This window comes from Anomaloglossus baeobatrachus, chromosome 5 (assembly GCF_048569485.1).
Source record: "Anomaloglossus baeobatrachus isolate aAnoBae1 chromosome 5, aAnoBae1.hap1, whole genome shotgun sequence".
NCBI classification, from domain to species: Eukaryota; Metazoa; Chordata; class Amphibia; order Anura; family Aromobatidae; genus Anomaloglossus; species Anomaloglossus baeobatrachus.
In genome coordinates, this window is record NC_134357.1 from 301,482,779 (window position 1) to 301,771,136 (window position 288,358).

A 288,358-nucleotide genomic window follows, 5' to 3' on the forward strand; every position below is an offset into this window, starting at 1 on the left:
GGAGGATCCCTTGAGCCACAGACACACACAGCGGGTCCGGACCCGAGCAGCGGCGGCTGCTGGCATGGGGGTGGCACATATTCATTGCATTATTATTCTATCTTCATAAATAAACTACATATATATTCTAGAATACCCAATGCACTAGAATCGGGCCACCATCTAGTCTATATATATAATTGCCTTATTCTGTCTGTCTGTCTGTATGTCTATCATGCTCCAAAATTGTGTCCTTACAGTGACACAAAGCTGATTGGCCGCTGGGCTCGCCATGGCCCCGCCCCCCCACACGGATTGGCCTCTCGCCCTGGCTCTCTGCAGGCCCCGCCCCCCTCACGCAATGCACGCTCGCTCTGGCCCAACTGACATGGAGCTCCGACTCCCAGGTGAGTACACACACACACATCAGATCACACTCACTCTCACACACACCTCACACATCCCATCCACACACTCACAACATCCTGGGATATCGCAGACATAACCTTCCGATGCTGGGATCTTGACGGAGGCCGTGAATGCTGGTAACCATTATACACATCGGGTAACTAAGGTCCCTTGGTTACCTGATGTGTATCATAGTTACCAGTGTACACCGGCTCACACTCACTCTCACACACACCTCACACACACATCACATCGCATACACATACTCACAGCATCCGGAGATATCGCTTGCTTCTCGGCCTCGATACTGTGCTGTTGTGACCTTCCAGGACCTGCCGGAGGATCACATGGCCAGAAGCATGTGGTATCTCCGGATGTTGTGAGTGTGAGCGTGGATGTGCGATATCGTCAGTGTGTGTGTGTGTGAGTGTATGCAATCGGGTGTGTGTGAGTGTATGCGATCGGGTGTGTGTGAGTGTATGCGATCGGATCTGTGAGTGTCGGCAGAGGAGCATGGCGTGCTGGAGGAGGCTGGGAGGAGAGAGGCTGATCTTGGGGAAGGCTGGGAGGGGGAGGCTGATGCTGGGGGAGACTGGGAGGGGGAGGCTGGGAGGAGAGAGGCTGATCCTGGGGATGGCTGGGAGGGGGAGGCTGATGCTGGGGGAGGCTGGAAGGAGAGAGGCTGATGCTGGGGGAGGCTGGGAGGAGAGAGGCTGATGCTGGGGAAGGCTGATGCTGAGGGAGGCTGGGAGGGGAAGGCTGATGCTGAGGGAGGCTGGGAGGAGGGAGGCTGGGAGGAGAGAGGCTGGGAGGAGAGAGGCTGATCCTGGGGAAGGCTGGGAGGGGGAGGCTGATGCTGGGGGAGGCTGGAAGGAGAGAGGCTGATGCTGGGGGAGGCTGGGAGGAGAGAGGCTGCTGCTGGGGGAGGCTGATGCTGGGGGAGGCTGGGAGGGGGAGGCTGATGCTGGGGGAGGCTGGGAGGAGAGAGGCTGATGCTGGGGGAGGCTGATGCTGGGGGAGGCTGGAAGGAGAGAGGCTGATGCTGGGGGAGGCTGATGCTGGGGGAGGCTGATGCTGGGGGAGGCTGGGAGGAGGGAGGCTGGGAGGAGAGAGGCTGATGCTGGGGAGGCTGATGCTGGGGGAGGCTGGGAGGAGAGAGGCTGATGCTGGGGGAGGTTGATGCTGGGGGAGGCTGGGAGGGGGAGGCTGATACTGGGGGAGGCTGGGAGCACGATGGGGGGTGCGCAGCATGGGGGATGGAGCACGTTTGGGAGTGCGCAGCATGGCAGATGGAGCACGTTTGGGACTGCGCAGCATGGCGGATGGACCACGTTTGGGAGTGCGCAGCATGGCGGATGGAGCATGTTTGGGAGTGCGCAGCATGGCGGATGGAGCACGTTTGGGAGTGCGCAGCATGGCGGATGGAGCACGTTTGGGAGTGTGCAGCATGGCGGATGGAGCACGTTTGGGAGTGCACAGCATGGCGGATGGAACACGTTTGGGACTGCGCAGCATGGCGGATGGACCACGTTTGGGAGTGCGCAGCATGGCGGATGGAGCATGTTTGGGAGTGCGCAGCATGGCGGATGGAGCACGTTTGGGAGTGCGCAGCATGGCGGATGGAGCACGTTTGGGAGTGCGCAGCATGGCGGATGGAGCACGTTTGGGAGTGCGCAGCATGGCGGATGGAGCATGTTTGGGAGTGCGCAGCATGGCGGATGGAGCACATTTGGGAGTGCGCAGCATGGCGGATGGAGAACGTTTGGGAGTGCGCAGCATGGCGGATGGACCACGTTTGGGAGTGCGCAGCATGGCGGATGGAGCACGTTTGGGAGTGCGCAGCATGGCGGATGGAGCACGATGGGGGGTGCGCAGCATGGGGGATGGAGCACGATGGGAGGTGCACACCTCCCCCCAACACACACACACACAACACACCACACACACACTGGGAACCACAAACACCGCCGTACACAGACACCCACACACACAGACAACGCTGCACACACACAACACCCAACACACAAACACCGCAGCATACATAAATATACGCACATACCACGCAACACACACATTGCACAAAACATACCTCCCCCCAAAACACACCACACCCACACAAACCGCGCAACACACAAACACAACGCTACAGACACACAGCGCTCCACAAACAACGCAACACATGCAACACACATACAACACCGCTCTCACCCCCCGTCACACCCAGACAACACCCAGAACATGTACAGCGCCCTACACAAACACTTGGTAACTACACACAACAACATCTATATATATATATAACAAAAATCATACATTAACTACACAATACGTAAATTCTAGAATACCCGATGCGTAGAATCGGGCCACCTTCTAGTTATTATATAATGGCCTTCAGCTCAATCTTGAGCCATGGAGACATGATGGATGAACAATCTGTTGGAAGATCAATATTATGCAAGCCTAGATAGATCCACCAGGGTTTTCTTCACTGTTATCTCTATAGTATCAAGCCATCGGTTTGCTGGTCTTCCTCTAGGCCTTGTTTGTGTCTATTCTTCCGACCATTATGTCCTTCTCCAGTGATTGATGTCTTCATATGATTTGTTCAAAGGTAAGTCGTAACTTGGTGAACCTTGCTTTGAGTGACATGTCTGGCTTGATTTTTTCCATATTTGTTCTTCTTGCCATTCATGGTATTGAAAACTTCTCCAACACCATATTTCAAAGACATTGATTCTTCTGTCTTGTTTCTTTATCGTCCAGGTTTCGCATCCATATGTTACTACAGAGAAGACCAGACTATTCTTTATTCATATCCTCAGTGCGAATAACAGTATACCATTCCTGCATTTTTCAGAACATTCCTTTTCTTCTGAGGCAACTGAGAAACCATCAGTGAAGGAAACACGAAACTTTTTCTCATGCTCCCAGGTATCTACCTTTGACAGCAAAACAGTTTTTCAGAATTGTCTATATCCCATTTCCCTCTGGAAAAAGGTCACTACTATTGATCATCAATTTACGTCAATGCATAAGGATTACACCTTTATCCATTTTTTGACTGCATTGTGATGTCTTCATATTATTGAACATACACCACACAGTTGTTCATATAGATAAATTTGTCCTTGATAAAGACTTTCTAACGGTCGAAACGTTGGATGGATGAATTATCATCATTTTTTGACTTATGCACAAAATAAAACCATTTAAGCATTCCAAGATTCTTTTTTCTTCATATATTCTCTAAGTGTGCCAGAATTATTTTCTATTATTCTTTATTCATGGCAGTGTTTTTAGGTAAAATTGTAAATTAGCCCACTCACTTGGATGAAACGCAACCCTATACATGGGTGGTCTCAGGAAGCTTTACTGTTTGCATGAGACAGGAGTTATATCCAGAGATTCATTCTTCCAGATGCCTGAATACTCATTCAGACTGTTTACTGTTTGGAACGTCTGAAAAAATAAATTGTCTGGAGAAGAAAAGGTGAATGCTACAAAAAGTCACTTGTCATGCCCAACAGTAAAGTAACGTAAGACCATCCACACAAAACACAGGTATGCATGTATACAAGAGCACCTGCTCTTGTATACATGCATACCTGTGTTTTGTGGCAAGTTTGCCCTTTATGCTATGTATAAAACTACTTTCATCTATACCGTGTATATGGCGAACTAGTATATGGTTCCTAAGTGATTATTTTCCATCTACCGGGAGGTTTTGATACTGGTGTCTCTTGTGATTGTGCCGCTCACCATTTACCTCAATAAAGCTTTTTCACTTTTGCAATTGGGCTTCCTGGTCGTTTTTCTTCTTTCCTTGGCTCATATTCACCACGACTTGCCCTAGTCCTTTCCATACCTATACTTATTGATTTTTCTTATCATATGATGCATTTAATATTGCTAACATGGATTGGTTGAGAGTTGTTCTTAATCCCAATAAGAACTTGTGGACACACAAAACCAATAAAATTGGGATGAACTCCAAGCACTGATTATACAGGAATGGGTTGTCATCATTCAGGATTTGGCCCAGAGGCTGATATCCATCTGCTAGCGCAAATTGTAGTTTAGCTACAGAGTAATCATTTCCCATAAAACTCACAATCCCACAAATTCAATTACATGTCTTAAATGGGAACTATCAGGCACCACAATGCTTTAAAACCATCAGCGATATGATTTATAGTCATATTCCTATATTAAAATAATGTTTTGGATGTTCATTTCTCTTCAAAATCAGGTTATATAGTGTCGCCAAAAATATATAAAGTAGTACCTGTCAGGTGGGGTATCTACTTACCTAGACAAGTCTGTCCTTCCGTGGGTTTGTTTGAAGTTCCCTGTACTGCTCCCGTCTTCTCCGCGATACTGTGAATCTTCTATTGGAAAGCATGTAGTTCTAGTGAAGTAATAAACCTTGAATTACATGTAAAAACAAAGGAGTGCTTCTATTTATTGGTATGGTTGACCTATGCTGAGGTAGCGGTCATAACACCGTTGAACTCAATAATTGGATATACTAGTCATGTCTTGTAGATGGGAAGTTACCACTGCAACCCTGTAAACAAAGACAAGTGGTAAAATGTGATCCAGTAATTAAAGGAGTTGTCTACGACTAAAAACGTTTTTCAAAAACTGGCTAATAGCAGTGCTAAAATAATAATAATTCACCTACCAGAGCCCCAACTCTATTCCATACAGATGCTGGTGTCCCCTGCCGGTCTCCTATCTTCCTCTTTTGACAGCGGTGACGTGGTTTCTACAGCTGGTCTCCTGTCTTACTTATTTGATGTTGGTTCAGGTGGTTGCTGCAGCCATATTTCATCTGAGTTGGAAGAGTTAGGAGAATGACACCTGCACCAGGAAGAAGAAACTAGGAGATGTCTAGATATGTCTTTTTTTATTTTTTTTACTGCAATGGGTATATTTTTAGTAGTTAACAATCCACTTTAAAGGGAATCTGTCAGTATGATTTCACACCCCAAACTATTTACATGCATCTGTAGCTCTTTAAAAGGCAAGGCAAACAATACCTTTACATGATCAGTCCATGAGACATCAGCATTTGAATTCATATGGAAATGAGGCTGAAGAGCTATTTGTAGATCAGAAGCCTCTGTCACTCCAGCTCTATTCCCTGGCAGCACTTCCTCATCTGACTATTTCTTTGTGGGAAGTCATTTAGCATAGAGGCTGTCAATCAAGCAGGGGGAGATAGTGCAGGGTGAGGAATAGAGCTAGAGCGACAGAGGCTTTAGGTCTACTGCCTCATTTGCATATCAATTCAAATGCTGATTTCTCAGTAACAGACGAATGCACTGGTCATGTAAAGGAATATCTGGACTTGTCTTTGAAAGAGCTACATGCCTATGTTAAGAGGTGGACTGTTGCTGTTGTATTTCTTCCCCTAAATACACTAATCGCTTTGTATAGTGTTGTGTGACTTGTGTCCTCTATCTCTATAAATAATGTGCCATGTGAATTGTAATGTAAAGTGTGATGTGATATATCCTGTATTATTATGACGATGATGTAATGTATTGTATAATATTCCTGTGTATTGTACAACAAGTTTAGATGTGTTGCCAGACCGAAGGGTAAGGAATAGTTACGTTTTGGCAGGGGCGTAACTTCCGCGGTCACAGAGGTCGCCATTGCGATCTGACCCGGCAGCTTAGGAGCCCGCTCTGCAGACCACGCGGCCGCTATATATACCAATGCTGCCGCCGCTGACACCGGTCCCCCCTGCCCGGTGTCATCGGTGGCGGCATTGGGCCCCCTGCCCGGTGTCATCGGCAGCGGCACTGGAACCCCTCTCCGTCATCGCGCACAGCAATGATGAAGGATAGAGCGGCACTCCATGCTCCATCATTCTCCCCCTGTACGCGGTGACGTCACTCCTATGCGACTGCTGTGCTGAGAGCACAGAGCGCAGGACAGACTGCTGTCCGCACTACAGTGTCAGCAGCTTCTCACACTGCTTTGCGGGCAGCCGCGAGGATGACGAGCGCTGCTGTCAGGAGGTTAGATGAGATCATTACTTGCTGTAACGATCTCCTGCAATCCTGGCGTCAGTGCTGTCACTGCCTTCCATTGCCCACCACGTTCTCACGTCACGTCTCGTGGGCGGTCCGAGACTGTCACTAGCGGTGACCTCACAGACTCCCGTGATTCTTCGCTGTGAACGCGGCGGACAATGGAAGTCAGTGATAGCGCTGATGTCAGGAGTGCAAGAGATCGTCACCGCAGGTAATGATCTCATCTAATCTCCTGATGGCAGCGCTCGTCATCCCCTGCAGTGACCTGGGCTGACCTATTGATGTAAGCTCAGGTCACTGCACTACTCTCCCAGCCAATGGGGAACATTCTGTTCTTCATTGACTGGGACAGTGACTATGGTATGGATCGTCATGGGACCCCCTTTTTGATTGTTCTTTTCAATAAATTGGTGAAAGAGGGAATGTTTTCGGGAGTGTTTTTTCAAATAAAACTTTTTTTTGTTGTCTATTTTTTTTTTTAATTACTGACTGGGTTCGTGATGTCGGGTATCTGATAGACGCTTGACGTCACTAACCCCAGGGCCCGATGCCAGGTGTCATTACACATCTGGTATCAACCCCATATATTACCCCGTTTGCCACCGCACCAGGGCAACGGGATGAGTTGGGGCGAAGCGCCAGGATTGGCACATCTAATGGATGCACCACTTCTGGGGAGGCTGTGGCCTGCTATTTTTAGGCTGGGGAGTGTCCAATAACAGTGGACCTCCCTAGTCTGAGAATACCAGACCACAGCTGTCTGCTTTACCTTGGCTGGTGATCCAATTTGGGGGGCACCCAATGTTTTTTGTTTTAAATTATTTATCTAATTTAAAATAACTGTGGGGTGCCCTCTGTTTTGGATTACCAGCCAAGGTGAAACTGCCTGCTGTGGTCTGCAAGCTGCAGCCGTCTGCTTTACGCTAGCTGGCTAAATACAATGCTAAGCACCCTTTAGTGCCACATGAAAGTCACTAAAGGGTGCCAGCTTACAATATGCAGGGGGGTAGGACATTATATATGTCTTTCTCATCTATTATCTATCTATCTATCTATCTATCTATCTATCCCTCTATTCATTCATCCATCTATCTCTCTATCTCTCTGTCTCTATATCTATCTATCCATCTCTATATCTACCCATCTATTTATCTTTCTAGCTGCTTCTGTTTTTTTGAGGTCCGCAAAAAAACCGGAAGGCACACGGATGCCACACGGATGCATCCGTGAAAAAAAAGGACCATTTTGGAATGGTCATGTGAATGTAGCCTTATACACAGGGAGGCCTGGGGGTTCCGAATTATACACAGGGAGGGCTGGTGAGGGCTGCATTATACACAAGGAGGCCTGGTGGGGTCTGCAGTATACACAAGGAGGCTGCATTATACACAGGGAAGCCTGGTGGAAGCTGCATTATACACAGGGAGGCCTGGTGGAGGCTGCATTATACACAGGGAGGCCTGGTGGAGGCTGCATTATACGCAGGGAGGCCTGGTGGGGGCTGCATTATACACAGAGAAGCCGGGTGGGGGCTGTATTATACACAAGGAGGCTGCATTATACACAGGGAGACCTGGTGGGGGCTGCATTATATACACAGAGGCCTGGTGGGCTGCATTATGCACATAGAGGCCTGGTGGGGGCTGCATTATACACAGGGAGGCTTGGTGGGGGCTGCATTACGCACAGGGAGGCAAGCCTGGTAGGGGCTACATTATACACAGGGAGGCCTGGTGAGTGCTGCATTATACAAAATGAAGGACACCTTATACATGGACTATAGGGGTGCATTTACATGGAGGAGTATGGGGCTGAATAATACAATATGAAGGTTTATGCGGCTGCATTATAACACATATAGGACTATGGGGGCTACATTATAATATATGGAGGACTATGGGGGTGCATTATAAAACATGGAGCACTATGTCGTGCAGTATAATCTATTGAGTACTATGGGGTGAATTATAATACATGGAGAACTATGGGAAATGCATTACAATACATGGAGGACTATGGAGGTGCATTCTATTGTATCAAGGGTTATGTGGGACCCTTTTTACTATATAGAAGGCTATGTGGGGGCCATTACAGTATTTGGAGAACTATATACTATGGGGGACAAAGATACAAGCATGTGATGGGAAACGTTTTGTGCTGAGGGAAAAAGGCTCTTTTCCTCAGCACCCAGCTTTCCCGTGCTCTGATATGGGAAAGCTGGGTGCCAAGGGAAAGATGTATAGCAAAGCATGGGAAAGCTGGGTGCTGATGACAAGATGGATATCAGAACATAGGAAAGCTCGATGCTTATAGAGGGTTTTTAGATCATGGGAAATCTGGGTGCTGACGGTAAGAGCCAAGTATCAGCGGGATTATCACGTACCCCGAGTGCCAGTGTCATCTCGTACCCCAAGTGTCGGTGTACGTGGAGGGGGGGACCCGGGTCCGAACCTTGCACCAGTGCCCATCAATCTCTAGTTATGCCACTGAGTGTTGGGACTAGCTCACAATGGGAGGAGTTAGTTTATAAGGAAAGAGACAGTTCCTTTTAGAATGAAGAGTGTAGTCATGGAGTCACAGAAAGGGAAGTGACGGTCACGGATTGGAGTGTTGTGTTGGGCTGTGTTGTGTTGGACTCACAGGACTAGTAAGATCAGAAGCAACCCAGCGGGATCTGAGAAAGGTGTAAAACTGAAAGACCTGTAAGTTATGTGCCCGCTAATTTGTGTGTAAAGCTGTTATTGAGGAACTGTTGAGTAAAGCGTTGTTGTTAAAAATAACCTGGTGGTGTCCTTTTGGAAGTAAGTGGTCGCCTGGTCCTGGCCAGTCAAAGACAGTGGCAACATACAGCCCATACGACACAAGTCCACACACCCAGCCAGGACCATGTCTTTCATGTAGCGTACCAGGGCATCCGGAGTCAATCCCTCAACCATAACTACCGCCTTGTGCCACTCTACACATATATAAAAAGTTGAGGTGAAATCCTACTGACAGATTCCCTTTAATGTTTATTTTGTTATTTTAAAGCATTACCTGCCTGTGGCTGAGTATTGTCCTACGATGGACACCTGCATTAATATTTGCTCATTTGCAGGTTTATGAGTACATGGCCTTAGAAGGTTGCTTTGTTTCTAAAAGACAGTATTGCACAACTTTGAGCGAATGTCCTTGGTTTTGAATGCCTTCCACTGATCGATACGACTGTACCTTGAAATGCTGAATCAGGTTAACAGCAGAATGCCAATCTCTAGTGCAATACCTTAAATAAAAGACGGTTTATTTTTATACACGGTAAGCACTTTTCTGTGGAGCACAACAAATACTGGCGGATCGTCTGAGCCTGTGCTCCTTATACACCGCTCAGCCCCCACAATGCACTTGGTCCATGATAATTCAGACGCTCTTCCATGAGCCTGATAGATTACATTGTGCTCCCGAGTCTTGTTAATTACACAGTGCTTGCTCTGAACAATGAGCTGTTGTACTTAATATTTCAGCCCATTATTCTTATTAATTGCTATTTTAGTAAAGACTCTTTTGCTTGGACATCAACTATTTTTTTTAAACAGGGTAAAATGTGTTTTCATGTATTCTATAAAGCTAACTAATGAACTTTGTCATTTATTTGACTGGACATTCAGTTTGGCGTCTAAGGATACTTACTCAAACCAAGAAGAGCTTTGGTGAAACATTTGAAAAGTATTTAATTTTAGGACAAGGACACATTAGTGGTATCGGTCTGTAGTTGTATCTGGTTCTTTACTGTTTGAAGGGAAGCTATCATCAGAAAATGGCCTACTGTTTAAATCAAGTTTTTGTGTTACATGTGTTTTGTGAATAATGTTGGCGCTTTTTTTCCTATTACTATCTCTATTATTGAATCAAAATTAGTAATTTTACAATTTTAACACTGGCCTCTGAGGGTTTTTTAAACTCAAACTTCATGCCATTTGCAGCAGGCTCTATATCATCAGAGGCAGGATTACAATGCCAGGTAACATCACTATACACAGTTGATAACACAGCATCAACCAATCACAATAGGCGATGTCGCAGCTCCCCATCTCTTAACAATGACCTTTTTGCACAGCCTCATTAGATGCTTCAATATAAAAGTTAGGATCAGAATCCGACCATTTTTTCTATGTACATGTGTTTGTAATGGCAAGCCACCCAGTAAACAGGACCCCGGGGTACCCCAAAACGTTTTAACCCCTATACATGGATCTGAAATTACTGCACAGTCCAGAGGTTCACTGCCTAAGGTAGGCTGCAGTCCAGAGACGGGGATAGTCGCCAGGCAAGGTCTAAACCAGAACGTCAGCAAGGTACAAAAATGGGAAGGCAGGGGGAATGTCAAGAAAAGCAGGCCAAGGTCAAACCGAGATGTAAGGTAATAACGAAGGAGAAGCTCTGCGTCACTGAATAGATAGGTGCTCTGAGGTAAAAATATACAATAGGAAGGATAACCCCGGCACACTACCAATCCCAAAAACATGCAATAATCCAGTAATAAGTATGCAAAAGTCTTTTTATTGATCAGGTTTGTTCAATATTTATCACGTGCATGTGCTTGGTCCAAAAATGTAGACGTTTCGGCCAGAGGCCTTCGTCAGCATGGACTTTTATCACGTAATTATATGGCAAAAGGAAAAACACTAGGCTCTTGAGCCGCATTAAGATAATGTGGAGAGTCTCTCAAATGACATACACTGTAATTAAATAGGTACTATCAGGTGATAAATGTGCACTGCATCAGGGGCGATGTAGCAGGTACTAGGTAAGGTAAGGTACAATAGAGCAGGCATGAGGAATTTCCAGAAAACAGGCCAAGGTCAAAACCGGTATATCAAACAAGCTACAAAACAGCAGGCAGGAGAGACGTCAATAAACAAAGCCAAGTTCATGCGAGACATAAAGCAAGGTGCACAGTACCAGGGAGGATGTGGCTCACAGCCAGGGCCGGACTGGGACTGAAAATCAGCCCTGGCAATTGCGAGCAGACAGGCACACCTACTATGAAGTGAATGTGAAGTACATTTGTTTGTTAGCGGATTTCTTGAGGTCTATAGCACAATTACAGCATCCAAACTGCGGTAAAGCCATAATTACACTACATGTCATTTAAGTCGCCCTACAGAAAATTCAGATTGTTCTTAAAGGGACTCTGTCAAGAGGCAGGACTATATTTGTAATAAAAAGCTCAATGGTCTTTATTACATGCTGTCAAAAAACAATTGCAGAAATGCTGCCCCCCTCCCTACACACACATACTTATTTGCTTAGATGGGGGTCTTTATTACAATTATGACCACAAACAACCAGTCAAATACATCTGGCAACATTAATCCAGCATACTCATCATAGGACAAAAAGGAGTACAATGAGCACTAACTGGTCACATAGAGAACTGGAGCTAAACCTTCAAATAGACGACATAATTAGCAGAGCCGAGTGTAGAAGAAATAGGTGTCCTTCACCCCGATCCATAAAAGTCCTTTATTTTGTTTGCTTAAAAATCATGGATGCAGGAGGACGAAGCAGCGCTGCCCGCATCCTCCTGCATCTATGGTTTTTAAGGAAACAAAATAAAGGACTTTTATGGAGCGGGGTGAGGGCCACCTATTTCTTTTACACTCGATTCTCTTATTACAATTATGGCCATATCTGATGTTAGAGCAACGTCACCTTCAGCTCTTTACAACTCTTGGGCTGGCCGAGAACGGTGTCACTGTTCCTGTCCTGGGCATGCACAGTAAATCAATGAAGCTGATGAACTTACAACCTCTCAGGAGCCACTGGCTTACAGTCATACTGGTATGGAAGGAGCAATAAGTCATTTTATTTTACCTTGACATTATCATATATTTGTTTACTTTAAAGGATCAAGATTAAAATATACTGACTGTTGCTGGCATTTACACGGGACACTTCTGCTGAACATGGATACACTGTAGTTAGTTGTTAGTAACTGTTAAATAGGTATCCCACTACTTGGACACCCCTTCTGAAGCCCTGTGTTCCCCCTCCCCCTAATGAAAATAATAACACCTATACTCATTTTTGGTGCTGGCACCGTTTCAGTGGTGTCAGCTCTGCATCTCCCAGGGCTCACATGACATTATGTCACACAATCCCTGTGGAAAATCAGCGATGGCTTCACTGTATCCCCTGTCGGAAAAATCAATACATCCAGTGGAAGTAAGAGATGCTGCTTTCTCATTTCCCTCCGATGTCAATTACATCTGTAAGAGGGAAGAATGAAGCCAGCGCTGATTGGTGGCAGGGATTGTGAAACATAAAAATGTCATGTGAGCCTTTGGAGAGGCAGAGCTGGCACCACTGAAATGGTGTTACTTTTCCTGGGTGGGTGAAAACATGGATTCAAAATAGATTCTCTGAGTAGGGAGGAACAGTTTTAAAAAGAATAGAAATGTGGTGAGAATGCTCTAAAAAATTCACTGGACTGGTCAAGTTATAGGTGTTATCCACTACCTGGACAATGCCTTTTTCAAATAAGGTTACCTCCTTTGTAAAATAATGAAGACATATACTCACATTGTACAGAGACAGAGAGGGAATGAGAGAGACAGACGGAATGAGAGAGACAGACTGGGAATGAGAGAGACAGACTGGGAATGAGAGAGACAGACTGGGAATGAGAGAGACAGACTGGAAATGAGAGAGACAGACAGGGAATGAGAGAAACAGACTGGGAATGAGAGAAACAGACTGGGAATGAGAGAGACAGACTGGGAATGAGAGAGACAGACAAGGAATGAGAGAGAAAGACTGGGAATGAGAAAGACAGACTGGGAATGAGAGAGACAGACAGGGAATGAAAGAGACAGACAGGGAATGAGAGAGACAGACAGGGAATGAGAGAGACAGACTGGGAATGAGAGAGACAGACTGACAGGGAATGAGAGAGACAGACTGACAGGGAATGAGATAGACAGACAGGGAATGAGAGCGATAGACAGACAGGGAATGAGAGCGATAGACAGACAGGGAATGAGAGAGACAGACAGAGTATGAGAGCGACATATAGAGAATGAGAGAGACAGACTGGGAATGAGAGAGACAGACTGACAGGGAATGAGAGAAACAGACTGACAGGGAATAAGAGAGGAAGACAGGGAATGAGAGAGACAGACAGACAGGGAATGAGAGAGACAGACAAGGAATGAGAGAGATAGACAGACAGGGAATGAGAGAGACTGACAGGGAATTAGAGAGACTGACAGGGAATGAGGGAGACACACAGGGAATGTGAGAGACTGACAGGGAATGGGAGAGACTGACAGGGAATGAGAGAGATAGACAGACAGGGAATGAGAGAGACAGACAGCGAAGGAGAGAGACAGACAGCAAAGGAGAGAGACAGACAGGGAATGAGATAGACAGACAGGGAATGAGAGAGACAGACAAGGAATGAGAGAGATAGACAGACAGGGAATGAGAGAGACTGACAGGGAATTAGAGAGACTGACAGGGAATGAGGCAGACACACAGGGAATGGGAGAGACTGACAGGGCATGGGAGAGACTGACAGGGAATGGGAGAGACTGACAGGGAATGAGAGAGATAGACAGACAGGGAATGAGAGAGACAGACAGCGAAGGAGAGAGACAGACAGCAAAGGAGAGAGACAGACAGGGAATGAAATAGACAGACAGGGAATGAGAGAGACAGATAGGGAATGAGAGAGAGACTGGGAATGAGAGAGACTGACAGGGAATGAGATAGACAGACTGACAGGGAATGAGAGAGAAAGACAGGGAATGAGAGAGACAGACAGGGAATGAGAGAGATAGACAGACAGGGAATGAGAGAGACTGGCATGGAATGAGAGAGGCAGACAGGGAATGAGAGAGACAGACAGACAGGGAATGAGAGAGACACACCGGGAATGGGAGAGACTGACAGGGCATGGGAGAGACTGACAGGGAATGGGAGAGACTGACAGAGAATGGGAGAGACTGACAGGGAATGGGAGAGACTGACAGGGAATGAGAGAGAAAGACAAGGAATGAGAGAGAAAGACAGGGGATGAAAGAGATAGACAGGGAATGAGAGAGACTGACAGGGAATGAGAGAGACTGACAGGGAATGGGAGAGACTGACAGGGAAAGAGAGAGACAGACAGAGACAGACAAACTACATGTACACTTACACACTCTTCATTACCAAATCTTGCAGCTCCTGATTGGTGCAGAGCAGGAGAGGAGCCACTGGGACCTGCACGGAGGCTGCAGTAGCTGAACAACAGGACCTGCCACTTCACCGGTCATGTGATCAGGCACATGATTAGTCCGATGACCTGACAGGTCCTTCACCTCAGCCTCCGTTCTGGTCCAGTACATTTCCTCCCATGCTCTGTGCCAATCACATAGATCAGTGCAGGAAGAGAGGGCAGCTCTCTGTGAACGACCCGTCAGCAGGACTTGAGGCACACATCAGATGCCATCTTCCCCTGTTCCAGCCCGCAAGCTGCGTAGTGACATCAGCAGCTGCAGCCACACAAAGGCACAGTGCTGGTGGACTGCAACTAAAGGAGACGGCGGCCCTGCAGTCTTAAATAGCTGCTGGAGGACTGGCCCTGAGGAAAATGCCATGTCGGCCTAGCCCAACTCTGATAAAAGAGCTGCATGTGCATCCTTTGAGTGAGTGAGCGAGGGCCCACTGCAGGCACCGGCCCATCTGGCACTTGCCAGAACTGCCCTATGGCCAGTCCTGCCCTGCTCACAGCAACACAAGACTATATCTGGCAAAGATTCAGGAACACTGAGGGATATAAAAGTGGTGTGGAGCTACACGGGATTCCAGGGTCTGCAGAGAGTGCAGGAAACACCCGCGGCCCGTTCTATATTTCACATACACGGGGATTGGAGGGACCCTGACCAGAAAGGATTCACAGTGGGAACACCGGTGGTGACCTCGAATTGCTTGGGATCGACTGGGGCCCAGCACGGTGGTGACTGGCACTCCGGGACTGGTAACCGGGACTGTGAGTAAAGAAACCTTGAAACCACAGAGACTGTGTCCGCCTGTCCTTGCCGGCGCCGTCACCCCGCACTTCGGCACCAACTGCCACTATTCCCCTCAATATCCTCCCCGGAGAACAGCTCCACCACCTGTGGGGAGCAGAAACATCTTAGCTGCTACAACCATACGCCCAGGAGGACAGCGACAGCAGCGGCGGCTAATCTCTGTCCGCGTACCACAGGTGGTGTCACGAGACAAATCATCTCCAACATCATTATCTTTCCCTCCCTTCCCCTTTTATTGTACGCCTCAGGGCCACGAAGCCGGGCAGGGCCACCTGTGTGACATCCCCAGACCCAACATCACCAGGCCCGGTGACAAGTATAGTTAAGACCTTACCTTGTGGGTGCTACACTTCCACATTACTGGCAGCACAAAGGCTCTGGAAAAACGCTATGACTCCCTCCCCCCTGAAAAAAGAAATCCAGCAAAATGTGCACTTCCAAATCCAAATGCCCCTCTCCCTTCTGAGCCCCACAATGTTCTTAAACCAATGTTCCAGTTAGCATCCACATGTTTGGCATTATTGCAGTGAGGAGAGCCCTTTAAATTTGCGGGGTGCAGGTTTCCAGAAGCACAAGCTGGGCAAAATGTATGTGCAATACAATGTACTGGGCACAACAAGGACTTATTTGCAATTTTTAATTCTGCAATATTTACTGTGTTTGACAACATGGGTGTTTTTCCAGAGACTAAATCATCACTACACCCATAGACAAATTCACAAAGGGGTGTAATTTTCAAAATGTGGTCATTTGAGGGGATTTCTTCTGTTCTGGCACAGGGGCTCTGCAAATGGAGTCTACTTACTATTGTAGGGAAATCTGTGCTCCAAAAATCAAATGGCACTCCTTCTCTCCTGAGCCCTGTGGTGCGGCCAAACAGTACTGTCCAGTCACATATGGGGTATTGCCACGTTCAGGAGATATTATATAGCATATCATGGGGCATTTTTACCTATTCCCCTTGTGAAAATTAGAAATCTGGGGTTAAAACAACATTTTAGTGGTAAAAATGTAAATATTTTTTGTTCACCACCCAATAATATAAAAATTTGTGACACACCTGTAGTAACAATATGCTCACTGCACCGCTGGATTAATTGGTTGAGGGGTTTATTTTGTAAAATAGTGCCACTTGTGGGGAATTTCTGCTGTTCTGGCTCTACCAATGTGACATGGCACAGCAAATCATTTCAACTAAATCTGTACTCCAATATGCACAGCTTTGATCTGAAAAATGGCAGCTCTTAGAGGAACTATGTTATAGAAGTGTCAGGGTCATCACATTACCTGACGCTACCATAGCAACCATTGGCACCTCATGATCACTTCATGGGGCTGCCGATGATGGAGGCAATTTATATTGTGCTGCTGCATTTTGGCAACGCGATTTAACTGGGAAGCAGGTGCGGGTGGATCTCAGATCCACCCGTGTCTGCGAGGCACACATGTCAGCTGATGAAATCAGTTGACATGTGCGCGGATTCCCGTCAGTTCAGTGCAGCAGCCAGCAGGGATTCCACTGACATGACCAGGGTTGTACTGGTACGTCTCTGGTTGTTAAGGGGTTATACTGGAATATAAAACTTTTTGAAATGTTGTTATTCCGTTACATTTTCATATACTGTTTACGATGAAAACTTTGATGTAGATCAGGTAATTGTTGGAGTAAAACTCGTTCTGTACAAAGTTATTCAATACTTTCCAAGTGCTTAATTAATTTGGGCAAACACGCATAACAAAATTTCCTAACATGTTGCAACAATTCTGACTTCAGATTTTGAATATGCACACTTGATTTAGTATAGGACACAAGCAGTAATCAAAGCAAAAGTTGGCTACTTTGAAGAACCTAGAATATAAGACATATTTTCAGTTGTTTCACACTTTATTGTTAAGTATTTCATTCCACATGCGTTAATTCATAGTTTTGATGCCTTCAATGTGAATCTACAATTTTCAGAGTCATGAAAATAAAGAAAACTATTTGAATGAGAAGGTGTATCCAAACTTTTGGTCTGTACTGTATACCAGGATAGGGACAAATAAACTGGGATCGTGACATGCATACCAGGAGGGTCACTGGATGGGGACATATATACCTGGAAGAGGACATTAATGCTAGGAAGGGGACAATAAACCAGGATGGGGACATGTATACCAGGAAGGGCCCAGGGTGCAGACATATATGCCAGGATTTGGACACTGGTATATACCAGGAGGATATTATGGAGAGAGACAATGTGTGTGGTGAGATAGTATACAGAGGGGTAGTGTGTGTGGTGATATACAGAGGAGCATTGTGTGTGTGTGAGGATATATATAAAGAGGGGTAGCTTGTGTGTGGGATAGTGTACAAAGGGGCAGCGTACATGAGGGATATTACATAGAGGGTCATTGTGTGTGGATAGTATACATAGTATACAGAGTTGCAGTGTGTGGGAGATATACAGAGGGGCAGTGTGTGTGGGATATTATACAGATGGGCAGTGATGGTTGGGATTTACAGATGAGTAGTGTGTTTGGTGAGGATATTATACAGAGGAGCAGTGTGTGTGGGGAGGATGTTATACAAAGGAGCAGTGTAGGGGGGCATATTATACAGAGGAGCAGTGTGTGTGAAGCATAATATACAGAGGAGCATTATGTGTGTGGGGGATTATTATACAATGGAGCAGTGTATGGAGGGGGATATATTGAGGAGCAGTGTGTGTGGGGAGATATTATACAGAGGAGCAGTGTGTGTAGGAGGATATTATACATAGGAGCAGTGTATGTGGGAGGTTATTAAGAAAGGAGCAGTGTGCGTGTGAGGCATATCCATATTATACAAAGGAGCAGTATGTGTGTAAGGTATTATTATACAGAGGAACAGTGTGTGTGGGGAGATATTATATAGAGGACCAGTGTGCGTGGGAGGATATTATACAGAAGAGCAGTGTATGGGAGGATATTATACAGAGGAGCAATGTGTGTGGGTGGATATAGAGAGGAGCAGTGTGTGGGGGATATTATACTGATAAACAGTGTGTGTGGGATAGTAAACAGAGGAGCAGTGTGTGGGGGGATATTATACAGAGGAGCAGTGTGTGTGTGTGTGTGTGTGTGTGTGTGTGTGTGTGGATATTATACAGAAGACCAGTGTGTGGGGGTATATTATGCAGAGGGGCACTGTGTGTGGGGGATATTATACATAGAAGCAGTGTGTGTGTGGGGGATAGTATACCAAGGTGCAGTGTGTGTGTGGGGTATATTATACAGAGGAGCAGTGTGAGAGGATATTATACAGAGGAGCAGTGTGGGGGGATATTACACTGAGGAGTAGTGTGTGTGGGGGGATATTATACAGAGGAGCAGTGTGTGTGAATATTATACACAGGGTATTGTGTGGGTATATTCTACTGAGGGGCAGTGTGTGTGTGGGATATTATACATGGGGCAGTGTGTGTGGGAGAGATACTTTACAGAGAAGCAGTGTATGGTGTGTGGGGGGATATTATACATGGGGCAGTGTGTGTGTGTGTGAGGGGGGGATGTGTTGGGATATTATACACATGGGTATCGTGTGGGAGTACACTGAGGGGCAGTGTGTGGTGAAATATTATACATAGGGGCAGTGTGGGAGAGAGATTATTGAAAGGGGCGGTGTAGAGGGTATATTATGGAGAGGGGAGGTGTAGGAGGTGTATTATTAATTTTCTGAGGGAAAAGCTTTATTTTCTGGAACAACTTCAAACGTGCTAACACTTTTGGCCATGACTGTGTGTGTGTGGACTGTGTGTGTGTGTGTGTGTGTATATATATATATATATATATATATATATATATATACACACACACACATACGTTTTTCCAAGAATGGTGGTGAGAGTGTGAGGGTTTGAGGGGTGGAGTCGGAGCTGTGGTGGAGCTTGGGCGGAGTCTCAAAGGGGCCCAAAAATGCTGCCAGTATGGGGCCCTGAAATTCCTAGTGGCGACCCTGTCCACATCTATCATGAAAGGTGCAATGAGATTTCACTTCACAGGGGGTGAAGAGGATCCACTTTAGCTCCCCTAATCATGGTACACAGGTAAGCCCCAACTGAAATCTTCTCCTAGAGCAGACCTGTGGAGACACACTCTTTTCCTTGACATCTGCTACAGGAGAAGATCTCAGTTGGGGCTTAAGGCCACTTTACACACAGAGATAAATCTTTGGCAGATCTGTGGTTGCAGTGAAATCATGGACATATTGTTCCATTTGTACACAGCCACAAAACTGGCACTGATTGTCCACAATTTCACTGCAACCACAGATCTGCCGCAGATTTATCTCTGTGTGTAAAGTGGCCTTTACACGTGTACCAAAATTGGGGGGGTGAGGTGAATCCTATCCCCCCTTGTGAAGTAAGTGAAATCACATTGCACCTTTAATGATACATACACTCTGAAATAGGGTTGTCTGGTGCTCCTTTTTTTGTCTTTTCTGTAGCTCGGATGACAAATAAAAAAGAAAAAGATGACATGAATAGAATAAGGAAGGAGGGGGCTTTTTAGATCTTAATCTTCCTGATTGATCCAGTGGAACAATATACTGTGCACATAAAAGACAACAGCCTCCCTTAACGCTAAGCTCTTTAAATCACCATCACTGATACTACAGGGACTCGGTGATGCCCAATGAATGCCCAAGGATCATGTTTATGAGCCAACACAAAGGTTGTGCCATAAAAGAAGAGATAAAGAATGATTCTAATGATCAAGAATGCCTAATAACCATGACCTTTCCATCTCAGTTTCTCATTACAAGATCAGGATTTCATACATTTGGGAGACTTGTTCCTGGAAATATTATCCAAGGGAATTCCAACTTCTATCCCATCTCCTTTGTTGTATTATATATCTTCTTTAGTTCTCCTGTTTTCAATTCATTTGTTTCTTAGGTATAGATTTTTGGGAAATTGATTGACCACTTATATAATCATATTGACTTAATTTTCTCAGCCCCCTGCACTGTTAATTTGTCTGGATATGATGCACCACTTTAGAGATTGATGTCTTACAGCATGTACAGGTACATTTTCTATTCCGAAACATAGGGGTCATCATGTTCAACTCCCTGCTCACTGCAGGATTCACTAAACCTTCTCAGACAGATATCTGTCCAGCTTCTGTTTGAAGACTTCTGTTGAAAGTGAACTCACCACCTCTTGTGGCAGCCTTTTCTACTCAGCCTCACTGTCAAAAAGGTTTTTCTAATATCTAGTCTGTATCTTCTCCCTTTCAGTTTCATTCCATTGCTTCTCGTGATTCTATGTGCAAATGAGAATAAGGATGATCCGTCTACACTGTGACATCTCTTCAGATATTTGTAGATAGCTTTTAAGTCTCCTCTTAAGCGGGCTTTACACGCTACGACATCGCTACAGCAATCTCGTTGGGGTCACGGATTTTGTGACGCACATCCGGCCGCTGTAGTGATGCCGTTGCGTGTGACACCTATGAGCGATTTTGCATCGTCGCAAAAACGTGCAAAATCGCTCATCGGCGACATGGGGGTCCATTGTCGAATATCGTTACTGCAGCAGTAACAAAGTTGTTCCTCGTTCCTGCGGCAGCACACATCGCTCCGTGTAACACCGCAGGAACGAGGAACCTCACCTTACCTGCCTCCCGGCCACAATGCGGAAGGAAGGAGGTGGGCGGGATGTTCATCCTGCTCATCTCCGCCCCTCCGCTTCTATTGGGCGGCGGTTCAGTGACGCTGCAGTGACGTTGCTGTGATGCTGAATAAACCGCCCCCTTAGAAAGGAGGCGGTTCGCTGGTCACAGCGACGTCGCAGGGAAGGTAAGTAGTGTGACAGGTCCGGGCGATGTTGTGCGACACGGGCAGCGATTTCCCCATGTCGCATAACAGATGGGGGCGGGTACGCACGATGGCGATATCGGACGGGATATCGCAGTGTGTAAAGCGGCCTTTAGCCTTCTTTTTTGCAAGCTAAACATTCCCAGATCCTTTAACCATTCCTCATTGGACATAGCTTGCAGTCTGCTCACCATACTGGTAGCTCTTCTCTGACCTTGCTCCAGTTTCTCAATGTTTCTTTTTAACACTAGAACTACTGGACTCGTGACACCTATATAGAAATACATGGTGCAAAGTAGTCAAAATGACTACCTCAGTAGTTCTAGTGTTAAATGTGGTGCAGAGTACTGGTTCAGTATTCCAGATGAGGTCTGACCAAAGAGGAGTAGAGGGGAATAATTACTTCATGTGATCTAGATTGAATGCTTTTGTGGATACATCCCAGAACTGTGTTTGCCTTTTTTGCTGCTGCAGCACACTGTTGACTCATGTGTCTTCTGTGAACGATTAGTATACCAAAGTCTTTTTGCTGTTGCTTAGTTTTATTCCTCCCATTCTGTATATGTTATTTTTGCTTTACTTGCCCAGATTTAAAATTTTGCATTTCTCTCTATTAAATAGTATTCTATTAGTCACTGCCCATTGTTCCAGCTTATCTAGATCCTTTTGAATCCTTTTTCTATCTTCTCTAGTGTTCGCTATCCCTCCTAGCTTTGCATCACTGAACCAGTTATTAATCCACCTTAATTAACTAACAGGGACAAGCTTTTAAAGGATAACATCAAGAGATCACATGATGAGGTGTTGTATAGGTTGTCTTATTATGAATTATGTTGAAGATCTTACACATTACACTATTATTTATTTGAAGTTATAGACCTATAAATTAAGGAGTAATCGTAGTTTATATACACTTCCTAATACCGATATTCCTCTACCTGGGATAAATCATGCCCAGTTGGGATCTGAATAATTATGTGAGCCAGTGAATTTCCAATGGGTGACTATGAGCAATGCATGTCATATTCATCAAAAGTGCACTTCGTTATATTTTGAAATGTTTCTATATGTGAGTTTTGTTATTACAATAAGAGCTTATCTGGAATATTACTTTAACATTATATATATATATATATATATATATATATATATATATATATATATATACACACACACAGTACACACCAAACGTTTGGACACACCTTCTCCTTCTCATTCAAAGAGTTTTCTTTATTTTCATGACTCTAAAAATTGTAGATTCACATTGAAGACATCAAAACTATGAATTAACACATGTGGAATGAAATACTTAAAAAAGTGTGAAACAACTGAAAATATGTCTTATATTCTAGGTTCTTCAAAGTAGCCACCTTTTGCTTTGATTACTGCTTTGCACATTCTTGGCATTCTCTTGATGAGCTTCAAGAGGTAGTCACCGGAAATGGTCTTCCAACAGTCTTGAAGGAGTTCCCAGAGATGCTTAGCACTTGTTGGCCCTTTTGCCTTCACTCTGCGGTGCAGCTCACCCCAAACCATCTCAATTAGGTTCAGGTCTGGTGACTGTGGAGGCCAGATCATCTGGCGTAGAATCCCATCACTCTCCTTCTTAGTCAAATAGCCCTTACACAGCCTGGAGGTGTGTTTGGGGTCATTGTCCTGTTGAAAAATAAATGATGGTCCAACTAAATGCAAACGGGATGGAATAGCATGCCGCTGTGAGATGCTGTGGTAGCCATGCTGGTTTAGTATGCCTTCAATTTTGAATAAATCCCCAACAGTGTCACCAGCAAAGCACCCTACACCATCACACCTCCTCCTCCATGCTTCACGGTGGGAACCAGGCATGTAGAGTCGATCCGTTCACCTTTTCTACAAAGACACAGTGGTTGGGTCCAAAGATCTCAAATTTGGACTCATCAGACCAAAGCACAGATTTCCACTGGTCTAATGTCCCATTCCTTGTGTTCTTTAGCCCAAACAAGTCTCTTCTGCTTGTTGCCTGTCCTTAGCAGTGGTTTCCTAGCAGCTATTTTACAATGAAGGCCTGCTGCACGAAGTCTCCTCTTAACAGTTGTTCTAGAGATGAGAAGGTGTGTCCAAACTTTTGGTCTCTACTGTATATATTGCATAGGATGCGCTCTCATATAGATTTATCTCTAAGTACTGACGCATGCGCCTGATCATTTGGTCATTGTATGACTTTTAAGTCTTAACACATCCGTGTAGATGATGTCTGTGAGAATTATTTCTACGTTTTGGTACATGCATGTTGCCATTTTACCATTGTACAATATTAAAGTTCTAGCGCATGCATGTTGACAATCTGTATAAGAATTATTTCTAAGTGAAAGCACATGCGCACATTCATTTTGTTACGCTGTGATTTCTAAGTTCTCGCGCAGGTGCGGGACCTTTATGATCCCGTGGTTATACTTAAGATCTGAAGCATGTGTGACGCCCTGGCCTATCAGGTCATCACAAGGGTGCAGTGCAATCTGCGCTTCTGCATGGTACCCGCTTCTCCTTGGTTACGGGTCCTGTCAATTTGGTGTTGCTACCAACAGGTGTACATAAATCCTGAGGAACACTCTGCACCACACCCACCAACCACCCATTGGGCAACCTGAGGGTAATAGGGCCACTCAGATGGAGGAATGGAAGAGGGAGGGCAGGCCGGCTGCCTTGTGCTACAACTGGGCAGGGGACAGGGGACGACGGGGTACGTGGACCCTAGGCTGGGAAGAAGCTTCACGCAGCCCAGTAATTCACCCGACGGGAACGGAGTCTTCAGGAACCATTCCCCACCCACTCCAGAATCGGGGTACTAGCGCAACGAGGGGGATAGGACTTCCCACAACCGTCCAGAAAATCCCAAGGGTGAACCCTGAGAGCAGGCTCACCTTGCTAGCCACGCAGGTGAGCGGGACCCGAGTAGTCTTAGGCGAAAGGGATCCACCAAGTTACACACAGTGCCAAGGGACAAGGCTTCAGACCAACCAGCAATACCAAAGGGGCACGGACCCAGCGTGCTCACCCAAGAGAAACAGAGCATTCAAGAGTTTGGTTTACCTGGTGTCAGCGTCAGTTACTTTGGACTGTGTGAGTACCCGATATCCCTTCACCCCCGACGGGTTCCCCACTCCATCCATCACCGGGCCCCGGGACACCAAACCCCCTACCCACGGAGGGGTTAAATATCCTGCTGCTTCAACATCGTCACCAGGCTCCCCAACAGCAGCGGTGGTCTCCCACATTACCACGCACCATGGGTGGAGTCACTAACATTATCCCATTCACCACCCCAAAACTTTCCCCCTTTTTATTTCCGAGGTAGCCGCGCGACCCCGCCTCGGATCCGGAGACCCCTCGAGCCACTATAGATCCGGGTCCGAGCAGCCCATCGGCTGTCGCGGGGGCGGCACACATGAGCAGTGTGAAAGCGGCATACTCCGAAGAAACCTGACACTGCTGTGTTACTGGCGGCTGTAATAAGTAAGTACTGTGAGTAAACCTCTCCAGGATTGGAGATTGGTGATCCCTAGAGGAGGGGGTTAAAAGGATTATAACCACCAATGAGGAGAGATCTTATGGAATACTTATAGATAATATATGCATGTAAGAGTGTGTTTATTGGTTGATGTCAAATTACATCACTACCTACCTTATTAAAAGGGGGGCAATGTTTTTTTTGGCTCATTATAGCCTCAGTCCCCTGATGAAGCCAAACATGGTGAAACATGTTGGGGAGGATAGTTAAATGCACTATAGTAGGAAAAACAGGTCCGCGGCATGGTAGTATATTTGAGAATGGAATGACTTAATAATAGTCCTCCCTTTCCGCTATGGTTTTAGATGGTCAATTTCCAATCAATAATAACAAATGTTAAGTTTTAGGTTTTGAGTTAGGGTACCTCTAGTTGTCTTTTGGCAAGTTGTGCTTATTGCCATATTATGGCACACTACTTAGTGGGCATAGCTCCCAACCAACCCAGATTCAGAGGGAATGTCCCAATTTCAAGACTCAGTCCCACTGTTCTGGTCGTCAGGGCTTTTATCCCTACTTACTACATGTTTGCAGGCACCAGCTCTACCAATGGGCCACTAGCCACAATGAGAGAAATAGGAGGATTTAGTATACTTGACCTATAGTGCAACAGGGAACCCAGAAGCAGATTATACAGGTCCACAGAGATACATCTGTACACTGCAGTGTATTTCTATGTACTTGAATTCTAGAGGTGAAGACATAATCCGATTGTTTTGTTCCTATAAAATTAATTAAAAAAATGCAAAAATCTCAATCTCTATTTAATTGTAAAAAAGTTATTTTCTTTTTTTTTTAGTGCCCTTATGTCTTGTACTGACAACCTCTACAGTTGCAGCCAGTAGCTAAAACTTTGAACCACAAGCTCTGGTGATGTCACAAGGAGAATTTTGTAATCTTGAAGCTGCATTGCAGCCTATGATTCCACAGGCAGATTATACAGGTACATAAAGATACATTGTGTATACTAGTGTATTTTTATACCCCTGTATTCTAGAGGAAGAATGAAGAGAGATCTTTTTTATTCCTAAAAAATTACTAAAAATGATAAAATAAATTAAAATAATGACATTTTAATGCGCTTTAAAATAATAATAATAATAATAATAATAATAAACATCACAAATCAGCAAATAAACATATTTGTGTCGCTGTAATCATAATTACCTGCATAACACAGCAATCAAATTATTTATGGTGATTGGAAAATGGCGTAAAAACGTGATGGGATTATTTTTCTCTATTAAACCCATAACAAAAGGTAATAAAAATGTAATGCTAAAGCCGTATTCACACGTAGCATAAACACTGCATTTTTTCTGCTGCTTTTTTCTGTAGGTTTTCTGCAGTTGTTCGCACTATATGACATAATAACTATCCTCTTATTATAATGCCTTTGCTGTGTTTTATTTTGTGTTTAACTCCTTATTTAAATAAAGCAGACCAGTAATAATGGACCTCATTGAAAAATTTAGAGGCAACAACTTCAAACAGCATATGACACACACAAGGAAAGACAGAAGTCTTTAAATATGCCTAAGTAAATACATCAGTTACACCCAAGGCTACCTCAATTAGTATATCTAAGAACAATTTTTAATGAAATAGATTAAAACAATTTAGAATTCCACCTGTGAAATGTGACACACACAAAAAATCCCAGGACCATGATACAGCCTCAATGGTATTCACCTACGGAACACAACGGTTGTTCCAATTTTATATCACTCTTATGGGATTCAAAAGTTAGAAAGATCTCTAAATGACCCTCCTTCTCTCTTTCCTCTACCTGCCAATGGAGATATAACCAAGGTTACACGCACCCTAACGGTAAAAAGGTGCCCCCATTCCTCGGCGGCTTTCCCTCCTATGATATCCCTATGCTCCCTTCTTATCGGGTAGTCTGAGGGGCTATACCATCAAATAGTAAGGGAATATAGAAAATAGTATACACTTATCTGAGATAATTCTGGTCAAAAACTCGTTAGCGTTTATTTCTCCCTTGAGGTGAAGGTGTCCCGGCTTTCATGGTCCTCAACCCAATACTATAAAATCACAAAGTCTCGACGCGTTTCTCCCCATTACATCCACTGGGGTTCATCAGGAGACGATATTTAATAAGGGGCCCAATCGCCAGAGAGTTTTCAGGGGGCTACTTGTTCTGCAGCACGCACCTCTCCATGCAGATGTATCGCATGGACGACCTGCTCTGCCATGATGTCTCCTGATGAACCCCAGTGGATGTAATGGGGAGAAACGCGTCGAGACTTTGTGATTTTATAGTATTGGGTTGAGGACCATGAAAGCCGGGACACCTTCACCTCAAGGGAGAAATAAACGCTAACGAGTTTTTGACCTGAATTATCTCAGATAAGTGTATACTATTTTCTATATTCCCTTACTATTTGATGGTATAGCCCCTCAGACTACCCGATAAGAAGGGAGCATAGGGATATCATAGGAGGGAAAGCCGCCGAGGAATGGGGGCACCTTTTTACCGTTAGGGTGCGTGTAACCTTGGTTATATCTCCATTGGCAGGTAGAGGAAAGAGAGAAGGAGGGTCATTTAGAGATCTTTCTAACTTTTGAATCCCATAAGAGTGATATAAAATTGGAACAACCGTTGTGTTCCGTAGGTGAATACCATTGAGGCTGTATCATGGTCCTGGGATTTTTTTGTGTGTGTCACATTTCACAGGTGGAATTCTAAATTGTTTTAATCTATTTCATTAAAAATTGTTTTTAGATATACTAATTGAGGTAGCCTTGGGTGTAACTAATTGATATACTACCTTCAAACTGTTTTTCTAAGTGTAAAATTTAAGTAAATACATCCCAGGGTCAAGAACTTATCTATTGTATCTATATCCCGTGCACGTTTTGTACAATAAATATTAATGTTTATTATAGTGCTTTTTAGTGTCAATTCTTGAACCTGGGATGTATGTATTTACTTAGGCAAATTTAAAGACTTCTGTCTTTCCTTGTGTGTGTCATTAACTCCTTATTTGATGCATTTTTGGTGCAGATGTGAATCTGTATTTTTAATGTTTTTTTAATACTACAGAAAAACTTTGATTCTGCACTTAAAGTGCACCAATCACCAGGATTTCCCTATATAACCTAACACCAGTGCTATACTGGCAGTATCATGCTGATTCTATACATACAGTACCTTTAGTTGTCCGCTAGGATGTATAGGTTTTGAAACACAAGCAAGTAAAGTTTGTAAAATGAGCAGCTTTTTGAATGACAGCAGCTGCCCATCAGCTGATAGTTGGGGTGGGGTTTGATAGGGATTCTCGCCCCCCTTCTTGTTCTTCCTCACCCTATCTGTTATTTATGCTAATATTATTATAGAATCGTATTACTAAGTGCTAGAAGGACCTGTGCTGATGTCATACCCATGTGACCAGAAGGGACGGGGCCTCAGCCAATATAGCTGATACCAGAAAGTAACATTATTTTTATTTTGGCTGACGTCCCACCCATTCTGGTCCCATGGGTAATACACGCCCACAGAAAAACAGACAGAGGACTGTACAACCCCCCCAGGTGAGCGCCTTTGGTATTTTTGCTAGGGTCCAATTTACTAAGGTTCTTCACAACACTTCCTTCTATCCTCTTTCACATGAGTATGACATCAGCACATGTCCTTCTAGTCACTTAGTAAAGCAATTCTACAATAGAATTAGCATAAATAACAGGGGGAGAAACAACAGGTCGGGGGAGGGAATCACTATCAAATCCCACCCCAGCTATTAGCTGATCGACAGCTGCTGCCACTCAAAAAGCTGCTTATTTTACAAACTTTCCTTGCTTGTGTTTCAAAAGCTATACATCCTAGCTGACAACTACAGGTATGTATAGAATCAGCCTGAGAGTGCCAGTATAGCACTGGCTTTAGCTTATATACGAAAATCCTGGTGATTAGTGCACCTTAATCCCTTCATGACAGGTTCCATATCCTTTTTGCTTTTTATTTGTTCTTCCCCTTGTTCCCAGAACCACATTTTTTTTTACTCTTCTGCCCACATTGCCATATGATGGCTTGTTTTTTGCAGGATGATTTGTACTTTTGAATGACACGATTCTATTTTACCACATAGTGTAATGGAAAACTGTGAAACAATTCCAATTGGGGAGTAATAGTGAAAAAAACACAATTCTGACATGTTTTTTTGGAAAAAAAAATTGTGTTGTGTATTTTTTTGTGGTAAGAATAACCTGCAATAAGATTCTACTCATTATGCCACAGTCACACATGCGAGTGACTCCGCGAGTCTCGCATCGGCATCACCCGGCTTCATTCCACTAGGAATTGCCTGTCCCCTAACCTCTTTGTCTCCCCCACACTAAGGATATAAATCGATCCCACCTTGCTGGTAATTTTAAGTGTGGTCAGAATAAGTGTAATTTATACCGGTATTTGGTATGTGTCAAATGTGTCAATTATTTCAGTAATTTTGATGGCACATGTTCTTTTGCTATTAAGCATTTCATTAATTGTAACACACCTCACCTTTATATACAGTGGTACCTCGCTTAACGAGTAACCCACTTAACGAGAATTTCGCTTAACAAGCAAAGCTTTCTGTAAATTTGTAACCCGCTTTACGAGAAAGCTTTGCTGTACGAGCAAAATCCTCACCGCACACACTCCCGGTTCCGTACATCCACCGCACTCTAACCCGCACTTGCAGTCCACACAAACACACACATGTACGCACAAACACACACAAACACACGCACGCAGACACATACAGTATTATGCTCACCTTACCTTCCGTTCCACCGCCGGGCTCATGGTTCTTGTAGTTCCCGGGTACATTGCGGCGAGTACCATGAGGCCAGCGGTGGAACGGAAGGTAAGGTGAGCATATAATATGTGTACCTTCCGTTTCATCGCCCACCTCCTGGGTCCTGTAGTGCGCTGCGCCGCTCCGCTCCACTCCACTCCAGGCATCCAGGCATCAGCATCCATAGTGACAAAGCAGGAACTTCCTGGTTCCTGTCACCGCTACTCAAAGGCAGCGCGCTGGCCAATCAGAGGCTAGCGGCTCTGCCTTTGACTCAGCGCTCTGGCAGGAAGTTCCGGCCTCATCGTTATGGTTACCCGATACACGGCCTGCACCGGAGAACAGCAAGTCCCAGGAGACCGGTGATGGAACAGAAGGTAAGGTTAGCATATAATGTGTGCTTGTATGTTTGTGTGTGTTTGTGTGCGTTTGTGCATGTGTGGAATGATAGAATAGGGGACCAGGATGAGACATTTAACACATTGTGGAACGAATTGTCAGCATTGCAATGATTTCCTATGGGAAATCTTGCTCTGCTGAACGAGTAACTTGATTAACAAGCACAGTCCCAGAACGGATTGTTCTCGTTAAGCAAGGTTCCACTGTATCTTGCTTCATGTGATACCTGTAATTTGTGTTATGTTGGTTGCACTTCGCGTAAGTTTAAAACCCGCATTGCTGAGCACTTGTGGGATGCACTTCCCCAGCCTCTTGGTAAGAAGCGGTCGATGACGGGTTTGTCGCAGCATTTTATAGAACAGCACTTGGGGTCTCTTTCATCCCTTTCTATCAGAGGTATCGAGACGGTGGATAGACCTCCAAGAGGAGGGGATTGGAGCAGGTTACTTTATTAAAGGGGAAGCCCATTGGATATTAAAGCTTGGTACTAGACACCCTAAAGGGTTAAATTATAAAGCAGATCTGTTTTATCTGTATTGATTGATTAACTTCATTGTCTGTAATTTCATGTACTTATTATACATAATGTTTATGACATGGCATTGTAATTATTTATTGGTTATATTTCTTATAAAGTCCGGAGCAGCATGTGATCCAACAAAGAATTACCCTTTATCCATTAAATATGAGTGTTTTCATCTATTGGTATCAATCTAAGTGAAATAAGAAATAATATTTCTATATACATGTATATTTATATTTTTTTCATATTTTTGTATTGTATGATGTGCAATTAATTATGCTTATGTTTTTATGTATTTTTGTAAATTTCTGTTCACTGCTCATTTAATAATTTGTTAATTAATTGACGGGATTTGTTGCTCCACCCTTAAAGATTGTGTGGGTTTTATAAGTGTGCTGCATTCACTCTGACTTTGTTATGATTAAGAACAGTCATCTGTTTGAAACGCGTTGATGGGCCATGTGTCCTCTTTTTTCACTATCATGTTTTTTCATGGATTTTAATCGTCAGTCAAGCTGCCACCAGGGGGAGCCGGAGCTCTGCAGCAGAAGACACTACACGGAGCAACAAGAACCAGGAAGTATATACACAGTGTGTGCTCGTACACTGCCTCACAGCACAGCTGGGGAGCAGAGCTGTGGGGCGTGCGAGGAATGGTCAGGCAGGCTGGGTCAAGCACAGTACGGGCAGAATGAGGACCGGAGGAAAGAGCAGAAGCGGAGTCAAGGTCAGGCCGAGGTCAGTACTAGAGGAAGCAACCGAGTGCGGAGGTAGGAGAGGGGACAGTGGAATGGGGGGATGACTAAGGGACGGAACACAGACAGGGCACGGGGGGCACAGGAACAGACAGATCAGGATATCACTCACAGGCCAGCAATCACAGGCAAAGCAGTGCTAAGCTTATAGCCAGCGCTGGTTCACTACAGATGACAGTATTTAAAGCATCCGAGCACCGTATCCACATCCAGTTGTCTGGTGAGCTGTATGAACTTTTTTTTTAATGCTCAGTGGGCCCCTAAACTTAAACGTGTCGACCTACGGCAACCAATGTAAAAGCAACACTGCACCAACAGAGGGAGCAACCAGGTGCCCCACAGCTTCCATGCTGTACGGCACAGCCCCAATAACTCCAGATCACGCCACCCCACAAGCACAGCACCACAACAAGAATGACCATTACAGCATAAACACCAAACAAGAGGAGCTAAAAAAATCTCACCTTCCACATGGTCTCAAACAGAAAACTGAAGGCAGTTAGTTTAGGACCAAATAGTTGGAATGATAATACCAAGTAAAAGAAAAAGAGAGGGAAAAGTATGGAATATGCTATAACTGTGGATAACAAAAAGAAAGGACCACACATCCAAAACTGTTACATTGATTTATTGTTTGCTGTGCAAAAATATTCCAAACTGATATTATTCTTTATTGTAGCACCACCTAGTGGATATAAATTGAATGCAACGTAATATAATATACACATATCCTCCTGAGCTGTAGTTGTTATTATTATGGGGGCCCCTTCTCATGTACAGCATCATGGAATTAATGGTGCTCTATAAATAATAATAATAATAATGATAATGATAATACACACATATCCTCCTGAGCTGTAGTTATCGTAGAGGACCATCCCTTGCCACATTAATGGATGGCATTATGAGCAGTATAATGTATTTTGCTAATGTTTCTGAGTGGGTCTTGACCTGCGGGGCTGTGAGTCTCCTCCACAGGAGAACGCAGGAGACCGCAGCTGCTCGTTGTGCACAATCACGGTTCAGTGCGCTGCGGTCTCTTACTTGTGTTCTCCCTATGGAGGAAGCATGCAAATCCGCAGGAAACAATTGACATGCTGCGCTCTGGAAAGACACACCGCAGGCCAGTGTTTGCTGTGGAAAAAACAAGCACAGTGGGCAGGAGATTTCTAGAAATCCCGTCCACTCTGCTTGTACTGTACAACGCTGCTTTTTGAAAAGTCTGTGCATCAGACACACATATTGTATTATTTAATTAGGGTGCGTGCCCACGATCAGTGTTTGCAGCGTTTTGGACGCAGCATGCTTTAGCTGCATCCAAAACGCTGCAAACACTGATCGTGGGCACACACCCTAATTAAATAATACAATATGTGTGTCTGATGGACAGACGTTTGAAAACTGAGAAATCAAAGACCCAGACATACTATAATTATGTGAAAATGGCAAATACAAAAAAGCAGAGGCCTCATAGGATTAGTACATCAGGGTAATGAGGAGTTAGAAGGAATGAGAATAGAGGTCACTCAGTTTAATGAGGTCATCTGAGGTCAGGTTACCTGCGATTACAGGTGGCAGACTGTGGAAACCTCCAGCTGTGAGTGCAAATAACCTGAGTGACATCACTGCTCATTGTGTGGCTCAGTCTCTGCCTGAAGCTTACAGTGAGTGGTCATGTTCTATGCCCGAGTGCTGTCTCTTCAGATGTAGCAAAGCTGGAATCGTCGTTGGACCTGGTGTGGATTACGTCGGACCTAATTGTTTTTGAGGTTAATTAATAACTTGGTGAAAGAAGGTGTCTTTTTTCATTTTATTTCAAATAAATGATTTTTTCTGTGTTTGTGTTAATTTCTTTTCACTTACAGATTAGTAATAGGGGGAAGTATATCATAAATGCCCCCATTGCTAATCAAGGGCTTAGTGGCAGCTGTGAACTCTTATTAATCCCTTATTATTACCCCAATTGCCACCGTACCAGGGCAATCGGGATGAGTCAGGTCAAGTTCCAGGATACGACAATCCTGGTAGGCTGCTATTTTTAGGTTGGTGGCCCAATAAGCATAGCCCTCCCCATCCTGAGAAAACCAGCACCCAGCTGTTGGCTTTATCATAGCTGAGTATGAAAACTGGGGGGGACAAGAAGTCATTCTTTTAAATTGTTTAGTTAAATAATTTAAAAAAGCCTGAAGCGGTCCCTCTTATTTTGATACACAGCTAAGATAAGCGCACAGCTGGAGGCTGCAGCCTATAGCCGTATGCTTTATCTGTGCTGGGTATCATAATATGTGGGGACCCTACACCAATTTTTTTTACTTATTTATTTATTTATTTTTACAGCCTTAGATATACACACACAGCGAATCTGATTGTCTGGTTGTAGTCAGACACGCAGTCACACAGGGTGAGGGCACGTCTGACTGCAACCAATCACAGATACGGGGACTGCTGGTGGGTGGGGGAAGTAGTGAATATGTATGAAGGATAATAAGCGACCCCGGAAGTAGCGTTAGAGCCATGTGGAGACTCATAAGTGTTCCAATCCCCCTATCCCTTCTACCACTATTTTAAAGTGCCAGATTCTGGTCCCCATAGACTTATATGGGGACCGCAGTCTGGCGAGATATCCAGGATTAATTCTGGTCCCGAACTGTTTTTTTTTTTAAAAAAAAAACCCAATCGTACCCGGCGATCCTGGGTATCTGCGAGTCCACCCATCACTAATTCTATGTAATGTTGTGAAGATCTAGCACTATAAAGCCTCAGTTACCTGGAAACTTAAAGGGAACCATTGGTGTTTTAAAGATGCTTGGCCACTGCACTGATAGTATGGCTGCTGGGAGGAATTGAACTTATTGCTCCCAGCGGTCTCCAGCTTTCAGTCATAGGGGTGAGGCCAAACATATTTGTAAGGCTGTGTTCACACATAGCAAAAATACGGCATTTTTTCTGCAGGTGTCTGTACCAAACCGCGCAGTAACAGTCTTGCTAATGTGTTTTCCACCTTATTTGATGTGTTTTGGTGCAGATTGTAAGCAGTGCTTTTTTTATTTTTTTATAGTTCAGAAAAATGTTTTTTTTCCCAGGCTCCATATAGAAGGCTACAGAGTATACAGGCGGCAGCTTATCTCTCAGAGAACCAAAATCTGAAATCAGACATGCCGGATCCTTATACTGTTGGGAACCTCTACACATTACATTGTTTTCTGAACCAAGCAATATTGTTGATGTGCATGGTGATCTTACCTTATCTCCTATCTAGTTCACACTGGAACCACAGATTTGTGCCAGTATGAATATTGAATAATAAGTTTAATGGTTGACTGGTTTAATATCCAGGTGGGCTATACAGTCAGTCCAATACACAAGTAAAGTTGATGCAAAAATCTATAAATATATTTAACAACTCATTCTCCTCTTCGGTATGGACAGAATAATAGGATATAAACAGAGCCAGGAAATGTAGATGGCCATGTATACATAGTACAGTGTCAGCTAACCAGACCTCAGTGAAATTCCACCAGCTGAACAATAGGTGGAGCCAGGACCATCAGCTCATTATAATTGCTCAGAAACAGATGGAGACGGGACATATATGTGTCCTCATGGTAGGGAAGATTGTGATCACACACATATTTGGACACCAAAGGCTTTACCTGTGAAAACATAAGAAAAATAAATTAAACAATTGTAGAATACAAGGACATAGAAATACACTGCATTATACAGATATACCTCTATGTACATGTATAACCTGCATCTGGGTTCACTGCCTGCAATGCAATTCAATTATACCAAATGTCCTATCTTCTGCAATGTGGCCTGTTGCTCATAGCTAGAGCTACTACTAGTGAACTTGGAGGTCTCTAGTTTGATTCTTGGGGAGACCAGACAAGAAGAGATTTTTTTATTTACTTTATGTGCAGAGAGATGCCAGCTACATCCTCTGAGAAAGAGGAGCTATGGACCCGGGGAAGACAGGAGACAAAGTCAGGACAAAGCCCTGACATGCCAGGACAACGGGACTTAGCCCTCAAATTGGGACAGTCCTATTGACCCCAGATAGTTGGGGATCTATGCAATACCCAGCTGCTTATAAACTATCTACTGTCATTTTAAGCTCTGATCTCTTCTCTCACCTGTCTAGACTCAGCATTGTCACATTATAATAACACAATGCAGAGTGCCTTGGATAAAGCAGCAGATACTACACACAGAAAGACTCGACACAGACGATGAGAACTCTGACACATGCTGCAAACACATTTTCTACATTTTTGCACAAGGGATCCTTATGTTCCCTGATGAAGCTGGAATAAATCACTGGTGAAACGTGCGTTAGGGTACCAGAGGTCCAGTACTGGGGGGCTCATACGACTATTCTATGCTCTGATGGAAAGCTTTCTTGCACATAGCACTTTATAGGCATTGTGCCATGTATGAAATTAACTATATTTGATTGGTGACTCTATTCTATACTTCAGCAGGACTATGTCCATTTGGTAGTTACAATATCTGCTGTTTTCACCATACTTATCAGTGTGATTTTCTTTGTACATCTCACAGTAGCAGTCCTTTGAGCAAAGATTGTGATGTATGTATCTATTAATGCCCCCTATAGGCATGTTATTAATGGTGGTTTTATTTTGTGCTCACTGCTTTTTTATTTTATTCAATAATGTTTGTACTATTTTTACACATTCAACTCTAGTTCTCCACTGTATTTATTACTCCCAAGCAGTATGGTTGCTGTCTTGAGGTTATTATTGACACGGAACTTTCCTTTATTCCGATATCCAATTGCTCCTTCACTCATGTTACCTGCACCATATTATCGTCATCAAAATCCGACCTTTTCTCGCCTTTGAAACTGTAAAATCTCTTACTGTTGCTCTTATTCATTCTCGTCTGGACTATTGCAACTATCTACTGATCGGTCACGTGCCGACTAGACAGGCACAGCCTTGCTCAATGTAAGTGTATTGAAAAAGACTGGATACAGTCTAGTCGGTATGTGATCAGAAGTATGCAGATCGCATACCTGGGGTCAAATGATTGCCCACTGTCAGCGCCGGCACAGGTGAATCCTCACAGTACACAGTGAGCGCGATGTGAGAATTCACAAGTCTGTAGTCACATAAAGTGAATGCAGACTTGAATCCTAAGGCTGGACAATCTCTTTAGGTAAAAAAACAAAATGGCCCTTAAGGTGTCCATATTCTTTAAAGTGTTCAGCAGCAGCTTACTGTGAGACATGATTGATCACCCCAGGAGCCAACAAATCTGTGAAAGTGAGAACTAAGTGGCTCGGTGAACAAAACATTGAAATTTTGGGTCCATGTCCAGGAAACTCTCCAGATCTCAATCCCATTGAGAACCTGTGAGCAATCCTCAAAAAAATGGATGGACAAACGAAAACACATAAATTGTGATAAACTCCAAGCACTGATAAGACAGGAATAGGTTATTATCAGTCAGCATTTGGCATAAAAGCCGATATTCAGCATGCTAGGGGGCAAAGACTTAAAAATGAAAAGGGGCAACACTGTAAATATTGAGTCTTTTCATAAACTTGATGTATTTGTCCAAAAAAATATAAAAACTTATGAATTGCTTATAACTTTCCTTCAAAACTTTTGGCCACGACTGTACTTCTTTAACTCTACAATGTAACGTACTATAAATTGAGTTTTTACTGCCCATATGCAATCGTTACTCACCTTAAGACACATATGATCTGACAGATGTGGGAAAAGATGATGTTCCACGTGACAACTGATGATGGAGTGTCCAAATGTCCAGTCAAGGACTGGGTTTCGGGCTAGGTTTAGCACTGCATTAGTCATGAGTTGAATACGACGTGGGCGGTTTGAGGAGGAAAAAATTGGAAGGCCAATATGCTAAGTGTAGATAAAATGATATTGTTAGTATAGAAGCAAAACAAGCAAATGTTATGTAAAGAATTCGGTTTTGGTATTTGGCCCTACATTCACAGAATTATATATACAATCAGTAGTTTCACAATGATCTGTTCCATTATTGCACAGTGACTAATATCTATCATACACAAACACAACCCAGAGGTGGAGATGCCGGGATCCAAGACTTATACTGATTTTGGCACATAAATTGTTCGTCTTTGGTTGTACAATATGGGTAAGTGATAAGTGTTGCTATTTTACACATATTTAAAGATTTTTTTTTAACTTAAACCATTGTATGTGTCTTTAAGGTAATCCATTAGCAGGCAGTTGCTATGTAATCTGAAGATAGCATTAGATAGGGACTAAGACAAATTTCAGCAATATTTTTCCTATTAGGCTGCATGCTGTTGTTTACATACATTGATTTTTTTTTACCCCTGCAAGACTACATAGCTTGTGAACCCTGGTCCGACCACACCCCCTTCTGTGATAAGCAGCACTCTGTCAATAGACAATGTACATAGAGAGCTGTGGTGTAGGGGCGGGGTTAGCTTTCTGAGCTCTGCTACATGCTACATCTAAGAACTCTGATTGTGTCACAACTGCTGCACAAAATAACCAAAGTGATACATCAGGGTCTCTGTTCTTACATTATTCTGCACTCAGATAAGGCAGCAAATTCTGATAACAGATTCCTTTTAACCCCTATGACTGTCACAGGGTATGAAATGTCAGAACAAAGGGTCATAGGCTGGCCCTCAGACTTGAGACCCTGCGCTGTCCTGAATCTCAAAGGTACGCTTAGTGGTAGTAAGGTCTGAGCCCCCAGTGTAACCCTGACTCCTGTCCATGCCCTGATCTTACGCCACTCTCCTTTTAACCCCTATCACTGTCACAGGGTATGAAATGTCAGAACAAGGGCTCCTAGGCTGGCCCTCAGACTTGAGACCCTGCGCTGTCCTGAATCTCAAAGGTACGCTTAGTGGTAGTGAGGTCTGAGCCCCCAGTGTAACCCTGACTCCTGTCCATGCCCTGATCTTATGCCACTCTCCTCCTCCTTTAACGCAGGCCAGAAATAAAACCTCTCAGAAACAACATGGACAGGGAAAAACAAAAACTTGTAATTGTGTACTCAAATACAAAGGAGAGACAATATGTTTACAGGGAAATAAAGAAAACGAGAAAGGAAGGCAGTAAACGCATGACAAGAGAACTTCCACACCATTCAAAATAGTGACTACAGATCACCAAGAATAGGAGCACCACAAAGGACTGGAATTGCTGGACCTATGCTGAAACTTTTATCGGCTTAGAAACACAGGCTCCCATACCTTAAAAAGGAAAGAGACAGCTGTGGGTGGTAATTCGCAACCTGCTCTTAGCAGCAGCACACAAATCCACGAAAATTAGGTTCTGCAGGGCTGGGGAGCATTGGAAATGAATCAGCTGATGCCCGGCCCTGGCTGAGCAACTAGGAAACCTGAGGTTGCCTGTCAGACTCCATAATGTGAACAGAGTTTGACACAGTAGCAGCACCACACGAGTCTGGAACCGAACACCGCACGACAATGACGTAACGGTACGTCATAGGTTGTGTCTGTCCTTTTAATGCGGGTTCACACGGCAAGCCTGCATGTTTCCCAGCACATTTTATCGGTAAAGGGATGAGAAAAAATCAAAACACCGAAATTAAGGCTTTTGGTGGCCGCAACATTGCAATAAAATGCAGTAAGAGGCGATCAAAACATCGCATCTACCCAAAAAAGGTATACGGTAATTAAAAATGTCAGCTCAGGATGCAAAAAATAAGCCGCAGATCCCAAAAAATAAAAACATTACTGGTTTCGGAAAATGGCTACAGAATCACCATTTTTTTTTTTGACAAATTTCTGAATTATTTTCAAGCTTAAAATTAAAATGAAACTATGCATGTTTGGTATCTACAAATTCATAAAGACCTGGGGAATCATAATATCAAGTCAGTAAAATCCCCCAAAAACAATCGTTGAATTGCACTTTTTTTGCAATTTCCCTGCACTTGGAATTTTTTTCCCGTTTTCCAGAACAGTATGTGACAGAATGAATGGTCTTGTTCAAAAGTACGCCTCGTCGTGAAAAAAAGCCCTCATATGGCTATATTGAAGGAAAAATAAAAAGCTATGGCTCTTGGGAAAAAGGGAGGAGAAACCGAAAAGTGAAAATTGCTAGGTGATGAAGAGAATAAAAACACTTCTCTCATGAACCTTATTGAAACCTCTCCATAAATATAAAGGTCCCTCGTCTTCCTTCCAGGTTATACAAATTAGGCATTTTTTTTGTCTCTACTGATATGTTTTGTACTTGTTTGTACTTGAGTCTCTTCTTTGGTTAGGTGATGAAATAATGTACTTCAAGACAATTAAAGCACGCCCTTCTTCCCTGCTTTACAACTACAGCCATGTGCAAAGAGATTATATTTCATCCCTTTCCTTATATAAATTGTGTATGATCTCCACCTATAAATAACTAATAGCAACACAAGAGGACACAAAAACAATCCAGTACTGTTCTTTCCTTACACGCCTTAAGATGTGCACGGGGATCCACCTGCAGGACTATAATAAGGGTATTGTATAAAGAGCAATTCTGCGATAATATGGAGAATGACATGGAAGGCGGTAGGAAACCTAATATCTCTCTACGCAGCAACCCCTTGATTACAGCTTCACCAACATAACTCTTTAGAATGGGTGCATATTTATACAGTGCTATACGTTGAACATTATATTGGGCTTTCTGTCGGAATGAAAAAGATAAGAAGCCCAGCTCTGACATAGGAAATTTACTCCAGTTGACAAACAGTGCATCATAAAGCAGACAGTGAACGCATATGTGGGAGGTGGACGAGTTACCCCCACCCCTACTGAGTATTGTTCTTTACCTCTGTACTTTATGACAAGTGTATATGTATATATATATGGCTGAGCGACAAGCAGAGTCCACTGTGTGTAGCGTCTAGCTCCACCTAGAGCTGAGACCTAATAAGACAAATGTATGTTTTATGGTATTACTGCATAATGTGCATTTTATAGTAACATTCCAGTCAGGACAGGAAGTGGGTAGTTCTGCAGAGAGGTTCCTAGTGTGAGGATGAGCCCTGCACTAGGGTCTGTTGGGGAACCAGAAGGTCTCCTCCATTGTGTCCTGAGCCTACGGCTCTCCTTAAAGGGTGCTTTACACTCTGCAATATCGGTAACGATATATCGTCGGGGTCACGTCGGTAGTGACGCACATCTGGCGCCGTTACTGACATCGCAGCGTGTAACACAAATGAGCGACGATCAACAAGCACAAAAACGTGAAAAAACGTTGCTCGTTGACACGTCGCTCATTTCCTTAATATCGTTGCTGCAGCAGGTACGATGTTGTTCGTCGTTCCTGCGGCAGCACACATCGCTGTTTGTGACGCCGCAGAAACAACGAGCATCTCCTTACCTGCCTCCACCGGCAGTGCGGAAGGAAGGAGGTGGGCGGGATGTTACGTCCCACTCATCTCCGCCCCTCTGTTTCTATTGGCCGGCCGCTTAGGGACGTTGCGGTGACGTCGCTGTGACGCCGAACGCATCTCCCCCTTGAGGGAGGGATTGTTTGGCCGTCACAGCGACGTCGCTGCACAGGAATGTGCATGTGACGCTGCCATAGCGATAATGTTCGCTACGGCAGCGATCACCACATATCGTGCCACCGACGGTGGCGGGTGCTATCGCGCTCGACATTGCTAGCCGATGTCGCAGCGTGTAAAGCCAGCTTTAGTTGTGCAACTTGGATACTATCCAAGGCAGTAATAGGACTCGGGAAGCCACAAAGCCAAGGACCAAGGAAAAGCAGAAGTGTAGATTCAGCTGCTGGAAGGCTAATACCCAGGGCAAGGGCTGGACAGGAAAAGCACCCAACAGAACAGCGGCAGCAGAACAGGATTGTATCACCGTGTCTGTCCAGAAGATTGGAAATCAAATAAAGCGTTTGTTGCTGTGTTAAAAGACACTCTCAGTGTGATGTGTTGTCCTGCTATGTCTCAGTGGGTGACCAGCAGTGGGTTGGCGGACGCACCCCAGAAGACTCAAGTAAGTGTTGCCCCCCCTGTCCTGGGTGGAACACATGCACAAGTTCAGACTACTAAAGTGGAGTGGAGGCCAATCGGCCATCACCAACTCTCTATCACACATGAAATGCATTTTCAACATATTTCAGGTGTACTCAGCAACCTTACATTTTCTTTTCTATCAGAATCCTTAAAAAACTGTATTACAATGGGAACCCCAACTGTGGACACTGTCTGGCCTCCATCCTTGTAGCATATGTGTTACGCTCCCCGGCTCCTCGGCCATGCTCCCCGGCTCCCCTGCCATGCTCCCCGGCTCCCCTGCCATGCTCCCCGGCTCCCCTGCCTTGCTCACCGGCTCCCCTGCCACGCGTCTGTGACGCCCTAGCACAGCCAGGTTGTCACAGAAAGAGTTAATCCTCCTTGGTAATCTGATCTCACACCGGTGCAGCAAGACAAACCACATCCCCCAGGGTAAGAGAAAAGCAGAGCAGAGGGGAGGGGCTGGAGCAGAGTGTGTGGAGAGGAGACAGAAGTGGACCCTGGAGCTGTAGCTCCCAGGCGAGAGGGCCGGGACAGGCTGTAGTGAGGAAGGGGCCAGAGGTAGCCGGAGCAGGGCGGTGGCCCCTCGGTACCTGGGTACCCGGATCACTACAGGGGAGTGGACTCCCCGTTCCCGGCTGAGGAGAAAGAGGAAGAGAGTGGAGAGAAAGGCACCTGGCTGCAGGGAAAGAACAACAAGGGCTGCTGCACCGTGTGTGGGACACTAACACCCCCGTACCGAAGGCTGCGGACACCGGCAATTCCTAGTTTACCAGTGACTCCGTGTGACTTACTTGTGAGTACACCCGTGCCCTCGGGCACCGCACTGCAGCACTGCGCCCTGCTCCCTGCTTACCCCATCACCGGGCCCCGGGACAACCAACCTCCTACCCATGGAGGGGAGAACTAACATCTAGATGCTCCATACCATCACTCCCGGGATCCCCGTCCAGAGCAGCGGTGGTGTCCCAATCACCACAACCGTGGGTGGCGTCACGGACAATATAAATCTCCCTTACCAAATCCCTTTATACTGTGGAGCCTGGGATCACAGACCGGGTCACGCCACCGTGATACCCACAGAAGTGACCTCGTGGCCCGGATCTGAGTACCCCTGGTCCCCGGGCGACACATTTGGCGTCACGAACAGGATAGAACCCATCCAGTTACCTGGAGGAAGTGCGCCTTGTTCTAGACTGTCAGCGGTGATCCGCTGCAAAATTTTTAAAGTCGCCATCTTTGCCGCCATTTTGGGCGCGAAAATATCCCGCCCAGCACCTTCTTCCCCAAGCGTTGAGCGCGAAAAAGAGGCTTCGCCCCCCTGAGAACGCGGGCGGAAGTGAAGCTCCGGAGGACCGGAAGCGAAAGGGAAACTTTAAAAGTTGCTGGAAGGACTGCTCCCGAGTACCAAGGGGGAGCAGGAAGAAGGAACCGCAGTTTATGTGACTAGGACAGTAAAGGCAGGGACGCCAGGACTCTGCCAGCATTTGGTTCCTGGAGAGGCCGCCGCAGCGATGCACCGACCCGTTACCCCTGTTACCGGTAGCGGAGCCCGCAGCGCCTGTTGGGAAGGACCCAGACCTGGGGTCCCCAGGCCTCACCTTTGTCACCGCCCTGCCACCGGCCCCGGCAGTCCGCCCGGCCGCGACGGAGATGACGACGGCTCCGGCAGTCCGCCCGGCCGCAACGGCAGCGAAGTACCGGTCCTGTTGACCAATCTGGAACCGTTTCTGGACTGGGGTCAAGGGGTGCTCCCCACTTCCTAGGGGCAGCACCAAGGCTAGGTTGTTTGGGTGGGTGACTAAAGGACCCGTTACGTTGCCATTATTAAAAGTGTTAATTGTTGTCGCAACGTTGAAGCAATGTGCATCCCGCTGTGGAAAATTGAAAATGCATGTGTGAAAATGTTTAAAATGTTTTATTCTTTTCCCAGTTTAATAAATGTTGGTGGCCAGACGGCCCGAGGACGGGCCGTGTTTTACCAAGGGGGTGTGTGACGCCCTGGCACAGCCAGGTTGTCACAGAAAGAGTTAATCTTCCTTGGTAATCTGATCTCACACCGGTGCAGCAAGACAAACCACATCCCCCAGGGTAAGAGAAAAGCAGAGCAGAGGGGAGGGGCTGGAGCAGAGTGTGTGGAGAGGAGACAGAAGTGGAGCCTGGAGCTGTAGCTCCCAGGCTGAAAGAAAAGCGTGCTCCGAGAGGGCCGGGACAGGCTGTAGTGAGGAAGGGGCCAGAGGTAGCCGGAGCAGGGCGGTGGCCCCTCGGTACCTGGGTACCCGGATCACTACAGGGGAGTGGACTCCCCGTTCCCGGCTGAGGAGAAAGAGGAAGAGAGTGGAGAGAAAGGCACCTGGCTGCAGGGAAAGAACAACAAGGGCTGCTGCACCGTGTGTGGGACACTAACACCCCCGTACCGAAGGCTGCGGACACCGGCAATTCCTAGTTTACCAGTGACTCCGTGTGACTTACTTGTGAGTACACCCGTGCCCTCGGGCACCGCACTGCAGCACTGCGCCCTGCTCCCTGCTTACCCCATCACCGGGCCCCGGGACAACCAACCCCCTACCCACGGAGGGGAGAACTAACATCTAGCTGCTCCATACCATCACTCCCGGGATCCCCGTCCAGAGCAGCGGTGGTGTCCCAATCACCACAACCGTGGGTGGCATCACGGACAATATAAATCTCCCTTACCAAATCCCTTTATACTGTGGAGCCTGGGATCACAGACCGGGTCACGCCACCGTGATACCCACAGAAGTGACCTCGTGGCCCGGATCTGAGTACCCCTGGTCCCCGGGCGACACACGTCCCCCGCTCCACAGCCTCCATGCCCCATCACCTGCGGTCCCCAGGCAGCCCGGTCCCCGCTCCCGGCGCCCGGCGGCAACTCTGATCCAGCCCGGCACTCCTGCCTCCTGTGCACCGCTCCCTGCTCTGGCTTCTGGCACCCGGGCCTCGCGCATGCGCATTAGGGCGCGCGCGCGGTCATTGACCCTCTCTTAAAGGGCCAGTGTCCTCCAACAGGATATTGAAGTATCAGGTACAGGGTATATAGGGGGATCCTTTCCAAGTGGGCGGGGCCTGTTCTTCGTGTTTGCTAAGCTAGGAGTCAGGTCTCCTTGTGTCTTGTGCCATACTCACCTATCTCTCTCGTAGAGTCGCTCCTGCCACGCCAACCGGTCCTGACGATACCCGAACCCCGAACGGTGACTGTCTGCCATCCCGTCAGTTCCTACCATCTCCGATCCCTGCGGTGACCCACCTTCTCGCTCCGTTGGTTCCGGATTCTGCCTGACGTCATCTCGGCCTCCGAACCTGAGCTCCGTCACCCGGACTACCATCAGAGACCCCGTGGTCCCAGGGACTTCTTCACTCCACTCCTCTGCACGGACTGTCCTGCTACCTGTAGTGCTCCGGCTACCGGGCACCTTGCCCTCGGTGAGGTGTTCAGCCCAGTGGATCCACCTCCTGGGTCTGCCCCGTCCTCCTGGTCCTAACAATATGTCTTTTTCAGACATACACAAAATCATGATCAGCTTTACAACTGCAGCCATCAACTGTGGCCTCTCTCAATACACTTGCATCGGTCATCCCCTTTAGGGCAGTCATCACTGGTGTCTTTTCATAAAACTTGTTATGTTGACAATCATCCATACCTGCTGAATATTACCTGAAAGATATTGACATGTATAAATGGTATGGCTAACAGAGCCCTGGAGAGGAACATGCACCCAAGTGCTGATGAATAACTCAAGCCCGACACTTGGACTAGCAATTGAAAGTGACCCCATAGACCGAAAACAATCCAAAAAAGACTGCGCAGTGCTGGGACTAATGGCATCTGAGTTGCATATTCTGCAAATAGAAAAAAAAAAGATTGACGATTTTAGATTTATGCATTTCCAACACACTGGGGGACATCAGTTTTGTGCAGATGAAAGTAAGAATCCAGAAAAGGGATCTTTATGGTATGAGTAGTCAAAATACTGTAGGGATTAGTCCTTAATATAAGAGATACTAATGGCAACATTCAAATAAACGTCAAGACATCTCCATATTTAACATCATTATGTAATACAAATTACTGAGGTGGCTGTCTGGGTCCTGCATAAAATGTGGCAGAGACTGTAACATACAGAGTCCTCACAGTCTGTAATGTACCTGTCACGATTCCTCTGTGTGGAGCATCTTTGCACTCAGGTGATGCTCTGCTGCACTACAGAGCTGGCAGTGACAAGTTTCCTTTGTGCAGAGCATCTTTTATTTGGAGGTGCTCTGCTGTGTTTCTCTGAGTACTCGCTGGCAGGGTGTTTGACAGCACAGGATTCCATGCAGGTTCTGGGAGGGGCTTTTACTCAGGTGTTCCACTTTTCTGGTAATTGCTCTGTTTCATTACTGAGCATTCTCTCCCAGAACCTCGCCAGTCGTACTTCCTGGTTCTGCAGTTGTGCTCTTGGCTTGTATTTGTCCTTATGTTCTGATTTAAGTTTCTTGACCCCAGACCGTTATATGACTAAGTCTCTGCCCGCTGCCTGTTTTTGTCTTTACCTCCTGGCTTTTGACCTTCGACCACTCCCTGACCACATCTCTGTCTGCTCCCTGAATCTAATACATACTCTCCTGGAATTCTGACCCTCGGCTTGTGACTTGACTGCACTTCTGTTTACTCCTTGTGTCCTGACATGTACTCCTTTTACCTGACCTCAGCTTGTCTGATTACTCTTCCGTCTATACTACCCGTAAGCAGTGACTAGCATCACAGTACCCACTGTTAGGATTCCACTGTTCAGGCTCTCATTATGTGACCTCGTAAATGCACTTATATGTGTATTCTCAACTTTTAAAATTATATTGTAACTTTCCGACCACCATGGCAACCAGTAATCCAAGAACCTGGGCTGAGTGGAGCGGCGGTTGATCATGTGCACTGTCACTCCATTCATTACAATGGGAGTGATGAAGACCAATTGGTCACAATACTTGACATTCTCCAGAGGTTTCAATAAGAATTTGACATTCTCCAGAGGTTTCAATAAGTACAGTGAATGGAGAGCAGGGGCGGACGTATCATTGGTTCAATCTGATGCACAGGGACCAGAGAGGTAAGGGGGCCCATTTTGACCTCGAAAGAAGTTGGAATTGTGCATTATGGGTTATTGGACAGCATAAGATCCATATACTGTTCTTGCACGGGGGCACTTTTCTGTCTGTGTTCACCAGTGAATTGAGCTGTTAAATGCACATGATCAACTAACTACTACTCCAGAATTGCTGGGGGTCACTGCAGTCGAACCCCCCAGTGATAGGAAAGTTATTCCCTATAACTGTTTAAATTCAAAGAACATTCATTGTCGCTGAGAAAAGCGGAAGAGATAGCAGCCATGAATATTCTTTGCTATTTCTACAGGGTGTGGAAGGTTTGGATTAGCCTGAAAATGAAAATGGATATTGAGTAGTGCCACCAATCCAGTGATTTACTACACATAAAATCCATCATGTGCCTATGTATATTGTGTCATCACTGCCTTGACATCAGAAGTGAGTCAGATAGAAGAAACAATGTTCAAAGTATGCAAACAGCATGCCCTACTGAGTACTAAGCATTTACATGACTGCACACATGTATACAAGTCTATAGTACTCCATGGAGTAAAATGTATTGACTACTTAATGACAACTGTATTGTGATCATAATGCTGATATAAGAATATATAAAAAGATGAGGAGTAAGCGGGCTTTACACACTACGGCATCGCTCAAGTGATCTCGTTGGGGTCACGAATTTGTGACGCACATCCGATCGCTTTAGCGATGCCATTGTGTGTGACACCTATGAGCGATTTTGCATCGTCGCAAAAACGTGCAAAATCACTCATCGGTGACATGGGGGTCCATTCTCAAATATCGTTACTGCAGCAGTATCGAAGTTGTTCCTTACCTGCCTCCCGGCCACAATGCGGAAGGAAGGAGGTGGGCGGGATGTTCGTCCCGCTTATTTCCGCCCCTCCGCTTCTATTGGGCGGCGGATCAGTGACGCTGCTGTGACGTCGCTGTGACGCTGAACGAACCGCCCCCTTACAAAGGAGGCGGTTCACCGGTCACAGCGACGTCGCAGGGAAGGTAAGTCCGTGTGACGGGTCCGGGCAGAGATTTGCCCGTGTCGCACAACCGATGGGGGCGAGTACCGATATCGCAGTGTGTAAAGCGGCCTGTAGGGTGTTATCTAGAAGACAATGAGGAGCCAACTTAGACTGTAGCACAATGCTTCATTAATTATACCATATAGGTAGAGGCCAGTGAAAATAATTAACTTTGTAACATATCATCATAAAAATTAGATTTTTTTTCTCCTCCTGAACTGATCATAAATTCTTAATCCTTGGGTAAAATCTGTAATATCTGTATTCAGTGAATATAGATTTTCTCATTACTGAGATGCGAGATGACAGTTGGTACTTGTAAAATTCTATGGAGAGGGGAGGAGCTGTAGGCGGACACAGACATTCAGAGGCAAGCTCTCCTGAATTGACAGTTACAGTTCTCCATAAAACTTTATGAGCACTAACTGTATTTTATCTGTGAATTGAGAATTAATGATCCAGGAGGAAATAGAAACAGATTTCTTTAATAAGGTATTCAAATATTAGAAAGTTTCTCCTTTTCATGAAATAAATGAAACAACACTTACTCTTAAAGGTGCCAACACACCTTACAAAATTGTCAAATATGGGGAAAAAAATCAGATATTGTGGAGTACATAATTTGGTCAATTAATATTTGCTTCTCTATAAGGCTATGTTCACATTCAGTGTTTTTTCTACAGCCAAAAACTGCTCTCTTGGCAGTAAAAACACTGCTTTCAAAATGCAGATTTTGATGCATTTTTGCTCATTTTTATTGTTTAACTGATGCAGTTTTGCTGTTCTTTTGGGTGTGGATTTGTCCATAGTACATGTTTAATACAGTTTGCTTTATTTACCAAAAATTTAGCAAAACTAGTTTTGACTGAAGTGGTTACTAAACATACAGGTGCATCTCAATAAATTAGAATATCATCAAATAGTTAATTTAGTTCAGTAATTCAATACAAAAAGTGAAACGCATATATTATATAGAGTCATTGCACACAGAGTGATCTATTTCAAGTGTTTATTTCTGTTAATGTTGATTATGATTACAACCAGCTTCTTTAGCAATGACCTTTTGTAGCTTACCCTCCTTGTGGAGAGTGTCAATAACTGCCTTCTGGACATCTGTAAAATCAGCATTCTTCCCATGATTGTGTAGCCTACTGAACCAGACTATGGGACCATTTTAAATGCTTAGGAAGCCTTTGCAGGTGTTTTGTGGTAATTATTCTAATTTTCTGAGATAATGACTTTTGGGTTTTCATTGGTTGTAAAACATAATCAACAACATTACATAATCAACAACATTAACAGAAATACACACTTGAAATAGATCCCTCTGTGTGTAATGACTCTATATAATATATGTGTTTTTTCCTTTTTGTATTGAATTACTGAAATAAATTATTTTTTTGATGATATTCTAATTTATTCAGATGCACCTGTATATTCATTGGGTTCTGCAGGCAGGAAAAGGTGATTGGCAGGTTGGTATAGGAAAATGTCACTTTCCTAAGATATGTTATAAAATGTTATAAATTCACACATTTATCTTTAGGAAAGTAAATGAATTCTGTAATGTCTGTCATATTATATACATAAGAGATATTTGCCAGGTAAACAGGTACTTACTAAATCCAACCAGCACTGTGAGGAAAGGTATGGCGAGTGGTGCCACAAACATGTAGATGCCACAGCTAAGACACGGCACTTTCCAGACGCTGGAATCTCCCAGACCAACAATGTTGGTGTATCCATGATGCATTTTGACATGTCCTTCATCTCCGCATTGAACTGGTATACATGAACACACCTTAAAATACATTAAAGTGTAAAGAACAGCATAATATGGAGGGTCATTTAACGCGTAACCATCGTTTTAATTTTTATTTCATAAATGAACATTACACATGATAATAAGTAACTTTGTAACATATGTTACCAGACAAATTACTTCTTTCTCTGCCAAAATGGTTCAGTCATTATCAAAAGTCTCAATTCTGAGGTAAAATCTGTATTCAGTGAGGACTTTCCCATTACTGAGAGGAGATGGTAGATGCTACTAATGTGATTCTATGTAGATAGAAGAGGGAGGAGGGGGAGGAGCTCTGTCTCTAGCTCCTCCCTCCTACCGTTATCACAGAACCGCCATCTCTTATCTCTGAATACAATTTTTACCGCAGAATTGAGACTTTTGATAATGACTGATCAATTCTGGCAGATAAGCAAATGTGACTGATAAGATATATTACAAAGTTGCTTATTTTCATGTGTACTATTTATTTATGAAATAAAAATTAAAACGACGATTACACTTTAAGTCTTACACGCAAACATTTCCATTAAGGCTAGGTGCAGACGACCATTTTTTTCTCATCCGAGAAAATCAGCTCAGTTATGCTAATCACACTCTGATCAGAGTTTGATAGGATTTTTTTCACATGTGGAGAAAATAGAGAATGTTTGTACTATTTTCTCCATTCTGTCAGTGAACCCATTGACTTGCATGGCCGAGAGTGATCCAATTTACGGAAGCTACTTAGGTATGCAATTCCTTGGACATACTCGGTCCAATGAAAAAAATCAACTTGTGACCGGTCCCATAGAATAAGGGCGGCTTTGCACGTTGCAACATCGCACGTGCGATGTCGGTGGGGTCAAATCGAAAGTGACGCACATCCGGCGTCACTTTCGGCATCGTAGTGTGTAAATCCTAGATGGTACGATTAACGAGAGCAAAAGCGTCGTTATCGTATCATCGGTGTATTCTCCGACAATTCCATAATGCCGGTGCAGCGACAGGTACGTTGTTGTTCCTTGTTCCTGCAGCAGCACACATCGCTGTGTGTGAAGCCGCAGGACCAAGGAACATCACCTTACCTGCCGCCGGCGGCTATACGGAAGGAAGAAGGTGGGAATGATGTTTACATCCTGCTCATCTCCGCCCCTCCGCTTTGATTGGCTGCCTGCCGTGTGACGTCGCTCTGACGTTATTTGACCCGTCCCCTTAGGAAGGAGGCGGGACCGGCCAGAGCGATATCGCAGGACAGGTGAGTGCATGTGAAGCTGGCGTAGCGATAATGTTCGCTACGCCAGGAATCACAAGATATTGCTGCTGCGACGGGGGCGGGGACTATCGCGTGCAACATCGCAGCATCGGCTTGCGATGTCGCAACGTGCAAAGCCCGCCTAACATTGATCCGTGCGCAAGTCGATGTTCTGTAGGATCACACTCGAACAGGAAATACGGTCGTCTTGCTAAGCCCTAACAGTTGCAGATAATTATTACACGTCACAATGTATATTTCTTTTTCTAATTATTCTCTATACCTCAACGAAGAATGTGGCCCAAAATCTGCCCAGAGTGCGGGATTGGCACAGTGTACGGTGACTTGCCATATGGCTCCCTTTAACCGAGAAGACACCATGAGCCAGTCCAAGAAGGACGATGCCCAGTGCAAACAATAAAAGGCTTTGGGATCTTAGGCACAGGAAACCTACAAAAAGAATATGAGCATGTAATAGCATGAAATAACAGGGGCAGCTAAAAAGTTTTGCACACCAGAAAAACAATAAGAAATATGATAATATGCACAAAAACTCAATGTAGACAACAAAATATAAAGTAAGCAGCTATATAAACTATGGTACTATATCGAAGGGAAGGATCACACATATCTAAATCCATCATCGTAAGGGACACATTTTTCCTTGATTTTCTGTTACAAATCTAATGGAAGAACAATATATCCAGTTCCTCCTGGGCCTAATTTCATAAAAAAAAAAATCAATTGGACTGCCATATGGAATCCAAAACGAACAGAGGGGTTATCTGGAGTAGAAAAAAAACATTTTCAAATACCCTATTAGGCTTTATATTAGACAGAGCAGAGTGTATATATCCCTGGAGGATTCAGCACATCTCTGGCTTCTTCTATAATGTGGGTACAGAGCAGGGAAGTGAACAATGGCAACCGAATTCCACCACAGATTGCTGTTGACCATTGGAGATTCAGTTTATTTTGTGTAGATCCTTCTACAGATTGGTATAACCGCTCAAGGGGAACTAGGTGCTTGGGGTTAATAAAGGGGTAAAAGAAGATGGGGTTTTTTGTATTTTATTTCAAATAAAGCATTTTTTCAGTGTTTGTGTTTATTTCTTTTCACTTACAGATTAGTAATGGGGGGTTTCATAGACACCTCCCATTACTAATCTAGGGCTTAGTGGCAGCTGTGAGTTGTCATTAACCCCTTATATTACCTCAATTGCCCCCATACAAGGGCAATCGAGATGAGCCGGGTAAAGTGCCGGTATTGTCACATCTAATGGATGCAAAAATTCTGGCCGGCTGCAGGCTGCTATTTTTAGGCTGGGAGGTTCAATAACCATGAGCTTCCACAGCCTGAGAATACCAGCCCCCAGCTGTCGGCTTTATCATGGCTGGGCATCAAAATTGGGGTCGACAGCACGCCGATTTTTAAAAATTATTTATTTAAATTTTGACACAGAGCACTTTCATTGTGCACTGACAGTGCACTCCCTCTAAAGAGAAATGAAAGGTTGTCAGGAGATCTCTTATCGGCTTTTCAGTTCTACTTAGAGCCGTCTGGGAAGTGCCCTGTAAGCACACATGGAAAGTATCACAGTTCCAACAGGCACAGGATACTGAGCATGTAACGGTATCAACAACCGGCAAATTCTCAGTATAACAGAGAATAACCAAACTCCTTGAAGGGTCGTTCCTCATGACTATCCATTTGATGCTGGGGACAGCAGGCGCAGCAGTGACCATAAAAACCTGCCCCTTAATGACGTCTCGTTTGAGAATCACCAGTGCATGCTGGGAGACTCAAATGAAATGTTATCAGATATAAGAAAAAAAAGCAATAGGAAGTTAGAGTAGAGAGGGAAGGGTAGGGATTTTTTAATTTAAGTATAGTAGAAAATGCTACTTTTTAGATTAGTTAGATATTAATATGAAATAGACAACTCCTTTATCACCTAAGTATCTTTATTTCCAATCTTCAAAGGGTATGATCCACATTGTGACACTGATTGGAGAATGTTAGACTTTTTAGGTACACACCCTTAGGCCTTTTTCACACGTTCATGAAACACCACGCACGTTTTTCACGGATGTGTCAGAGGTGCGTTTTGCCCTACGTGAGCCATGTTTATGGGCTACGTGTGTTCTCCGTGTGTTATACGTGAAAACACACGGAGAACGGGAACTTTCTACTCACCTGTCCCTGGCGTCGCTGTCCGTGGTGCTCATCTTCGGTCTTCAGTCCTGCCGACTCCCCACTGCTGCTGCTTCCAACCGCAGTGAAGTGAATATTCAATGAGCATAATGAGCGGCGGTCGGCAGCAAGTGACAGCAGCGGCAGAGACAGGAGGGCTGGAGAAGGTGAGTAAAGTTTTGTTTTTTTTCTCACAGACATATGTCTTCTCTCCGGTGCGTGTCACACAGAACACATCCGTGTGGTCCGTTTGCATTACGTGTGACACGTTTGCGTTCCGTGTGACACCCGTGATGCCGGAGAGAAAACTGACATGTCGGCGTGAGAAACACACGGACACACGTAAGTACGGAACGGACACACGTTCCGTGCGCAAATACTTGTGTGTGTCCAAAACCATAGGAATACCTAGGTCTACGTGTGTACGTGTCTCCGGTACATGAGAAAACTACCAAACACGTACAGGAGGCACGCACGTGTGAAAGAGGCCTTAGCAGAGAAACTTTCCAGGATCTAAACAATCTTTCCCAAAGAATAGAATTTATATGGAATAAGAACTTTTGCCTTTGTATTGTTCGTTATGTATTTTGGTGGCAACTTAAGAAAATATTAAATAGGTTTTATTGGCTTTCGATTCCAGCAATTGTGAGGTGTCACTTACCAATAGGTAATATACAGAATGCAAGTCCAATAATACTCCAGTCTATTCCATGTCTTTCCCACCAGCTGCTATTTTTCCATATCACCTGCACCATTTGAGATAGTTCCCGCATCGTGCCATTTTCATCTTTGTCTGTATTTTTGGATTTTGACAATTGATCCTTTTCAGTGTCTGTGCCACAATCTGGCAAAAGCCCTTTGTCCCCTATTGTCCTATGGATCACCGAGCATTCTTCTGACTGATGTATCTCTGATTCTTCCATATTGTAGGCTTGAAGGCACTGACCATTGACTTGCCTGGGGCTAAGCTCCTCAACTTCCTCTTCCATTTTCTGACTTTTAAGGCAAAAACAACAGAGACCCAGACTGTAACAAATAACGTCAAGCAGTATATGTCACCTTGCTGACAAGAGAGTGTTGTGAAATGTGAAGTGTTTGCCTTTCGAATTTCTCCAAGTTAAGTCTTCTGAAATGAAATAAAACATTGGAATTCAGTCAAAAATGTAATAAATAATATATTTTTATACGGTGATACGTTTTCAATAATATAGATTCTCAAGAAGCTTAATACCTTATATACACAAGGTTTTTATGTGAGACAGTGTTCTGTTAATATTGGCCAAGAGTTGCACACCAAAAGACAACATTTCACAATTAATTTTGTTTTTTATTTCAAAGAAGTCTTACCTTAGTGGAGGATATCTCATATATTCACTTGTGCAGCTGCCCAGTGCACAAGGGCCCGGTAGGTTAAGGGACCTGCTGGTAAGGTGCACCTTAAATGCTATGTTGCTATGTCTATTAGATTATACACATACATGACTAAGCTGATTAACTTAATTACCCACAAATATTTGTGGATGTGGATCCAAAGAAAGAGAGAGAGAGAGATAGAGAGAAGTAGTGCACTATACTAAGAGATCTGAAAACCAGGAGCCCATTTACTTTTCTTGTCTTTGAGCCCTCTGCTAATTGCACCATCTTTATATATACATATATGTACAGTACAGACCAAAACTTTGGACACACCTCCTCATTCAAAGAGTTTTTTTTATTTTCATGACTCTAAAAATTGTAGATTCACATTGAAGGCATCAAAACTATGAATTAAAACATCTTGTTTCAAAAAAGTGTGAAACAACTGAAAATACGTCTTATATTCTAGGTTCTTCAAAGTAGCCACCTTTTGCTTTGATCACTGCTTTGCACACTCTTGGCATTCTCTTGATGAGCTTCAAGAGGTAGTCACCAGAAATGGTCTTCCAACAGTCTTGAAGGAGTTCCCAGAGATGCTTAGCACTTGTTGGCCCTTTTGCCTTCATCTGCGGTCCAGTTCACCCCTAAGGGGTACTTTGCACACTACGACAACGCAGGTGCGATGTCGGTGGGGTCAAATTGAAAGTGATGCACATACGGCGTCGCTGTCGACATCGTAGTGTGTAAATAGTTTTTGATTCGATTAACAAGCGCAAAAGCGTTGAAATCGTATCATCGGTGTAGCGTCGGTCATTTCCATAATTTCGGAAGGACCGATGTTACGATGTTGTTCCTCGTTCCTGCGGCAGCACACATCGCCGTGTGTGAAGCCGCAGGAGCGAGGAACATCACCTTACCTGCGTCTCGGCTGCAATGAGGAAGGAAGAAGGTGGGCGGGATGTTTACGTCCCGCTCATCTCCGCCCCTCTGCTTCTATTGGCCGCCTGCCGTGTGACGTCGCTGTGATGCCGCACGAACCACCCCCTCAGGAGGAGGTGGTTCGCCGGCCAGAGCGACGTCGCAGGGCAGGTAAGTGCATGTGAAGCTGCCGTAGTGATAATGTTCGCTACGGCAGCTATCACAAGATATCGCAGCTGCGACGGGGGCGGGGACTATCACGCTCGGTATCGCAGCAATCGGCTTGCGATGTCGTAGTGTGCAAAGTACCCCTAACCATCTCGATTGGGTTCAGGTCTGGTGACTGTGGAGACCAGGTCATCTGGCGTAGCACCCCATCACTCTCCTTCTCAGTCAAATAGCCCTTATACAGCCTGGAGGTGTGTTTGGGGTCATTGTCCTGTTGAAAAATGCATTATGGTCCAACTAAATGCAAACCGGATGGAATAGCACACTGCTGCAAGATGCTGTGGTAGCCATGCTGGTTCTGTATGCCTTCAATTTTGAATTAATTCCCAACAATGTCACCAGCAAAGCACCCCCACACCATCACAACTCATCCTCCATGCTTCACGATGAGAACCAGCCATGTAGAGTCCATCTGTTCACCTTTTCTACAAAGACACAGTGGTTGGATCCAAAGATCTCAAATTTGGACTCATCAGACCAAAGCACAGATTTCCACTGGTCTAATGTCCATTCCTTGTGTTCTTTAGCCCAAACAAGTCTCTTCTGCTTGTTGCCTATCCTTAGCAGTGGTTTCCTAGCAGCTATTTTACCATGAAGGCTTGCTGCACAAAGTATATATATATATATATATATATATATACACACACACACACACACACTGGAGATCAAAATTAGATAACAATGTAGGACCATTTTTTAGAAGTGCTGTAATCTACATTGATAACATTTGACGTTTTTTGTTTTTTTTGTAAAGAGTACACTATGCCATTAGAACAGTGTTTTACTAAAGATCCAAATTTTCTCAACATATAATGTTTATTTTCCTCAAAACGTGATGAACATAATTAGAGCACAATGACTCTAATTCAGTGAAACTACATTTTCTGAAGGTAACAATAGTCACCAATCAGTAGGACGTGTACAGGCCTTTGCTTTGATTGACTTCAGCACATCTGCGGCCACAGAACATCACTAGTCTCTCACACTGCTCTGGTGGGATTTTGGTCCACTCTTCTTACAGTCTCTTTCTTTGACAGTTGTGGGTTTTTTGGCCATAACTTTGTCACCAAGGACTTTTAAGAAGTTTTCTATTAGGTTTAGATCAGGACACTGGGCTGGCCATTTCATTGTTTGAATGTTTTCTGTATCAAGGAACCGCTTTACCCGTTTTGCTATGTGATAGGGGCATTGTTTTGCATGAAAATTGCTGGCTGATTGAGTGATGAACGCAAGTAAGAGACCACGTGTTGTTGAAGAAGGTTCTGATACACACTTGTATTCACTCTGCCATGTAGCTGTATGAGAGGACCAACTCCTGCTGCAGAAAATATATGCCAAACCATGACACTTCCTCCACCACCTTTCACTGACTTCTTAACATACTTTGGGTTCAGTCTTTCCCCAGTTTGTCAACGAACATAATGTTTCCCATCAGACCCAAATAAATTATACTTGCTTTCATCAATAAAATGAACTGTGGACCACTTATTATTTGTCCACACAACATGCTGCTCACCAAGGGTGCGCCTAGCCTTTTTATTCTTTCTACTAATGAGAGAGTTTGGTCACTACAGAGTGTGCTTTTAGTCCAAATTCTCTTAAATGTCGTGACACTGTATGACGAGAAAGATCCTTATCCTGTTCAATGCTGAACTGCCAAGCAATTCCAACTGCAGTGTTGAAACAATTACCCATGGAGATTCTCCGCATTATGCTGTCCTGTCTTGCATTCGTCTTTTGAGGGTGACCAGCCTTTTTGGGGGAGTTGAAAGAGTTTCAGATATTGTAAAGATGCAAAATTGTCAAAATTACAGACTTGGAATGAGCAACTTCTCTTACTATGGCTGATAGGGTCACAATTTGGCCTTCATCTGGACAACCTGCTGCCAGAGGGTTTCAGTCACTTTGGAACTATTTTTGCAAATTCAGTGCAAACTGGAAAGTTAGGCTGCTAGTTAAGAAAATTAGCACCAAGTGCCAGAATAACACCAATAGCTTACAGGTATCTGAAAGTGCTCTCTAATTTTAATCAGTGTGCTTTTTCATTTATCTTATTTACATTTTCATTATGTGATTTGGAACAAATTCAATTTGTGAAATAAGCTTAAAATACTGCTAGTTTACTCATGTTAGGACATAATCACATAGGACATATAGGACTACACAACGACCTTAACATTTTGGAAATTGTGTGCTGCTCTCTAATTTTGATCTCATATATATATATATATATATATATATATATATATATATATATATATATATAAAACAAGTATATATATAGATAGATAGATAGGTAGATAGATAGATAGATGGATAGATGGATAGATAGATATACTTTATGCACATATACATGTTAATAAATCATGTCCATAAGTCTCCAGTTACCAAAAAAGTCGGGGCACTGTCTAGAATGTAAAGAAAACAAGAATGCATTGATATAGATGTCTCTTACAGCCATATTTTATTCCTGATAGAACACGGACCAGGATGTGAAAGTTTCATTTTGAAAAAATGAACTCATTTAGAAATGTTTTGCAGCAACATATTTTGAAAACGCTAGGACATGGCCATGTCTACCGTCTTTTTTTACAACAGTCTCTAAACGTCTGAAAATGACAAACTCATTTGCTGGGGTTTGGGGAAATAATTATTGAACCATTCTTGTCTGATGTAGGATTTTTTTTGCTAAGTCCTAGGTCTTCTTTGCCAGATTTTTCCTTTCATGACGCACTAAATATTTTTTATTGTTGAAAGGTCTGGACTGCAGGCGTCCAGTTCATCACCCAAACTCTTGTGCAAAGTAATGCTGATGTAGAGGACGCAGTATGTGGTTTAACATTGTCTTGCTAAAAAATGCAAGGCTTTCTCTGAAATAGACAATGGCACTGATTCATCAAGATCGGTAATTTTCTTGATGAGGGGGCATAGTGAAGTAAAACGCTCCTGATTCATGAAGAGGTTACATGCTTCTTCATGAATCTGGAGCGTCCGATGATTAGCATGCACTTACTCCAATCATGAACTGGAGTAAGAATTCTGATGTATAGAAACGCTACTGTAGCGCCCCTGATGCCCTCAGGGTGCTACAAGGTTCTGTATCCCCACAAGGATGCAGGGATTACCCCCTGAGGGACCCAGAACCCCAGTGCTGGTAACACCAAAATCCCAGGTAATACCAGTTTTCCCCAACAATCCCCCTTACAATGGTACCTAGCTAGGGTGGGACCATGGATGGCCAACTAGAGGTGGAGCCACTCCAGTCCACTAGTTGACCAGGTGGGAGGGGCAGACTGTGGAGAGTAGTTGGAAACATAGAAAGTGAGAAGGGAAACTGCAGTGAGCCAGAGCAGTCAGACGGAACTGTAGTGACTGTGGAAGTGTAAAGGTGGAAGTGAAGTGACTCCCTGACTCCAGTTGACGGTCACTTGGTACCCAGGAGAGGTGGTTGCCGGTGGAGTACGGTGGAGTACTCCCGGAACAATGCACCGACGGGGTACAGGACCCTAGGACAGGAAAGTTCTTCAAGCCGACCTGTTAACACACCTACACAGCAGGGGGACCATCAAGGACCTTGCTGACCCTAAATAATCCGAAGACTCATTAGCAAAGAGAGAGCTGGGGACAGGACCAGCGACTCCATCCACACAGGGTTCACGCTTCCATCAGGCGGACAGAGGTGGACAAACCACAAACCAGGGACCCCCAGTGTTCCATACCACGGGGACCCACTTACCAGAGACAGGTGCAGGGGAAGAAGGTACCAGAGAACCAGACTGGCACTGGGATGAAGGGGACCTGGAGGTGACATTATATACCAATATCAGATACTTAAAGTAGATATTACTGCAACAACCAAAGTCTTCACTACTTTATATAAAACCATATAATTTTATGAAATTCAAATCCACATACATAAACAAAAATCAATAAAAACAGGAAGGAGAGAGGAAAGATAGTTAACCCTATCCTTTCTCCTCCCTACAAAAAGGACATTCAGAAGTTAGAGTCAGTTCAAAGGCGGGCAACTAGACTATTACAAGGAATGGAAGGCCTCCCATTTGATGGCAGGTTGAAAAAGTTAGATATGTTTAGCTTAGAAAAAAGACGTCTCAGAGGAGATCTCATATATATGTATAAATACATGTGTGGTCAATATAAAGGACTGGCACATGACTTATTTCTTCCAAAAACAATACTAAGGACCAGGGGGCACTCACTGCGAGTGGAAGAAAAGCGATTCCGACACCTAAATAGGAAAGGGTTCTTTACAGTTAGAGCGGTCAGACTGTGGAATACACTACCACAAGAGGTAGTAATGGCAGATACTATAACAGCTTTTAAAAAAGGGCTGGATGATTTCCTCAGTACACAAAACATTGTTGGTTATAAATGACTTAGTGACTAAATGTAGAACTGGTGGGGGAAGGTTGAACTAGATGGACCTAGGTCTTTTTTCAACCTAAGTAACTATGTAACTATGTAACTATGGGGGTCGGCGTCCTAATTATAAAAACGCCCCCGTTCCCTGTCGACTGACCCTGGATGATGCCCTCCCTATCGACACAAGGGTGCATTCCCTCTCAAAGATGAAACAACCCCCCAAAGCGGTAACACCACAGTGAGGAAGAAGCGCTCACTCCACAGTGGCTAATTTGTCTGTATCACCACTAAAGACATGTAGGGATTTGGGGCCTAGGGGTCCTCAAGTATAGATAAGTCTGTGTGCTCAGTAGCAAATACGGATAGGTAGGTCACACAATTATAAGATTTTGCTATTCAAGAGATGCCCAAATATAAGGATGAGATTTTATTATTCAAGAATGCCCGACGCGTTTCGCCCTTTTAGATATTGGTAATCAGGGGCTCATCAGGAGCTTTTCAACATTTTTCTTGAAAGAAATTCTTTTTTTTGACAAAGCCATACTAGTTGAGTCCTTTTTGCCACTTGAGGAAATTATAGGATAATAGCATGCTGTCTTATAGTGTGTTAGGATGAAAATATCACCTCACAAAAAGATGGTTCTTGTGGCAGTCGTTTATAAATAATGTCCAAAAAGACTACTGGACTCTTGAATTATCTATGCTTGTTCCACTCAAATTAATGCTTATATCATTCACAGTTATAGCTGTCGCGTGTGGCTATACATATCGCCACAGAGACTGTTTCGCCAGCAATGACCTTATATGCACTTGAGGGAGTAAATACTTCCAGGTGATACGGCCACCGGCCAATGGTAATATGGTAATTTGTGAAGCCTCTAGTATTCAAAGAAAGGGTCCATTTGGCCCATGAACCTGATTACTGTCCCACAATGGAGCAAGGGGTGACAAATAGAGTCCATAACAACCGGTATCTTGTACGTTCTGTGTGAGGAGTTCCAGGTCTGGCGTCCAGTGGTCGCCTGCCATGATTAACCTAGGACTTATTGGCAGCTATGGGCTGCTGCCATTAATTCCTTATTACCCCGTTTGCCACCACACCAGGGCAATTCGGGATGAGCCAGTAAAATCCTGGGACTGTCGCATCTAATGGATGCGGAAATTCCGGGCGGCTGCTGGCTGATATTGTTACATAAGTAAGGATGGTTGACCTTAGGGACATCAACATCCAACACCGCGTTTCTCAACGCAGTGAATCTAGAGCAATGCCCCCTGGGAAATATTCAAAACAAGAAAACCTGCCGAGACACCATCACATGTTTCTCAACGCTGGCAGGAAACTAGCCAGGTCTTTCACCGGGAAGGAACAACCACGGGAAGGGCAGTCTCCAGTCAAGGAGACCACCTATGCCAAACATGGTATCCATCCAGAGACAGCTGTTTCGGGGTATTTGCCCCTCATCAGTGTGGAGTAGGAAACTGGCTAGTGGGAGCAATGCCTAGTAGAAGACTACAAAAACAAGGATGGTTGACCTTAGCGAGATCAACATCCAACACTGCGGAGACACCATCACGTGTTTCTCAACGCAGTGATTCTAGAGCAATGCTCCCTGGGAAATATTCAAAACAAAAAAGCCTGCGGAGACACCATCACATGTTTCTCCACGTTTCTTCACATTCCAGTAATCATCCGTAGAGCAAATCCATTAGCAAAAAAAAGTTGTGCAAGCGCAACGTTTTTTCCATTTTGAAAATATTGGGAAGTCTACTGGGCCGTAGACCGCTGTGAACATACTTGAGGAGAAGGTGTTTCTGCCCTTTGGGTTCAGCAATCAGTGGGTGTCTTTAGACCTGGATACCTTCTGATCAACTTTACTAAACAGAACTTTAGGAGATCAAAAATACTGAAACTTTTATTAACCCTCTCAATATACAGTATATAATTGGAATATAATAAAGGTTATACCTGCCAAAGAAAAATCTCGGTTTCATCAAACAGCATAATTGAAATGGAAGTCTGATATATAATTGTGGTAATCATCGATGTTACTGCCAAACACGATCTACTTATCTAGGATCAAGTTCACTGTCATTAGGTGAAGATATCAGAAGATATATCACATATACAGACGTAATGACTATAAATCAAAATTCTCACCCTCATGGACTATCTGGACTCTCGAACCTCTTCAGGACCCTGGACCGTCAGCTCTGCACAAGTTTCTGTCATCCCTGCCTGTCTCAGTCACTCGCCTGACTAGTAGGACGAGATGGTATAGCAGGGAGGGGACATTGTAATTAGTATGATAAAGACAATGACTCATCGAAGGTAATAAAAAAATAGTTTATTTCAGGATTATAATATAATGAGTTCAAATAAACAAGACTCAGAAAGCTGAATGCATATTCATATAGCAATATATAGGAAACATTACTGGCCCATAACATATCGACTAAAATAACATGAAGAATAGACCTAAAAAAGCAATCAGAGATCATATAAAGACCAGACACCAGATGCCACAACTAACAGCTTTGACCTTCTTTCTTCTGTAGATGCGATGTGTCAACGATAGATGACTTCCGATCCAGGAATGCATGACAATGGTTAAGTGTGTTACACATTATTCAATCTGTCTTACTCGATACATAGTAATTCATTACTGTACATTAAAGTGCCTAAGTGACAGATACTGTATATAATAGTGCTGGTAGATAGCCTGTCTCAGGATGGTGATTGTAATAGACAATGCATCCACTTAAAGAGGTTGTCCACTACTTTTACTTTACTTGTCACTGTAAGTATTCTGACCATAAGGAAAGGGGGCACGAGGTCACAATATTTTTTTTGTGGGAAAGTATTGGCAGTCTATACACCAACTTCATGGGGTCTTTATTGTGGGGGAGGGGACACTGAATGTGGCTCATGGCCATCTCCCAGAGATGAATGTGGCTCGCATGATAAGAAAAGTTTGGGAACCACTGCTTTAAAATATTTTTTTTAAACAACTTTATCCACCATAAATGAAACTACAGTGCCTTGCGAAAGTATTCCGCCCCCTTTTCAACCTTTTCCCACATTTTAGGCTTCAAACAGAAAGCTAAAAATGTTAATGTTATGGTGAAGAATCAACAAGTGGGACACAGTTGTAAAGTTGAACGAAATTTACTGCTTATTTTAAACTTTTTTAAAAAATAATAAACTGAAAATTAGGGCGTGCAATATTAATCATCCCCCTTACTTTTAGTGCAGCAAACTCACTCCAGAAGTTCATTGAGGATCTCTGAATGATCCAATGTTGTCTTAAATAACTGATGATGATAAATAAAATCCACCTGTGTGTAATCTAGTCTCCATATAAATGCACCTGCTCTGTGATAGTCTCAGTGATCTGTTTAAAACACAGAGGCCTTCATGAAGACCAAGGAACACAACAGGCAGGTCCATGATACTGTTGTGGAGAGGTTTAAAGTCGGGTTTAGAACACTGGGGTTAGAAAAAGATTTCCACAACTTTAAACATCCCAAGAAGCACTGTGCAAGCGATCATATTGAAATGGAAGGAGTATCATACCACTGCAAATCTACCAAGACCCGGCCGTTCATCCAAACTTTTATCTCAAACAAGGAGAAGACTGATCAGAGATGCAGCCAAGAGGCTGCAGAGATCTACAGCTGAGGTGGGAGAGTCTGTCCATAGGACAACAATCAGTCGTACACTGCACAAATCTGGCCTTTATGGAAGAGTGGCAAGAAAAAAGCCATGTCTGAAAGATATCCATAAAAATTGTTGTTTAAAGTTTGCCACAAGCCACCTGGGAGACACACCAAACATGTGGAAGAAGGTGCTCTGGTCAGATAAAACCAAAATCAAATTTTTTGGACTGGACACAATGCTAAACGATATGTTTGGCGTAAAAGCAACACAGCTCATCACCCTGAACACACCATCCCCACTGTGAAACATGGTGGTGGCAGCATCATGGTTTGGGCCTGCTTTTCTTCAGCAGGGAAAGGGAAGATGGTTAAAATTGATGGGAAGATGGATGGAGCCAAATACAGGACCATTCTTGAAGAAAACCTGTTGGAGTCTGCAAAAGACCTGAGACAGGGACAGAGATTTGTCTTCCAACAAGACAATGATCCAAAACATAAAGCAAAATCTACAATGGAATGATTCATAAATAAACGCATCCAGGTGTTAGAATGGCCAAGTCAATGTCCAGACCTGAATCCAATCGAGAATCTGTGGAAAGAGCTGAAAACTGCTGTTCACAAATGCTCTCCATCCAACTTCACTCAGCGTGAGCTGGTTACAAAGGAAGATTGGTCAAGAATTTCAGACTCTCGATGTGCAAAACTGATAGACACATTCCCCAAGCGACTTGCAGCTGTAATTGCAGCAAAAGGTGGCGCTACAAAGTATTAACTTAAATGGGACGAATAATATTGCACGCCCCAATTTTCAGTTTATTATTTTTTATAAAAGCTTAAAATAAGCAATAAATTTCATTCAACTTCACAATTGTGTCCCACTTGTTGTTGATTCTTCACCATAAAATTTAAATGTTTTTATTTTTATGTTTTTAAGCCTGAAATGTGGGAAAAGGTTGAAAAATTCAAGGGGGCTGAATACTTTCGCAAGGCACTTTCGCAAGGTATGTTCATCACTGTATTAGGGGATTTGTCTTTATTGCCTTAAATAAATCATATGCTATTAAATGCCCATTGCCCAGCATCATCAGCGGTGATGCGTGTACCTGTGTCCGTTGTCACCACTTCACAACGCAGGGGCTTAGGGTCAGTGCGCATGATCTGAGTGCCGGGCACCTCCAGTCATGCGCACTATGAAGCCGGGAGTATGCATCCTGGCTTCAGAGAGGTATAGTGGGCATGACCTGAAGTGCCTGGACTTCTGAGCATGCGCACTGACTCTAAACCTGGCATTCTGAAGTGGTGAAAACAAACACAGATACGTGTATCACCGCTGATGACACTGGGCAATGGGCATTGAATAAAATGTTAGCACGCCCATGTGCTAACATGCTAACAGGGCAGAATGAGTGCAGGACTAGTCGCTGGCCTCATTAGCATATCATAAAGGATGTTTAGAAATTCTTTTTCTAAAGATCTTTTTATCTATGCTACTACTGTAGATACAGGGACGGTTAGGCCGGGATTAGCAATATACACCCAGAACTGCTCGTGGTTCTTGGTGCATATTGCACCTGACAGGATCACTTTAAGCTTAGAGCTAAAAACCTGTGAAAGGGCAAAGTGTTTTCCTTTATGTGGTCAGAGTAATCATATCTGGTCTGTATGTATGCAGGTCCCTACATTAGTTTTGGGGCATCGAGACCTAAGCATGTTTGCTTACGCATGTGCAAACACAGTGCATGCGCCATTTTTTATCTGTACAATGTAAATGCTAGATTTTGTGCAACTTGTGAAGGACGTTGTTAGACTTCCACATCCACCCACAGGCCAGGGACGAGCTTAGCAATATTGACTGAGACACTTAGATGGTCTTCATTTTAAAACAATATAGGAGTTTTTCAAAGTACTTTTTATAAAATATGCAGTGCTATGTTCAGACAATGCGTTTTTGCTACTTTGTTTTGCTACGTTTTTTATGCAAAGTTACTTTACTAAAGTACCAGCAAAAGCTATGAGATTTCAGATATCTCATACACGCACAGCTTTTTGTTTCTTGACTGTATTGGAAAACTGCTGCATTTTTTGAAAACTGCAGCATGTAATTGTTTCAGCATGTTTGCAGCATTTTTTCACCCACAGAAAGTAATAAGTGCAAAAAATGCAACAAAAAGCTATCAGTTTTGGAAGCGTTTTTTTGCGAAAAAAATGCAGGTACAGCAAGATGTTAAACCCATTTATTTTTAAAATGTTCTTAAGTATAAACCATAAAATGTTCTCTTAACTCGAAGTAGTTTAATTACACTGATGAGCAAAAGGGTAACAATGTTTTGAACTTTTGACTTTCAGGTTTCACATCTCACCATATTCTACAGCTTTGTGTGTGAGACTACCTTTATCTTATAGGCAATCATCTTGGCTATCTCATACATAAATTTGACTTTCAATGATTTAGCATATGATTACTTATGCAGATTCTTGTTATATCACTGCATTGTTACTGTTTTACTCCTGGCGGTGGAAAAAAATCTTTTTCTTCCTGTATACTACACATTACAATGTTCTCACATTTCCTAGTAGCTCAGTGGGTTATTAGGTTGATTCCCAAGCGAAAGGCACTGGTTTCAATCAAGGAGCAGCCATAAGGACGATTTCCCATGAAAAGAGACACGGCATCATCCAGCTCATCCAGCTCATCGATAGCAGTTTCTTGGCCAATAAAATTGCCAAAAAGCAACATGTGAGTGCCATGACAGTTTGCAGAAAACAAAATGAAGTCTGTCCATCTATCAAAAGCCAAGTGGTGGACGTCCAGGCAAAATATCGAAGTCAACAAGTCTGCTCATCACAAGGTCTATCAGTTTCGGTGACAAACCTGGCAGTGGAGGTGACTTGTTAGTATAAATTAGCAATGTGTTAAAGTAAACATTTTCTGACCAACTCAATGCCCTACCAACATGTGTAAGTAAACAATGCCCTACCAGCATGTTAGGTACTTAGTGCCCTCTCAAAGTGTTAGATAATCAATGCAGTACCAATGTGTTAAGGCCACGTCACACTAAGCAACATCGCTAGCAACATCGCCGCTGAGGCACGACTTGCTAGCGATGTTGCGGTGTGTGACATCCAGCAACAACCTGGCCCCTGCTGTGAGGTCGCCGGTTGTTGCTGAATGTCCTGGACCATTTTTTGGTTGTTGCTCTCCCGCTGTGAAGCACACATCGCTGTGTGTGACAGCCAGAGAGCAACAACTGAATGTGCAGGCAGCAGGAGGCGGCTTCTGCGGACGCTGGTAACCACAGTAAACATCGGGTAGCCAAGAAGCCCTTTCCTTGGTTACCCGATATTTACCTTCGTTACCAGCGTCCGCCGTTCTCACGCTGTCAGTGCCGGCTCCTGCTCCCTGCACACATAGCCAGACTACACATCGGGTAATTAACCCGATGTGTACTCTGGCTAGGAGTGCAGGGAGCCAGCGCTAAGCGGTGTGCGCTGGTAACCAAGGTAAATATCGGGTTGGTTACACGATATTTACCTTAGTTACCAAGTGCAGCATCGCTTCCACGCGTCGCTGCTGGCTGGGGGCTGGTCACTGGTTGCTGGTGAGATCTGCCTGTGTGACAGCTCACCAGCAACCCGTGTAGCGACGCTCCAGCGATCCCTGCCAGGTCAGGTTGCTGGTGGGATCGCTGGAGCGTCGCTTAGTGTGACGGTACCTTTACATTCACAATTCCTTACCAATGTATTAAGTACATAATCTCTTTTGATTGCAAGGTGGAAGCAAAGCTAAACTTTGGGTTCCTTAAACACGCAGCAAGAAAAATACAGCAAACATGCAACAAGAGAATGAGCAAAATAGGCAGGAAAACTTGCATTTTAGCTGCAGCTTTTTTGCTGTCAATTGATCAGGTTTTGGCTGCAGAAAAAAAGCAGCAAAAAGCAATGTGTGAACATAACTTTAGGGAGTGGTCAGAGAGTTAGGAAGAGAACCAAAAGACAACAGTATCCTTAAAGGGAACCTGTCACCAGATTTTGCAACTATAAGCTGTGGTCACCACCACAGAGTTCTTATATACAGCATTCCAGAATACTGTATATAGGAGCCCAGACTGCTAAATGTAACGTAAAAACATTTTTTTAATACTCACCTAAGTGGCGGTCTGGTCAAATGGGTGTTGCTGCTTTCCGGTCCGGCGCCTCTTCTCTGCAGCAATCTTCGTCCTTCTTCTACCCAGCCCAGTATGGATGACGGGCCTACCTCATCCACACAGGCCGACATTGCGGTACTGCGCAGGCGTACTTTGATCTGCCCTGGTGATAGCAGATCAAAGTACTGTAATGCGCAGGCGCAAGGACAGTTTAAAGACCGCTTGCGCATGCGCACTACAATACCTTGATCTGCCTTGAGCAGGGCAGATCAAAGTGCACCTGTGGAGAACCGCAATGCCGGCCAGTGTGAATGACGTAGTACGCATCATGCACATGGGCCTCAGAAGAATGAAGAAGGCAATCGCTGCAGAGAGGAGGCCTCGGATGGGGGAGCAGCGACACGCATCGGACTGGACCGATGGTTTAGAAACAGGGCTGTAGAGGGAAAGTTGCTGGAAGAAAAAAAGGTTAACAATTTTAGGTGTGTAGTGAGTGACAGTTAGGGAGATGGACTGAAGAAGGTCATCGGTGCAGTTTGCAGGGCTAGAAGAAGCAAATGCTGAAAGTGAACTTGGGATGAGGGATGGAAGAGGACACATGATATTAGGAGATTTTCTATTGGATGTAAACAATTTATTATTTTATATCAGTGGCCAGATTCTTAGCACTGAGGTTTGTGATGGAGACCTGCACTTTCAGGCTACATTCACACATCAGTATTTTTGATTAGTATTTGTATGCCAATACCAGGAGTGTCTCCAAAACACAGAACAGGTGACAATCTTTCAATTATAGTTTTTCTCTGTAAGATCCACTCCTGGTTTTGAAAAAAAGCAAGAGAGCTCAGATAGGGTCTTGGCAGATTAAAACTGTGGTATACAAAATATTACACTCACCTATCAGGGTTCTGAGAGTCACAACCCCTATGAAGGCTTGTAAAATATTGGCGGCTGCAGCAGCCCCACGTGGGTTAATATTCAGTGCTGGAGAGGAGAAGCGGGGTTGCTGCCGCCAACAATCTCCTCTTCAGCACTGAATAACCACTCCTGGTTTTGGCATACAAACCATGATGCAAAAATACTGACGTGTGAATAAGGCCTAAGACTAAGAAGGAAGTGAAAAGTGTGAAATCAAAGAGTCGTTTTGGGAAGGCATGGGATAGTGAAGGAGATTCTTCTTCGCCAAGGAGACTCTGTGTGCGGATCTGACTTCGGGTGGGGTGCACGACACTTACTGCTTAACAACAGTGTCCGTCATCCCTGCTGCCGGTCCTTGACGTAGTATACACGCGACATCCAGTTTTGTTCACTTTCATTCTTCACACCGATATGACAGACATGGCATTCCTTTCTCTCTCTGTGGGGTACTACTCTTCGTGCTATCCCCTGCTATATTGAACTGTATCCTCAATACACCGGAGTCTGTGCCTCCTTCCCCCGAATACCACACACCTTTGTCTGCTTCTGGGCCCAATGGTTCTCTAGCCGGGCAATTGTCTAAGCCAGCCGGGGTGAGCCGTAGGCTTCGGACCTCCAGAGGTTACCTCAGGATTCCCTGACTGGCCCTAGCACTGAGGCCATGTCTTCTCATTTTGCACCCACTTCTTGACTGACTCCCTCTGGAGATCCCCTTCCCAACCATCCACCCTGCTATTTCTCTCTCCTCCCTTATCAATCTAACACTTCTTCTAAACCCTGACCGCTGGGAAAACCTTTGGTAACCTGTTGAACAATCCTAGCTCTGCTACATCCTAAGGATATTCCTTTCTAAAACACTTAAATATTCACACATGCATTTTTAATATAAGACAGTAAATACATAAAACATTGCATATTTACATCATGGGGAACTGCCCACCTATTACACTAGCGCAGCATGTAGGTAGATGCAGTGCAAAGAATTCCCGTCAAGATTCCTGTGATGAATCCTACTTACTGCTCTGCTGAAAGTGCTGTACAGCTCTGAATCAGGTGAGAATGTCTCTGGAGGTTGAGGACGTGTTAGCAGAGCGGTCTGGCTGCTTTAATGACCCGCAAGAGGCAAAAGAATCCTGGAACTGGGGTAAGCGAGCGTGACCAAGATGGCGCTGTGACAGAGGCTGATCAAGCTAATGCGGCCTTAGCATAGCTGTTCCAAGTGGCTGCTAAATTCGAGCAGTTTGCTCGAAAGGAGAGCAAATTATCCTTCCTGTCTCAGGCTGGTAATGTGCCTGGAGCCCCTGCAGAGTCTGATGTATCAGGGGAGGAGCAGGGTGAGCAAGAAATACCAGATAACCCTTTAATGCCCCTGGAGGGGAGCACTGTGCAGCAAGATGAGCATGGAATTTTAGGACCCAACCATTAAAAATGTGTTTGCTGTGGTGTCATTTTCGCAAGTCCACATTGACCTCCCTGACACAGTATAAAGAATGATATGACTAATATTAAGTCATAGCTTAAAAGTATTACTACAAGAACCAGTGCTGTGGAAGAAAGGGTGAGCTCTAATGAGTAGGGTTACTAATGAGTAACCAAGGGCCTTCCCAGCCTGAGAATACCAGCCCCCAGCTGTTCGCTTTATCTTGGCTGGATATCAAGATTGGAGGGGACCGCACACCGTTTTTTAAATTATTTTTTAAATAATTTAAAAAAGCCAAGATAAAGCACATGGCTGTGAGCTGCAGCCTGTAACTGTCTGCTTTATCTGCGCTGGGTACCAATATACAATATACTCATTTTGTTTCCATTTATTTTTACACTCCACAAGCAATCACAGACGTCGGCAGTCTGACTGCACCAATCACAGACGCTGGCACAGATCTTGTATGGCGAAAGGGTAAAGCTAGAATTAAACTGGAGACTCTACAGAGACCCAAGGATAAAGGCAGTCTGACTTTTCCCAATCCGTGCTTGTATTTCTTGTCTGCTCAACGTCAGAATATAAAGAGGTTGGCGAGAGAACCTAGCAGACAGTTCTACATGCAATATCATTCAGAGGGTGGTGGGAAGGGCCGCTAGTGCGTAGCCTAGACGTAGGCAGGGTTAGTGGGCTATTGGACTATCCTGGGTTTGTGAAATAAAGTTTGGTCCAAAATTAAACAAATAAGAGGGGTGGAACATCTCACAGTATATGCACCTATTTGGGGCAATGCTAGTTTGCCTGAGTTTCTGATGTTGACTGGGGTTGAAAACTCGAAGAAAGCAGGTATACAGTATGTAAACCAGCAAATCAATAATGCTGAACTTTTAATTGTCTGCAGGGGCAGATCCACTTACCAGATAGTCAGATATTCCTATATTATCAAGACAGGCATACCTACAGCGCTGAGAATAGAACCAAAACCATGATAATACAGAAAGATATTGTTAGATAATACATGTTTGGAAGAAGATACCAAAGGAGTAATTTCCAGTATCTATGGTGATTTGTTATACAAGTGCATTTCAATAAATTAGAATATCATCAAAACGTTAATTTATTCCAGTAATTCAATACAAAAAGGGAAACATTTATATTATATAGAGTCATTACACACAGAGTGATCTATTTCAAGTGTTTATTTCTGTTAATGTTCATGATTATGGCTTACAGCCAATGAAAACCCAGAAGTAATTTCCAAGAAAATTAGAATAATTAACACAAAACACCTGCAGAGACTCCCTAAGCATTTAAAATGCTCCCTTAGTCTGGTTAAGAATGCCACACAATCATGGGGAAGATTGCTGAGTTGACAGATGTCCAGAAGACAGTCATTGACACACTCCACAAGGAGGGAAAGCCACAGAAGGCCATTGATAAAGAAGCTGTCTGTTCACAGAGTGCTGTATCCAAGCATAGTAATGGAAAGTTGTGTGGAAGGAAAAAGTGGGGTAGAAAAAGGTGCACAAGCAACCGGGATAATCGCAGCTTGATAAGATTGTTAAGAAAAGGTCATTCAAAAATTTGGGGGAGATTGGAGTGGACTGCTGCAGGAGTCAGTACTTCAAGAGCCACCACACACAGATGTATACAAGATATGGGTTACAACTTTCGCATTCCTTGTGTCAAGCCACTCTATGACCAATAGACAACGCCAGAAACGTCTTACCTGGGCCAAGGAGAAAAACAACTGGACTGTTGCTCAGTGTCCAAGGTGTTGTAGTCAGATGAAAGTAAACTTTGCATTTCATTTGGAAATTATGGTCCCAGGGTCTGGAAGAGTGGAGAGGCCACAATCCAAGCTGCTTGAGGTCTAGTTTGAAGTTTCCACAATCAGTGATGGTTTGGAGAGCCATGTCATCTGCTGGTGTAGGTCCACTGTGTTTTATAAAGACCAAAGTCAGCGCTGACGTTTACCAGGAAATTTTAGAGCACTTCATGCTTCTCTCTGCTGACAAGCTTTTTGGATATGGAAATTTTCCAGCAGGACCCGGTCTCTGTCCACACTGCAAAAGTATCAATACTTGGTTTAATAACCACAGTATCACTGTGCTTGATTGGCCAACAAACTCGCCTGACCTAAATGCTATAGAGAATCTATGGGGTATTGTCAAGAGGAAGATGAGAGACACTAGACCCAACAATGCAGACAAGCTGAAGGCTGCTATCAAAGCGACCTGGGCGTCCATAACACCTCAGCAGTGCCACAGGCTGATCGCCTCCATGCCATGCCGCATTGATGCAGTAATTCATGCAAAAGGAGCCCCGACCAAGTATTGAGGCATTTACTGTACAGACTTTTCAGTAGGCCAACATTTCTGAGTTTAAAATCATTTTTGAAGTTGGTCTTACTGTATATAATATTCTAATTTTCTGAGATAATGACTTTTGGGTTTTCATTGGCTGTAAGCCATAATCATCAACTTTAACAGAAATACACACTTTAAATAGATCCCTCTGTGTAATGACTCTATAATATATGTGTTTCTCTTTTTGTATTGAATTACTGAAATAAATTAACTATTTGATGATATTCTAATTTAATGAGATGCACCTGTATATTTTTCTGACTAAAGGCCGCTTTACACACTGCGATATCGGTACCGATATCACCAGCCTGCGTACCCGCCCCCATCGGTTGTGCGACATGGGCCAATCGCTGCCCGTGTCGCACAACATCGCCCGGACCTGTCTCACGGACTTACCTTCTCTGCGACGTCGCTATGGCCGGCGAACCGCCTCCTTTCTAAGGGGGCGGTTCGTTCAGCGTCACAGCGACGTCACAGCAGCGTCACTGAACCGCCGCCCAATAGAAGTGGATGAGCGGAGATGAGCGGGACGTAACATGCCGCCCACCTCCTTCCTTCCTCATTGTGGCCGGGACGCAGGTAAGGTGAGGTTCCTCGTTCCTGCGGTGTCACACGGAGCGATGTGTGCTGCCGCAGGAACGAGGAACAATTTTGTTACTGCTGCAGTAACGATATTTGAGAATGGAGCCCCATGTCACCGATGAGCGATTTTGCACGTTTTTGCGACGATGCAAAATCGCTCATAGGTGTCACACGCAACGGCATCGCTAAAGCGGCCGGATGTGCGTCACAAATTCCGTGACCCCAACGAGATCCCTTGAGCGATGTCGTAGCATGTAAAGCCCGATTAAATCCCCGTTGTTGGTCAAACAGAGATAGGAGATAGAGTTTGGGGATATTTCTGAAAAGATATGGTCTTAAATCCTGGAGTATATACCCAGCCTTTCGCTTAGTGAGCCCAGGAGTCTCTCTCAGCTGTATGTTATTCATAGAGCTTATCAATCTCCAGATATAATGTTTAAGGCAAGTTTAATGTGGGCGTCACACGAGACGGTATATCGTGCGATATGTTGGCGGGGTCACGTCGTAAGTGACGCACATCCGGCATCGTTTGATATATCGTAGCGTGTGACAGCTACGAGCGACGGTGAACAAGCAAAAATACTCACCTTATCGTTGCTCTTGACATGTCGCTCATTTTAAAAAAGTCGTTTCTTCTTCTCTGCGCCGATTGTTCATCGTACCCGGGGTAGCACACATCGCTCCATGTGACACCCCGGGAACGATGAACACAGCTTACCTGCGTCCCGCCGGCAATGCGGAAGGAAGGAGGTGGGCAGGATGTTTACGCCCCGCTCATCTCCGCCCCTCCGCTTCTATTGGCCGGCCGCTTTGTGACGTCGCTGTGACGCCGAACGTCCCTCCCCCTTCAGGAAGTGGATGTTCGCCGCCCACAGCGACGTCGCTCAGCAGGTAAGTGCGTGCGACGGGGATTTAACGACTTTGTGCGCCACGGGCAACTAATTGCCTGTGACGCACAAATGACGAGGGCGGGTATGATCGCTCGTTCGATCGAACGATAGACCGTATCGTGTGACGCCCGCATAAGATCTGACTCAAACTATCCCCACTGCTTGGGGGAGAAAGCAGGGATACTTCATATGTTTCAGTTATGACCTTGCTTGTTTGCTTCTGGGTGCTGGTCCTTAATGTTATTGAGATCACATATGGGTGCTCAGTGCCTCAAGATCCTGTGGTGTGTATTTTGGGCTACGTTGATGAAAATTGTTCTTGAACGCCTACTAATTGTAGCTAGGAAACTGATAGCCAAGAAAATGGATTTCTGAGAGTCCTCCTTCACGTTGAAAATTTATCAAAAATATAGGTTATCTTTTTTTAATGGAAAAAGGTATATACTTTAAAAGAAATAGAACTGCTTATGTTTACAGGTTGTGGGCTCCTTGGACAAAGACAATTGTGAACCTTCTGATACGTGACTTGTCCCATGGGATATGTCTCTTCAAGCTGAGGGTTACATAGATGATAGGTAGAGGATCTTGCTGTTTATATATTACTCATCTTATTATTGATTGTTCATTTTTTGACAAGGACAAAATTACTGCAGTATGTTTTAAGCATAAACGTATAATGGAATAAGTCTGGGAAATGTGAATTTCACCAAAGATATTTGGCATACTTGTGTACCAGGGTTGCCGTTAATTGCGTCGGTGAGTTCTGCGTGTAGGGGTGTGCTATTTTATCTAGTGCACTTTTGAGTGTCTTACACTTACTTTATACACAGCTGGTAACACCAAATCAATCTTTCACAATAGGTGATGTCACATCTCCCCCTCCCTTCACAATCATGTTTGCACCGCTCATTAGACACTTCATAAAATAAAGGGTCTAATGTACATGTCAATTTTCTGAAAGAACAGGAAATATGTGTCTAGCTTAGCGCAGTGGTAATTGTGACTGTATAAAATGTTTTTTTTTTTTTAATACAGATCATGGTATAATAAAATAAAAACATTTCCAAAAATTATTTTGTATACATATACTGTAATATAAAAGCCTGATTGAATTTCTGGCTATTTTCTGATGACACATTCACTTTAAATAAGAGGTTTGTTGTTTACAGCAACACTAGAAGGAACTTAGGAGAATATTACACAGTGTATGCAAGGTTCACATGTTGCGGTTTTTTTTGCACGTTTTTTTCATTGGTTTTATGCAAATAAAAACCTTTTTTTACAATATCAGCAAAACCTATGAGATTCCAGAAATCTAATGCACACACACACACACACTTTTTTTTCTTCCTGACTAGTGCGTTTTTGATAGAAGCCGCTTGTCAATACTTTGAGCGTTTTTTCTGCTTTCTTCACCATTGAAAGCACTGAAAGTGAAAAACGCACTTGCGCGTTTTTTTGCTGCATTATTTTGATTTTTGTGGTGAAAGAAACTAACTTTATTTCGATGTGCACGATAGATAAATAACACACCAAAAAAACACAGCAAAAACGCAGCTTTATTACTGCTGAGATCAGATTTTGCTGCAGAAAAAAACGCAACATGTGAACACAGCCTAACACATTGAGCTCAATAACAACACAGTATGCAGTAAGCTCCTATCTGTCACACCTTTGTCAATGTAAGGGATATGAAACTCTGCATCACAAAAGCAAAGCTTTAAAGTGATTGAACCTGTCAGGTCCAATATGCACCCAAACCCACGAGCAGTTCTGGGTGCATATTTCTAATCACTGCCTTCCCTGTATACACTAGCATAGATAAAGAGATCTGTAGAAAAAGGATTTTATCGTATACTAATGAGCGAGGGCACTAGTCCCCTGGGCGTTAGTTCCCCGGCCAGTCGCCCCCATTAGGCTGGACTCACACGAACGTATGAAACAACGGTCCCATTCTCGTTTGCGAGTGTAGGAAGATTTTTTCTCACTTGTCATCCATGTGCTGTCAGTGTGCAATCCATTTTTCTCCTCAGCAGCTGTTACTCATTTACAGTCATGTACAGGAGCATTTACAGTGTTCTGTGATACATGATAGAACTGTATTTAGAAAAACAGATGTCACTAGGATGGTTTGTGTGACATTCATTTTTTCCTCGCACCCATTGACTTGTATTGGCGAGTCTCGGATGTATTCTGGATCAAATCTCAGCATGCGCTTTGGTCTAATGAGTCCAAATTTGAAATCTTTGGATCCAACCAAAAAGGTGAACGGATAGACTCTACACGCCTGCTTCCCACCGTGAAGCATGGAGGAAGAAGTGTGATGGTGTTGGGGATTTTTTAAAAACTGAAGGCATACTGACCCAGCATGGCTACCACAGCATCTTGCAGCGGCATGCTATTCCATCCGGTTTGCGTTTAGTTGGACCATCATTTATTTTTCAACAGGACAATGACCCCAAACACACCTCCAGGCTGTGTAAGGGCTATTTGACTAAGAAGGAAAGTGATGGGGTGCTACGCCAGATGACCTGGCCTCCACAGTCACCAGACCTGAACCCAATCGAGATGGTTTGGGGTGAGCTGGACCGCAGAGTGAAGGCAAAAGGGTTAACAAGTGCTAAGCATCTCTGAGAACTCCTTCAAGACTGTTGGAAAACCATTTCCAGTGACTACCTCTTGAAGCTCATCAAGAGAGTGCCAAGAGTGTGCAAAGCAGTAATCAAAGCAAAAGTTGGCTACTTTGAAGAACCTAGAATATAAGACATATTTTCAGTCGTTTCACAATTTTTTGTTAAGTATTTCATTCCATATGTGTTAATTCATAGTTTTGATGCCTTCAATGTGAATCTACAATTTTCAGAGTCATGAAAATAAAGAAAACTCCTTGAATGAGAAGGTGTGTCCAAACTTTTGGTCTGTACTGTATATACTAATAATACTCATAATTCTTTGTTCTATAATTACTTGTCTGTATCCTGTATCCAGACATAGCGATAAATATAAATAGGATATGCTATTAATTTCTTATGGGTGGTAGTAACTAATTAATTGCACAGCCTCGTCATCTTTTCTACTAATAGTGAAACTCCCGACCAAACACTGTGTGTAACAAGCAACAATGCTCCATTCACAAGAATAGGACTGTGTTGCGCTCATAGATAATGCACCTGGTCAGCTGAGGTGACACCGCACTTATTCCAAGGATCAGTGTCAGCCTCATTACTGAAAATCTGAAAACATGTCATGTTGATAGTCCGTTTCTTTATGCCAGAAACTATCCATGTAACTTATGAAAAACTAATAATACCCATTTTTCACTCCCAAGGGCAATGCTATATGAAGCTTCATAATTAAATTGGAAGTTATCAGAAAAGGACTTAGGCTATGTGCGCACGTTGCGTAATTGCATGCAGTTACGCTGCGATCTGCACTACAGCGTAACTGCATGCAATTACGCAACGTGCGCACATAGCCTAAGTCCTTTTCTGATATGAAGATTATGCAGAAGACGTGCGCACGTGGCGTCTTAGAGCGCAGCGCTTCGGCTGCTGCCCGAAGCGTGCGTTCTAAGAAGTGACATGTCACTTCTTTCCTGCGCTCTGCATGCAGCCCCCGCTCTGTGTATGGGAGGGGCTGCAGTCAGAGCGCATGGAATCGGCTTTTTTTTTCATTACGGACTCTTTCTGCAGCGATTTAAAGCGCACGTGTGCTCTTTAAATCGCTGCAGAAATTTCTGCACTGACAGTACGCAACGTGGGCACATAGCCTTAATGTTTAAATCAGGTTTTTAAGTAAAATGGATTTTTTACATATTTTTGTACTGTTTTACTTTGTTATATTTTTCATATTGAAAAAAAAATCTTGGGCCTTTAAGTCTTTTCAAGATACTCATTATTATCACAGACAAGGTAACAGTGACAGGTTAGCTCAATTAAAAGCTGATAACACAGGGTCCACAATAGGTGAGGTCACTAGATGCTTCAATACTTTGGAATAGGACCTGAGTCTGTTCAGTGTGGTTAATGTACATGTGAATATCCTGAAAGAACATGAAGTATGAATCTTGATTAGCCTCAGTGGCCAGTGTAAAAAGGACAACATATCATATACTTTTTATTTCCAATTGTAGTATGAAAAATCAAAAAATGACCAAAATTTTTTAAAACATACATGGAACTTAAAGAGGTGGTTATCCACTACTTTAACATTGATGGCCTATCCTTAGGGGCACTTTGCACACTACGACATCGCAAGCCGATGCTGCGATGCCGAGCGCGATAGTCCCCGCCCCCGTCGCAGCTGCGATATCATGGTGATAGCTGCCGTAGCGAACATTATCGCTACGGCAGCTTCACAAGCACTCACCTGCCCTGTGACGTCGCTCTGGCCAGCGAACCGCCTCCTTATTATGGGGGTGGGTCGTGCGGCGTCATAGCGACGTCACACGGCAGGCATCCAATAGAAGCGGAGGGGCGGAGATGAGCGGGATGTAAACATCCTGCCCACCTCCTTCCTTCCGTAGAGCCGGCGTGAGTCGCAGGACGCATGTAGGAGATGTTCCTCGCTCCTGCGGCTTCACATACAGCGATGTGTGCTGCCGCAGGAACGAGGAACAACATCGTAACATCGGTATTTCCCAATTCATGGAAGTGCCGGACCCTACACCGATGATACAATAACGACGCTTTTGCCCTCGTTAATCGTATCAAAAAGGATTTACACACTACGATATTGACTGCGTCACTTTCGGTTTGACCCCACCTACATCGCAGCTGCGATGTCGTAGTGTGCAAAGTGCTCCCTAGGAAAGGGCATCAATGTCTGATTGGCCGGGGTCCAACACCCCACTGATCAGCTGTCCCTGGTGCCGGCGTCAGCTGGAAATGCTCAGTTCCGGAGCTGCCTAGTCAACCGATAACGGCTGCAGCTGAGAACTGCACAGCCGCCAAGAAGAGCTTTGTTGCAATATTTGAAAAGTATTTAAATATGTTGCCACTACGTCTACATTGATGGCATACGCCTTGGTCATTAATGTCTGATCGACGGGTCTGCCACCCAGCACCCCCGCTGATTGACTGTTCTTGGTCCCGGCGGCAGTTCTGGAGGTGCCCTTTCAAATTAATACGAGGCGGATGTGCCGTACCCGACCGCGGCCACTGTCAGAAGATGGGGCGGCTCTGGAACTGAGCCTTTCTGGCCGCCTGCTGATGACACCGAGAATAGCTGATAGGTGGGGGTGCCAGTTGTCTGGCCGATCAGACGTTGATAACCTATCCAAAGGATAGGCCATCAATGTTAAAGTAGTGGCCAACCTCCTTAAAGACCTGCCTGAAATAAAAGTTGTTTTTGATTACACATTTCTTTTAATATACATGACGTTTTTGGTGCCTTCAGTCCAGCAATGTAAAAAGTTTCCATATCCCCTCAACCGAGATGTATGTACATGTAACAAGAGTCCAACAATTATTAATATTACATATAGATATTGTAAATGGACCTTTAATGAGGAGTATAGTATAATAGGGAACAGATAATATTGTTATCCCCTGATAGCATATTCTTCATTATCTGGTATGGCATTGGATGAGACTACACAGCCTATACCATAACACATAAGGACGCCTAAATCTACGTAGAAAACATCAAGAGGCCAAAATACAATGACAACAGTACAGATATTTCCCATAGGAAAAATATATATTTAACATTGAGAATTGTGCAGAATCTTCTGCATCTTTTAAAACACATCACACGGTGGATTCTGAAATTCCTTGGTACGGAGGTCATTTTCTTGGCACCTGAATGACCCATGAGGGTAACAAGTCTTGTGTGGCACATTTTTGGCGAGGGGCAGTCTCTAGGCTTATGAATAATATATCTGGCACTGTAGTTGGGTCTCGCCGCTCAGATGATGCCATTATCTATAAAAGAAGAAAAAACATAACATTTGCTTATACTTTGTACATTACAGGTTATTCATCTTATAATTATACAATGAATTTTAGATGTCAGGAAAAATATTGCCACAAAATTCGGTGAATGTATCGACAGTTTTCAAAGCTTGGAGTACGGTAATTCTTCATATCATCAGCAGTGGTGCTCCATGAAAACTGAACACTTTATGCCACAATGCAGCAAAAACTACAGCTGATCACTGGGGTACCTCCCGAGGGGATTGTGTGATCAGTATTTTTGTTAGGACAGAGTCACACTTGCGTGTATCTTGCGCGAGTCTCGCATCGCATCACCCAGCACGACCTGATGCTCTCCGAACAGGAGCATATCAGCTGCATAGAAATATATGCAGCCGACCCGCTCCTATCAGGAGAGTGTGCGGCTGTGCCGGATGATGCAATGCGAGACTCGCGTGAGATATGCTTAAGTGTGACTCTGGCCTTACACAGAGTTTTGCACGAATTAACTCACTATCATCGCAGTGTCAGGCTCTGTTCACATTGCCGATTCTGACACTCCGCCCGATGATTTCTCTGGTGTCTCGGGCGTTGACCTGCTGTTTGCTCACACAGGCTAGCAAGAGTAAAGCGGGCTTTACACGTTGCGATATCGGTCCCGATATCGCCAGCGTGGGTACCCGCCCCCATCTGTTGTGCGACACGGGCAAATCGCTGCCCGTGCCGCACAACATCACCCAGACCCGTCACACATACTTACCTGCCCGGCAACGTCGCTGTGACCGGCGAACCGCCTCCTTTCTAAGGGGGGTGGTCCGTGTGGCGTCACAGCGACGTCACTGAGCGGCCACCCAATAGCAGCGGAGGGGCGGAGCTGAGCGGGATGTAACATCCCGCCCACCTCCTTCCTTCCGCATAGCGGCCGGGAGGCAGGTAAGGAGAGCTTTCTTGTTCCTGCGGCGTCACATGGAGCGATGTGTGCTGCCGCAGGAACGAGGAACAACCTCGTTACTGCTGCAGTAACGATTTTTGAGAATGGACCCCCATGTCACCGATGAGCGATTTTGCACGTTTTGCAATGATGCAAAATCGCTCATCGGTGTCACACGCAACGGCATCGCTAATGCGGCCGGATGTGCGACACCAATTCCGTGACCCCAACAAGTTCGCATTAGCGATGTCGTAGCGTGTAAAGCCCCCTTTAGGCTAAGGCCAGAATCACACTTGCTAGTGCCTCGCGTGTAACTTGCGCGAGTCTCTCATGGTAGAACCCGGCTTGGCCGCACACTCCTCTGAAAGGAGCGGGTCGGTTGCATGTATCTCTATGCAGCTCAGACGCTCCTGTATGCATAGTGTGCGGCCATGCCGGGTTCTACCATGAGAGACTCGCGCGAGTTACACGCGAGGCACTAGCAAGTGTGATTCTGGCCTAAGGGTAAGAACGCACTTTGCTTTTTACCTACTTTTTACCTGCTTTTTTGCTGCTTTTTCAACTGCAGCGTTTAATGCCAAAATGGATGTGTTCTGCTTTTCAGACCCGCAACGCACATCCGTTTAATTTGTACGTGTGCGGTACGTATTTGCACGTACCGGAGACACGTACACACGGAGACCCATGTTATTCTATGGTAGATGGCACACACACGTAAAATCACACGGAACGTGTGTCTGTGTGATAAGTACGTGTGTGCGCTTTTCTACAAGAACAACATGTCCGTTTTTGGCCGGCAGCACACAGGCACGGACCCGCTTTAGTCTATGGGTCCGTGCCTGCACGTACCGCACACGGAGTATGTGCGATCTTATTTTTTGTTTTGTTTTAAATTAAATTCAGTATACTTACCTTTTTTTCTGCTGTTCTCAGTCATACTTACATTGGCGCTCGTTTTTTTTCTTCCCCCGGCTCATACCGCTCCCCGATCACCAGCGCTGCGAGGAACAGCTGTGCAGAGAATACGCGGCAACAATTACTTTGAATATGCCGGCCGCTCATTAATCAATCTCGTATTCCCTGCTTTCCCCACCCACAGGCGCCTGTGATTTGTTGCAGTCAGACACGCCCCCCACGCTGAGTGACAGCTGTCTCACTGCACCCAATCACAGCAGCTGGTGGGCGTGTCTATAATGTGCAGTAAAATAAATAAATAAATAATTAAAAAAACTGGCGTGCGGTCCCCCCCAATTTTAATATCAGTCAGATAAAGCCATACGGCTGAAGGCTGGTATTCTCAGGATGGGGAGCCCCACAGCCTAACAATATCAGTCAGCAGCCTCCCAGAATTGCCGCATACATTATATGCGACAGTTCTGGGACTGTACCCGGCTCTTCCCGATCTGCCCTTGTGCGTTGGCAAATCGGGGTAATAAGGAGTTTTTGGCAGCCCATAGCTGCCAATAAGTCCTAGATTAATCATGTCAGGCGTCTCCCCGAGATACCTTCCTTGATTAATCTATAAATTACAGTAAATAAACACACACACCCGAACAATCCTTTATTAGAAAAAAAAAACACTAACAAATTGCCTTGTTCACCAATTTAATAAGCCCGAAAAAGCCCTCCATGTCCGGCGTACTCCAGGATGGTCCAGCGTCGCATCCAGCTCTGCTGCATGAAGGTGACCGGAGCTGCAGAAGACACTCCCGCTCCTGTCATCTCCACGCAGCTAATGAAGGGAATAGCGCGATCAGCTGAGCTGTCACTGAGGTTACTCGCGGCCAACGCTGAATACAGCTGATCGCGCTATTCCCTTCATTAGCTGCGTGGAGCTGTCAGGAGTGGCGGTGTCTTCTGCAGCTCCGGTCACCTTCATGCAGCAGAGCTGGATGCGACGCTGGACCATCCTGGAGTACGCCGGACATGGAGGGCTTTTTCGGGCTTATTAAATTGGTGATGATGAGGGAATTTGTTAGTGTTTTTTATTTCTAATAAATGATTTTTTCAGGTGTGTGTGTGTTTATTTACTGTAATTTACAGATTAATCATGGAAGGTATCTCGGGGAGACGCCTGACATGATTAATCCAGGACTTATTGGCAGCTATGGGCTGCCAAAAACTCCTTATTACCCCGATTTGCCAACGCTCCAGGGCATATCGGGAAGAGCCGGGTACAGTCCCAGAACCGTCGCATATAATTATATGCGGCAATTCTGGGCGGCTGCTGACTGATATTGTTAGGCTGGGGGGCTCCCCATAACGTGGGGCTCCCCATCCTGAGAATACCAGCCTTCAGCCGTATGGCTTTATCTGGCTGGTATTAAAATTGGGGGGGACCGCATGCCGTTTTTTTTTAATTATTTATTTTACTGCACACTATAGACACGCTCACTGGCTGCTGTGATTGGGTGCAGTGAGACAGCTGTCACTCAGCGTGGGGGGCGTGTCTGACTGCAACCAAGAATAGGCGACTGTGGGTGGGGAAAGCAGGGAATACGAGATTGATTAATGAGCGGCCGGCATATTCAAAGTAATTGTTGCCGCGTATTCTCTGCACAGCTGTTCCTCGCCGCGCTGGTGATCGGGGAGCGGTGAGTATGAGAGAGGGCTGCTCACTTCAGTCACTCGGGGAATTAGCGGTCACTGGTGAATCCTTCACAGGTGACCGCTAATCAGTACGCGGCACACATACAGAGCCGCGGCATGACAATGAAGTCGGGTGAAGTTCACCCGAGTTCATTCTCATCGCACAACTCTGTCTGCTGTCAGCCGACATGTATCAACGACATTGTGCAACACACAAACGGACATTCCACATGGACATTCCACGTACACATACACAGGCATTTTACACACAAACACGGACATTTTACACGTACACACGGCTCGCATACGCCATCACACGGATGCCATACGTACAAGGAGAAACGCCCAAAAAAACGGAACACGGACCCGAAAAACGGACCGTGTCACACGGACATTTTTTTTGCGGAAGTATGTTTTAGGCCTCAAACAAAGTCTATGGAATTTGGGTTTCTAAACCCCACTATGTAGTTCAAACTGCAGCCTTCTTGTGGCAGAAATTTGGGCAAAAACTCAGCTTTGCAGTGCAAAACCCAAATGGCAAAAACAATTGACAATTGAGAAAAACAGATGTCACTAGGATGGTGTATGTGCCGTCCGTGTGACATGCTTTTTTTTCACGCACCCATAGACTTTCATTGAAGTGACTCGTGCGAGAAACTCACCAAAACGCAGCATGGTGCGATTTTTTTTCTCAGTACGATTTGGACTGAGAAAAAAATAGCAGATGGGAGCAGCCTCATTGATTAACATGGGTCCGAGTGCAATGTGAGAATTTCTCGCATTGCACTTGTCGCGGGCGGAGGAGGGGACGCCGCGCTCTCCCTTCTGCTCGGGTCCGGCTGGCACTGCGGCCTGCTGCTGCCGCTGCTCGGTGGCTCGAGCGATGGGCCAGATCCCGGGGACTCGAGCGGCGCTCCTCGCCCGTGAGTGAAAAGGGGGTTGTTTGGGTGTGGGGATGGTTTATTGTCCGTGACGTCACCCACGGTTGTGGTGATTTGTTAGCACCACCGCTGCTCTGTATGGGGTTCCCGGGAAGGATGGTATGGAGCAGCCAGTTGTTGTGTTGCCCCTCCGTGGGTAGGGGTTGGTGATCCCGGGGCCCAGTGATGAGGTGGGAGATGCAGGGCTTGGTGGGCGCAGGGACGCGGGGGCAGCGCTGTGCCTTGCGGCACTGTGGTACTCACTCAGCCTGAGACGGTGACACAGTTCTCGGTAAAACACACGGCTGGAAAGACGGTTCCTACGGACGGCTGCACTTGCTCTCCCAGTAGGTGACGGTGATGTCCCTTTGTCCTGCACCTAATGTCTCTGTGTTGGTAGCGATGGGTTCCCACCGGTAACCCGCTCCCCGGCTTGGATATGGGCTGGAGGAGCCCTACTTTGCCCGCAGGCGCTGGCCCTGAGAAACTGGTGCCCTGGCGGTGGCGGTGTCTCTCTGTAACGGTCGGACTGTTGCCTTCAATCGGGACTTGGTTGTTTGGAGACAGTCGTCCCCTTCACTGACGGATTTGGCAAATTTACGGCGACTCCTAGCCTTGCCGGGGTCCGAGAGGCCCCTGCCCTGGTGCTGACTGTTCTTCGTATACTGCTCCAGACCGCTGGGCCACTACCCGTCCGCGGTCCTTCCAGCAACCTCCGAGCAGTCCCCCTCCAGACTGTCACCGCCGCTGCTGACCTTGCTGACACTGTCCTGCACACAGCCGGACCAACTTCAGGCTTTCCTCCTCTCACTTTTACTCGTTTCTTCTTTGCTCCACTACTACTTCACTTTCACTTCACTTAGCTCCTCTACCACTCCACTGTTTACTCCTTCTCCTTCCTGACTTCACTGCCTTCTTTCCACTTCTCCCTCCAAACTCTAACTGCCTGGTTCCTCCCGCCTCCAGGGCTGTGTACTCCTCGGTGGGCGGAGCCAACCGCCTGGCCCACCTCCTGGTGTGAACATCAGCCCCTGGAGGAAGGCAACAAGGATTTTAGTAGCCTTGGTGTTCCTAACTGGGGTGTAGGGTGTGGTGGTGTGATGACCTGTGACCCCTGGCTTGCCCAGGGCGTCACATTCCCCCTTAGCAAAATGCAGACCGTCCGCGGGCTGCCCGTCCAACACCGGTTTTATTTTCTGAAAAAGGTAAAAAGGTAACATATAAATCATAACATCATCCCACAACGGGAGGTACATTGCTTAAACGTTACTAACGGTTTACGGTTACGGTTTCCGCTCTCTCCCACCCAAGCAACCTGGCCTTGATGCTGCCCCTAAAGCCCAGGCAGCACCCCTTGACCCAAGTCCAGCACAAGTTACCCGAGCGGGATCTGTCCTTTCCCTCCAGAGGGTAGCCACCGGTTCCTGTGGTGGCTGGGCCCCAGCCTGCTCTGCTGAGGGCCCTCCCTCCAACCTGCCTCTCCGGAGGCGGCAATGCGGATACGGTAACGGTAAAACAACTTATTTACAAGCCACTAACGTTTGTGGTTGCCCTGCAAGTTCACGGGCTTGTCCATGGAAAGTCCTCCATGCAGAACAACTTTTAAACGGTCCCCACCTGGACAACGGTGCCGGCAACGGCCGGTTTTCTCTCAATCACGGTTAAATCAGATTATTTTTCGGTTCCATTTCACTTATCATTTCTTTTCAAACTTTTCAAACTTAAAACTCAGTGGTGGTCCCAACGGGGACTGGACAACGGTGCTCCGCTGCCCCTACTCCGGACTTTCAACGGAGGTGGGCCCATCCTCTTCTGACATGGGCTCGGTGTCAGGCCCGGAATCGCTATCATCGGCCTCTGCACCAGGCGGGCGGTTACCGGCTGCCGTAGCCTCTAGGCTGGCTACTCTCTCGGCCACAGTCACGGAGGGGTGTACATCCGACGGGCCAGGCGCAGTACGGTGCACGGGTAAGGAGGACGGAGGTGGCGTGGGGGCCAGGGGTAGACCGGGTCCCTCAGCCACAGCGGCCGGTCCCTCGGGGACATAGGGGCGTGGGTCACTCACCAGCTCCTCCATCATGGCCTCCATTCCATATACTCGTGCAACCGCAGCTACGTTCTCCACCTCCGCTGTCCACTGTTCCATCAGCCTGCAGATCTGGCTCCGGTAGTGGCGGCAGATCCCTGCCGTTCGGGCCCTCAGCCATGCCGCTGTTCCGGGCACCAGCTCGGTAGCCTCCGCATAACTAGGTGGGGCGGACATTCCTTGCCAGGGTCGGCGGACGGTAGGGGTCTCAGCGTTTCGGCTTGTACCGCCACCTTCACATGCGTCCAGCCGCCATCGCGTCCTCCTTCGCTCTTTTCCGGCCACTCCTCTATTGTGGCGGAGTTTTGGCCTTTGCGCCTCTGCTACTCGAGAAGACGCTCGAGCGGGAACTTTTCACGCCAAAGATGGCGACTTCCGAATTTTTTCAGCCGGATACCTCCGGCGGTTACAAGGCGCACCTCTACCCAACGGCAGAGCGGTAAGATCCTGTTCGTGACGCCAAGTTGTCGCGGGCGGAGGAGGGGACGCCACGCTCTCCCTTCTGCTCGGGTCCGGCTGGCACTGCGGCCTGCTGCTGCCGCTGCTCGGTGGCTCGAGTGATGGGCCGGATCCCGGGGACTCGAGCGACGCTCCTCGCCCGTGAGTGAAAAGGGGGTTGTTTGGGTGTGGGGATGGTTTATTGTCCGTGACGCCACCCACGGTTGTGGTGATTTGTTAGCACCACCGCTGCTCTGTATGGGGTTCCCGGGAAGGATGGTATGGAGCAGCCAGTTGTTGTGTTGCCCCTCCGTGGGTAGGGGTTGGTGATCCCGGGGCCCAGTGATGAGGTGGGAGATGCAGGGCTTGGTGGGCGCAGGGACGCGGGGGCAGCGCTGTGCCTTGCGGCACTGTGGTACTCACTCAGCCTGAGACGGTGACACAGTTCTCGGTAAAACACATGGCTGGAAAGACGGTTCCCACGGACGGCTGCACTTACTCTCCCAGTAGGTGACGGTGATGTCCCTTTGTCCTGCACCTCATGTCTCTGTGTTGGTAGCGATGGGTTCCCACCGGTAACCCGCTCCCCGGCTTGGATATGGGCCGGAGGAGCCCTACTTTGCCCGCAGGCGCTGGCCCTGAGAAACTGGTGCCCTGGCGGTGGCGGTGTCTCTCTGTAACGGTCGGACTGTTGCCTTCAATCGGGACTTGGTTGTTTGGAGACAGTCGTCCCCTTCACTGACGGATTTGGCAAATTTACGGCGACTCCTAGCCTTGCCGGGGTCCGAGAGGCCCCTGCCCTGGTGCTGACTGTTCTTCGTATACTGCTCCAGACCGCCGGGCCACTACCTGTCCGCGGTCCTTCCAGCAACCTCCGAGCAGTCCCCCTCCAGACTGTCACCGCCGCTGCTGACCTTGCTGACACTGTCCTGCACACAGCCGGACCAACTTCAGGCTTTCCTCCTCTCACTTTTACTCGTTTCTTCTTTGCTCCACTACTACTTCACTTTCACTTCACTTAGCTCCTCTACCACTCCACTGTTTACTCCTTCTCCTTCCTGACTTCACTGCCTTCTTTCCACTTCTCCCTCTAAACTCTAACTGCCTGGTTCCTCCCGCCTCCAGGGCTGTGTACTCCTCGGTGGGTGGAGCCCACCACCTGGCCCACCCCCTGGTGTGAACATCAGCCCCTGGAGGAAGGCAACAAGGATTTTAGTAGCCTTGGTGTTCCTAACTGGGGTGTAGGGTGTGGTGGTGTGATGACCTGTGACCCCTGGCTTCCCCAGGGCGTCACACACTCGTGCGAGTTAATCCCAAGTGTGAAGTCGGCCTTATAGACATTGATTTAACAAAAAAACGCATGGAAAAAAAACGCATCAAAAACACAAAAAAAAAACACATGCATTTTTTTATTCTGCAACAAGGTGTGCTTTTTGGTGCAGACAATTTCTGCACCTAATCTGAAGCATGTGCACACACTTTTAACCTCTGATAGCCTGCTTGTTAGGCTCATTCGATCACATGTCAAGTCAATCACATCTGCGCCTCATATTTAAGCTGGTTAAAATTTTCTACCCATACCAGTGTAGTGGGTGGGCCTACCCCTACCAGTACCAGCGTAGTTAACCCGGAATTTGTAGCTAATAAAAATGTTGATTTTTATGATGTTATGTTGTGTTAGGGCACCCCCTAGTGGCCGGGTGGGACGGCTGTCGCCACCGGGGAGAAGGAGCCGGCTGTAGCATGGGGGGAGTGTATGGAAGTGTGTAGTTAGTTGGATCCGGGACAGTAGGCTGAGAACACCAAGGGGGCAGAGTGTGTGAGCGGAACCATCAGGGGGCGCCGGAGAACCAGGAGGGGAACGAAACCTCGGTCTGAAGCAACCGGTGTGGGTCCGGTGTGCAGGAAACCAAAGTGTGGGAGCCCGGCGAAGTGGAGTACCCCGGGCACATCCCCACCAGAGGGTGCGTTAGGGCAGGCTGCCCCCAGCTCCATTGAAGTGCCTGATTTTACTGCCGGATTTTGTTGTGTATTAAAAGATGTCGTTTTTAACCAGCACCCTTTGTCTGAAGATCGTTTGTACGACGTCCGGCGAATACACTGTCACACTCTGCCCCACCAAGTCAGTCCCCGACCTTGAAGAAGTGGTGAAGCCAGGGACCAGCCTCAAAACTACTGCCACGACTACAAGGCCAGAGGCGACCCTGGCTCATCACTTCATGTGGCGTAGTCGGCAGGATGCGATTCCCCTGCCAGGAACCCAAGAAACTGGAGATCAAGTGGTGCCTGGGGCACAGGACCCCGACTGCGAGCGAAGATTTCCAGTCCCCTGGTGGGAAGAAAACACGGTGCCCGCAGCGTTGGACCGGGCACAAGATGGCGGCAAGATGGCCGTTGTCTGTGGAGACGAAGAAAAGGCGCGAAAAGTTGGCGCCAAAAGAAGAGCCTGGGGCTGGCCGGTGCCGAAGAAGAGGTACAGAGTACTCCGCCCAAAGAGGGGAGGCGCCAGTTCCAGGGCACGAAGAAAGAAATATGACGTGGGCAGTATTCTTAGGAAAAAGGAGTACCGCCGCGGAGGAGTCAAGATGATGTGTGAGGCTGGGGGTGGAGCCTGTTCAAGAGCGGGAAACTTAGGCCCGCCTCCTCTTCCTCCAGTCTCAGCATTGACCCCGCCGCCATTTCTAACTACACAGCAGGAGAAAGAGATGGAGACTTCCGGTCAACCAGAGGATCTCGCCACCGTTATGGCCCTGACCAGCCTGGGCCGGGGGCGTCCTAAACCCGCTGCCGCAGCCGGAACATTTTTGCCAGAGATTCCGACCGTGCCCGGAGAGTCAACACGCCCGGAGAAGGTGACCTGGATGACCACCTGGGACTCGATAACCGGGGGCACGACCACCGAGGTGCGAGCCACGTATGCCACCCAGCTACCGGTAGGGAACCGCCCCCTGGGGATTACCTATGCCCCTGTGGGAACACCCGCGGCCGCCGCATCATCTAGCCCCGTGCGGGAGCCGGCCGAAGTGTATGCCGAGCGGCTGGAGCAAGATCACCGGGGCTTCTTTTGGGACCCTGTAGCCTCGCCCGTCACCCCATATCCAAGGCCCCCGTCTCCGGTACCAGACCCCGTTAAAGAGCGGCTGATGGCGGAGACCATTTTCCGGGAGATGATGGCCGGTCCCGGCGGTGAGGAACTGGCCCTGCAATTCACCACTGGTATAGTGGTGAAATTCAATCAGCAGGAGGGCTACGGGTTCATCCGTGAAGCAGACACCGGGGACGATTATTTTTTTAATCGGGTCCACCTGGACGTAGAGGGTCTACCAAAGAGGCTCCATACGCTTTACCCGGGAGAAAAGGTACAGTTCTTGCCCGAGGCGGGAAGCCGCAGCCTGTTCGCTGTTGGGGTAAGCCGGATGCCGACCGCCCGGGAAGCGGCCCAGTGGCAACAAGAGCTGGAATGGGAGGAGCACCAGGAACGGCGCCGGAGCCAGCCAAGACCGGTACCGACCGAGGCCTCTCATTCCAGGCGCACCCTGGCGGTTACACCGGAGGTGCAGTCGGGTCCGACCGTTGATCCGGAAAAGGGTACCCCGGTGGTGGCGGTCAATCAAAGCGTGACCAATCGTCCGGTGATCGTCTTGGACGTGCCGCAACCCGCGCCTCAGCCACCCAGGGTAGCGACGCCATCACCCCCGCCGGGGACTGAAGAAGCCGTGCCAGCGGAGCCACCTTTTGCTCCTGTATCATTCCGGAGGATACGCCGCCAACCTGGACAGTCCCTGGGTGCCTACATCCAGGCACAGGCAGAAGAGTGGAAGCGGTCCTGGCCTCCGGAATAGATTCCTGCAGGTATCTTGTTTGAAGACCGGTATCGTTCATAGACCGGCAGAAGTTGATGTTTCCAAATGGTTAAAAGTTTCACTTGCCGGCTGCTCGCCATCTAAGACCGGGAGCGCTGTTGAGCCTCCGGGCGCCATCTAAGACCGGGAGTGCTGTTGAGCCTCCGGGCGCCATCTAAGACCGGGAGCGCTGTTGAGCCTCCGGGCGCCACCTAGAGATCGGGAGCGCTGCTAAGTTGCCGAGCGCTGGACTGGAGGTTACCACCATGTTTATGTTTTACAGTTTGTATGCTTTTAGATAGAGCCTTGCCGGGAGGCTCGGATTTTAAGAGGGGAGGCATGTAGTGGGTGGGCCTACCCCTATCAGTACCAGCGTAGTTAACCCGGAATTTGTAGCTAATAAAAATGTTGATTTTTATGATGTTATGTTGTGTTAGGGCACCCCCTAGTGGCCGGGTGGGACGGCTGTCGCCACCGGGGAGGAGGAGCCGGCTGTAGCATGGGGGGAGTGTGTGGAAGTGTGTAGTTAGTTGGGTCCGGGACAGTAGGCTGAGAACACCAAGGGGGCAGAGTGTGTGAGCGGAACCATCAGGGGGCGCCGGAGAACCAGGAGGGGAACGAAACCTCGGTCTGAAGCAACCGGTGTGGGTCCGGTGTGCAGGAAACCAAAGTGTGGGAGCCCGGCGAAGTGGAGTACCCCGGGCACATCCCCACCAGAGGGTGCGTTAGGGCAGGCTGCCCCCAGCTTCATTGAAGTGCCTGATTTTACTGCCGGATTTTGTTGTGTATTAAAAGATGTCGTTTTTAACCAGCACCCTTTGTCTGAAGATCGTTTGTACGACGTCCAGCGAATGCACTGTCACACTCTGCCCCACCAAGTCAGTCCCCGACCTTGAAGAAGTGGTGAAGCCAGGGACCAGCCTCAAAACTACTGCCACGACTACAAGGCCAGAGGCGACCCTGGCTCATCACTTCACCAGCTATATATTATACTGTATTGGTCTGTGCTGTTTGGTGTCCCAGACTATCTGGAAAGAGTTGCTTTTTGCCTGGAGTGGTTGTGGAGTTTACCTGCTGTCTTGCTGTTTCCTCCATGCTCTTGTTTTCTTCATTATCTTTTATTGTCTTATACCTCTGTGCTGTGTGACAGAGTTTTGGTTACCTCGGTCTGTCTATTTTTGTGGATTTAATCTCACTCCTGTCCTGGTCCCCCTGGGGGAGGGGGTATTGGATCAGGGCTGCTCAGGAGCAGGGCCAGGAAGGAGACTCAGGCATACCTTTACAGGTATCCCTGAGACCCGTGACAGCATAGGGCCTCCTAGCCTGAGGGTCATCTTAGGAGGCGGAGCTTTAGTTTCCTGTTATCTCCATAGTCACTGTGACAATTTTATCTGAAAACTCAACCTTTGGATTATGTTTAAAGGTATAAAGACTTGGGATTTTACATTTTATTTGTCACTTTTGTATGGTTTTATTATATTGCTTTTAATTTTAGCACAGTTAGAAAATTAGACTAAATCACTATATTAAACAATTATATTTGGAGGGACTAATAGAAACAGTTCTGTTGAATGTATACTCTGACGGATACAACTTGTTGCTTACTTAGTTGCATATACTGTATGTTTCATAAACTTTCATAAAAAATGTTCAGGGCTTCTTTGGTATATCGTATGTTATGTATATAGGCTTTTTAGTATATTATTGTATTATTGATCTATACAGCATAGTAAATAGCAAGCACACACTAAAAGAGCATCCTTATTGAAAATGTTTGCTTCCCCAGAATCTGGGTGTATTCTCCTAACACACTCCACAACACGGAAATTAACACTAAAGCGGGCTTTACACGCTGCGACATCGCTAATGCGGAGTCCTTGGGGTCACGGAATTCGTGACGCACATCCGGCCGCATTAGCGATGCCGTTGCGTGTGACACTGATAAGCGATTTTGCATCGTTGCAAAAACGTGCAAAATCGCTAATCGGCGACATGGGGGTCCATTCTCAAATCTCGTTACTGCAGCAGTAACGAGGTTGTTCCTCGTTCCTGCGGCAGCACACATCGCTGCGTGTGACGCCGCAGGAACGAGGAAGCTCCCCTTACCTGCCTCCCGGCCGCTATGAGGAAGGAAGGAGGTGGGCGGGATGTTACGTCCCGCTCAGCTCCGCCCCTCCGCTGTTATTGGGCAGCGGTTCAGTGACGTCGCTGTGACGCCGCACGGACCGCCCCCTTAGAAAGGAGGCGGTTCGCCCGTCACAGCGACGTCGCCGGACAGGTATGTATGTGTGACGGGTGTGACGGCTGTTGTGCGACACGGGCAGCGATTTGCCCGTGTCGCGCAACAGATGGGGGCGGGTACCCACACTAGCGATATCGGGACCGATATCGCAGTGTGTAAAGTAGCCTTAAGGCTATGTTCACACTGGGCGTCTTTGATGCATTGTTTTGCTGCAGATTTGCCTTGGTTTTATGCAAATCCATGCTAATAAAACGCTGCTTTTTACAGTCCCAGCAAAGTCTATGACATTTTTGAAATCTCATACACACACACACACACACACATCAGGATTTTTTCCTGAGGGTTTGTGAACCACCTCCAGTTTTGCTGCGCTATGAAAAGAGTGAACATGTCAATTCTTTTCAGCACTTCCGTTACGGTTTTCACTCTAGTGACAGGTTTACTCACAGATACCCATCGAGTCCACCTGTAACTAGATACCCGGAATTGATCCAGGGTATCTGGCCAGCACTTAAATGGTGGTGGTGATAGGGGGATTAGAGCACGCGTGGTATATTTACTGAATCACCGGCGCGGCTGTACACTCCCGTGGCTCCTCCACTTCCCCCGCTCATTCCATATTCACTGCTTTCATCTGTGATTGGTTGCAGTCAGACGCACACCCAGCATCTGACTGCAACCAATCACAGGCCCGGTCTGTGGGTATATACAGAAAATAAGTTAGCCGCACGTTCAGCGGTGACCTCACTCAGGCTATTCCTGGTCACAGGTATCGCCAGCTGTGACCGGGAATCACCTGAGTGAAGTGACCGCTGATTGTGCAGCTTGTGTTTTATTTCAAATAAAGGATTTTTTAGTGTTTGTGCGTATTTCTTTTCACATTACAGATTGGTGATGGGGGTCTCAGACACCTGCCATAATCGATCTAGGGCTAAGTCACAGCTACGAGCTGCAATGAACCCCTTATTACCCCGATTGCCACCGCACCAGGGCAATTCAGGAACAGCCGGGTAAAGTACTGCGATAGTCACATGTAATGGATGCGACAATCCTGGCGGCTGCAGGCTGATATTTTTAGGCTGGGTCTCTCCAGCCTGAGAATACCAGCCCCCCGCTGTGGGCTTTATCTTGACTGGGTATCAAAATTTGGGGGGACCGCATGCTGTTTTTTTAATTATTTATTTAAATAATTAAAAACAGTGTGGGGTTCCTCTTATTTTATATCTCTGCTGGGTATCAAAATATGGGGACACCCTATGTCATTTTTATTTATTTATTTTTTTACTGTACGATAGACCGGCAGACTTCAGTGGAGAGGGGGGCGGGGGAAGCGGTGAATATGCATGAGGCTAATGAGCAGCACCGGAAGTAGGAGGGGCCGTGGGAGCAGGTACGAATGATCCTAGAATTTATGGGCTCCTTCCAGATTAGCGGGCGTGTCTAGCTGGGTTAAGGGCGTGAATGGCTTGGTTAGTGAGCTTTGAGATGTTTCCTCCCTGCCACTACAATCATGCTTCGCCACCCTTCCCCCCATGTGATAGGGGCCTGTTGAAGATGTCATACCTGGAAGGAGCCCATACACTCTAGCATCTACCGGAGACTGGTAAGTATAGCGCACTTGCTTTACTTTTTTTTTTTTCTTTCTACCTTTTTTTTTCTTACTACCCGAGTGCAGGATCCAGGTCAATCTTGGCCCGGCATAGCACTCGGGTACTCCTGAACCCTTGCTGGCCTTGACATTACATAAAAAAACCGCTGCAAATACGCCACAATAACTGCACCAAAACTGCAGATGACTCCCAGGAGACATTCTGCTACAAGATTAGGTTTTGGTCAAGAAAAAAACGCTGCTAAAACGTCCTGTGTAAGCATAGCCTTAGAAGGAAATGTAATGGAATTATGAAAGTTACAGGATTGCTAGACATGCTAATGATATGCTAATGATGAAACAAATGTAAACAAAATGTTCAAGAAATCTCGATTTATTCAGTATCAAGTTTGAGTGACACATGCAGAAATACCCGCACTAACACACATTGGCTGCTATCAGTGAGGTAACCCCTTCACCACCCAGCGACTTTCCATTTTATGTTTCCGTTTTTTTTTCCTCTCTTTCTTCCAAGAGCCATAACTTTTTTAATTTCCCATAGAAATAACCATATGAAGGCTTGTTTTTTGCGGGCTGAGTTGTACTTTTGACTCACACCATTCATTCTGCCACATATTGTACTGGAAAACGGGAACAAAAATTCCAAGTGTGGTGAAATTGCAAAAAAAAGTGCAATTCTATGATTATTTTGTTCGTTTTTTTTATTTACCATATTCACTACATGGTAAAACTGACCAGGCAATAATATTCTCCAGGTCAGTATGAGGTCGTAGACACCAAACATGTATAGTTTTCTCATTATTTAAGTGGTGAAAAAAATTCAGAAATTTGTCAACAGAAGGATTTGCGCTTTGTTGACATTATTCTTTGCACCTTGAGAAGACGCTTTTAATTATGTCATTTTCAGTTAGATATGATGTTTTGATCGCCTCTTATTGCATTTGTTGCAATGTTGCGGCGACCAAAAACACGTAATTCTGGCGGTTCGATTTTTTTTTTCTTGCTATGCCGTTTACCAATAAGATTAATTTATTTTATATTTTGATAGATCGGGCATTTCTTTATTGTGGCAATATCAAATATGTGTATTTTTTGTTTTATTTTAAATGCGGCAAAAGGAGGATGATTTGAACTTATTTTTTTCATGTTTTTAAAAACTTTCTTTTACACTTTTTCTTGTTTTTACTAGTCTTCTTAGGGGGCTTGAAGCTCATACACTCTTCTGCTGTTCCGAGAGATGCTTCAGCACCGTTCTGAACAGCAGAAATGCTGATTTCCTGTGAGCGCTAGCGCTCTGCCGACATTCACAGAAAGTGAGTCATGACAGCGACAGGGGTCATCAGCTGACCTCTAGCTGTCATGACAACCCATCGGCACCCCGTGATCATGTTATGGGGCCGCCGATGAAGGCGGGAAATGGGGTGCTTCCTGCCAAAGCACGTTAATTCCTGCTGTCAGATATTGACAGTGGGATTTATCTAGTTAACAGGTGGGGGTGGATCTGAGATCCACCCGCGTCTGTTAGCTGCACGTCGGCTGATCATATCAGTCGACATATGGGGAGAAACATGTGGGCTCGCACATGAGGCCGCATTGAGGTGACGCACATGACCTATGACGTACCGGTACATCATGAGTCATAAAGGGGTTAATGATTGTCGGAGGAATGTTCTGCTGCACTTCCTTTGAAATTGTCAACTAATGATGTCCCAGATGTGCTTGACAAAACGACAAGTTTGGAGATGCTGCAGGCCAGGTTAGCACGCTTAAGCAATGGCAACTGTTCACAGCAGCATGCGACAAGGCTTTGTCATGTTGAAAAATGGCTCCTGGGACACTTGGCCATAACACTGTTTCCACTACAAAATCAATGAAACTCTGACATGGTTGGATATTAGAGGCATTAATGGAGGAATGTAAGATAAATGGTGATCTATCCTCTTCAGAGAGGACTCCCAAATTTTTTTTTAAATGCAATAATAGCCGGAGATTAGTCTAGAGACCACTTGGGCAATACAATGAAGTGGCCTTCACGAGGGAACGGCACACTAGTCCTACTGTTGGCAATATGGTGTGGGGTGACAATGTATGATAGCCTGTCCCCTCTAGCCTTCATTCCAGGTACACTAACAGCTCGGCGTTACATTGATTTGGTTGTGGAACCAGTGTAACGCCCAATGTCCCAGTGTCCCAAGAGATGTGTTTCAACATGGCAATGCCAGGTCACATATCTCCAGACTTGTCTCCCATCGAGCACATCTAGAACAGCATTGAAGGTCAATTGTCAAGAGAGCCGCAGCAGCAGATAATGATAATTTATGTGCAGAACATTTCTAAGACAACCATTAAAGGGAATCTGTCACCAGGATTTTGCAATGTAAGCTGAGGACAACATGCTGCAAGGGTTAAAAAAACCAAAACATCTGTGCTTCTCTTATATATGTGCCAGCTATTTTTTACTCTTACTAAAGGGTTTATTGCTCTGTGATTAAGATTGGTGTGACTCCTCTGCATAAACAGATCAGTCTGGCATTCCTACTGCTGTGATTGACACCTCACAGTCAATACACAATCTCTATTTAGAGCCTGGTATGGGCGGGGACAGCTGCCAGCGCCGCTACACTCAATTCTAAGATAAGTTAAAATGTAATCTAAAGGGGGCTTTAGACGCTACGACATCGCTAATGCAAAGTCGTTGGGGGTTACAGAATTTGTGATGCACATCCGGCCGCATTAGCGATGCCGTTGTGTGTGACACCTATGAGCGATTTTGCATAGTCGCAAAAACATGCAAATTCGCTCATCGGTGACATGGGGGTCCATTCTCAAATATCGTTACTGCAGCAGTAACGAAGTTGTTCCTCGTTCCTGCGGCAGCACACATCGCTTCGTGTGACACCGCAGGAACGAGGAAGCTCTCCTTACCTGCCTCCCGGCCGCAATGCGAAGGAAGGAGGTGGGCGGGATGTTACGTCCCGCTCATCTCCACCCCTCCGCTTCTATTGGGCGGCGGTTCAGTGACGCTGCTGTGACGTCGCTGTGACGCTGAACGAACCGCCCCCTTAGAAAGGAGGAGGCTCGCCGCTCACAGCGACGTCGCCGGGCAGGTAAATACGTGTGACGGGTCTGGGCGATGTTGTGCGGCACGGGCAGCGATTGGCCTGTGTCGCACAACAGATGGGGGCGGGTACCCACGCTAGCGATATCGGTACCGATATCGCAGCGTGTAAAGCGGCCTTTAGGTAAACATGGTTAGTTTCAGAATCTCTTTGCCGACATTATGCTGCTCTCAGATTGTCGCAAAAACCTGGTGAAATATTCCCTTTAATAACCTGATTGATAGTATACCAAGGTGTGTAAGTACATGTATTTCTTCACGTGAAGCTCATACTCTATGCTGAGTTAATCAATTTTGTTATCATTGTTTTTAATCATTTGCATATCATTAAAATTTCTATCCATCCTGTGATTTCCACAATTTCATGAATTTTCCTCCTTAACATTGCAATATCAATGTTGAGGAGTGTACATCCTGAGATGTTACCACCGTATAGGATGTCTTTGTATTACAGACAGGATGCCAATTGTATCTTGAGGCATGCACATTGGATAAAAGTCATCTAATCCAGGCAATTTAATTGTCTGACAACTATTCTCTGTCAGATGATGTAGGGGAGAGAAAGAGCAGGAACACTGATTTTCAACAAATGATCCTTTTGTTCTCTTAGAAAATATGCCACAATTAAAGATATATACCAGTCATTTACTCAACTCTTTCCTTTGAAAACACATACACACTTGGCTGACATGATCGGGACAAATTGCTGTTGAGTGAATGTTTGGCCAACAGTTATTTAAAGAGAACCTGTCATCAGGATTATGCATGTTAAAATAATGGTATGGCCTTAATGACACTGTTATACTGACTCAATAGATACCATCAATGAAAAAAATCTGCATCCTGGTTGTTGTTTAATCATCATTAGAAGTTTGCTATTCCTAAGCTTTCAGTTCATTGGGCGGTGTTGTGGGGCAGGACTGTGGGTAGGGTCTTTGGCTCTGATATGGCCCCTTTTCGTATTATATAAATCATGGCTTCTATAGCTATAGAGCTTTAATTACTCTTGGTTTTGACTGACTGCTGAACACAACTATACATATGGCACCATACAACCATGATGAATTTTAAAATGTAGTAACAAAAACTTACAGCTCAGTATCTTCCATGGATGTTGGTCTCTCCAGTGCCTGTTTTCTTCTGTGAATACCATCTAGGATTTTCTTGCGTGGTCCAAGTGGAATTCGTATACTTTTGAGGTCATGATCTGAGCAAAGAGTGAGAGCTGCCAGGTCAATCTTCTCATCCTGAAGCAGGGTTACCAGATCTGTCATCTGTAGTGAGGCCAAGAAGGTCTCCAGTGGAGGGGTGTCTGGTTCCTCATCATCATCTAGTCCTAATTCCTCATCTTCCCATGGTAGCTCCTGCTCATTTCTTACCTGCAAGCTACCAGCGCTGCCAATACTGTCATCTAAACTTGAAGAGCGTTTTAGGCGACTGCGTAGCTTCACCTCCCCACCATCTATATTGAGTGCATTGTCCTCCTGTCTTCCCATACCAAACAGCCCAGTACTAAGATAGTTTCTCCTGAATACCATGGTACCAAGCCCTGGTCTAGTAAACAAAGAATCGTGTCCAGAGTCTGTGCTAACCTCAGAGTGAGCTGACTCCACATGAAGTCCAGGATCACTTACAGCTCTAGACATTGAATCTTCATGTGAAAACATATCACGAAGGTGTTGGCGACCTCTGTCCCGTGGGCTTGCATAGGTTCCCTGCTTCACAAACATGACATCATTCCCTAGCTGAAGTCCTGAAAGTGATCGTACACTTTTCCTACCGTCTTCATATATCTTAAAAGTCCCATCATTCTGTTTCCTTCTCTCCAGCTTCTTTTGCATCTTAGTTTTTCCCTTTGTGGTGCCTGCAGCATGTGAATATGGCATGGTAGAAAGCAAAGTGGCACTTGGGAAGCGTTGGCTCACAGAGCTGAGAAGGGAAGAAAAAGAGTAAAAAATTAGTACAAACATATGGTAATTTTTCATGTTTCGTTTACCATTTAACCTTTAGAACAAAGTTAGTTGAGGGTCAATACCCATTTTTACCATTCAAAAATAATGAATCTTCAGTTATGTGGAAACAGACAGTGATACCTTGAGACCATCAGAGATTATTCTTTAGACCCACCATCCATCTCAAAGGGAAGTTTTTTTCTACCCTATCTGAGTTCGGCATGATATAGGGACTCTGTATAACCCCGCCCACAGCACTGATTGGCAGCTTTCTGTGTACACTGCGCATAGGCAGAAAGCTGCCAATCTGTGGTGGGGCTGGCTTATAAATATGAAGGACTACATGACAGCTGGTGTACTAGTCCTCTAATGATAATATCCTGCTGATAAAAGAGATTTTATTAAATCTACAGCGAGCAGCCCAGTAAGTAGCACATCGCTGGAATCAGGGTCTCTGTCTTCACATTGTGCTGCACTCAGATAAGGTGGCAAAAACCTGGTGACAAATTGTTATAAGTACTCATGTTTCATTGCGTCTTAAACTTTGATGACCTCATTACACATGCAGGACACATATTAATAGGGATGATCGAATGCTTCGATTATTCGGCTTCACAAAAATTTTACGAATACCTCACCGCTATTTGACTATTCGATGCGCAATGTAAGCCTATGGGAAGATCGAAAAGTTCCGAATAGTTGTCATTCGGGTTTCCCATAGACTTAAATTGCGTATCGAATATTCGAGAATAGTCGAATAGCGGCAAGGTATTCGTAAAATATTCGCGAAGCCGAAAAAACAAAGTATTCGATCATCCCTAATAATTAACAATGTGTAATTGAATTGGCTATATTGAATAAATGTATTAGAAATGAACAGATGGATGTGACTGGCTATAAAGTCAAGTCCAGATGGATATATTCTATGCTGAACGTCTGGAGTCCATTACTGAATCAGAGTCTGGGCCCATAAAATGATATTCTGGTGGGCTAGTGGAATCCTGAAAATGTATCTAAAATGTTGGATCAGTTACTGTAGATACTGTACAGGGTACAACATGCTGATTTCTATTTGGTTACTTTCTTAGAAGCTGCTGGAAGCCTAACCATAACTTTTTACCACAAGCAAGTCAGGAGATAAGAAACTGATAACGATCGGGTATCAGGACAAAAGCAATGCACTTGCATAGTAATAAGTTGTAATGACATATCATTAGATGTTGTATTGGCACAATTCAGGTCAGTGCCACAACCATCGTTATTTTTGGGCAAATAATTCCAATGACTGGTATGAATACTAGCTCTATATGCCAGTGCTTTTACATATAGCTACATATGACTACTGCTCACTCTTTCTTTGACATCAGAATTGTCCTTTGGTAAATTGGATATTACTTGTAAAGGGAACACCCAAACCGCATATACAGTTAGGTCCAGAAATATTTGGACAGTGACACAATTTTCGCGAGTTGGGCTCTGCATGCCACCACATTGGATTTGAAATGAAACCTCTACAACAGAATTCAAGTGCAGATTGTAACGTTTAATTTGAAGGTTTGAACAAAAATATCTGATAGAAATTGTAGGAATTGTACACATTTCTTTACAAACACTCCACATTTTAGGAGGTCAAAAGTAATTGGACAAATAAACCAAACCCAAACAAAATATTTTTATTTTCAATATTTTGTTGCGAATCCTTTGGAGGCAATCACTGCCTTAAGTCTGGAACCCATGGACATCACTAAACGCTGGCTTTCCTCCTTCTTAATGCTTTGCCAGGCCTTTACAGCCGCAGCCTTCAGGTCTTGCTTGTTTGTGGGTCTTTCCGTCTTAAGTCTGGATTTGAGCAAGTGAAATGCATGCTCAATTGGGTTAAGATCTGGTGATTGACTTGGCCATTGCAGAATGTTCCACTTTTTTTGCACTCATGAACTCCTGGGTAGCTTTGGCTGTATGCTTGGGGTCATTGTCCATCTGTACTATGAAGCGCCGTCCGATCAACTTTGCGGCATTTGGCTGAATCTGGGCTGAAAGTATATCCCGGTACACTTCAGAATTCATCCGGCTACTCTTGTCTGCTGTTATGTCATCAATAAACACAAGTGACCCAGTGCCATTGAAAGCCATGCATGCCCATACCATCACGTTGACTCCACCATGTTTTACAGAGGATGTGGTGTGCCTTGGATCATGTGCCGTTCCCTTTCTTCTCCAAACTTTTTTCTTCCCATCATTCTGGTACAGGTTGATCTTTGTCTCATCTGTCCATAGAATACTTTTCCAGAACTGAGCTGGCTTCATGAGGTGTTTTTCAGCAAATTTAACTCTGGCCTGTCTATTTTTGGAATTGATGAATGGTTTGCATCTAGATGTGAACCCTTTGTATTTACTTTCATGGAGTCTTCTCTTTACTGTTGACTTAGAGACAGATACACCTACTTCACTGAGAGTGTTCTGGACTTCAGTTGATGTTGTGAACGGGTTCTTCTTCACCAAAGAAAGTATGCGGCGATCATCCACCACTGTTGTCATCCGTGGACGCCCAGGCCTTTTTGAGTTCCCAAGCTTACCAGTCAATTCCTTTTTTCTCAGAATGTACCCGACTGTTGATTTTGCTACTCCAAGCATGTCTGCTATCTCTCTGATGGATTTTTTCTTTTTTTCAGCCTCAGGATGTTCTGCTTCACCTCAATTGAGAGTTCCTTAGACCGCATGTTGTCTGGTCACAGCAACAGCTTCCAAATGCAAAACCACACACCTGTAATCAACCCCAGACCTTTTAACTACTTCATTGATTACAGGTTAACGAGGGAGACGCCTTCAGAGTTAATTGCAGCCCTTAGAGTCCCTTGTCCAATTACTTTTGGTCCCTTGAAAAAGAGGAGGCTATGCATTACAGAGCTATGATTCCTAAACCCTTTCTCCGATTTGGATGTGAAAACTCTCATATTACAGCTGGGAGTGTGCACTTTCAGCCCATATTATATATATAATTGTATTTCTGAACATGTTTTTGTAAACAGCTAAAATAACAAAACTTGTGTCACTGTCCAAATATTTCTGGCCCTGACTGTATGGGCATGCAAGTCCATCAACACCTTTATATCTTCTATTTGTTGCTCATCCTCAGTAATTAGCATTTAATTTTTTTATGTATATTTTATTTAATTAGGCATTAAGTGCTCTGGGTGTGGCAGAGCACTTGAGGAGCCTTAAGGTGGTGTCACACACCGCGACAACGACGTCGCTGCTACATCACCATTTTCTGTGACGTTGCAGCGACGTCCCGTCGCTGTCGCTGTGTGTGACATCCAGCAACGACCCGGCCCCTGCTGTGAGGTCACCAGTCGTTGCTGAATGTCCAGCTTCATTTTTTGGTCGTCGCTCTCCCGCTGTGACGCACACATCGCTGTGTGTGACAGCGAGAGAGCGACGAAATGAAGCGAGCAGGAGCCGGCGTCTGGCAGCTGCGGTAAGCTGTAACCAGGGTAAACATCAGGTAACCAAGGGAAGACCTTTCCCTGGTTACCCGATATTTACCTTCGTTACCAGCATCCGCTCTCGCTGCCAGTGCCGGCTCCCTGCTCTCTGCACATGTTGCTGCAGTACACATCGGGTAATTAACCCGATGTGTACTGTAGCTAGGAGAGCAGGGAGCAAGCGCTAAGCAGTGTGTGTGGCTCCCTGAAAATGTAGCTGCAGTACACATTGGGTAATTAACCCGATGTGTACTGTAGCTAGGAGAGCAGGGAGCAAGCGCTAAGCAGTGTGCGAGGCTCCCTGCTCTCTGCACATGTAGCTGCAGTACACATCGGGTAATTAACCCGATGTATACTGTAGCAAGGAGAGCAGGGAGCAAGCGTTAAGCGCAGCCCCCTGCTCTCTGCACATGTAGCACAGCGTTGTTATGATCACTGCTGCTTCTGCTGTGTTTGACAGCTAAGCAGCGATCATAACAGCGACTTACAAGGTCGCTGTTACATCACAGAAAATGGTGACGTAACAGCGACGTCGTTGTCGCTGTCGCTATGTGTGAACCCAGCTTTAGCGTCTGGAGGTTCTTTCCAGTATCAGTATCTTTAGCTTAATTGATAGCTTACTTGTCTGTGTGATATGAGGCATCAGGCAAACAAATCAGACTGTGAGTTATCAATCAAGTTAAGAGTCCGGTGCTGGGTGGAAAACAACCTCTGAAGATTATTATTATTATTATTATTATTTATTATTATAGCGCCATCAATTCCATGGCGCTTTACATGTGAAAGGGGTATACATAATAGGAACAAGTACAATAATAATAAACAGTACAAGACACAGACAGGTACAGGAGGATAGAGGTCCCTGCCCACGAGGGCTCACAGTCTACAAGGGATAAATGAGGATACAGTAGGTGAGGCTAGAGCTGATTGTGCGGCGCTTTATCAGACTGAGGGTTACGGCAGGTTGTAGGCTTGTCGGAAGAGGTGGGTCTTCAGGTTCCTTTTGAAGCTTGGCAAGGTAGGCGAGAGTCTGATGTGTTGTGGCAGAGCATTCCAGAGTATGGGGGAGGCACGGGCGAAATCTTGGATGCGATGGTGGGAAGAGAAGATGAGAGGGGAGTAGAGAAGGAGATCTTGTGAGGATCGGAGGTTACGTGTAGGTAAGTACCGGGAGACTAGGTCACAGATGTAGGAAGGAGACAGGTTGTGAATGGCTTTGTATGTCATGGTTAGTGTTTTGAACTGGAGTCGTTGGGCAATGGGAAGCCAGTGAAGGGATTGGCAGAGAGGAGAGGTCGGGGAGTAGCGTGGGGACAGGTGGATTAGCCGGGCAGCATAGTTTATCATAGATTGTAGGGGTGCGAGACAGTTAGAAGGGAGGCCACAGAGCAGGAGGTTGCAATAATCTAGACGGGAGATAATAAGGGCATGTATTAGGGTTTTTGCAGCTTCTTGGGAAAGGAATGTACGGATCCGGGCAATATTTTTTAGTTGGAGGCGGCAGGAGGTGAAAAGGGCTTAGATGTGTGGCTTGAAAGAGAGATCAGAGTCTAGGATTACTCCCAGGCAGCGAGCGCGTGGCACTGGGGAAAGTGAGCAGCCATTGACATTGATGGATATGTCAGGTGGGGGGGGGTTGAGTGAGGAGGAGGAAAGACAATGAATTCTGTTTTGTCCATGTTCAGTTTTAGGAATCGAGCAGAGAAAAAGGATGAAATAGCAGACAGACATTGTGGGATTCTGGTTAGTAGGAAGGTGATGTCAGGTCCAGAGAGGTAGATCTGCGTATCATCAGCATAGAGATGATACTGAAAGCCGTGGGACTCTATGAGCTGTCCCAGGCCGAAGGTGTAAATGGAGAACAGCAAGGGTCCAAGAACTGAACGTTGGGGGACCCCGACAGATAGGGGGCGAGATGAGGAAGTGATGTGAGAGTGGGAGACGTTGAAAGTTCAGTTGGATAAGTATGAGGAGATCCAAGATAGCGCCAAGTCTGTGATGCCCAGAGATGAGAGAATTTGTAAAAGAAAGGAGTGGTCTACTGTGTCAAAGGCAGAGGACAGGTCCAGGAGGAGGAGGACAGAGTAGTGTCGCTTGGCTTTTGCGGTTAGTAGGTCGTTAGCGACTTTGGTCACGGCAGTTTCAGTGGAATGATGGGGTCGGAAGCCAGATTGTAACCGATTAAAGAGAGAGCAGGAAGAGAGGTATGAGGACAGTTCAAGATGGACATGCTGTTCCAGTAGTTTTGAGGATAAAGGTTCCTTAAAGTGTATCAATCACCAGGATTTTCCTATATAACCTAAAGCTAGTGCTATACTGGCGCTATCAGGCTGATTCTATTCATACCTTTAGTGGTCAGCTCGGATGCTTAGGTTTTGAAATCCAAGAAAGTAAAGTTTATAAAATCAGCAGCTTCTTGAGTGACAGCAGCTGAGGATCAGATAATAGCGGGGGTATTCATACTTATCCCCTCCTTCCTGTTGGAATTAGCATAAGTATTATACAATTGATTTACTTTTTCACTTGCACGACCTCTGTGAGGTCATACCCATGTGACCTGAATGGGCGGGGCCTCAGCCAACAAAGCTGATACCACCAAGCAACATTTTTCTGTTGGCTGAGGCCCCGCCCCTTCTGGTCACATGGGTATGACCTCACAGAGGTTCTGTAAGTGAAAAAGTAAATCAATTGTATAATACTTATGCTAATTCTAACAGGGGGAGGGGATAACTATGAATACCCCCCAGATATTATTTGATCCTCAGCTGCTGTCACTCAAGAAGCTGCTAATTTTATAAACTTTACTTTCTTGGATTTCAAAACCTAAACATCCGAGCTGACCACTAAAGGTATGTTTAGTATCAGCCTGATAGTGCCAGTATAGCACTGGCTTTAGCTTATATACGAAAATCCTGGTGATTGATACACTGTAAGGAACCTTTGACTCGAAGATTATACCTACATTCTCCCAGAGCCCTGTAAAAGAGAGAACAGATCCCTCTCAACGTCTCAAGGGACAGCCAATGGGGCAGGTAGAGATCCAGATGATTCCTATGGGAGGTCAAGCACCTAGATCAAGAGTGTCCTCAATAGAGTAAAAAAAAAAAAAAAAGGGGGGGGGGGGGCCCGCCTGTCATGAAGTAAAGGTACCGTCACACATCGCTAGCAACATCGCTGCTGAGGCACGACTTGCTAGCGATGTTGCTGTGTGTAACATCCAGCAACAACCTGACCCCTGCTGTGAGGTCGTTGGTTGTTGCTGAATGTCCTGGACCATTTTTTAGTTGTTGCTCTCCCGCTGTGAACAGCAACAGAGCAACAACTAAATGTGCAGGCAGCAGGAGCCGGCTTCTGCAGACGCTGGTAACCACGGTAAACAGCGGGTAACCAAGTAGCCCTTACCTTGGTTACCCGATATTTACCTTCGTTACCAGCGTCCGCCGCTCTCACGCTGCCAGTGGCTCCCTGCTCTCTGCACACGTAGCAGAGTACACATCAGGTAATTAACCCGATGTGTACTGTGGCTAGGTGTGCAGGGAGCCAGCGCTAAGCGGTGTGCGCTGGTAACCAAGGTAAATATCGGGTTGGTTACCCGATATTTACCTTAGTTACCAAGCGCAGCATGCTTCCACGTGTAGCCACGCTCCAGCGATCCCTGCCAGGTCAGGTTGCTGGTGGGATCGCTGGAGCGTCGCTTAGTGTGACGGTACCTTAAGATTGCAAAGATAGATCAGACCTGGTTGCTTGCTGAGTTTAGCAGGAGAATTTTTGTCGCTTTCTGCTTATTCTTATGGCCTTTGGGTGTGGTTACCGGGTGCCACAGAGTAGGATTCGGCATTGGTTGGATCATAGATGCGAGTTGGATTGCCTCCAGGTTCGGGGGCGTCTCCAAATTGATGTTCAGTTCCTCACAGATCTTAAGGATTTCTATTGATGTCCTGGCCTGGTATCTTTTATCCATGGCTGTGATTGCAATCCCAAATGGATATAACCAAGTATATTAACTGCTTCAGGTGCAGAGCTTCTGTAAAGGGCTTAAGGGCATGTCTCTTGTTGAGAGTGGAGGCAGCAAGTTCTTGAAAAATTAAAATATTGGCCCCTTCATAAGTGATATTTTCCGCCTCTCTTGCTCTTTTGAGCACTGGCTCTTTTGCGCGAAAGTCCAAGAAGTGACATATAATGTCCCGAGGAGGGTCAGATTGCTTGGGTCTGGGTCTCAGGGACCTATGTGCTCTGACCAGATCTAGTGAGCTCGGATCTTCTGGAAGGAGCAACTTAGTGAATATCTCTTGGAGAGCAGATTCCAGTGCTTCTGTGGCGAACGACTCTGGCAGGCCTTTGACTTGAAGATTATTCCTATGTTCCGTGTTCTCATGATCTTCCAAGGTGTTGTAGATTTGGTTAATATGACCCTCTTGGGTCAGGTGAGAGCAGAGTTTGCCTGATGAACTACAGAAGAATTGACGGACTCCAGCGAATCCACTCTGTGGCCAATTTGTGCTACATCCTGCTTGATGTCAGTTAGTTCTTTCAGTACAGGTGCCATGGTTTTAGCAAGGAGACGTTTCATAAACGATCTTGATAGTGGTTGTTCCTTCTGCTTTCCTTTCTCCTCCATATCGCTCTCTTCCTCGGACTCAGAATCTTATCTTGTAGGTTGAGCCGGGCAGGGAGATGCCATCTGTTTTGGGTTCCGCAAATGTTTGGTCTAGAGGTGGCTCCCGCAGCCTTATTTTCAATTTTCACCATCCTGTACTCTCGACTGCACAGCTAAAGAAATTAACCCCTATACAGTCTCTATCCCTGATGGGTTTAGATCATTTTAACTCCACACAGGGTATGATGATAGGAAGGAGTGGAGCAGGCCTTCCGCCCTGAGGTATTGTGTTCGGCTATAATGACAGCGGGCGAGAACTGGGCTGTTCTTTTATATACGTATGTTGATACTCCTGTCGAGCTGCAGCGGGTACCTGACACCTCTGCTCAGTAATGCCGGGAATCCAAGGTTGCCAGATGGTTATGTATTAAGGACAGTCTAGGGTTAACTCTGGTGAGGAGACAGTGGGCAGACCAGCACAAACACACTTTCTGTCCCCATTTACGTCTCCAATGTCCAGGATCACGGCTCCTTATGTTGGATGAGACTGCAGAAGGGCAAGGGTTAAGTTCCTCGAGCGCTGTGAGTGCACTGAATGTTCCCAGGCCCCAGAGTGTTCTCTCTTCTCCGGGAGTCTCAGCCCTTCCTCCTCTCCCCTGATCAGGCCCCCCTCACCACTCCAACACGGCTCACCCCCCTCAGGATATCAAGCTGCAGGTCCCCCTGCACTAGTGCATGACACATGCACCCCTGTCAGACCAGCGCAGCTCGCGTTGTGGGGTTGGAAGTTAATGGACAGTCCCTGGGGGTTATGGCGCCTTGATGACAGGCACCGACTTCTGAGCCGGCGTATGTTCGCTCCCGAGAATAGGCGAGCGAACCAGGATAGCAGTCACCCCTGTGGACAGGGGAGTTGCACTCATCAGTCTCTTCTCTCTCAGGCTACTCGTCACGCCGCTGCCTGGCCTCCACTCAGGCCTGAGAGCCACTAAGCGGTTCCCAGTCACTGTGCCCGGCTCGTTCTCCACTACGCTCGAGTCCTTCTCTCCCTCCCGGATCGGGTGAGTGAAGCCTCCTCCTTAGCTTGCGGGCTCCCAGGGCCCCCACCGCCTCTCTTGTGTTTCCCGCGAGTCACCAGGCCTCTGCTCCCACTGTTGCAAGATGGCGCCGGCTCTCTCTCGATCTCCCGCGGCCGCCGGAATTCCCACCTCTTGCCTCTTCAGCCAGTGTCCGGACAAGATTTTCCCTCCTCCAGGCACCGCTTCTACGCCGGTGGGGGTCCAGCGATCCTCCCCCGATGGTTCTTCTTCCCCTGGGCTATTTTCACCGCGCTCCAGGCCCCGGCATCTTTAGCGTGGTCTCGGGCCTCCCCTGTGGATGGGGTCCCGCGGGGCTTTAGAGTGGGTCTCTTTCCTCAATATGCGTCGCCGAGGGTTCACTGGGTCCCAGAGATGCTGTAAGGGGGTTGCAGCTGGCACTGTCTCAACCAGGAGCCCAGATGTTCTTGGATATGCAGGAGCTCCTTCATCTGTGTCCTCTTCCAATGGCGGCCATTTTGGACTCCGATATAACACAACTTTACTTCAGAAATGAAGTGTGGATTATACAGTAACAAGACCAATCTCGCCAGACCTCAATATATCACAGAGTTTTCCTTAGCTCTCATCAGTCAAATATCACTAAGAACAATCCAGGCAGCTCTTAGCCTTTTTTCTCAGCTCTCTCCAGATGCTGCCATTTCTGAAGACTTTCCTCCCTGGGGTCTCTCTCCAATCTTTCTGTTAAGGGGTCTTTTAGTCTCTCTTTATATACTCTCATGTTTGCAACCAAGAAGTTCCTGTCTCACTCAACTATCCATCAGGTAGCTCCATCCCTATATTCCAGGTCTTTTTCCAGTTGGATGGGCTGGTGTTATGGTCACCAAGGGGCGGTGAGCATCCAGGAGTGGACCCACTGGGCCGTACACTGGACTCCCCTGGTAGGAGCTAATCTGGAGCTAAACCCTATACAGGAATTGTCAGGTGCAACCCCTCTTACACTTGTAGTAAAAAGGATTTCGGTTGTGCCTCAAACCAGGAATCCATAGCAGCCATGGCATCAGAAATGGTGTGAAATTTGGTAACCTTGAGGTGTTACTTCAGGTTTGGAAACAGATAATAGTCAGAGAGACCTAGATCTGGTGAATAAGGTGGGTGGTCAACCAGCAGAAAGCCCAGCTCTGCCAGTTTTGCCATATTCACTTGTGCAGTGTGAGCGGAGGCGTTGTCTTGCAGGAACAAGATTCCTTTGGACAGATTGCTGTGCCGTTTGGCCTTCAGAGCTGCCTTCAATTGGTCCAAAACTTTTATGTAACACCTTGCATTGATGTTGGAGCCCTTTTGAAGGTAGTCCACTAACAGCACGCCCTCCTTAACCCAGAACACGGACACTATCAACATCATCATCATTTTTGCACCCACAACTCCTTTGGACGAGGAGAACCACTGTGCCTCCACTCTTTTGAATGCCCCTTAATTTCAGAGTCCTACAAATATATCCAGGTCTCATCCATAGTGAGCAGTTGATCCAGGAAGTTCTTATCAGTCCGGAAACACTGACAAATGGACTGGGAAGTTTTCACTCGCATGCTTCTCTAATCTGTTGTTAAACATTTGTGGACCCACTTTGCAGATAGCTTCCTCATGTCCAAATGTTCATGGATAATGACACAAACATGTTCACGGGAAATCCCATTGATGTCTGCTATTGCTTTAGCTGAAATTCATCAATTCTCCAGTATGAGGTTGTGCACAGCATCGAGGATTTCCGGGCCTGAATGAAGCAGCAAATTTTGCGCCTTTCTTATAAAGTCCTTATGAGGGTCCTTCTATTTTTGGAAAATCTCCTACTACGAACTATTTGTTCGGTATTACGTGCTTTATGGTTTTGCCAGTTTTCATATTGTTTTTAATTGGTGTTATAATTATTCTTTAGTCTAAAATCTATACTCTTGATCCCAACCCTTAGGATCTGTAACATGGTTCAACTTTGGAAGAGTGATATAAGCCACGAGGAATATAAGAGACATATATAATTATCATCCATGATTATAACCTGAATCTCTGGAGGATAACAAAAGAGACTGATCTATTAAACTACTTTTTGTGATATGTATCTTTGATATAACATGCTATTTACTTGACCCTTCTTTCGTCATGATTTTTATGACGTCACTAAGTTTGATGTGATTCCTTTATTACGTGGACCTTGATTCCATCTATCATGTCAATGTATCTTATTATATTAATATGGTGGGTAAATAGTGATGCACTAATGTCCCGTGCTCCCTCCTAGGATATTTAGGGTTAATATTTCTCCATATTTGGATTAATACACTGTGCGCGTGCCTCTCGTATGTATGACATGTTCCTCTGACCCGCCCGGCGCATGTGCGATGTGGTTAGTGACGCATTTGCGTCCTTAGCTACCAGGATTTCCGGTGCCTCCTTCATCTGTGCACTGCCGGACGGAGCGGAAGTGGTCATCTCGCATGCGTTGTGCACGCGCCGTTATTGTATTCTATCCAAAAGTCTCTCTTGATCCGCCCGGCGCATGCGCGATGAGGTTGGCAACGCACTTGCGTCCTTGGCTACATAGATTTCCGGCGCCTCCTCTTTGTGCATCGCTAGTCGGAAGTGGTCATCTTATGTGCGATGCGCATGCGTCACAATTATATTTCATCCAATTATATCGCTTTGGGTCCTATATAAGATCTGTTTTTGGGATCATTAGTTAAACCCGCCCTGAGGAAGCTGAGATATATGACGCGAAACGCGCGTTGGTAGGAAGAGTTCCGTGACCTGTGGGACGCATTAGCGACGCACTTGCGACGCTCTCTCCATAATGGGTAACCAATTGAACTTTAGGCCTATTATATAACTGCACTTTGTAATCTACTGAGGCCTGACCTTTATACCCATGTTTTCTGATACCTACATGAGCGTGCTTTTCTGTCCCACGCGTTTCTGGGTGTCTTTTCCCCTTTATAGCACTATTTTAATCTTCTTGTATTTTTCTATATGTATGCATTTTGTATCAATAAAGATTGTGTAATTTTTGCCTATAAAAACTCCTGGTCTTTCTGGTTCTTACACTTTTATGGAGTGGTCTTTTTGAGACATAGTTAAAAATTATTGAGATGTGTATTTTGTTCAAATTGTTAATATCTTTGCTGCTTTTTGTGTTATCCACAGCACATCCTCGTAATACCATGAATTTCAAAGCCCGCGAGGAGGCGTGGCTTTGTGAAATTAATGATGTGCTTAAAGGGGACCCCACTTTGGTTTTAGACAATACTGGCACAGGTACTAAGGAGTATTTTAATAAGATGAAGGATCTACTAAGGAAAAGGACGAGAACTTGGTGGAATTGTACCTTCCTTGAACGTTATATTGAAATGGGGTTGATCCCTCGAGGACTTAGAGTCCAGGTTTTTCCCTCATTTCCTATTGATAATGAAACATTTAAGAATAAATGGGAAAATGCTGCGACCAATTGTTCTAAACAATTCCTTGAGCTTTTGATTGATCTTGATAGAGAATCATTAAAAAATCTGGAGGTGGAAATCACTGAACTCTATGATAATATGGAGAAAAATCTAACTACGGCTGCTCTTAAAAAATGTAATGAGGATTTGGATACCGAGATTCAAACCCTTGTTAAAGAAATACAAGGGAGAAAAATTCAAAAGTTACAAAGAGATTTCGATGATAAACAAGGAAATAAAATGTATAGGTGGAGGAATAATAAGGAGAGATCACACCCCTATCGCAGACCGGGATTTAATCGTTCAAGGTCGGGATCTATGACATCATGTACTTCCGGGGAAGATACTCAAGCTAGTGGAAGTGGTTCCATGTCCATGAGGGGCCATCAAGAATCTGGGAGAATTATTTGGAACAATAGATTATGGCCATCTAAAAATCAAAATCAAAATACGTCCAAAAATAAAACTGGAGGGGAGCTACAGGTAATTAACCTTTTTAAACATCGGCTCTCCACTGCCCAGATCGAGGTCTTAAGCAAAGGCTTGACCTTCTCGGCTAGTAATGCTTTCAATTTTTTGGCAGCGTTGAAGGATGTCCACCTTTTCTCACGCAAGCTCATCCTTAAGAAATTGCATGCCAAAACATCTGTCCCCTCGGCTGTGAATGAGACCGAACAGAGGACACTCCAGGATCTTGAAGATCTTTTAGAAGAACAATCTACTCAGCTGCCAGGTGGGTTCCCTCTTAGTATAATGCCTAGATCTACAACGTTCCCCCCCTTGTCACTATGCCCGGAGGTTTTCACCAAGCTTGTCACTGATGAGCTGCGTGGGATCTTCACATGCCGGTCACATGATAACCTTACAGTGGTTCAGCGGAAGGCTCTGAATGAGGTACAGAACATGAAAGATGTTGTATTTAAGGCAGCAGGCAAGGGGGGCAACGTCGTGATATGGCCTATTGATATGTATGAGAGGGAGGCCCATAGGCAGCTGCGTGATAAGTTAGCATATATAAAATTGGATTCCTCTCCTTTGGTCTCATTCTCAGCCGAGCTCTACCTCATCCTCAATGATGCCTATGATCAGGGGGTTATTACCAAGAGGGATTTCGATGGATTATTTACTAAGTATCCTAAGATCCCTACATTTTATCTATTGCCGAAGGTCCACAAGGATCCCGTCAATCCACCTGGAAGACCAATTGTGTCTGGGATGTAAGGGTTATGTAGTCCGATTTGCCAATTTATTGAGCATTATTTAAGACCTTTAGTCGAGACTCTTCCATCCTATGTGCGCGACACAACTGAGGTGTTGAAGAGAATTGACGGGATCCATATGGACTCTGAAACCCTCTTGGTGGTAGCTGATATTGAGTCATTATATACCTGCATTCATCATGGTGATGGCTTGAGGGCTGTCCGCTTTTTCTTGGGTGTCAGCAATTGGGATAGCCATGTCTGCGAGTTGGTCCTTGAGCTGCTTGAATATGTACTCACCCACAACCTCTTCGTCTTTAAAGATAGATTTTATCTGCAGCGGCGGGGGACTGCTATGGGCGCGGCCTGTGCGCCTTCTTATGCAAACCTCTTTCTCGGTTACTGGGAGAGGGGTTTGTTTGAGGGCGGAGGCGCATGGGCCGCTCCCAGGGCACAGTTGTGGGTGAGGTACATTGATGATTTATTCATCATATGGCATGGGTCGTCATCTCAGCTCGGGGAGTTCACAGACCAACTCAATGACAACACATTCAACATTAAACTGACTTTTAGTTACAGTGTTAATGAAATTGATTTTTTAGACATCAAGATTTTTGTGGATGGGGCGATGGCGTTGCAGACGGATGTCTTTAGGAAGCCGACGTCTGTGAATTCATTGCTCCATGCCACTTCGGCACATACTAATTCTACCATTTCAGCTATCCCAATTGGACAATACCAGAATCAGGCGGATTTGCTCTCAGGATGACTCTTTCCTTGATCAGGCAGATGATTTAAGGATGAGATTTAGAGCTCGGGGATATAGTGGCCGATGTGTAAAGAGGGCCTATCAGAGGGCTAATTCAGCTCCTCGGAGTGAGTTGTTGCGGGGAGAAGGTGGATATTCTAAAAGGGCACTACAGGATGAACCAAATAATGTACGGTTTATCTCTACTTTCAACGAGAAATGGTAAGATATGAGGCGAATTTTTAATAAATACTGGCATGTTCTTCAGTCAGATCCCTCTATCAAATCTTTCCTACCAGCAGTGCCCTTGATGACTGCGAGACGCTGCAGAAACTTGAAGGATCTCCTAGTTAAAAACCATTACGTTGCCCCACAGCAAGATTTCATGTTTGGTTCACGTGGTCCGATTAAGGGCTGTTCTCCATGCGGTCGCTGCCTCTCCTGCCCTAATGTTTCTCGATGCTCGGATTTTACGACTAGTGATGGTATGAAGACCTTTTCTACCCGGGAACACATCTCATGTGACACAAGTAATGTGATCTACTATGCCACATGTGGATGTAATAAGATCTATATCGGCCTGACATCTAGAGAGCTGAGAGTCAGAATCCGAGAGCATGTGAGGGACATTGTGGCGGCAGGGGCAGCGACCGACACGACTGAACTCAAAACTATCCCTCGCCATTTTAAGCAATTTCATTCGTGTAATCCTAAGACATTTATGGCTAGAGGGATAGATGTGATTCATCTTGGGATAAGAGGGGGTAATGTTAAGAAACTTTTGGCGCAAAAAGAAATGAAATGGATTATTATGTTGAATACGGTTGCCCCGTTGGGCATGAATGAAGCAGCAAATTTTGTGCCTTTCTTATAAAGTCCTTATGAGGGTCCTTCTATTTTTGGAAAATCTCCTACTACGAACTATTTGTTTGGTATTACATGCTTTATGGTTTTGCCAGTTTTTATATTGCTTTTAATTGGTGTTATAATTATTCTTTAGTCTAAAAGCTATACTCTTGATGCCAACCCTTAGGATCTGTAACATGGTTCAACTTTGGAAGAGTGATATAAGCCACGAGGAATATAAGAGACATATATAATTATCATCCATGAATATAACCTGAATCTCTGGAGGATAACAAAAGAGACTGATCTATTAAACTACTTTTTGTGATATGTATCTTTCATATAACGTGCTATTTACTTGACCCTTCTTTCGTCATAATTTTTATGATGTCACTAAGTTTGATGTGATTCCTTTATTATGTGGACCTTGATTCCATCTATCATGTCAATTTATCTTATTATATTAATATGGTGGGTAAATAGTGATGCACTAATGTCCCATGCTCCCTCCTAAGATATTTAGGGTTAATATTTCTCCATATTTGGATTAATACGCTGTGCGCGTGCCTCTCGCATGTATGACGTGTCCCTCTGACCCGCCCGGCGCATGTGCGATGTGGTTAGTGACGCATTTGCGTCCTTGGCTACCAGGATTTCCGGTGCCTCCTTCATCTGTGCACTGCCGGATGGAGCGGAAGTGGTCATCTCGCATGCGTTGTGCACGCGCCGTTATTGTATTCTATCCAAAAGTCTCTCTTGATCCGCCCGGCGCATTCGCGATGAGGTTGGCAACGCACTTGCGTCCTTGGCTACATAGATTTCCGGCGCCTCCTCTTTGTGCATCGCTAGTCGGAAGTGGTCATCTTATGTGTGCTGCGCATGCGTCGCAATTATATTTCATCCAATTATATCGCTTTGGGTCCAATATAAGATCTGTTTTTGGGATCATTAGTTAAACCCGCCCTGAGGAAGCTGAGATATATGACGTGAAACGCGCGTTGGTAGGAAGGGTTCCGTGACCTATGGGACGCATTAGCGACGCACTTGCGACGCTCTCTCCATAATGGGTAAGCAATTGAACTTTAGGCCTATTATATGACTGCACTTTGTAATCTACTGAGGCCGGACCTTTATACCCATGTTTTCTGATACCTACATGAGCGTGCTTTTCTGTCCCATGCGTCTCTGGGTGTCTTTTCCCCTTTACAGCACTATTTTAATCTTCTTGTATTTTTCTATATGTATGCATTTTGTATCAATAAAGATTGTGTAATTTTTGCCTATAAAAACTCCTGGTCTTTCTGGTTCTTACGCTTTTATGTAGTGGTCTTTTTGAGACATAGTTAAAAATTATTGAGATGTGTATTTTGTTCAAATTGTTAATAACTGGACTCCCCTGGTAGGAGCTCACCTGGAGCTAAACCCTATACAAGAATTGTCAGGCGCAACCCCTCTTACACTTGTAGTAAAAAGGATTTCAGTTGTGCCTCAAACCAGGAATCCATAGCAGCCATGGCATCAGAAATGGTGTGAAATTTGGTAACCTTGAGGTGTTACTTCAGGTTTGGAAACAGATAATAGTCAGAGAGACCTAGATCTGGTGAATAAGGTGGGTGGTCAACCAGCAGAAAGCCAAGCTCTGCCAGTTTTGCCATAATCACTTGTGAAGTGTGAGCGGAGGCGGTCTTGCAGGAACAAGATTCCTTTGGACAGATTGCCGTGCCGTTTGGCCTTCAGAGCTGCCTTCAATTGGTCCAAAACTTTTATGTAATACCTTGCATTGATGGTGGAACCCTTTTGAAGGTAGTCCACTAGCAGCACGCCCTCCTTAGCCCAGAACACGGACACCATCAACATCATCATTTTTGCACACACAACTCCTTTGGACGAGGAGAACCACTGTGCCTCCACTCTTTTGAATGCCCCTTAATTTCAGAGTCCTACAAATATATCCAGGTCTCATCCATAGTGAGCAGTTGATCCAGGAAGTTCTTATCAGTCCGGAAACACTGACAAATGGACTGGGAAGTTTTCACTCGCATGCTTCTCTAATCTGTTGTTAAACATTTGTGGACCCACTTTGCAGATAGCTTCCTCATGTCCAAATGTTCATGGACAATGACACAAACATGTTCACACGAAATCCCATTGATGTCTGCTATTGCTTTAGCTGAAATTCATCAATTCTCCAGTATGAGATTGTGCACAGCATCGAGGATCTCCGGAATAACAACCACTCTCGGTCGTCCAGGTCATTCCTCATTATTGGTGCTGAAGTAGCCCGTTTTAAATTTGGCAACCCAGTTCTTAACTCTGAAATATGAAGGGCATTGATTCCCCAATGTCTGTGACATATCACCATATCCTTTGCGTTTTAATGGCTAACTGAAAAGATGGTACCATCTTTTCAGTTAGCCATTAAAAGGTATCAACCACTGAGGACTTCAGTTCTTTTAAACAATTTTTTATCTCTACTGGCTAACACGGTACAAAGATATATTTTACCTGTATCATATCCTTCTCGGACTTTCCTTGCAGAAACAAAAATTGTATCACTCCTCTGATCTCAGTTGCTGTGAATATCGCATTACACTCTGCCATTTTGTTTTCCCGTGTGTGTAGAACACTGTTGCCATAAGCAACAAACACAAAATTTTGAAAACATATATTAGACACATAAGGCTTTCATGTGATGTAACATTCGTTACATAGAAACAAAAAAATATCAGAAAGCCAAAGACTTATCAGCAGCCCCTCGTATATGGAAATATAGAAATAAAAAGGTTCAGCTTTAAGTCTTTTTTTTCCATATACTCAAAGAAAAAAAAAAACCAGTTATAAACATAAATTATTTGGACTTGATTTGCAGTAAAACATAACCCTTTGCTGGTATTACAGAATTAAATTGTCTCTTTGTTAGTCTTGACTACATTTGACACTTAACAACAGTCCTGAAAACAGTGGAATCCGGTTTCCAAATCAGAGAAATGGGGTCAGACAGAAGCACAGAAAACAGCCTGGGCCGTCATAATGTATGGAGGAAAAGGGTAAGTAAAGTGGTATAAGATATAGGTACAGCCGAAACCAGAGGTTTACATACATTATTTAAAAAGACACATCTGCATGTTTTCCTCACTATATGACATGAAATCAGCATAAACCTTTCCCGTTTTAGGTCAAATAGGAACCAAGATTATTTATATTTCCAAAATGCCAGAATAGTGGGAGACAGAGAATGTTTTATGACATTTTTATTACTTTCTGCAAAGTCAAAAATTTACACACCTAAACATGTTAATAAAATAGATCAAATACCATATTTTTTGGATTATAAGATGCACTTTACCTTCCTAAAATTTGGGAGGAAAATAAGGGGTGAGTCTTATAATCTGACTGTAGCGTACCAGGGGTTGTGGAGAGGTCACAGGAGGCCGGGGAGATGCTACGGGCCGCGGGCGCTGAGCTGCGAGCTTACTGTGGGCGACAGGCTGTGCTGAGAGCGGTGCTGGGCGCTGTGCTGTGGGCAGTGAGGCAGGAGCCCCCATTCTGAAAATGTTAGTCTCAGGAAATCACTGCACATTCAAATTTTGAGCAAAAACATTTTTAGATGCAATTTTTATTTATGAAATTGTGAACAAGCACAGGAGCCAGAATAGGCACGGGAGTGCCCCATACCACCAGCATACAGGATATGTTCTTATATATGTCAATCCCTTCGACAGAATTCCTAACAGAGGATCCTCAGCATTCCTTATATTGCACACTAAATATCCTTTTCCCAGGACCAGTTGTAACTGCAACCCTGTGATCAAGGCCCCTAGGGCAGAAACGTCAGAGACTGTCGTTTTTGTTCACAATTTTACAAATAAAAATTGCATTTAAAAACTTTCTTTGCTCAAAATTTGAGTGTGCAGTGATTTCTTGAGACTTGGATTTGGTCTTTTTTGACCTATTCACTTGCACCTTGTCATCCCCATCTACAGTGCCTTGTGAAAGTATTCGGCCCCCTTGAATTTTTTAACCTTTTCCCATATTTAAGGCTTCAAACATAAAGATAAAAATTTTAATGTTATGTTGAAGAATCAACAACAAGTGGGACACAATTGTGAAGGTGAACAAAATTTATTGCTTATGTTAAACTTTTGTAAAAAATAAATAACTGAAAAGTGGGGCGTGCAATATTATTAAGCCCCTTTACTTTCAGTGCAGCAAACTCACTCCAGAAGTTCATTGAGGATCTCTGAATGATCCAATGGTGTCCTAAATGACTGATGATGATAAATATAAGCCACTGTGTGTAATCAAGTCAACATATAAATGTACCTGTCACGCTCCCCGTGTCCTAGCACCACTCCTTACCCACTGATCCAGTCCATGTGTCCACCAGTCATGGCTGCCGCTCCCGCTCTTGCTCCCCTGAGTCCTGTTCCTGGTCTCAGGAGTCTGACTCTGAGTCTTAGCCTCATGGTTCTGTATAGGACCAGGCCGCGCCCACTCTCCTGGTCTTATAGGCCCAGCACACCTGTAGCAGGAAATGACATGAGGCTGTGCTGGGTATATAAGACTTGCCTTTCCATGTGGGCGGGGCCTGATCAACGTGTCTTGTAGCTAGTCTTATGAGCTAGGTGCTCAGGTCCCCTGGTACCGTGTCCTACTGACTTCTTGTCCTTGCACTCTGGTACCTGTGTCTGTTTCCATTATTGTCCTAAAGAACTCTGTGACTCTGGTGACCTGCTTATACTTGTCCCTGCCACGTCAGTGCTCCGGCTGCCGTGTACCCTGCCCTCCGGTGGGGTGCAAGGTCCAGTGGATCCACCTCCTGGGCCCACCAGTCCTCCCGGCCCTGACAGATTGATCAGGCCATGGATCCCGCTGGAGCACAAATATCGGAGCTGGCTGAGCTGCGCCAGGAGCTGGCACAACAGCGTGAAACCCTGAACCGGATGCTGAAATTCATGACGTCCGTGGACCACCGGTTGTATACGCTGCAGACTGCCGTCTCATCCACGCAGCAACCACTCTCCAGGTCCGAACCAGTTTCTTCCACGGCCTCGCAACTTCGCCTCGCTGCTCCGCCTAGCTATGCAGGGGATCCCAAGTCCTGCCGAGGCTTCCTGAACCAGTGCTCTCTGCACTTCCAGTTGCTCCCGCACTTGTTTGCCTCAGACCAGGCCAAGGTGGCGTTCCTGATGTCACACCTGGAAGGCGAAGCCCTGGCCTGGATTAACCCCCTGTGGGAAAACAAGGATCCAATGATCACCGACATCCAGGAGTTCCTGCGAGCCTTCAAAGGCACCTTTGACGAACCCGGACGAACTACCGCAGTGACCTCTACGCTCCTCCGGCTACGCCAAGGGACCCAAACAGTCGGCCAATACGCCATCCAGTTCCGCACGCTCGCTTCGGAGCTGGGCTGGAACAATGAGGCCTTAACAGCGGCCTTTTGGGAGGGTCTCTCTGGTCGTATTAAAGACGAACTAGCCGGCCGAGATGTTCCTCGCACCCTGGACGCCTTGATTTCCCTGGCCACCCGGATTGATCTCCGCTTTCAGGAGCGTACTAAAGAGAGAGTCCGGGAGAAGCGACCACCTTGCCATGCCTTGCCCCCGCAGAGACCTACCGTTCCCTCGTCCCTGCCTTTCCGTGACTTATCGCCAGAACCCATGCAGGTGGACCGTCTGACCCAGGCCAAGCAACGCCGTGCAGAACGGCTCGCCCGGGGCCTGTGCTTCTATTGCGGAGACGGGTCACATATGCTACGTTCTTGCCCGGAGAAACCTGGTAGACCCCAGGTCCAAGGGGAGGTGGGAACCGCCACCCTTGGCACCGGAATCCCCTCCGTTCCAGTTACGCAGACTGTCCAGGTGATGATGGAGAAGATCAGGTTCACAGCAGAGGCCCACATTGATTCTGGGGCAGCGGGTAATTTCATACACCAGTCTGCAGTGAACCAATACCAGGTACCTGTGATCCCGCTTGCCAAGCCCCTCTGGTTCGCCTCCGTGGATGGTAAACCACTATACGAACCTGTCCGGTATACCACTGAACCCGTGAGACTCCAGGTTGGCACTTTGCATACTGAGACCATTGCCTTCTATGTCATCCCAAGAATGGCTCCTGAGCTCCTGCTGGGTCTGCCCTGGCTTCAACTCCATGACCCTGCCATTAGTTGGCGCTCTGGCGCTATTACTCGCTGGGGACCCTTGTGTCATGACCACTGCCTACAGCCCGTTCCTCGGCCCCTGTCACCTGAACCTGTTATGCCGCAGGAAGAGGAAGAGGTGACGACGCAGTCCAGTGCCGTGCCACAACTCTTGTCTCTTGTGCCTGTGGTGCCATCGGAACCAGAGGAGACGACGCACTCCAGCGACGTTCCGCCATCCCTGATAATTGAGACCATGGTGCCACCGGAACCAGAGGAGACGACGCACTCCAGCGACGTTCCACCGTCCCTGACAATTGAGACTTTGATGCCACCGGCTACCGAGGATGAGATACTGTCCTGTACCCAGTCCGAGACGCCCGATCCGGCCGTCCAAGACTCCAGTCCTGTTTCTGACGGTCCTCCCCTTTCCATTGCCTCCCTTGCCGCTGACATGGGTTCCCCGATACGGGACATAGTGGCCATGAAAACAGTCCGGGGTAAGCAGTCCTTCCTGGTCGATTGGGTGGATTGCGGTCCTCAGGCCCGGTCCTGGTTGTCCCGGAAGTACGTTGCTGCCCCTCTTCGGCACGCCTACATGTCCCGGCCGCGGGGAGGGGGGCTTCAGGGGGGGGTACTGTCACGCTCCCCGTGTCCTAGCACCACTCCTTACCCACTGATCCAGTCCATGTGTCCACCAGTCATGGCTGCCGCTCCCGCTCTTGCTCCCCTGAGTCCTGTTCCTGGTCTCAGGAGTCTGACTCTGAGTCTTAGCCTCATGGTTCTGTATAGGACCAGGCCGCGCCCACTCTCCTGGTCTTATAGGCCCAGCACACCTGTAGCAGGAAATGACATGAGGCTGTGCTGGGTATATAAGACTTGCCTTTCCATGTGGGCGGGGCCTGATCAACGTGTCTTGTAGCTAGTCTTATGAGCTAGGTGCTCAGGTCCCCTGGTACCGTGTCCTACTGACTTCTTGTCCTTGCACTCTGGTACCTGTGTCTGTTTCCATTATTGTCCTAAAGAACTCTGTGACTCTGGTGACCTGCTTATACTTGTCCCTGCCACGTCAGTGCTCCGGCTGCCGTGTACCCTGCCCTCCGGTGGGGTGCAAGGTCCAGTGGATCCACCTCCTGGGCCCACCAGTCCTCCCGGCCCTGACAGTACCTGCTCTGTGATAGTCTCAGTGTTCTGTTTAAAGCACAGAGAGCATCATGAAGACCAAGGAACACAACAAGCAGGTCCGTGATACTGTTGTGGAGAAGTTTAAAGCTGTATTTGGTTACAAAAATATTTCCACAACTTTAAACATCGCAAGAAGCACTGTGCAAGTGATCATATTGAAATGGAAGGAGTATCATACCACTGCAAATCTACCAAGACCCGGCCGTCCATCCAAAATTTCATCTCAAACAAGGAAAAGACTGATCAGAGATGCAGCCAAGAGGCCCATGATCACTCTGGATGAACTACAGAGATCTACAGCTGAGGTGGGAGAGTCTGTCCATAGGACAACAATCAGACGAACACTGCACAAATCTGGCCTTTATGGAAGAGTGGCAAGAAGAAAGCCATTTCTCAAAGATATCCATAAAAAGTCTCATTTAAAGTTTGCCACAAGCCACCTGGGAGACACACCAAACATGTGGAATAAGGTGCTCTGGTCAGATGAAACCAAAATCGAACTTTTTGGGCACAATGCCAAACAATATGTTTAGCGTAAAAGCAACACAGCTCATCACCCTGAACACACCATCCCCACTGTCAAACATGGTGGTGGCAGCATCATGGTTTGGGCCTGCCTTTTCTTCAGCAGGGACAGGGAAGATGGTTAAAATTGATGGGAAGATGGATGGAGCCAAATACAGGACCATTCTTGAAGAAAACCTGTTGGAGTCTGCAAAAGACCTGAGACTGAGATTTGTCTTCCAACAAGACAATGATCCCAAACACAAAGCAAAATCTACAATGGAATGGGTCACAAATAAATGTATCCAGGTGTTAGAATGGCCAAGTCAAAGTTCAGACCTGAATCCAATCGAGAATCTATGAAAAGAGCTGAAAACTGCTGTTCACAAACGCTCTCCATCCAACCTCACTCAGCTCCAGCTATTTGCAAATTAAGAATGGGCAAGAATTTCAGTCTCTCGATGTGCAAAACTGATAGAGACATACCCCAAGCGATTTGCAGTTGTAATCGCAACAAAAGGTGGCGCTACAAAGTATTATCTTAAAGGGGACGAATAATATTGCACACCCCAATTTTCAGTTTATTATTTTTTATAAAAGTTTAAAATAAGCAATAAATTTTGTTCACCTTCACAATTGTGTCCCACTTGTTGTTGATTCTTCACCATAACATTAACATTTTTATCTTTATGTTTGAAGCCTGAAATGTGGGAAAAGGTTGAAAAATTCAAAGGGGCCAAATTTTTTCGCAAGGCATTGTATGTGCACTCCATTTACGTACTTAATATTTTGAAAATGTCGGTGGTGCAGGCTTCAAATAAGGGCACCCAGAGTCATCGCATGCGCAGATGGAGCTGTCGGCTCAAGATCTCATCTCCTCACATGCCGCCTCCGGCCCATTGACTCCGTGCAGAGGACTTAAGGAAAATGACACACGGAGGTGGCACATATGCAGATGAGATCTCGGCTTGTCATTGAGCTGAGAGCTCTATCTGCACACGTGCCAACTCCGGATGCTATTTCTTTGCAACTTGCATCGCCGACACCTTCTGGATGCTCCTCCTGCCTCATGCCTGCAGCGAGTATTTGGGACACCTGCAGCATCGCCCTACTCAACCAGCGCAACTGCCTCCTGTGACCCTGCTCCACCACAGCTGCCGCCCCCCTCCGGTAAGACAGCACTGGAAGATGGACCCCATATTTTTTTCCCTTTTGCTATAAATTTGGGGTGCATCTTTTAATCCGGTGCGTCTTATAAAATGAAAAGTATGGTTTTTAAAATCATTCTCAATAATATGAATATACAAATTCCTACGTTCTACATGTATGCACATTTATATTTTTCCTTCACTCTATTGCCATATATCTTTTGGCATCGCTATGTCCATTTACACTCAATCCCCCACTTTCTTTCATCAATCCTCATTTTATTTTGTACTGTTTCTTTATTAAACAACATTGCTGTTACATCAGTTCATGTCAGTATATTTAGCAACATTTAGTATGAGAACCGCCGGTGGCAGTGATGAGCGGTGACTCCATGAGGTTACAGTTCGCTGCCACAAGCGGTTCTCACGCTACCTTCTGTGTGACCCAGCTGCTGTGAACTGAGGTGACCTCATGGCATCACTGCTGCCAGCGGTTCTCACGGCATGCAGGGTGAAACACAGAAGTGGCTGCTGTTCCAGGCTATGGGTCTCGTTCTTAATAGGCTGGGCCACTGATTCGGGGAACGTTGTGGGACCTCGATGTGGATTATGTTGGAGCTGCTTCTTTTGGGAATAAATTGGTGAACGAGGGACTGTGTCATGCCTTTATTTCTTTAATTTTCTCTGTGTATGTCTTTCAGGTTTGCTTTCATGGACTACATAGGATTTTTTGGATTATGTTGGAACTTCTTAGCTTTTTTTTAATAAATTGGTGAATGAGAGCTAAAGTCAGAGGGGAGGTTTAAATAAAATATTTTACTTGTGTGTTTCTTTCTCTTTACTTCTACTGGGATAGTATTGGGGGAGTCTGATAAATGCCTCTCCATTACTAACACCAGGGCTTGATGCCAGTTGACTTTACACAGCTGGCATCAACCCCATAAATATTAACCCGATTGTCACTGCACCAGGGTAATCAGGAAAAGCCGGACGAAGCACTAAAATTGGTGAATCTGATGGATGCACCACTTTTGGGGAAGTTACAGGCTGCTAATTTTAGGCTGGAAGTGACAAAGAACCAATGGCCTTCCCACCTTAATAATACCAGTCTCCAGCTGTCTACTTTACCTTGGCTGGTTATGAAAAATGGGGGAACCCCACAACAGTTTTTAAAATAATTTATTTAAATAATGTGGAAAAAAAACAGGGTGGGGTACCCTATAGTTTTGATAACCAGCCAATGTACAGCATAAAGCTGAGGGTTGCAGCATGCAGCTGCTGCAATACCTGTGCTGGTTATCAAAAATAGGGGGGCCGCACATAATTTTTTTCATTTATTTATTTATTTGGCTAAATAGCTGTACAAGCTAACTATCTATCTATTGATCTAGCTATCTATCTATTGATCTATCTATCTATTGATCTAGCTATCTATCTATTGATCTATCTATCTATCTATTGATCTAGCTATCTATCTATTGATCTATCTATCTATCTATCCCTCTATCTATCTATCTATCTATCTAGCATTTATCTATCTTTGCACATCTTTTACACACAAAAAAAACATTCATTTCAGTATCACATGGACAGGCATTTGGTTCACAGGGACACATGGTAAGTGTGAAAGCAAGAAAGTGTGAAGATTCCCATTGATTTTAATTGGAATGTGAACGTGTCTCCGATACATGTGAAAACGGACACCACACAGACATGGACATGTGAAGGCGGCCTATCTGTAACTTGGTGGCTTTCCTGAGGAACAAATGAAAATCATTTTGAAACGCGTAGAACAAACCGCTTACCCCCTTAAACATTTTCATCGACTATTCCTTTATTTGCAGCAGCGCAGTGAAAAACCACATAATCATTCTCGTTCCTTGGATCACTCCTAGCTTTAAGGGGTATGGGGTCTGAGGCAACAGTTTTTGGCTTTGTTCAAGGTTGTGTAAGGCACAACCATGCAAGATGAGCAATCACCACTGTTAAATATATCCCATTCTTCAGGGGTAAGACTCTATTTGCACTTGTTTCTCTACAGTTGTTCAGGGGTTGAATGTATTCATTTCTCTATCTCTGATATCTACTTATTTAAAAGGGGCATTCCTAACTATTCATGTTTTGGCATATTGCTAAACTATGCCCTAATATTTCATCCATGGTGACCAACTTCTGAGACACCTGCCAATCTACAAGTAGTAGGTTGAGTGCACTGGATGGAGACGTAGCCGTATACAGAAAATTTAAAGGAGTTTATTCATTTTAACAAGGGGGTTATTCTGATCATTGGCATTTTGTGTATTCCAACTGTCACTAATCCTGTAATTTTAATCCCTTTATCTCCCAGCACTCGCTACCAATTCTGTAATGTGGTACACACATTGATTAACAGTTTCCCTGTGCTGCATCGATATGTATAGATATATTTTATGACATTTATAATATTGTTGTGATTCTATCGTATAGAGTGTTACCTGGAGAAGCTGGAGAAGCTCATGGTATCGGAATGGTCAGATATCTCCTTTCTGTAACGTCGCTCCATACGCTCATGATGCCTGCGCTGTAGTTTTGCACAGTCACGGATGCGTTTCTCTGCCTCTCGGAAAGCTCGATCTTTTAGTTTAGACACCAGCTTGGGATTTAAACTATTTTGCTTGGCTGCAATGGAATCCAGATAGCGCACACACTCCATGTGCCCCTTGGTGGCTGCCATATCCAGAGGTGTGTGATAGTCATTATCCAGACACCAGATATTGGCCCCAAAGGACACTAAAAAGGACAGGCAATTCAGATGGCCATTGGCAGCAGACAGATGCAGAGGCGTGTTACCCCAAATGTCACATTTATCTGGATCTCCCCTAAAGAAAAGAAAATAGAAACAATAAAAATAATAGTAAATGGACAACTAATGATTTTATGTTCATATATTCAATACAGTACGTTAAGCAGTGTTATATACAGTATCTATGAGGTAATGCATTTAACAGAACTTAGCAACTAAATTAAAGGAGTGTTAGAAGTAATCCAGTGTTTGATAGATTCCAAAGTATATAAGTATACAATGAAAGCTCCCAAAAACAATGTGCGTTCAGCTACAGATACTTTTTGGAGACTCTGGTAAGTACCTTCTATCATTTCTCTCTTCCAGGTGTCACTACAGTATCTTTACCTCAAAACCCACTTAGGCCCCCTTCACATGCCAGTATAAAAACATATAGGAGTGGCACGTACCGATTTGACTATATGTGCTTATTTTTATCACCCACCCGTGTGTAGATTTTTAAAAACACATGTCATCCGTGTGTCATCCCTGTTTTTCCAGTATGGTTATAGAAAATGAAATTACACAGCTTCTCCTACACTTTAAATGTTAAACATGTACAGCAAACAGTGACATCCGTGTGTTGTACGTGTTTTTCGGGGACCCATAGACTTGTATTGTCTATTGTCACCCATTCTGCCAGAAAAACTGACAAGTTTCCAAATGTTTCTCATGGACGCGTGTGTGGTTCACACGGACACATGGATTGTTTGAAAAAATGGACATATGAAGATCATCATAGTTTAGAATGGGTACGTGTAGTATCTGTGAAAAAAATGGATGACACTCATACCGGAAACACGGACATGTGAAGGGGCGTTACAGTTAGGTGCTGACACAGGTTTCCCTTTCACCTTAGTGTCTAAGGCGGCGGGCTCTGCTGGGGACTGTGTGGCGGCAGGCAGTGCTTTGGCCTGTGCGGTGGCGGGCTGTGCAGGAGCCGATGCAGCGATGGGCTATGCTCAGGTCTGTGCGGCGGCGGGCTGTGCTGGAGCTGTGCAGCGGCGGGCTGTGCTGAGGCCTGTGCTGTGGCGGGCTGTACTGGGGCCGATGTGGCAGCGGGATTGTGCTGGGGTCGGTGTGGCGGGCTGTGCTGGGGCTGAAGCAGCAGGCTGTGAGGCAGGGGTATCCTGAAATTGTTGGCGGTATGGGGTTAAAATAATGGCACACGGAGGTGGCGCATGCGCAGATGGACCTCTCAGCTCAAGATCTCATCTGTGCGCGGGCTGCCTCCGGCCCATTGATCTCCCAGCAGCGGACTTAAGGAAAATGGCGCCCAGAGGTGGCGCATGTGCAGATGAGATTTCGTCTTGTCATTGAGCTGATAGCTCAATCTGTGCACGTGCCGACTCTGGGCGCAATTTCTTTGCAGTCCGCACCGCCAACAGTTTCTGCAAAGTTGCCTGCCTCCTACCATCTGGGACACCTGCTGCCTGCACCATTGCTCTGCTCCACCACCGCCCCTGCCTCCTTTGACCCCACTCCACCACCACTGCCAACCCCCCGGTAAGAGACCACCGAATTGTAAGACGGACCCCATTTTCTAACCTTTTTTTCTCTAAATTTGGGGTGTGTCTTATAATCTGGTGCGTCTTATAAACCGAAAAATATGGTACTTCCTTTGTATTTTATAATGCCCACATACTGCCACATACATACAGTGGAGGAAAAAACTATTTAGTCAGCCACCAATTGTGTAAGTTCTCCCACTTAAAAAGATGAGAGAGGCCTGTAATTGACATCATAGGTGACCACAACTGTGAGATACAAAATGAGAAAACAAATCCAGAAAATCACCTTGTCTAATTTGGCAAGATTTTACAAATTATGGTGGAAAATAAGTATTTGGTTAATAACAAAAGTTCATCTCATGTACTGACAGAGGTTCTGGCTTTGCATTCATATACTGACTGTGGTTTTCATACTGCATTCAAGTACTGACGGTGGTTCTGATGCTACATTCATGTACTGACAGTGGTTCTGCCGCAGCATTCATGTATGGATGGTGATTCTGCATTGCATTCATGTGCTGCTGATGGTTCTGACCTTGTACACAAGTAGCAATCCAAAACGTTCTTCATGGCTATGTTCAAACTTACAAATCCTCAAAACTTAAAGTTTTGAAATAATGAGGTGAAATTGCTGAGATTCTGCTCCAAATACTCAGTATACATTTGTTGGTATGTCATGTTTTAATAAAGATGTTTTGGTTTTAATACTTCCTGGTATTTGGCTTTGACAAAACTTTATTGATGCGTTTTTGATACGTTTGCCATAGGGAAATGTAAAAATACATTTATGTTTTTTACCTGCTTTGTTTCTTTATCTACTGCAAGTATATGGGAAAAATTTGTACATAAAACTCAGCGTAAAGCAAGAGAAAGTGACATGTCGTGGATATGAAACTCACCATGGGTCAGTTTCCACTGGGTGAGGGCTCATTCAGACGACTGTTCTGTTTGTTCTGGTCAGTTCCCTTTTTTTTGCGGACCTACTGACAAGACCATCTGTTGAATGTGTTTTGTGTAGCATTAGATGGCACATGGAAGCACTTCCGTGTGCCATCAGTTCCTACAAAAAACATATCGGTGTCCGTATGTCCGTTCTGTTATTATGGAACATGTCCTATTCTGTTCCGGACCGTGACACAATACAATCTGTTGTGGACCGTGACACAATACAAGTCAATGGGTCCGCAAAATCCCCAGAAGCCACACGGAAGCACTTTCATGTGGTTTCCGTCTATCGGTGCCTCTGCAGTCTATGTCTCACTCCCTCTCCAGCCCCGCAGCTGCCCGCAAAGCAGTGTGTGAGCAGCTGCGGGGATGAAATGAGCGCCAACATCAGGAGGTTAGCTAAGTTACCAGCGGACCTGCGGTGATGAAGTCCACTGAACTTGTGACGTCAATGCTTGTCACTGACTTCCATGCTAATAGCGATATCACCTCAAGTCTCGCGGGCGGCCTGAGACTGTGACTAGCAGTGAAGTCATGGGCTCCCGCGAGACTTGAGGTGAGAACACGGCGGTCATGGAACTCAGTGACGAGCACTGATGTCACGAGTTCAGCGGTGTTCATCAACGCAGGTAATGAACTGAGCTAACCTCATGACGTCGATGCTCGTGATGCCCTGCGGTGACCTGGCCTGACCTAATGATGTTAGCTCAGGTCACTGCACTACTCTCCCAGAAAATGGGGAACATTCTGTTATTAATTGGATTATGCCGGACTCGGATTTGTTTTTTCTTTTCAATGAATTGGTGAAAGAGAGAATGTGTTGGGAAGTGTTTTTTCAAATAAAAAATTGTTTGTTGTCTATTTTTTTTTTATTACTGACTGGGTTAGTGTTGTCGGGTATCTCATAGACGCCACGACATCACTAATGCCACAGCTTGATGCCAAGTGACACTACACAGCTGGTATCAATTTTATTATAACAGCATACCAAATAAATCAAATTGTTTAAAGAGCATCATAAAATTTCATCCTAAGAAAAATTTAGAAAAACAAACTAATTAAACCCATAGTGCTGTCTCTTGCACTATGGGTGTATGATAGCTGGCATCAAGGACCTTCCTTATATAAAGCATTATGTCCCCTGAGGAGTCACGAAAGACGAAACGCGTCGGGACGCTGTTAGGGTCATTATAGGGGTCCAGCTTGATACATTTAGCTTTGGACCGTCCTTGTCAGGACGGGAGCTTGGGGTAGCAGGTATTCTTTGTTTTTGTTCTCCAGGAGCTAATCGGGACAGTTAGGACTGGATCAGTACTCTGGACCCAGAACTCCGATGGAGACCCTGCACACCCTGGCATAGAAGAATGCGGTGAGATCATTCCTTGTCCTTATACTATGATATGTTTTCCTTCTATGTCTGACCACTCTCAGCACTTCATGGAGTAAACATATATTTATTTGGCTTTAATTAGTTTGTTTTGCTAAGTTTTCTAATAGGACCACTGTCCGGTGCTTTTTAGCAATATCACTGTGTTTTGTTCGGTCTATTGTGTTTCTTTCTTGTGTTTTTTTTTGTATGACATTTTTGTGGCCATCATAGCGACCTTCTCTAGCTTCTAATTGATTTGTTGGGAAGTTGACATATAACTGGAACCAACTAGTTAGATCAGACCTGGGCAAGGGGCGGCCCGCGGGCCACATCCGGCCCGCCTACTCTCTGTGACCGGCCCGCCTGGCTCAGGGCGTCCTTGCTGGCCGGTCACTGATGAGAGCAATCCGACCTGTTGTCCGGAGCTCCAGGCTCCGGGAGGCGCGTGGTCAGATTGCCCTCATCAGTGCCCGGGGGGGCTCACTCGGCCTCGTCAATTCTGGTGCCCCTTGGCCGGGGCCCACTCGCCTTAGTTCTGCTGCCCCCGGGCCGAGTTCCGGGGACCGCAGTCCTCGGCAGGAATCTGCGGCGCCGTCCCTTTAAGGAGCAAAGACTTCCTGGTTGAACTTAATCTGTGGGCGGAGCTACCGGCCGGCATCCTGCTCATCCCAAAGATGAGAGTTGCAGTGCCAGCCAGCGACCCCCAGCACAGTGCTTCTTTCCGGCTCTGTGTGGGCCCCCTCTCCACCGTGACCTGAGCGGTATGTGCCCTCCCCACCCCCCGATTTATGGGCCCTGGTGAGCTGTATGGGCTCTTCTCCCCCCTAGGTGTATTCCCTGCCGTATGTGCTGGGCCCCAGAGCCGCGCGTGTGTCTGTCTGTATGTATATATGTAGCAGAGCTATGTGTGTATGTATGTATATATGTAGCAGAGCTATGTGTGTATGTATGTAGCAGAGCTATGTGTGTATGTATGTAGCAGAGCTATGTCTGTATGTAGCAGAGCAATGTGTATGTATATATATATATATGTAGCAGAGCTATGTGTGTCTGTATGTAGCAGAGCTATGTGTGTCTGTATGTAGCAGAGCTATGTGTGTATGTAGCAGTGCTATGTGTGTATGTATGTAGCAGAGCTATGTGTGTATGTATGTAGCAGAGCTATGTGTGTCTGTATGTAGCAGATCTATGTGTGTCTGTATGTAGCAGAGCTATGTGTGTCTGTATGTAGCAGAGCTATGTGTGTATGTATGTAGCAGAGCTCTGTGTGTCTGTATGTAGCAGAGCTATGTGTGTCTGTATGTAGCAGAGCTATGTATGTAGCAGAGCTATGTGTGTCTGTATGTAGCAGAGCTATGTGTATGTATGTAGCAGAGCTATGTATGTAGCAGAGCTATGTGTGTATGTATGTAGCAGAGCTATGTATGTAGCAGAGCTATGTGTGTATGTATGTAGCAGAGCTATGTATGTAGCAGAGCTATGTGTGTATGTATGTAGCAGAGCTATGTGTGTATGTATGTAACAGAGCTATGTATGTAGCAGAGCTATGTGTGTATGTATGTAGCAGAGCTATGTATGTAGCAGAGCTATGTGTGTATGTATGTAGCAGAGCTATGTGTGTATGTAGCAGAGCTATGTGTGTCTGTAGCAGAGCTATGTGTGTCTGTAGCAGAGCTATCTGTGTCTGTATGTATGCAGCAGAGCTGTGTGTCTGTAGGCATGTGTTACACCTCGTGGCTCTCCTGTGGCAAGGAATGAGACAGTCTCCTTGCCTGCCACGAGTGCTCCTGCTCAGCAGTGCCGAAGGTCTGCCAGACTGCGCAGAGTGCAGGAGAAACCTCCTCAGAGAGGCAGCACAAGGGTGACACCTAGTGGTACTCCTGTTGCAAGAAATGAGGCGGTCTCCCATTCCTTGCCTGCCGCAGCTCCTCCTGCTCAGCAGCCTCAAAGGTCTGTGAGGTTGCGCAATGTGCAGAGGTTTGCTGCTCAGGGACGCAGTGAGACTCCCGTTATCTCTACACATTGTGAGACCGAGGATCCCGCCTCTATTTCCCAGAGGCAGGAGGGTGAGCATGTGCTATGCTTGATGGATCCTGATTCGCCCACTGACGTCACACGGCTTGATGACAAGGCTGGTGACGTGGTGAATCCTGACTGGCCAGGCTGGGATGTCGTGGATCCTGATTGGGTCAAGTCCGTCATCTCCGCCTCGCGCCCGCCCTTGGCTGGAGCTACACCTCCTTAAAAGCTCCTCCTGCCATCATGGCGGTGCGCGACCGTCCTTCTATGTTTGGATGTCTGGCAGCGTGCTGCCACGCCACTGCTCAGGCATTATCTTCCTCTGTGGGCTTGGCCCTTGCTGCTTAGGCAGCACCTGGTTTGCAGGCCGTGTCCCTGCCTTGCTGCTCCGGCAGTAGCTCCTACTACAGGCCGTGTTCCTGTCCCAGGTGAGCTCCTCGAGTCTCCACTGGACTCACCTGGTTATTGAAAGCACACGTGCGTGGGCACCTCTGTGCTACCCTCGTGCCATATTCTCGTGACTTCCACTGGCACACGTGCGTGGGCACCTCTGTGCTTCCCCGTGCAACAGGTACACCGAGCCGTGTGATCCCTGCCATACAACCCACACGGGTTAGGGCAGACCGGTGTACATAGATCGTCTGTGACATTCCAGACGATCGCTAGCAGCAACCCGCTCACTCTTCACCCACCATAGCAGCGGTCCCTTACACCGCACAGTGGACCTTGACCGGCGGAAGCTGTCCATTCCCCATCTTGGCACGCTTCCCCGGGTCCCCCTCGTAACAGGCATGTATAATGTGTATCTATGTATGTCAGTGTATATGGCTGTATAGATGTGTCCGTTCTATATGTATTTTTGTGAGTTTGTCTTTAAATATGTATGTGTACGTATGTGTGTCTGCGTGTTGATGGGGCCCACTGGGACTCTTCCGCCCGGGGCCCACAAAAACCTGGAGCCGGCCCTGACCCTCATCACACGCTGCGTGTCGGGCAGGAAACAGAGGACAAATCCTGAAGCTCCGCACAGTGTAGGCAGCGGAACGCAGGAATCTCTCCTCTGTTCCTTGCCCGACACTTTTCTCTGTGACACACGCGCGCCCTGATATCGTCAATACGGCGCGCGTGTGTCATTTGAAAAGTTCCCGCCCGGCAGGAGAAGCTGCAGAGGCGGGGGCCGTATGGAGAGAGGCAGCGGCGGGGGCTCCTAGGAATACAGCGTCGGCGCAGCCTGGCCATGTGAAGGAGAAGCAGCTCAGCGGGGGGCTCGTACGGAGGTGTCTGAGGACGGGAACGATAAGAAGAGAGGTGAGTGGTTACTAGTAACCTGCGGGGACAATGGGGGCGGGCAGGCGGGGGGCTGGGGGAGAGGGGTAACTTTTGACAAATATTTGGGGTGTAGTGGTTTAGTATATGGGAATGTAGTTTTACAGGTGTGGTATATGGGGGGGTGTAGTGGTGTAGTTTTATAGGTGTGTAGTGGTGTAGTATAATACAGGTGTATATAGGAGTGTAGTATAATACTACACCCCTATATACACCTGTATTATACTACACCACTACACCCCTATATACACCTGTAATATACTACACCCCTATATACACCTGTATTATACTACACCCCTATATACACCTGTATTATACTACACCACTACACCCCTATATACACCTGAATTATACTACACCCCTATATACACCTGAATTATACTACACCCCTATATACACCTGTATTATACTACACCCCTATATACACCTGTATTATACTACACCACTACACCCCTATATACACCTGTATTATACAGGTGTATATAGGGGTGTAGTATAATACAGGTGTATATAGGGGTGTAGTGGTGTAGTATATTACAGGTGTATATAAGGGTGTAGTGGTGTAGTATATTACAGGTGTATATGGGGTGTAGTGGTGTAGTATATTACAGGTGTAGTGGTGTAGTATAATACAGGTGTTTATAGGGGTGTAGTGGTGTAGTATAATACAGGTGTAGTATATAGGGGTGTAGTGATGTAGTATAATACAAGTGTAGTATAAAGGGGTGTAGTGATGTAGTATAATACAAGTGTAGTATAAAGGGGTGTAGTGATGTAGTATAATACAAGTGTAGTATATAGGGGTGTAGTGATGTAGTATAATACAAGTGTAGTATATAGGGGTGTAGTGATGTAGTATAATACAAGTGTAGTATATAGGGGTGTAGTGATGTAGTATAATACAAGTGTAGTATATAGGGGTGTAGTGATGTAGTATAATACAAGTGTAGTATATATGGGTGTAGTGATGTAGTATAATACAAGTGTAGTATATAGGGGTGTAGTGATGTAGGTTATCACAGGTGTAGTATATAGTGATGTGCTGCAGTTTATTACAGGTGTAGTATATAGTGATGTAGCATATTACAGGTGTATATAGGGGTGTAGTATATTACAGGTGTATATAGGGGTGTAGTGATGTAATATATAGTGGTATAGTATATAGAGGTGTAGTTTATTACAGGTGTAGTGTATACTGATGTATATTACAGGTGTAGTATGTGGCGGGTGTAGTGATGTAGTATATGGGGATTGTGTGTGTATGTATACATTGTGTGTATGTGTATTATACACACACAGTATATATGCGTGTTTGTGTGTGTATATATATATATATATATATATATATATATATATATATATATATATATATATATATATATATATATATATATATATATATATGTAGAACCGAGTTAATTATATTAGTCCGGCCTTCTAAAACCATCCCAATTTCTCATGCGGCCCCATGGGAAAATTAATTGCCCACCCCTGAGTTAGATTGTTAGCTCAGGTGGCTTAGTGGGAAGATTGCAACACTTGAAAAGAAAAAAACATTGTTTTTTCTTTTTTAATATTTATACTAATAAAGGATGAAATTTTATGATGCCCTTTAAACAGCTGGTATCAACCCTATATGTTACCCCACTTGCCACTGCAATAGGTCAACGGGATGAGCTGCGGCAAAGCGCTAAGATTGGCGTATCTAATGGATGCGCCTCTTCTGGGGTGGCTGCTGCCTATTTTTAGGCTGGGGAGGGTCCAATAACCATGGACCTCCATGGTCTGAGAATACCATACCACAGCCATCCACTTTACTTTGGCTGGGTTTCCAATTTAAGGGGGACTCCACATTTTCTGTTTTAAATTATTTATTTAATTTAATTTAAAATAACACAGTGGGATCCCCTCTGTTTTGGATTACCAGCCAAGGTGAAGCTGCTAGCTGCGGTTTGCAGGCTGCCGCTATCTGCTTCACCTTAGCTAGCTACAAAAAATAGGGGGGGCCATGTTGTCTTTTTTAAATTATTTATTGTCATGATCCAAGCCGGTATCTGACACTGTGGTATCTCCCAGCTCCGGCCTGGTCATGTCAGGGGTTAATTTCTCCCTGCCTCGTTCTGGTTTTTGGGACGCTATATCTGGGTGCTGCACCTCTGGTTCAGGGCCAGTAATAGTCTATTTCTCATAGTGTGTGTAACTGGCTCTGTTGAGGTACCCGATCTGTCCTGCCGTTCACCTTTTCCCGCTTAACCTGTGTCTGTCCATCTCTCCTTTCCTGACCTGCTTTTCATACCTTTGTTTGTAATTTGGACTTCCCGATACTTGACCTTCGCTCCCGTCCCTGACTTGGCTCTTTCTCTCCATTCGGCTTTCTCTATTCTTGTTAGGTTCCTGACCCCTTTTCTTGCTTCTGACTCCGAGTTCATTCACCCCTCGCACATTGTTTTGACTTCCTGTTCCTGACTCGGCTCTCTGACTACTGTGCTGCCATCTTGTGGTGACTTTGCTGTACTACTCTGGGTGACGTCTTAGTACAGCGTGACATTACTCTGCTGCCATCTTGTGGTGACTCCGCGGTGCAACTCCAGGCCACGTCATAGTGCAGAGTTACATTTATTTATTTTTTGGCTAAGTACAAGGCGATGTCGCAACGTGTAAAGCCCCCCTAAGGACCACTCTGGGCCAGAGACGCGTTCCTGTACCTGTCTTGTATCAGTTTATTATTTTTAATCCACCTACCTTCTTGTTTTTATGCCTTTTTGCATGAATAAAATTGAAAACATTTGTTTAAGGATTTGTGCTGGTACTATTTCTACTTTTGGATTGTTCATGGAGCTGCCCTGCACTGTGCACGTTATCAGATCAGGTGAAATGCTATTTTCTATGTCAAAACAAAACCTTTCTTTGCCTTTAGACCACTGTCATAGTTCTACACACACAGAACACACTACATGTGGAGCCCACCACATGTCACCTACTTTTACACCAAAGTACGCACAATACACTTTTCTAACAGAGTCCATAATGTTCCTTGTTGTTTCTTCACTACAAAACAACTGCAAATGTAGCAAAAGTTGTCGGGTGAATTACGACACCCCCTTGTAGGCCACCATAACCACTAAATACTGAAAGGCATCGTGGTAAGCGCAGTTAGGCTATGTGCCCACACTGCGGAAAATTAGAGGAATTTGCCTCGATTTTTTCGCAGAAATGCCGCGGATTTCTCAAAAATCCGCAGTACAGCGATTCCCCAGCCATTTCTATGGCATTTTGGAACTGCTGTGCCCATGATGCATTTTTTTCCGCAGCAGTAATAATGCGGATTTCCCTGCGGAAAAATCTGCAGCATGTCAATTATTCCTGCGGATTTTTCTGCGCGATCCTATACATACCTGCCTTGATAGCAGACACCAGAGTCACTTCCTCCGGTGCAGAGGAGCGCGGTGGAGCCAGGAGCAGGAAGCAGGAGGTGGGCGGGGCCTGCACAGGCTCCGGTCATGTGACAGCCAGAGCTTGTTCAGGCCCGCCCACCTTCTCCTGCACAGTGCAGACAGACATGGCTGGAGAATGAAGTGCTGCGTGATAGAGGTAAGTATAAGTGAAGACACTGACAGACACGACCGGAAAGTGAAGTGCTGCTTGATGGAGGTAAGTATGAACTTACCTCCAGCACGTGTTCTGCATTGGGGATGCAGTGCCAAAGCCATGGTACTGTATCCTCAATGCAGAATGAACGCAGCATATCCGCAGGACATTCTGCAGCATGTAAACAGACAAACTTATGTTGCGGTTTTTTGGGAGCTCCTGTGGAATGTCCTGTGGATATATCCGCAGGACACTTTCCCCATGGGCACATGGCCTAACACACTCTTATGAACCCTGTCTAAAAGTAAAAATGCCTTTGCTCCCCATAGTAACCAATCACAGTACAGCTTTCAGTTCTTATACTGCTGAGCTAAAATGAAAGCTGTGCTCTGATTGGTTGCTACTGGTATCATCACACTGTTATGAACTGTGACTAAAAAAAAATAAATCTGCCTTTACTGCCCATAACAATCAATTGCAGCACAGCTTTCATTTCTTAGACTGCTGAGGTAAAATGAAAGATATGCTATGATTGCATGCTATGGACACCACCACACTCTTTGGAAGCTGGGTTAACCCCATTTCCAACAGCCCTATGGAGATAAACGGCGCTTTTTCCTTTCCGAGTCCTACCGTGTGCCCAAACAGTTGACTTCCACAACATATGGGGTATCAGCTTACTCAGGAGAAATTGCACAATACATTTTATGGTGCATTTGTTCGTGTTACTCTTGTAAAAACAAAATGCTATCTGGTTGAAGTAACAATTTTGTGGTAAAAAAAAATGTTTTTATTTTCACAGCTCAACATTATAAACTTCTGTGAAGCACCCGGGGGTTTAAAGTTCTCACCAAACATCTAAGGTTTAGTTTCCAAAATGGTGTCACTTGTGGGGGGTTTCTGCTGTTTAGGTACCGTACGGGTCCGACAAATGCAACATAGTGCCCGCAATCTATATTAGCCAAATTTGCTTTTTAAAATTCAAATATTGCTCCTTCTGTTCCAGGCCCTCCCATTTGTCTAAACAGAGGTTTCTGACCACATGTAGGGTTTCAGCGCGCTCAAAAGAAACTGGGTCACCACATTTTGGGGTCCGTTTTGTTGTGTTATTTCTTTTAAAAGTGAATAAATTGGGTCTATAGCAACATTTTTAGGTAAAGAAGGGAATTTTGTTTACTTACCGTAAATTCCTTTTCTTCTAGCTCCTATTGGGAGACCCAGACAATTGGGGTGTATAGCTTCTGCCTCCGGAGGCCACACAAAGTTATTACACTTTAAAAAGTGTAACCCCTCCCCTCTGCTATACACCCTCCCGTGCATCACGGGCCCATCAGTTTTGGTGCCAAAGCAGGAAGGAGGAAACTTATAAATTGGTCTAAGGTAAATTCAATCTGAAGGATGTTCGGAGAACTGAAACCATGAACCAAAGAACAATTGAACATGAGCAACATGTGTACACAAAAGAACAACAGCCCGAAGGGAACAGGGGCGGGAGCTGGGTCTCCCAATAGGAGCTAGAAGAAAAGGAATTTACGGTAAGTAAACAAAATTCCCTTCTTCTTTGTCGCTCCATTGGGAGACCCAGACAATTGGGATGTCCAAAAGCAATCCCTGGGTGGGTAAAAGAATACCTCGATAAAAAAGAGCCGAAAAAACGGCCCCTTCTTACAGGTGGGCCACTGCCGCCTGAAGGACCCGCCTACCTAGGCTGGCGTCTGCCGAAGCATAGGCATGCACCTGATAGTGTTTTGTAAAAGTGTGCAGACTCGACCAGGTAGCCGCCTGACACACCTGCTGAGCCGTAGCCTGGTGCCGCAATGCCCAGGACGCACCTACAGCTCTGGTAGAATGGGCTTTCAGCCCTGAAGGAATCGGAAGCCCAGACGAACGGTAGGCTTCAAGAATCGGTTCCTTGATCCACCTAGCCAAGGTTGACTTGGAAGCCTGCGACCCCTTACGCTGGCCAGCGACAAGGACAAAGAGCGCATCAGAACGGCGCAGGGGCGCCGTGCGTGAAATGTAGAGCCTGAGTGCTCTCACGAGATCTAACAAGTGCAAATCCTTTTCACATTGGTGAACTGGATGAGGGCAAAAAGAAGGTAAGGAGATATCCTGATTGAGATGAAACGGGGATACCACCTTAGGGAGAAATTCCGGGACCGGACGCAGAACCACCTTATCCTGGTGAAACACCAGGAAGGGGGCTTTGCATGACAGCGCTGCTAGCTCAGACACTCTCCGAAGTGATGTGACTGCCACTAGGAAGGCCACCTTCTGCGAAAGGCGAGATAGAGAGACATCCCGCATCGGCTCGAAAGGTGGCTTCTGGAGAGCCGTCAGCACCCTGTTAAGATCCCAGTGTTCTAGCGGACGCTTGTAAGGTGGAACTATGTGGCAAACCCCCTGCAGGAACGTGCGGACTTGCGGAAGCCTGGCTAGACGCTTTTGAAAAAACACGGAAAGCGCCGATACTTGTCCCTTGAGAGAGCCGAGAGACAAGCCCTTGTCCATTCCGGATTGAAGGAAAGAAAGAAAAGTGGGCAAGGCAAACGGCCAGGGAGTGAAACCCTGATCAGAGCACCAGGATAAGAAGATCCTCCAAGTCCTGTGGTAGATCTTGGCGGACGTTGGTTTCCTGGCCCGTCTCATGGTGGCAATGACATCTTGAGATAACCCTGATGACGCTAGGAGCCAGGACTCAATGGCCACACAGTCAGGTTGAGGGCCGCAGAATTCAGATGGAAAAATGGCCCTTGAGACAGCAAGTCTGGTCGGTCTGGGAGTGCCCACGGTTGACCCACCGTGAGGTGCCACAGATCCGGGTACCACGATCTCCTCGGCCAGTCTGGAGCGACGAGGATGGCGCGACTGCAGTCGGACCTGATCTTGCGTAATACTCTGGGCAGCAGTGCCAGAGGAGGAAATACATAAGGCAGTCGAAACTGCGACCAGTCCTGAACTAACGCGTCTGCCGCCAGAGCTCTGTGATCCTTGGACCGAGCCATGAATGCCGGGACTTTGTTGTTGTGCCGAGACGCCATTAGATCGACGTCCGGCGTTCCCCAGCGGCAACAGATCTCCCGAAACACGTCCGGGTGAAGAGACCATTCCCCTGCGTCCATGCCCTGGCGACTGAGAAAATCTGCTTCCCAGTTTCCTACGCCCGGGATGTGAACTGCGGAGATGGTGGAGGCTGTGGCTTCCGCCCACAGCAGAATCCGCTGAACTTCTCGGAAGGCTTGACGACTGCGTGTGCCGCCCCGGTGGTTGATGTACGCAACCGCCGTGGCGTTGTCCGACTGTATTCGGATCTGCCTGCCCTCCAGCCACCGCTGGAACGCCTTTAGGGCCAGATACACTGCCCTTATCTCCAGAACGTTGATCTGAAGGGAGGACTCTGTCGGAGTCCAGGTTCCCTGAGCCCTGTGGTGGAGGAAGACCGCTCCCCACCCTGACAGACTCGCGTCCGTCGTGACCACAGCCCAGGATGGGGGCAAGAAGGATTTTCCTTTCGACAAGGAAGTGGGAAGAAGCCACCACTGAAGAGAGGTCTTGGCTGTCCGTGACAGCGAAACGTTCCTGTCTAGGGACGTCGGCCTCTTGTCCCATTTGCGGAGGATGTCCCATTGAAGTGGACGCAGATGAAACTGCGCAAAAGGAACTGCCTCCATTGCTGCCACCATCTTCCCTAGGAAGTGCATGAGGCACCTCAAGGGGTGTGACTGACCCCGAAGAAGAGATTGTACCCCTGTCTGTAGTGAACGCTGTTTGTCCAGCGGGAGCTTCACTATCGCTGAAAGGGTATGAAACTCCATCCCGAGGTAAGTCAGCGATTGGGTCGGTGTCAAATTTCACTTTGGGAAATTGATGATCCACCCGAACCTCTGGAGAGTCTCCAGAGTGACGGTCAGGCTGTGTTGGCATGCCATAAACCCAAAATTAGAAGAGTTGACCATAAATCACAGATATTCAGAATTCAACTGGGATAAACCAACAGCTAATCAAACCAAATTATCCCAATAAAACTTATAAATCGATAAAACGTTTTTTTATTGATGGTATTAAAAAACATAAACACAGACAATAATTAAAAATCAAGGCAAAGGGGAGCATGTACTACACCCACAATGGGAGCCATATGTATTAAATAACCTAAGTCCCAGCAGGTCATATAACAGCTATAAATTACACAACAAGAACATTGATCAAGCAGCTAACATTATCCCCATATAATAATAGCAATGGTCTACTTTAAATCGCTGCCCATCAAAGTACTTGGCTCATAACAATACCAGACCTGCTGTCATGTCAGTAGTACAAAAACTGCTCCCCTGCCAGCCACTCCAACACGTGTTTCACACCGCTTCCTGAGGAAGCGGTGTGAAACACGTGTTGGAGTGGCTGGCAGGGGAGCAGTTTTTGTACTACTGACATGACAGCAGGTCTGGTATTGTTATGAGCCAAGTACTTTGATGGGCAGCGATTTAAAGTAGACCATTGCTATTATTATATGGGGATAATGTTAGCTGCTTGATCAATGTTCTTGTTGTGTAATTTATAGCTGTTATATGACCTGCTGGGACTTAGGTTATTTAATACATATGGCTCCCATTGTGGGTGTAGTACATGCTCCCCTTTGCCTTGATTTTTAATTATTGTCTGTGTTTATGTTTTTTAATACCATCAATAAAAAAACGTTTTATCGATTTATAAGTTTTATTGGGATAATTTGTGTTGGCATGCCACCCTGGAGGGTGCCTTGACTAGAAGATCGTCTAAGTAAGGGATCACCGAGTGGCCCTGAGAGTGTAGGACCGCCACCACTGCTGCCATGACCTTGGTGAAGACCCGTGGGGCTGTCGCCAGGCCGAATGGCAGCGCCACGAACTGAAGGTGTTCGTCCTTGATGGCGAAACGCAGAAAGCGGTGATGCTCGGGAGCGATCGGCACATGGAGATAAGCATCTTTGATGTCGATTGATGCTAGGAAATCTCCTTGTGACATCGAGGCGATGACTGAGCGGAGAGATTCCATCCGAAACCTTCTGGTGCTCACATGCTTGTTGAGCAGCTTGAGGTCTAGAACGGGATGGAATGATCCGTCCTTTTTTGGCACCACGAACAAGTTGGAGTAGAAGCCGTGACCATGTTCCTGAGGTGGAACGGGAATCACCACTCCTTCTGCCTTCAGAGTGTTTACCGCCTGAAAAAGTGCATCGGCTCGCTCGGGGGGCGGAGATGTTCTGAAGAAACGAGTCGGAGGACGAGAACTGAGCTCTATCCTGTAACCGTGAGACAGAATGTCTCTCACCCATCGGTCTTGGACATGTGGCCACCAGGCGTCGCAAAAGCGGGAGAGCCTGCCACCGACCGAGGATGCGGTTTGTGGAGACCGAAAGTCATGAGGAGGCCGCCTTGGGGGCGGCTCCTCCGGCGGTCTTTTTAGGACGTGACTTAGACCGCCATGCAGAAGAGTTGCTCTGGCCCTTCTGTGACCTGTTGGACGTGGAGGAATGGGACCTGGCTGAGGGCCGAAAGGACTGAAACCTCGGTTGAATCTTTCGCTGCTGAGGTCTGTTCGGTTTAGACTGGGGTAAGGACGAGTCCTTTCCCTTGGATTGCTTGATAATTTCGTCCAATTGCTCGCCAAACAAGCGGTCGCCGGAAAATGGCAAACCGGTTAAGAACTTCTTGGAAGCAGAGTCTGCCTTCCATTCGCGTAGCCACATGGCCCTGCGGACTGCCACCGAATTGGCGGATGCTACCGCTGTACGGCTCACCGAGTCGAGGACAGCGTTCATGGCGTAGGACGAAAAAGCCGACGCCTGAGAAGTCAAAGACACGACCTGCGGAGCAGAGGTACGTGTGACCGCATTAATCTCAGACAGACAAGCTGAGATAGCTTGGAGTGCCCACACGGCTGCAAATGCTGGAGCAAAAGACGCACCTATGGCTTCATAGATGGATTTCATCAGGAGCTCTATTTGCCTGTCAGTGGCATCTTTGAGCGATGAGCCATCTGCCACTGATACCACGGATCTAGCCGCCAGCCTAGAGACTGGAGGATCCACCTTGGGACACTGAGCCCAACCCTTAACTACGTCAGGTGGGAAGGGGTAACGTGTGTCATTAAGGCGCTTAGTAAAGCGCTTGTCCGGATATGCTTTGTGCTTCCGGACAGCATCCCTGAAGTTAGAGTGATCGAAAAAAGCACTCCTTGTACGTTTGGGAAACCTAAACTGGTGTTTCTCCTGTTGTGAAGCTGACTCCTCAACAGGTGGAGTTGGAGGAGGAAGTTCTAGCACCTGGTTAATGGACGCTATAAGGTCATTTACAATGGCGTCTCCTTCAGGTGTATCAAGATTGAGAGCACCGTCAGGATCAGAGCCCTGAGCTGCAACCTCCGCCTCATCCTCCAGAGAGTCCTCATGCTGAGACCCTGAGCAGCGTGATGAAGTGGATGAAGGTCCCCAGCGAGCCCGCTTAGACGGTCTGTGACTGCGGTCCGAGTCGGAGTCCTCCCCGTGGGACCTATGTGTCACCTCAGGAGCAGTTTGCTGCTCCAACCGAGGGGGGCCTGGGGTCAATGATTCAACAGTGCCCGGGGCCTGTGTTACCGGTCTGGACTGCAAAGCTTCAAGTATCTTAGCAGACCATTTGTCCATAGACTGAGCCATGGATTGTGAAAGGGACTCAGAAAGTTTCTCAGCCAACACTGCAAACTCTGTCCCTGCCACCTGGACAGTGGCAGCCGGTGGTTCTACCTGAGCCGAGGGTCCCACCAGTGCCTGAGGCTCCGGCTGAGTGAGTGTCACAGGGGCCGAGCATTGCACACAATGAGGGTAGGTGGAACCTGCAGGTAACATAGCCGCACAAGGGGTACAAGTTGCAAAAAAAGCCTGTGCCTTGGCACCCTTGCTTTTTGCAGACGACATGCTGTTATCTCCTCTTAGCAAACAGTGAGGGTATATAGCCAAGCAAATACTGCGGCCGAGCAGAGCAAATGTATACCCAATATGGATATATATATATATACACTGCGGCACCCAGGGGGGCCAGCACCTGTAACAGGTGCGGCTTACCGACCGCGCTCAGCGGTTGTGTGTCCACCAGATTCCCTGCCTGGGCCTCCCAGAGTTGTGGAGCTCTATCTGAAGTTCTCCTCCGGCAGCAGCGATGATAACAATGGCTGCCAGCGTTCTGAGAGGAGGAGGGAGCCGTGGGCGTGCCTCAGAAAGTGCGGGAATCTGGTGCCCCACGGTGCTCAGTGAGGGGGGAGGAGGATACTAAGTATGCTCCAGCCCTCACCGCTGACGTTCAGTCTAGCGTCCCGCCCTTGCCCCTGACTGGCAGGCCCGGGGGCGGGAATATGCGGTACTAGGCCGCAAAAGCCGGGGACTCGATTTATAAGCGCGGCCGGCAAACAGGCGCGGTCGGCGCGGTAGTCCCGGCGACCCCAAACACAGAGCAGCTGCTGCAGCGTCCGATCCACAGGCGCTCTATGCGCTGTCCCCAAGGGGACACAGAGTACCTCAGAGAAGCAGGGCCTGTCCCTGATGACATCCAGTCTCCTGTCCGTCAGGTTCCCACAGGGGCTGCGGAGGGAGCCCGGTCCCAATGCCTGGTGACCGGTTAGGATCCCACTTCTCCCAGAGCCCCTAAGGGATGGGGAAGGATAACGGCATGTGGCTCCAGCCTTTGTACCCGCAATGGGTACCTCAACCTTAACAGCACCGCCGACCAAAGTGGGGTGAGAAGGGAGCATGCCGGGGGCCCTGGGGCCCTCTTGTCTTCCATCCGATAAAGTCAGCAGCTGCTGCTGACTAAAATGTGGAGCTTGCGTGAATGTGTGCCTCCTTCAACACAAAGCATAAAACTGATGGGCCCGTGATGCACGGGAGGGTGTATAGCAGAGGGGAGGGGTTACACTTTTTAAAGTGTAATAACTTTGTGTGGCCTCCGGAGGCAGAAGCTATACACCCAATTGTCTGGGTCTCCCAATGGAGCGACAAAGAAATTATCATTTGGATTTTTTCCATTCTATATCGCTTTAGTTCCTGTGAAGCACGTGAAGGGTTAATAAACTTCTTGGATGTGGTTTTGAGTACTTTGAAGGGTGCAGTGTTTAGAATGGGGTCACTTTTGGGTATTTTCTGTCACTTTGGCCTCTCAAAGTCACTTCAAACACGGTGTGATTCCTAAAAAAATTGTTTTGTAAATTTTGTTGAAAAAAAAGGGAAACTGCTGATGAACTTTGAACCCTTATATCTTCCTAGCCATGAAATATTGTTTCAAAAATTGCGCTGATGTAAAGTAGACATGTGGGAAATGTTATTTATTAAATATTTTGTGTGACATACTGTAACTCTCTGGGTTAAGGGCATAAAAATGAAATGTTTGAAAATTGCTAAATTTTCATCAAATTTCCGTTTTTTTCACAAATAAAAGCAAAAACTATTGTCCTAAATTTATTACTATCATAAACTACAATATGTCACGAAAAAAAAATATCAAAATCACTGGAATCTGTTGAAGCGTTCCAGAGTTATAGCCTTATAAAGGGACACTGGTCAGAATGGCCTGGGCATTGCGTACAAAATGGTCTTTGTTCTAAAGGAGTTATCCAACATAAACTCCATTTTTTTTTTTAAGATAATCTGTGCTGTATTGTCATCTTAAACACCCCTACATTATTTTTTTTTTCTGTTTTCTAACTTTTGTTCCTCTTGAATTATCAGTTTATTCTCTGCACATACTTTATTTACATGCAGCTCAACCAAACATGAAATCTTCCTATGCCAAACCTCAAGGCTGCTTTACACACAACGATATCGCTAGCGATCTCGTTAGCGATGTGACACGCCCAGATCGTTGTAACGATTTGCCGAGATCGCTCATAGGTCGTTTTGTAGCGGCCACACGTACACATAGCAATATGTCTATATGTAACACGTAGCAATATGTAACACGTAGCAATATGTCTGCTGCGTTCCAAACGACGAACAAGATTTTGAAACAGAACATGTCAACGATCAACGATTTTCACCATATGTGCGATCGTTCGGAGTCGCACGTAGATGTCACACGCAACGACGTTGCTAACAATGACGGAAGTGCGTCACGAAAACCGTGACCCCGACGACATATCGTCAGATAAATCGTAGCATGTAAAGCGGCCTTCACAGTCACAGTTGGCACCGCCTGGCCTCACTGTCCAGACCCGCCCTCTGCACACTCATTGGCTGTCAGTATTCTGCCCAGCACTGACCTCTCATCACTACAGCATTGGGCTCTGCAGGCCCCACCACATAGGGCTCTGCACTACACCACATAGGGCTATGCACCTCACCACATAGGGCGTGAGAATACAATAAATTTTTCTATATGCTTTTTTACTGTGGGAATATATATATATATATACAGTCATATGAAAAAGTTTGGGCACCCCTATTAATGTTAACCTTTTTTCTTTATAACAATTTGGGTTTTTGCAACAGCTATTTCAGTTTCATATATCTAATAACTGATGGACTGAGTAATATTTCTGGATTGAAATGAGGTTTATTGTACTAACAGTAAATTTTGGAAGAAGGTCCTGTGGATTGATAAAACAAAGATTTAGTTGTTTGGTCATACAAAAAGGCGTTATGCATGGAGGCAAAAAAACACAGCATTCCAAGAAAAGCACTTGCTACCGACAGTAAAATTTGGTGGAGGTTCCATCATGCTTTGGGGCTGTGTGGCCAATGCTGGCACCGGGAATCTTGTTAAAGTTGAGGGTCGCATGGATTCAACTCAGTATCAGCAGATTCTTGACAATAATGTGCAAGAATCAGTGACGAAGTTGAAGTTACGCAGGGGATGGATATTTCAGCAAGACAATGATACAAAACACCACTCAAAATTTACTCAGGCATTCATGCAAAGGAACAATTACAATGTTCTGGAATGGCCATCCCAGTCCCCAGACCTGAATATCATTGAAAATCTGTGGAATGATTTGAAGCGTGCTGTCCATGCTCAGCGACCATCAAACTTAACTAAACTGGAATTGTTTTGTAAACAGGAATGGTCAAATATACCTTCATCCAGGAACTCATTAAAAGCTACAGGAAGCGACTAGAGGCTGTTATTTTTGTATACTTTATTAAATTTTAAGGGGTTTACAATAACAGGGGAGGGGGTAATTGAAGTATTTAAAATGCATTCTTAAAAATATTGTTGAAATAACAAAGAAGGGGAAGAGGAAGGGAAGAAATGGTAGGCTAAAAGTGGATGGGAAGGGGTATTGGAGGGGAAGTGGGAATGGAAGGAGTTAGGGAATATAAAGGGGGAGGAGAAAGGGAAGGAGGAAGACGTTGAGGCAATTCGTTAAGTTTCAAAGTCAAGCAAGATTATAAACTCATTCATTTAGCACAGTATATAAACACATTCAGAAATAACATATTACATTTATATTATTTAGATAATGTCAAGGAACTAAGTCAAAACAAGGTTTGGCATGTATTTCTGGGACCAAAGAGACCATCTTATTTTATATCTTTGATAGTTTTTTTCTTTTAACGCAATATTATACTCATAAATTATGAGCTGAAACCCTGTCCGTAACTTCTGAAATAGATGGGATTCTTTCTTCTCTCCAGTTGGCTGCTAATAAATTCTTAATAACTAAGAAAATGTGACAGACAATGTATCTATACTTTTTCTCATATTCTTCTAACCCTATGGAAAGAATAACCAATTCTGGAGTAAGATTTATATCTTTTGTAGTTAATTGCTTTAAGAGGTCTCTGACTTTTTTCCATAAGGGTTTAAGTAAAGGACATCCCCAGAAAATGTGGATAAAGGATCCATTTTTCACGCAACCTCTCCAACATAGTGGTGAGTTTTCAGCAGAAAACTTGCACAACTTTAGAGGGGTATAGTACCATCTGGAATACACTTTATAATGTGTCTCCTGAAGAGAAGCACAGGTTGCATTTGCATAAGTTGTTTCCAGAGCTTGTTTCCATGTACTTAGAGGGAATTCCTTGTGCAAATCTTTCTCCCAATTATTTAGGTTTAGCTTTTTCTCAAATTCATAATCTTCATTTAGCAAGGAATATATATTACTGGTTTTCAAAATAATTTGGTTTAATGGATTATTCAATAAATTTATTAGGGGTTTAGGAAGCTGAAATCTAGGTTTTTTGTTTGTAAGAAAATTTTCTATACGGTACCAAATTTTTTTCTCTATTAGGGATGTGGAATTTACTTTGTATATTTTTGAAGGGCAAGATTTTGTTATTTTCTATTAGGTCGAGAAAATTGTTTATGTTGTATTGTTTCCATTTTATTATGTTCATTTTGGGAGTCAGAATTTGTATTGTTTCAATTGGGCAACATTTAATATCCTCCAAAGGTACATTATCTTTCATCAATGTTTTTAATAGGGATTTCCATGCCCATAGTTCTGCTTTACTTGTTTGAAATTTAGTTAATGTTTAAAAGTTGGGCCAAAATGATATCTGATTTGGGAATGTTTTGATTACCGTATTTTTCGGACCATAAGACGCACTTTTTTCCCCCCAAATGTTGGGAGAAAGTGGGGGGTGCGTCTTATGGTCTGACTATAAGGCTGCGGGGAATGAGGGTGCCGCGGTGCAGCGGGTCATCGGTGGCACGAGCAGGCTGTAACAGCCTGCCGTGACCACGTGGGTGGGCCCGCTCATTACATATGCACGCCCATCCTCCCGCCCATCATCTCTCAGCGAAACCGGCGCTGACAGGTGGGCGGGGTGATAGGCGGGGGGGGCTGTGTGTGTGTGCATAATTAGCAGCCGGCCGTGATCACCCCTTGCAACTACAGCCTGGAGTGATCATGTGCGGCTGTATTCACTGCCCCCCGTGCATCATTATCAGCGCGGGGTGCAGTGAATCAGTGTACTCACCCGTCACCGTGTGTGGAGCCGCCCCCCTGTAGCATCGCGTCTTCCTGTCTGTGCCGGCGGTCAGCTGATCTGGACACTAGCGGCGCGCACCGCGATGATGTCATCGCTGTGCGCGCCGCTAGTATCCACCAGAATCGATCAGCTTACCGCCGGCACAGACAGGAAGACGCGATGCTGCAGACACCGGTGACGGCTCCACACAGCGGCGCTGCAGCTGAGACAGAGATCGGTGCTTCAGGGAGTGAGGAAGGGTAAGTATAAACGTTAATTTTTTTTTCCTGTGCCACAGGATACACGCCATTTACCAGGATGGGGGCATTTCATGAGCAGGATGGATGGGGGCATTTCATGAGCAGGATGGATGGGGGCATTTCATGAGCAGGATGGATGGGGGCATTTCATGAGCAGGATGGATGGGGGCATTTCATGAGCAGGATGGATGGGGGCATTTCATGAGCAGGATGGATGGGGGCATTTCATGAGCAGGATGGATGGGGGCATTTCATGAGCAGGATGGATGGGGGCATATCTTGAGCAGGATGGATGGGGGCATTTCATGAGCAGGATGGATGGGGGCATTTCATGAGCAGGATGGATGGGGGCATTTCATGAGCAGGATGGATGGGGGCATTTCATGAGCAGGATGGATGGGGGCATTTCATGAGCAGGATGGATGGGGGCATTTCATGAGCAGGATGGATGGGGGCATATCTTGAGCATGATGGATGGGGGCATATCATGAGCAGGATGGATGGGGGCATATCATGAGCAGGATGGATGGGGGCATATCATGAGCAGGATGGATGGGGGCATATCATGAGCAGGATGGATGGGGCATATCATGAGCAGGATGGATGGGGGTATATTATGAGCAGGATGGATGGGGGTATATCATGAGCAGGATGGATGGGGGTATATCATGAGCAGGATGGATGGGGGGTATATTATTAGCAGGATGGGGGGTATATGAGTGTGTCGCCCTGGGCAAGCCAGGGGACACAGATAACAACACCACTACACCCCACACTCCAGGTAGGCACACCTGCTAACCAGAAATCCTTGTTGCCTCCCTCCAGGAGTCTGTGATGCACACCAGGGGGTGGCCCAGGCGGTTGGCTCCACCCACCAAGGAGCTCACAACTCTGGAGGCAGGAAGTTACCAGGCAGATTAGCTCAGGAGGAGCTTGAGTGAAGAGCAGTTTAGCTCAGGAGGAGCTTGAGTAAAGAAGCAGCTTAGCCCAGGCAGGGGCTAGAGTAAACAACAAGAAGTGAAAGTGAAGGAAAGGAAAGTGGAAAAGGAGGAAAGCAAGAAGTGGAGAGAGCGCAGAGAGTGCACAGAGCCTGAGAGCCCAGCTGTGTGTAGGGCTAGAACAGCAAGGTCAGCGACGGCGGTGACTGTCCGGAGGGGGACCGTTTGGAAGTTCCTGGAAGGACCTCGTTGGCTGTGTGCCCGGTGGTCTGGAGCAGTGTTCCGAAGGACAGTCAGCACCAGGGCAGGGGCCTCTCGGACCCCGGCAAGGCTAGGAGTCGCCCAATTTGCCGAATTCGTCAGTGAAGGGGACGCAGATCCCCCAGCAACAAAGTCCCGATTGACGGCAACAGCCCGACCATTACCGGGGAGACACCGCCACCGCCAAGGCACCAGTTTCCCCAGGGCCAGCGCCTGCGGGCAAAGTGTAGAGCTCCTCCGGCCCAGATTGCAGTCGGGGAGCGGGTAACCGGAGGGAATCCACCGCTACCATCAGTCAAACAGGTGCGAGGAAGAGAGACGTCACCGTCACCTACCGGGAGTGCAGGTGCAACCGTCTGTGGGACCGTCCTACCAGCCGTTGGTTTACCGTACAAACTGTGTCCGTGTCTCAGGCTGAGTGAGTACCACAGTGCCGCAAGGCATAGCGCTGCCCCCGTGTCCCTGCGCCCTCCAGGCCCTACACTTCACATCTCTTCACTGGGCCCCGGGATCACCAACCCCTACCCACGGAGGGGCAACACAACACCTGGCTGCTCCGCATCACCATCCCCGGGACCCCCACACCGAGCAGCGGTGGTGCAATCACCACAACCGTGGGTGGCGTCACGAACTATAACAATCCCCACACCCAACAAACACCCCCCTTTCACTCACGGGCGAGGAGTGTCGCTCGAGAAACCCCGGGATCCGGCCTACGGCTCGAGCCACCAGGAGCAGCTGCCGGACCCGAGCAGAAGGGGTGAGCGTGGTGTGCTGACACCCTCCTCCCCGCCCGCGACAACTTGGCGTCACGAACAGGATCTTACCGCTCTGCCGTCTGGTAGAGGTGCGCCTTGTTACCGCCGGAGGTATCCGGCAGAAAAATTTCAGAAGTCGCCATCTTTGGCGCGAAAAGTTCCCGCTCGAGCGTCTTCTTGAGCAGTAGAGGCGCGAAGGCCAAAACTCCGCCCCGAGAGAGGAGGGGCCGGAAAGAGCTAAGGGGGACGGAAACAAGATGTCTGCGCCCGACGGAGCCGCTGGAAGAGCGGTGGTCGCAGCCGCAGCGGCACCCGCGGATGGGAATGGGCCTGCCCAGGTCCCGGCCGTACTGGCGGGAGGTGCCGCGGCCCCCGCGCTTGCTCAGGTCATGCCGTTTTCCTTGCCCTATGCACCCGGAGCTGCCTGGCTACCGCAGTATGACGGGAAACCGGATGCCTTGCAGGCCTTCCGGAAAAAGCTTAACCCGTTGCTAGAGCTGTACCCCCTGACTGATAAGCAACGTGCAGCGATAGTGCTGGGCCAGTTAACCGGTGCGGCGGAGCAGGAAGCGGAGACCTGGGCCGAGGGGGACCGTCTCTCTGTAGCCACCATCTTCGAGAAGCTACAGACTGCCTTCGAGACCCGGACTGAAGCTGAGCTGAGGATGCAGTTTTACCAGTGCCGGCAGCGAGCTGGGGATAGCATTCGGGACTATGCCCTACGTCTGCAGACCGCCCTCCGCACGCTAAAGCGGGTGAACTCTATTAATGAGGCGGATAGCAACAAGATGTTAGTGGAGCAATTCGCACAGGGGATGAGGTCCCCTGAGGATCGTAAACAACTCCGGCTGTGGGCTCTGGAACACCCTGATGTGGACTTTGCTGTGTTAAAGGAGCGAGCTATCAAAGCACTACAGCCCCCAGCTGCTGAAGTTCTGGAACCTGTCCCGTGGCCCGTCGAGACAGCTCCTGTTGTGGCGGCCCCAGCCAAACCAACCTCCTTACTACCTGCAGCCTCGAGCAGCGCAGTGGAAGAACTGGCAGCCCAGGTCCGTCGCCTGGATGGAGACCTTGCTAAAATCCTTGCTGCACTACAACCTCTGACCAGATCTCAGCCCCCAGCGCAGATACAGCTTGCTGACAGTCCCGAAGATGTTCCCTGGATGCAGCAGAGAAGCGCTAACAACCCGCGGAGCAGACCTCCAATCTGCTACAAGTGCCGTAAGCTGGGCCATGTTTACCGACAGTGCCCGTTAAACGAGCAACCCCTGGGGCCCCGGGCCAATCCTCAGGAGTAGAACACCGTGGCCCCCCGGACTGGCGAGACCGATACGTCGGGGCCCGCCCTATCATCCCTGTGGCTGTGGACGGCATACCCGTGATGGCTCTCTTGGACACTGGATCACAGGTAACTACCATACCGTACACATTGTATCAGCGATATTGGGCCACAGACGAGCTAGCGCCTCCAGACAATAGTATAAATTTGATTGCCGCTAATGGACTTCCATTGACCCAGGTGGGGTATAAAGAGGTGGCTATGACAGTGGGGCAAGCTGAACTGCAACACCAGGGCATGATTGTGATCATGAATGAGCCTAGTGATCATAACCCGAAAATAGTGTTGGGGACCAATGTGATGGAACACTGCATGGCTGATGTGCTGAACCTTTTGCAGCAGCTAGCCGCCACGGCGGCAGGGAGCCGGCAGAGGGCTGTGCAACGTGAGATCCGCGCCCTGATGTACCGCCAGCATGTAAGCTCAACCGGAGGGGAGATTGGTGGAGTGCGAGTGATGGATGTTGCTCCATTGACTGTGCCCCCTAGAAGTGAGATGATGATCTGGTGTAGGGCAGCAGTAGGGCCTCAGGGGCGTGACTACCCTGCAATGATGGAGCCCATGCCTTCTGAGCACTGGCCCACTGTAGTGGCCGCCCGAGGGGTGGTAGATGTGAAGAAAGGGAGAGTGCCTGTGAGAGTGTTAAACTGTGGGGAAGAGGAGGTTAGGCTTCCCCGGTATGCCACCATTGCCAAACTGCTCACCCTAGACCCTCACACTATCCAGGAAGCCCGTCCATCCACACTCCCACCTACCACCAGCACTTCCCCACCCCAGGGGGACACCAAGGGGTGGCACCAACAGCTACATGTGGGCACTGATGATACCCCTACACATCACAGGGCAGGGGTACACAGGGTAGTGCAGGAGTACGAACAGGTTTTCAGTAAGCACCCCCTAGACTTTGGGCAGATCAAGGGGGTCCAACACCACATTCCCACGGGTGAACATCCCCCTATCAAAGAGAGGTACAGACCTATTCCCCCTGCACATTATCAGTGTGCCAAGGATATGTTGAAGAATATGAAGGAGGCAGGGGTTATTCGGGACAGTTGTAGTCCCTGGGCCGCTCCGTTGGTACTGGTCAAGAAGAAGGATGGTACCATGCGGATGTGTGTGGACTACCGGAAGATCAACCAGATAACCCATAAAGATGCCTATCCATTGCCTCGTATTGAAGAATCTTTGGCTGCACTGAAAACTGCAAACTACTTCTCGACCCTTGACCTCACCAGCGGATACTGGCAAGTGGCCGTGGCCCCCGAGGACCGGGAGAAGACCGCCTTCACCACCCCGATGGGGCTATGCGAATTCAATAGCATGCCGTTTGGGCTGTGCAATGCCCCCGGGACTTTCCAACGGTTGATGGAGTGCTGTCTGGGACATTTAAACTTCGAGACCGTCCTGCTGTATTTGGATGATGTGATTGTTTATTCCCAGACGTATGAGGCCCATCTGGAGCACCTGGCCGAGGTGTTCGCGTCCCTTGCCAAGTTCGGGATGAAGTTGAAGCCCTCGAAGTGCCATCTGCTGAAACCCAGGGTGCAGTATCTAGGACACGTGGTGAGTGCGGATGGTGTCGCCCCCGACCCTGAGAAGATCACTGCCATCCAGAGCTGGCCGAGACCAACCACAGTGAGGGAAGTAAGGCAGTTCCTGGGTCTGGTGGGGTACTATCGGCGCTTTATAAAGGGGTACACGAAGATGGCTGCCCCCATGCAAGATCTCCTCGTGGGACAGACCAAAGGTGGTAGACCTATTGGAGCCCCACTGTTGTGGGAGGACAAGCATGAGGAGTCCTTTGGCCAGTTGAAGGCGGCCTTGACCGGAGAAGAGGTCTTGGCGTACCCTGACTATGGGCGCCCGTTCATCCTCCACACGGACGCCAGTAACGTGGGGCTAGGAGCGGTCTTGTCCCAGGTCCAGGATGGGAAGGAGAAGGTGATTGCCTACGCCAGCCGAAAACTCCGGCCGACCGAGAGGAACCCTGAGAACTATAGCTCCTTCAAACTCGAGCTATTGGCGTTGGTGTGGGCTATCACAGAGCGGTTCCGCCACTACCTGGCGGCGGCAAAATTCACCGCGTTTACGGACAACAATCCGCTAACTCACCTGGACACGGCCAAGTTGGGCGCGCTGGAGCAGCGGTGGGTAGCCCGGTTAGCCAACTATGATTTCACCATAAAGTACCGAGCTGGTCGTGTCAACATCAATGCAGATGCACTCTCCCGGATGCCCCATTTGTCAGAAGAGGGGTGTGAGGATGACGACCTCGAGGAGATTGAGTTGCCTGCGTTTCACCAGCCGCCTACTGAGAGGGTACAAGTATGTCAGCAACGGGCGGACCTGGACCCGTGGCCCAGTCAAGAGTGGCAGGACGCCCAGGACCAAGCACCGGCTGTCCGCCTTGTCAAGACCCTGGTGGAACAAGGTGCTATGGGAATGGACCCTGCCGCTCCAGCCGAAGCCCAACGCTTGTGGAAAGAACGAAAACGGCTCTACCTACACCAAGGGAGGCTGTACCGTGAGCTGATCAACCCAAAGACCCATGAGAAAATATGCCAGTTGATCGTTCCTCAAGCTGAGGTTGCTACCGTCCTGCGGGCATACCATGATGGTGCTGGCCACTTCGGGTGGAAGAAGCTGGAGATGCTGTTGAGGGAGCGGTTCTATTGGAGTGGGATGCGTGAATCGGTGGAAGCCTGGTGCCGAGAGTGCGGTCCTTGTACACTAAGGAGAAAGGACGAGACTAGCCAGAGGGCACCGTTACATCCCATAGTCACCCATCAGCCGCTGGAGCTGGTCGCCCTGGACCATGTCAAACTCACCCCTAGCCGAAGTGGGTACACCTACGCGTTGACCATGGTAGACCACTACTCAAGATTCATGGTGGTAGTCCCCGTTAAGGACTTGACTGGTCGAACCGCTGCCCGAGCGTTCCAGGCCTATTTTTGCCGACCCCATGGGTACCCCGAGAAGGTGCTGACTGACCAAGGCCCGGCTTTTGAAGCAGAAGTGTTTCACGAATTCTGCCAGTTGTACGGCTGCAAGAAGATCCGGACCACTCCGTACCACGCCCAAACCAACGGCATGTGCGAGAAAATGAATCACTTGGTCCTGGGGCTCCTCAAGACGCTACCGCTGGAAGAACGGAACATGTGGCCGGAAAAGTTACCCGACTTGGTCGACATGTACAATAATATCCCATCCAGCTCGACGAAGTGCACCCCAGCGTATCTGATGAGGGCCCGGCCTGGCCGCCTGCCGGTGGATCTGGAGATGGGGTTGGAGGCTCCGGAAGCACTCCCTTCAACGGCAGAGTGGGAAAGTCGGAGGAGGGCCCAGTACCGGCAAATCCAGGAGTATGTGGAGAAAAACCTCAGTCGAAGTCGGGAACAGCAAGAGCACCGGTTCAACCAGAAGGCGCCTGCAGGTCCTTTCCAGCCAGGAGATGTGGTGCTGAAACGAAAGAGGAAAGCCCACAAACTGGATGACCAGTGGGAGCAAGTCCCTTACGTCGTACAACCCACCGAGTGGGACAATGGGAAGACCTACCAGATCAGTCGTGACCAAGGGGGCACCCTGGCCACAGTTTCTCGGGACCATCTAAAGAAATGCCCCCCAGCGTTAAAAGCAGAGGCTGAAGTACCGGTTCCTCCACCAGTGGAAAAGGCAGCAGAGGTAATCCACACTGTAATGGGTGACTTCCCAGCAAACTGGCCTACACAGAACGGCGCGGTGATACTTCCAGTGATACTGTTCCCACAACCCGTGGATGAAGAAGTAGTGGAAGCGGTTAACCGTGAGCCAGAACCAGTGCCAGTGCCCAGGGATGAACCTGTACCCAGCCCCCCTGCACCTCCGCCTGCCCCACACTATAGCAGGGAGGAGGAACCGATTGTTCCCTCTACCCCACTGTCTAGCACCACTGACACCGGGCCCCGAAGGTCCACCCGTTCCAACCTAGGTAGACCCCCACTTAGGTACAGGGAGACCGTTCTATGAGTAAGAGGGGCCCGCAAATGTAAAAGAGTGTTGTGTGTTTGTTTGAAAGTTTGTTGAAAGTTTTGAAAAATGAAAAACACTGATTGAACCGAGTTTTCACCTGATTGTCAGCTGTGATTAGCAACCGGCAGGAGCCGGCACCGTTGTCCCCGTGGGGACCGTTAAAAGTTTAAAAATGCATGGGAACTAGCCATGGACAAGCCCGTGAACTCTGCAGGGCAACCACAAACGTTAGTGGCTTGTAAATATGTTGGGTACCGTTACCGTTTCCGCAATGCCGCCTCCGGAGAGGCAGGTTGGAGGGAGGGCCCTGAGCAGAGCAGGCCAGGGCCCAGCCACCAAAGGGACCGGTGGCTACCCTCTGGAGGGAAGGACAGATCCCGCTCGGGTGACTTGTGCTGGACTGTGGGTCAAGGGGTGCTGCCTGGGTTTTCTGGGCAGCATCAGGGCCAGGTTGCTTGGGTGGGAGAGAGCGGAAACCGTGGCCGTACACCGTTGAAACGTTAAAAGAAAATGTGCCTCCCGTCTTGGGAAGAGTTGATTAAAAATGTTATGCTTATGTTATGTTTAACCCTGTTATCCCCTTTTTACAGAAAAATAAAACCGGTGTAGGACGGCAGCCCGCGGACGGTCTGCATTTTGCTAAGGGGGAATGTGTCGCCCTGGGCAAGCCAGGGGACACAGATAACAACACCACTACACCCCACACTCCAGGTAGGCACACCTGCTAACCAGAAATCCTTGTTGCCTCCCTCCAGGAGTCTGTGATGCACACCAGGGGGTGGGCCAGGCGGTTGGCTCCGCCCACCAAGGAGCTCACAACTCTGGAGGAAGGAAGTTACCAGGCAGATTAGCTCAGGAGGAGCTTGAGTGAAGAGCAGTTTAGCTCAGGAGGAGCTTGAGTAAAGAAGCAGCTTAGCCCAGGCAGGGGCTAGAGTAAACAACAAGAAGTGAAAGTGAAGGAAAGGAAAGTGGAAAAGGAGGAAAGCAAGAAGTGGAGAGAGCGCAGAGAGTGCACAGAGCCTGAGAGCCCAGCTGTGTGTAGGGCTAGAACAGCAAGGTCAGCGACGGCGGTGACTGTCCGGAGGGGGACCGTTTGGAAGTTCCTGGAAGGACCTCGTTAGCTGTGTGCCCGGTGGTCTGGAGCAGTGTTCCGAAGGACAGTCAGCACCAGGGCAGGGGCCTCTCGGACCCCGGCAAGGCTAGGAGTCGCCCAATTTGCCGAATCCGTCAGTGAAGGGGACGCAGATCCCCCAGCAACAAAGTCCCGATTGACGGCAACAGCCCGACCATTACCGGGGAGACACCGCCACCGCCAAGGCACCAGTTTCCCCAGGGCCAGCGCCTGCGGGCAAAGTGTAGAGCTCCTCCGGCCCAGATTGCAGTCGGGGAGCGGGTAACCGGAGGGAATCCACCGCTACCATCAGTCAAACAGGTGCGAGGAAGAGAGACGTCACCGTCACCTACCGGGAGTGCAGGTGCAACCGTCTGTGGGACCGTCCTACCAGCCGTTGGTTTACCGTACAAACTGTGTCCGTGTCTCAGGCTGAGTGAGTACCACAGTGCCGCAAGGCATAGCGCTGCCCCCGTGTCCCTGCGCCCTCCAGGCCCTACACTTCACATCTCTTCACTGGGCCCCGGGATCACCAACCCCTACCCACGGAGGGGCAACACAACACCTGGCTGCTCCGCATCACCATCCCCGGGACCCCCACACCGAGCAGCGGTGGTGCAATCACCACAACCGTGGGTGGCGTCACGAACTATAACAATCCCCACACCCAACAAACACCCCCCTTTCACTCACGGGCGAGGAGTGTCGCTCGAGAAACCCCGGGATCCGGCCTACGGCTCGAGCCACCAGGAGCAGCTGCCGGACCCGAGCAGAAGGGGTGAGCGCGGTGTGCTGACACCCTCCTCCCCGCCCGCGACATGAGCAGGATCATATACAAGGCAGGAGGATACTTATCAGAATGGGGTACCTTAGTAGAGAATTTGGGGACATTACCCCCATAACAGTGTCAGCAGCAGATCCTCGCCCCATAACAGTGTGTCATGACCATATTTTTTGGTTAAAATTTTATTTTCCTATTTTCCTCCTCTAAAACCAGGGTGCGTCTTATGGTCAGGTGCGTCTTATAGTCCGAAAAATACGGTATAATGTTTTTCTATATGTACCCAACTATTTTTGAATTCTGTAATTAGACTATTTTGGGTCTGTTTAATGAGACTAGTTAAATAATAGGCGTAAATATTCGGTAAACCTAGGCCTCCATTCCTCTTATGTTTACATAAACTTTTTGGGAAATTCTAGGTTTCTTATTTTGCCAGATGAATAGTGATAACTGAGATTGTAGTTTCTGGATCCAGTGCTTAGGAATTGTTGTTGTTAAACATCGGAATAGGTATAGAATTTTCGGCAAAATAATAGATTTATATGATATGACCTTTCCCATCCATGAAACTTCAGTCATCTTTAAATTTTTCAATTCATTTTGGATGTTGTTTAATAATGGGGTAATGTTCATAGATACAATTTTTTTGGTTTGGTTTGTAATGTATATCCCTAAATATTTCAATTTTTCAGTTTCCCACTTGAAGGCAAGTTCCTTCTGAATACAATCTTTTAAATCAGGGTCTATGTTATAACCCAAAATTTGGGACTTAGAATAATTGATTTTATAATATGATACGGCTGAGAAATCATCCAGAATATTAATTGTATTTCTAAGTGACTCTAGTGGGTCGGTTATACTAAGAATTACATCGTCAGCATATAGTGTGATTGATTTTATACTGTTTGTGATTTGTGGAAATACCTTTTATATTTTCTCTTACTCTAATTTTTTCAGCTAGGGGTTCCATCATTATGGCAAATAATAAAGGAGAGAGTGGGCAGCCCTGTCTGGTTGCATTGCTTATAGGAAAATTACTAGAGAGGAAGTTATTGACGTAGATTTTTGCAGTGGGTTGGGAATACATTTCTAATATTAATTTTAATATCTGACCATTAAATCCAAATTTTTTCAAGGTTGCTATCATGTAACCCCAATGGATCCTATCGAAAGCCTTCTCTACATCCAATGAAAGGAGCAGAGAAGGCTCCTGATTTTTTTCAACCAGATCCACAAGGTTCAAAATTTTACGCGTCGCATCAGATGACTGCCTGTCTTTAATAAACCCCACCTGATCCAAGTGGATCAAATTAGGGAGAATTTTCTGAAGCCGGTTTGCAATAAGCTTAGAGATTAACTTCATATCTGTGTCAATCAAGGATATCGGCCTATAATTTGACATGTCTAGAGGATCACCTTTATTTTTTGGGATAATAGTAATATTAGCTGTAAGCGTCTCTTTTGGGATATGTCCTTCTGTGGACGTAGTTAATTAATCTGGTCATATATGGGGATAAAATCTCTCCAAATGTTTTATAATATTCATTATTTAGCCCGTCGGGACCTGGGGATTTCTCTAATTTAAGCTGTTTGATGACTAATAAAATTTCTTTTGTGTATGGCTTATTTAAAGTTTTTAAATCATTATTTGAAATTTTGGGAAGGTCAATTTTATCTAGAAAATCCTTTATTGATTTTTCAGTGGGTTGTATTAGGTTATCGTTATCTTTCAAGTTATATAAATCGTGGTAGTATCTGGCGAAGGAATTTGCAATATCTGTTATTTTTGCAAAAGGAAGATCTACAAAATATTAATGTCACTTTTATGTTGAGGTGCCCATACTTTTGCACCGGTCAAATTTTGTTTAAATGCGGATTGCACATTTTCTGTTAGTACAATAAACCTTATTTCAATACAGAAATATTACTCAGTCCATCAGTTATTAGATATATGAAACTGAAATAGCTGTTGCAAAAACCCAAATTGTTATAAAGAAAAAAGGTTAACATTAATAGGGGTGCCCAAACTTTTTCATATGACTGTATACATTTTTTTATATGCTTTTCTATAACCATATTTTCTTTTTTATATGAGTAAGAAGAGGGAGCCTGTTTTCTGGTATTGCTACACATCAGGAAGTAAGTATACCAAGGTCAGCAGCTGGCGTCATGAGTGAAAGGCCCCTCGAGCTATGGTGGATTCAACATAAGGCACCCCAGAGCTACATGACAATGGCGCCACGAGCAATGGAAGGGGAATTCCAGAAATGGATAAGCGTCACAGACTTTTTTGCATATGTTTTTAATATAACCAATGGCATACTTACAAATTTTACTAAGAGAGTAACCCATTACAGCTCAATAAAAGGCTTGTAAAAATAAAATCATGTCACTCTCGTGCACCTGCTCTCACTGAGTAGGGTTTATACCAGATATTTGTGTGGTCTAAATTCCTTTACTGGCACTTAGTGATTTACAATCTGAGGTTTAGACGACATTCGCTGTTAAGAAGGAGATATCTTTTCCGAAACTGTGGAATTCCTCCTTATTAAGGACTCTGCAGGCCCCACCACATAGAGCTCTACAGGCCCAACCACATAGAGCTCTGCAGGCCCAACCCCATAGGGCTCTGCAGGTCCCACATAGCGCTCTGCACCCCCACACTTCGCTCTGCACTGTCACACGGCGATCTGCACCCCCACCACACATCGCTCTGCACCCCCCCACGTGGCGCTCCTCCCCCCCACAGGGCTCTGCACTTCCTCCCCATATGGCGCTCTACCCCCCCACATCGCTCTGCACCCCCCACACATCCCTCTGCACCCAACCCACACAGGGCTCTGCACCCCGCACACATCGCTCTGCACCCCCCACAAACATCCCTCTGCAATCTCCCACACACATTGCTCTGCACCCCTACACACACTGCTCTGCACCCCCACACACAATGCTCTGCACCCCCACACACATCGCTCTGCACCCCCAACACACATCGCTCTGCACCCTCACACACATCGCTCTGCACCCACCTACACACATCACTCTGTACCCCCCCACACACACATTGCACTGCACCCCCCTACATTGCTCTGCACCCCTTAGGCACATTGCTCTGCATTCCCCTCCACACACATCGCTCTGTACCCCCTTACACACATCGTTCATCGTTCTTCACTCCCGCCCATACACATCGCTCTGCACCCCCCCCACATGGCGCTCTTCACTCTCCTCCCCCCTCCCCCACACACACAGCGCTCTGCAGCCCATTATAGCATTATACGCCCCCACCATGTAGGGAGTAAATACATACCTCTCCTCAGTCCCCACCGCTGCTCCTCGTTCGCTCGCTGTCTGTGCTCTGCCCATATCAGCACAGTAGTGATGTCACCGCTGTACTGATCTATCAGAGAACACAACAGTGGGACAATGATGGGGAGCAGCGCAGCGCTGCCTCTCGTCAGTGCTTTCAAATGTATCGGAATCTGTGATGCCGATACATTTGAACTTGTAATCCTGAGCAGGGGGCCTGGTGCTGGCAGTGACACCGCGAACAGCTGCCGCCAGGCCCCTCTCCGCAGCTCATGGGTCCCATGGGAAAGTATGGAATGTGTGGGAGGGTGCAGGGGAAGAGGGCGAGGACTTCAGGGCACTGTACCTGCCCAGCACGGCGGCTACATGACGTCGGCTTTGATGCCTGTCTACAAGGCGAACATAAGCTCCTGCCCCTGTTGATGTGACATCACAGGAAGCAGCAAAATCCAAGCAGGATCGACCACATGACAGCTCTGAGCCTGGGGAGAGGGGCTTACAGCAGGGCAGGTAGGAAGTTATCATCTACTTACCTGACCCAATGTAGCCCAATACTAAAATAATTTAAAAAACAAAATAACCCGAATAACCGCTTTAAGAAAATCTTCTTTGCCCACAACAGCCAATCGTATCTAATGACACCAAATCATCCACCAAAAGTCACACAAAAAGGTCAAAGTATAATGCAAGCCTATGGAGTCAGTGTTTGTGAAAAATACTGTACGTGATGGAATATTTTCTATATTTTTACTGAGTTCAACCATAGAAATAATATAAAAATCACCTCTTACTTTTCAGACAATTTTCCCCGTGCAGACCAGTGCGATGAAAACTAACCTGCCAAATGTTTTTAATTAAAGTCACAAGAGTGAATGTCTGACCCTGGAGTTTCTCGTTGCCTTGGTTGATAATGTTGTGCATAATTGTTTCTGGGAAACGAAGTGATCACATGCGGTCATGTAGGTGTCAGTAACTCAGCAATGGAAAACAGTGAGACCGAGTCACTTTTTCAGATCCAGTAAGGCTGAGTATTTGGTGCGTTTTTCGTGTTGCAGATTTTCTACACCATTTCTGCACCTATTAGGTAAATTAGATTACTTACACATTGTTTTTACTGTGTTTTTTAGTCTGGTTTTTTTTACATGCTTTTTAGCGTGTTTTTGCATTTTTTTAATCTTTTTGCTATGATATGTTTCAAATAACACTTGTTTGTTTTTTATACTTCCTGGTATTTGCCAAGACTTTATTGATGATGTATGGATTAAAGGGAACCGGTCACCAGGTTTTTCCCGTGTAACCTGTGGCCACCACCAGTGAGCTTTTATATACTGCATTCCAGTATACTGTATATAAGAGCCCAGGCCACTCTGTATAACGTAAAAAACACCTTTATAATACTCACCTAGAGGGCGGTCCGGTCTGATGGGTGCCCTCCTCTCTTCTTGCAATCGCCATCCTCCTTCCCAGCACTGTGTGCATGACACATCCGTCGTCATTCACACAGAGGCCTCTATTGTGCTCCTGCGCATGCGCACTTTGATCTGCCTGGCTGAGGGCATAGCAAAGTACTGTAATGCGCAGGCCCAAGAAAAGGTCAAAGACCGCTTGCGCATGCGCACTACAATACTTTGAACTGCCCTCAGCCAGGTAGATCAAAGTGCGCATGTGCAGGAGCACAATGGAGACCTCTCTGTCAATGACGCAGGACGCATCATGCACACAGGGGTTGGAAGGAGGATGGAGACTGCACGAGATAGAGGCGGCACTGGACCGAGAGCAGCGGCACCCATCGGACCAGATTGCCCCCTAGGTAAGTATTATAAAGGTGTTTTTAACTTTATACAGAACGACCTGTGCACTTATACACAGTATTCTAAAATGCTGTATATAAAAGCTCACTGGTGGTGGCCGCAGCTTATAAGGGAAAAGCCTGGTGACAGGATCCCTTTAAATGCGTGCCCAGCGGAAATGCACTAAAACACATATGCATTTTATACCTGTGGATTTTCATAGTCCACTGCAGTTCTGGGGAAAATCTGCACATAAACCTCAGTGTTCCCACAAAAGAATGACAAGTTAAGGATTCAAAACACGCACTGCAGGTCAGTTTGCGCTGAGTGAAAACAACAAATCAGAAGGCATGAGATTTCTATAAGGCCCGTTTCACACGTCAGTGAAAAACACTGACGTTTTTCACTGGCGTGTAAAACACGCACATGTCCCTGCGTGTGCCGTGATTCACGGCACACGTGGGTTGTCTAAGTGCAATCCGGGCTCCGTTCTCCGTGGCCCGTGATTGCACTTAGAAAACTACTCACCTGTGCGCGCTCCCGCTGTCCATGGTGCTGATCGCTCCCGCGGTGCAGCATCCGGCCGGCGGTGACCCCCGCAGCAGCTGCTTCCGGGTCGGCTGTGTCGCGCATAAGGAATATGCGCGACAATAATGAGCCGGCTCAGAAGCAGCAGGGAGAACGGGCTGCAGAGGACATCGCTGGACGCCGGGTGAGTTAAAATGTTTTTTATTTTAAAAGCACGTTTTTTTCTGGCACGTGTTTCACGGACCACACCACTGCGTGGTCCGTGGAACATCAGTGATGCCAGAAAAAAATGGACATGTCTCCGTGCGGCAAACACGCACACGCGGGTACGCCGCACAGAGACACGTGCAGTGAAAAATCACTGACGTGTGAGCAGACCCATTCATTATAATGCGTCTGCGTATGTCAGTGATTCTGGTACGTTTAAAAAAAAAGCACAAACGTACCAAAATCACTGACGTGTGAAAGGGGCCTAAATACCATCCACTATGCTGGAACTGTAAAGACGCTGTATTCTTTTACACAGCGAAAATGCACAGTGTCACAAATTCACCTAAACTGCAGGAACTCTACCTAAAAAAGTATTGTGCATCATAGGAAAACCTTCAAATTAGTTCTGTATCATGTAAACCGCCAACTGCTTCTGAAACAATTATTACCTTAAGTGTATGGCCAATTTTTGTGTTTTTGCAAATCCTTTTACCTCACCCTTCTTCCAAGAGCACACTGCAAACAGTTATATGAGGACTTGGTTTTTTTTGCTGGACGAGTTGAAGTTTTGAAGGATATACCGTATTTTGCGGAATATAAGATCCACTTTTTTCCCCTCAAATTTTGGAGGAAAGTGGGGGATATGTCTAAGGGGCCCTTTGCACGTCGTCGAACGCGATAGTCCCCGCCCCCGTCGCAGCAGCGATATCTTGTGATAGGTGCCGTACCGAACATTATCGCTACGGCAGCTTCACACGCACTAACCTGCCCTGCGACGTCGCTCTGGCCGACGAACCGCCTCCTTCCTAACGACGTCACACGGCAGGCAGCCAATAGAAGCGGAGGGGCGGAGATGAGCGTGACGTAAACATCCCGCCCAGCTCCTTCCTTCCTCATTGCAGCCGGGACGCAGGTAGGAGATGTTCCTCACTCCTGCAACTTCATACACAGCGATGTGTGCTGCCTGCTGGAACGAGGAACAACATCGTACCTGTCGCTGCTGCAAAATTATAGAAATGTCGGACCCTACACCGATCATTCGATAACGATGCTTTTGCGCTCGTTAATCGTGTGTAAAAGGATTCACATGCTACGATGTCGAGAGCGACGCCGGATGTGCGTCACTTTCGATTTGACCCCACCGACATCGCACCTGCGATGTCGCAACGTGCAAAGCCCGCCTTAGGCTATGTTCACACTGGGCATTTTTACAGCGTTTTTACCTTCGAATTTGCCTCTGTTTTATGCAAATCCATGGTAATAAAATGCTACTTTTTACAGTCCCAGCAAAGTCTATGAGATTTCTGAAATCTCATTCACACGCGCACAAATCACTTCCAGGATTTTCCTGATAGTTTTGTGAACCACCTCCAGTTTTTCTGTGTTATGAAAAGAATGAACATGTCAATTCTTTTCAGTGCTTTTGTCACAGGTTTTTCACCCTAGTGACAGGTGGACTCTCAGATACCCTGGATCGGCGGGTCTAACTGAGTTAATAAAAAACCCAGTTCCGGTTCCGGCCCGGAATTGATCCAGGATATCTGACCGCCACTTAAAACTGGTAGTGGGGATAGGAGGATTGGACCAGGTATAATTACCGAATCACCAGGGCGGCTGTATGCTACTGCGGCCCCCCTTCACTTCCCAGGCCGCTCATTACCTTCATGACATATTCACTGCTTTCATCTGTAATTGGTTGCAATCACAGCCGCCGGTGGGCAGATCTATATCGTACAGTAACATAAATATGTAAATAAAAAAAACAAACAATTTTGATACTCAGCCAAGATAAAGCCTCACAGCTGGGGGCTGGTATTCTGCTCAGGCTGGGGAGATCCACGTTATTGGGAGACCCCTAGCCTAAAAATATCAGCCAGCAGCCGCCCGCGATTGCCGCATCCATTAGATGCGACAGTCCTAGCTCATCCCGATTTACCCGGCTCATCCCGATTGCCCTGGTGCGGTGGCAATCGGGGTAATAAGGAGTTAATGGCAACCCATAGCTGCCACTAAGTCCTAGCTTGGTGATGGTAGGCGTCTATGAGACACCCCTCATCACTAATCTGTAAGTGAAAGAAAAGACGAACACCGAAAAATCCTTTATTTGAAATAAAAGACAAAAAAGCCACCCTCTTTCATTAAGTGGGACCTCGTGTGAATTACTTCGGACCTGCAGGGGTGTTTAGGGGTTAATAAAATGGTGAAAGAGGGTGTTTTTTGTATTTTATTCCAAACAAAGGATTTTGTGGGTGTATGTGTTTATTTACTCTCACTTACATATTAGTGATGGTGCGGGGTCTCATAGACGACTGCCATCACTAATCTAGGACTTTGTGGCTGCTGTGGGCTGCCATTAACTCTTTATTACCCCGATTGGCACCGCACCAGGGCAATGGGAAGAGCTGTGTCCAGTGCCAGAATTGGCGCATCATATGGAAGCGCCACTTCTGGGGCAGTTGTGGGCTGCTATTGTTAGGCTGGTAGGGGCCAAATAACGATGGGACTTCCCACCCTAATAATATTAGCCCCCAGTTGTCTGCTGCACCTTGGCTGGTTTTAGAAAAATGGGGGCCCCCACATCATTTAAAATAAGTAAATAAATAAAATTAAAAAAGTGTGGAATCCCCTCTATTTTTCATACTAAGAAAAGGTATAGCAGACAGCTGAGGGTTGCAGCCTGCAGATGCTGTACCTGTGCTGGATATGAAAAATGGGGGGACTTCACGTCATTTCTTTTACCCAAACAATAAAAAAACAGCTAGCCAAGCTAGCTATCCCTCTATCAAGCTATTCTGTGATTTCTTCCTATTGATTCTATATGTTCTTTCTATCTATTCTATTTGTTCTTTCTATCTATCTATTATTTCTATTTCTTCTATCTATCTATTCTAGCTATCTATCAATTATCCTATCATATTTTATTTCTCCTTTAAAAACGCATCGAAAATGCATTGAAAATGCACCAAAAAAGCATGCGTTTTTACCGTGTTATTTTTTTTGTCAAACAGTGTTTACAGTTGTCAAGTGTGCCAAAGGGTGCATTATTTTGTCAAATCAATAACGCAGCATACAGACGTACTAAAGGGTGCTTTACACGTTGCGACATCGCTAGCGTTTGCTAGCGATGTCGCGAACGATAGCACCTGCCCCCGTCATTGGTGTGATATGTGGTGATCGCTACCGTAGCGAACATTATCACTACGGCAGCGTCACACGCACATACCTTGTCAGCAACGTTGCTGTGACCACCGAACAATCCCTCCCTCAAGGGGGAGGTGCGTTCGCCGTCATAGCGACGTCACTGCGGCGTCACTAAGCGGCCGCTCAATAGAGGGGAGGAGATGAGTGGGACGTAACATTCCGCCCACCTCCTTCCTTCCGCATTGCCGGTGGACGCAGGTAAGGAGATGTTTGTCGTTCCTGCGGTGTCACACATAGCGATGTGTACTGCCGCAGGAACGAGGAACAACATCGCTACTTACCTGACAACGATTTTTTGTAATTAAACGACCTCTCCAAAACAAACGATTTGTGTCTTTTTTGCTATCGTTTTAGGTCGCTCCAGCCTGTCACATGCTGCGACGTCGCTAACGGCACCGGATGTGCATCACAAACACCGTGACCCCGATGATATATCGTTAACGATGTTGCAGCGTGTAAAGCACCCTTAAGGCTATGTCCGCACGCTGCATTCTAGTTTGACAACAAAAATGTACCTTCTGGCAGACTCTTGACAAATGTAAACACTGCGTTTGACAAAAAAAAAGCGGTAAAAACACATGCGTTTTCGATTTGTTTTCCCTGTGTTTGGGTTGCGTTTTGGACAATGTGTTTTTAAAGGAGAAATAAAATATGATAGGATAGGTTTCGATAGATAGCTAGAATACATAGGTAGAGGGATAGATAGAAAAAAATAGATAGAAAGAGTAGATAGCATGACTGCCTGCTGACAACAGACAGGGACAGAGCCATGCAATGAGAGTGAACCTCTGAGGTCAGTGCCACGACACAGGCACTAGTGCGGGGCCCGCAGCTGTGACGTCAGAGTTTCACCAGAGTTCATTGTTATCGCGCAGCTCTGTCTTTGTGTGCTGTCATGAACTCGGGTGAACCTCTGACGTCAGTGCTGCGAGACAGGCAGTAGTGCGGGGCCCGCAGCTGTGACGTCAGAGCTTCACTCTTTCATTCTCATCGCGCGGCTGTCTCTTTGTTGAGGCCTGATTTGCGGTCACAGGTGAAGGACTCACCTGTGACCGCAAATCACCTGAGTGAGGGCACTGCTGATCGCGCGGCTCACTTCAGTCACTCGGGTGATTTGCTGTCACAGGTGGAGGACGGCAGCTGTGGCCGCGGGTAACCTGGATGACGTCACCGCTGATAGTGCGACTCACTTCAGTTGCTGCGTGGAGCTCACAGCGAGCGGTTGTGGTCTATGGCTGCTTGCTGTGAGCTTCCGATGTAGCAGAGCTGGAAGCGTCGTGGGACCTCGTGTGGATTACATCGGACTTGAAGGGGTGTTTGGGTGTTAATAAAGTGGTGAAAGAGGTTGTTTTTTTGTCTTTTATTCCAAATAATGGATGTTTTGATTGTATGTGTTTATTTACGTTCACTTACAGATTAATCATGGGGGGTGTTTCATAGACACCTGCCGTGATTAACCTTGGAAGTTAGTGGCAGCTATGGGTCCCGGGACTGTCGCATCTAATGGATGCGGCAATTCCGAGCGTCTGCTGGCTGATATTTTTGGCTGGGGGCAGCCTAAAAAGAATAGGCCTCCCCAGTCTGAGAATACCAGCCAGAAGCTGTGAGGCTTTATCTTGGCTTAGTATCAATTGGAGGGGGACCACACGTCATTTTTTAAAAATTATTTATTTAGTTTACTTCACGATATAGACCTACCCACAGGCGGCTGTGATTGGTTGCAGTGAGACAGCGGTCACTAAGCGTGGGGGCGAATCTGACTGAAACCAATCATAGGCGCTGGTGGGCGAGGGAAGCAATGAATATGAGATGAGCCTAATGAGCGGCTGGCACTTTTAGAAGCAGGAGAAGCCGTTGTAGCAGTGTGACAACTGCGCTGCGTTGGTGATCGGTGAGTATGAAGGAGGAAGAGAGGAGGGGAGAGGGAGAGACTGAGACCGACACAGAGAGAGACCGAGACCGACAGAGGATGAGAAACTCAGACCGACAAAGAGATAGACTGAGACTGACAGAGAGAGACCTGCATTTTTGTTGACAAGAACGGATGCAAAATGCAACCAAAATGCAGTGCAAATGCACAGCTAAACATTTTGGTTGCGTTTTGACATTACACCATTCATTTCAATGGGTGGAAAATGTTCACAAAACGCAATGAAGTGACATGCTGCTTTTTTTGCGCAACGATTTTGACAAATATTTGTCAAACAAAACTCTGCCTAAAAAAAGCAACGTGCGCATAGAAATTTTGACTACTCCTAGACTTTGGTGAGGAAGCAAAACGTATGCATTTTATCATTGACACGATGCAGTTTAAAACGCAACCAAAACACAAGAAGAAACGCAACGTGTGTATATGGCCTAAGGCTAGGTTCACATTTCCGTCAATTTGTATCAGTCACAATCCGCGGCTCTGGTAAATAACGGAATCCGTTTGGCGGATTCCGCTGTTCCCATATACTCCCATATACTTGTATGAGCGGCGGATTGTGACTGATGATGCTGCGTTGCATCCTCCGCCCGACTGATCAGTAGTGGAACGACTGATCGTCGGGCGGCAGGAACGCAGCATGTAGCGTTTTTTGAGCAGCGGAATCTTTTTGATTCCGCTGCGTATGCGCTCTCTCGGCGGCCGAACGATCAGCTGAACACCTGGCGGCTGGCTGCTGTGAACAATCGGCTGATCACCAGGTGGCCGGCTGCTGTGAGCAATCAGCTGATCACCCGGTGGCCGGCTGCTGTGAGCGATCAGCTGTTCACCTGGCAGCCTGCTGCTGTGAGCGATCAGCTGATGACCCGGCGGCCGGCTAATGAGAGCGATCAGCTGATCGCTCTCATTAGCCGGCCACCGGGAGATCATCTGTTCGCTCTCAAAAGCCGGCAACCGGGTGATCAGCTGATCGTTCTCTCTCTCACGTTTTACAAGGGAGTCCCACAATGAATTCTTATTCTTGTCATCTGTTGTACAACGCATCAGTCACAAGCGTCAAGCAACGCATGTGACTGATGAAAAACAATGGAAATGTGAACCTAGCCAACTAGGCTAGTTTCACACTTGCGTTGAATGGCATCCGTTGCATTTGCGTTGTGTGACGGATGCAACAGATGTGTTGCATTTAGTGGCACAACTGATGCAAAGGATCGTACAAAACAACAGAATCTGCTTTTTTTTTTTCTCTTTACAGTTTTACCGGCGGCAGACTATTGTGAACGATCAGCTGATCACCTGGCTACCGGGTGATCAGCTGATCGCTCACAGCAGCCGGTCGCCGGGTGATCAGCTGATCGTTCACAGCAGCCGGTCGCCGGGTGATCAGCTGATCGCTCACAGCAGCCGGTCGCCGGGTGATCAGCTGATCGCACACAGCAGCCGGCCGCCGGGTGATCAGCTGATCGTTCGGCCGCCGAGAATGTGTGTGGGGGGCACGGGGCGGAGTGCGGGGTGGGTGGAGCCGAGCGGGGCCATGGCACTGAGGACGTCAGTGCCGTGGGGATGCATGGCTGGGGACAGGTGTGTGTGTGTGTGTGTACATGCGGACTGCAGGAGGGGGCGGAGCCAAGCGGGGAAGTGTCAGGCTCGCTGCACACGTAGCCAGGGTAAATATCGGGTAACTAAGCAAAGCACTTTGCTTGGTTACCCGATATTTACCTTGGTTACCAGCGTACACCGCTTAGCGCTGGCTCCTTACACACGTAGCCAGGGAAAATATCGGGTAACTAGGCCAAGCGCATTGCTTAGTAACCCGATGTGTACCCTGGTTACATGTGCAGGGAGCCAGAGAGAGCATGCTCAGTGAAATCCTACGGATTCCATTGCTCAAAAAACGTTACATGCTGCGTTCCTTCCGCCCGGCGGAAGCAACGCAACGTCGGCCAGTGGCAGCAACGCAGGTCCATCACTCGCAATCCGTCGTCCATACAAGTCTATGGGAAGCAGCGGAATCCATTAACGGATTCCGCTGTTTTCCAAAACGGCGGATTGCGACTGAAGGAAAACAACGCAAGTGTGAAACTAGCCTTACTTGTCTCACACTGGTAACGCCCCTTTTATTTAAAATAATCTATGGAGGCGGAGTTACCTTTCAGGCAGCATCCGCCCCATAGCCTGGAAGAGCTCATTTACATAGTGATAAAAGATGATTATTTCCACAACCAGGCATATGATACGAGTCAGATAGGTAGGATTATTGTCAGCATTCTATAACCTGTGTGCAGGGGTGTAACGATGGCGGTCGCAGAGATTGCGTCTGCGACCAGGTCCGGCAGGGTTAGGGGCCTGGCGACCGCCTTGCAGAGAGGTAGCCGGCTTCTCTCTGTGAGAAAGGAGCTGCACTGTTTTTAGTGGCAGACCAAGCGGCCGCTATGGGCTCCCCTCGCCCGTCATCGTACAAAGTAATGATAAAGGATGGAGCGCAGTGCTCTGCTCCATCCTTCCTCATTCTCCACCTGGTCTGCGCTCGAGGTGTCAGTGCAGTAGAGCACGGTGATGTCATTAATGTGCGCTGCTGAGCTGAGACTGCAGAGAATGGGAAGCTGACATAAGCAGCGGAGGAATATGGGGAGGGTGAGGACTTGTTTATTTTTTTTTAATCAGTGAGTATTCGGTGGTCAGAGGTCTATGGGGGTGTATTAAACACTATGTGGGTGCATTATAAAATATGGAGGACTATCTGGGCTGCATTATAATATATGGAGGACTATGGAAGGTGCATTATTGGAGGGCTATCTTATACATGGAGGACTATGGGAGGTGCATTATAATAACTGGAAGGCTACCTTATACATGGTTGATTATGGGAGATGCATAATAATATATGGAGAACTATGGGGGTGCATTCTAATATATGGAGGGTTCTGTGGGACCCATTATACTATATGGAAGGCTATGTTGGAGTCATTATAGTATTTGGAGAGATGTATATGATGGGGGACAAGATAAAAGCACAGGATGGGAAAGTTTTGTGCTGAGGGAAAGATGCTCTTCCCTTAGCACCTAGCTTTCCTATGCTCTGCTATACATCTTTCCCTCAGCACCCAGCTTTCCAATGCTCTAAGATCATGGGAAAGCTGGGTGCTGAAGGAAAGATGGAGATCAGAGCATGGGAAAGATGTGTGCTGAGGGAAAGATGAATAACAAAGCATGGGAAGGTGCGTAGTGAGGACAAGATGAATATGAGAACATAGAAAAGTTGAGTGCTGGTAGAAAGATGAATCATGGGAAACACGGGTGCTGAGGGAAGATGATCATGGGAAGATAATCATGGGAAACACGGGTGCTGAGGGAAAGAGCCACGTGTCAGTGACAATATCCCGTACCCAAGTGTCAGCGTAATTATCCCATACCACGAATATCGGCATCATAATACTGTACCCTGAGTGTCGGTATACGGTTGTAGGGGGGGGGGGGGCAGGTCCAAACTTTGCACCGGGGATCATAAAACTCTAGTTACGACACTGCGTGTATGACCATATTAGCAGTTTAAAAAGGTCAAAGTGGAGACAGATTCCCTTTAAGAGTACATGTTCACGATCAGTACTCACAGCGTTTTGGACGCAGAGTGGTTTTGCTGCATTGTACCGTACAAGCACAGTGGATAGGATTTATTAGAATCTCCTGCCCGCTATGTCTGCAGCGTAAACTGACTTATGGCACGGCTTCTCAGGCCACAGCATGTCAGTTTTTTTTTTTAAAACATTGTTTTTTAACAGCATGTCAGTTTATGTTGTGGAGATATGAGTGTTTTCCGAGGGGAGAATAGAGTGTGAAAGTCCGCAGCGGTCTGAACCCTGATCGTTCTCCCATGGACAACACTCACATCTCCGCAGGAGAGCTGACACTGCGTCCAATACGGTGGGCACATACCCTAAGGAAGCTATCACATCTTAGTAATTGCTAGCTAGTATATGTGAATCCTGAGAATAATGGGGTGCTAGCTCTGCATCTTTTTCACAGTTTTTTCTCTGCACATACGCTTTCCCAACCACTCGATGGGAGTCGGCTACACAGTAATTTACATAGCAGGCAGTACCCTAGTGTTGAAAAAAAAAATTATAATGGGGACACAGTGTGGAGGTCTCTTCAGTCTCAGTATTAATGGGGGTCTGACCCACAGTTATAAAATGATGGGGTAATGTCTGTACACTGTACGCGATGCATTTTTTCGCCGCACAAAAAAACGTGCCAGGCAACGTTCCATCCGGCCGCCGCATGGGCTAAATATGCCTCATCCGGCAAAAACCAGACGCAACGCAAGGCCATGCGGCACAATACGGCGCTAATGCAAGTCTATGCGGGTAAAAACGCAACCGGCGGCAAAAGCAAACGGTTGCGTTTTTTCTGCAAAGCGCCGTATTGTGCCGCTCAGCAAAAAAGGACATTTTTGTGTACTCACCGTAAAATGTCTTTCTTGGAGCCTTTCATTGGGGGATACAGACAGTGGGTTATATGTTGTCTCTAGGGGAGGCGTGACACTAGATTTAAAAAAGAGTTAGCTCCTCCTCCCACAGCATATAACCCCGACTAGGCGGGAACTAGCCCAGTTTGGTGTAAACGCAGTAGGAAAAGGATAACCAAAACCACAAGGGCGGGAGCTGTGTCCCCCAATGAAAGGCTCCAAGAAAGACATTTTACGGTGAGTACACAAAAATATCCTTTCCTTTCTCGCCTTTTCATTGGGGGACACAGACAGTGGGACGTCCCAAAGCAGTCCCTGGGTGGGAACTGAACTAACAACAGTGTATAACGTCAGGCTAAGAGCTGACTAACAACTGCAACAGTAGTGAACTCATATGAAAACACTGTCAGAACCGAGCAGTGGCCACTTATAAATGGGCCACTGCCGCCTGAAGAACTTGTCTTCCAAGAGCAGCATCCGCGGAGGCATGCGTATGCACTCTGTAGAATTTAGTGAACGTGTGCACACTGGACCAGGTAGCGGCCTTGCAAAGTTGGGCTGCCGAAGCCTGATGGCGGATAGCCCAGGAGGCACCCACTGCCCGTGTAGAATGGGCACGCACAGATTGAGAGGGAACGGCACCTCGTGCCTTGTATGCCTCACAGATGGCAGTCCTGATCCATCGGGAAATCGTGGATTTAGATGCTGGGTTGCCCTTCTTGTGTCCTACTGGGAGGACGAAAAGGGCATCGGACTTGCGCAGCGGCGCGGTCCTGGAAATGTAGGTCAGCAAAGCCCTGACAAGATCCAGATTGTGAAGGGCTTTCTCAAAGGAGTGGACCGGGGCCGGGCAGAAAGACGGCAACACAATGTCCTCGTTCAGGTGGAAAGAGAATACGACCTTCGGAAGTAAGGCAGGGGAAGGCCGAAAAACCACCTTATCATGATGGAATATCAAGTAAGGTGAACGACAGGAAAGAGCTGCCAGTTCGGACACTCGCCTGATAGAGGTGATAGCGACTAAAAAGGTCAACTTTCCAAGATAGTCTTTGAAGAGAGATTTCTCACAGAGGTTCGAAGGGAGGAAGTTGAAGAACTCCCAGAACCAGATTCAGATCCCAGGGATCCAAGGGGTGGCGATAAGGAGGGACCAAATGCGCTACCCCTTGAAGGAAGGTACGGACCTGAGGGCGAGAAGCCAGCTGCTTCTGGAAATAAATCGACAAGGCAGAAACTTGTCCTTTAAGGGTACTGAGAGCAAGACCCGAGTCCAGACCGTCTTGCAGAAAAGCAAGAACGTTAGGGATTGAAAAGGTCAGGGGTGACCGACCATGACGGTCACACCAGGCAAGATAGGTCTTCCAGGTCTTGTGGTAAATGCTGGCGGAGGAAAGCTTCCGAGCATTAAGCATAGTATGAACTACCATGGAAGAAAACCCCGATCTGGCTAGAATCAGGGATTCAAGCGCCATGCCGTCAAATGCAGCTGTGCCAAATTCTGGTGGAATATTGGCCTTTGCGACAGAAGATCCGGGCGGTCGGGAAGACGCCAGGGAGTGTCTCTGAGAAGTTGGAGGAGCTCTGGGTACCAGGCCCTCCTGGGCCAGTCCGGGGCCACGAGGATCACCGGAATTCCCTCCGCTTTGATTTTCTTGATTACTCTCGGAATGAGAGGAAACGGAGGGAAGATGTAGGGTAGGCGGAACTGCGACCATGGAAAGACTAGAGCGTCGGAGCCTAACGCTAGCGGGTCTCTCGACCGCGATATGAAGGGACGTATTTTGGCATTCATTCGAGACGCCATGAGGTCCACATCCGGGAGCCCCCAACGAAGAGTGATCTGATGGAACACTTCGTCGTGGAGGGACCATTCTCCCGCCGCTAGACCTTGTCTGCTGAGAAAGTCTGCGGCCCAGTTGTCTACCCCTGGGATATGGATAGCTGATGTGTAGAGAGCGCTTGGAAGGAGACCAGCGTCCCTGAACAGTGTGGTGGAGAAACACCGCCCCCCAGCCTATCAGGCTGGCATCCGTCGTGACAACCTACCAGTGGACCGGGCGGAAGGACTTCCCTTGAGATAGGGATGAGACTTAAGTCCACCAGACGAGGGAACTGAGCGCAGACCGAGACAGGCGGACTGACCGGTCCAACGAAGCTGGATTCTTGTCCCAGGAGGATAGAAGATCCAGCTGTAGAGGGCGCAGATGGAATTGGGCAAAGGACACGGCTTCCATGACCGCCAACATTTTGCCTAACACTCTCATTCCGTTCCGAAGGGATGTGTGACGGCGAGAGAGGAGGGATTGCGCAGCCCGAATCAGGGAAGCCCTCTTGTCCTCTGGAAGGAAAACCCGGGACTGAGCCGTGTCTATCAGCATACCTAGGAAGGTGATGTGCTGATGGGGAATGAGGGATGACTTGTTGAAATTGACAAGCCACCCTAGCCTTGACAGGGTGTCTAGGCAAATCTGCACGCTTTATGAGCAAACGTGAGGACAGCTCCCTTTGACCAGAAGGTCGTACAAGTAGGGAACGACCAGGATGCCTCTGGGGTGTAAAATGGACATGACGGCCGCCATGACCTTTGTGAAGACCCGAGGCGCAGTAGCTAGTCCAAAGGGAAGGGCCCTGAATTGGAAGTGACCTACGGCAAAGCGAAGGAACCGTTGATGAGAGACACATATGGGAATGTGTAAATAGGCATCTTGAACGTCTATGGAAGCTAAGAATTCTCCAGGTTCCATGTGGCTAGCACTGCTCTCAGAGATTCCATTCGGCAAGTACGAATGCGTACGAATTTGTTTAGCCGTTTGAGGTCCAAGATAGGGCGGACAGAGCAATCTTTTTTGTGAACGACAAAAAGGTTTGAATAGAAACCTTTGCCGCGCTGTTCCAGGGGCACTGGAATGATAACGTTTGCCTTTTGTAAAGAAGCTATGGCCTGAATTAAGGCCTGGTTTTGCGTCATGGACTTTGGGAGACGAGAACGCAGAAACCTGGTGGCCGGCAGGGAATGGAAATCGATCTTGTAACCCGAGGTGACGATTTCTCGAACCCAGGCATCGTGAGTGTGTTCTAGCCAGGTATCCCGGAAAAGCAGAAGCCGTCCTCCCACAGGAGTCGGATCTGCGGGATACCTGGCGTCATGCTGAGGGGGCCTGTACAGATCGAGGTCCCTTGGATTGGACTGCTTGGAGTGGGAACACCAAGAAGAGCCCCTTGAGGGACCGGATCCTTGATCTGAGCGATGGGACGATCCTTGGGTCGATGGCTTTTGGAGAGCCGGCCGAAAGGACCGCCTGCGCCAGGAAGATTTTTTGAGATTTCTGGCTACAGGCCGCTTTTGTGGTAGAATGGTACTTTTACCACCCGTCGCCTCAGATATGAGCTTGTCCAGGGATTCACCAAATAAACGAAGACCCTGAAAGGGAAGTGTGGACAGGGACTTTTTGGAGGCACTGTCCGCATTCCAGATTTTTAGCCACAGAACCCTGCGGGCGAAGACAGCATTGGCTGCCATTAGGGCCGACCAGCTGGCAGCATCTAGAGAGCCGTGAAGAAGATAATTAGAGGCGAGAGAGAACAATCAAGAATCTCAAGAGCCTCCGGAGGAATATTGCAAGGGCGGAGCAACTTGCGCAAGTTCCTACTCCACACGCTCATAGCTCTAGCCACCCATGTTATGGCAAACAGGGGGCAAAGAGAGGAGCCCGAAGCCTGAAAAATAGATTTGACCGCAGCATCAACTGCGCGGTCAGACGAGTCCTTAAGAGACGCGTTGTCTGAAACAGACATAACCGTGTGTTTAGCCAGTCTGGATACTGGCGGATCCACCACGGGGGGTACCGACCAGGGCTTAATCATTTCCGGGGGAAAGGGATAAGCGAATGAAGAGGAGGATTTTTTATTAAACCTCCTATCAGGGTGATCCCACCGTTTAGATACGATTTGATGAAAAATCGGATCAGGGGCAAGGACTTAGGCGGCTTCTTGGCTCGCTTGATTGCCGACTGAGAAGTCGGGTCTGAGGGCTGAACAGAAATCGACAGAGAGTGATTGACAGCCGCTATCAGAGTGTCTTCCATATGCCTAGACTCAGAAGGGACATCTGAATCAGTCAGAGTCTCGGGAATCGTGACTACTAAAGGTCTCGGAGTCTGAGTCGTGTGAGTCAGATGAGGCGGAGCGGACGCAATGGCGCCTTTTGGAGACAGCCTTTTTACGTACTGGGAATGATATACCAGACGAAGGCGGGCTCCCCTTAGGGAGCTGAGCCGGGGGGAGGCTGTGGGAGCCTGTGGAAGGCTGAGATATCTGAGCGGCCAGGTCATCTAACCTTTTAGACATCAGAAGAGCCCATGCAGGGATAGCCTCCTCAGATGGGGGTGCTGCCTGAATGGTGGCCGGGGCTGAACCCACAGATTGCACGACCCCCTGGTCCGGCAACGCCTGTTGTGACTTTGTAGTAGGGGCATCGCAGCCTCGGCAGAGTGGATAGCTTCGCCCATTGGGAAACGAGCTGCCACAGGAGGTGCAAGCATAGTACAGGTCCATAGAGGATGCCTGGGAAGCTTTATCACCCTTGCGGTTTTTACGCATGTCAGCAACAAACAGTATAATTATACTGTGAGCCTTTAGCAGTATTACACTACTGTGGGTGAGGAGCTACTAGCAGTATTAGAAAGGGACTGCTATACAGAGCTGGTATATACCAATAGTAAAGCGGCATACACTGCCAAACAGTCAGTATATACCTGCAGGCACAGTCAGTATATACCGCTAAAAGCTGATATACACCGCCAGCCAGCAGGCACACACTGCTAGGAAGACAGCGATATAAGGTCTCGGAGTCTGAGTCGTGTGAGTCAGATGAGGCGGAGCGGACGCAATGGCGCCTTTTGGAGACAGCCTTTTTACGTACTGGGAATGATATACCAGACGAAGGCGGGCTCCCCTTAGGGAGCTGAGCCGGGGGGAGGCTGTGGGAGCCTGTGGAAGGCTGAGATATCTGAGCGGCCAGGTCATCTAACCTTTTAGACATCAGAAGAGCCCATGCAGGGATAGCCTCCTCAGATGGGGGTGCTGCCTGAATGGTGGCCGGGGCTGAACCCACAGATTGCACGACCCCCTGGTCCGGCAACGCCTGTTGTGACTTTGTAGTAGGGGCATCGCAGCCTCGGCAGAGTGGATAGCTTCGCCCATTGGGAAACGAGCTGCCACAGGAGGTGCAAGCATAGTACAGGTCCATAGAGGATGCCTGGGAAGCTTTATCACCCTTGCGGTTTTTACGCATGTCAGCAACAAACAGTATAATTATACTGTGAGCCTTTAGCAGTATTACACTACTGTGGGTGAGGAGCTACTAGCAGTATTAGAAAGGGACTGCTATACAGAGCTGGTATATACCAATAGTAAAGCGGCATACACTGCCAAACAGTCAGTATATACCTGCAGGCACAGTCAGTATATACCGCTAAAAGCTGATCTACACCGCCAGCCAGCAGGCACACACTGCTAGGAAGACAGCGATATACCACTGAACAGAGCGGTATATAGTGCTTCAGAGTTGCAGAGCCAAGGAGGCGATCTCACCCGTGTCTGCTCCCCACATGCAATGGCGTCCAGTGTTCTCTGGCAGCATGGAGGGGAGAGATGGCCCACTTGAGGGAGCAGCTTCTAGAGCAGTGGAGGGGGCGTTGCTAAACATGCAGGCCGACGCCGGAAGCTAAATTAATGATGCTTCCCCGGGATTACGGCCTGCATCGCCCCACCGGCGCCATCTCAGGCGGCGGTCTGAATGCAGGGGACTGACTCGTAGTCTCCCTACCTGCCCTTGCTCCGTCTGAAGACGCGTCGGTCCTGGGATGCGGGGATCTCGGGGACGGATCTTCGGCTCAAGGCTAGCAGGTACTCGGTTCTGCCTAGCCCTCTGGAGCTACCTCTGTGAGGTGCTTCCAGGGAGCCTGGAGGAGTACGCAGACCCGACCACTTGGGCGCGAGGGAAGACTGACGGCTTTTGCACATCAGGTTTCCTCTGCCCGTACACGGGGGGAACGGGGGTGGCAAGGCACCCTGGTATTGCCCCTATCAAAAATAGAATGAATAAGAAAAGAAAAACAAAATAAAAAGTAAAAATAAGCTGGGCTGAGGCACCTCTGGAGGAGCTCAGTCCAGACATGTCAGCCTTCCTGCTGACACTAAAAAGAACTGGGCTAGGTCCCGCCTAGCCGGGGTTATATTCTGTGGGAGGAGCTAACTCTTTTTTAAATCTAGTGTCAAGCCTCCCATGGAGACAACATATAACCCACTATCTGTGTCCCCCAATGAAAAGGCGAGAAAGGAAAACGGATGTGTGAAAGCAGCCTTACTGAGAAAAGAACATTCCTTCTCGTGACAAGTCGTAACTGGTCTTGGTCTCTAAATTAAGACATCAGGGACTACAAAAATGAACAGAACAGATATTAAACACCATCCTCTGTGGAAGTGTACATTTTAAGAGTTGTATGAAGATTTAGCAATGATCATGTAGCGTGAAATTGATACTGGGAAAGGAGCTGTCCAGCAGCTTGGATAGCTCAGCGGGTGGAGCCGCTCCTTAGGACAGAAGGATTTCTAGGAGTGAATCCTGATACCATTGACATCAACCTAAGTAAGAAAACTCTACCCTGAAGAGGCTTGCAGTCTGAATAAGTAACACATTAAAAAATACACTCTGTGTTGTCCTTTTCTTTTTCTGTAAAATGTCAAACAACCAATTATTACACAATATTGTGATGGACCCTTGCTTTATCATATATAATCCCTTACACCTTAGGGTACTTTCACACTTGCGTTGTTTTCCTTCCTTTACAATCCGCCCTTTTGGAAAACAGCGAAATCAGTTAACAGATTCCGCTGTTTCCCATAAACTTGTATGGATGACGGATTGTACCAAAAGGACCTGCGTTGCTTCCGCTGGGCGACGCTCCATTGCTTCCGCCCAGCGGGAGTAACGCAGCATGTAACGTTGTTTTGAGCAGCGGAATCCTCTGGATTTCACTGCGCATGCTCTTTTTTTTTTTTTTTAAATCACAAACTTTATTTTGGCTCGCGGTGGCCTAACGTTCAGCTGAGCGCCCGCCCGCCAGCATGCCCGGGCGCCGGCAAGTGACAGCGCTCAGCTGAGCGCCCTCCAGCATGCTCGGGCATCGGCAAGTGACAGCGCTCAGTTGATCACCCGGCGGTTTGCTGCAGGGAGCGATTAGCTGATCACCCGGCGGCCGGCTGCAGGGAGCGATCAGCTGATCACCCGGCGGCCGGCTGCAGGGAGCGATCAGCTGATCACCCGGCGGCCGGCTGCAGGGAGCGATCAGCTGATCACCCGGCGGCCGGCTACTGGGAGCGATCAGCTAATCACCCGGCGGCCGGCTGCAGGGAGCGATCAGCTGATCACCCGGCGGCCGGCTTCCGGGAGCAATCAGCTGATCGCTCGGCGGCCGGCTTCCGGGAGCGATCAGCTGATCACCTGGCGGCCGGCTGCAGGGAGCGATCAGCTGATCACCCAGCGGCCAGCTGCAGGGAGCGATCAGCTGATCACCCGGCGGCCGGCTGCAGGCAGCGATCAGCTGATCACCCGGTGGCCGGCTACTGGGAGCGATCAGCTGATCACCCGGCGGCCGGCTGCAGGGAGCGATCAGCTGATCACCCGGCGGCCGGCTGCAGGGAGCGATCAGCTGATCACCCAGCGGCCGGCTGCAGGGAGCGATCAGCTGATCACCCGGCGGCCGGCTGCAGGCAGCGATCAGCTGATCACCCGGCGGCCGGCTGCAGGGAGCGATCAGCTGATCACCCAGCGGCCGGCTGCAGGGAGCGATCAGCTGATCACCCGGCGGCCGGCTACTGGGAGCGATCAGCTGATCACCCGGCGGCCGGCTGCAGGGAGCGATCAGCTGATCACCCGGCGGCTGGCTGCAGGGAGCGATCAGCTGATCACCCGGCGGCCGGCTGCAGGCAGAGATCAGCTGATCACCCGGTGGCCGGCTACTGGGAGCGATCAGCTGATCACCCGGCGGCCGGCTGCAGGGAGCGATCAGCTGATCACCAGGCGGCCGGCTACTGGGAGCGATCAGCTGATCACCCGGCGGCCGGCTGCAGGGAGCGATCAGCTGATCACCCGGCGGCCGGCTACTGGGAGCGATCAGCTGATCGTTCACAATAGTCTACCGCCGGTAAAACTGTAAAAAAAAAAAAAAAAAATCAAAACGGATTCCGTTGTTTTGCAGCATCCGTTGTGCCACTATATGCAACACATCCGTTGCATCCGTCACACAACGCAATGCAACGGATACCGTTCAACGCAAGTGTGAAACTAGCCTTAGGTACAGTGGGGAAAAATATTAGTCAGCCACCAACTGTGCAAGTTCTCCCACTTAAAAAGATGAGAGAGGTCTATAATTCACATCACAGGTAGACCACAACTATGAGAGACAAAATGAGAAAATAAATCCAGAAAATGTCCTTGTCTGATTTGGCAACATTTAATTAGCAAATTATGGTGGAAAATAAGTATTTAGTCACCTAAAAACATGCAAGATTTCTGGCTCTGACAGACCTGTAACTTCTTTAAGAGGCTCCTCTGTCCTCCACTCATTACCTGTAGTAATGGCAACTGTTTGAACTTGTTATCAGTATAAAAGACACCTGTCCACAGACTCAAACAGTCACACTCCAAACTCCACTATGGGGAAGACCAAAGAGCTGTTGAAGGACACCAGAAACATTTTAGCCCTGCACCAGGCTGGGAAGAAACTGCAATAGGCAAGCAGCTTGGTGTGATTAAATCAACTGTGTGAGCAATAATAAAAAAATGGAATACATATACAAGACCACTGATAATCTACCTCGATCTGGGGCCCCACAAACGTTATCACCCCGTGGGGTTAAAATGATCACAAGAACGGTGAAAAAATATCTCAGAACCACATGAGGGGACATAGTGAATGACCTGCATGGAGCTGGGACCACTGTAACAAAGGCTACCATCAATAACACACTACGCCACCAGGGACTCAGATTCTCCAGTGCCAGACATGTTCCCTTGCTTAAGCCAGTACATATGTGGGCCTGTCTGAAATTTGCTAGAGAGCATTTGGATTATCCAAAAAAGTATTGGGAGAGTGTCATATGGTCTGATGAAACTAAAGTAGAACTGTTTGGTAGAAACATAACTCGTGTTTGGAGGAGACAGAATGCTGAGTTGTATCCAAAGAACACCATACCTACTGTGAAGCATGGGGGTGGCAACATCATGTTTTGGGGCTGTTTCTCTGCAAAGAGACCAGGATGATTGATCTGTGTACATGAAAGAATAAATGGTGCCATGTATCGTGAGATTTTGAGTGCAAAACTCCTTCCATCAGCAACGGCTTTGAAGATGAAACGTGGCTGGGTCTTTTAGCATTATAATGATCCCAAGCACACCGCCAGGGCAACGAAGGAGTGGCTTCGTAAGAAGCATATGAAGGTCCTGGAGTGGCCTAGCTAGTCTCCAGATCTCAACCCCATAGAAAACCTTTGGAGGGAGTTGAAAGTCTGTGTTGCCAAGCGATAGGCCCAAAACATCACTGCTCTAGCACTAGAAGTCCCAGAATTTTCGAGCTCCCCCCTGAAGTCCCAAAAGAGGGTCAAATGACATACAATAAACTGAATAGAACTAACTAGAAACTAAATGGCTAAACTCAATGGAAAACAACAACCTCCTGTGGTGCGACAGTAATGGCCTTAATTACAGAACAAAAGATGGTGATTATAGGATGTTAGCTAAAATCCTTCAGGTCATTCGACCCGTCTCTGGGTTCCAAAGGTAGAAATGTTAAATGACCCCTCTCTGGGACTTCTAGTGCTAGAGGAGATCTCCATGGAGGAATGGGCCAACATACCACCAACAGTGTGTGCTAACCTTGTGAAGACTTACAGAAAACATTTGACCTCTGTCATTGCAACAAAGTATATATAACAAATATTGAGATGAACTTTTGTTATTGACCAAATACTTATTTTCCACTATAATTTGCAAAAAAAAATCTTGCCAAATCAGACGCAGTGATTTTCTGGATTTGTTTTCTTATTTTATCTCATACTTGTGGTCAACCTATGATGTCAATTACAGGCCTCTCTCACCTTTTTATATGGGAGAACTTGCACAATTGGTGCCTGACTAAATACTTTTTTTCCCCACTGTAGCTGTAAATACACCTTACATTCCATTCTCTCCTGACTCCCCAATACAAATGAATGTGGAGCGCTCATGTATTCTCTATAGATAGAGCAGAGCAAGTCGCTGACAAATTCCTCTCTCTGGGGGGGCAAAAGGAGCAGGCATTTGTATCCTAGAGTCGGGAGGCACAATTACACCATAGGCCTCTTGGCACAATTATACCATAGGCCTCTTGGCACAATTACACCATTGGCCTCTTGGCACAAATAAACCATAGGCCTTTTGGCACAAATACACCATGAGCCTCTTTCACACATCCATATAAAACACGTATATAACACAATATTACCAGTGACAGTCAGTGTGTTGCCTCAGTGTGTCATCAGTGTGTCCGTTTTTACCATCAGTCATTAGTGTTTTTCACAAAAGGCTAAAGAAATAAAGAAATCTCCTATACTTTGCAATGTTAAACACGTATGGCACACAGATTGTACACTGATGCCATCCGTGTGCTCCACATGTTTGTCACTGACCCATAGACTTGTATTGGCCTTTGTCACCTGGCAAAAACAACAGACATGTCTCTGTGTGTTTTGCACGGACACACGGTCCATGTAAAACACGGACATGTGAGCGGCCATATACAGTGCCTTGCGAAAGTATTTGGCCCCTTGAATTTTTCAACCTTTTCCCACATTTCAGGCTTCAAACATAAAGATAAATTTTTTTTAATGTTAATGGTGAAGAATCAACAACAAGTGGGACACAATTGTAAAGTTGAATGAAATGTATTGCTTATATTAAACGTTTTAAAAAATAAATAACTGAAAATTTCGGCGTGCAATATTATTCGTCCCCTTTACTTTCAGTGCAGCAAACTCACTCCAGAAGTTCATTCAGGATCTCTGAATGATCCAATGTTGTCATAAATGACTGATGATGATAAATATAAGCCACCTGTGTGTAATCTAGTTTCCGTATAAATTCACCTGCTCTGTGATAGTCTCAGTGTTCTGTTTAAAGCACAGAGAGCATCACGAAGACCAAGGAACACAACAGGCAGGTCCGTGATACTGTTGTGGAGAAGTTTGAAGCCGGATTTGGTTATAAAAAGATTTCCCAAACTTTAAACATCCCAAGGAGCACTGTGCAAGAGATCATATTGAAATGGAAGGAGTATCATACCACTGTAAATCTACCAAGACTCGGCTGTCCATCCAAACTTTCATCTCAAACAAGGAGAAGACTGATCACAGATGCAGCCAAGAGGCCCATGATCACTCTGGATGAACTGCAGAGATCTACAGCTGAGGTGGGAGAGTCTGTCCATAGGACAACAATCAGTCATACACTGCACAAATCTGGCCTTTATGGAAGAGTGGCAAGAAGAAAGCCATTTCTCAAAGATATCCATAAAAAGTGTTGTTTACAGTTTGCAACAAGCCACCTAGGAGACACACTAAACATGTGGAAGAAGGTGCTCTGGTCAGATGAAACCAAAATCCAACTATTTGGGCACAATGCCAAACTATATGTTTGACGTAAAAGCAACACAGCTCATCACTCTGAACACACCAACCCCACTGTCAAACATGGTGGAAGCAACATCATGGTTTGGGCCTGCTTTGCCTCAGCAGGGTCAGGGAAGATGGTTAAAATTGATGGGAAGATGGAAGGAGCCAAATACAGGACCATTCTTGAAGAAAACCTGTTGGAGTCTGCAAAGAACCTGAGACTGGGACAGAGATTTGTTTTCCAACAAGACAATGATCCCGAACATAAAGTAAAATCTACAATGGAATGGTTCACAAATAAACATATCTAGGTGTTAGAATGGCCAAGTCACAGTCCAGACCTGAATCCAATCGAGAATCTGTGGAAAGAGCTGAAAACTGCTGTTCACAAACGCTCTCCATCCAACCTCACTCAGCTCCAGCTGTTTGCAAAGGAAGAATGGACAAGAATTTCAGTCTCTCGATGTGCAAAACTGATAGATACATACCCCAAGCAACTTGCAGTTGTAATCGCAGCAAAAGGTGGCGCTACAAAGTATTAACTTAAAGGGGGCGAATAATATTGTACGCCCCAATTTTCAGTTATTTATTTTTTAAAAAGTTTAAAATAAGCAATAAATATCGTTCACCTTCACAATTGTGTCCCACTTGTTGTTGATTCTTCACCATAACATTAAAATTTTTATCTTCATGTTTGAAGCCTGAAATGTGAGAAAAGATTGAAAAATGCAAGGGGGCCGAATACTTTTGCAAGGCACTGTAGGTTATAATAGTTGTGTGCGATATTCATGAAAAAACAAACAAAACGGATTTCCACACACAGTGGGAACATGGATCTGTGAAGGAGTCCTCAAACAGTCTGCTGGCCCTGCCAAAATTGGTGGGTTCAACCAACTTAAATGTAATATGTATAAGGTCCTTTAGGGTTCATTTGCCGCAGTATATATCTCAGTATATATGCAGCAATTACCTTAAAAACTTTTCCAATTGGTTTATTCACTTACAGTTTCTATTCACTGTATCCCTGCTATAATGGGAATCCTAGTGAACTCGTAGTGGGCTTTTATTTAGGGGATATGTGACTCTAAGCGTACATCGTCTAAGCCCACTGAAGGCACCCCGATGTTTGAAAATACTACTGTTAAGGCCCCTTTACACACAGACTTTCTAGCGATCCCAACCTGGCCGGGATCGCTACAAAGTCTCTGGTGAGTCGCTGGTGAGCTGTCAAACAGGCAAACCTGCCAACGACGCAACAGCGATCCGGACCTGCAGAACGACCTAGCTAGTCATTGGGGACATTGTAAAGCAGCTTTTTGAAGGGAAGTCGCTAACGAAGTCGCTGTAAAGTCCCCTTTACACACTGAGACTTTCAAGCGATCATGCTGCACAGCGGGAAACAAAGGACCAAAGAATGGTCCTGAGAGATGTGTAGTGATCAGCAACTTCACAGCGGGGCCAGGTCGCTGATGTGTTTCACACACTGCAATGTCGCTGGGGAGGTCGCTATTACGTCACAAAACCGGTGACGTTACAACGATGTAGTTTGCGATGTTGCAGTGTGTAAAGGGGCCTTTATGGCATATCCTAGTAATCCCGATACTTCAAAGCAGTTGTTATCAATGAACCAGGAATTCACCAAAAGTGGAAATATGGCACTTGACCTAGGCATTACCCTACAATGGATAAATCCAACCTATATCTTCACCACTGGTGGGTTAATACCCCATTACAGATATATCCATCATGCTGATTGGGTGCCATTGTAACCACGATGCAAGTGTAAGCACATATCTATATATATAATTGCCTTATTCTGTCTGTCTGTCTGTCTGTCTGTCTATCTGTCTGTCTGTCTTGCTCCAAAATTGTGTCCTTACGGTGACACAAAGCGGATTGGCCGCTGGCCTCGCCATGGCCCCGCCCCCCCGCACGGATTGGTCGCCCGCCCTGGCTCCCCCCCCACACAGATTGGCCGGCCGCTCGCACAGGCTCCACCCCCCACACGGATTGGCCTGTCGCCCCGGAACCCTGCACGTATTGGCAACTCGGCCACGCCCCGCCCCCCTCACGCAATGCACGCTCGCTCTGGCCCCGCCCCCGCACGCATCCCCCGAACTGACACGGAGACACGACTCCCAGGTGAGTACTGTACCCCCGGGAGCCCACACCAGCATACGCCGCCAACCCAGCCGACACAAACCCTCGCATTGCTGGGGTTTGCCGCTGTATGCTGGTGTGGGCTCCCGTGCGAGTGGGGGACGGGATGCGCTGGTAACCATGGTAGCATAGTTACCAGCGCATCAAGGTCCTGCAGCGGCGGAACATCCACACGCACACACATAACAACAGACACACACACACACACACATCAGATCACACTCACTCTCACACACACCTCACACACACATCAGATCGCATCCACACACTCACAGCATCCGGAGATATCGCTTGCTTCTCGGCCGCGATACTGTGCTGTGAGCTTCCAGGACCTGCCGGAGGATCACATGGCCAGAAGCATGTGGTATCTCCGGATGTTGTGAGTGAGCGCGAATGTGCAATATCGTCAATGTGTGTGTGTGTGAGTGTATGCGATCGGGTGTGTGTGAGTGTATGCGATCGGGTGTGTGAGTGTATGCGATCTGGTGTGTGTGAGTGTATGCGATCGGGTGTGTGTGAGTGTATGCGATCGGGTGGGTGTGATTGTATGCGATCGGGTGGGTGTGAGTGTATGCGATCGGGTGGGTGTGTGTGTGTGTGAGTGTATGCGATCGGATCTGTGAGTGTCGGCAGAGGAGCACGGCGTGCTGGAGGAGGCTGGGAGGAGAGAGCCTGATCCTGGGGAAGGCTGGGAGGGGGAGGCTGATGTTGGGGGAGGCTCGGAGGGTGTAGGCTGATGCTGGGGGAGGCTGATGCTGGGGGAGGCTGGGAGGAGAGAGGCTGATGCTGGGGGAGGCTGATGCTGGGGGTGGCTGGGATGAGAGAGGCTGATGCTGGGGGAGGCTGATGCTGGGGGAGGCTGGAAGGAGAGAGCCTGATGCTGGGGGAGGCTGATGTTGGGGGAGGCTGGGAGGGTGTAGGCTGATGCTGGGGGAGGCTGATGCTGGGGGAGGCTGGGAGGAGAGAGGCTGATGATGGGGGTGGCTGGGATGAGAGAGGCTGATGCTGGGGGAGGCTGATGCTGGGGGAAGCTGGAAGGAAAGAGGCTGATGCTGGGGGAGGCTGATGCTGAGGGAGGCTGGGAGGGGGAGGCTGATGCTGGGGGAGGCTGGGAGGAGAGAGGCTGATGCTGGGGGAGGCTGATGCTGGGGGAGGCTGGAAGGAGAGAGGCTGATGCTGGGGGAGGCTGATGCTGGGGGAGGCTGGGAGGGTGTAGGCTGATGCTGGGGGAGGCTGATGCTGGGGGAGGCTGGGAGGAGAGAGGCTGATGCTGGGGGAGGCTGATGCTGGGGGTGGCTGGGATGAGAGAGGCTGATGCTGGGGAGGCTGATGCTGGGGGAAGCTGGAAGGAAAGAGGCTGATGCTGGGGGAGGCTGATGCTGGGGGAGGCTGGGAGGGGGAGGCTGATGCTGGGGGAGGCTGGGAGGAGAGAGGCTGATGCTGGGGGGAGGCTGATGCTGGGGGAGGCTGGAAGGAGAGAGGCTGATGCTGGGGGAGGCTGATGCTGGGGGAGGCTGGGAGGGGGAGGCTGATGCTGGAGGAGGCTGGGAGGAGAGAGGCTGATGCTGGGGGAGGCTGGGAGGAGAGAGGCTGATGCTGGGGGAGGCTGGGAGGCGGAGGCTGATGCTGGGGGAGGCTGGGAGGCGGATGCTGGGGGAGGCTGATGCTGGGGGAGGCTGGAAGGAGAGAGGCTGATGCTGGGGGAGGCTGATGCTGGGAGGGGGAGGCTGATGCTGGGGGAGGCTGGGAGGAGGGAGGCTGGGAGGAGAGAGGCTGATGCTGGGGGAGGCTGATGCTGGGGGAGGCTGGAAGGAGAGAGGCTGATGCTGGGGGAGGCTGATGCTGGGGGAGGCTGGAAGGAGAGAGGCTGATGCTGGGGGAGGCTGATGCTGAGGGAGGCTGGGAGGTGGAGGCTGATGCTGGGGAAGGCTGGGAAGAGGGAGGCTGGGAGGAGAGAGGCTGATCCTGGGGAAGGCTGGGAGGAGGGAGGCTGGGAGGAGAGAGGCTGATGCTGGGGGAGGCTGATGCTGGGGGAGGCTGGAAGGAGAGAGGCTGATGCTGGGGGAGGCTGGGAGGAGAGAGGCTGATGCTGGGGGAGGCTGGGAGGAGGGAGGCTGGGAGGGGGGAGGCTGAGAGAAGAGAGGCTGATGCTGGGGGAGGCTGAGGCTGGGAGGAGAGAGGCTGATGTTGGGGACAGAGAGGCTGATGCTGGGAGGAGAGAGACTGATGCTGGGAGGAGAGAGGCTGATGCTGGGAGGAGAGAGGCTGATGCTGGGGGCAGAGAGGCTGATGCTGGTGCAGCATGGGGGATGGAGCACGATGGGGAGTGCACAGCATGGGCGATGGAGCACGTTTGGGAGTGCGCAGCATGGCGGATGGAGCACGTTTGGGAGTGAACAGCATGGCGGATGGACCACGTTTGGGAGTGCGCAGCATGGCGGATGGAGCACGTTTGGGAGTGCGCAGCATGGCGGATGGAGTACGTTTGGGAGTGCGCAGCATGGCGGATGGAGCACGATGGGGGGTGCGCAGCATGGGGGATGGAGCACGATGGGAGGTGCACACCTCCCCCCAACACACACACAACACACCACACACACACTGGGAACCACAAACACCGCCCTACACAGACACCCACACACACAGACAACGCTGCACACACACAACACCCAACACACAAACACCACGGCATACATAAATATACGCACATACCACGCAACACACACATTGCACAAAACATACCTCCCCCCAAAACACACCACACCCACACAAACCGCGCAACACACACACACACACAACGCTACAGACACACAGCGCTCCACAAACAACGCAACACATGCAACACACATACAACACCGCTCTCACCCCCCGCCACATCCAGACAACACCCAGAACATGTACAGCACCCTACACAAACACTTGGTAACTACACACAACATATATATATATATATATATATATATATATATATATATATATATATATAACAACAATCATACATTAACTACACAATACGTAAATTCTAGAATACCCGATGCGTAGAATCGGGCCACCTTCTAGTGTATAGAATATATATATAGCCACCTTTCTTTATGATGACACTCAACAGCCTACCATCCATAGATTCTGTCAGTTGCTTGATCTGTTTACGATCAACATTACGTGCAGCAGCCACCACAGCCTCACAGACACTGTTCCGAGAGGTTTACTGTTTTCCCCTCCCTGTAGATCTCACATTTTATGAGGGACCACTGGTTCTCTATGGGGTTCAGATCAGGTGAGCAAGGGGGCCATGTCATTGTTTTTTCATCTTTTAGAACTTTACTGGCCAGCCACGCTGTGGAGTAGTTGGATGCATGTGATGGAGCATTGTCCTGCATGAAAATCATGTTTTTCTTGAACGATTCCGACTTCTTCCTGTACCACTGCTTGAAGAAGTTGTCTTCCAGATACTGGCAGCAGGTCTAGGAGTTGAGCTTCACTTCCTCCTCAACCCGAAAAGGTCCCACAAGTTCCAGCCCATACTAGTACCTCACCTCCACCTTGCTGGCGTCTGAGTCGGAGTGGAGCTCCCTGCCCTTTACTGATCCAGCCTCTGGCCCATCCATCTGGACTATCAAAAGTCACTCTCATTTCATCAGTCCACAAAACCTTTGAATAATCAGTCTTAAGATATTTCTTGGCCCAGTCTTGACGTTTTATTTTACGTTTTTTGTTCAAAGGTGGTCGTTTTTCAGCCTTCCTTACCTTGGCCATGTCCCTGAGTATGGCACACCTTGTGCTTTTTGATACTCCAGTAACGTTGCAGCTCTGAAATATGGCCAAACTAGTGGCAAATGGCATCTTGGCAGCTTCACGCTTGATTTTCCTCAATTCATGGGCAGTTATTTTGCGCTTTTTTTGCCCAACACGCTTGTTGCGACCCTGTTGGCTATTTGCCATGAAACGCTTGATTGATCGGTGATCATGCTGCAAAAGTTTGGCAATTTCAAGACTGCTGCATCCCTCTGTAAGACATCTCACAATTTTGGATTTTTCAGAGCTTGTTAAATCTCTCTTCTGACCCATTTTGCCAAAGAAAAGGAAGTCACCTAATACTGTAAGTATGCACCCCTTATATAAGGTGTTGATGTCATCACATTACACCCCTCCTCATTACAAAGATGCACATCACCTGATTTACTTAATTGGTAGTTGGCTCTCAAGCCTATACAGCTTGGACTAGGACAACATGTATAAAAAGTATCATGTGATCAAAATACTCATTTGCCTAATAAGTCTGCACACAGTGTATATACTCCCCTTTGGTAGCAGTGTCATTCCTGCAAGTTCAGCGTCAGGTCTCCTGGGACTCACATGACATTTAATGTCATATGAGTCCTGCTGCCAGTAAGCAGCAACTTCACTCACTTCCTTCGATCGTAACTGACATCCAGAGGAAGTCAGCAAGCAGTTCTTACTTCTTCTGTGAGTCAAATTTATCTGAGGTGACAATGAAGTAGTCCATTAGCGGCTGCTGATTGTTATGGCACGAGAGCCATGCAGCCAATGTCATGTGTACCCCAGGAGACCTAACATCCATGTAGGGGGGAAAGCACCCACAATGGAGGTGATTATAGATATTTTTGCTCTATGTTGTAAAATATTGTAATTCAGAATATTCAAATGTTCAAGTAATGGACAACTCCTTTAATCAATAGCTATCTGGACCCTGTTACAGTGGAATTACCACCTGGTTACCAAAGAGAAGCTGATGTGAACAAGAGTGCCATGGCCAGGGGACTGATATCTGTGTGTAAGCAAATCGATGAAGTAATAGTAAAGGGAAGGCTGCCCAAGTAACCAGGTCAGATAACTGCTGCCATCAAGAGATCATCAAGAAAGTGGTTGAGACCAACACAGAGTTTCTGCTGCTTTGCTGGGATAGTGAAATAGAGACTATTGGGAAGCAGCTGGGGACAATGGCAGCAGATTATTGGGCTGAGCAAATTGTTGCAAGAGCAAATTGTATTTCCATATAATACTGTTTAAAGCATCACTCTAGCACCACTTTTTTTATACTGCAACACTGGAGTGGTGCTTTAAATGTAAGTCGCATGTCACATAATTTCTACCCACCTTTTGACGTCTTTATCTGTTCTAGTGTAGCTCTGTTCAGTCTAATGTGATTTGTGACCTCCCAGCAGCATCAGTGTTTCAAGTAGAGTGCTGTATGTCACAAATCAACACAACTCTATGAGAGCCTTATTCTGGCTCTCATAGAGTTGCATTGAGACATTGTGCCGTAACTTCTGACTTCTGAACAGTCAGAAGTTACGGGCAAAAAATGGTGCTGCAGGAGCGGAGAGATTCTGAAAAAGGATAGACCTGCAAGAAGATTAGTAACTGACATTTAAATCACCACTCCAGCGCTGAAAAAACCCTGCAGGAGTGGTGCTTTAACCATGAAGCTTTTTGCCTCCTATTGAGTCAAAGTTCTTTAAGTGACAACTGTGTACACCTACCTCCGTCAGCCATCTCTGAGTGGGGAACCAGTGTTCATCCTAATGATAGTCAAGGTGGAATGCCACCCCATATTCCTGTTTTCTAAAATGGCTCCGTTCCTCAAAAAACCCATGAAACATGCAACACTTTTACAAACTTATGCCATGGAAAATGCAGCCATTTCATATAAGAAGCAGCTGCCACTTCTACCATATTTTAAATATTAGCATACAATATATATCATGTAATATAAAGTGAATATATAGTGATAGGTTTCCTTAAAGAGGTGGTTCACCCCTTTTCATTACTGGCCGCATTGATATTATGTTGAGAAACAAGGTTTTTCTCAAATACCTCATGCCTCTGAGCGGCACTATTGCGGTCCGCTCAACCCCTTCACGTGACCCCTGGGGCTCCATGACTTCTGATGTCCGGTAATGTCCCATCAACTAAGGCGGGCCGCAGCCTTCCTGAGTGACTGGGCTGTAGGCGGTGTTTCACCGCTCATCACAGTGCATGAAGATTCCACGTGAGATGCTTGGATGTGATGCTGGGCTATGACGAGCGGTGAAACGCTGGCTACAGCCCAATCACTCAAGAAGTCTGGGGCCTGCCTCAGTTGACGTGACATCACCGGACTTCAGAGGTCACGGAGCCCGGGGGCGGTCACATGAAGGGGATGAGTGGAGCACAATAGCGCCGCTCACAGGCACTATTGGCAACATAAGGTATTTGAGAGAAACCTTGTTTCTCAACATAATATCGATGTGGCCAGCAATGATAAAGGGTTAACTACCTCTTTAACAGTGATCCAAGTACACTGTTTGCTTTCTACATGCAGCCATTATCCTAAGTATATCTCTCCTTTTGAATCCTATCTTCATCATTTTTAGGAAGGCCAATGCAAGGTTTATGAAGCCCAGAACCAGTATTTGTAGGCAAAATCAGGAGTAGAACAAACGGGATAAAGTATAATAGGAACACAGGCTCCACTTCTGGATTTATTACCTACTCCTGGTTTTGCCATAAAAGTAGAGGGAAAAAACTCACAAAATACTCAACGTGTACACATGGCCTCATCACTAGGATATGCCATCATTATCCAGTCAATGACGTCTGACTGACCCCACCAACTGGATATGACCCTTTCAGTAAGGCTAGGTTCACATTTCCGTCAATAGGTATCAGTCACAATCCGCCGCTCTTTTAAACAATGGAATCCGTTTGGCGGATTCCGTTGTTCCCATATACTTGTATGAGCGTCGGATTGTGACTGATGACGCTGCGTTGCATCCTCCGCCCGACTGATAAGTCATGGAACGACTGACCGCCGGGCGGCAGGAACGCAGCATGTAGTGTTTTTTGAGCTGTGGAATCCTTAGGATTTCGCTGTGCATGCTCTCTCTCGGTGGCCGAACGATCAGCTGATCACCCGGCGGCCGGCTGCTGTGAGCGATCAGCTGATCACCCGGCGGCCGGCTGCTGTGAGCGATCAGCTGATCACCCAGCGGCCGGCTGCTGTGAGCGATCAGCTGTTCACCCGGCAGCCGGCTGCTGTGAGCGATCAGCTGATCACCCGGCGGCCGGCTAATGAGAACGATCAGCTGATCGCCCGGCGGCCTGCTAATGAGAGCGATCAGCTGATCACCCAGCGGCTGGCTAATGAGAGCGATCAGCTGATCACCCAGCGGCCGGCTAATGAGAGCGATCAGCTGATCACCCAGCGGCCGGCTAATGAGAGCGATCAGCTGATCGCTCTCATTAGCCGGCACCGGGAGATCATCTGTTCGCTCTCAAAAGCCGGCGGCCGGTAAATGAGAGCGATCATCGTTCTCTCTTGCACGTTTTACAACGGAGTCTGACAATGAATTTTTATTTTTGTCATCCGTTGTACAACACATGAGTCACAAGTGTCAAGCAACGCATGTGACTAATGCAAAACAACAGAAATGTGAACCTAGCCTAAAACTCCACTAAAAATTAGAGGACAATTTCAGATTCTTCCATGATCCTTATTTATTTGCTTTAATGATATATTCACTTTATGACGTAGCATATACAATTCTGTATATGTTATGTCTCTACCATGCTCCACAGGCCTCGATCCCCAGCGCTTATGTAGCTCCACTTGCACATGTAACCTGCAGTATAACAGTTTCAGTCATATGCATAATTCATGGTGCTGGTTAGTGAGATGGAGAATGTAACTGAGCTCATGACTCGCGCACACACGACACGACAGCACAGTGACCTCTGCACACACGCGACTGCACTCACTATACCTACAGTACAGACGGCATGAGCTTACAATGCATAATGCTGATTAAGGGGTGCACATGTTCAGCAATGAGTTATTTCAGTCGCATTATATTCAGTATCTATACACAGTCATCACTTGAATAGTACAAAAACTGACCAGCACTTCCCAACAGAGAAAAAGCAAGTGTGAACAGGTGCAAGATGCTATGACTATAGAAAATACAAAGAAAAGAATACAACAGCACTCTGTAAGTGCTATGATGTAGGTAAACTATGAATACATTCAATTTGGACATCATTACGGTTATGTAGAATATAGTTTTAAAGGAAATCTGTCAGCAGATTTGTACTATGTAGTCTGAGGACAGCATCCTGAAGGGGTTAGAACATAGATTTTAGCAATGCTTCTCTTATCAAGCTCCATGGTGCTGTTTACTTGTTTGTTTTAGCACCAGGAGATTATCATTGCTCTGACTAAATGCACTACAGCAGCTTGTGAGCCCTAGTTGAACACGCCCCCCACTTCTGATAAGCAGCTCATCATCTGTAAACATTGTATATAGAGAGTCTGGTGTGGGCAGTGGTTTTCTTTCTAAGCTCTGTTGCATTACTTAACATTCTGATTATGCCGGAACCACTGCACCCCGTAATCTAAGTGACACATCCTTGCATTCAACGTCTTTTTGCCTACATCATAGTGCTCTCAGATGAGGTAGCAAAAACCTGCTGACAGATTCCCTTTCACATAAAGGTACTTAGTGCACACTTTGGACAATTCATGAGTGCGCACCAGTCACAACAAGACATACCTTTCTCTCATAGGACTCTAAGCCTAATATTTATCAAATTTGCCTCTTCCAGGCTAAAAGCTTACAAATTTATAGAGCAGGTAGGATCCTGTGCTAATTAAAAATAGCCTTAAGCGGGCTTTACACGCAACAACATTGCTAACGAGATGTTGTTGGGGGTCACAGAATTCGTGACGCACATCCGGCCTCGTTAGCGACATCGTTGCGTGTGAAACATAGGAACGACCGTTAACGATCAAAATTACTTACCTAATCGTTGATCATTGACACGTCGTTCCTTTCCCGAATATCGTTGCTGTTGTAGGACGCAGGTTGTTCGTCGTTCCTGCGGCAGCACACATCGCTACGTGTGACACCGCAGGAACGAGGAACATCACCTTACCTGCGGCCGCCCGCAATGAGGAAGGAAGGAGGTGGGCGGGATGTTACGGCCGCTCATCTCTGCCCCTCCGCTTCTATTGGGCGGCCGCTTAGTGACGCCGCTGTGACACCGCACGAACCGCCCCCTTAGAAAGGAGGCGGTTCGCCGGCCACAGCGACGTCACTAGGCAGGTAAGTAGTGTGACGGGTGTAAGCGATGTTGTGCGCCACGGGCAGCGATTTGCCCATGACGTACAACCGAGGGGGCGGGTGCTTTCACCAGCGACATCGCTAGCGATGTCGCTGTGTGTAAAGCCCGCTTTAGGGTGCGTGCCCACGATCAGTGTTTGCAGCCTTTTGGACACAGCATGCTTCAGCTGTGTCCAAAACGCTGCAATGTACAGTACAAGCACAGTGGATGGGATTTGTAGAAATTACGTGCCATTGTGCTTGTTTTTTCCACAGCAAAACTATTTACTTAAATATTTTCAGAGCAATAACTATAATCTGAATGAGGAAGATGTTTTTGGAAAGGTTTATAATTGTTACCAATTAGATGTGCTTAATCTACAGCTATTTGGAAAGTATGTTGTTCTTCTGGTAATCACTATAACATGTGCCTGTTCCAAACAGTGCTGGACTCAGTGTTGCAGCACCAGAGAATGGTCGTTACGTAGTGTATGGAGCCAGGATGTTCTATTCTTTATGCTATTTACATCTAGCCAATGTCTCAGGGGATCGGAGTAGGTGACGGGTGTCAGACCCCCACCAATAAGATCAATAGCTGTGGACAACCCTTTTTAGTCATAAAATTTGCAGCCCACTTCCAGTCAATTTGATCAGAATTTAAAAAAAATAACAATTACAGTGGCATGTAAAAGTTGTGGCACCCCTGATCAAAATTACTTTGTATTTTATGCAAAAAAATATTTTCATGTTTTCATTTTTAAAATTAACAAAAAAGGAAATTGGGCTGATGCAAAAGTTTAGATACCCTTGGATATTTGTGTGAACATATAACATTGACCAAGGTTTCTGGCCTTAATTAGCCTGTTAGATTGGATGTGCGGTCCTTCATACTGCACATCCAAACTCTTACCACCTCCAATTCAAAAACTCAACTCCTGCAATATTCCCCTCGGTGGCCTTCCTGCACTCTCTCCACTCTCCAGTTTGTCATTAAGGCCTAAGACACACGGCATGAAAATCGGAGCGAGTGGAATACAATGAAACATTGCATTCCACTCGGACCAATATTAGCCTGTGTGTCAGCACCCATGAGCGACTATTTTCTCAGCCCTAATCAGACCGAGAAAACAGTCGCAGCATGCTGTGGGTGCAATGCGAGTCTTGTTTCTCTCGCACCCATTCAAGTCTATGGGGCGAGAGAAAAATCGCACTGCACTCGCATTACACCGGTGTACCGCGAATGCAGGGCGAGAATGGCAATAGCCGGCTACAGAGGAGAGAGGGAGATAAATCCCTCCCTCCCCTCCTCAGTGCCGGCCCTCCCCTATTCAGAGCCGGCCTTCCCGTCCTCAGTGCCAGCCCTCCCCTCCTCAGAGCCGGCCCACCCCCCGCAGCTGTGGTCTGATCACATGATCGGACCTCAGTTGCAGTGACACTCGTATGACACTCAGCTCCCGCTGTGCTGCCAGCGCGAGCCAAGTGTGTCATGCGAGGATCACAGTAGTCCCCCGTGTGGCCCCGGCCTAACTCTGCTGCTCGACTCATCCACCTCTCTCCTCGCTACTCTGCTTCATCCCTCTGTAAATCCCTTCACTGACTCTCAATTCCCCAATGTATCCAATGCAAGCTACTAACATTGACCTACAAAGCCGTCCCACATTCGGAACCTTCAGACGGAACTTGAAAATAATAATTAATAATTAATAATAATAATAATAATAATCCATCTCTTTAGAAAAGATTGCAGTCTGCAATGACCCTGCTGCCACATCACCATTACCGATTACCGGTGCTGCTGAAAGCCCCCCAAGTCTACTGTCTCCTTCTCCTTTATCCTGAAGAATGTAAGCCCACAAAGGTAGGGCCCTCTCCCCTCTGTACCAGTTTGTCACTATTACTTTGTTCATTGTAATTAATACATGTGTGTTCTATGTGACCCCCTTCTCATGTACAGCAACCATGGAATTAATGATGCTCTGTTGCGGAGATATTAGCAAAGTATTTGGAATTTAAACAATTACCTTTTTTGAAATCCAAAAAGTTTTATCAGACAATTTTAACTGTATTTCTTCTGTGTGATACTAACCAATCAGAAGCACTTAAAGGAAAGAAGAACATGCCCCCATCATAGCTATGTCTGATCTCACTGCAGAGCAGGTATAAGTTGAGGACAACACACAATCCAGACATGCAGTGTGGGGCTGGGGCAGTACAGCAGAGGTGTTCATGCTATGAGAGGAGAGCTGACAGGTTTTGTAATGTGACACAGCTAAACTCAGCTGTGCTGCCCCTCCTCCCACAGGGACATTTTCTGAAAGGTATTAGTCAAATGTGCTCTCTAATCATGCAGGAGGTTAGACCAGGACATCAAGATGTCTGACATTATAGATCTCACACACTGAAAAACATGCTCTAAGCTATGGTGGGGTGTGCTCTTCTTTCCTTTAAGTAGTGCTGCCTGCTTATGACAATTGGACATGTTAAAAAAATATTCTTGTGCAGAGATAATCTTATAAATGTACTTCTGCTGTTTCTGTGCAAAGATGCTCCAGTTCATGGTCTGCACATACCACAGTTCCTGGCCGGGTTACAAATTAGAAGACTACACCAACAGGACAACATGGGACAGCAAATGACTCTTTTTGTGAAGTAAAACATTTCCCTGCCTGTTTTTAATTTTTTTTTACCTCAAAGAAGCAGCGGCAATCCCCTGCTGTAATGTCTGTATACTCTCTTTTGCATCCTCCCCTGCCCAGGAGTTGTGGTATGATCAGACCATGTCCCTGTATAGTCAGACACGGCCATTACACAGCACATAGCAGGGGCATGTATATAAGATCATCTCAGCACAGGAACATTTTTTTAACATATCTATTTTGCCCGATGATGCAGATGGCGCAAGAGGCGTCATCCATGTCAATCACCACAACAGGATGGCGATCAGCGTGGAGGGGATGGACAGGAGCCGCAACTAAGGACGCCCATAGGACTGGACCCAACGATTTACATGGAGTATATCAAATATGGCATGTGTGGGGTGACAGGGGGAGTCAAGGGATAACATGCACCTTTATGGAAGCAGCACAGGCGCTGCTTAAGATGCTAGTTATGGTTTCTATCTCAAACATCTGATGACAGGTTTCCTTTAAAATGAACTTTGTCCTTGGGACAACTTACTCCTTACCACAGAAGCCTGTTTTCACCTTTTTGACACAGCCAAATTTTACAATTCTGACTAGTGTCACTTTATGTAGTATTAACTCCTGAAAGCTTCAAGGCATCCCAGTGTTTCTGAGATTGTTTTTTTTCATGACACAATGAATTTCATGATAGTGTTAAATATAGGTCAAAATTATTTATGTTTATTTCTAAATATATATGAATTTGGTGAAAATGTGGAATATTTTGCAGATTTCAAAACTAAAATTTTTATGCTCTTAAACCAGATAGTTATGTCACACAAAATTCTGTATTTTTCGGTTTATAAGACGCATCGGATTATAAGACGCACCCCAAATTTAGAGGAAAAAAAGGTTTAAAAACTAAAGGGTTCATCCTACGATCCGGCGGTGCCTTCCCAGGGGCGGAGCGGACAGCAGCGGAGTGGAGTCACAGGAGGCAGGGGTGGTGGTGGAATAGGGCGCTGCTGCGGGGGCTGTACTGGAGCTGCAGGCAATGTGCTGGAGCTGTGCCATCCTGAAAATGTTGGTGGTGCAGACTTCAAATAATGGTGCCTGGAGTCGGCGCGTGTGCAGATAGAACTCTCGGCTCAAGATCTCATCTGCGCAAGTGTTGCGGACGGGGGCGGGGCCGCTGCAGGGGCTGCTCGGATCCGAGTTCGTTACTGCGGCTCGAGTGGTAGCAGGACCCGGGCTCATACAGCCGTCCGTCCTCACAACCGTAGGAAAGGGGGGTATTTACAGGGGATAGAGTTTTTGTCAGTGACGCCATTCGTGGGTTGAGGTGAGAGTTGTGGTAGCACCGCGGACGCCCGGGGCTGATGGAGCAGGGCAGCAGGATGGAATCCCCTCCACGGGTAGGGGAGGTGTAGTCCCGGGGCCCAGGGTGTACGGGGGCAATGGCTGCGGAGACTGACATGCAGGGTTGAACCGGGGGTGAATGGTGTACTCACAGTTCCAAAGAATTGCACACAAGGTCCAGTAGTAAACCAAATTGCCAGTGACTGGTTGCCTCCGGTGGGTGTATTCGGGTCCCACACCCGGGTGTAGCAAACAGGGGTCCCTTCCTCCTGCACTCAGTGTTTGTGTCTTCAATGGGACAACTCCGCTTGGAACGGAGAAGTCCACTCCCGTTTTTTTGTGGGTTGGGAGCTGTGGCCCGCGAAACCTGACGCTTGGGATCTCTGTGGGTTCTGGCGGACACCCTATCCCCCGCGTTGGGCTTCCGTTTCGCTCTCTGGGCTTACTGTGGAACAAGGCCTGAAACCTTGTCCCCGGGTGGTTAACTAACAAGAGGCTTGCAACCTTCCTCGTCCTAGGGTCCAGGCACCCCGACTGTGCACGGCCTCCGGACCGGATTCCCGCTGTCGACACCGGCGAGCTACAACCCTGCCCTGGTCCACTTAAAATCTCCCGCGACCAGATCTCCGTCGCCTATGGTCCTGCTTGCCGTCTGCTACCTAGTCCGATAGTCCAGGGGCACCTACCCCTGACTCCGCTGTCACTCCACACTCCTCTCACTTCAGCTGTCAGAACTTGACTGTTGTGCTCCCGCCCCTGACACGTCAGGAACCCTAGGTGGGCGATCCCATCCCCCTGGTCCCGCTCACTGGTGTGTCACTATTGTTATGGGGGGGTGACTAGGCTTTACTGGCTGGTGTTGTGCACCTAGGTGTAGGTTTTTGTCTTGGACTGCCAAGGAGGGTGGAGTATTGTACCAGAGTAATTTGTACAACCTCTGTGACTACCTGGTTTTGCCAGGGCGTCACACAAGCGCCCCATTGATCTTTCGGCAGTGGACTTAAGGAACATGGTGCCCGGAGGTGGTGCGTACGCAGATGAGATTTTGAGCCGAGAGCTCCATCTGTTCACACGCCGACTCCATTATTTTGAAGTCCACACCACCAACATTTTCAGGATGGTGCTAGCGACTCCAGCACAGCACAGCGCCCTCGGCCTGTAGCATCAGCACAGCGCAGCTCCAGCACATTGCCCGCAGCTCCAGCACAGCACCCGCAGCTCAAGCACAGTGAAGTGCACTCGGCCTGCAGCCCAAGCACATCACATCTCTAACACAACGCCTACGGCATTGCTTCTCTGACTCCTTTTCACCATCCCCAGTAAGCAACATTCGGATTATAAGATGCACCCCTCGTTTTCCTTCCAAATTTGGGGAGGAAAAGTGCGTCTTTTAATCCAAAAAATATGGTAGTTAGTAAATAACATTTCCCACATGTCTACTTTATATCAGCACCATTTGTGAAACATCATGTTTTTTTGTTAGAAGGGTTCAAACTTTATCAACAATTTCTCATTTTTCCAACAAAATTTACAAAGCCAATTTTTTGGGGAACAAATCACATTTTAAGTGACTTTGAGGGGTCTAGGCCTACATCACAGAAAGTAGCCAAAAGTGACACATTCTAAAAACTGCACCCCTCAAATTATTCAAACCACATCCAAGAAGTTTATTAACTTTTTAGGTGCTTCACAGACTGTTTTCATTATTTCCTTCCACTTAGCTTTAATTACTGTGAATCACAGTAATTAAAGCTAAGTGGAAGGAAATAATGAAAATTTTACTTTTTCCCACAAAATTGTCGCTTTACCCCCAAATTTTGCATTTCCACAAGGGTAACAGGAGAGAATGGGCTATAGAATTTGTTGTGCAATTTCTCCTGAGTGCACTGATACCCAATATGTGGTGAAAAACTAATGTTTGGGCGCATGGTAGAGCTCAGAAAGGTAGAGCGCCATTAGACTTTTGGAACGCAAAATCGTCTGGAATCAATAGTGGACGTCATAACAAGTGACTACATTTTGGGAACAAGACCCTTAAAGAATTTATCTAGATGCATGGTGAGCACCTTAAATCCCAAGGTGCTTCACAGAATTTTATGATGTTGAGCTGTGAACATAAAATGTTGTTTTAGCCTTAAATTTTAAATTTTCACAAAAGTAACAAGAAATCATACACTGTACAATTTCTTGAGCAATTTCTCCTGAATACACCAATACCTTAGACATACGACATGGCTTGGAAGAGAAAAAGCGCTATTTTGGCTGGAATAGATCGTGGACGTCATGTCCCATTTGAAAATCCTCTGACATGCCTTAAGAACAGAAAACCCCCACAAGTGACCCCATGTTGGCATTGGCCTCAAAACTGTTTTGGTGCGTTTTTTTGCCAAGAGATGCAGATTTGGTGTTTGAATTTATACACCACACAAAACCACGTCATAACGCATATGGTTTTTATTCGATTTTTTGCCACGAGATGTAGATGTGGTGCACGAATTTGGTGTATAAATTTCAGCACCATCTCTTGGAACAAAAACGGTTTTAATGCTGTTTCTGTGCAGTTTTCTGCCAGGAGATGCAAATTTAATGCTGAAATGTCTGCACCAGATTCCTGCACCTGCATTTAAATAATTAAAAAAGAAACAACGCATGGGGTCCCTCTTATTTTGATACACAGCCAAGATAAGTACACAGCTGGGGGCTGCAGCCTGTAGGGTTGGTTTAATCTGGGCTGAGTATCATAATATCGGGGGACCATACACTTTTTTTTTATTTATTAATTTTTATACCATGATAAAGACGCACACAGTGTCTGTGATTCCAAGCAGTCAAACACACTGTTACAAAGTGTGGGGGCTCGGTCTGGCTGCAACCAATCACTGATGATCGGACTGCCTGTGGGCAGGGGAAGCAGTGCATATGTATAAGTATAATGAGCGGCTCCGGTAGTAGTGTTATAGAGACTGGTAAGTATAGCGCACCTGCTCTAGTCATCCTAGTCCTTTCTACTACTATTTTAAAGTGCATGATTTGGATCCCATAGATTTATATGGGGATTGGCGTCCAGGCAGATATCCAGGATTAATTTGGGACCTGAACTAGATTTTTTTTTTAAATCCGCTTGTACCCGCCAATCCTGGATATCTGCCAGTTGGCCCATCAGTATGTGTGACAGCTGATATGGCTGCTTTCCTGTTATCGAATTTATAACATTACTGTCTCAATTAAAGGGAACCTGTCAGGCGATTCATGCTGCCCAAACTGTGGACAGCATTAATCAAAGCCTGGCTGCATGATTACAGCCAAGTATATTTGCAATCTGTAATGCTCTAGTGTTTGATGATCTGGCCAGGAATCATAGCTGCAGACCAGCCAGGCTGACAGGTCTCTCCCTTAGGCGTCTTTCACATGTCCGTTAAAAACCACGCACGTTTTTCACGGACGTGTCAGAGGTGCTTTTTCCCCTCCGTGGGCCGTGTTTATGGCCTACGTTTGTTCTCCGTGATAACACACGGAGGACGGAAATTTTTTGCTCACCTGTCCCTTGCGTTGCTGTCTGTTCGTAGTGCTGATCTTCGTTCTCCGGTCCTGCCGCCTCCCCGCTGCGGCTGCTTCCGGCCGCAGTGAAGTGAATATTCAATTAGCATAATGAGCAGCGGTCGGCAGCAAGTGACAGCAGCGGCCGAGACAGCAGCGCTGGAGAAGGTGAGTAACGTTTTGTTTTTTTTCTCGCAGACACATGCCTTTTCTCCGGCGCCTCTCACATGGAACACATCCGTGTGGTCTGTGTGGGTTATGTGTGACACATTTGCGTTCCGTGTGACACCCGTAATGCCGGAGATAAAACGGACATGTCGGAGTGTGGAGCACACGGGCACACGTAAGTACGGAACGGACACACGTTCCATGCAATAATACTTACATGTGCCCAAAACCATAGGAAAACATATGTCAACGTGTGTACGTGTCTCCGGTACGTGAGAAAACTGTCCTTACACGTACCGGAGGCACGAACGTGTAAAAGAGGCCTAAGGCGTATGTAGGGAGAGAACTTTCAATCACCTGGAGCAGTACTGGGAACTGCTGGACTAATCTCATTTATGCCCATGGTCCCCAGCTGGGTCTTCTGAGTATATTTTCAGACAGCTGGGTCTTTTGAGTATATCACCGTATATCACCTGGCTGCAAATGTACGGCAAGGCAAGGCAGAAATTAGGCAGCATGAATCGCCTGACAGTTTCCCTTTAATTACATTCTAATATATGTAAGTAAATGAAATTTAAAGGGGTATTCCCATCTTCAAGATCCTATCCCAATATGTATTAGGTGTATTAATAATAATAGAAAATTCCTCCTAAAAGAAATATAGTACAGTTCTCCTGATATAGCCATGTCTCTTATCTCATTTGCAGGGCATTGCAGCTTAGGTATCCATGGTTGTGTTCACTCATATAGTGACAGATAGTTGCTCGTGGTCATAACCATGGTTACCTAAGCTGCAATGCCCTGCACATAAGGTAAGAGACATAACTATATCAGGAGAACTATACTACGTTTCTAGTTGGAGGTATTTGCTAATATTATTATGCCCACTACATATTGGGATAGGATCTTGATGATGGGCATAAGCCTTTAATTATCAGTCTTCCATTTCTGCTCTGATATCCAGCTTACTTATACAAACTTTGTATACTTAAAATGCATTTAGACTTAAATCTAGGATTTTTGCCACCTTAATCATAGGGACAGAAGAGAGATGAAGTATTTCCTCTCACAATAATGCCCTTTTTCAATTGTCAGAAGGAATTAAAGGGAACCTGTCAGGTGCAATATGCACCAGAACCACGAGCAGTTCTGGGTACATATTGCTAATCCCTGCCTAACCGTCTCTGTATACACTAGCATAGATAAACAGATCTTTAGAAAAAGGATTTCTAAAGATCTTTTATCATATGCTAGTCGCAAGGGCATTACTTCTCTTGGCTAGTCTGCCCCCTTAGCATGTAATCATGCCCCTGTATGTGTGCTAACATGCTAATGCACAGAGGTATGGCCGCTCTAACCTCTGCTGCCACCTCCTTCGACGCTAGATTTCGGCTTAGTTCTCACAATCAGACGTCCCGGATTTCCAGTCATGCATACTATTAAGCCGGGTGTATGCGTCAAACTGGCTTCAAACTAGTGTAGTGCACATGACCAAAAGTCTGGGGACATTCTGATGTTGTGCACTGAGCCAAAAACTAGCGGTGGCAGCAGAGGTGAGCGCGACCGTACCTCTGACGCTGCACATTCATTAGCATGTTTGCATGCCCACAGGGGCGTAATAACTTGCTAAAGGGGCCGACTAGCCAGGGGAAGTAAAGCCCTTGGGACTAGTCCCCTCGCTCATTAGCATACGGTAAAAGATCTTTAGAATTTTTTTTTTAAAGATCTCTTTATCTATGCTAGTGTATACAGGGACGGTTAGGCAGGGATTAGAGATATACACTCATAACTGTTCGTGATTCTGCATGCATATTGCACCTGACAGGTTCCCTTTAAGTTTATAACGGACCTTCCTAAGATAACAACCTTACTTCACGGATTCTGGAGGTTTGGAAAATAAAAATCGTCTTTTTGAATCTTTGCCAGTAAGAGCTGGTAAGTATGGTAAGCAGATTGTTGTATATTGAGCCAATATGGCATTTTCCAATGAATAATCACTTTTTTGAGTTATGGTCCCAGAAAGTTGATTCCTAGACCAAAGGTGGTCATACACTTCTGACAGCTTTTGGCCAAACGGTGGTGCAGGTGACAGCTACTCCTATTGAACCCTTCACAAATATGCATGTTCGGTGACAGGTGACTGCTGCTGCCACTAAGTAGCTGCTGACTGGCACCTGATGATCCCTGCTGGCAGAGGAAGTATGGAGCAAAAGCTGAAATGGAAAGTAGCAGCGGGGGTTCCAGCAGTTGAGTGTGAAAAGACACTAAACCACCAGGTGTCGCTTAAGTACAACCAAACAAGATACACTAGCAGAAAGCCTAGGAGGAGCAGAACTCAGGGGAGAGTAATCAAAACAGGCCGAGGTCGATGCACAGAGAGGTAGCGTCAGGACAAAAGGGAGAACCGAAACAGAGTAAGAACAAGCCGAGGTCGGCAAACCAAGAGAGTCAGTCAGAGGGTAGGGAAGAGAACGGACAACAGAGATAGGAAAGAAAGGAGAAGGAGGGTAATACAGCAAGGGGTCTATGGAGGGAGTTGAGCAATACACCGGAACGGGAAGAGACAAGGAGGTGAGATGAGGGGGTCACAGGGAGGTCAGGGAAGGGAGTCAGGAGGGCTGGAGGAGGGGAACAGTAGTGGGACAGGATCAGGGAAGACACGAGCAGAGCACTAGCCGAGCACTAACCATAGCCGGAAATATCAATGACAGTGGGGCAGCAGGGTCGGCTCTGCTATAAAGTGGAGGAAGGTCCAAATCGAGGTTAGAAGAACCCCTCCCCCATGGCCAGGGAGAGGCTAAAAACCTGGAGGGGATCGCATGGGGTAAGCCAGCTCTGCAGGGGGCTGGCCAGCAGAGCAAAGCGAGAAACTGGCTCTGCAGGACGACGGGCCTGCAGAGCATAGTCATGACAGTGAGTTTGTGGTTTTGTCTTACTTTTCCATGCTCATGGCCCCTTTCTAAAATGTTTGATTGCAATGCACAATCTCTTTCTTTATAAGACGTTTCAAGCTTTGGAGACAATATTTTTTGTTGCCTACATGCAAAAGCCAAACCGGGGAAACTTTTAAACAAACCCAATTGCAAAAATGATTTTTATCCCCAAATAAATACATGTAAGAATAACATGTAGATTCATAAAATCCATTCTAGACAAATTAACTGTAAATGACCAAAATGTCGTAACACTTTAATCCAGTCACGTGGACCAACATGAGAGCCTGTTCCCAAGACTTTGGTTCCCATTTTTATAACAAAGAAAATAACATGACTAAACCACCTCGGATATCTAGGGTCTCGTCCCCCCCACTCTTTCACCATGAACTTATGCCAAATTAGATGAGAACATTCATTGTGGAAAGAGACAAAAAAGAGCTCATTAAGGATCACTAATATGGTGCCAGGAACATGAAGAATATTTAACTTTTACAGGAAGATAAAATGGGATTTGCTATTAAAATACTTTGATGTGGATCTAGATAGAAGGGACAAGTAGGAAGTACTGACAGAACTTCTGTTTCATTTAAGTGGGGCATGTTCCCCCGGGATATTTAAGGAGGCCCAAAGAGGGCACTTAGACAACCTCTAGAGTCAGGTCACATTTCACATGCCAAAATGGTAATAGCAATTGCTAAACAGGAATGAGCTGATTTATCCTAATGCATATTGGCATCAAAGGTGACACCTAGTAATTAAACAACCCTCCAGTCCAGGATGTTTTCTTTTTGCTTCTCTTTTTCGCTGATTTGCTGTCACAAGTGTGTCGCGCCCGCAGGATACATCTTGTATTGGAGTGCATTTCTTTTATTTTGATGCTGAAGGGGTTAATGACTTTTTCCCTGCACAGCTGCAGTATTTTGTCATCATGTCCTTCTGCTATATATACCCACTCCTGGCTTTACTCCATGCCGATGATAGATATTATCTCTGTACTGACCAACATGAAGGAGCTCATCTCTGCATAGCTGTGGTGTTGTTTCAGTTGCAGCTGCAAAGTTTCCTCCTGAAGAAATCAAGGTCTGCTTTTTGTTGTGTCTTTCCAAATCCATTTGTCTTACCTTCCTTGTGTTGTTTTATTGTAGTAGTGGGACTAGTGTCCCACTGGCCAACACCCTAGTCAGGGTAAGTTCAGGGTCAGCGTGGGCTTAGGCAAGAGACGGTGCACGGGGGGGGGAAGGACCCATCTAGAGACAATAGACAGTGAGGAAATCAGCCTCAGGCAAGTGTAAGAAGGTGACCTCTCTCCCAATCGACATGGCTTTCCATTACATCTTCCCTGGTTTTCCCCTCTGTGTTGCGGTGGTGTTCCCTCACCCCGGCGTAAAATTTACTATTTTAGGGTCTCATTTTTTTCTTAACATACAGTATACCGGCCAAGCACAAACTACCCCCTTCACAGTGGTCATGCTGCCATCCGCTTGTTCTCGTAATGGTATAGACAGAGGATCATCTCAGCCTTTTGATACAGATTGTTCATCGGCTAGCCTGTGAGGCTTGGGCACCATTCAAAAGGACCATTTACACTCTGTGACATCGCTAATGATATATTGTCAGGGTCACGGTGTTTGTGACGCACATCCGACGTCGTTAGCGACATCTCAGCGTGTGACACCTAGGAGCGACCTTAAACGATCACAAAAGAGTTAAAAATCGTTGGTCTGTAACACGTCGTTCATTTACCAAAAATCTGATCAGTAGCGAGGTTGTTCGTCATTCCTGCGGCATCACACATCGCTATATGTGACACCGCAGGAACGAGGAACCTCAACTTACCTGCCGTCCACCGGCAATGAGGAAGGAAGAAGGTGGGCGGCATGTTCCGGCCGCCCATCTCCTCCCCTCCTCTGCTATTGGGCGACTGCTTAGTGACGTCGCTATGACGCCGAACGCACCTCCCCCTTGAAGGAGGGATTGTTCGGCGGTCACAGCGACGTCGCTGACAAGGTATGTGCGTGTGACACTGCCATAGCTATAATGTTCGCTACGGCAGCAATCACCAAATGTCTTACGAACGACGGGGGCGGGTGCTATCGCTGGTGATGTCGCAGCGTGTAAAGCACCCTTAACAGTATCTGACAATGTTACAACAGAGGTGTGAATAGCTGTTGTTGTTTTACATGGGGAAAACATAGAAATTGAGAATGTGGTATCCAAGTTGTGAACAACCCCTTCAAAAGAAAGTAAAAGGGACCCTTACAAAGCAGATTGAAGTAAAAATTAGAGAAAATGAGAGTGCCTGATATAATTGCTCCTTGTATCCAATCAGTTATCAAATTGGTTGGTGGATTGGATCGTCATTTTAGGACTCTAATGGATGAAGCAAAGACAAATGATATAAAATAAGGAATAATATGATTACAGAATAGAAAAGTGGAGATGAGGTGTCTGGCAATGGCCTATTCCGCTCTTCACGTTGAGAAGTAATGCACACTTGGACAAGCCTCATAGCTTGTAAGCTTGCTAGCAGGGTCCTCACTTCTTTTAGTATCTGTTGACTTTTGTTACTCTGTAATGTCTGATACTGTCTGTACATGTCTCCTCTGAATTGTAATATGCTGCGGAATACGTTCGTGCTATAGAAATAAAAATTATTACTATAATGGGGGAGTCAGGAAGAACAGTTGACCTCCAAATGAGTATTGAAGGCCATATTGAAGGTGTTTGGGCACCTTACCACCTTTCCAATCTATCTTGGACTCTGTTGCATCTACCATCTATGTCTTTCCTCTAATGCCACCTCTCCAGCATCTCCAGTGGCTGTCCATCATACAAAGAATCCAACTGAAAATGTTGACTTTACCCTACAAAATCTATTCTAATCTTTCTAATCCTACCCCATCCTATTTTTATTCTCTAAATCACAGATATCAGCCGCAACCTCTTCCATAGCACTCTCATCCTCACAGTCTCGCAAACATGACTTCTTTCATGTCTGCCCTCTCTGTCGGAAATCCCTTTAAATCCATCTAACATTCATAAACCCTTCACTCAAGACAACCAGTATCTGATAAGTTGTGACCCCGGCCAAATGCTAGAAACGGGCACAATGGATACACTACATCAATTTTACTCAACCAATATACTCGGCTGGCCATATAACCTTCCAAGTAAATTGAGGAGTGCTGACAGATACAAAGTGTCAGAGCCTTTTCTAGTGCCATGGACACTAGCGAATTATAGGTTTCATAGCGATAAACTAGATTTATGGGTAGAACTAGTTGGTCTGCTGAACCCTGCTGTGCTCCATGTTGGGATCTGCAAGTAGCCTGGTGTGCTTCCATGTGATCATCTACTTAGGCCTATATATGACCCACCAGGACACACTCCTGTGCCTTAGTACTAAGCACCACCTACTCCGTACCTGTCTGCCTGCGGCCCCCAGTGCTTCAAGTACCTGCTTTCCAGTGTCCTGTCTGCCTGCGGCCTTCAGTGCTTGCTCGCTTCTTGCTTTTTCTGTGCCTTGCTGCATCAATGCCTAGGATCCTTGTGCCCAACCAAAAGGATCCAACTCACAAGGATCCGCTCCAGCGTTTTTTTTTTATTGCACCTCTGGAGGGGTGCCTTAAATGTAAGTCCCCTGTCCATGTCTGATACTCACCTTCTGGCGGCTTCACCTACTATTGCCGTCGCTCTGTCGGGCTCCAGTGGTTGGTGACCTGCACGCAGCTCCAGTGTTTCATGGAGGGCACAGGAGGTCCCATCTCAATACAAGTCTATAGGCCCCGTCACACTAAGCAACATCGCTAGCAACATCGCTGCTAACGAACAACTTTTGTGACGTTGCTAGCGATGTTGCTGTGTGTGACATCCAGCAACAACCTGGCCTCTGCTGTGAGGTCGTTGGTTGTTGCTGAATGTCCTGGGCCATTTTTTAGTTGTTGCTGTCCCGCTGTGAAGCACAGATCGCTGTGTGTGACTGCGAGACAGCAACAACTAAATGTGCAGGCAGCAGGAGCCGGCTTCTGTGGAGGCTGGTAACCAATGTAAACATCGGGTAACCAAGAAGCCCTGTCCTTGGTTACCCGATATTTACCTTTGATACCAGCCTCCGCCGCTCTCACTGTCAGTGCCGGCTCCTGCTCTGTGCACATGTATCTGCAGCACACATCGGGTTAATTAACCCGATGTGTGCTGTAACTAGGAGAGCAGGGAGCCAGCGCTAAGCATTGTGCGCTGCTCCCTGCTCTGTGCACATGTAGCTGCAGTACACATCGGGTTAATTAACCCGATGTGTGCTGTAACTAGGAGAGCAAGGAGCCAGCGCTAAGCAGTGTGCGCTGCTCCCTGCTCTGTGCACATTTAGCTGCAGCACACATCGGGTAATTAACCCGATGTGTGCTGTAACTAGGAGAGCAAGGAGCCAGCGCTAAGCATTGTGCGCTGCTCCCTGCTCTGTGCACATTTAGCTGCAGCACACATCGGGTAATTAACCCGATGTGTGCTGTAACTAGGAGAGCAAGGAGCCAGCGCTCAGTGTGCGCTGCTCCCTGCTCTCTGCACGTGTAGCTCCGTGCGGTGGTAACCAAGGTAAATATCGGGTTGGTTACCCGATATTTACCTTAGTTACCAAGCGCAGCATCTTCCACGCGGCGCTGGGGGCTGGTCACTGGTTGCTGGTGAGCTCACCAGCAACTCGTGTAGCCACGCTCCAGCGATCCCTGCCAGGTCAGGTTGCTGGTGGGATCGCTGGAGCGTCGCAGTGTGACATCTCACCAGCAACCTCCTAGCAACTTACCAGCGATCCCTATCGTTGTTGGGATCGCTGGTAAGTTGCTTAGTGTGACTGGACCTTAAGAGAGCCTCGTTCTGGAGTGGTACCTTATCAAATACAGTATAAGGCTGAGTTCACGTCTTGTAATCATCTGTTACTATAGATCTTACAGAGATCTTTCTGCAAACACAACTTTGTGCCCGTTGTTAATTAACTGATGTCTGTCGGATTTGCTTTTTTAACATTGGAATCTATGGAGAACGGATCCATTAATGGATTGCTATTTAGCCATCTGTTTTCTTGCATTTGTAAAGGATCCGTTTTTTTTCTTACAGGATCTGTTACAAATAGACGATAAATAGAAATCAGTTAATGGATCCGTTTTCCATAGACTCCAATGATAAAGAAAAAAACTTATCCGGCAGAAATCATATTGCCAACGGATCTCTACAGGACATGTGAACTCAGCCTTAGGCCTCTGCCACACTCACGTGAATTTCACGCACGTGCCGAGAGACACGTATTTTCCCTGCGTGTTGTGTGCAGGTAAGTACGTGTCTCTGGTACGTGCGTGACACGTGTGTTCTACGTGTGCTATCCGCAATAGCACACGTAGAATCAGTAATTATTATACTCACCTGGTCCTTCCTGATGTCCGCGCTGCTGTCCGTGGTGCTGATCCTCGGTCTCCAGCCCTCCCGTCTCCCCGCTGCTGCTGCTGCCAGGCAGTGAAGTGAATATTCAATGAGAATAATGAGCGGCGGTCGGCAGCAAGAGGCAGCAGCGGCAGAGACAGGAGGGCTGGAGAAGGTGAGTTAATGTTTTTTTTTTTTTACACTGACATGTGTGTTTTCTCCGGCGCGTGTCACACGGGACCGCATCCACACTACACCCGTGTGGTACGGGTGCGGGCCGTGTAACACCCGTGCTGCCGGCGAAAAACCGGACATGTCAGCGCTTTGAAAATCGCACACACGTACAAACGCACACGGACACACGTTCCGTGTGGTTTTACGTGTGTGTGCCTGCTACAATAGGGTAGCATTGGTTAAAGTGTCTCCGTGCCGCCGGTACGTGTAAAAAATGACAAACACGTGCCGGCAGCACGGATGTGTGGCGCAGGCCTTAAATGTATGGGCATAGCCTACTGGCATCTTTCAGAAGAGATGGTATGAATTTTCCCGAAGGATTACGGTGTCTGGCAGCAAGGTGTTCCCCACTCCTCGCCAAGTTATGAAGTGTAGCCTCATCACAAGACACACTTTATACAGATTCTATATTATCAGAGGTTTACAAACAGTCCATACACATAGCAGTATAGGTAATAGCGTCATCACATGCATGATCAGTGTGGGACATGCTCTCTAACACGTGGCCTGTGCTGCCCTGCTCTATTACACACCACCCAACATTATAATGTGGGTCAACAGGCCCTACCACCCCATTCTCATACAAACACACAATGATTTATCCAATATGTCTCATTCTCAGTTTAGTTCATGTAAAAGGAAGAGACTCAAATATTCTGCTACAAAAGGAAAATATTTATCTGCCATTGATTTACCATACAAATTATATGTCACAGCAGCGACACAGATATAGGGGGCGCAGAGATCGTAGTGACCCATGGGCACTTGTGTCTGAGGGAGACCAAAAACCCATGCCACACATGAGAGTGGAGTATTATAAAGGGGAATAGAAAAACTATAAAGGGCAATGCCATCCTATAGGAAAACTATAAAGGCCAATGCCACCTATAGGAAAACTATACAGGGAAATGCCATCCTATAGGAAAACTATAAAGGCCAATGCCACCTATAGGAAAACTATACAGGGCAATGCCATCCTATAGGAAAACTATAAAGGGCAATGCCATCCTATAGAAAACTATAAAGGGGCAATGCCATCCTATAGGAAAACTATAAAGGCCAATGCCACCTATAGGAAAACTATACAGGGAAATGCCATCCTATAGGAAAACTATAAAGGCCAATGCCACCTATAGGAAAACTATACAGGGCAATGCCATCCTATAGGAAAACTATAAAGGGCAATGCCATCCTATAGAAAACTATAAAGGGGCAATGCCATCCTATGGGAAAACTATAAAGGGGCAATGCCATCCTATAGGAAAACTGGAAAGGGCAATGTCATCCTATAGGAAAACTATAAAGGGCAATGTCATCCTATAGGAAAACTATAAAGGGCAATGCCATCCTATAGAAAACTATAAAGGGGCAATGCCATCCTATAGGAAAACTGTAAAGGGCAATGTCATCCTATAGGGAAACTATAAAGGGGCAATGCCATCCTATAGAAAACTATAAAGGGGCAATGCCATCCTATAGGAAAATTATAAAGGGGCAATGCCATCCTATAGGAACACTGTAAAGGGCAATGTCATCCTATAGGAAAACTATAAAGGACAATGTCATCCTATAGGAAAATTATAAAGGGGCAATGCCATCCTATAGGAACACTGTAAAGGGCAATGTCATCCTATAGGAAAACTATAAAGGACAATGCCATCCTATAGGAAAACTATAAAGGGCAATGCCATCCTATAGGAAAACTATAAAAGGGCAATGCCATCCTATATGAAAACTATAAAAGGGCAATGCCATCCTATAGGAAAACTATAAAGGGGCAATGCCATCCTATAGGAAAACTGTAAAGGGCAATGCCATCCTATAGGGAAACTATAAAGGGGCAATGCCATCCTATAGAAAAACTATAAAGGGGCAATGCCATCCTATAGGAAAACTATAAAGGGCAATGCCATCCTATAGGAAAACTATAAAGGGCAATGCCATCCTATAGAAAAACTATAAAGGGGCAATGCCATCCTATAGGAAAACTATAAAGGGCAATGCCATCCTATAGAAAAACTATAAAGGGAAATGCAATCCTATAGAAAAACTATAAAGGGATAATGCCATCCTATAAGAAAACTTTAAAGGGCAATGCCATCCTATATGAAAACTATAAAGGGGCAATGCCATCCTATAGGAAAACTATAAAGGGCAATGCCATCCTATAGAAAAACTATAAAGGGCAATGTCATCCTATAGAAAAACTATAAAGGGGCAATGTCATCCTATAAGAAAACTATAAAGGGCAATGCCATCCTATAGAAAAACTATAAAGGGGCAATGCCATCCTATAAGAAAACTATAAAGGGCAATGTCATCCTATAGGAAAACTATAAAGGGCAATGTCATCCTATAGAAAAACTATAAAGGGGCAATGCCATCCTATAGGAAAACTATAAAGGGCAATGCCATCCTATAGGAAAACTATAAAGGGCAATGCCATCCTATAGGAAAACTATAAAGGGCAATGTCATTATGTAGGAAAACTATAAAGGGCAATGCTATCTTATAGAAAACTATAAAGGGCAATGGCATCCTATAGAAAAACTATAAAGGGGCAATGCCATCCTATAGGAAAACTATAAAGGGCAATGTCATCCTATAGGAAAACTATAAAGGACAATGTCATCCTATAGAAAAACTATAAAGGGGCAATGCCATCCTATAGGAAAACTATAAAGGGGCAATGCCATCCTATAGGAAAACTATAAAGGGCAATGCCATCCTATAGGAAAACTATAAAGGGCAATGTCATTATGTAGGAAAACTATAAAGGGCAATGCTATCTTATAGAAAACTATAAAGGGCAATGGCATCCTATAGAAAAACTATAAAGGGGCAATGCCATCCTATAGGAAAACTATAAAAGGCAATGCCATCCTATAGAAAAACTATAAAGGGCAATGCCATCCTATAGAAAAACTATAAAGGGCAATGCCATCCTATAGGAAAACTATAAAGGGGCAATGCCATCCTATAGGAAAACTATAAAGGGCAATGCCATCCTATAGGAAAACTATAGAGGGCAATGTCATCCTATAGGAAAACTATAAAAGGCAATGTCATCCTGTAGGAAAACTGTAAAGGGATAATGCCATCCTATAGGAAAACTGTAAAGGGCAATGCCATCCTATAGGAAAACTATAAAGGGCAATGCCATTCTATAGGAAAACTTTAAAGGGCAATGCCATCCTATAGGAAAACTGTAAAGGGCAATGTCATTATGTAGGAAAACTATAAAGGGCAATGGCATCCTATAGAAAAACTATAAAGGGGCAATGCCATCCTATGGGAAAAACTATAAAGGGCAATGCCATCCTATAGGAAAACTATGAAGGGCAGTGCCATCCTATAGAAATCTATGAAGGGCAATGCCATCCTATAGAAAAACTATAAAGGGGCAATGCCATCCTATAGGAAAACTATAAAGGGCAATGCCATCCTATAGGAAAACTATAAAGGGGCAATGTCATCCTATAGAAAAACTATAAAGGGGCAATGACATCCTATAGGAAAACTATAAAGGGGCAATGCCATTCTATAGGAAAACTATAAAGGGCAATGTCATCCTATAGGAAAACTATAAAGGGTCAATGCCATCCTATAGGAAAACTATAAAGGGGCAATGCCATCCTATAGGAAAACTATAAAGGGGCAATGCCATCCTATAGGAAAACTATAAAGGGGCAATGTCATCCTATAGAAAAACTATAAAGGGGCAATGTCATCCTATAAGAAAACTATAATGGGCAATGCCATCCTATAGGAAAACTATAAAGGGCAATGCCATCCTATAGGAAAACTATAAAGGGGCAATGCCATCCTATAGGAAAACTATAAAGGGGCAATGCCATCCTATAGAAAAACTATAAAGGGGCAATGCCATCCTATAGGAAAACTATAAAGGGGCAATGCCATCCTATAGGAAAACTATAAAGGGGCAATGCCATCCTATAGGAAAACTATAAAGGGGCAATGCCATCCTATAGGAAAACTATAAAGGGGCAATGCTATCCTATAGAAAAACTATAAAGGGGCAATGCCATCCTATAGAAAAACTATAAAGGGGCAATGCCATCCTATAGGAAAACTATAAAGGGGCAATGCCATCCTATAGGAAAACTATAAAGGGGCAATGCCATCCTATAGGAAAACTGTAACCAGCACTGTATTTCTGAAGGGGAAATCATTACCTACAGTGACATGTAGGGGTGCAGATGTTGCGGGGGGCACAAAGCTCCTGGCACACATAGACCACACATCTATAGAATGGCAGAGACGGCAGCACCATACTACTGCACATAAGGGGCCCATTACACAGTCAGGATCCAAATCCTCATCACAGCTGCTAATATCCTACCATGCAGGTGATTGCCCCATTCACAAGCTGCAGAATCCTCAGCCTCCATATAAATCCCGATTTGTGGCCGAAATCTCAGCATCATCCTCAGATTTCCGCCATGAATTTGCCATAGGTTAATCTATGACGGTGAGTAATGGCGGAATAATCCGGCTGCACATTATACTGATAGACACATACATATAGATTTACACTGATAGGGACTGACAGGCGCCATCATACACATGCGGCGCTGTTCACATCTACGTTCTCAGCTTTGATATAGTGTCTACCGTTACAACCGGCATAAAGCAATTAGACACCAGATTTCCCTATATAAACTGCGTATGTTATTACATATATCCCTTAAGCCTTATGAGGCTGGTGTACTTACTTAGAAAAAAAATTGCAGCTCTGCTCTCCCTCATTGACCAACATTGGTCCGAGTACAATCCCTTTCTCTTAGATCGCCCTTGTCCGTTTTATACGCCAGTATGAGCGAGGCCTAAAAAGCGTAAGATGAGGCCGGTATTTTACTGCAGATAGGAACAGATATTAGTGAGGCCACTATGATACAGATATATACAAAATACACCGCAGTGGTACTTTCAATGAGATCTAGCTGAATTAATGAAAAGCTCATATTAATTTGACTATTTTCACAGTAAGTACACCAGCCTCATAAGGAACAGTACATCTGGTGACAGTACCCTAATGGCATATCCATGCTGGACCTACAATGGCGGAAAAAGTGATAAGTAAATAAAAAAAATAAAATTGTCCTATTAATTTGTATGGGAAAATGCTCAGAAGCCACTGAAAAAAACAAACAAAAAAAAAAAAATGTCTGGACCATGTCCTATGACTATGTCATTAGTGTCTGCGCCTTTCTGACCTGTGGCAGTGCCCTGCTCTCTCCATCTGCACCAGGACCACAGAAAGAAAGCCCCGGGTCATTATCAGCAGGTGTAATCTCCAGGGCACCACAACTCCCAGTAGATGGAAGGACACACAGCACATGGCGGAAGTCTCTCACCCGCGGCTGACGATGACCCGCAGCGCCCCCAGGTGTCCGTGATAAGCCGCCCACAGCGTGGGGGTCATCCCGTCCTCATCCGGCGAGTTCAGGTCTCTCCGGGTCGCCTCCTTCAGCACGTCCAGGAAGCCGTCCCGGGCGGCGCGGTGATAGAGCCCGTCCATCCTGCATGTCCCGGGCGCTGCCCTCCAGCACACAGCCCGATGTCACCGCGCAGCCCCCGGCCTGGATCCCGCCCCGCCCCACTGTCACCTGTCACCGCCCCGCCCCACTGTCACCTGTCACCGCCCCGCCCCACTGTCACCTGTCACCGCCGCGCCCCACTGTCACCGCGAGGACCGTCTCTGGTGTCACCGCCTGTACACACGGGATGTACGACCCCTCCCTGCCCCTGCTTCAGGGATGCAGACCTCACTGCCTCCGGGATGTGCACTTTCTTCCCCCAGGATAAGCCTGTCACTACCCCCGGAATGCGCCCTCCCTGCCCCAGAATCAACCTATCACTACCCCCGGAATGCGCCCTCCCTGTCCCAGAATCAACCTGTCACTACCCCCGGAATGCCCCCTCCCTGCCCCAGAATCAACCTGTCACTACCCCCGGAATGCTCCCTCCCTGCCCCAGAATCAACCTGTCACTACCCCCGGAATGCGCCCTCCCTGCCCCAGAATCAACCTGTCACTACCCCCGGAATGCTCCCTCCCTGCCCCAGAATCAACCTGTCACTACCCCCGGAATGCGCCCTCCCTGCCCCAGAATCAACCTGTCACTACCCCCGGAATGCGCCCTCCCTGCCCCAGAATCAACCTGTCACTACCCCCGGAATGCTCCCTCCCTGCCCCAGAATCAACCTGTCACTACCCCCGGAATGCGCCCTCCCTGCCCCAGAATCAACCTGTCACTACCCCCGGAATGCGCCCTCCCTGCCCCAGAATCAACCTGTCACTACCCCCGGAATGCGCCCTCCCTGCCCCAGAATCAACCTGTCACTGCCCCCGGAATGCGCCCTCCCTGCCCCAGAATCAACCTGTCACTACCCCCGGAATGCTCCCTCCCTGCCCCAGAATCAACCTGTCACTACCCCCGGAATGCTCCCTCCCTGCCCCAGAATCAACCTGTCACTACCCCCGGAATGCGCCCTCCCTGCCCCAGAATCAACCTGTCACTACCCCCGGAATGCGCCCTCCCTGCCCCAGAATCAACCTGTCACTACCCCCGGAATGCTCCCTCCCTGCCCCAGAATCAACCTGTCACTACCCCCGGAATGCGCCCTCCCTGCCCCAGAATCAACCTGTCACTACCCCCGGAATGCGCCCTCCCTGCCCCAGAATCAACCTGTCACTACCCCCGGAATGCGCCCTCCCTGCCCCAGAATCAACCTGTCACTGCCCCCGGAATGCGCCCTCCCTGCCCCAGAATCAACCTGTCACTACCCCCGGAATGCGCCCTCCCTGCCCCAGAATCAACCTGTCACTGCCCCCGGAATGCGCCCTCCCTGCCCCAGAATCAACCTGTCACTACCCCCGGAATGCGCCCTCCCTGCCCCAGAATCAACCTGTCACTACCCCCGGAATGCGCCCTCCCTGCCCCAGAATCAACCTGTCACTACCCCCGGAATGCGCCCTCCCTGCCCCAGAATCAACCTGTCACTGCCCCCGGAATGCGCCCTCCCTGCCCCAGAATCAACCTGTCACTACCCCCGGAATGCGCCCTCCCTGCCCCAGAATCAACCTGTCACTGCCCCCGGAATGCGCCCTCCCTGCCCCAGAATCAACCTGTCACTACCCCCGGAATGCGCCCTCCCTGCCCCAGAATCAACCTGTCACTACCCCCGGAATGCGCCCTCCCTGCCCCAGAATCAACCTGTCACTACCCCCGGAATGCGCCCTCCCTGCCCCAGAATCAACCTATCACTGCCCCCGGAATGCGCCCTCCCTGCCCCAGAATCAACCTGTCACTACCCCCGGAATGCCCCCTCCCTGCCCCAGAATCAACCTGTCACTGCCCCCGGAATGCGCCCTCCCTGCCCCAGAATCAACCTGTCACTACCCCCGGAATGCGCCCTCCCTGCCCCAGAATCAACCTGTCACTGCCCCCGGAATGCGCCCTCCCTGCCCCAGAATCAACCTGTCACTGCCCCCGGAATGCGCCCTCCCTGCCCCAGAATCAACCTGTCACTACCCCCGGAATGCGCCCTCCCTGCCCCAGAATCAACCTATCACTACCCCCGGAATGCGCCCTCCCTGCCCCAGAATCAACCTGCCACTACCCCCGGAATGCCCCCTCCCTGCCCCAGAATCAACCTGTCACTACCCCCGGAATGCGCCCTCCCTGCCCCAGAATCAACCTGTCACTACCCCCGGAATGCGCCCTCCCTGCCCCAGAATCAACCTGTCACTACCCCCGGAATGCGCCCTCCCTGCCCCAGAATCAACCTGTCACTACCCCCGGAATGCGCCCTCCCTGCCCCAGAATCAACCTGTCACTGCCCCCGGAATGCGCCCTCCCTGCCCCAGAATCAACCTGTCACTACCCCCGGAATGCCCCCTCCCTGCCCCAGAATCAACCTGTCACTGCCCCCGGAATGCGCCCTCCCTGCCCCAGAATCAACCTGTCACTACCCCCGGAATGCGCCCTCCCTGCCCCAGAATCAACCTGTCACTGCCCCCGGAATGCGCCCTCCCTGCCCCAGAATCAACCTGTCACTGCCCCCGGAATGCGCCCTCCCTGCCCCAGAATCAACCTGTCACTACCCCCGGAATGCGCCCTCCCTGCCCCAGAATCAACCTGTCACTACCCCCGGAATGCGCCCTCCCTGCCCCAGAATCAACCTGCCACTACCCCCGGAATGCCCCCTCCCTGCCCCAGAATCAACCTGTCACTACCCCCGGAATGCGCCCTCCCTGCCCCAGAATCAACCTGTCACTACCCCCGGAATGCGCCCTCCCTGCCCCAGAATCAACCTGTCACTACCCCCGGAATGCGCCCTCCCTGCCCCAGAATCAACCTGTCACTACCCCCGGAATGCGCCCTCCCTGCCCCAGAATCAACCTGTCACTGCCCCCGGAATGCGCCCTCCCTGCCCCAGAATCAACCTGTCACTACCCCCGGAATGCCCCCTCCCTGCCCCAGAATCAACCTGTCACTGCCCCCGGAATGCGCCCTCCCTGCCCCAGAATCAACCTGTCACTGCCCCCGGAATGCGCCCTCCCTGCCCCAGAATCAACCTGTCACTGCCCCCGGAATGCGCCCTCCCTGCCCCAGAATCAACCTGCCACTACCCCCGGAATGCGCCCTCCCTGCCCCAGAATCAACCTGTCACTACCCCCGGAATGCGCCCTCCCTGCCCCAGAATCAACCTGTCACTACCCCCGGAATGCGCCCTCCCTGCCCCAGAATCAACCTGTCACTACCCCCGGAATGCGCCCTCCCTGCCCCAGAATCAACCTGCCACTACCCCCGGAATGCCCCCTCCCTGCCCCAGAATCAACCTGTCACTACCTCCGGAATGCGCCCTCCCTGCCCCAGAATCAACCTGTCACTACCCCCGGAATGCGCCCTCCCTGCCCCAGAATCAACCTGTCACTACCTCCGGAATGCGCCCTCCCTGCCCCAGAATCAACCTGTCACTACCTCCGGAATGCGCCCTCCCTGCCCCAGAATCAACCTGTCACTACCCCCGGAATGCCCCCTCCCTGCCCCAGAATCAACCTGTCACTACCTCCGGAATGCGCCCTCCCTGCCCCAGAATCAACCTGTCACTACCTCCGGAATGCGCCCTCCCTGCCCCAGAATCAACCTGTCACTGCCCCCGGAATGCGCCCTCCCTGCCCCAGAATCAACCTGTCACTACCTCCGGAATGCGCCCTCCCTGCCCCAGAATCAACCTGTCACTACCTCCGGAATGCGCCCTCCCTGCCCCAGAATCAACCTGTCACTGCCCCCGGAATGCGCCCTCCCTGCCCCAGAATCAACCTGTCACTACCTCCGGAATGCGCCCTCCCTGCCCCAGAATCAACCTGTCACTACCCCCGGAATGCCCCCTCCCTGCCCCAGAATCAACCTGTCACTGCCCCCGGAATGCGCCCTCCCTGCCCCAGAATCAACCTGTCACTGCCCCCGGAATGCGCCCTCCCTGCCCCAGAATCAACCTGTCACTACCCCCGGAATGCGCCCTCCCTGCCCCAGAATCAACCTGTCACTGCCCCCGGAATGCGCCCTCCCTGCCCCAGAATCAACCTGTCACTGCCCCCGGAATGCGCCCTCCCTGCCCCAGAATCAACCTGTCACTACCCCCGGAATGCGCCCTCCCTGCCCCAGAATCAACCTGTCACTGCCCCCGGAATGCGCCCTCCCTGCCCCAGAATCAACCTGTCACTACCCCCGGAATGCGCCCTCCCTGCCCCAGAATCAACCTGTCACTGCCCCCGGAATGCGCCCTCCCTGCCCCAGAATCAACCTGTCACTACCCCCGGAATGCCCCCTCCCTGCCCCAGAATCAACCTGTCACTGCCCCCGGAATGCGCCCTCCCTGCCCCAGAATCAACCTGTCACTGCCCCCGGAATGCGCCCTCCCTGCCCCAGAATCAACCTGCCACTACCCCCGGAATGCGCCCTCCCTGCCCCAGAATCAACCTGTCACTGCCCCCGGAATGCGCCCTCCCTGCCCCAGAATCAACCTGTCACTACCTCCGGAATGCGCCCTCCCTGCCCCAGAATCAACCTGTCACTACCCCGGAATGCCCCCTCCCTGCCCCAGAATCAACCTGTCACTGCCCCCGGAATGCGCCCTCCCTGCCCCAGAATCAACCTGTCACTGCCCCCGGAATGCGCCCTCCCTGCCCCAGAATCAACCTGCCACTACCCCCGGAATGCGCCCTCCCTGCCCCAGAATCAACCTGTCACTGCCCCCGGAATGCGCCCTCCCTGCCCCAGAATCAACCTGCCACTACCCCCGGAATGCGCCCTCCCTGCCCCAGAATCAACCTGTCACTGCCCCCGGAATGCGCCCTCCCTGCCCCAGAATCAACCTGTCACTGCCCCCGGAATGCCCCCTCCCTGCCCCAGAATCAACCTGTCACTATCCCCGGAATGCGCCCTCCCTGCCCCAGAATCAACCTGTCACTACCCCCGGAATGCCCCCTCCCTGCCCCAGAATCAACCTGTCACTATCCCCGGAATGCGCCCTCCCTGCCCCAGAATCAACCTGTCACTGCCCCCGGAATGCGCCCTCCCTGCCCCAGAATCAACCTGTCACTACCCCCGGAATGCGCCCTCCCTGCCCCAGAATCAACCTGTCACTACCTCCGGAATGCGCCCTCCCTGCCCCAGAATCAACCTGTCACTACCCCCGGAATGCCCCCTCCCTGCCCCAGAATCAACCTGTCACTGCCCCCGGAATGCGCCCTCCCTGCCCCAGAATCAACCTGTCACTGCCCCCGGAATGCGCCCTCCCTGCCCCAGAATCAACCTGTCACTGCCCCCGGAATGCGCCCTCCCTGCCCCAGAATCAACCTGTCACTACCCCCGGAATGCGCCCTCCCTGCCCCAGAATCAACCTGTCACTACCCCCGGAATGCGCCCTCCCTGCCCCAGAATCAACCTGTCACTACCTCCAGAATGCGCCCTCCCTGCCCCAGAATCAACCTGTCACTGCCCCCGGAATGCCCCCTCCCTGCCCCAGAATCAACCTGTCACTGCCCCCGGAATGCGCCCTCCCTGCCCCAGAATCAACCTGTCACTACCCCCGGAATGCGCCCTCCCTGCCCCAGAATCAACCTGTCACTACCTCCGGAATGCGCCCTCCCTGCCCCAGAATCAACCTGTCACTACCCCCGGAATGCGCCCTCCCTGCCCCAGAATCAACCTGTCACTGCCCCCGGAATGCGCCCTCCCTGCCCCAGAATCAACCTGCCACTACCCCCGGAATGCGCCCTCCCTGCCCCAGAATCAACCTGTCACTGCCCCCGGAATGCGCCCTCCCTGCCCCAGAATCAACCTGTCACTACCCCCGGAATGCGCCCTCCCTGCCCCAGAATCAACCTGTCACTACCTCCGGAATGCGCCCTCCCTGCCCCAGAATCAACCTGTCACTGCCCCCGGAATGCCCCCTCCCTGCCCCAGAATCAACCTGTCACTGCCCCCGGAATGCGCCCTCCCTGCCCCAGAATCAACCTGTCACTACCCCCGGAATGCGCCCTCCCTGCCCCAGAATCAACCTGTCACTACCCCCGGAATGCGCCCTCCCTGCCCCAGAATCAACCTGTCACTGCCCCCGGAATGCCCCCTCCCTGCCCCAGAATCAACCTGTCACTACCCCCGGAATGCGCCCTCCCTGCCCCAGAATCAACCTGTCACTACCCCCGGAATGCGCCCTCCCTGCCCCAGAATCAACCTGTCACTATCCCCGGAATGCGCCCTCCCTGCCCCAGAATCAACCTGTCACTACCCCCGGAATGCGCCCTCCCTGCCCCAGAATCAACCTGTCACTACCCCCGGAATGCGCCCTCCCTGCCCCAGAATCAACCTGTCACTACCCCCGGAATGCGCCCTCCCTGCCCCAGAATCAACCTGTCACTGCCCCCGGAATGCCCCCTCCCTGCCCCAGAATCAACCTGTCACTGCCCCCGGAATGCGCCCTCCCTGCCCCAGAATCAACCTGTCACTACCCCCGGAATGCGCCCTCCCTGCCCCAGAATCAACCTGTCACTGCCCCCGGAATGCGCCCTCCCTGCCCCAGAATCAACCTGTCACTACCCCCGGAATGCGCCCTCCCTGCCCCAGAATCAACCTGTCACTATCCCCGGAATGCGCCCTCCCTGCCCCAGAATCAACCTGTCACTACCCCCGGAATGCGCCCTCCCTGCCCCAGAATCAACCTGTCACTACCCCCGGAATGCGCCCTCCCTGCCCCAGAATCAACCTGTCACTACCCCCGGAATGCGCCCTCCCTGCCCCAGAATCAACCTGTCACTACCCCCGGAATGCGCCCTCCCTGCCCCAGAATCAACCTGTCACTGCCCCCGGAATGCGCCCTCCCTGCCCCAGAATCAACCTGTCACTACCCCCGGAATGCGCCCTCCCTGCCCCAGAATCAACCTGTCACTGCCCCCGGAATGCGCCCTCCCTGCCCCAGAATCAACCTGTCACTACCCCCGGAATGCGCCCTCCCTGCCCCAGAATCAACCTGTCACTACCCCCGGAATGCGCCCTCCCTGCCCCAGAATCAACCTGTCACTACCCCCGGAATGCGCCCTCCCTGCCCCAGAATCAACCTGTCACTGCCCCCGGAATGCGCCCTCCCTGCCCCAGAATCAACCTGTCACTACCCCCGGAATGCGCCCTCCCTGCCCCAGAATCAACCTGTCACTACCCCCGGAATGCGCCCTCCCTGCCCCAGAATAGACCTGTCACTACCCCCGGAATGCGCCCTCCCTGCCCCAGAATCGACCTGTCACTACCCCCGGAATGCGCCCTCCCTGCCCCAGAATCGACCTGTCACTACCCCCGGAATGCGCCCTCCCTGCCCCAGAATCAACCTGTCACTACCCCCGGAATGCGCCCTCCCTGCCCCAGAATAAACCTGTCACTACCCCCGGAATGCACCCTCCCTGCCCCAGAATCAACCTGTCACTACCCCCGGAATGCGCCCTCCCTGCCCCAGAATCAACCTGTCACTACCCCCGGAATGCGCCCTCCCTGCCCCAGAATCAACCTGTCACTACCCCCGGAATGCGCCCTCCCTGCCCCAGAATAGACCTGTCACTACCCCCGGAATGCGCCCTCCCTGCCCCAGAATCGACCTGTCACTACCCCCGGAATGCACCCTCCCTGCCCCAGAATCAACCTGTCACTACCCCCGGAATGCGCCCTCCCTGCCCCCAGAATCAACCTGTCACTACCCCCGGAATGCGCCCTCCCTGCCCCAGAATCAACCTGTCACTACCCCCGGAATGCACCCTCCCTGCCCCAGAATCAACCTGTCACTACCCCCGGAATGCGCCCTCCCTGCCCCAGAATCAACCTGTCACTACCCCCGGAATGCGCCCTCCCTGCCCCCAGAATCAACCTGCCACTATCCCCGGAATGCACCCTCCCTGCCCCCAGAATCAACCTGTCACTACCCCCGGAATGCGCCCTCCCTGCCCCAGAATCAACCTGTCACTACCCCCGGAATGCACCCTCCCTGCCCCAGAATCAACCTGTCACTACCCCCGGAATGCGCCCTCCCTGCCCCAGAATCAACCTGTCACTACCCCCGGAATGCGCCCTCCCTGCCCCCAGAATCAACCTGCCACTATCCCCGGAATGCACCCTCCCTGCCCCAGAATCAACCTGTCACTACCCCCGGAATGTGCCCTCCCTGCCCCAGAATCAACCTGTCACTACCCCCGGAATGTGCCCTCCCTGCCCCAGAATCAACCTGTCACTACCCCCGGAATGCGCCCTCCCTGCCCCAGAATCAACCTGTCACTACCCCCGGAATGCGCCCTCCCTTCCCCAGAATTACCCCGTCACTGCCCCCGGAATGCGCCCTCCCTGCCCCAGAATCAACCTGTCACTACCCCCGGAATGCGCCCTCCCTGCCCCCAGAATCAACCTGTCACTACCCCCGGAATGCGCCCTCCCTGCCCCAGAATCAACCTGTCACTACCCCCGGAATGCGCCCTCCCTGCCCCAGAATCAACCTGTCACTACCCCCGGAATGCGCCCTCCCTGCCCCCAGAATCAACCTGCCACTATCCCCGGAATGCACCTTCCCTGCCCCAGAATCAACCTGTCACTACCCCCGGAATGTGCCCTCCCTGCCCCAGAATCAACCTGTCACTACCCTCGGAATGCGCCCTCCCTGCCCCAGAATCAACCTGTCACTACCCCCGGAATGCGCCCTCCCTGCCCCAGAATCAACCTGTCACTACCCCCGGAATGCGCCCTCCCTGCCCCAGAATCAACCTGTCACTACCTCCGGAATGCGCCCTCCCTGCCTCAGGCATGTGGTCCTCACTGCCCCTGAGATATGATCCCACTGCCTCCAGGATGTGCCCATCCTGCCCCACTACCCCCAGGATGTGCACTTTCTCACCCCAGGATGAGCCTGTCACTACCCCTGGAATGTGCCCTTTCTGCCCCCAGAATCAACCTGTCACTACTCCCGGAATGTGCCCTCCCTGTCCCCGGAATGTGCCTTCTCTGCCCCCCGAATAAACCTGTCACTACCCCTGGAATGTGCCTTCCCTGCCCCCAGAATCAACCTGTCACTACCCCTGGAATGTGCCTTCCCTGCCCCTGGGATGTGCCCTGCCTGCCTCAGTGATGCACCCGTCACTACCCCCGGGATACGCCCTTCGTGCTTCAGGGATGCGATCCTCACAGCCCCCGGGATGTGCTCTTCCTGCCTCCAGGATGAGTCCGTCACTGCCCCTGGAATGTGCCCTACCTGCACCCGGGATGATCCTGTCACTACCTATGAGATGTGCCCTCCCTGCCCCCAGGATGAGCCTGTCACTGCCTCTGGGTTGTGCTCCCCCTCTCCCCAGGATGAGCCTCTCACTACCTATGGGTTGTGCCCTCCCTGCCCCCAGGGAGGGCACATGAGCCTGTTACTGCCCCTGGGATGAGCCCATGCCTAGCCCCGGAATAACTCCCGCAACTCCCTGCCCACGGGATGTGCCCGTCACTGCCTCTGGGATGTGTGTCCCCCCCCGCCCCTGGGATGAGTCCATCACTGCCTCTGGGATGTGCCCTCCCTGCCGCCAGGATGAGGCCATCACTGTCCCTGGAATGTACCTCTCCCTGTCCCCATTATGTGCCCATCACTGTCCCAGGGATGTGCCCCTCCTTGCCCCTGGAATGTGCCCTCCCTGCTTTTGGGATAAGCCCATCACTGCCCCCGGCATGCACCCATTACTACCCCTAGGATGAGCCCGTCACTGCTGCGAAGATATGCCCTCCTTGCCTCAGGGATGTGCCCTCCCTGCGTCCAGAATAAGCTTGTCACTGCCCCTGGGATGCGCCCCTCCCTGCCACCAGGATGAGCCCGCCACTGGCCCTGGGATGCGCCTGTCACTGCCCTTGGGATTGAGCCCGTCAGTACCCCTGGAATGTGCCTCTCCCTGCCCCCGGGATGAACCCTCTCTTCCCCCGGAATGTGCCTCTCCCTGCTCCTGGGATGTGCCCTCCCTGCCTCTGGGATGAGCCCATCACTACTCCCGGGATGTGCCCTCACTGCCTCAGCATGAGGCCTCACAACCCCCAGGATGTGCCCTCCCTGCCCTCAGGATGTGCCTTCCCTATCACCGGCATGCGTCTCTCCCTGCCCCAAGGATGCGCCCATCACTACCTCTGGGATGTGCACTGCCTGCTTCATGGATGCATCCCTACCTTATCACGGGATGAGCCCGTCACTACCCCTGGGATGTGACCTCCCTGCCTCAGGGATACGCCCGTCACTACCACTGGGATGCGCCCTTCCTGCCTCAGGGATGCGATCCTCACTGCCTCCAGGATGTGCTACGCCTGCCCCCAGGATGAGTCCATCACTGCCCCCGTGATGTGCCCGCCATCTCTCTCGGGGATGCGGTTCTCTCTGCCCCCAGAATGCACCTCTCCCTGCCACCATGATGCGCCCGTCACTGCCCCTGGGATGCGCTCCTTCATACCCCTGGGATGTGCCCACCCTGCCCCCGGGATGAGCCTGTCTCTGCCCCCGGGATGTGCCCTCCCTGCCTCAGGGATGCGGTCCTCACTGCCTCCGGGATGTGCCCTATCTGCCCATGGGATGAGCCCGCTACTGATCCTGGAATGTGCATCTCCCTGCCTACGAAATGCACCCATCGTTGCCCCTGGAATGCGCTCCTCCCTGCCTCCAGGATGAGCTCATCTTTGCCCCTGGGATGCGCCCGTCACTGCCCTCTAGATGAGCCCGTCACTATCCATGGGATATGCCCTCCCTGCCCCTGGGATGAGTCTGTTACTGCCCCTAGGATGTGCCCTCCCTGCCTCAGGGATGGGGTCCTCACTGCCCCTGGGATGCGCTCGTCATTGTTCCTGGGATGTGCCTGTCACACCCATCGCTGCCCCTGTAATGCGCTTCTCACTTCCCCCGGGATGTGGCCTCCCTGCTACTGGGATAAGCCCGTCACTGCCCCCAGAATGTGCCTCTCCCTGCCCATGTATGCGCCTGTCAAGGCCCCTGGGATGCACCCGTCACTACCCCTGGGATGTGACCTTCAAGTAAAGTGGATATGATTTCATGAGTGTCTAAAGACGTTGCTGAACTGTGTTTTTGTTGGGTTTTTTTTTCTATCTGTGGAGCCCAAAAAAAATGCAAGCTAAAAAAATAGTTTTGCATTTTTCAACACAGAATCAAAGCTTTTCTGTATAATTAAAAAACAGCATTCACCAGCGCGTTAGAGCACGCTTTCAGAGTTTGACAGCGCAATCTAATGAGTTAACAGCCACGTGTGTAGATCCACCCGCACCTGTTAGCCACACATGTCTGCTGATCAGATCAACAGACGTGTGGGAATTACCACAAGCTTACCATGTGAGCCCACGGTAACTGGAGGGAGGCCTAGGTCGTGAAGTGGTTCATAGAGAAAAATAAATCACGCCATGTTTTACACCATTTACCGATCCCCATAAATAATCTGATCGCTATGTTGTGCGGGTCGTTACGATTACAGGGACACCAAATATGTCCAAGTTATTTGCTAATTTGTGATGTCTATTATTTAAAAAAAAAACAAAACATTAAATATTACATAACTCTATTGTTTTTAGTAATTTTAACAATTTTATTAAAAGAGAAAACATCTTTTTTATTCTCCATCTAGAATACAGGACATAGAGATGCTCTGCTCTGTACAATGGATCTCTATGTCCAGCACAAACTACCTGTGGGGTCAGAGGCTGCACTGCAGCTTCAAGTATAGTAAATTCTGTCTGTGATATCATCAGACTCTGTGGCTCAAAAGCTAGGGCTGCAGCTTAAATTTTTGAGAGTTGTGATTTTAATCCCAGTGAAGAAGGAAAATTAAAAATAGTAAATTTCACACATTATTTGTATTTTTTCTCATTACTTTATAGTATTTATTAGTAGAATTTTTTTTAAACTGACATATATAATAATAATAATATTTTTTCACTTATATAGCATTATTGATTCCTCAGCGCTTTACATACATTGGTAATACTGTCCCCATTGAGGCTCACAATCTAAATTCCCCATCTCTACATCTTTGAAGTATGGGAGGAAATCCATGCAAACACAAGGACAGGTGTTGTCCTTTGTGGGATTTGAACCCAGGACCCCAGTGTTTGTAAGGCTGCAGTGCTAACCACTGAGCCACTATATACAGAGAGAGGGAAAATATTATTTGATCCCTTGCTGATTTTGTAAGTTTGCCCACTGCCAAAGCCATGAATAGTCTATAATTTTAAGGGTAGGTTAATTTTAACAATGAGAGATAAAATGTCCAAAATACATTCCAGAAAATCACATTGTATAAATTATAAAAAATTTATAGACTGTTCATGTCTTTGTCAGTGGTCAAACTGACAAAATCAGCAAGGGATCAAATAATTATCTATTTCCCTCATTGTATATACAACCCCTGGCAAAAATTATGGACTCACCTGGCTCTGAGGATGTTCATTCAGTTGTCTACTTTTGTTTTAAAAAAAAGCATATCACAGACATGGCACAAAACTAAAGTATTTTCAAATGTCAACTTTCTGGCTTTAACAAACACTAAAAAAAATCATGAAAACATGAGGAGAAGAACCTACGTATTCCGCTGGTAAAACCAGAGGCTTAGGTGACTGCAAGCACTGAGGCCACATCCGCACACAAATTCGCTGGAAGGTGACCCCAAAGGGCCAAGGGATAGCGCTTCACGTCGCCCAAAAGGGTGTGTACACCAGGGTGTGGGCACCAGCTCAGGGCTCTGTGTACAAGGGCGCAAAAACAGGAGGGTGAAGCAAGTACAGGAAGATGACGAGGGAAGGGACACATAAGAAAGGTGCCCCAGACTCGACCTCCAAACTACCCGGGATTCGATGGAGCCCTTCACAGTGAAACCTAGTACTCCAAAGGCAGTCACTAGCTAGTCGTGTTACCTTGGAACCTGCTACAGTGAGTAAACATCTTGAGACTGCATCCCTGTGTCGCTCCGTTATTCACCTGCACCTCTGGCCCTGCCATGCCTGCCATCACTGCCTTTTACTACCCCCATGCACCCTGGGGCCCAGCTCTACCTGTGGAGAGCTGTACCAACCAAGCTGCATCACCATCTGCCCCAGAGACTTCCCCATCCAGGAGAAGCGGCATCTAACTTGCCGCATACCACAGGTGGCGTCACGAATAAACTGTCATCATTCCCTTCCTATTTCTTAAACGACACTGCCGAGGTCACGGGACAGGGCCTCGCCACCGCAGCGTCCCAGATCCAAAACTGCTGTCCAGTAACGAGTTACCCCACGGCCCCGGCGCAGGCGTGTCAACAGTGCAATAATCAAGCACTGCAGTGTATTATATGAGCAATCAGAGTAGTAAAAAGTAATGTCCCATAAAGGGACTAAGTAAAAAATTGTTAAAAACATTTAAAAAATCTAAAATTTCCGTAACAACCTGAGCTATAAAATGGTCAAACTAGTTAACTTCTTCGGTGAATGCGGTAAAAAAAAAACACAACTTGGCAAAAACTATGTCTTTTCCTCATACAGCTGACAAAAAAAGTGGAATTAAATGCGAATAAAATATCATGTGTAATTGAAAATGGTACAGCTGAAAATGTCATCTTGTCCTACAACAAACAAGCCACAAAACATCTGTCAGTGTAAAAATAAAAAAGCTGTAGCTCTCGGAATACAGTAATGCAAAAGCTATTTTTTTTCTTTTAAATTGTTTCTAAATGTGGTATTGCTGTAATTGTACTGACCCGAAGAATAAAGCTGTTTTATTACTTTTATGACAACGAGAACGGCATAAAAAAACTATTTTTGAATTGCTGTTTCTTCTTGATTCTGCCTCACAAAAAGCAGAATAAAAAGCGCTAACAAATAATATGGTCCTCAAAATAGTACCAAAAAATCCTCCAACTCATCTCACAAAAAACAAACCCTCACATGACTCTGTCGGCAGAAAAATAAAACAACTCTAGACGTCAAAATTCAATGATAAAAGAAACCTTTATTTTAAAAAAAACTTTTTTTAGCATGAATAGTCTATAATTTTAAGGGTAGGTTAATTTTAACAATGAGAGATAAAATGTCCAAAATACATTCCAGAAAATCACAATGTATACATTATAAAAATTTATAGACTGTTCATGTCTTTGTCAGTGGTCAAACTGACAAAATCAGCAAGGGATCAAATAATTATCTATTTCCCTCATTGTATATACAACCCCTGGCAAAAATTATGGACTCACCTGGCTCTGAGGATGTTCATTCAGTTGTCTACTTTTGTTTTTAAAAAAAAAAAAGCATATCACAGACATGGCACAAAACTAAAGTATTTTCAAATGTCAACTTTCTGGCTTTAACAAACACTAAAAAAAATCATGAAAACATAATGTGCTAGTCAGTAACGGTTACTTTTCAAGACCAAACAGAGGGAAAAAATGATGGAATCACTTAATTATGAGGAAAAAATAAAGGAATCACCCTGTAAATTGTCATTCCCAAAACTAACACCTGCATCAAATAATATCTGCTCGTTAGTCTACATCTAAAAAGGAGTGATCACATCTTGGAGAGCTGTTGCACCAAGTGGACTGACATGAATCATGGCTCCAACACGAGAGATGTCAATTGAAACAAAGGATAGGATTATCAAACTCTGAAAAGAGGGTAAATCATCACGCAATGTTGCAAAAGATGTTGGTTGTTCACAGTCAGCTGTGTCTAAAATCTGGACCAAATACAAACAACATGGGAAGGTTATTAAAGGCAAACATACTGGTAGATCAAGGAAGACATCAAAGCGTCAAGACAGGAAACTTAAAGCAATATGTCTCCAAAACAGGAAATGCGCAACAAAACAAATGAAGAATGAATGGGAGTTAACTGGAATCAATGTCTGTGACCGAACTGTAAGAAACTGCCTAAAGGAAATGGGATTTACATACAGAAAAGCTAAACAATGAAAAGATGACTGCCTGAAGAGAAGATGTAAATTTCCACAGTCATTGATTATATGTGGCTGCATGTCAGGTAAAGGCACTGGGGAGATGGCTGTCATTACATCTTCAATAAATGCCCAAGTTTACATTGAAATTTTGGACACTTTTCTTATCCCATCAATTGAAAGGATGTTTGAGGATGATGAAATCATTTATCGAGATGATAATGCATCCTGCCATAGAGCAAAACCTGGGAAAACATTCCTTGAAAGAAGACACATAAGGTCACTGATATGGCCTGCAAATAGTCCGGATCTCAATCCAATTGAAAATCTTTGGTGGAAGTTGAAGAAAATGGTCAATGACAAGGCTCTAACCTGCAAAGCTGATCTGGCAACAACAATCAGAGAAAGTTGGTGCCAGATTGATGAAGACTACTGTTTGTCACTCATTAAGTCAATGCCTCAGAGACTACAAGCTGTTATAAAAGCCAGAGGTGGTACAACAAAATACTAATGATGAATTGGAGTGTTCTTTTGCTTGCTTGCTTTTCATGATTCCATAATTTTTTTTCTCAAAATTGAGTGAATCCATCATTTTTCCCCGATTGGTCTTGAAAAGTAACGGTTACTGGCTAGCACATTATGTTTTCATGATTTTTTTTAGTTTTTTTTATAGCCAGAAAGTTGCCATTTGAAATGAATTTAGTGTTGTAGTTTTGTGCCATGTCTGTGATCTGATTTTTTTTAAACAAAAGTAAACAACTGAATGAACATACTCAGAGCCCGGTGATGCCATAATTTTTGCCAGGGGTTATGTGTGTGTATATATATATATATATATATATATACACACACACACACACATATACACTGTACAAATATATATATATACATATATATATATATATATATATATATATAAAGCACAGAACAAACGTTTGGACACACCTTACCTTCTCATTCAAAGAGTTTTCTTTATTTTCATGACTCTAAAAATTGTAGATTCACATTGAAGGCATTGATGAGCTTCAAGAGGTAGTCACCGGAAATCGTTTTCACTTCACAGGTGTGCCCTGTCAGGTTTAATAAGTGGGATTTCTTGCCTTATAAATGGGGTTGGGACCATCGGTTGTGTTGTGCAGAAGTCTGGTGGATACACAGCTGATAATTTTACTGAATAGACTGTTAGAATTTGTATTATGGCAAGAAAAAAGCAGCGAAGTAAAGAAAAATGAGTGGCCATCATTACTTTAAGAAATGAAGGTCAGTCAGTCCGAAAAATTGGGAAAACTTTGAAAGTGTCCCCAATTGCAGTGGCAAAAACCATCAAACGCTACAAAGAATCTGGCTCACATGAGGACCACCCCAGGAAAGGAAGACCAAAAGTCACCTTTGCTGCGGAAGATAAGTTTATCCAAGTCACCAGCCAAAGAAATCGCAGGTTAACAGCAGTTCAGATTAGAGACCAGGTCAATGCCACACAGAGTTCTACCAGCAGACGCATCTATAGAACAACTGTTAAGAGGAGACATTGTGCAGCAGGCCTTCATGGTAAAATAGCTGCTAGGAAACCACTTCTAAGGACAGGCAATAAGCAGAAGAGACTTGTTTGGGCTAAAGAACACAAGGAATGGACATTATACCAGTGGAAATCTGTGCTTTGGCCTGATGAGTCCAAATTTGAGATCTTTGGATCCAACCACCATGTCTTTGTGCGACACAAAAAAAGTGAACGGATGGACTCTACATGCCTGGTTCCCATCATGAAGCATGGAGGAGAAGCTGTGATGGTGTGGGGGTGCTTTTCTGATGACACTGTTGGGGATTTATTCAAAACTGAAGGCATACTGTACCAGCATGGCTACCACAGCATCTTGCAGCGGCATGCTATTCAATCCGGTTTGCATTTAGTTGGACCTTCATTTATTTTTCAACAGGACAATGACCCCAAACACACCTCCAGGCTGTGTAAGGGCTATTTGACTAAGAAGGAGAGTGATGGGGTGCTACGCCAGATGACCTAGCCTCCACAGTTACCAGACCTGAACCCAATCAAGATGGTTTGGGGTGAGCTGGACCGCAGAGTGAAGGCAAAAGGGCCAACAAGTGCTAAGCATCTCTGGGAACTCCTTCAAGACTCTTGGAAGACCATTTCCGGTGACTACTTCTTGAAGCTCATCAAGAGAATGCCAAGAGTGTGCAAAGCAGTAATCAAATCAAAAGGTGGCTACTTTGAAGAACCTAGAATATAAGACATATTTTCAGTTGTTTCACACTTTTTTGTTAAGTATTTGATTCCACATGTGATAATTCATAGTTTTGATGTCTTCAATGTGAATCTACAAACTTCAGAGTCATGAAAATAAAGAAAACTCTTTGAATGAGAAGGTGTGTCCAAACTTTTGGTCTGTACTGTGTGTGTTTTTACATATATTCTTCTAGGTTCCCTGTCTGCACTACAGGTTAAGATTGCCAAATTATTCTTCTCAATGCTGCTGCTTGCCAATAGGGCAGTTTAACCCCCTAAATGCTGTGATCAAAAGTGATCGTGCTCATCTACCAAGAGAGGATCGTGCTCATCTGCCAAGCAATCGGATCCATGAAATGGGATCACGGGGACCCGATCGGTGCCATGGTAACCCTGGGTCGTCACCATGATGGCCCTTAGGTTACCCATCTATGGAAAGTGTCATATACCATACCATGCATGGTGTAAGAGGTGAAGTGCTAGTGTGGTGCCCCTGAGGCTTCAGTCGCCACAGAGGTACGACACCTCAACCAGAGGAGTGGTATTCCATCCTGGGTAAGGAAGAGCTCATCACCAGTTCACACAAAGCACAACACCCGGACTCAGCAACACCTCATCAGACATGTCAAGGGAGTGCTGTACCCGAAGCCAGGCCAGGGGGTGGAGTCTTAGGATTGGGAACACAGTAGAAAAAGTGGGAACAAAGTAGTGGAGTGTGATGAGTTGGAGTAATCAGTCAAGAAGGAACAGTGGAGGAGTGAAGACCCGCGGCATGGAGATGGTGCACTCGGCCCGATCACAAGACAGAAGGGATCCCATGGACTACGGGAAGTGCACTGTGCTCTCGTGGCCCTGTTCCACACACAGCAACAGAGTGGAGGGACTTGGTCACACATCGGGGACTGGTCCCTAGGCTAGAGGAGAAGAACCTACGTATTCCGCTGGTAAAACCAGAGGCTGAGGTGACTGCAAGCACTGAGGCCACATCCGCACACAAATTCGCTGGAAGGTGACCCCAAAGGGCCAAGGGATAGCGTTTCACGTCGCCCAAAAGGGTGTGTACACCAGGGTGCGGGCACCAGCTCAGGGTTCTGTGTACGAGGGCGCAAAAACAGGAGGGAGAAGCAAGTACAGGAAGATGACCAGGGAAGGGACACATAAGAAAGGTGCCCCAGACTCGACCTCCAAACTACCCGGGATTCGATGGAGCCCTTCACAGTGAAACCTAGTACTCCAAAGGCAGTCACTAGCTAGTGGTGTTACCTTGGAACCTGCTACAGTGAGTAAACATCTTGAGACTGCATCCCTGTGTCGCTCCGTTATTCACCTGCACCTCCAGCCCTGCCATGCCTGCCATCACTGCCTTTTACTACCCCCATCCACCCTGGGGCCCAGCTCTACCTGTGGAGAGCTGTACCAACCAAGCTGCATCACCATCTTCCCCAGAGACTTCCCCATCCAGGAGAAGCGGCATCTAACTTGCCGCATACCACAGGTGGCGTCACGAATAAACTGTCATCATCCCCTTCCTATTTCTTAAACGACACTGCCGAGGTCACGGGACAAGGCCTCGCCACCGCAGCGTCCCAGATCCAAAACTGCTGTCCAGTAACGAGTCACCCCACGGCCCCGGCGCAGGCGTGTCAACAGTGCAATAATCAAGCACTGCAGTGTATTATATGTGCAATCAGAGTAGTAAAAAGTAATGTCCCATAAAGGGACTAAGTAAAAACTTGTTAAAAACATTTAAAAAATCTAAAATTTCCGTAACAACCTGAGCTATAAAATGGTCAAACTAGTTAACTTCTTCAGTGAATGCGGTAAAAAAAACCCCACAACTTGGCAAAAACTATGTCTTTTCATCATACAGCTGACAAAAAAAATGGAATTAAATGCGAATAAAATATCATGTGTAATTGAAAATGGTACAGCTGAAAATGTCATCTTGTCCCACAACAAACAAGCCACAAAACATCTGTCAGTGTAAAAATAAAAAAGCTGTAGCTCTCAGAATACAGTAATGCAAAAGCTATTTTTTCTTTTAAATTGATTCTAAATGTGGTATTGCTGTAATTGTACTGACCCGAAGAATAAAGCTGTTTTATTACTTTTATGACAACGAGAACGGCATAAAAAAACTATTTTTGAATTCCTGTTTCTTCTTGATTCTGCCTCACAAAAAGCAGAATAAAAAGCGCTAACAAATAATATGGTCCTCAAAATGGTACCAAAAAATCCTCCAACTCATCTCACAAAAAACAAACCCTCACATGACTCTGTCGGCAGAAAAATAAAACAACTCTAGACGTCAAAATTCAATGATAAAAGAAACCTTTATTTTAAAAAAAGCTTTTTTTAACATGATAGTAGCCAAATCTAAAAAAAAAAAAATATATAAACATGGTATCCCTGTAATCGTACTGACCAGAGGAATAAAGCCACCTAATCACCTATACTGCACAGTGAATGGTGTTAAAAATAAATAAAGCCAATTCTTCAACTGCTGTTGATTTGTTTATTCTGTCTCCCAAAGATCGCAGTACGGTGCTGCTCATATTTATCCTGCACTGTATGCTGAGCGCTTACACCGGGGATTATGTATAAATCTCTGAAAAACGTGATTCAGACAAAATTCTCAACAGAAAATTCACTGTAATGAGGCAGAAGGGAGTCATTTTGAACTCCCGTCTGGCTTGTGATCCTACGGTGTAAATCTTTTTATGTGTTTTGTTCACCTTTGAAAGACCCCTGATGAGGATTTCACCTGAATCATGTATTTCAGAGATTTAGATGGAAACCCCAACGTAAGTGCTCAGCATAGAGCACAGAATAAATGTGGACTGACCCAAAATGTTTTTTACCCAAATCGTCACCAAATAGCATTCAACTCAACCCACAAAAACACAAATCACCACTCAGGTCCGTCATCTGTTAACAGAAATATAGAGGGCTTTCATGCTACTGGTAACATAAAGGCTCTGAGAAAAAAACTATGGCTACCACACTCAAAAAAGAAATCCAGCAAATTTGCGCTCACAAATCCAAATGTCCCACAATGTGCCTAAACCACAGTTGGCGTCCACATATTTGGCATTGTTGTAGTGAGGAGAGCCTGCCTAATTTACAGGGAACAGGTCTCCAGAAGCACAAGTTGGGCACAATGTACGGTCACTACAATGTACTGGGCACGACAAGGGCTTATTTGCAATTTTTAATTCTGTAACATTCAATGTGTTTGACACCATGGGTGTTTTCCAAAGACTAAATCGTCACTACACCCGTAGATGAACTTCCAGAGGTGTGTAATTTCCAAAATGTGGTCACTTGAGGATGTTTTTGTTGTTCTGGTCCTTAAGGGCTCTACAAATAGAATCTGCAAACTATTCTAGCAAAATCTGTGCTCCAAAAATCTAATGGTGCTCACTCTCCCCTGAACCCTGTGGTGCAGCAAAACAATACTGTACAGTCACATGTGGGGTATTGCCATATTCAGGAGAAATTATATAACACATTATGAGGACTTTTTCTTACCTATTCTCCTTGTGAAAAACTGGAAATCTGGGGTTATAACAACATTTTAGTGGTAAAAAATTGAACGCAAACCATTCCAACTAAATCTGAACTCAAATATGGCTCTCTTTCCCTTCTTCACTTTGCACTGTGCCTCAAAAGTAGTTTTCGACCACATAGTGGCTATTGGTGTACTCAGGAGAAAATGGACCATACAATTTGCTGTGCAATTTGTTGAAAAGGACAAATTTGGAGTTAAAGATGTATTTTTTAATTTTCACAAATTATAAAATTCTACAACGCACATGGGGTTCAAGGTACTCACCACATAAATTCTTTAAGGTGTCTAGTTTCCAAAATGAAGTTAATTGTGGGGGAGCTGCACTATTTAGGCACATCAGGGGGCCTCCAAATGCGACATGGCATGTGCTAACAATTCCTGCAAATTTTGCATTAAAAAATGTAAGTGCCGCTCCATCCCTTCCAAGCCATGCTGTGCGCCCAAACAGTAGATTGGCCGACAATACAGCTTCTCTGAACCGATTATGTTGCAAATTCAGCAACAATTCCAGACCACTTAGACTGAACATTATGGCTTGGGAACCAACAAAAGATACCCAATATTAGGCTTGGGATCCTTGGCAAAGACACCCACCCTCAGGCTTCGGAACCTGCGATAAAGAGACCGCCCGCGGCTGGCCTTGCCCGGCTATCGGCCATGGCTCCTAGGTGATGGGGCTGCCAATTCTCGAAAGACAGCATTATTACAATTCTTAATAGGATAAAAATACCAATTCTTAGTGAATTGGTTGTGGTATAACCACCATGGACCAACGCAAGGGTTTGAATAGTGCAGTTACCATTCATTGCGTATTAATAAATAACACCAAGTTCAGTGGCATTTTTCTTTTCTTAAACTGAGAGACTCCAAAAAAACAAAACAATGATCCTTGTAGAGAAAAATGTGCTCTTTCTAAGGATATCAGAATTAATATATTTTAGGGGTACGTTTTTTGAGAAATTTGACCTAAAAATATGTAAAATTCGTTTTTTTTAAGTTTGTCATATGTGGGTGTGAATATTTCCACAAATACATATGCTTTGACCGTGATATTGCAGCAATGCAAAGTCATGTAGATGTTTGGTGTACAGGGCAAAGCACCAGTTACTATTGGTTTTTGGTCTTGAGTTATATATGGGCAAAGTTGAGCATAAATTTTATGCGAGGCGTTTTACAAGCTACTTTGACACAAAATTGCGGCCGAAATATTGTTTTGTCATGGCTGGTAATAATTTTATCGTGTTTAGCCGCAAAAGTTGAGCTAGTATGCCAAATTTCAGCATCATAGCCAGTATAGAACTCTAATGGCTATGTGCCAAAGTTTGCAAAATCCTCTTAGCTGAAGCCGCAGGCTTGGATGATCCTCCAGTGAAAGGTCAACAGTGCCCAATGTATTTGAGATCTGGCCCTAAAAATTTACAGAACCTCTTTTCAAACATACATGTACATCCTTATAGATTTTCAGCAAAATCGGAGAAGGTCGAGTGGGGACCACTGGTCCACTTGACATGGATTGACCCTCTTATAAAAATGAAAGATTTTAGGTTAAAGTAACATTTTTGCGGGAGAAAGTAAAATTTTCATTTTTCTTTCCTTCCACATTGCTTTATTTCCTGTGAAGCATCTAAAGGGTTAATAAACTTCTTGGATGTGGTCTTGAGCACTTTGAAGGCTGCCGTTTTCAGAACCGTGTCACTTTTAGGTATTTTCTTTCACCTAAACTTCTCAAAGTTACTTAAATGTGATGTGGTCCCTAAACAAATGAATTTGTAAATTTAGTTGGAAAAATGAGAACTTGCTGATGAACTTTGACCCCTTCTAACTTCCTAACAAAAAAGCAAAATTTCAAAAATGAGTCTGATGTAAAGTAGACATGTGGGAAATGTTATTTAGTAACTATTTTGTGTAACATAACTCTCGGATTTATGAATTCAAAGCTTGAAAATGCGAAATGTTCAAAATTTCCGTTAAATTTCTGAGATTTTCACAAATAAACGCAAAAAAAATTCGTCTTAAATTTACCACTATCATGATATAATATGTCACTTAAAAACAATCTCAGAATCACTGGGTTCCATTCATGCGTCCAGAGTTATAACCTCATAAAGTGACACTGGTCAGAATTTTAAAAAATGGCCCGGTCAGAAAGGTGAAAACCATTCTCTGGGGTAAAGGGGTTAATTTTTTTATATAGCTGTAATTTTTATTAAGATTTATAAAGTTTAACAATCAGCATAAACATAAACACAAAGCATATACATTAAGAAGTAGACCAGTGAGTGTAAAGAGCATTGAAACTTATCGTTAGGACCGAACGGCCCTCCAGTGGCCCCTATGACTTATTGCATCCTGGAATATAATCATTAAATTGAAGGTATAAACAACACTCATATGCAAGATATCCACAGAGCCACTGAAACCCAAGCCGTTTTGCTTCATCCATTCAAAAATTCCTTATTAACAATACCCAGAAAAGACAAAGGACTCACACACATTGGGGGAGGCTGGATAATACTGCTTCACATGAGTATCTAAGTTAAGTCCAGAAGTAACCCCAAGGAGACCAAACGATTTCAAAGTAATCCACCTTTGCTTTCAGTAAGCTGTCATGTACTCCGTCCATTCTGCAAATGTCAGAGATTGTGCTTAGCAAGTCCTAAAAGGCGGGTGGTTTAACCCCTTCATGACTGGGCGATTTTCTGTTTTTCGCTTTTGTATTTTTACTCCCCCTTCATCCGAGAGCCATAACTTTTTTATTTTTTCCATCAATCTTGCCATATGAGGGCTTGTTTTTTGAGGGACAAGTTGTACTTTTAATTAAGTTTTACCATTAGTGTATTGAAAACTGGCAAAAAAATTCCAAGTTCAAAAATATTGCAAACAAAAGTGCTATTGCATGATAGTTTTTGGGATATTTTATTCACCGTATTCATTATATGGTAAAACTGATGTGTCGGTGTGATACCCAAGGTCGGTATAAGTTCATAGACACCAAACATGTATAGGTTTACCTTTATCTAAGGGGTTAAAACAATTCAGAAGTTTGTCTAAAAAAAGTGGCGAACTGTATGTGCCATTTTCTGCGGCCCGTAGTGTTCTCAATTTTTGGAATATGGGGCTTAGAAATGGTTTATTTTTTGCGTCTTGAGCTGACATTTTTAATGGTATTATTTTTGCGCAGATGATACGTTTTGATCGCTTGTTATTGAATTTTGCACAAAATTTGCGACGACCCAAAAACATAATTTTGGCATTTGGAATTTTTTTGCCGCTACACCGTTTACTGATCAGGTTAATTGATTTTATATTTTGATAGATCGGGCGTTTCTGACCGTGGCGATACCAAATGTGTGTATATATTTTTTTAACCCTTTAATTTTCAACCGGGGCGATTGGGGGGTGATTTAAACTTTTATTTTTTAATTTTTTAAAACTTTTTTTTACTTTATTAGTCCTCCTAGGGGACTATAAGGATCAGCAGTCTGATCACTGATTCAATTCTTCTGATCAGAGCAGCATCGCTCTGATCAGGAGAAATGCTCCGTTCTTGTTGTAGCTGGCTCTGTGTCGGCTATAACAGGAACTCTGTCATGATAGTGGGAGGAGTCATTACATGACCTGGGCCTACCATGACAACCATCGGCTCCCCGTGATCATGTCACGGGGCCTCTGATGGCAGCGGGAAAAGGCGCCTTAAAGAGTGCTGTCCCATTTTGTCAGTGCGATTTAAGGGTGCAGGTGGATTCCAGATCCACCTATGTCTGTGAGGCACACATGTCTGCTGTATAAATCAGCAGACATGTGAGGAATCACCACCGGCTCACCGCAGCAGCCAGTCGTGATCACCCCTTCATGATTTAGGACGTACCTTTATGTCCTCAGCTGTGAAGGGGTTAAACATTTTTCACTGGTGAACAAAACCTGGCCACAGTTAATATATACAGTAATAGTTTAGACGAGTTCCTTCACAAACCTCTAGTAATGACATTGATAACGATATATTGCAGAGTCCAGCCCTACTTCCGCATACCTCCCAAAGAGGGACAAAGCATGCAAGCACGCAGTGCACCGTAGCAAATTTTGGCCACGCCCCTAGCCACACCCCAACCACACCCATTTGGCAGTGAGGGATGTTCAGTAGATGCCCCAGACTGTTCATTCATGCATAGCAGCCAGAACTTTCTCATATTTATACAAGTGTCACTATATGACATGTTACTTTTTTGTGTCTGTAAAGCCATGTTCATATGTTGCATAAATACTGTGGTTTTTCTATTTTCTTCCGCTGTCAGCACCAAATTATACAATAACAATCTTCTCTGATTATTGCATCTTTGCTCTACTTCTTATGCCTTTTCCTCATTATTTCTTGCGTTTTTGGTGCAGATGTGAGTCTGTGTTTAATAAGTGTTTATCATACAGAAAAGCTTAGATTCTGCACTTGTAAAAGTAACTGCAGTTTGTTCCATGCGTTTTTCAGCGGCGTCTTTTCACAAAGTTACATCCACTTTGCTTGGACAGTTAAACACAGCAGTATTTATATGCAAAAAAAAGCAGCATTTAGGCTATTTGTGAACACTAGGGTGACCGGATCTCATAGGCGGGGGGGGAAAATGTTGGAATCTTGTTCATCTGGACCCCACAAAACGATTCCCCTTTCCAGATATTGAGATAGCCAGAATTTGAGCTCGATCAAACGACGCTAACCCGTGCCGCTCGTTGCTCAAAGTTTGAAAAATTCCAAATTTGTGGCCAAAAAGCTGACATATGGAGCTATAACTCCAGAACGGTAAATAATAAAAACACAATTAATATCTCAAAAGAAAGCTAATGTTGTTCTTCAAAATTTATATGTTACACACAGGGTCCATGTAATTTCTATTTTCGGGATGGTTCTATTTTAGGGATGGAAGATTCCTCACTGCGTGGCCCAAGATAGACCAAGGTAAGGCAGCTAACTCCAGAAGTAATTGCAAATGTTACTGCTGAATTCGAGACCAAATTAATTGAGAGCCACCCCAGAGATGACTACAAGGAGCTGTTGCAGTTGGTTCTTGTATTTGTGGGATCGCTAGACGGCAATGTTGTGGGTTTTAGAACTCCAGGAGCCATTTATCACCCTAGGTGGATGGCAAAGGCTATTTACTGCTTAAAAATGTTCATTTTTCGTCGTCAATTTAAGATGTCTAAAGAAGAAGAAAGTTCTGTGCATGCCATTTCTCTTTTCCTAGTTAAAATTTAGCTTGGTTCAATGCTCCAAAAGCTCATCTTGCGCCAAAGCAAGATTTAGGTATTTTGCATAGTCTGTTAGACTATAAAGAATGTGACAATGACATTGCAGAAATAGCCCTGACCAAATTTTCGAACCATTTGTGGTATTTGAATGCAGAGTTGGTGGGATTATCGTTTTTTGATCCCACCATTACAGACGATGAAAAGTTGTTAATGGCTAATAAATTGCTCAGCAGCACAGATGAACCATCAGAGCACGCTAGGGTTGTAAATCCAAAAGTTAGGAAAGAAAAATTAAAAGAGGTAGTTGATGGTGGATTGGTAAATTTACTTACCAAAGAAACATTTACATTCTTTGACCGATTTAATATAAAAATAGATTTCCTAAGACAAAATCCAAACACTGGCCTCAAAATAATGACTTCCAAGAAGGACTGAAAATTGTCAAAACATTAAAAGTAGTTAATGATATGGCTGAGCGTGGTGTTAAATTAATAACCGACTTTAACGACCTTCTGACAAAAGATGAAGAACAAAAGCAATATGTCCTGCAAGTTGTAAGCAAATGCCAAGCATTAAATTCTGACGTTTCAAAAACTACTTTAACAAAAGCTGTAGAATAGATTAGATAACTATGTAAAATCATCAACTCATGTAGGTACTACGTCCGTATCTTTTCTGTGTCTGTTTTGTATGTATTATATACCTCATTTTTATATTTTAAAATAAAAAATGTCATTAGATTAATCAGTATTACTTGTTTTTTTGTTATATTTCTACTTTAAACTCAAAAATATACCAAAAAAAAAAGAAAATTTATCACTTAACAAAATATACGAAGTATGCTCCTAGTGGTACCAGGTCACGTTCTTGGGACTAAAAGCTGTTGTAACTCAGTTTGACTTAAAATAACAACAATTATGTATAAAATATAAATTTTGAAGAACAACATTAGCTTTCTTTTGAGATATTAAGCGTGTTTTTATTATTTACCGTTCTGGAGTTATGGCTCCATATGTCAGCTCTTTGGCCAAAAATTTAGATTTTTTCAAACTTTGAGTGACGAGCGGCACGGGTTATTGTCGTTTGATCGAGCTCAAATTTTGGCTATCTCAATATCTGGAAAGGGGAATCGTTTTGTGGGGTCCAGACGGACAAAATTCCGACATCGATTTTTTGCGGTCACCCTAGTGAACAAGTAGAGTGGATGTCATGTAATCAACTCTCCACCCTTGGTCCATCTAAAGATACTGCTAAACTGTGCGGTTTTAGTGGGGGGTTTTCTCTATAGATGTTTTTGTGGAGCCTGAAAAACAATGCAAGTGAAAAAAGAGTGCCGTTTCATTTTTAAACACAGAATCAAACCTTATATATAGTATTAAAATGCATTAAAAACCCGGATTCACATCTGCACCAAACGTATCAAATGTTGGGGAAAATTTATAAAAAATCGCAGCAAGCACGCAATAATTAGATAACATTGTTATTGTGTTGCGTGCTGCACAAAAATACGCAGTATTTATGTTACATGTGAACACGGCCTCACTGACACATTTTTATTGAAAACATTTTGGTTTAATAGAGAAAAGTAATCAACTGCACAATTTTCGCCATGTACCACCGATACCCATAAATAATTTGATCGCTGTGTTGTTACGATTGCAGGGACACCAAATATATCCATGTTATGTGCTGATTGTGAGGTCTATAATTTTTTTTAAAAAAAGACCAATAAAAATTACATTATTCTAATTTTCTTAATTATTTTTAGAAATTTTATTAGAAGAAACAACATTTTTTCCTCTCCTTATAGGATCTCTATGTCCAGTGTAATTTGAAGCAGATTCACCTATGTAAAATCCATCCTCTGACTTCATCAAAGCTGGTTGCTCAACAGCTAGGACAGCTAGGGCTGCTGTTGTGTTTTTGAAAGTTGCTGTTTTGATTCCAAGGCAGTGTTGAAAAAAGTATTTTTTTTCTCATTTCTTTATAGTAGTTTTATGGGACCAAAAGAATCTGATTTCTTTCTTCAGCTACATGGAGATGTAGTGTATATCTATCTTGTTAGGGCCAGGTGGATGGGCAGACCCGGGAGGTGGATCCACTGGGCCGAACTCCCCGATGAGGAAAGGAGTCCGGTAGCCGGAGCACTATAGGTAGCAGAACAGTCCGCGCACAAGAGCACAATGGAGAAGTCCCTGGAACCACGGGGTCACTGATGGTGGTCCGGGTGACGGAGCTCAGGTTCGGAAGCCGGGATGATGTCAGGCGGGGTCCGGAACCGTTGGAGCGAGATGACGGGTCACCGCAGGGAACAGAGATGGTGCGGACTGTCAGGATGGCAGATAGGCAGCGTTCGGGGTTCGGGATACGGCAGGACCGGATGGCAATGCAGGATCGGCTCTAGAAGAGAGAGAGGTAAGTATCTCACAGGAACACAAGGAGACCTGACTCCTAGCTTGGGAAACACGAAGATCAGGCCCCGCCCCCTTGGACATTGCACCCCTTTATACCCCGTACCTGTGTGCTTCATTTCCTGTCAGTGGACACTGGCCCTTTAAGAAAGGGTCAGTGACCGCGCGCGCGCCCTAATGCGCATGCGCGCGGCCCGGGTGCCAGAAGCCAGGGCAGGAAGCTGAGAGGAGGACGCAGCAGAGCCGGGCTGGGGCTGGGAAGCCGACGGGCGCCGGGAGCGGGGACCAGGAGGCCTGGGAAGCGCGGGCGATGGAGGCTGGAGAGCGGGGAGCGTGGCAGGTGAGCCGGGAAGCGGAGCAGAGGACCCGGGGAGCGTGACAGTACCCCCCCCCATGCCCCCCTCCCCGCAACCGGGACAGGAAGGCACGGATCAGAGGAGTACCCACATTCTCTCTGGGCTCCCAGGACCTATCCTCAGGACCATACCCAGCCCAGTCCACCAGGAAGAACTGTCGACCCCGTACGGTCTTCATGGCCATGATATCCCTTACCGCATAGATGTCGTCATCAGCAATAGGAGGAGGAGCCGGACTGGCAGCAGCGGAGAAGGGACCAAGGACAACCGGCTTGAGCAGAGAGACGTGGAAGGAGTTGGGTATCCTCATCGTGGCCGGGAGCTGCAGTTTGTAGGAGACCTCATTGATCTTGCCGAGGACTTTAAACGGTCCGATGTAGCGAGGACCCAGCTTGTAAGATGGTAACTTCAATCAGACGTACTTGGAAGCAAGCCAGACGAGATCTCCGGGGGAGAAACACGGAGGATCCAGACGTCTCTTGTCTGCGTGTCTCTTCATCCGCAGGGATGCACGTGCAAGGGACGCCTTAACCGAGTCCCAAATGGTTGTAAAGTCACGGACTACCGCATCGGCAGCAGGGACATCCGAGGAAGAGGATACAGGCAATGGGACCGAAGGCTGAAGTCCGTAGACGACATGGAAGGGAGAACTGGAGGAGGACTCACTGACGTGGTGATTATGGGAGAATTCAGCCCAAGGAAGAAGCGTGGACCAATCGTCATGATGGGCGTTGACGTAGTGACGTAAGAAAGAGGTCAAAATCTGATTGACCCGTTCCACTTGGCCGTTCGACTGAGGATGGTAGGCTGAAGAAAAGTCCAGGGTTACTCCCAGATGTTTACAGAGAGCCCTCCAGAAGCGGGAGGTAAACTGAGTTCCTCTGTCGGACACAATGTGTGATGGAAAGCCATGCAAGCGGAAGATGTGATGTATATAGGCGTCCGCGAGTTCCTGGGCAGAGGGCAGTCCAGCCATAGGGACGAAATGGGCCATTTTAGAGAACCGATCCACCACGACCCATATGACTGTGTGTCCGGAGGACAATGGCAAGTCCGTAATAAAGTCCATCGCAATGTGTTGCCAGGGAACTGAGGGTATAGGCAGAGGCAGAAGACGACCATATGGCAGGTGTTTGGGCGTCTTGTTCCTGGCACAAGAGGAGCAGGCAGAGACAAAAGAGGCGACGTCCGTGCGAAGGGATGGCCACCGATAATGACGTACAATCGCACTCCAAGTTCTTTTCTGGCCAGCATGACCGGCTGTTTTCGAGGCATGGCCCCAGTGTAACACTTTTTGCCTGTCAGTCTCAGAGACATAGGTCTTCCCTGGGCCAGGGTGACAGGAGCCACCGGAATAATCTTACTTGGACAGATGATGGGTTGGGATGTCTCCTCTTCCTGCTCCATGGGCATGAAAGACCTAGACAAGGCATCAGCGCGTACATTCTTGTTCGCGGGTCGGAAATGGAGCTGGAAATCGAACCGGGCAAAGAATAAGGACCACCTGGCTTGCCGTGGGTTCAGTCGCTGAGCAGACCGCAGGTATTCCAGGTTCTTGTGGTCCGTGTAAATTATAACGGGGTACACTGCTCCTTCCAGAAGATAACGCCATTCCTCCAGAGCCAGTTTGACTGCCAATAGTTCTCGGTCACCGATGGTGTAATTGCGTTCAGGCGCTGAGAAGCTCTTGGAGAAGAAACCGCAAGTCACCATCTTCCCGGAGGAGGACTTCTGCATGAGCACTGCTCCGGCTCCCGAGGAGGAGGCATCCACCTCCAAGGTGAACTGGCGGTTTAACTCCGGACGGTGGAGTACAGGGGAGGAGGCAAAGGCCCGCTTTAGGGAGCCAAACGCGGCGTCGGCCGCAGGTGACCAGTCCTTTGGATTAGCCCCCTTCTTGGTCAAGGCGGAGAGAGGAGCAGTCAGAGCAGAGAAATGAGGGATGAACTGGCGGTAATAGTTGGCGAATCCCAGAAAGCGTTGGATTGCCTTCAGTCCAGAAGGAGGAGGCCAGTTGAGAATGGAAGAGACCTTCTTTGGATCCATCTGCAGTCCGGTATCGGTGATGAGGTAACCCAGGAAGGGGAGAGAAGACTGTTCGAAGACACACTTCTCGTACTTGGCGTACAGACGATTCTCTCTCAGTCTTTGTAGAACCAGTTGCACGTTCTCTCGGTGGGTCTGAAGGTCCGGAGAGAAGACAAGGATGTCATCCAGATATACCACCACACAGACGTAGAGAAGGTCCCGGAACACGTCGTTCACTAATTCTTGGAAGACTGCTGGTGCGTTACACAGGCCGAAGGGCATCACGCAGTATTCATAGTGCCCATCGCGAGTGTTAAACGCGGTCTTCCATTCGTCCCCCGAGCGGATACGGACCAGGTTGTAGGCACCCCGAAGATCCAACTTGGTGAACACGCGAGCTCCTCTGAGCCGATCAAACAATTCGGGGATGAGCGGCAGGGGATACTTGTTTTTTACGGTGATTTGGTTCAATCCCCGGTAGTCTATGCATGGGCGTAAGTCACCCTCTTTCTTCTTTACGAAGAAGAAGCCTGCTCCAGCAGGAGAGGAGGATCTCCGAATGAATCCCCTTGCCAGGCTCTCTGTGATGTAAGAAGACATGGCCCTTGTTTCGGCTGGAGACAGTGGATATATCCGTCCTCGAGGTGGTGTAGTTCCCGGGAGCAGGTCAATGGCACAATCGTAAGGACGATGTGGCGGAAGTACCTCTGACTCCTTCTTATCAAAGACGTCCGCGAAGGACCAATAGGCTGAGGGTAGTCCCGGTAGGGACTCTGGAACCGGAGGTCGCCGGATGGGTTTTATGGTCTTCAGACAGTTCTCATGGCAAGAAGAGCCCCATCGAGTGATTTCACCAGTGCCCCAGCTGACTGAAGGGTCGTGTGTCCGTAACCAAGGAAGGCCCAGCAGGATTTGATGTGACATGTGTGGGTGTCAGGTTTCCAGGTTTTCCAGTTCTCTTTTGAATGAGCTTGCCCTCAGTTAACATGGAGTTTAAGGTTCTGTTGCCCTACTTCCTGTCCAGCTGCTTAAAAGGCCGCCTCTCAGCCCAGTCCAGTGCCTGAGTATACTGCTTGCTGTGTGCTCCTGCTTTGCTGTTTCTACTTCCTGATTGCCTTGGATTCTCCTGAAACTCTACCGACCGACTCTGGACCATACCCGGTTTTCTTCAAGCTGTGCCCGGACTCCGTCTGCCGTCTTTGATCAGCACTCTGCCCGGTTCGTAACCACTCTGGACAATCATCCCGTACGGACACTCCTGGACTATACCACTTGCCCCTTGTGTACCGGCTGCCGCACATTTAGGCCTTCCAGGGTTGATTGCCGGACAGTCCCTGTACAGGGGTTCGCTCTGGTGGTCTCCCTGGGGGAGTCCGGTGCGTGGCCCCGGGAATCCCCTTCGCTCCGTTTTGTGTGTTGTTTTACTGTGTTTATTCCCGTTGTGTATCTACCGTGGTGACATATTATATAACATCTTGTACCAAGAACTCGTCTCTGTTGTCATTGCCCTAACGCAATCGAAATCCTCAGAACATACAGTAGTATTACAGTGGGAGGACGTAGAGAGCGATGTTCTCGGTGTGCAGAGCACCGATACGCAATTCAACCGGCCTGGTGATCCAGGAGATGGTGTCAGAGAGGGGTCTCCCATCCACAGAGGCAATCACGAGGGGTTTGTCGAGTGGAGTAACAGGCACCTGGTACTTGTCCACCGTGGCCTGCTGGATGAAATTGCCTGCTGCCCCAGAATCGAGGTACGCCTCAGCCGTGAACCGCGTCTCTCCCGTTGTCACTTGCACAGTCCATGTAACCGGGTCTGAGAGAGTCCCAGCACCTAGGGTGGCCTCTCCTACCAACCCTAGGCTTTGGAGTTTCCCGACCTCTCTGGACAGGAGCGTAGCAGGTGTGTGCCCTCTCCGCAGTAGAAGCAGAGACCCTTGGCGAGCCGCTCTGCTCGACGTTGTTCAGACTGTCGCACACGGTCGACCTGCATGGGCTCATGGACGGAGACACCAGATGCCGTTGACTGGAGAACGGCGGACTTCTGCGGAGGAGAGGAATGCCGTACCGGGCGTCTCTCACGGGACACCTCTTTGCACCGCTCCTGAAAGCGAATGTCCACTCGAGTCGCTAGGGTAATCAGGGCATCCAGGGTGGACGGTACGTCATGACCAGCCAGCTCATCTTTGATTCGACCCGAGAGTCCTTCCCAGAAGGCGGCGGTTAGGGCCTCGTTATTCCACCCGAGTTCCGAAGCCAAGGTGCGGAAACGGATGGCGTATTGACCCACCGTCAGAGTTCCCTGACGTAACCGGAGAAGAGATGAAGCAGACGCGGAGGCGCGTCCGGGCTCGTCAAAGGTGCTGCGAAAAGCCTGCAGGAACTCCTGGAGGTTCTTGGTCATAGGGTCCTCCTTCTCCCACAAGGGGTTCATCCACGCCAGTGCCTCGCCCTCTAGGTGAGACATTATGAAGGCGACCTTGGCTTGGTCGGAGGCAAACAAATGCGGCAGCTGCGTGAAATGGAGGGAGCATTGGTTTATAAACCCCCTGCAGGTCTTGGGATCTCCGGCGTACCTGGGTGGTGCGGCCAAACGAAGTCTGGAAGCATCCGAGGAGGCTGCCACGGGAGCGGGAGCCGTGGATTGACTAGTGGAGGCCGGAGGTGCTGAAGATGTGACCGATGCTTGTAGCGTGTTCAAGCGGGCGTCCACGGAAGTCATAAAGTTCAGCATGCGGGTCTGGACTTCATGCTGGCGTTGGAGTTCCTCATGCAAGGCCGCTAGTGCTTCGGTGGGATCCATGGCCTGATCTTACTGTTAGGGCCAGGTGGATGGGCAGACCCGGGAGGTGGATTCACTGGGCCGAACTCCCCGATGAGGAAAGGAGTCCGGTAGCCGGAGCACTATAAGTAGCAGAACAGTCCGCGCACAAGAGCACAATGGAGAAGTCCCTGGAACCACGGGGTCACTGATGGTGGTCCGGGTGACGGAGCTCAGGTTCGGAAGGCGGGATGATGTCAGGCGGGGTCCGGAACCGTTGGAGCGAGATGACGGGTCACCGCAGGGAACAGAGATGGTGCGGACTGTCAGGATGGCAGATAGGCAGCGTTCGGGGTTCGGGATACGGCAGGACCGGATGGCAATGCAGGATCGGCTCTAGAAGAGAGAGAGGTAAGTATCTCACAGGAACACAAGGAGACCTGACTCCTAGCTTGGGAAACACGAAGATCAGGCCCCGCACCCTTGGACATTGCACCCCTTTATACCCCGTACCTGTGTGCTTCATTTCCTGTCAGTGGACACTGGCCCTTTAAGAAAGGGTCAGTGACCGCGCGCGCGCCCTAATGCGCATGCGCGCGGCCCGGGTACCAGAAGCCAGGGCAGGAAGCTGAGAGGAGGACGCAGCAGAGCTGGGCTGGGGCTGGGAAGCCGACGGGCGCCGGGAGCGGGGACCAGGAGGCCTGGGAAGCGCGGGCGATGGAGGCTGGAGAGCGGGGAGCGTGGCAGGTGAGCCGGGAAGCGGAGCAGAGGACCCGGGGAGCGTGACATATCTATATCTCCATTTAGCTGAATAATTTACTTCTGGTTTCTCTGCTTGCAATACAAGTCAATATTACCAAGTCCCCCTATACCACTCAACACAGATAATGGCTCAATGGTAAATCTGCTGCCTATGGACAAAGAGCTCACAAGCTGGTGAGTTCTATCCCCATCCTGGGAAATCAGAGCAGATGATAATTTAGTTAATGCACTGCTCTTCTTAAGTTAATTCTAAGCACTGAGGGGAAGAGTTGGGACAAGAACTGTGAACAGCAGGACTGCAGGAGAGAGCCCTCAAATTGGGACAGTCCTGCTGCATCTGGCATCGTTGGGAGGTATGTTTCTGTTTAGAGTACATTTTGAATTAAGGATTTCACTGATTCCCAAAATCCAGTCACCCCAGAGCAAGTCCAAATGCGATATTGAGACCTGTTTCGCCTATCACAACGCCAACAGACATCCGGGAACTGAGGATTAAATTTATGTAAAAACATCTTTTATTGATTCTGCTTTTACAGAGTGTACATCCTTTTCCCAAATTTGCCACCAACACTGGGGAGACAGCTCTCTTCCAAGGAGAGACTCCCATTTAACCATATAAGGCCTCTTTCACACATCTGTGCATTTAACGCATGCGTGTGATGGTCCGTGGGGCAAGTCAGTATGTTTTTTCATGTGTATGTTCTCCGTGTGCTGTTCATGCACTATCCATGTGAAATTTGGATAGCACACAGACAGCATGAACTTGTATATTTGTCTGTTTCCAGTACTGATGTTACTTCCGGGTCTTCGGTCAATTCAGTGAATATGCATGAGGGATAATGAGCGGGACCCAGAAGCAACAGCAGGTAAGTATAAAAATTCTTTTTTTTAAGGGACAAATATTTACTCCAGAACGTGTCACATGGATCACGTCAGTGTCCTCTCCGTGTGACACCTTTGCTGCTGGCAGAAAACTGATATGTCGCCATGTGGAGCACACGGATATGCTTGTGCTCCACACGGATACACGATCCATGTGAAAGCATGGATATTTGTGCAAACCCATTGAATTTAATGGGTCTACGTGTCTCTGGTACGAGTGGAAACAAACACCACACGTACCGGAAACATGGACATGTGAAGGATGCCTAAGAGTGTTTTTTCAGGGGTTCAATCTGAGTGGAGTGTATTATACTATAGATATCAGCCCTCTAGTTGACGGGCCCCTCCTACATAGCTTTTCAAACTCAGTTGGCTGAGGGACCCCCATAACGATAACGCTAAATGTTTAATCGGCATACATTGAAAAAATTCTGTTTAGTAATGGAGAAATATATATAGAAATATTCCCCATCATCTCTGCTTGCTGTCATTGAATGGAAATATTCCCCAACACGTCTACTTGCTGTCATTGAATGGAAACATTCCCCAACACGTCAGCTTGCTGTCAGTGAATAGAAACATTCGGGAAGATCAAAGAGCTGTCGCGGGAGCAGTGTGACAGTCATACCATTGATCAGTGAGTATGTAGCGCTTGCTCCTACCCTTTTGCCCCAGATTCTGTTCCTCATAGGCTTTATATGGGGACCAGCATCTGGCCATATACTCTGGACTGCATGTAACTCTCCCGTTTTTTTGTGGTCCGCAAAAAAAACGGAAGTCACACGGGTGACACATAGATCGTATACGGAACGGAATGGGACAGATGTGGTTGTCACGCAGATGCCACATGGATGCATCCATGAAAAAACAGAACCGTTTTTTGCAGGCTGCAAAAACGGAACGATCGTATGAATGAACCCTAAGCAAAGTAATAAGAGTTGTATTAGTACTGGCAAGGCTATAAAAGTGAACTTAAAGAGAACAACAGTCCCAAGAAGTTTAAATAAAATTGTTAGTGAAGTCCAACATCAGACAGTTTAACTACAGCGAGGTCTGGGGGGAGCTATGCCACCTTGGTCTCCTCTATCTCCCTGCCCCTTCCGATTCCTTCTTCCCTTTTGAGATCAAACTTGGGGGAGAGCCTCCAAAGGTTTTGGGGCTTCCCAGTAAGAGATCTTAGATACGGACAGGCCTAGAGCATCACAGACAGCTTGCAAATGTTTCCTATAACTCAGTGACGTAGATATTCTATTTCGGTGGACAATAAGGGCAAAAGGGAAACCCCACCTTATATGGAATACGCTGGTCCATCAGAATTTTTAGTAGGGGTTTAAGGAGTCTACTCTTCTGGATGGTCAGGAAACAGCTGGATTTCGGTGCCCAAATAGGTTAAGGTCCTCTGTGACCTGGCCTTTGTCATTATCATATCACATGGGTGCACAGTGGATCCTTAAGGCTGTAGGGCTCCATGTGCTCTGTGAAACTTGATTGGTGCATCAGGGGAGTCACCCAAAATTGAATATCATTTATAGCATTATTTTAGGCTTTTCCTAGGCATTTGACACTTAAATTGCATCTCCTTCCCCTGTTATCTAAGTCCTCCAGATGGGTATGCACGTATTTTACAGCCTTGTGTTGTGAGAGCATCAGCTGGTTCAGTTTTGCTACATGAGATCTAGTAGTATCATGATCCCTCTCTAAGGTGTCCATGCAAACTTCCAAGATACTGTAGAGCCTGTCTTATATACACTATTTCCATTCTGCATGCATCCTTGACCTTATTTATTAAGTTTTTAAAGTCCTCCCCAGAGGGGAAGTAAGCAAGTAGTTTCCTCCATGCTACAGGTGATGAGGGAGGCTAATGAGATGGCCATTCCTCCTCAGAAGAGTAGTCCTATTGTGTTTATGTATATACAGTGGAACCTTGGATAATGAGTATAATTGGTTTCGGGAGTGTGCTCTTAAACCAAGTTACTCTTATATCAAAGCGAATTTTCGCATAGGAAATTTTGCTCCACAACCAGAAAATATTTACTGTATTTATACAAACTTATTACAGTAATACAATATAATGTACTTTATTCATATAAAATTATTACAGTACACTAATACAAAATACTGTACAGTAATAGCATATAAAACAACTTAAAGTGCACGTTAGCTTACAATAGAATTGTTGGTGTGCGGGAGGTACAGTAGAGAGGTAAAATGATGTATAAATATGACAACCTTTATTCTAGTACAAGACACAAAAAAACACACCGCAAATCTATTCTCCCCAAAATAAGGGCAGAACTAAGCCAAACGTGAAGTAGGAATACTGCACAGACAGATTACAGTACAAGCAATGTTCTGTACTGGTTAGCAGAAAGAAAGTCCAATACTGTATCCACAAATACAAATTGTTAGACATGCTACGGTATATAGTATATACTGTACAATGCAGTGGCGTAACTAGAGTTTGATGGACCCCGGTGCAAAGTTTGAAATGGAGCCCCCCCTCCACCGACACTTGGGCAACGGGATAATGGCACCGACACTCGAGGTATAGGATAATGACGCTGACACTTGGCTTTCCCTCAGCTCCCAGGTTTCCCATGATCTGAAATCCCTCTATCTGCACCCAGCTTTCCTATGTTCTGATATCCATCTTGTCCTCGGCACCCAGCTTTCCCATGCTCTGCTATACATCTTTCCCTCAGCACCCAGTTTTTCCATATAAGAACATGGGAAAGCTGGGTGCTGAGAGAAGATGTATAGCAGAGCATGGAAAAGCTGGGTGCTGAGGGAAGGAGCCTTTTTCCCTCAGCACAAAAAATTACCATCCCATGCTTGTGCATTTCTCTACCCCCTCATATATAGTTCTCCAAATACAATAATGGCTCCCACATAGCCTTCCATATAGTATAAAGGGTGCAACATAACCCTTCTTATATTAGAAAGCACCCCCATAATCTTCAATGTATTATAATATATTTCCCATAGTTCTCGATGTATTATAATTCACCCATAGTCCTCTATATATTATACTGCACCACAGTCCTCCATGTTTTATAACGCACCCCCATAGTCCTCTATATATTATAATGCACCCCCATAGTCCTCCATGTATAAAGTAGCCCTCATAGTCCTCCAATTATTATAATGCAACTCCCATAGTCCTCCATGTATTATAATTCAACCCATAGAGCTCCATATATTATACTGCACCATATAGTCCTCCATATATTATAATTAGAGATGAGTGAGACTCTGAAGGCTCGAGTTTGGTTTGGTTCGTCGAGTTCAATTCGACAAACCATTTGACGAACCTCTCGAACCCCCTTGAAAACAATGGGAGGCAAACACAAACACATAGAAACACATTATAAATGTACACATAAAGTTAATAAACATTGCCATTACACTTACAGGTCCCTGCGACGTGTCCTGCACTCTGTCTCCCGCCACTTTTCCTTCCGATAATCGCTGCGTCCTCCCGGTAACCAACACTGATGATAGGACCTATCGTGACGTCAAAATAGCATGTGACCAGTCACGTGTCTATTATCTCATTGGCTACAGACTGGTCACATGGCTATGACGTCATGTTAGGTCCTGTCAGTGCATCTCTCCGGTACGCGGTGATCGTTCCAGCATGTCCGTGTACCGGCAAAATGCTCTGACACATGGTCGACTCCCCGTTCCTGCATGTGGGCGCTCTTTACAGAGTCAGCCCACATGCAGGGACTAGTTGTCACAGCCGGTAAATAGCGACACCGGGAGTCATGTGATCAGAGCACCGTTGCTATGATAACCCGCCTGTCAGCGGTGACGTCGCCGCTTACAGCCCGCAGCGGCACCGGGAATCACGTGATCAGAGCACCGTTGCTATGGTAACCCGCTTGTCAGCGGTGACGTCACCTCTTACAGCCTGCAGCCTCTGCTCACTCTCACTGAGTGATTAGACTGCACGGGAAGCAACAGCATCTTCCTCCCATGCTGGGCTGCCTGATGTAGCAGAGCTGCATGGATTGAAGGAGAAAGAAGACAGAAGACCATGGATCGTGGAGGGCTGACAGAGAGTAATAAGCATGGAGTCTCTAAGTGTGTCTGTGTATTTATTTCTATTAAAAGTATTTTTTCTCTGTGTGGTGTCTTTTTTTTAACCCTTTATTGGAGATTCTTAATGCCCAGGTCAAACTTGCCTGACATTAAGAATCTCTGGCTTAATACTAGCTAGTAAAACAAAGCTAGTATTAACTCATTATTACCCAGCAAGCCACCCAGCTTCAGGGCAGCTGGAAGAGTTGGATACAGCGCCAGATGATTGCGCTTCTATGAAAGTGCCATTTTCTGGGGCAGCTGTGGAGTGCAATTCGCAGCAGAGGGGCCCAGAAAGCTTGGGCCAACCTGTGCTGTAGATTCCAATCCCCAGCTGCCTAGTTGTACCTGTCTGGACACAAAAATGGGGCGAAGCTCATGTCGATTTTTTTTTTTAATTATTTCATGAAATTCATGAAATAATTAAAAAAAAGGGCTTCCCTATTTTTTTAGTTCCCAGCCAGGTACAAATAGGCAGCTGGGGGTTGGGGGCAGCCGTACCTGCCTGCTGTACCTGGCTAGCATACAAAAATATGGAGAAGCCCACGTCATTTTTTTGGTGGGCAAAAAACTCCTGTATACAGTCCTGGATGGCGTATGCTGAGCCTTGTAGTTCTGCAGCTGCTGTCTGCTCTCCTGCATACACTAGTGAATGGAGCATGCTGAGCCTTGTAGTTCTGCAGCTGCTGTCTTCTCTCCTCCATACAGACAGACAGCAGCTGCAGAACTACAAGGCTCAGCATACTCCATCCAGGACTGTATGCAGGAGTTTTTTGCCCCCCAAAAAAATTACGTGGGCTTCGCCATGTTTTTGTATGCTAGCCAGGTACAGCAGGCAGCTACGGACTGCCCCCGGCTGCCTATTTGTACCCGGCTGGGAACCAAAAATATAGGGAAGCCCTTTTTTTTTAAAATTATTTCATGAATTTCATGAAATAATTGTAAAAAAAAATGACGTGGGCTTCGCCCAATTTCTGTGTCCAGCCAGGTACAACTAGGCAGCTGGGGATTGGAATCCGCAACTCAGGGTGCTGAAGCTTTCTGGGCACCCCTGCTGCGAATTGCAGTCCGCAGCTGCCCCAGAAAAGGGTGCTTTCATAGAAGCGCCATCTTATGGCGCTATATCCAACTCTTCCAGTTGCCCTCGTGATGGGTGGCTCTCTGGATAATAATGGGGTTAGGGCTAGCTGTATATTATCAACTGGCCCTAAGCCCAAAATTCATGGTGTCACGCCAATATTAGACATGGCCACCATGAATTTCTAGTACAGATAAAAAAAAACACAACACACAGAAAAATATTTTTATTAGAAATAAAACACAACACACTCCATCTTTATTGAAATAAAGAACCCCCCTCCGCAGTAATCCTGGGTCAAGGGTCCCACGCCGTCCAATCCGGATCCAATATCATCTGATCGATTTGCTGGAAGGCAGTGATTTGCCCGTGACGCACAAACGACGGGGGCGGGTGCTTTCACCAGCGATATCGCTGCATGTAACACCCCCTTAAGCCCTCACCTCTCCTCATTCCCACGCTACTCCGTCCTCACCTCTCTCCTCGTTCTCCTGCAGCTCCGGTCACTGTCCTTCTGCCCTGCGCTCTGCGATCTGCAGTCTGAGTCGGGGCTGCAGTCGCACAGTGTTGATGTCACCGCCCTCGACTGCGGAGCGCTCCGCTCCATGCTTTACCATTGGTGTGTGCAATGACGGGTGAGGGAGGGCCCGGTGCTGCCGCCGCCGCTGACCCTGGGCCCCCCTGATTCATATAGTGGCCACGTGGTCTGCCATAGAACAGCGCAGCTCCTCTCTATAGAGAGGAGCTGGCTGCTGATCTGCAGGCCGGGCCCCTAAGCCTGCGAGCCCGGTCGCGATGGCGACCTCTGCGACCACGGTAGTTACGCCCCTGGTACAATGGTATACATCAGAAGGAAGGGGGGAGCCAGCATTGCTTGAAAAATGGCGTGCGAAAAATTAAAAAGTGTATATTCATGGACCCTGGTCTGGCACTGTGAGGGTTAGTTCTGACGTTGTCGACGTTGTCCTGGTGTGAAACGTTTGCTACACATGCTGGGACCTGGGCTACCATTATTCGCGGTTGCCTCTCCTTGCAAACATGGTCGCGGTTTCTGAAATGTTACAGGTAAATGTGTTGCTTTAATATGGTTCTACTTTTAAGACATTTGAGGCCGCATGGCACAATGGAAATATTAAATATAGAGTAGGACCCACCTATTGAGATTTGCCGTGACGTGGCAGGGGTGGCTCTAAAGGTTGATCAATTTTTTGCTAAAAATCTAATTTTTGCATTGCAGTACAGTTGGAATTATTTGTGAATTTACACTTTTAATTTTTCACATGCCATTTTTCAAGCAGTGCTGGCTCCCCCCTTTTGATACAATGGTATACAGTACATATGTACAGAAAGTTACTTTCCGAGCAGGTCAGAGCGTGGTGAAAGGACGGAACCAGAAGTGTACACAGTGAGTATTTGCTCTTATTGCAAATCATTGCTCTTAAACCAAGTTACAAATTTTTAAAAAGCTTTGCATGTCTTGCAAAACGCTCTCAAGCCAGGTTACTCTTAAGGGGGCTTTACACGCTACGATATCAGTGCCAATATCGCTAACGTGCATACCTGCCCCCATTGTTTGTGCGACACGGTCATATCGCTGCCCGTCGCGCACAAAATCGCGCACCCCTGTCACACGCACTTACCTGCCCTGCGACGTCGCTCTTGCCGGCGATCCGCCTCCTTTCTAAGGGGGGTGGGTCGTGCGGTGTCACAGCGACGTCACACGGCAGGCGTCCAATAGAAGCGGAGGGGTGGAGATGAGCGGGACGTAACATCCCGCCAACCTCCTTCCTTCCGCATAGCCGGTGGAGGCAGGTAAGGAGATGATCCTCGCTCCTGCGGTGTCACACACAACGATGTGTGCTGCCGCAGGAACGAGGAACAACATCACTAATGAGAGGTAAACGATTTTTTGTTTTAGGACGACCTCTCCGCGGCAAACGATTTTGGCCGCTTTTGCGATCGTTTTAGGTCGCACAAAAGTGTCACACGCTGCGATATCGTTAATCATGCCGGATGTGCGTCACTAACGACGTGACCCTGACGATAAAACATTAACGATATCGTAGCGTGTAAAGCCCTCTTTAATCCAAGGTTCCACTGTATTGTGTTTATGCATAATGTGTGAATGTGGACATCTAGTGGCCAATTTAGGTACTGCTCAATGGTACAGAAGTTATGTGTTGCCAAGCGACAGGGAATGTGAGAGAGTAAATAGTTAAATGCTGTGGGAAGCTCATAGTGGGAGGAGCCAGCTACAGGGTACAGCTTGTCTCGATCTAAGTTTAGGGTGAGAGTGAGAAGTAGAGGGAACCGTATCTGTGGGAGGTATATCGAGAAGTGTTCAAGCCAAGATACCTGAGGCCGAAGCAATTGGGTGTCTGTGACAAACTCAATTCGATCGGACCCTCAAGGTAACCCTAGGGAATCCATAGCACACAAGAAGGACTCCAGCTTAAGACGGGGCAATGGATCACCACTATTCTGCAATAGTAGTAGAGTAACAGGCCCAAATTCTAGTTTCCTGGGTAGTGGCTGACTCCAGCAGTACTAGTCCTAGAGCGAAAGTTTGACATAGACTTGGCCGAACAGGTCAACTGAGAATCACCAGTGGAGAAGCTTTGTCCAACAGCGGTCTAAACCGTTAATAGTATTGGGTCCCTGTGGGTGGGATGAGACCATGCCCATGCAGGACTCTATCACCCTATTTGAGTGTCAGACAGTGAAGAGGAAGATGTGAAAAAAACAGCAGTAGTGCTATGAACTATGCTAGGAACTATGGAGCAGTCGACAGTAAAATCATGCTTCAAAGTTGATTGTACCGTAGCTACCATGTTCAAATGTTGTGCCCACAGTAATGATGTGACTTCTCTGGAGGAAGAATCCTGGTGCATACAAGGGCCTAAGAACAGGTATGGCTTGCACACGCAACATCCACAAATCCTACCAGAAACACCGCCAACAATTCCTTCCCCCCTAGCTCTGTGCATAGGACTGGGGCATGGGCCAACCAAGGAGGACTGCTGAGCAGAAGCAGAAGATCCCGCCACTTGCCAACGACTACAGATTTGCGCCCTCCGACCCTACACAGAGCCTGTGGCTGCACAAATCCCTCTCTCAGTTGCTGGACCAGATGTCCCCTAGTAAACTCTCCCTTCCTGCCAGAAGTGGTTAAATCCTCTCCTATGTCCTACTTTATTATCTTCTTCATGCTGAGCGGCAGCTCTTTTGCTTGGCCAAGATGGTGCTGTATTGATGGAGCTGTCCGGCTCTTTGATCATAAATGCGTCCAGTGCTGTTGTCAGGACAACCTCCACCTGCTCCGACTACGCGGGGGTCTTAGCTCTCCACTGTGCCCCTGAATAAATAAATATGACCCACACACTTGCCCATTAATGGTACATGCCCTCAATACTGCCCTTTCCTTTCCATACTCATCACACTGTCCTTTATACTTTTCCCCCTCATCACCGCCCCCCTCCTCAGCATACTGTCCCCTCCTCCACACTAACCCCTCCCCCCCAAAGTTATTCCCTCTCTATATTGCCCCCCCACACACACACACATTACCCAGTTTCTATTCTCTGCCCCATCACACTTTTCTACTCACACTATCTCCTCACACAATTCCCCTCAAAAAGCTCCTCACACATTTCCCCCTCTCCCTCATCCTGTGCAATGTCCTTCATTGCCTATAGAAACCAATCAGAGCTTTTTGACATAACAAAATAGAAGCAGATATCAGATTGGTTGCTATAGGCCACCCGATAAATATCCAGTGTAACTGTCAAAACAGCCAATATATTACCTGAAACATCCAAACAGTTTCTGTATGTGTATCTCTTTCTGTGTGTGCGTATTTTGGTGTGCGTCTCTTTCTGTGTATGTGTCACTTTTTGTGTGTGTCTCTTTTTGTGTGTGTCTTTCTGTGTGTGTCTTTCAGTGTGTGTATTGTTCTGTGTGCATGTCTTTCGATGTGTGTTTCTTTCTGTGTATGTCTTATTCTGTCTTTTTCTCTGTGTGTCTGTGTCTCTTTCTGGGTGTGGGTCTTTCTGTGTATGTGTCTCTTTCTGCTGTCTATATGTTTGTTTCTCTTTATGTGTTTCTTTCTGTCTGTGTCACTTTATGTGTGTATGTGTCTCTTTCTTTGTGTCACTTTTTGTGTGTCTCTTTCTGTGTGTGTCTTTATGTGTGTGTCTTTATGTGTGTGTGTCTTTATGTGTGTGTCTATGTGTGTGTGTCTTTTTCTGTGTGTGTCTCTTTCTGTGTGTGTGTGTCTCTCTCTCTGTCTCTTTCTCTGTCCATAATAGGAGTTTATAATAACAGATCTGTTCCCAGCTCCGTTGACTTTAATGAAAGCAGGTTTTGTTGGCGAATAACTGTAAAGCGTGGGGTTAAATTTTCCCCTCAAAGCATAGTCTATGACATTCCCTGATTCATATGAGATGGCTGTGCAAAATTTCGTGATTGTAAATGCGATTGTACGGATTACTTTAGCGGACACACACACATACAGTACATACACTCAGCTTTATATATTAGACTAGCTGTAGTACCCAGCGTTGCCCAGGATAGTAACTAAGTGTCTTTCTGTCTCTCTCCCACCCTCTCACTCTCCCTCTCTGTCTGTCTCTCTCTGTCTCTCTATCCATCTCTCTGCCTCTTTGTCTGTCTGTCTTTCTGTCTGTCTCTGTCTGTCTGTGTATCTGTCTGTCTGTCCCTGTCTGTCTGTCTCTGTCTCTATCCATCTTTGTCTGTCTCTCTGTCTGTCTATGTCCGTCTGTCTGTCCCTGTGTCTGTCTCTGCCTGTCTGTCTGTCTCTACCTGTCTGTCTCTACCTGTCTTGTCTCTGCCTGTCTTGTCTCTGCCTGTCTTGTCTCTGCCTGTCTTGTCTCTGCCTGTCTTGTCTCTGCCTGTCTTGTCTCTGCCTGTCTTGTCTCTGCCGATCTGTCGCTATCGGTCTGTCTGTCTGTTTGTCTCTGTCCATCTATGTCTGTCCGTCTTTGTCCTTGTGGCTAAGAACTCATTGTCTGGTCCCTGTGCCTGTTCCAGATTCGGTACTTGCCTGTATGCCTGAACTAGTCCTGATCTTGAACCTGTTCAAGTGACTGAATCTGTTCCAGTGTCCCGGTACCAGCTTGAATTCCGGAATATTTTCCTGTGTCACGGTACCAGCCTGAGTTCCTGAATTAGTTCCAGTGTCCCGGTACCAGCCTGAGTTCCTGAATTTGTTCCTGTGTCTCGGTACCAGCCTGAGTACTTGAATCTATCTTGTGTCCCGGTACCAGCCTGAGTTCCTGAATCCGTTCCAGTGTCTCGGTACCAGCATGAGTTCCTGAATCCGTTCCAGTATCCTGGTACCAGCCTGAGTTCCTGAATCTGGTCCTGAATCAGTTTCTTTGTGCTGATACCAGCCTGTGCTCCTGAATCCATGTTTCTTTCTGAGCCAGATCCTGTCCTGCCTGTATCAGCCATCCTGTCTGTACCTGTATTATTATTACTATTATTATTATTATTATTATTAGTTATTATAGCGCCATTTATTCCATGGCGCTTTACAAGTGAAAAAGGGTATACATAAAAACTAGTACAACAATCATTAACAGTACAAAACAGATAAGTACAAGAGGAGAGAGGACCCTGCCTGCGAGGGCTCACAGTGTACAGGGAATGGGTGAGGGTAAAATAGGTGAGGACAGAGCTAGTTGCGCAGTGGTGTACTGGACAGAGGGTTTTTGTAGGTTGTAGGCTTGTCGGAAGATCCTGTCCCTGTCCTGCTGAGGCTCCTAGTCTGTCTCACCTATTGCCGTTTGGGTCAGCTACTGCAGATCGAGGGACTGCCTTGGAGTGATGCTTGGTGGATACCTGCAGCATAAACCTAACCTCACCATCAGAGGATCTAGAGAAGACCAGTTGGCCGCTTAGTCACGCCTCTCCACGGTAAGTCCGGACTTCATGGTCCAGTGGGTCCAGACACCCATATTGGCCGTAATGGTTACTGCCACTCCAGTCATGACAATTTATTTACCTATTTATTTAATATAAGATGTTAAAATAGACACCTACTTATCCAAAAACACCCAACGTGATTTATTATGCCGACTGTCTCTGTTAAAAAATTTAAGCCTCATGTCATGTGAATTGTGAATTCGTGCAAGAAAACGCTTCAACGATATTGTGGCGGCATGGAAGATAACTGATAACTCATTACTCAAACACCACCCAAACATTTTAAGATCTTCCATGACTATGACCCATGTCAGTATTTTGTATGATTTGGATTGATAGAATCCACTGTGATATCGGGGAGGGCAATGTGGAGCAGATCTTGTCTCAACTTGAGTGTCGGCGGATTGCAAAGCTTAATACTATGTCACCTTTTGGTCTTGATGAGAAATTTAGTTTTGCCTGTTTCTTATAAATGTGTGTGTGTATATATATATATATATATATATATATATAATAATGCTGGGTATATAAGACTGGGCTTTCCATGTGGGCGGGGCCTGATCAACGTGTCTTGTAGCATAGTCTTATAAGCAAGGTGCTCAGGTCCCCTTGTGCCGTGTCCCGTTACCTGGACTACTGTTTGTCTTTCCTACCCGGCACCTGTACCAGTATACCGTACAGTCTTAGGAACTCCGTGACACCAGTGACTTTGTTCTTCCCGTCCCCTGTGGGACGCGGCTCCCATCCCGGCCACGCCAGTGCTCCGGCTGCCGTGTACCCTGCCCCCCGGTGGGGTGCTCGGTCCAGCGGATGCACCTCCTGGGTCTACCAGTCCTCCCGGTCCTGACAACATGTAACACACTGACTTACCAGTGATGTCTCTAGTTGAGGTTATTCATCTCCACTTTTCCTCTTCATCCGGTGCTGACCGCCATCACTTCTTGCTGCCAGCACATACCTCTGCAGAAAATAACACACAGTCACCAATAGCCGATCACTCCCAGGGCACATTCCACACTGTTTCCACAATTTCTATACTACATTATACTACATCAGAATTTTGTTCCCCCATTGGAGACAGTATCCTCAAAATGAACCTATATTTCATCAGTAATAATGCCCCCTAATTTGCCCCTACAGTAATTATGCCCCATGTGCCACCATAGACCAATAATGTATGTCCCTCATCCTGGCCCCTTTTATTTTATAATATCTGTGGGAACAAGTGGAATCAGAAGGGTTGTTAATTGCTTTCTGCACAAAATATCCCCCCAGACACTGCTCCTCTCCAAAATAGGGCCACAATGTGACCCTTTCCATAATGTACCCCCAAAACGTGCCCTTTCTATAATATCTCTCTGCATAAATTTCCCCTGCTCCTCATTATACTATGCTGCCTTTCACAATCACCTTCCTAATTGCCTCATAATGACCCTCATTTCCCCATAAAGTCCCCACCGCCCCATAATGTCACTTGTAAAGTAATACCGCTCCTCCCCCACCAAGGCCCCCTCATCTCAAATTACCGTATATACTCGAGTATAAGCCGAGGGCCCTAATTTAACTACAAAGAACTGAAAACTTATTGGCTCAAGTATAAGCCAAGGGTGGGAAATGCTGCAGCTACTAATAAATTTCAAAATTAAAAATAGACCCTAATAAAATGTAATGTGCCCCCTTGTAGTAATGTGCACATTCTTGTGCCGTGTAGCAACGGGCCCCCCATCCTTGTGCCGTGTAGCTACGGGCCCCCGATCCTTGTGCCATGTAGCAACGGGCCCCCCCATCCTTGTACCGTGTAGCAACAGGCCCCCCATCCTTGTGGCGTGTAGCAACGGGCCCCTCATCCTTGTGCAGTGTATGAATGGGCCTCTCATCCTTGTGCAGTGTATGAATGGGCCCCCCAGCCTTGTGCAGTGTATGAATGGGTCCCCAGCCTTGTGCAGTGTATGAATGGGGCCCCCAGCCTTGTGCAGTGTATGAATGGACCCCCCAGCCTTGTGCTGTGTATGAATGGGCCCCCCAGCCTTGTGCAGTGTATGCATGGGCCCCCCCAGCCTTGTGCAGTGTATGAATGGGCCCCCAGCCTTGTCCAGTGTATAAATGAGGCCCCCAGCTTTGTGCAGTGTATGAATGGGCCCCCCAGCCTTGTGCTGTGTATGAATGGGCCCCCCAGCCTTGTGCTGTGTATGAATTGGCCCCCCAGCCTTGTGCTGTGTATGAATTGGCCCCCCAGCCTTGTGCTGTGAATGAATGGGCCACCCTTCCTGTCCCCTATTATGCCGTTGTTCATACACACACGTTATTCTCACCTGTCCTCCGTTTCTGCGCTGTCCTTACCTTATCAGTCCACAGGCTCATAGATCCCTTGGTAATCCCGTTCTCTGCACGGAGCCGCCGCCGCAGGATGCCATCATGGCTTTACTGCAGTTAAATGCTTTGCGGCGCCTTCACCCCTTTGTTTAGGACAAATAAAGGTTTGGTAACTAAGTCAAGGTCCAGCATGTTTCCAGGTAAACCTCATCAGTGTGGATTTAAGGGTCTTAAAAAGTAGTTGGAGGGAGAATGGGCACTGTTTGAAAGATGTAGAGGAATCTGGGGAGAATATCCATTTCAAAGGAGTTTATTCGTCCGAACCATGATAACATTTTTTTTTTTTTAAAAAACAAAAGTCGAGATCCTTTAAAGTTTTATTCAGAAGAGTCTGATAAAGGAGTATAGCATATTGAGATGATTTTGTTTAGTATGACACTGTTCAAGGCTTGCTGATGAAAATGGCCATATCACAATATCGACCAAGTGAATGGTGGCTGTTCATAGACCATTCCAAGCTGAGCCTATAGTGTGTGTGCTTTTACACAATGGAAACAAATATGGATCCCAATAGGTCATCAGCTATGATTACTGAAAAGCAAAACACAATTGCTATGATCCAACAGAAAATATCATACCGCGATCAACAGTGGCCAATCTATATGGATCTAAAGATAGTGAATATTCTCCTGTGATAACAGAGTGGATACACTAAGTGACCCTCTGAAAAAAAAATCAGCTGTACTCACCATAGAACTAAAAAACGTTTTCTTTTTTCACATCTTCGACCTGTAGCTGCGCAAGACTGTGCAAAATGGCCATCATCTGAGTTAGTGCACCTGCTATACCTCTCTCACTGTCTCTGCTACCAAAGCTGTAAAGTTGTTTTAATGAAGATGAAAATAAAGAAAACATTTTGTACTTCTATGGTGAGCGCCATTGTTCTTCCTTTTTCGGACATTATTGGCTTTTTCCTTCACTGGTAAGTGGTAGCAGCACAGTCTTCACAGAGGTTCAGTAAATAGACCTAAGCGGTGAGTAATCCATATTCCATATGATAGCGCTAAAGGGGGCTTTACACAGTAGCGATATCGGTAACGATATCGTTATCGTGCGTACCCACCCCCATCGTTTATGCGACACAGGCATATCGCTGCCCGTCGCGCACAAAATCGCACTCCCCCGTCACATGGCTTACCTGCCCTGCGACGTCGCTATGGCCGGCGATCCGCCTCCTTTCTAAGGGGGCGGGTCGTGTGGCGTCACAGCGACGTCACACGGCAGCCGTCCAATAGAAGCGGAGGGGCGGAGATTAGTGGGATGTAAACATCCCGCCCACCTTCTTCCTTCCGCATTACCGGTGGAGGCAGGTAAGGAGATGTTCCTCGCTCCTGCGGTGTCACACACAGCGACGTGTGCTGCCGTAGGAACGAGGAACAACATCGCTAATAAGAGGGGAACGATTTTTGGTTTTAGGACGACCTCTCCACGGCAAACGATTTTTGCCACTTTTGCGATCGTTTTAGGTCGCACATAAGTGTCACACGCTGCGAGAACGTTAATGACGCTGGATGTGCGTCACTAACGACGTGACCCCCGACGATAAAACATTAACGATATCGTGGCATGTAAAGCCCCCTTAAGACTGTCATTCTTTTGGGCTTGACACTAAGGGGTATTTTGCACGCTGCGACATCACAAGCCGATGCTGCGATGCCGAGCGCGATAGTCCCCGCCCACGTTGCAGCTGCAATATCCTTGTGATAGCTGCCGTAGCGAACATTATCGCTACGGCAGCTTCACATGGACTCACCCGCCCTGCGACATCGCTGTGGCCGGCGACCCGCCTCCTTATTAAGGGGGCGGGTCGTGCGGCGTCACTGCGACAACACACGGCAGGCGGCCAGTAGGAGCGGAGGGGCAGAGATGAGCGGGATGTAAACATCCCGCCCACCTCCTTCCTTCCGCATATCCTACGGAAGCCGCGGTGACGCCAGTAGGAGATGTTCCTCGCTCCTGCGACTTCACACACAGGGATGTGTGCTGCCGCAGGAGCGAGGAACAACATCGGATCGTCGCGTCAGCGTAATTATGGATTACGCCGACGCTGCACCGATTATACGATTACAACGCTTTTGCGCTCGTTAATCGTATCATCTAGCCTTTACACACTACGATGTCGCATGCGAAGCCGGATGTGCGTCACTTTCAATTTGACCCCACCTACATCACACCTGCGATGTCGTAGTGTGCAAAGCTCGCCTAAGTATCCTTGTTCTGTCTCTGGAATGGTAGATCAAAAAATGAAAACTGGGTGAGAAAACAGTGACTTCTGTGAGAAATAGTAGCATAGCTACCGGGGGGCAGAGGGTGCGGTTGCCCCGGGCCCCGTGCTCAGAGGGGGCCCACTCGGAGCTACAATACTATAAACTGTATCAGTGACACTGCACCTTTAAATATAGTGGCTTGGCCGTATCACGAGCTTTAGGATGGGCCCACATCCTAACACACAGCGCATCTGTCTGCAGAGGATTCCTGGTTGTTCATCCAGGACCTGTGTTTGGGACTCAGTGCCTCCTTCCTCTTCCTCTGCTGAATCAGTGATTCCTTCCTGCTGTACACGGAAATCATGACTGCTGGTAAGATGCAGATACCATCTAAAATTGTGTACAGTGAGGAGTGGAGTGAGTTACTGTGATGACAGATGACAGGTTCATTACTGTGCAGTGTGAGGACCTGATAACAAGTATGTAATGAGGGGACGTGGGGGGGAGGGAGGAGCTGTTTATTATAAGGGCCTGATAACATGTATAATATGAGGTCATGTGGGGGGATAGACACTAGTAGACTGTACACTCTTATGGTCTGTACTATGTGACTGTGTTGCACTGTATACTTGCTTTGTAATGCTGGTGGGTGTTATGCTGTATCGGAGGGAATTTTTAAAGTACTTTTAGAAAAAAAATATTTTAAATATTAAATTAAAGAGATACACATTAAATATGAAATATAAATTTGGTTTTGTATCAGCATCAGTCTCCTGTATAGATGTATAGGGGAGTTATTGACCCATCATGCTGTGTATATGGAGCTGTGGGCCCATCTCACTGTGTATTGAGAGGTGTGGGTCAATCATACTGTGTATAGGGGAGCTGTGGGCCCATTATACTATGTGTAGGGGAGGTGTGGGCACATCCCACTGTGAATCCAATCCTATAGTCACTTCGAAAGAAATGACCTGATGAAATATGGACTCAATCGCGCAAAACGCTGACCGCTGGGGGATGCAGCCCATAGCTGTAGTGCCGGCTTCCCTAGTACGCGGCATCCTAGCGCCATGTCCCTGCCCCTCCTCTTACCTTCATTTCCATTCACATGCAGCGCGGATGCCCACGTGTGGTGTGTTTAGCTCCTCCCTAGGCTGGAGGCCCTGCACATGTTGTCCAGGGTTTCCTGGCCTCCAGCCTAGGGGGTGCGCGCCCATGCTTCCTGTCTTTTTATTAGGAGGCAGGTGCACCTTGCCAAGATGTCCCCAGCCTATGGCTTGGAGACATCTGGTATAAAAGTTCCTCTTCCCTGGTGAGCGTCGCCAAGCAACTTCCTTAGGTTACTAAACCTACAGTAGCTCTGTGTTGGTCCTGCCATTTTGCTCTGGTCTGCACGTTTTCTGCACCATTGTATCTAGTGCTGGCATGCTGATGTCTGCCCTGGACCTGTACTGTCCATGTGTTCCCCTGTTACCAGTTTGTATCCTGTTCCTGTAGCCCTGCTGTGTCCTGTACCTGTAACCTTGCTGTGTCCTGTTCCTGTGAATAAAGTCTTGTTTGTGTTTTGAACCAGTCTGGAGTCCCCGCTATGATGGCACCATCCTGCTACGGTCCAAGCCTGCTGTACCTGCACCACCCTGTTGCGGTCCAATGCCGCTGGGCCTGCACTACCCTGTGGCGGTCCAATCCCGCTGCGCCTGCACTACCCTGTGGCGATCCAATCCCGCTGTGCCTGCACTACCCTGCGGTGGTCCAATCCTGCTGTACCTGCACTACACTGCAGTGGTCCAATCCCGCTGTGCCTACACTACCCTTCAGCAGTCCAATCCCGCTGTGCCTGAGTGACGCCCTGGACTATCAGGTCGTCACAGGGTATTGCACAATCTGCCCTCCCGTGCAATATCTGCCTCCTTCTTGGTTATGGGTCCCCAATTACATGGTGTTGCCTATATCAGCCAATCAAAGCCTACGTACACTCTGCACCACACCCACCAGACACACCAGTGGACGGCCTGAGTGGAATAGGGTCGCCTACTTGGGAGGTTGGTTAGGGAAGGTCAGGAGTGTCAGGAGTGAGAGAGTAGTGTGTTGGAAGTGGAGGAGAGAGGAGGTCAGGAGCAGGGTTCCTAGGAACTGTCTAGGTGGCAGACGGTGGTCTGGGCTTAGAGGAGCTGGACCCCCGGTCGCAGGGGATCGTGGCAAGGGGCACGGAACTGTTAAGGAGGACAGCCGGCGGCCTTGCACCATCACCGGGCTGGGATCAGGGCACGACGGGGTACATGGACTCTAGGTCAGGGAGTAACTTCAGGCAAACTGACAATTTACGTTTGCCTGAAGCTACTGGTGGTAGGGCCGGAGGCGTTGCGGCCTGCTCGTCATCCGCGGGGGTTGGAGGCTCCGCTGCCGATGTCGGGGGCAGCGGCTCGGCTACAGCTTCAGCCGTGGGTGGAGAAGGTGGCATGGCTGTCGCGGTGGCTGGGGGCAGACCGGGTTCCGCGGCCGAGTAGGCCAGATCAATCGATCGGAACTGGGCTTCTGCTTACCCGCTCCACACGCTGGGCTTCCACTTCATAGGCCCGCACAGTCGCAGCCACACTCCTCATCTCGATCCTCCAGTCATCCAGCAGGAACAGGAACTGCGTCCGCATCCTCCTGCAGAGCCTCTCTGTCTCCTCTTCAATCCATGCCGCCGTCCAGGGATTGGAATGCTCAGGCGACCAGTCTCTTGGCACCGACATCCTGCTGCTCTCTCTGTTCCAGGAACTTTTTCTGCAGGGTCCTGGTGTCCCTGCGCCAATCTCTGCCTTTACATCCTGTTACTCCCAGGGGGCGGAGCTCCGGCTTTGCGCCCTTTAACTGGGGAAGATGGCGAAGTTGTTGTTTTTAGGCGCCAAATGGCGGGCAAGATGGCGGCAAAAATGGCGGCAATTCCAACTGACAGTCACAGCACAGTTTAGGACAGTTCTGGAAAGCACACGTCACTCGGTTTAGTGGGTCCAGTCCTTATCCTATTTGTGACACCAGAAAGAATTAGAGGTGTGCCGCCCTGGCGCAGACAGGGGTGCTCGGATCCGGGATGGTCGTGGCTCGAGGGGTCCGGACCCGGGCTCGGCACTCACTCCAATCCTTGAAAGGGGATTATTTACAGGGGAGAAGTTTGTGACGCCACCTGCGGGTTGCGGTAATGGGAGTACAGCCGCTGCTGGAAGGAGTACCGGGGCAGATGATGTGGAGCAGTAAGGTGTCAGTCCCTCCGCAAATAGGGAAGGCCCCGGCCTCTGGGGTGTTTGGTGGGATATTTGGGAGCGCAGGGTGCAGGGGAACCAGGTTACTCACTGTGGGTAGTCGTGGTGCAGGATGAGGATTATAAAGAAGACACTCACACTGAAGATAAACCAAGTACTCTGTGCATCACAGTCTCTACAAGGGAGCCCGTCCAGGTGTCCGCTCCTACCGGTGTCACTGGGTAATCCGGAGCCGCCTCCGTGCACAAGTTAGTTTTCTGTTGTGGCCCCTTGGCGTGAAGCTGTTGGGGCCCCACTCGCTATATTTGTAGTGTAGCTGTGCTCTTGATGGCTGGCACTTGGGATTTTAGTGGGCTGCGTTACTGGAAAGCCCTATCCCCTGCGGTGTGCTGTCGCCTTAAATCTCTGAGCTCCTAGGGAATTTCATAAAGAGACTCTCTCTCTCAGGTTAATTATCAGGACGGATGAACCTGCTCCTGACCTAGGATCCTGTACCCCGTCGTGCTTGGTACTGGTCAGTTCTTTTGGGTCTCTGATGCCGACAGTCCTCCTAGACAATGTCCGTCGCACCTTTCCAATGTCACTGCCACCGCTCCCCGACTCCTCTGGTCCCAGACCATCGTCTGCGACCCAACCTTGGTCTAGCTCCCCGGGAGCTACTACTCCAGCGCCTCACTCTTTGAGGGCTCTCACTAATCTGCTCTCTTCTCTCCTCCCACCAGTCTGCCTGACCCCTAGATAGGTGGCTTATTCTGCTTATCCAACCCACTGGTGTCTGATAGGTCATGATGTGAGGTGTGATTGGGATTTGTGCTGATATTAGTGACATCAATTCTTAGGAACCTGGAACCAGGGGGGGTAGGCCCTGCACCCTTGGTAAGGATTGCAGTACCCTGTGGCACCCTGATATATTCAGGGGCGCCACATATTAATCATGCAACTAACGAAAATAGATATCTGTAAATAAATGCTGCAGAATTCTGGACTTCTCATATATGCTACATGTTTTCGGTTTACTTTAAGGGAGCGGAGATGGGAAGCGGGTATTTGTTGTTGTTTTTGTTTGTTTGTTGATGTTTTTTCTTTTTTTTTTACAAAAGGAAAAATCATTGACTGTTATTATATAACATGTTATGTGCAAAACTAATAAAAACTATTTGATGAAAAAAGTGAGTGCTGTGTCTGTAAAAAAACTGGATAGAAAACATATGTGCAACACTGACGTGCGAATGATGACCAATTACAAGGAAGGAAAGGGAAATATCCAATTTAGTGCAAAAAAAATGCAAATACTAAATGTTCTTAAGATTTCCCGATTTCCCATCTGACTCGTGAGACATTGAAGATTCTGGAATATACACTTTAGAAAAGTACAAGGAAGGTTGCTACAATTTTGAAAGCTCTTTCCCCAGTATCAATTGTTTACACTGGCTGTATTACAATTCTTCACAACTTCCTCCTTCCCTAAACTGAGTTCATGTAACTACAAAGTTACTTGTTTGATCTTTAAGGTTTGTACAACTTTTGACAGCTAACTAAAGTATCTGACTCCATGTGCCAATTTCACAAGGTGACTTGAAAGAAGGCTTTTGAGAATGTTACTAAATCCGTAAGAAATAAGATATCTTGGGGAAAACACCATACCGATGCGATGATGTGCTAATCTTGGACTTTATCGCACTTATTCACTATTGACGCAAGTATGGACGCAAAGAAATCATATCTGCCAAAGAGGGTACTTCTGTCATAACATACATTTAAAACCTATGATTCAGCTAAACAGCGCACAGAAAACATTCACGTGTTGAAATTAGTGGCATCGAAAATCATGTTATCTAGAAGGAACCACTCATTACAATCACCCACACAGAACACCATATAAACAATTAACAACAACCCACTACACATGGTGGACAATGTGCTCCTACCCAGTACATAGATGGTACATAGGATTAGTTAGATATAAAATGGAACCACCACTGTGCAGGTGTGGACTAATAAGGGCTAATCGCTATTTGGACAACACAACAGGAAAGAAAAAACGATCAGACGCCCAGATAATTTATAATAGAATAATTTATTATTATAAAGTGCACATGCAATGAGTGGAGCAGAAACAGTGCAGGACTAAAAAAGCCCAAGAAAAGGTCACAGGACCCTCATATATATTAATGCCAAGCATGCAATGTAAATTGACACCATCACCAAAGATATATCAAAGGGGACCACTAGATGTCACTAGAACACCCAGTGGCATAACCCTGCGTACATATGAATATAACATGAGCAGGAGGATTCAAACAATGAACATAACAGTCCATATATTTACCATTAATAATGCCCACGGAGCAAACGCTGGATGTCAACAGAGGAAGAGGGAACCGCGACCCACCCGACGGCCGTTTCAGCAACACAAGGTTCCCTTCATCACCACGCCCCCTGACGAAGGCAACCTTGTGTTGCTGAAACGGCCGTCGGGTGAGTCGCGGTTCCCTCTTCCTCTGTTGACATCCAGCGTTTGCTCCATGGGCGTTATTAATGGTAAATATATGGACTGTTATGTTCATTGTTTGAATCCTCCTCCTCATGTTATATTCATATGTACGCAGGGTTATGCCACTGGGTGTTCTAGTGACATCTAGTGGTCCCCTTTGATATATCTTTGGTGATGGTGTCAATTTACATTGCATGCTTGGCATTAATATATATGAGGGTCCTGTGACCTTTTCTTGGGCTTTTTTAGTCCTGCACTGTTTCTGCTCCACTCATTGCATGTGCACTCTATAATAATAAATTATTCTATTATAAATTATCTGGGCGTCTGATCGTTTTTTCTTTCCTGTTGTGTGACCCACACAGGCAGTAGTTGCATGCATACATTTTTCATCCCAGCGAGGATCTAACTACAACAGTATCAGCTTTGTACAGAGGATCTCAGTAAAACACTCTAAAGGGTTATCCACTACTTAAACAACCCTTCCTTAGTCCCCATGTGTGCCCCCCATAAAAATAAAAAAGCATATACTCACCTCCAGTACCGGCAAAGTTCCAGTAGTGTTGGAACTCACGGTTCCGAAGCTTACATGACATTGTTATGACACACGAGCCCAGTGCCCAATCACTGCCCTATTTTGTCTCCCCGCTTTCAAACACAGAAGCAATCAACAGGAAGTGAGTGGCAACCGCAGCGCTCACTTCCTGTTAATTACTTAACCATCTGAAAGCTTTGACAGTGATTGGTCTCTGGCCTCGAGTGTCATAACAATGTCACATGATCCTCGGCAATGCAAGTTCCAACACCGCTGGAACCGTACTGACACTGGAGGTGAATATAGGCTCTTTAATTTTTATGAGGGCGCAAATAGGAAATGAGAAGGGGTTGTCCAGGTAGTGGACAACCCCTTTAATGGTGGTATCATTATTCCCTATCCTATATATCATATTGTTATGACTGAACCCTATCACAGTGATGGGCAAACTAAAGGAGATGTAAAACCAAAATCCACAGGTCCCAAAACAGGCACCCTAAGATCACATAATGGTGCCCCTACTTGTTGACAACTGACCCTGAGTGTCCTTATCTGCACCCCAAGCTATAAACTAAGCATAGCAAAACAACTAAAATTAACATAACTGACGTGCACACAGGCAGGGGTGAGTCACAGGGCTAGGAACATGCAAATATAGATGTGCAGAAATGATGGAATACAAGAAATCGAAAAGAATAACAGAATATGTGGAATCCCTCCCAAACCTAAATGAAACAAAATAGGAGATAACTGGAAAGGAATGCACACAATCAAAATGCAGGAAATAGCATTATCTAAGTAAGAAAACCCTAAGTAAGAAAATCCCAGCTCCTCCTTAACTGAGGAGCTGGGACTACATACAAGCATCCATCCAAAAATATAGCTAGCAATGAGGCTTGTGAGTAGTATGTATAAATAGCCCCTCCCAAAATATGACTGGGCAAAACAAATGAGAAAGTGCACACATGTGAATAGAAGAGAAACAGGAAGGCACAGCATACGAAAAAAAGACAAGATTCTTCAGCATTTGGACCAACACAAAACAGACTGTGGTCTAGCCAGGAGGGAAACCAAGCAACAACAAGTGATCAACCGAGTGGAGCCAAGACATTAATCTGCGCATCCAGGTATTCTGTCAGGTCAAGTACACGAACGCCTTGCAGAGATCACTGGCCATATTGCTAAAAAAACTGAAGAAGATTATAAAGGACTGGCACCTTTGGATGAAGTATTGCGAGACCAATTGATTGCTGTTCTAAGCAATCCATATCTGAGGCAAGCTTTAAAGAAACACTTATGGTACAACCCCAACATAAGTTTCTTGGAAGCCAGTGTATGGGAGCGAGTAGCGCCAGTGTTGGCTAGTGTGATTCGGAGCCATGATTCGATATATCCGCTTCTGAAATATCCAGTGTGGAGCCAGGTTGGGCTCATGATGAGTTGCTGCAGAAGTTCAGGAAATTAGAACTGCTTGATGACCGAAAAGTGTCAGCTAAACTAGCTGAGCCAAGCACTACAATTCAATATGAAGAAAGAACAGATCGGAAATATGCATCCTGTAAACATCAGCAATACTGGTCATGCCCACAATTTTGGGTTCATGGAGTTGAATGCTGGACTGAAGGAAAAGGACATATGTCCAGAAATTGCCTGTCACAAGAAGATCAACAGAGGAGGCAGTTGTTAAACTAAGGCACTCCACGGTTGAAGAGCATACCATGGGGTTTGATACCTATCAAGATGAGGTCGAGTTCAATGGCTGGAGAATCAATTGTTTGATGGACACAATCTCCCAAGTGACCACCATGCCTGAGGAATATTTTCAATGACACTTCCCAGAACTGGTTCACTCTCAAATGGGGCATACAATACGACTGCTGGCTGCTACTAAGTTGCCCATCCCTGTAGCATTAGTGGTATTTAGGAGGATCTGAGTCTGGGTAAAACAAATTTAACAAAAAGGAATCCTATTAGTGAAAGCTTCGGCGGAGGTGAACCAACTGTGACCTTGGGTATGAATGTTCTGAGAGAAGTGGAACAGTTTATACCAGATGAACAACAACAACATGATCACCCTCAAGTGGCACACCGTTATTCCTATGGAAAAACGTTGCAGCACTTCATTCATATCAGTCAAATACAGAAGCTACCTGCTACTTCCAAGCCATTGGAGAAAGTGATAGTGCCCTTTAACTCTGGTTAACTCCACCCCTAGGACAAATGGTGCTCACAATGCCGGTCCCAGCCCAGGTACCATTAGATGTAGTGGAGGTACAATTTGAGCCCCCAGAAGGAGAAGAGATGCCCGGATTCCTGGCTTAGCCATACGCTAGCCAATGTCTATCACGGGCAAGTACTGGTAAGATGCTTAAATATGAGTGGAGCGAACTTGCAGCTTATCCCTAAAAGGAAAGTGGTCCTAGTTTGAGTAATGTCAGAAAACATTACACGTTCTGATGCTATAAAACTTTCTCCCATAGAAGGGGTTGTGGCCATATACTCCGAACAGAAACATCAGGGGGAGCAAAGTGAGAGCCGGCTGGGACATTCTGGAGAAGTGAAAGCAAACCTGACAAATTTTTCTCCATAACAAGTGAAGAAGGTGGAAGAGTTGCTGAATCAGTATCATAAGCATTTGCCTTTAATAATGATGACTTTGGCTGCATCAGAGCTATTGAACATAAAATTCTAATGGAAATGCTGTCCCCATTCAGGAAAGGTTTCAACAGATTCTACCCTATATATAAGAAGAAAAAACTGTGGAAAAAAGAGCGCAATAGGGTCTTACCCCAGTAGGAAGGGGGGGGGCGGGGTGAAGAGGGGTGGTCAAACTCCCCTATAGGGGTTGTGAAAGTCACAACTCCTATGACAGCATGTAAGTAACTCCGAGTCACGGCAGCGGTCCCCAAAACGGCAGATAACAGAGAGTGGTAGAGCAGGGTATTTCCAAGCCGCGCCAATGACTACCAGATCATGAAGATTTGAATGTTAATGTAGCTTTATTTGTGCACTGGTCAACGCGTTTCGGGAGACTCTGCTACCTTCATCAGGACAGTCAGGCAAAGAACTCTTAAGATTTAATGTTCTTTGCCCGACTGTCCTGAGGAAGGGAGCAGAGTCTCCCGAAACGCGTTGACCAGTGCACAAATAAAGCTACATTAATCTTCAAATCTTCATGATCTGGTAGTCATTGGCGCGGCTTGGAAATACCCTGCTCTACTACTCTCTGTTACCCTATATATAAGAGGAGAGGAAAGATCGACTGTCACACATGCTACAAAATGGGGTGAGATATGGAGAGTCAGAGTCCCTGGGCTGCGCCTATAGTACTGGTTCTAAAAAATATGGAACATTATGGTTCTGTGTAGACTACCGTTGTTTGAATGCTGGACAGTTCAGGACTAATATCCTTTGCCCAGAATTAAAGAGTCATTGTCCACCCTGGTAAAAATAAAGTACTTCTCACTAGATCTGGCTAGCAGCTGCTGGCAGGTACCCATGGCCGAACAAGATCGTCCGAAGACGGCTTTCATACTCCCCATGTGATAATTTGAGTTCAACCGAGATCAGATACCTGGGACATACTATTTCTGGTCAAGAGATGTACTCCACAAAGGAGAAAATGGCTGCTGTACAAAAAATGGCCTACATCTACAACACTGAGAGAGTTGAGAGCGTTTTTACGGATTTTACAGTTGTTCATTAAGGACTTCAGCAAGACTGCAGTTCCCTTAAATGAACTACTGAGGGGGAACAGCCAGAGGTGCCAGAAACCGACCGATACAGTGAACAGCACACTCCAAAGAATGCCTCCAAAAAATGCCTCAATTCTTCAAATGCCAACTTCACCGCCAATAATTCACCTACCCACATCATAATTACTCTCAGCCAGAGTGAATTTCTTGGAAAAGAACGCACAGGGTCGCAGATTAGTCAGAGTAGCAGGACCCTGAGAGAGAACAGCTCCCACCCCCACCTCTGAGGCGTCCACCTCAACAATAAATGGCGCCTCGAGGTCGGGCTGTACCAGGACCGGGGCGGACATGAACCGGTCCTTTAACTCAAGAGAGGCCTGGGCAGCCGTTTGCGACCAGTTCTGCAGATCCGCCCCTTTCCGTGTAAGGTCAGTCAATGGCTTGGCAATTTGAGAAAACCCTTTAATGAACCTTCGATAATAATTGGCGAAACCCAAAAAGCGTTGTAGCGCCTTGATATCCCTGGGTTGCACCCAATCAATAATAGCATGCACCTTTCCTGGGTCCATCTTAAACCCATCACGAGAAAGGAGTAACCCAAGAAAGGCTATTTCCTGAATGGAGAAAACACATTTTTCAAGCTTGGCAAACAGGTGGTTATCACGTAATCTCTGTAATACAGAGCGAACATGCATAATATGCGTATCCCTGTCGGCAGAATAAATCAAAATGTCATTGAGATAGAAAACCACAAAACGACCAAGAAAATCAGAGAAGATATCATTGATGAAATTTTGAAACACCGCAGGAGTATTTGTTAGACCAAAAGGCATCCCGAAATTCTCGAATAACCCCTCTGACGTCAGAACGGCCATTTTCCACTCATCCCCTTCTTTGATACGGATAAGATTATAGGCCCCCCTGAGATCCAGTTGGTAAACCTCTGGGCTTCAGAGAGTTGATTATAGAGATAAGGGATGAGTGGAAGCTGTTAAAAAATATACTCTTAAATATATTTTTCTTCAAATACGTAAAGCCGCATGAAAGAAAAGACCTCAAAAATGTAAAAAATAAATGTATTTTATCTATTTAAAAATGGTTGCCAAGGTTCAGTTACAGAAAGGAAAAAAATAATATACTTTGATAGCTTATGTAAAAAGAGTTCATTTAGTCCATATTGAACAATGGGAAGTCTTTACCCATCTCTCTTTGGCTCCTGAACGGCAATGCTGGGGATGTCATCTCTTAGCCTGGACAACGTGTCATATCTTGCAGCACTGGAGTCTTCTTACCGCAGGCAGTGTGGAGAGCGCCCAGTAGCCCCCTCCATCGTGTATTATATACCAGCTGCTCAGTCCATATAGGGTGTTTAGTTGAATATAGCTCCATATGACATAAGCTTCGAGAAGCTTCGGGAAGGATTTAAATATATCCCTCCATGCTCAGCACTCAAGTATATTCAATATGGGCATATTTACCCTTATAAACTTTATTAATAACCTATGCCCTCCAACATAAACAGAACTATGAACGTATATGTCTTACTATGAAATATTTGATAACTAGATGTATTAATTTTAATCATTTTACAGAAGCAGATACGTATTTTTCACAGTAATTTTGTTCAATTCTCGGAAATCGAGACATGGCCGTAATCCTCCGTCCTTCTTTACAAAAAAGAACCCAGCGGCCACAGGGGAAGAAGAAGGACGGATATGCCCTTTACGTATACTATCAAATATGTTCGATTTCATAGGTGCCCTTTCTGGACCCGAGAGGTAATATAAACGGGCCTTGGTCAATTTGGTATTGGGAAGCAAATTGATGGCACAGTCATTTGGGCGATGAGGCGGCAAAACCTCGGCCTCTGTTTCTGAGAATATATCTCCATAGTCCCTCAGGTATTCCGGAAGACCCTCAGGATTTACAGAGAACACAGGTACAGATTGTATACACCTTTTATGACAAGCAGGACTCCATTTCACTATGGTACGACACTCCCAATCAATAACGGGATTATGCAACATTAACCATGGATACCCCAACACTAATCCAGCAGGGAGATTGGCCATTACAAAACAAGAAATAGTTTCAGAATGCAGAGACCCGATCACCAGAGTAAACTTTTCTGTAGCAAACCGAATGAGGTTTTGAGGCAGCGGTGCTTTATCAATTGCCAGGAGTTGAATGGGTGCATCTAACCTTACTGTCCCTAACTCTAATCTTTGGACCAACTCAGAGTCAATGAAGTTCATAGCGGACCCACAGTCAACAAACGCAGTAGCAGACCAGACCGACTCCTTGACCCGGAGGTCAACATTCAGAAGAATCTTATTGGAGGAGAGGAAAGGTACCTGATAGTCTGGGCAACCTACTCGACCATTACCCAGACTTAAAAGTTTCCTGATGACTGTTCAGCGGAGGGGCAAGCCGGGCAGTCTTTCCTCCAGTGTCCATGGTGTCCACAATAGAAGCACAGCTTGAGATCCCGGCGTGTTCTCCTCTCCTTCTCATCTGGACTGATGGCTCCAACTTCCATGTGTTCCGTAGCTGGCAAAGAAGGTGCCCTAGGTAGAGGGGGCAGAATATCACGCATGGTGCCCCTTCTTTTCCGTTATCGGTCCATACGAACTGCCTCCGTCATCGCATCATCCAAGGTGCTGGGAGGAGGGTGCAGAGCCAAAGCGTCTTTCAGTGAGTCCGAAACACCTCTCCAGAATTGGCACCTAAGTGCAGAATCATTCCACCGTACCTCAGTGGACCGCTGCCGAAACTCAGAACAATATTGCTCAGCAGTGTGGTTTCCCTGAGTGAGACACATGATCCTGTCCTCAGCCACCCGTACTCGGTCTGGTTCATCATATATCACCCCGAGGGAGTCAAACAAGAGGTCAACCGAATGCCGTTCTGGGGCCGAAGGGGGTAGGGAAAACGCCCAGGTCTGGGGACCATCTCTAAGTAACGACATGATGATCCCCACCCGCTGGGTCCCATTCCCCGAGGACCGAGGTCAGAGAATGAAAAGAAGCCTGCAACTCTCCCTAAATGTCCGAAATAGGTTTTTCTCCCCCGAGAATTTATCGGGGAGCATAACCGTGGGTTCGGGGGAGGTCAGTTGGACATCAGTGGGACTATGCTGTCCTACAGTTTGTGAGGTAGCTGCCACTGAGGTGGCCCTCACAGAAGCAGAGACCTCACGCTGCAGCATATTGTGTGAAGCTACCAGGGTGCAATGCTCTGCAGCCAAATCCTGTACCAGCTGCGTAAGGTTGGCTACTTGCTCACACACAAAGTACTGAGTGGACCCATTATAGTCTTTTATCCTGCAAAGATGGATCCCACTACCAAGAAAAAACTGGCTTTCTTTCCCTATGGGAAGATAAAGCCTATTGGGGCCGGCTATACTGTCAGGATGCCAGCAGGGGTAGCTGGAGTCCTGCAGGGAAAGACACTACACAGAGCTGAATGAGCAAGGAGGGTAACTCCCAGTGTGTGCTAATGCAGTGTCTGCCAGCATCAGCCGGACAGCTGAAGCTGTGGAGCATGCGGGGGATGGTCAGACGGGTCCGGGCCATACACAGTAGGGGCAGCAGGAAGACTGGAGGACCTAGCAGAGGAGGAGTCGAGATCAGGCCGAGGTCAGTTCCAGAGGAAACAACCGAGTGGGTAGGTAAGAGGGGGGAACAACCGGGGCTATTGCGGGAAGGAAGGAGGTGGGACAGAGGAATGGCAGAACAACTAGAGGACAGAACACAGACAGAGGCTTAGGGCACAGAGAGGGAACGGATCAGGATCACACTTACAGGGACCAGCACTCACAGGCAAAGCAGTGCTAAGCTTATAGCTGGCGCTGGTTCACTGGAAATGTCAGCCTTTAAGGCATCCAGGCTCCGGAAGTGAGGCCCAGGAGAAGGCTCTGCCCCCTAGCCATGTGGACAGGGAGGCGAACCATGACAGCGCATGTAATACTACTGTATGTTCTGAGGATTTCGATAGCGTAGGGCAATGACAACAGAGACGAGTTCTTGGTACAAGATGTTATATAATATGTACACACGGTAGATACACAACGGGAATAAACACAGTAAAACAAACACACAAAACACTTTTACGCAACGGAGCGAAGGGGATTCCCGGGGCCACGCACCGGACTCCCCCAGGGAGACCACCAGAGCGAACCCCTGGACAGGGACTGTCCGGCAATCAACCCCGGAAGGCCTAAATGCGCAGCAGCCGGTACACAAGGGGCAAGTGGTATAGTCCAGGAGTGTCCGTACGGGATGATTGTCCAGAGTGGTTACGAACCGGGCAGAGTGCTGATCAAGACGGCAGACGGAGTCCGGGCACAGCTTGACGAAAACCGGGTATGGTCCAGAGTCGGTCGGTAGATTTCCAGGAGAATCCAAGGCAATCAGGAAGTAGAAACAGCAAAGCAGGAGCACACAGCAAGCAGTATACTCAGGCACTGGACTGGGCTGAGAGGCGGCCTTTTAAGCAGCTGGACAGGAAGTAGGGCAACAGAACCTTAAACTCCATGTTAACTGAGGGCAAGCTCATTCAAAAGAGAACTGGAAAACCTGGAAACCTGACATGACTCCCCCCCCCAGAGACGGCCTCAGGACGGATCAGGGCCCGGCTTGTCCGGGAACCGTCGATGAAACTGAGCGATCTTCCGGGGTGCCCGAATGTTACCCACCGGTTCCCAGGAATCGTCCTCGGGGGCGTACCCCTGCCAACGTACCAGATATTGAAGCCGACGACGATGGAGCCGGGAGTCAATAATGTCCTCAACCACGAACTGCTCCTCGCCGTCGACCATCACAGGCGGAGGAGGAGGCACAACACGACCACGAAACGTATTAGGGGAGACAGGTTTGAGGAGAGACACATGAAAGACCGGGTGTACCTTTAGATGGTGCGGCAACCGTAGCCGACAGGCCACAGAGCTCACGATCCCGGTGATCTTAAACGGACCGATGAATTTTTGTCCCAGCTTCTGCGAAGGAACACCCAATCTCAGGTTTTTGGTGGATAACCATACAGAGTCCCCTACCTTATACATGGGTGCCGGTTTCCGGTGAGTGTCTGCCGACCTTTTGTAACGCTCCTGGGCCGTAGCCACAGTGTCCTTTAGAACCTCCAGATTCTGTCGAAGCTCTGTCAATCTGTCCTCCACCGCCGGCACCGAAACCGCAACCGGTGACCTAGGCAAAACATTCGGATGATAACCCAAGTTAGCAAAAAAGGGCGTTACCTTAGTGGAGCTGCTCTGAGTGTTGTTATAGGAGAACTCCGCCAACGGAAGCATCTTCAACCAATCGTCTTGGAGATGGCTGACATAACATCGAAGGTATTGTTCCAGGGTTTGATTCGTCCGTTCGGTTTGCCCATTTGTCTGAGGATGGTATGCAGAAGACAAACAGACATCAATCTGGAGTGCCGTACAAAAGTCCTTCCAGAACCTAGACGTGAACTGCACGCCCCGGTCAGAGATGATCTCGTCTGGTACCCCATGCAATCGGAATACGTTCTGGATAACCAAATCCACTGTCTCTGCGGCTGAGGGAAGACCGGTACACGGAATGAAGTGAGCAGCTTTAGTCAATCGATCCACCACCACTAAGATGGTATTGTGCCCGCCTGAGACTGGCAACTCCACAATAAAATCCATGGAGATAGACCCCCAAGGGCGAGATGGCACGGGTAACGGTTGGAGGAGTCCCGTAGGAGCCACACGAGGGACCTTGCACCGGGCACAAACCACGCATGAGTGGACATAGTCCTTCACATCCTTTAGACAGGTAGGCCACCAGAAAAAACGGCTCAGAAATTCCTGCGTCTTCTGTACCCCCCTATGACCAGCCAACACGGAGTCATGGACCAACTTGAGAACCCGAAGTCTTACGGCCTCCGGGACATAAATGCGTCGCTCTCTCAACCACACACCATTCCGAAGAACAAGAGTTACATCATTCGGGGGGGCAGCAAGAAATACGTCACCATCATAGGCCAGCTTGATGTCCTTCCACAAGTCCTGGTCCTGGATTACTCCAACGAAATTGGCATCCGATAACACGGTCTGAGACGGGGTTCCAGGCACGGAGTCCACGGCGTGGATTCGGGACAAGGCATCGGCTTTCCCATTACGTGAACCTGGACGGTATGTAACGACAAAATTGAATTGGTTAAGAAATAGGCTCCAACGGGCTTGCCGTGGAGACAGGCACCTGGCAGACTTAAGGAATTCCAGATTACGATGATCTGTGAGTACTATCACTTGCTGCGCGGCTCCCTGTAAGTGGTGTCTCCATTCCTTGAAAGCGGAAATAATCGCCAATAATTCCTTGTCCGCAATGTCATAGTTTCTTTCTGCAGGGGACAACCGTCGGGAAAAGAAAGCACACGGATGTAAGAGACTCTTGTCCCCAGTCCTTTGAGAAAGGATGGCCCCTAATGCGTAGTCGGAAGCGTCGACTTCCACGATAAAGGGAAGTGCGGGATTCGGATGTACCAATATAGGCGCTGAGGTAAAACAAACCTTGAGACGATGGAAGGCTTCCTGGGCCTGGGCGGACCACACAAACTTCTGTCCTTTCTTGGTTAACAGAGTGATGGGACGAACGATCTCTGAAAAATTACGGATAAAACGTCGGTAAAAGTTGGCAAAACCGACAAAGCGTTGTACCTCTTTGACGTTACCCGGTTCCGGCCAGTCCAGAATTGCTTGTATCTTGCCAGACTCCATGTTCAGTCCCTGAGGAGAGATGACATACCCTAAGAATTGTATCTGTGAGCAATGGAATTCGCATTTCTCCAGTTTAATGTACAGGTGATTTTCCCTCAGCCGGGTAAGTACGGTCTTGACGTGCTCCTGGTGTTCCTGTAGGGAATCAGAAAAGATTAGGATATCGTCCAGATAAATCACCATGAATAGGTCCATGATATCCCTAAAAATATCGTTAACTAGATGTTGGAAAGCCGCGGGAGCGTTACAAAGTCCAAAAGGCATCACTAGGTACTCAAAATGTCCATACCGACATCGGAACGCGGTCTTCCACTCGTCTCCGGGACGTATGCGAAGTAGATTATATGCCCCACGGAGATCCAATTTGGTGAATATTTTTGCCTGTTGGACCCTCTCCAATAGCTCAGGAATCAACGGTAACGGATACCGGTTCCGGATGGTTATTTTATTCAGTTCCCGGTAGTCAATACAGGGTCTCAGAGTCCCCTCTTTCTTTTTCACGAAAAAGATGGGTGCCCCTGCTGGTGAGGTAGACGGGCGAATAAATCCCTTGGCTAGGCTCTCCTCAATGTATTCTTTTAGTGCTTCTAGCTCAGGTGCCGCCAACGGGTAGACATGGCCAAACGGAATCTCCGCCCCTGGGAGTAGGTCTATGGGGCAATCATACGGTCTATGCGGGGGAAGCCGATCGGCTTTTCTTTTGTCGCATATGTCAGCAAAGTCATCATAAACCGGGGGTAGAACAGGTACCTGTACAGTGCCCTCCGCATTCGGTGTTACTGGAACCGGAACAGTTGGACTAATGGTCGGACCACTCTGCGGTGGGAAGGATATTTCCTTAGTTTCCCAATCGATGACCGGATTCGTAGACCGTAGCCACGGAATACCTAAAATAATCGGAAAATGAGGAGAGGAAATTATCATGAAAACAAGGGTCTCCTGCTGACCTGGCTTCATCACGCATTCTAGTGGTACTGTTTCCCGATCCACTGGTCCAGAGATTAACGGAGATCCGTCTACCGTCTCCATGGTAACCGGTGAGGATCTTTGCTGAGTCCGGATACCGTGTTTCCTGGCAAAAGAGGAGTCCATGAAATTTCCCCCTGCCCCAGAATCTATCATTGCAGAGGTAGGTATTAGATGCCCCTCCCACCGGATCTGAATGGGGAGCGAGCAATGGGTATATTTCCCTTCTGAGTCCTTCGGTGAGGTTGACATTACAGTCAAGGGAAATACCGCATCCAAGTGCCCACTTGCCTCAGAGATATCGGACTCTGCGTCCGTGTTGTCACACTCTGCCATGGCTGCCAATACCTTATTTGGGCGATTCGGACGTTTCGGGCAGTCGATCAAGAAATGATCCGATTGACCGCAATAGAAACACAAACGCTCACGGAGCCGGTGTTCGCGACGTTCGTTGGTCTCTCGCTTTTGCAGAGAGTCCACTTGCATAGGAACGTCCTCGGCCTCCCGTGGTGTCCTGAGAGCGGGTTCTCTAGAAGGAAACGCAAAGTTGTTTACACGGTTTACAGCTGCCCATTTTTCCTGTCTACGCTCCGTCAAGCGGGTATCAATACGCACACAGTGCTGGAGAAACAGTTCAAAATCCCCTGGAGATTCGGAACGAGCTAACTCGTCCTTGATGGTACCGGACAAACCTTTTCTGAAAACAGACAATAAAGCATTGTTTCCCCAATCGGTGTCTACCACTAACCTCTGGAACTCAGTGGCGTATTCAACGACAGAACGCTTTCCCTGACGTAAGGAAAGGAGAGCCGATTCAGCGGTAGCACGGCGATTCGGATCATCAAACATTTGCGCCATTGCGTTCAGAAAGTCATCCAGGTGATTTAAACGGATGTCCCGATTCTCTATCATAGGATTAGCCCAAGCCAGTGCTCGTGAGGTTAATAACATGATTATACA

At 47.1% G+C, this 288,358-nt stretch overlaps 2 protein-coding genes across 3 annotated transcripts; both read right to left on the reverse strand.

The window, feature by feature from the left end:
- Positions 1 to 32,689: 32,689 nt before the first annotated feature.
- On the reverse strand, positions 32,690 to 61,903 carry FADS6 (fatty acid desaturase 6). Its single transcript, XM_075347495.1, has 7 exons — positions 61,815 to 61,903; positions 53,433 to 53,897; positions 50,861 to 51,027; positions 49,163 to 49,343; positions 45,073 to 45,257; positions 37,070 to 37,249; positions 32,690 to 35,005 (listed from the first exon to the last, which is right to left on the reverse strand). Exons 2-7 carry the CDS (start codon positions 53,758 to 53,760, stop codon positions 34,856 to 34,858), a joined length of 1,191 nt encoding a protein of 396 aa, XP_075203610.1. The 5' UTR covers positions 53,761 to 53,897; positions 61,815 to 61,903; the 3' UTR covers positions 32,690 to 34,855.
- A 15,823-nt stretch (positions 61,904 to 77,726) lies between these two features.
- USH1G (USH1 protein network component sans) lies at positions 77,727 to 218,883 on the reverse strand. 2 transcript variants are annotated; one of them, XM_075349662.1, is made up of 4 exons: positions 218,653 to 218,883; positions 126,130 to 126,513; positions 98,420 to 99,256; positions 77,727 to 79,561 (listed from the first exon to the last, which is right to left on the reverse strand). In XM_075349662.1, the coding sequence occupies exons 1-4, from the start codon at positions 218,814 to 218,816 to the stop codon at positions 79,558 to 79,560; spliced, it is 1,389 nt and encodes a 462-aa protein (XP_075205777.1). In that variant the 5' UTR covers positions 218,817 to 218,883; the 3' UTR covers positions 77,727 to 79,557. The 2 variants fall into 2 exon arrangements, with proteins under 2 accessions (XP_075205777.1, XP_075205778.1); XM_075349663.1 differs by lacking the exon at positions 77,727 to 79,561 and having other exon boundaries at positions 98,416 to 99,256.
- Positions 218,884 to 288,358: the final 69,475 nt, after the last annotated feature.

Excerpts from the sequence above, each read along its gene's own strand:
- USH1G (XM_075349662.1), bottom strand. The coding sequence starts at position 218,816 with ATGGACGGGCTCTATCACCGCGCCGCCCGGGACGGCTTCCTGGACGTG. Across the intron at positions 126,514-218,652 it reads CGGGTCATCGTCAGCCGCGG|GGGAGATCCAGATAAATGTG; the intron begins GTGAGAGACTTC and ends TCTTTTCTTTAG. Across the intron at positions 99,257-126,129 it reads AGCTTCTCCAGCTTCTCCAG|CTCTGTGAGCCAACGCTTCC; the intron begins GTAACACTCTAT and ends TTCCCTTCTCAG.
- FADS6 (XM_075347495.1), bottom strand. The coding sequence starts at position 53,760 with ATGGAAGAGGAAGTTGAGGAGCTTAGCCCCAGGCAAGTCAATGGTCAG. Across the intron at positions 45,258-49,162 it reads CACAGTGCTGGTTGGATTTA|AATATGCAACTCAGATGCCA; the intron begins GTAAGTACCTGT and ends TTCTATTTGCAG. Across the intron at positions 35,006-37,069 it reads CAGATCATATGTGTCTTAAG|GTAAAGCCTTTGGTGTCCAA; the intron begins GTGAGTAACGAT and ends ATGTTTTCACAG.